Below are 288358 nucleotides of genomic sequence, written 5' to 3' on the forward strand. Positions count from 1 at the left end.
ATTACCATCACTATAGTTCTTTGTGGTCGAGGAAAAGGGACCCATGGCCATCCTTGCTATTTGAGAAAAGTATGTTTCAACTTATGGTCGTGCCGCTTGAGTCCGCTCGTAGAAGCATGAGCAAAAGGAATTATTTCACTTAGAGATGTTCAAACCCAAAAAGAAAAGCTCAACTTTTTGCTAAAATTCCCTCTTTAAGAAAGCCTAGACTAGAGAGAACTTGAGTATGGCCCAAACTCTTTGTGGAGGAAGCATGTGTCAGATCCTGGACATATTTTCCCACTAGGATGCGTTGACTGCTCCTTCATCCATTAAAATGCCCATATCTTCCATTTCAGCTAGCTTCTCGCTTTCCTCAATTGAAATCTTGAAATGGATTTCCTTCTACAGGATTCAATATGGTATGGGCATGTTCCCTTCAAATTTAGTCTTAAACATGGTGTAAAGGCTCATAATTGTTTCAAACAAGGAATCAGAGCTTTGAAGAACCTTTACATCAATCGAGGAATTATGTCCCATGAAGAGATTTCTAACTCCTTCAACATCTCTTTTAGGTGTTTGAGAGAAGACTTGTGGCATGTTAGAGCAGTTAAACCTCTTAAAACAAGGCCCAGCTGGAAAGTAAATGTCATTCTTCTGAATATTGCTCAGACAATCTACAAGAAATTTTATAATCTTCCTGGCTTTGATGTCTCACTCAAAGCACCTCTTTCCCTATCTTTGAGACTTGTGCTTGTACTCCTTTTTTTCATAATATATATCTGTCTCTCAAGAAAAAAACATCCCTTTTTGAAAGATATTTCGAAGGTAGGTTCCCTAAGGTATATTAGATGAGGCATTGAACAAATAAGGCTATGGTCACACGAAGCACAATTATCCCCTTTTCAGTGATGTGATGGAAGCTTTTTTGCCTTTTGCTCTTATGCATGACCACACACAAAATGCCAAAAGGCTTAGTTTTGTGCATAGTTTTACAAGTGTGTCAAAAAAGGCTTTGTTCCAAAAGGAAAGGTTGAGTTATTTGCCAAAAGTAAATAACTAAGGCTACCCCTCATGTGACCAGAGCTAGAGTGAGGTATCAGCTACGAGGCCAAAATTAAAAGACCTTCTCAATCGGTTTGCCTGAAGGTCATATGTCTTAATGACATAGCTCTTGAAGCCAAGTCTTGTAATCTCACAATGCTATACCTTTTTAACAAGTGCTTTTCTTCAACTCATATATAAGTAGAAGAGATTCATTGGTGTCCTACATAGTTTGAGACGCCCTTAAATACTTGATGTCTATGTGTGTGGGTGCATGCCGTGATGATAGTAGTTACAACATTAAACTACCCACCTACATACCAACTGCTTCTCGGTAGCTACCCATTGCATTGGGCTAGAAAGTAGCACATATGCTTGTGGGTGGGTAAATGTTATTCTGTGAAAAATCAAAAGTTGGCACAAAAGGCGTTGGAAGCTTATTGAAAATTGTGTCGAGTTTTGCATTGCCTTAGAGGATTGAGCCTTTCCGCCATCAATAGTGTCGAGTTTTGCATTGCCTTAGAGGATTGAGCCTTTCCGCCATCAATAGTGTCGAGTTTTGCATTGCCTTAGAGGATTGAGCCTTTCCACCATCAATAGAGTCCTATTAAGCATCATCATTCTCCATGTTAGAGGGGTGTGGTGAAGATTTTGATGTAGTTTATCAAGATTTTATTCATGCGGTGTGTTAGGAGCTAGTCTCACATTATATAGGACAGTGATTAGCTTGCATATAAAATGGATTTTCTAGCATACTTATGAAAATTAGGAAAAGTTGGATGTACATCATTCACGATGTTATTGGTCATTGGTGTGTATCATGATACAACACATGAGCATGGACATCATTTGCAGTGTTATTGGTCACTGGATGTATCATGATACAACAAATGAGCATGGACAAAATGAGTGTACATAATGAGATTGAATATGTTTGCTATCATCTAGGATTTCTTAAGCATCGAGTCTGTCATTAAATATCTAATATCTAACCAACCCAAATGATTTTCTCATATTAAACTGATCATTTAATGTGGGATAATAAACGGGAACAAGGGTTAGAATATAGACATGTGCTTACAGATCTATCTCAACGCGGGGCCAATGGTAAAGGGACCCAAATGAGAGACGGTCTATCACAGAGCAAGGTTGATTAATGGAGCTTAAAAGACCTTAGGGTTAGCTTCATTAAAGACCTCCAATGGTTAGTGTTAAAAGTCCTTTGACCTTAAGCAAGCTAGGGCTGAGCTTGAGGTGGGAACCCGACCTAAACTTGTTTTTGACCTTAAGCAAGCTAGGGTTGTGCTTGAGGTGGGAACCCGACCTAAACTTGCCTTTGACCTTAGGCAAGCTAGGGCTGAGCTTGAGGTGGGAACTCCACCTAAGGTGCTTGTCATGTTTGATGGCTAAGGTACTTGAGGTACTTGTCATACTTAATGACGAAGTTGCTTAAGAAGCTTCCTATGCATGGGGGGTAAGATGCTTGAGTCAAAAAGAGACCCTAGACACTTAATGAGGAAGTTGCTTGAGAAGCTTCCTATGCATGGGGGTAAGATGCTTGAGTCAAAAAGAGACCTACACACTTAATGAGGAAGTTTCTTGACAAGCTTCCTATGCATAAAAGTCCCAAAGTTAGGAAAATCTTTGACCTAACCTTCCACTCACCCAAGGGGCACCCCTTTTTTAAAAGGGCACATGGGACACATGTCAGACTCTCACTAATCTTAACCACATGGTGTGCTTGAATGCTATTGGTTGGGCTAAAGAGGGTTCCAATGAGCTTCTACTTCCATCCAACAAATATCTAGATATTTTCAATCTCTCTCTCTTTAAGGGGTAAGGAGGACACTTGTCAAAAGACTACCCATGTACTTGACTGCATGCTGCATGTGATTGGCTAGGGGGAGAGGGATCCAATGAGCTTGCAGCATGTAGAAAATTCACCACTTGCCCAAAGCAAGGAAGGGGGGTGCTAGGGGGATATACTCCACACACACACTCCTTTGCAAGGGCATTCTCACTTGGTGAAAGTTGAGGAACACCACCTCCTTCTCCAAGATTGTGATAAGTGAGAGCCTACATCAACACTCTTGGCTATGGAATGCAAATCCAACCAAGAGCCATGCTTGAATGCTTAAGCTTGCCATCTTCTCCATCTCCATTACTATGCTATTATGTATGCTAGCAAGAAGAGTAATGATAAGTGAGGAACTATTTCTTTCTCCTATGGAATGTTTCTTCTTCCTCTTCCCTACCCTCATTCCCCGCTAGCTCTCTCCACCTTTGAAGGTGTTTGAGGCCTTGGGACTGAGGCTTGGGATAGTTAATGCTTTCTACAAGTTTATGTTATGCTTGTGATGCATGAAGCTTTCCATCTTCATTGCATCATGTAGGTAACAAGGAACACAAAGATTGTATTGTACCAAGTCTCTCTTGATGGGAGAAACTATAATACAAATGCCTATTGGAGGGGGGACCGGCTCCATATGAATCCGGTCCTCAACTATTGCCATGTTCTCTAAACTGTCTCTCTTGCAAAAGTATTGTTCATGCCAAGTTAACTAAGTACCATGTTTATGTTGCTACCATCAATTAAGTTCACCCACTATGCTCACAAAGTAATATCTCAAAAGTGCTTCACCTAATTTCCTAATTCCGCTACTCTCAAAGTTCATAGGCCATTTTCATTACATTGGTATCAGAGCATTTGGTTTCTCTTTTCTTGCTTAAGAAGAGAGGTCCTTAATTAGCCTATTAATGGTTGTTTTTGTTAATATATTAGGGTAAGTGGATCTGGGATCTATTACCGTTTTGGTTGAGTCCACTATGTGGGATATGGTGCACACCTCGGGAGATTTTGTCTTAATAATGGAGTCTATTTAGACTTGCTTACGGCTTTACCATTATTGAGCCATAAGAAGTCCAAAAGGAGCTATCCCTCGGCAACTTCTCTATTTAAGACTCACTCCAGTACTCTCTATAATTAACCAATTCGAGCTGTGGGTGTAGATACTTAAGTGCCTATTTTGAAAGGCAAAGAGGAGTAGCAACTAAGGTTTTGAATTGCCAAAGCATACACTAAGTAAACATATAAGTTTAATTAACATGGCTGACAATATCCAAGAGAGTAGAATGAACATTGATAACTTTGATTTTGCACATGAAGGTGCCAATGATGATGCCCCCATGTTTGTTAATTATCTTGTCACTAGGTTGCAACAAGCTATGGGCAACCCCACTTTGCAAGCCGAAGTTACTCAACAACTTCGTGCTATGGGATATCCTTTCCTCTCCAAGAAGAGAGAGAGATTACGAGGCCTCTTGAAGAGAGAAGACTCTCTCCCATACGAGAGGAGGAATCCAAAGATCAACAAAGCAATGAATTCCTAAATTCATCCGAAGATGTGGCTCCACAAAGAAGGCGGACTAAAAGATCACCAACTCCTCCTAAGAGGAAACGGTTAACCCATAGTCCTTCTCCTCGTCACTCCAAAAGGGAAGAGAAGAAACCAAGGAAGAAAAGGGCAAGAAAGAGGTCACCCTCTTCTCCTTCTTCTTCACCTTCCTCCTCTACCGATGAAAGCTATGGCTATTCTCCTAGAGAATATAAGAGGGGAGGACATCGCAAATCTTACCCTGCATGGCGAAGGTCACAAAAGCTCAAGAAGTTCAAAGAGGAAGGAAAGAGTATCTCCTTTCTCACCTATATGATGGCACCTTTGGTGCTACCAACAAAGTATTGGCCTTCATCCAACAATTTGATGCGGCCTTTGGAGACGAGGGCTTCACGGAGTCCTCCAAGCTACGCCATGTAGCTATGCACTTCCAAAAATTGGCTCGTCAATGGTGGGCTAGCCTTCGTGGCAATGGCGAAGCCCCAAAGACATGGAAAACTCTACGAGCTTCATCATGAAGCAATTACTTGCAAGCGATGCAAAGGACAAAGTGCTCACCGAATGAGTCTATCAACAAATATGTGGACAAGTTTTGGGATTTACATCTCAAGGCTACTGTGTTTCAAAAAATAGACTTTGCTGAGCAAAAACAACAATTCTGTGCGGGATTACCTAAAGAGATGGCCGAGTATGTCAACTCTCAATGGACTGACTCTATCAGTGAAGTAATCCACCATACCATGGTTGCTTCACGCATCAATTTCCAACAAGGGGTTAGACGGAATGTCAAACCCATGGAAAATGTGATGCAAAGGGAAAAATTAATGCCCAAAATTTTTCCCACGCCCATTCCAACAACAACAACAACAATCTGTCCAAGGAGACAGGAATTTACAAAGGTAAAAATAAACTCTCTCTTGAAGAGCTTGAAACTTTTTGCAAGGATCACAAATGTTTTAAGTGTGGGGAGCAAGGACATGGCTATGGTTCTTGCCCCAAAAGAAATACTCGCAATGAGACTCCTAGAGCTTCCACTCCAAAAGAGGATACTCATTGCAAAGGATCACCTCTCTCCTATGCTTAGGGAAAGGTGAGGGAGCATGATGCCTTCATCTTGTTTGACACTGGTTCTACTCTCAACTTCATATCAATTGAGTTGGCCACCAAGTTGGGCATTCAAGATTTTGAGATGGGAGATGCTGTAACTGCCGATGCCACTTTCAAGGGACATCAAGCCTCCATTACTCCCTTGGTTGGGAAGTCGAGGCTTCATGTCCAAAGCTATGTCGACAAAGAAGACTTCTTTATCTCTCCTCTCCAACATGAGAATGCTATCCTAGGGGTACCATGGTTCAACCGCATGGCTACCAGCATGAAGTTCCCTCAAAGGAGAATCTACTTCACCTACATGGGAAAGAATGTGTATATAGATGCTAATGAGTCTGGTCGTACTATACCACTTGTAAATCCTCTCACCCTTGATAAATCAATGAAAAGCTCAGTTTCTACGTACATGATTTTTGTCAAAGAATCCCTAAAAGGTCCTAATATTTTATCAAAGGTGAATGGTAGGAATCAAGAAGAGTTAGACTTGTCTAACTTTCTAAAAGGATTCCAAGATGTATTCACCAATGATATCCCTATGGAATTACCTCCAAAACAGGGGATGATGACCATCGAATTGAGCTCCTATTAGGAAGCTCACCGCCTAACAAACCTCCCTATCGAGTTTCACAAGCTCAACAAGAGGAGATCATGAGGCAAATGCAAGAATTGGTGGACAGAGGAATGGTGAGGCCTAGCTCCTCTCCCTTCTGCTCTCCAATCCTTTTATTGCAAAAGAAAGATGGTACACACCGCATGTGTGTGGACTATCGCGCACTAAACCATATCACAATCAAAAACAGATTTCCCGTACCTCGGGTAGAATATCTATTTGATAAGCTACAAGGCTCTACGTACTTCAGTAGGATTGACCTTAAAAGTGGCTCCATCAAATAAGGATAGGGAATGAAGATATCCTAAAGACCGCGTTTTGTACAACGTTTGGCCTTTATGAATATCTAGTCATGCCTTTTGGCTTGACTAATGCACCAGCTACATTCAATCGATTAATTGAGAAAATTTTTAGACCCTACCGCAAATTCACTGGAGTGTTCTTTGATGATATCATCATCTACTCCAATTCCTTGGAGGAACAGAAGCAACATCTCCAAGTGATTTTTCAAGCATTAAGGGAGAATAAGCTTTTTCTCAATCAAAAGAAAAGCGAATTTTTCCTTCAAGAGATTCAATACTTAGGTCATATTATCTCTCGAGATGGTATCCGTATGGATCCATCAAAGTTGGAGGTAATAAAAGCTTGTCCTAATCCAAGGAATCTACATGAGCTAAGAAGCTTTATTGGTATGTGTGCATACTATAGACGCTTCATAGCAAAATTCTCTCAAATAGCAAGACCATTACATGACTTAACAAAGAAAAACGTTAAGTATTCATGGACTGCTAAGGAGAAAAGTGCTTTTGACAAGCTCAAAGAGAAACTTATCTCCCAACCAGTCCTTATGCTTTCGGATCTCTCAAAGACATTTGAGGTCCAATGTGATGCTTGTGGTGATTGCCTTGGAGCAGTCTTGCTTCAAGAAGGGCATGCCATAGCATATGAGAGCCGAAGGCTCAACACGGATGAATGTGTCTTAGATATTTATGAGAAAGAATTGTTCTACATGTCCTAGACACATGGAAGCACTATCTATTGGGGACTCCATTCATCTTACGAACAGACCATCAAATTCTCAAGTACTTCATGACGCAAACAAAGCTTTCTGACAAGCAAATGAGGTGGGAAAATTTTCTTTCACAATTTAATTTCCACATTGCTCACATTGCTGTAAGCACAATCGAGTGGCTGATGCACTTTCACGACGACCAAAAGTTAATGCTATGTCAATAGCAACTCACAATGATCTATCTTCTATGATAGATGAGTATGCTACTGACCCTGACTTTAAAGACATAATATCAGCCCTTGCTTTGGGCAAGAAAGAGGAACCATTCACCTTGCAGGATGGGTATCTTCTCCATGGCAATAGGCTACGTGTTACCCACTCCCTTCGTGAGAAAGTCATCTATGAATCCCATGCTCCTCCCTATGCGGGGCATAAAGGCATTCAATCTACTCTTCGAGGAGTAGAGACGTACTTTTATTGGACTACCATGAAAGTGGACATACAAGAGTATGTTTCAAAATGTGTGGTATGCCAAAAGAGCAAGTATGACAGAGGGAAGCAACCTGGATTACTCCAGCCATTGCCAATTCCTAATGCACCATGGGAGAGTGTATATCCATGGATTTTATCTCTGGACTACCAAAATCTATCCATGGGAATATGAGAATATGGACAATAGTTGACAGGTTTAACAAGCAAGCACACTTTATCCTTGTCAATTCGACTATTAAGGCACACCAAATGGCAACTCTCTACATATCACAGATTTTCAAACACCATGGATTGCCAACATCCATCGTGTCAGATAGAGATCCTAGAATGACCAATAATTTCTGGAAAGGTCTCTTCGAAAATCTAGGTACAAGATTGAATTTCTCTTTGGCCTATCACCCACAAACGGATGGCCAAGGTGAGATAGCCAATCTTCCGATTCTTGATCTACTAAAGATTTATGTTACAGAAGTAGATCAACGCTCACAATGGAAAAAGTACTTATCTCTTGTAGAGTATGCGTATAATAATACTATCCATACTTCTACGGGAAAAGCACCTTTTGAAATCATAGAGGGAAGACCTAAAAGTCCCTTGCTACTTAAAATACATGGGAAGATCTTCACTACTCGATGAGTATAGCCGTGACCTGCAAGCATCTTTTCAAAAGATTAAGGAGGCTATATCCATCTCCCAACTAAGGCAAAAAGCTGCTGCTAACAAGCACAAAAGTTCCTTAACGTTCAAAGAAAATGAGTGGGTCTTGCTTAAGTTTCCTAAGGCTCGATTGAGGCAAACGACGGGCAAAAATCCTATGGGCCATCAAAAGTATTATGCTAAACTAGCAAAAAGATACTATGGTTCTTTTCAAATTTTGAAGCCAATCAATGAGGTGGCTTATCAACTCAAGTTGCCTAACCATTGGCTCATACACAATGCTTTCATGTGAGCCCACTCAAGCCCTACAAAGGAGAGCCTCCAAATGAACCAATTATTGAAGACCCTCCCGAAATCGAAGATCAAGAAGAGGTACTACAACCCGAAGCTATCCTTCAGCATGAAGACAAGGTACTACGACATGGTAAGATTATCCGACGGTATCTTATTAAGTTTAAAAATTATCCTTTTGAAAATGCTAGATGGATGCAAGGAATCCAGCTAAGTATAGTATGAACCTTGTCAACACTTAAAATGCTACATTAGAGTAAGCAAATGTACACGTTTCTTTTAATGATCAATGTTTTGTCTTATAAGACTAATTCTCTCTTTATTGCACACAAATTTAAGTAATATACATACTAAGAATCATGTTTGGGATGACGACGTCTCTCAAACACCATGTAGAATTGTCACTCTACTTGGGAAGATGAAATGGACTAAAGAGCAGACATGCTTGCGGTAGCTATATCTCCCAAGCACCAAATGGATTAGTCATCCATCTTGGAATGATGCCGTAGGGTAAAAAGGGATCCTCTACCTGCTAAGACAAATTGACTAATTACTATGACTTTATCTCTTTTACCTCATAGTCGAGGACGACTATGATTTCAAGAGAGAGGTAATGTCATTAAATATCTAATATCTAACCAACCCAAATGATTTTTTCATATTAAACTGATCATTTAATGTGGGATAATAAATGGGAACAAGGGTTAGAATATAGACATGTGCTTACGGATCTATCTCAACACGGGGCCAATGGTAAAGGGGCCCAAATGAGAGATGGTCTATCAAAGAGCAAGGTTAACTAATGGAGCTCAAAAGACCTTAGGGTTAGCTTCATTAAAGACCTCCAATGGTTAGTGTTAAAAGTCCTTTGACCTTAAGCAAGCTAGGGATGAGCTTGAGGTGGGAACCCGACCTAAACTTGTTTTTGACCTTAAGCAAAAGCTAGGGTTGTGCTTGAGGTGGGAACCCAACCTAAACTTGCCTTTGACCTTAGGCAAGCTAGGGATGAGCTTGAGGTGGGAACTCCACCTAAGGTGCTTGATGGCTAAGGTACTTGAGGTACTTGTCATACTTAATGAGGAAGTTGCTTAAGAAGCTTCCTATGCATGGGGGGTAAGATGCTTGAGTCAAAAAGAGACCCTACACACTTAATGAGGAAGTTGCTTGAGAAGCTATTTATGCATAAGAGTCCCAAAGTTAGGGGAATCTTTGACCTAACCTTCCACTCACCCAAGGGGCACCCCTTTTCTAAAAGGGCACATGGGACACATGTTAGACTTTCACTAAGCTTAACCACATGGTGTGCTTGAATGCTATTGGTTGGGCTAAAGAGGGGTCAAATGAGCTTCTACTTCCATCTAGCAAATATCTAGATATTTTCAAGCTCTCTCTCTCTCTCTAAGGGATAAGGAGGACACTTATCAAAAGACTACCCATGTACTTGACTGCATGCTGCATGTGATTGGCTAGGGGGAGAGGGGTCCAATGAGCTTGCAGCATGTAGAAAAGTCATTACTCACCCAAAGCAAGGAAGGGGGGTGCTAGGGGATATACTCCACACACTCACTCATTTGCAAGGGCATTCTCCCTTGGTGAAAGTTGAGTAACACCACCTCCTTCTCCAAGCTTGTGAGAAGTGAGACCCTACATCAACACTCTTGGCTACAAAATGCAAATCCAACCAAGAGCCATGCTTCAATGCTTAAGCTTTCCATCTTCTCCATCTCCATTACTATGCTATTATGTATGCTAGCAAGAAGAGTAATGATAAGTGAGGAACTATTTCTTTCTCCTATGGAATGCTTCTTCTTCCTCTTCCCTACCCTCATTCCCTGCTAGCTCTCTCCACCTTTGAAGGTGTTTGAGGCCTTGGGACTGAGGCTTGGGATAGTTAATGCTTTCTACAAGTTTATGTTATGACTGTGATGCATGAATCTTTCCATCTACATTGCATCACGTAGGTCACAAGGAACACAAAGATTGTATTGTATTAAGTCTCTCTTGATGGGAGGAACTATAATACAAATGCCTATTGGAGGGGGGACCGGCTCCATATGAATCCGGTCCTCAACTATTGTCATGTTCTCTAAACTCTCTCTCTTGCAAAAGTATTGTTCATGCCAAGTTAGCTAAGTACCATGTTTATGTTGCTACCATCAATTAAGTTCACCCGCTATGATCACAAAGTAATCTCTGAAAAGTGCTTCACCTAATTTCCTAATTCTGCTACTCTCAAAGTTCATAGGCCATTTTCATTACAGAGTCCATCAAGAGTGCACCCCTAGTGTGGAAATCATAGTGCAAGTGTAAAATCCAAAAAGGACATTTTATTATCCAATTTTGTCCAAATTAGGATATCGCTACATCCAAGCTTTCACTCTACATCAACAAAATCCTTTATCACCCCCCCCCCCCCCCCTCAAAAAAAAAAAACCCCCCAGTTTTGCTTATGTTCAGTCATGTCCTTCCTAACCATTTTTAGATTTACTTTGAGAGGCTAGTTACATGCAACCTTCTAGCTACTTTTTAGAGTGAACATACCAAGATAATTTTGTTGCCCCTAATCTTAGAGTCAATGATTGAGATAGATTTTGGCATGTAAAATCAATTGTATCGTTTGTAAGAAGTTGTAGTCAAAAGCTGACAAGAACGAGTTCCATTCTTGAAATTTGGCTACTAGAAACATGAGAAAGATGGAGTCAAGTGTAGGTCCAATGTGATTACTAGATTGGGATATATTTGGCACATGAATTGACTATATTTTTAGTAAGAAGCTTGACAAGAACAAGTTCCATCCTTGAAAAGTTTAAATTGACCAATTTTTTCATTATCAAACTTGATTATTGGCCTACTTTGACAATGATAGTGAAGACCTAATCTAAGAGTAGTTCAAATCCTAGGACATGAAAGGGGGTGAAATGTTTTAAGGACTAGAGCTAATGAGGTTAAAGTTTTCTCTACCTTTGTATATGGACACCACAAATTGTCATATATCGGATTCCATTTTTAGGTAAAAAGATTATGATAGCTGATCAACTTGTATGAGACCAACACAAAGGTAAGGAACAATGTAGGAATCAAAAAAGATACACAAATAAGCAAAGGTCAAACACTTTCTAGGGATCATTTTGTCCCAAAAGTAACAAAAACGATGGAATCAATTGCAGTTATGGTGTGATATCCATTGGCTCTTGACAATTAGCCATATATGGAACCATGCTTTATGTGCCATCAAATAAAGAGCTCAAGTCCTACATTAAGACATAAGAATTAATACCTTATTTTATCTATATTGTGTCAATGCTAATGGTTGAGAGGAAGGAATAAAGGAGATGAGAATCGATAAGAAAAAAGGAAAAGAACAGCTCTACATTTCCAATATTTCCAGCCCCAACAATCAAAATATGTCTATAATGTGATTCCGAAATTGTTTCTTTCAAATACAGACCAAGTACACAACAATCTTCTTAGGTTAAGCGTACAAACCCCACTTTAACCTTTCAATAGCACTTTAGTAAGCCTTCATACATAGTTAAGAAGAGTCTAATCACCTTAGCCTTCTAGTTGGTCAATGTACACCTCTTCATATCTCATATTAGCTAAGGCAAACTAGATACTTATTAATACACCATAGTTTGGTAGACCTAATTGATAGCCATCTTAGCTATAGGATTGCAGTATGTACACCTCTTCATATCTCATATTAACTAACGCAAACTAGATACTTATTAATACACCATAGCTTGATAGACCTAATTGATAGCCATCTTAGCTATAGGACTGCAGTATGTTTCTCACAACCGATTTCATGAATTTGTGCATAGATTTTTGCAATGAACATAGTCTCATTCACAAAGGTATTGTCCTCAAAGGATGATGGCTCCACATCATTTGTAATTCCATTGTAAATTCATAATGAGAAGCAACAAATTTAAATATATGGTAAATTTGGATACAAGATAATTGAGTCTGTGGAGTCATGGGGATGTATCCTATTTATTTCTAGCTTTGTTCCTCCACCCATGGCTTTACAAAGTGCATCAAAATTCCCCATCATGGCCTTGTTTTGAGGATTCACTTTGCTAGATGTACTTGTGGATATAGAAAGGTTGCAACAACTTTTTATCCATAGCATAATCATAATCTTATGATTGATGACCAAAGTCTAGACCGGCATAATGTTTCAAAATAAAATTGAAATTCAACTACACAAAGAAGCCTATGATTGTGTAAAATTGGTTGTGCACTGGAAACGAGGGCTGGAATCTAAGACAATAGGGAGTATACCACAATTCAAATTTCAACCCCCTAGAACAAATCATGGAAAGAAGACTCAAGAAAACAAACCACATGTAGAAATTGAGGACCCAATCTTAAGGCAAGCGTCTTCAAAAAGACAAAAGAAACATAAAGCATCCAAAGTAGAGCATAGAGAATACATCAAGGACCACAAATGATGTCAAAAGATACATGGGAGGAATTAATAGCACAAATATCAAGGGAAAACGATGCTTATTTACAGGTTTTGACCCATTTCAAATGATATCCTATTCCTGGTCACAAAATAGTCCTAGAGATATCTAAGAGAGAGCCAACCAGCTAGACTAGAGAATCATATAATGGCCTAGAACGAGAGAATTAGGCCAATTTAGTAGAGCCAAGGAAATCACCCAAGATAGTCTAGGCTGCGAATGGCCAAGTGCAAAGAACGAGCAACTCCTTCTTACAACTTGGAAGGAGTATAAAGATGTGTTTGTGTTGTCTTACAAAGACCTTAACAAAGGGTAGATCTCATAGTTTGCAAACGATTCCTCTCAAGGAGGAAAGAATTCCCAAAAACCATGAATTATGCACATACAATGATATTTTTGGCCATAAAATCAAGGAAGAAATGGATAGACTACTTGAGGAGTTGAATTACGTACGAGCGAAAGCATAGAGAGTGGGTTTCTTCTATTGTTGTGGCACCAATAAATACAAAAAAATTTGTGTTTGGATCAATCTAAAATGTTAATGCTACAACAATCCAAGCTAACTAACCTCTACTTATGACAAATCATGTGCTCAAACACATGGCAATTAGAAATGAAGCCTATAGTTTTTTAGATGGCTTATTGAGTGTTTATAATGCCTCAAGGTCAACACAAAAATGCATTTTTCATGAAATGGAGAATGTTCATAGATCATGTTATGTCATTTGGACTCATTAACTCCCCAAATACTTTCTAGATGTTTGTGTCATGCATAAATACCTTTGAATTTTCTTGAAGTGTTTATGGATGATTTGTGCATGCATCAAAAGGAGAAAAAAGACCATATAGATCCTTTGATATTTACTTTATCTATTGCCACATCTAACCTTGGAAAGTAAAAATTTATGGTTTTTCATAGTAGAACTCGGGTGTAGTCTCCGAGCATGGCATGACTACTAATATGGACATAATTTTTTGTTATTATACATCTACTAAGTCACAAAGCCCTCAAGATGTTTAAGTGTTCATAGGGGATTGCAGCTATCATCACAAGTTTGTATATATGTATGCAAGAATAGCTTGTTGGATTTCCTCTTCGTATCCTTTGTGTACCTCAAAACTTGTTGTTGCTTTTGAAAAGATAAATTCATCACTATTAATGAACCTTTATGTAAATCACCCAAATGGGATAAAATCTTCCCTAAAATAAATGATTTTGTACTTGGCTACATTTTGGCTCAATGTGGAGAGGAAAATTTGGACTTTCTAGTAACCTATACTAGCTAACAATTAAATCAAGTCTAGAAAAATTATATTGCAACCATTAAAAAAAGAGATTGTGACGCATATTCAGTGAGGAAGTTCAATCACTATTTTCTTTCAAATAACTTTTCTCTTCATTGTAGACCATCAAGCCCTTCTATCCTTAGTCAGTAATAGGTTCGATCGTTTGACACCACTAGTTCATCATCCTCATATATGCAGTTTTGAGGTTGTATTCAAGAAGGGAGTGAAGTACCAAAGGGAAAATCATTTTTCAAGAATCTCTTTCAAAGAAGAACACACTAGAACCAATGATGATTTACTTGATGCCTATCTTTTCCAGGTAGAATGAGTTTTCCTGAAACAAAGTAACAACATGGTCACACTTTGTACATTGTCTAAAACACTAGTGCATATGCAAGATTACATAAAAGCCATTATGAGGGGTTGTTGGTCATTCATTATGATTTCTAGGCACTTTGTATTAGAAGGATCAAGATCTTGTACCTAAGAAATTACTCTGCCTTGACAACAATGTGAGGCTACTAGGAAATGCTCAATATACTTAGATAAAGCTAGCACTTGGCCATGGATCAAATCATTTGAGTAGCTTAATGGGACGGATACTACTAGCTAACTAAGGCAAGGTGCTTTCTTATGTGCAATTTTGTTAATTATCAATAATCAAAGGCACACTGTTGGGTAAGCCTTTAGCTTACACTTGGTACATGACCAACCCCTAAAGCCAAGCATACCAAGCATGCACCCTTACATGCATGCATACATCCTAGTGCATAGATTTCCTTAAGACATGCTTCTTTATAGTCACATAATATTTGGTATCACCACATGCTATTTGACCCAATTTCCACATTTGATGCATTTCACTTTCTAGCATTAAATGTTGCCTTCCCCTTTGAGCCTATATAAGGCCATAATACTTAGCTTGTAATTTGGTATGGTCATCTTTATGTTATATCTATCTATCCTTAGTCTTTGTTTCATACTTGCGCTTCCCATGTTATTTTTATATTAGAGTGTTAATCTAATTATGAATGCAACTAACCCTTTTTTGCCTTAATTAAAGCCTTACAAGTACTATCAAAGCATAATGTAAGATTTATTTAGCTATTATTAGATCTTCTAAATTGATAAGAACATATATTTAAATTATTGTTCTCTCTATCCAAGCTTGGAGACCAACCAGCACGTGCTATCCATAACACTTGCTTAAGCAACATTATCAAACGCCTAATTGGCTACCCTGTGAACATGGAATCAAATCAACACTCACGAGTAGCCAAGCTTGCCACAATTACTCTTGCTTTGTATCCCTACGCACACCTACTTGCAAAGTGCTACCTACACCTTCCCTTATAGGCATCATCTGCAAGCCTGCCGACTTGGCGATGATCATTTGCACCATCTTCTTGTAAATTCCTCAAGCGAGAATGCATCAAGCAATATCATCATCCCTTGCAAGTCGTTGGCTACTTGTTCTTGGTCTCTCTGACACATGCCACACACTAATGCAATACACGACAACGTTGCTATCCACTTGCTCAGGCATCCTTTGCGGCCCTATCAACCAATGCCAGAGCTAAGCCAAAACTGCCCCACACACAACCAAGCTACATCAACTCTACTACAACCCCATCTACTTCCACTTAGCCTCACTTCAATCGGGTGCCTTGTTGTATGCAATATCACCTATCACGTCAGGTCCAACACCAATCTCAGCCTACCCCGTTTCAGCCTTGCTCCAATTACGGTGCCCTTAACTTGCCGACCTATTGCAATCGGGCGCACACACTTGTTGTTGATATGTTGTTGCTTCACAGCTTGCCACCCGCACACCAAGGTTCACCTGCATTCCCCCATCACTGCTTTGCTTCATCTCAACCCCTTGCCTCGTAGGGCAATGTACCATCTTCTCGCCATCAAGCACTGGTCGTTAACTTTTTTTTTTTTAATAACATGGAAGCATTTGAAATTGCATTCATCACTAAGCCCTCCTTCTCGCGGTCCGCAAGCTATCCTAGGGCTCCTACTCACCACTTCGAGTCGGGCCTTAGAGCTGAGTCGCCCCAGGGCGAGTGGGTTTAGTGAGAGTAAACCTCAGCACCAGGTCACACTAATTTCATGATGGGAGTCATCACAAACATAGCAAAAAATCTTTCTTGGCTTTCTTTTCTTAATTGGCTACACTTTTTCTACAACTCAGGAGAGAACCGGCTTAACTGGAAAATAGCATAACCCCTCCATTTCTCCGAGTGCTAGCAACGTTAGAACTCTCTTTCGATTTTCAAGGCTGAGCTTCCGAAACTTCTCATTTTAGGCAAGGCACACCCACCACTCACCCTACGCTTCTCGGGTGCGACTCTGCTCTTACAGACCATTCTCACCCAACTGAAGTTTTTTTTTTTTTTTTAATGTCCAAGATGCAACAACTCAATCAAGCTTCAAGGGGAAGTGTCCCATTGCCCACAAGATTCTAGGCTTTGAAGCCAAGCGTTAGTTCTCGCCGTCAAGAGCTAAAGGTTTTTCAAAGGCTGCTCCACACGGCCAAGTCTCCAGGAGACCCAAAGACAAAAGAAATGTATGTATTACCCACTTCCAAGATTGTCAAAACCCAAGAAGCTCCAGCCTTCAAGCCATACATTTGCACAAGGAGTTTTTTCTTTTTTTGAAAAAATCTATTGCATTCATATTTGCATGTATACAAGCACTATGTCGACCAATAAGAAGAGATCTGCACCCAACCGGTGTTTCTTCAAAGATAATGCTAGGAACCAAAAGAATCCTAGAGATTCCAAAGGTAAAGTACACTTTGTGGAAGAAGAAGAAGAAAAAGGGAATGTCAACATTCTCCATATGAGGATGTATTCTAATGGGTTTTAGACATTGCACCAAACCCAAAGTTCGGAGGTAATACCTACCTTCTTTTGCATTAGATTCAACTTATGAGCCATATGCAGTTACCCTAAGTAACCCATAACAGCCTCCTTGATTAGAATCCATGCGCTTCATGTAAGCTTCAACTTACGAGGGCGTCTGTTTGGGTAAGCCTTTAGCTTACACTCGATACATGAACAACCCCTAAAGCCAAGATACCAAGCATGCACCTTACATGCATGCATGCATCCCACTACATAAATTTCCCTACACATACTTCTTTATAGTCACATGCTATTTGATCCAATTCTGCCATGTGATGCATTTTGCTCAAGCATTAAATGCCCCCTTCCACTTTGAGCCTATATAAGGCCATAATGCTTAGCTTGTAATTCGCTATGGTCATCCTTATGTATCTATCTATCATCAGTGTTTGTTTTGTACTTGTGTTTCCTAGGTTTCTTTTTAGATTAGAGTGGCCATACACACACTACAATTGATAATAACATGGAAGTTCCAAGGTATGAGCAACACATCTATATTATTTGAAGATATGAAAGGCCATCTGCCTCAACCAAAACCAATGTAGTGAGTTTTCATTGTGGAATTTGAAAGTAAACCGAATCATAGGTGATCAAATCCACCAAAAAGGATTACCAAGCTTCAGTCATGTGTACCTAAAATCAAATAATTGGAGATCATTAAGTGGGTTCATGCGAGAAGTGAGGTTGGCAAGCTTTTGGTTCATACCATTGCTAAACTCATCCTACACTTTACACTATGGTGGCTTGTGCTCCTAATGCATTCAAAGATTTCCTAAGAGACACTATTCATGCAACTGATGGGTGGATACCACCACCTCCCATTGTTAGCATGAAACCTTGTGCAAAATGGTATTCCAATTTTTGGCGCATTACCTCTATCCACAAACTTTTGGGCCTTCCACAAATTTTAGGTGTCAATACGTGTCATTGTGGCTATTGATTACCTGATAAAATGGATTGAGCCAATGCCAAGTACTAAGGTAGATGCCTAGACCACTATCAAGTTCCTCTTTCAGCAAATCTTTGTGAGATTTGAATTACCCATAAATTTAGTGAGTAAATAAGGAATGAAACATAAAGAACTTCTAGGAGAGTCCTTAGTATTACGCATAGATGTTCCACACTCTTCACCATCAATGCAATGATCAAGCAAAAAGAACCATAAATGCATTATGTAATGCACATACCAACATGGTAGAAAAGGATAGGGAAACTTGAAAGCAAAAGCCACTTAATGTACTTTGTGCCTACTACACAACATGCAAGGTTCCGTTGGAACAATCTTGTTCAAGATGGTTTAAAAATTAAATGTGTTGTTACCCATAGACTTGTTGATTCCTACCATCAGACTTGCTAACACCAATGTATGGATAGGACATGCATTCTTTAATAGATTAGATGAGCTTTAAAAACTTTTAAAACCAAACATAGGGCCTACAATGTGACCATGACAATGAACGGCATGGTAAAGTTGAAACCTTATGATCTCAAGAATTTGAAAAGGGGACCTTTTCCTCTCTAAACTTTGAAGAAGAATAAGTGCAATCTTGAGGTATGAGGCCCAGGAGCATTTTTACTAAGCTATATAACTAGGAAGGGTGCAACGCACCTTGATTCATGGATAAAAAATGGCTAGTTATATCAATGGATCTACAAGTGAATTTCATCATGAGCCTTTTATGGATGACATACTGGACAAAATCCATGCAAAAAAAAACCAAATAGGTACAAGAGGAACATCCAAGCAACAAGAAGAATCCAAAGAACATACTAAAAAAGCTAAGCTATTAAGTTGACATGATAATAAAATCAAAGGTTGGAAACTCAGATCCTCCATCTTGGTAGAATTTGAGGTAAACAAATCAACTCTCATAGGCTTGTGGGATTTAGGGGCTAGTCAATGTATTTTTTTACGAGGCTTACCAATGACTCAAGCTTCACCCTAATGTCACTTCCATTGAAGTGGAAGCACTTTTTAGTTTCTCTAAATAGATGATCGATAGATTGAGGCACTATCCCATTGTATCTAAAGCAAGGGAAGGTCCCTTATGCAAGGTTCAGATGACCAAACCAAACCAAACACATTAACTTTGTAGTGTTGAGACAAGCTTGGAAGGAGGAAACTGGGGTTGCATTGATTGAGAGCATAATCAACTACCTTATGTGATGCTCATGCCAAGGTGACACTCATGTCAGGTGGACTCTAATAACTCAGGTTTTGTAGTAGTTAGTCCAAGATCTACTTTAACGCCATCTAATGGAGATACTTGTTTGCCTGCCCATATAAGTTCGAAGGAGGCCACACATGTCTATGCTTCTTTCACCCAAATTTCAAGGGGAAGCACTTTGTAGTTTCTCTAAATAGACGATTGATAGATTGAGGCACTATCCCATTGGAGCTAAAGCAAGGGAAGGTCCCTTATGCAAGGTTTGGATGGCTAAACCAAACCAACACAATAACTTTGTAGTGTTGAGACAAGCTTGGAAGGGAGGAAATTGGGGTTGCATTGATTGAGACCACAATCAACTACCTTCTGTGATGCTCATGCCAAGGTGACGCTCCCACGTCAGGTGGACTCTAATAACTCAGGTGTTGTAGTAGTTAGTCCAAGCTCTACTTTAACACCATCTAATGGTGATACTTGTTTGCCTGCCCATCTCAGCTCAACAAGTGCCAAGGAGGCCACACATGTCTATGCTTCTTTCACCCAACTTTCAAGGGGAACAAATAACTTAAACCCTCTTCCTCCAAAATCATCAATCATGTTGGAAACTCACCTATACTCTCTTTTGGTGTAAGAACCTATCAGCCATTCCTTACCATGTTAGCTTTGTTTGCAATGAGATTTTGGGTGCTTGGGGGTGTGGCCATAAGATAGAACAACTATGCCCTTTGAAAAAAAATTAGAGTAAACATCTCTAACCAAACTCAATATTAAAAAATCTAGAATCTATAGTCTTGAAAATACGCTCTAGCTTTGTAAACTAACAGTCCAATATGTGAAACAAGTAAAGCACTCACTATCAGATGAAGTGAAGATGAACAATTGAGCAATGTGCAACAAAGTGAGCCAAAAGTGAAATCTTCATTGTTTTAAGGGGATGGAGCTTATCCCAAGGACAACCACATGAATTCTACAAGGAACAAAAATTTTCAAGTAATGAATAGATCCATATATCATGGATGAGATCAATGGTAACATCTTAAGGGGTAATCTCAAGACTCTCTACTGTGAGGACAACATCACTCATGTGCCTACCACCTCAACTTGGTAGTTGAAGCTTATCCCAAGGACAACCACATGAATTCTACAAGGAATTTTTTTTTTCAAGTAATGAATAGATCCATATATAATGGATGAGATCAATGGTAACATCTTAAGGGGTAATCTCAAGACTCTCTACGGTGAGGACAACATCACTCATGTGCCTACCACCTCAACTTGGTAGTTGAAAAAGCTTTCAAAGGAGTCAAACATACTAATGGGAACTATTTGGGATCCAAGACTACTTCAAGCTAGATCCATGGGCCTCGGGGGTGTCATTCATAAATCCATGAATGTATCACATGACTTCAACAAAAAGGGTTATTTACCAGGTTTTTAACCAATTTTTAACATACAAAAGGGTACAAATCAAAGGAGAGATACAGAGGTAGATTAGAAAAAGGGTATCTATATTTTAAAAATGCACCTATTTCAGATTTTCAAATTGTGTCATGAATGCCCATCAATGACTCTTGCCAGGGCTTATAAAAAAGCCTATGAGTTGTTGCAAATCTTGACAATTGAAGGACAACCAAATTTTTTTATTTAAGAGGGTTCACATGGAGGATTGTCCTTACTCTAAAATCAACCAAAAAGACACTTCACCTCAAGAAGGGTAACCAAGCTCTAACACACATAGCTGTGGAATGAATATACTCAAGGGGCACACAACAAAAACCCCCACCTCAGAGGATTTGAAATATCCAGACCTTGCACTTGCTTTGCAACCCTAGGAGCAACATTTTCACCTTTCCTATCCAAAAAGATGTACCAACCCCAAGGTTCAGCTGGTTAATGAGTATCAGACTCACATTTATGGAAGAAAGCACTTACATTTGATATGAGGCATACACTACTAATAGTAATCCGAAGGGTCTCCACTAGCAATTTGATCACTAGCAGAAGCAATGTAAAACAAAAAGAAGAAATATTATTTAGGTGGATCTTTGGCATAGACCAATATTTCCTAATGTAGACACTAGGGATGAAGATTGTACCCACTTATTGTACCACCTCAACAAGCTAGTGTTGGAATTCATCTTAAAAAAACCATCGAAGGGGAGGAGCCCAATCAACCCATTCTTTCTCTCTACAAGGAACCCTCTCTTATTCTTTTTGATCAACCACCTCTTTCTCTTGAAGAAGGTCTAAGATCTACAAAGAATTAAGTTGCAAAGGGGAAGAGAGCTGACACATTTCAACTCAATCATAGTGCTAGCTCTATTGATGTGCCTATTTTAAGCCCACTAGTGGAAGATCATATTAAAGTGGTTTAGTTCATAGCCTAGGTTTCTCCTACAAAAACAATGATACAAGAGTTAGCCACCAAATAGGTAATGGCGGGACTAGGGTTCCAACTAAGACCCAAGGAGGATACCGAGATGTTGAAGAGAATGCCCAAGAAGACATGGAAACTATGGGGAGGTAATTCTTGAAGAATACTAGTCAAAGTTGGACAAACCCAAGGGGATGACCAAGAAGAGCATAGTGATGAGTTTAGCATATCCATCCCAAAATACAAGGACAAGGGCAAAGAGTATTTGGAAAGAGTTTTAGGGATCTAAGCGAGGGAAATCAACATAAGAAGAACCTCCCAAAAGCACCGAGCAAGAAAAGAAGAGGTCTTGATGATTGAGACTTGATATGATTTAGTGTTTTGATTAAGATAATTTCTTCATTTTGCATGCTGATCTTGTTGCACATCCTCATGTGACCTCATAACTTCTTGTGATTAGAGTCGTGAAAAGCAAGAGCGCATCCGTGAGAAGCACCATTGAGCCATTCAAAGCTTGAGCTCCCTATTGGTGCTACATCCCGTGACTCTAGGAGTGATTGAGATTCATTAGCATTGCATGCATTAGGAGGCATTACTTTGTCTAGAAGAGAGTTGAGCATAGGACCTGCATAGGTAGTAATCTCACGAGCTCAATTGGTGTAGCGATTAGTTTAGTTAGCTTCCAATGTTCTAGGTTAGGGTCATGTTTGCAATATCCTTGGATTGACATTTTAGAGGACTGGTTCTTGGGTTATGCTAAAAGGGTGACACATCTCCTAATTCTTGAGGGCATCCACACCTCTTAATGCTTCCTCTGTCTCTCTCTCTCTCATACTTCCTATGACATCAAGGCACGGGCCTTGTCAGTAGTGTGAGTTTGGATCACTCAATCGTAAAGAAAGTTCCTTGTAGCTTTTTGTGTTCAAACATATAATTGCAACTTGGTTAATCAACAAAACATTGTGCATGCCTTCCACAACATATGGATCAAAAATTGCTTACCTCCATTTCCAATCCACCGAATTCCATAGATGAATTTCCATAAGAAATGCGTTTCATTGCATAGTAACTTTGTTGTCTGACTACAAAGAAGTGATGCATATCTCAAAGAGAAGCCATCAAGAAAAGGGAGGATAGGATGTAAAATAAAGAAGGGTCGTATACCCTTGAGTATGTGCCTACGTGCGCGCGTGCGCGTGCGTGCACACGTGTGTGTGTGACTCAGCGGATGGGTACTGTCATGGATGTGGTGGATGGAGATGTCCATATGGGCATCTCGACTTGATCCTTCCATTTCGTGCCATTGTAAATATGGGTTTTAATGCACAGTCGCATTAAATGCATTTCATATAATGTGCGTGGGTTATGTAACCTGGACAAAAGGTGACTGACCTGGCACTATGTACATACATGTAAGACAGATATAGTGTTTTTGCAAGAACACAACCAGCATGACTTTGTTGGTCAATGTTCTTATTTTGCAGGTTACTGGATTGCATATGTTGGTTTGCATGATTACTCATGTTTATTGATGTTGGTTCGGCATGAGCTTCAGCCAGTTCTCTTGTATAATGATCCGAACAGCCGTTGGATGGTGATTCAATGCTTGTTGAACGGTCAGGTGTATGAATTTAGAGATGTTTATACGCATACATCATCTGGACAAAGGGTTGCTCTATGGCGAGACATCTCTTCTCGCTCATGAACCTCGAGTGCATTCCTTTGCAATGATTTCAATAATACCCCTGACATGGATGATAGTACTACTGGCAATTCACATATGTTGTTTGCGGAAAGGGAAGCATGGGATAATCTCTTTGCTGTTACTCAGATGACTGATATATGGCGGCATTTGCATCCCAATGCATCAGGTTTTACTTTTCAGCATGTTACCCATTCTTCTTATCGAGCGCGGTTGGACAGATGGTATTTGCTTAATTTGCAACAATATGAGGAATTTGTATGTAAGGTTCACATCAATTACACCTTACAATTATCGGACCATCACCCTATTTTGCTGGATGTGAGTTTTGGGCAGACTTGTTGTGATCGGGCTCTTCCCAGGAAACGTTTTCTACTTGTCAATAATGCTTATCTCACACATGAGGTTTTTCGGGGAATGATCTCTGAGGTTATTCCTCCTCTGTTGGTTCATATGCATATGGATCTTGATGCCGCTTGGTATCGCTTTGTGATGAGGGTGCAAAGTGTTATTTGCAACTATGGCAAGCATTACATGCAGTGCACTCGAGGGGAAGTCAAAGATGCGAAGCATGCTTGTCAACGACTACAAGAGTTGGCTGATTTGCGGCCTCTGTCTGATTCTGAGTTGTCGGAGCTATGTGAAGCCTCTGTGTGTATTCAGCGTAATGACAAGCGAAAGCTAGCTAAATGGCAGGTGCGTGCTCGTCAAACAGGCTTTCATGGACAAAGGCTGTGCTTCAAAGCAAATTTTTAAGCATTTACATCATTCTAGAGTCTAATCAAGTGCATTATGCTTTCCTCGAGTGTTTGGACTTCTTCAAAGCAGGAACTTGCGGATGCCATGGTTTTGCATTATCGATAGGTGTTTGCTGCTCCTTCTCAGACATCTTTGGCTGCTTGCCATGCGCATCAATTGATGCTTTCCTTTGTTACTCCGATTATATCCCCGCAAGATGCATGTTATCTTGAGGACCCCTTCACTGCTTCAGAATTGCATAGTGTGTTGCTTGCTTTGGGCCGCTGGCGGTCTCCCGGCTGGGATGGGCTTATTGTGGAATTTTTCCTCTCCTTCTAGGAGGATCTTGAACATCCTCTGCTTTACATGATTAATGCGGCATGGGAGAAACAAGATTTGCCGATATCTTAAAAAGAAGGTTTACTTAAACTGCTGCCGAAGCAAGCACTTTGTGAGCGATTCTTTCATTGGCGTCCGATTACTCTAATGCCGTTGGTTTATAAGATATTGGCTAAGATGCTGGTGCACCGCATTAAGGACCATCTTTTTGCAGGACTCCAGTAGGCTCAATATGGTTTCATTCCACGTCGCCAGATTATGGATAATCTGGCTAATGTTTTGATTGGCATGGAGTACGCTAAGTACACTCAAGAAGATGTGTTGGTTATGCAAGTTGACATTGAAAGGGCCTTTGACACTGTACAGTGGGAATTCATTGCCGCCACCATGACGTGCTTAGGGTTTGGTCCTAAATTCGCCAATGTGGTTTATTTTTTGTATGCATGTAGCATGTCTTCAGGGATTTTGGAAGGTGAATTAACTGAATCTTGGCCTCTTGGTTGTTCGGTCCGGCAGGGCTACCCCCTTAGTGCTCTTTTGTATGCTGTTGCTACTCACCCATTGTTGACTTATCTTTATCACTTGACCTCTGTTCAGAGTCTGCATGGTCTGCGGTTACCTTCGGGTCGTACATTCGTTGGCCAAGCTTACGTTGATGATTCATTATTTATGCCTCGTAATCAGCAGGCGGATGTCAAGGTGATTATGGAAGCCTTGGAACTGTTTGGCATTGCGGGTGGGCTTAAAGTCAACTTTTGTAAATCGAATCTTTTGCCTCTCCATTCTTGTGATTGGCATAGTCTCTTATGGCCAGGTGAGATTGTGTCTTCAAATGTGATCACTAGGCATTTGGGTTATCCAATTGGCTGGAATGTTACTCACTCTCAAAAAGTCGATTGGGTCATGCAACGCTTGAATGTCAAATTGCATTACTGGAAGCTTTCCACTTGGCCTTTGCATGTTCGTTTGCGAATTGCTCAGAGTATCCTGTTGGCGTATGTTCAGTTATTTTTTCCATTGATGCATTGGCCTCGGCGATGTCTTGATTCTCTTATGTCGGACATTATGTCTCATTTGTGGCGGACTCATGCTACAAAAAAAGGCTTACGCTTGATGTCGATGGAGAAGCTTTGCACTCCTAAACGTTTTGGTGGACTTAATATCTTGGATTTGCGTAGGCATGTGTTTGCGCGGAAAGCTATGTTGTTGCCCACTCTTGCGCAACAAATTCAGCCTTGGACTTTGATGTTTGCATTCCTCAGTCAGCATGTTGTTACTTCTTCTTTTGGCCATTGGCAACCCTCTCTCTCGGAGGTGGTTTTTGGCAAGATGGAAGGACACAGACTTGGATGTCCACTTGCTTCCTCTTTAGTATCTGCTTGGAAAGAGGTTACGATGCATTTATCATGGAATCCTCGGCAAGAAGGTGATTCGATCCAATTGGAAAGTCTCCATTGGAGCCGGGCATTCTCTCTTACTTTGGTCGACCGCTCACCTCGTCAGGCTTACTTTCTCTGTGGTCGTGGCATTCATGTGGTTGAGGATGTGGTCGATGAGGCTGGGTATACTTTTGAGTTTTCCTTTGCTGCTCGTCGTTTTGGGTTGGGCATACATTACCATCAGTTTTGGAGAGAGCTTCAAAGCATGTTACTCGACTTTTTTCCTGTTTCGCCTTTGCCTGATGGTGATCGCAATTTTCATTCGGCCTTTTGGGAGACGCCTTTTTGAGATATTTTTGTAGCTCAAATTTATGGTATTCTTCTACCATGAGCATGGCTTGATGGTCATTGTAATGCCATTTGGCGCATGCACAAATCTGACGTATGGTGGAGGAGGCTCCTCTTTGCCTTGTGGAAAAGCCATTTGCCTTTGAAGGAGCGTCTGTTTCTTTGGCGCTGTTTGCTTGGAGTGCTTCCCGTTGGCACTTTTCTTCGGGCGCGTCATATTCGTCCTTCTTCTTGCATTCGTTGCTCGACTGCAGAAGAGGATTTGTCACTTGTTGTGGGATTGCTGCGTTACTAGAGACTTCCTTCGCCATGTATCGGCGTGTATGCGGCTCTGTTTTCCTGAAGTTGTCTTTCACAAAAGGTTCTGGGCACTTGGCATTTTCTCACCGATGTTACAACGTTTTGCGGTCTTCTTCATGTGGGTCAGATACTGGGCTTTCTGGACTGTGTGGAGTCAGCGTAATGCTGACATATTCCATCGTACTCATGCGGATGCATTTCCTCTCTTTAGTCTTTCTCTTCGGCAATCGTTACGATTTGCTTATCACCTCAGAGATGCATCAGCTTTCATATGAATGTTTTCAGTTACGTTCTACAGTTGAGGAGTTCTGTGCTCCTCCCCTTGTATACGATCTTTTCAGTGGGTTTTCCTCGCTTTGAGGTTTCCCACTAGTAAATTAATCAATCGATTTACAAAAAAAGTGTGTGTGTGCGTGTATTCGCCCATCCCTCCTCTGGATGAAGACTCTCGCTTCTCTGATTGGAATCTGGCTACTACTAGATTGGACTGCATCTCAGCTGCCAATGTCTATGCCATTCTTCAGTCTGATGTATGGATTGTGCATCGGGGTAATCAATTGTGGTCGCTTTTCGAGTCATCCTTGTGGTGGCAGCACGCATTGTCTCACATTTGGCAGTCATCTGCCTTTGAAATAACATGTTTTCTTGTGGCGGTGCTTGGTGGGAGCTCTACCTGTTGGCAGTGTGTTGCATGCTCGGCATATTGCGCCTTCCCGCTGCCCTAGATGCCTTGAAGCTGAGGAGACCGTGCCACACTTGTTGTGGTGTTGTCGTCACTCCAGAGCCTTCATTCGGCAAGTGTCGACTGCTCTTCGACTACCTTTTCCTTCCGGCTCTTTTCACAGACGATTTTGGCTTTTTGGGGTGCTTCGGTCACCACAATCTTAGTTTGCGGTCTTCTTTACCTGGGTGAGATTTTGGACTATGTGGGCCATCTGGCATCATAGGAACTCCTTAATGTTCCAGGGCACTTTTTTTGACCCCTTTCCCTATTTCAAATTATCTCTTGGTCAAGCGCTGCATTTTGCCTATGATGCTGGAGACATCACTCTTGATGCCTATAGGATTTACTTTGACTATTTCTAGCCTTCAAAGTCTCATAGTGCTCCGTCTTTTGTATCCCTTTCTTTTCGTGGGTTTTCCTCGCTTTGAGGTTTCCCACTTGTAAATTAATCAAAGCAGATTTACAACAAAAAAAAAGTGTGTGTGTGTGTGTGTGTGTGTGTGTGTGTGTGGGGTTATGAGAGTGGACACCGATGCATCCATCATCTGCAGGGTTTGACACATTGCTGTTGAGATGGCTATTTTGTATCTTAAATCCAGTATTGTCTCAGAGGACGTTTTGGCATTTTACAGACGCGCAACATTCTTCTGCACAACATCTACCCTATGCAGGCCCTTCACAGTGCATCGGTGGTTGAAGTTTGATTTCGCTTGCACTAAGTCCTCTTGTCATTTTGTGTGTGAGGGATAGGTGTGAGTGTTTCTGTACAGTCAGCCTCATGTGTGTTTGTGTGTGTCTATAGCAGTCATATATCTAAAACTCCAATATATATATATATATATATATATATATATATATATATATATATATATATATATATATATATATATGTATGTATGTATGTATGTATGTATGTATGTATAAATATATATATATAGATATAGAGTGTGTGTTGTGTATGTGACCTTCACATGGATTCGATTGATCAGTGTATATACAAGGGTTGGAAAGCCATGTATGGATGATTTAAGCTTTATCAAAAGAATGTTTGCATGAGGATGCACATCAAGCCTCGGAAGGATCCGCTCCCTTCATGGAAGTACGCATCCCTATACAGGAGCTTATGGATCCTATTGCTCAATATGCTCTTAATGCGGTGATTCTTTTTTTCCCGGGTAGAATGCCTATGGCTCAAGATGTAGGCCAATGGATTGATTCCCTACTCAAACGGCAAGCAGTCCCAGGGGTTTACTTTGGCGCGCTGGGGTTCTATGAAGTTTTGCTGGCTGACATGGATGCTCGGGATGCTTTGCTTAAAATGTCTCTTCTTTTTTTCAATACCCAGATGACTTATGTGCTGCCTTGGGCTCTCACCAAGGACTATCAGAGTCTCATTCGTCACAAGTGTCCCGTCTAGGTTGAGGTGGTCGATTTTCCTCGCACTTGAAGTCACTTTCTTCCTTTGTTGGCTGCTCAGTTTAGCAAAGTCATTTGCCCTCCTAAGCTCGCAAACACTAACCGTTTTTGTATTCTGTGGGACACATATATTCCCACACTAGCAGGTATTTTGATCGCTTCTGGGGATGCAGTGGTTGGAAAGCGTTCATTCAAGCTTAAATGGGGCAAGTTTGCAAATTCTTGCTTTCGCTGTGGCAAATTTGGCCATATGCAGTCCGAATGTCCGGAATCAAATGTGCCACCACCTCCTTTGGTTGTTCTTGCTCCTCAACCTTGCTCACCTCCGAAATCTTTTGAGGTTCAAACCAAAGGTGCTTCAACCTCCTCCCCGAGAGCTGGGGCGAATAAAGGCAAAGGGAAACAATTACAATTGTCTGCACTTTCCGCTTCTCCAAGTACTAAAGACAAGGGAAAAGAACAGGTTTTGACCTCTCAAACTTGGTTGGTGCTAAACCCACTAAAGCTGCTACGGCCCGTATTCCGGCATCTTCTCGTAATTACGTGCCCTCTTTGAAGAATGTTGTTCAGAAAAAACTCCCTTGTAATGACAACACTTCTTTGGCTGAAGCTTGGGACAAGGTGGTTCTCTCTTACAAGGAAGTTGTTACAGGAAAAGCCTCTACATCACAAGGTGCCTTTATTTTTCATCATCTGGATCTAGGTCTTGACCCACCTCCTCATAGAATGCATAGTTCTTTGAATTGCATCTCCTATAATGTGTGTTGGTTATGCAATCACGATAAGTGGTGGCTTACCTGGCACTATGTACATGTAAAGCGGACATTGTGGTTCTTCAAGAGCATAACCAGCATCAATTTGCACGACAGACTTCTTACTTTGCGGGCTACTGGATAGCTTTTGCAGGATCAACTGGCTATTTTGGAGTGCTTATACTTGTTCGACATGAACTCTCCCCGACCTTTGTTTTCAATGACCTGGTTGGGAGATGAATGGTCATTCAATGTATTGTTAATGGGGAAGTTTTCGAATGCATACACAGCTTCTGCAGATAGGGCACGGTTGTGGAGTGCTATCTCCTCTTATTGTTGGCGTTCCAATGCCTTTCTCTGCGGGGATTTTAATAATGCACCAAACCTTGCAGATAATACTACAGGCCATTCTCACATGCTTCATATGGAACGGCAATCATGGGACCAATTTATGTCGACATGTAATGGCCTTGATTTGTGGTCCTTTTTGCATGCGACTGATCCAGGATTCACTTTTCAGCATAATGCTCAATCTATGTATCACGCTCAGTTGGATTGCTAGTATCTTTTTCACATGCAACATTATGATGACTTTGTATGCGAGATGAAGATTGATTATGCTATGTGTCTCTCGAATCATTTTCCCGTATGCTTGAAACTTAGTTTTGGCTCTTTTGATGTCAATGACCGCCTACCCAAGAAGAGACTTTTGCATATCAATAATGCTTACCTCAAGCATGAACCTTTTCGCACTATGATTGTGGATGGCATTCCGCCTTTGATCTCCTAGATGTACGTTGATATGGACATAGCCTAGTTCTGCTTTGTTATGCATGTTCAATGTATTATCGAGGATTATGGCAGGGATTATTTGTCAGGATTAAGGGAACAAGTTAATCAGGCAAAGGATGCTTGTAGCAGATTAATGCACTAGGCTAATCATTCTTCTCTTACTGCCACTTAAATGACTGAGTTGCTTTTTGCTTGCGTTATGCTAGAAGGGTCTTGGGCTTCTATCTATGGACAAGCTGTGTTCTCCCAAGCGGCTTGGAGGGTTAAATATTTTGGACTTGCGACGTCATCTTCTGGCTCAGAAAGCTATGTTGTTTGCCAATTTTGGTAGAGAAGCAGCAACCCTGGGCTCTCATGGTTACACATTTGTGTATGCACATTGTCACCCCATCTTTTGGTCATTGGAAACCAACTTATTGGGACGTGGTTTTTGGGAAGCTTGAGGGACACATTCCTGGATGTCCCTTTACTTCTTGTCTAACAGTCGACTGGAAGGTTGTCACTTCGCATTGGATTGGAATGGGGTCGACAATCCTCTATGGGTAACTCTCTTCGCTTAGAGAGTCTGCATTGGAGCAAGGCTTTCGCTTTGACTTTGGCTCAACGGTCTCCTCACGAAGCGTATTTTCTTTCCCAAAAAGGAAATTTGTCGTGTGCATCAGGTGGTTGATGACTCGGGTTATGTTCTTTCGTATGCTTGCTACTCATTCACCCATTCCTCCTTTGGATGTGGACTCTCGCTTCTCTGGTTGGAATCTGGCTACTACTAGATTGGACTGCATCTCAGCTAGTAGTGTCTATGCCATCCTTCTGTCTGATGTATGGATTGTGCATCAAGGTAATCAACTGCTCTTCGGCTTCGTTTTCCTTCTGACTCTTTTCATAGACGCTTTTGACTTTTTGGAGTGCTCCAGTCACCGCATCTCAGATTGCGGTGTTCTTCAGTTGGGTCAAATTTTGGACTATGTGGGCCATCTGGCACCATAGAAACTCCTTAATGTTCCAAGGCACTTCTGTTGATCCTTTTCCCTATTTCAAAGTATCTCTTGGTCAAGCGCTGCATTTTGCCTATGACGCTGGAGACATCACTCTTGATACCTATAGGATTTACTTTGACTGTTTTTAGCCTTCAGAGCCTCATAGTGCTCCGCTTATTGTATCCCTTTCTTTTCGTGAGTTTTCCTCGCTTTGAGGTTTCCCACTTGTAATTAATCAAAGCATATTTACAAAAGAAAGTGTGTGGTTGGGTTGGTTGGGGGGGGGGGGGGGGGGGGGGGGATCTAATAGTGGAGACTGATTATATACTCCTTGAAATGATCACAAGCTATCCAACTCCCAACTTTGGTATTTTGAGATGGATTGCCTACATAAAAGTCCTTGAATCCATGACTTAAGCATGGTGCAAATATGCTTTCTAGAGCAAGGTATGAAAATGAAGAGGAAATGGTTGTGGAGGGTGATATAGGCACAAAGTTCTCTTGCCAAGGGTGATCATGTTTGCCTGTCAAAACGGAGGCTTGTTGTCCCTTGAAAACTCCATTAGAAGTTACAATATCTCCCATCTTGAAAGCTTGAATGCCCAACTTAGTGGCCAACTTCATTGATATGAATTTGTGAGTAGAGCTAAGGTCAAACAAGATGAAGGCATCATGCTCCCTCACCTTTCCCCAAGCATAGGAGAGAGTTGATCCTTTGCAATGAGCATCCTCTTTTGGATCCTTTAAAATGGAAGCTCTAGGAGTCTCACTGCGGGAATTTCTCTTGGGGCAAGAACGATAGCCATATCCTTGCTCCCCACACTTAAAACATTTGTGGTCCTTGCGAAAAGCTTCAAGATCTTCAGGAGAGAGTTTATTTTTACCTTTGTAAACTCCCTTCTCCTTGGACCAGTTGTTGTTGTTGGAATTGCTTTGGGAAGAATTTTGGGCATTGGTTTTCCCCTTTGCATCACTTTTGTCTTTGTTTTTCATGGGCTTGGCATTCCTTCTAGCCCCTTGGTGGGAATTGATGTGCAAAGCAACCACAGTGTGGTGGATTACTTTGGTGATAGAAACATGCCATTGGGAGTTGACGTACTCGGCCATCTCTTCAGGTAATCCCACACAAAATTGTTTCTTTTGCTCCGTGAAGTCTATCTTTTAAAAGACAATAGTTTTGAGATATAAATCCCAAAACTTGTCCACATATTTGTGGATAGACTCATTGGAGAGCAACTTCAAGCTCCACCATTCGGTAAGCACTTTGTTTTTGCATCGCTTGCAAGGAATTGCTTCATGATGGAAATTTGTAGAGTTTTCCATGTCTTTGGGGCCTCGCCGTTGCCATGAAGACTAGCCCACCATTGATGAGAAGACTTCTGGAAGTGCATAGCTACATGGTGTAGCTTAGAGGATTCTGTGAATCCCTCGTCTCCAAAGGCCACATCAAATTGATGGATGAAGGCCAATACTTTGTCGATAGCACCAAAGGTGCCATCATAGGTGAGAAAAGAGATACTCTTTCCTCCCTCTTTGAATTTCTTGAGATTTTGGGACCTTTGCCATGCAAGATAAGATTTGCGATATCCTCTCCTCTTGTATTCTCTAGGAGAATACCTATTGCTTTTGTCGGAAGAGGAGGAAGGTGATGAAGAAGGAGAAGAGGGTGACCTCTTTCTTGCCCTTTTCTTCCTTTGTTTCCTCTCTTCCCTTTCGGAGTGACGAGGAGAAGGACTATGGGTTGATCGTTTCCTCTTGGGAGGAGTTGGCGATCATCTAGACCGTCGTCTTTGTGGAGTCACATCTATAGAGGAACTTAGGGATTTGCTTCTTTCTTGTTCTTTGGATTCCTCTTCTCATATGGGAGAGAGCCTTCTTTTGGGAGTCTCATCAAGAGGCCTCCTAAGCTCTCTCTCCTCTTGGAGAGGAAGGGAAATCCCATAAGCACAAAGTTGTTGTGTAACCATGGCTTGCAAAGCAGGGTTTCCCATAGCTTGATGCAACCTAGTAGCAAGATAATTAACAAACATGGGGGCATCATCATTAGCACCTTCATGTGAAAAATCAAAGTTATGAATGTTCATTCTACTCTCTTAATTATTGTCAGCCATGCTAATTAAAATTATATATAGGTTACTTTGTGCTTTGGTACACTCAAAAACCTTAGGCGCTACTCTTCTTTACCTTTGAAAATAAGTTCTCAAGCAGCCACACTCGTGGTTTAGACATTGTTGATTGCAAAGACTAGTGGAGAGGGTTTAACATTGCTCGGTTGATTATGGTTCCTGTTGAGTTTGCTCGTAGCTCAATAATGGTTAAGCCAAAGGCAACAAGCCGCGAGAGTCTCCATTATTAAGACTTTAGTTCCCAATGGTATACCTCAAACTAAGTCCTTCTCAACCAAGATAATAGATCCTTGTCCCACTTACCCTATTGCAATGAACAGACCCAACCTTTCATGGACGACTTAAGGACCTCTCTTCTTAAGCAAGAAAAGAGAAACAATAGCTCTAATACCAATGTAACGAAAATGGCCTATGAACTTTGAGAATAGCGGAATTAAGAGAATTAGAGTGAGAATTTTCGTGAGACTACTTTGAGAACATAGAAGGTGAACTTAATTAATTAACTTGGCATGAACAATACTTTTGCGAGAGAGAGAGAGAGAGAGAGAGAGAGAGAGAGAGAGAGAGAGAGAGTTAGAGAACTTGACAACAATCGAGGACCGGACTTATGTGGAGACGGTCCCCCCTCCAATAGGCTTTTGTATTATAGATTCTCCCATCAAGAGAGACTTGGTACAATACAAGATTTGTGTTCCTTGTGACCTAGGTGATGCAATGATGAAAAACGTCATGCATCACGAGCATAAAATAATCTTTGCAAAAAGCATTAACCATCCCTGGCCTCATTCCCAAGGCCTCAAGCACCTGCGAAGGTGGAGAGAGCTAGCGGGGAATGAGGGTAAGGTAGAGGAAGAAGAAGCATTCATAGGAGAAAGAAATAGTTCCTCACTTATTATCACTCTTTTTGCTTAGCAGAGCATAATAGCATAGTAATGAAGATGACAAGCTTAAGCATTGAATCAGGGATCTTGGTTGGATTTGCATTCCATAACCAAGAGAGTTGGTGTAGGCTCTTAACTTCTTAACAAGAATGGAGAAGGAGATGGAGCTCTTGCACTTTGCACTTCACACAATGAGAGAGAGAGAGAGAGAGAGAGAGACTATACCCCCCAAGCTATCCCCCTCCTTGCTCTGGTCGACCCCCTCTTCTAGCTCAAGATGAAAGCTCATCGGACCCCTAGAAGCCTCACCAATCACATGCAAAGTGTATATAAAGCAAGCATGCTAGCCTTGGGACAAGTGTCCCCCTTTCCCCTTTGAGAGACAGGACTTGATAAATGCTTACACAATCAATTAGATTAGCTAAAATGTAATTGGACCCCTGGAGAGGCCAACCAGTAGGCTTTAGCACCTTATGAGGGTAACATGGAGAGGAACTTGACATGTGTCCTTGTTGCTTCATTAGGCAAGGCTTGGCTTGTGTGAGAGGGTGTGCGTATTCTCTCTCGCTCCTACAATGAGGGCTTGCTCCCCCCTTGTGTAGGGATGTACTTTGACTTTGTGGAACACCTCAAGCCCCTCAAGCACCTTAGTCATGGAACACCTTAGCACCTTAGTCATTAAGCACCTCAAACACCTTAGTCAACAAGCATGACAAGCACCTCAAGCACCTTAATCAACATGCACGACAAGCACCTCAAGCTTGGGCCGGGTTCCCACCTCAAACACAGCCCTAGCTTTTGCCTAAGGTCAAAGGACTTTTAACGCTAACCTTTGGAGGTCTTTAATGAAGCTAACCCTAAGGTCTTTAAGCTCCATTAGCTAGCCTTGCTCTTTGATAGACCATTTCTCATTTGGACCCCTTTAACCTTGATCCCGTGTTGAGATAGATCCATAAGCATATGTCTATATTCTGCACTTGTCGTTTAAGAGAGAGAGAGAGAGAGAGAGAGAGAGAGAGAGAGAGAGATCAAACCATCTCCCAACGAATACAATATACCCTCTAGCTTGAATCATTAATTGGAAAAAAACCCTTTTTGTTTAGCATGCCTTTTTTAACATTGGGAAGGAATGAAAAATAGTTAGTTTGTATCAAGTCTTTTGAAGTTGTGAGAGGAATTTGAAATCTAAAATGGGAACTGTGCTAGCATTGTCTAAGCCTGCTTTTGTAGTGTACGTTAATGTGGAAAACAGCATGAGTCATCAACAAGAAGTACACTATGCCATTGGAAGGTGTCCAAAAACTGAACATGAAGACATGAGATAGACCAGCACTCAGCCAGGTCTCCAATCCTGTAGGCCAATATTCCATACTCTGCTGCAAGGTGACCAATGCTAGGAGGTTACTCAAAATAAGATGCTATCTGATACTGGGTCAAGGCAAACACAAGTCCCCTGGGTCCTGTGCTAGCCATGAGAGAGGTCTAACCTCCTACATCCGTAACCACCATGAGTGGACTGCATCGTATCAAAATATTGGATTCACCGTGCGGCGTTCTCCTAACACAGTGAAAGTGCCTGGCCACCTGGAAATTCCAGCCCTGGATACTATATGATGAGCTCTGATTTTAGGATGATGAAGTGAAGGTGTCTTTTGATAGACACCTAGCAAAGAATCAGCCACTTGCACCCTCACCTCAAAATTGTAGTGCACAAATTTTATTGTGAGCTGTATAACCTCCATTAATGTGGAATTATGACTCTCATACTCCACTGTGTTCTACAAACTTCCAGAGCCAGCTTGTAATTTTGTAATGGAATCTAGCAAAATATTGCATAGTCTTCTTGACAGCCGCTTGAGAAAAAGAATTCTTTTGCAGAGTATGAAAAGTTCGATAATGAGAATATTTCGCAGTTTGTGGAAGGAAATTTGTTGATGCATCTTCAACACCATTATATCTAAATAGTGAGCATGTTTTTGGTGATTCCAAAGAGCTCCACTTTGATCGTACAATTGCAGGGTTGAATTCTGACATACCAAGGATCATATCAATACCATGCATTGGTGCGACTTGAAGCTGATCTGCTCTCATGCATTACTAGACTCACAATCACAACAATTTATACACTTTGCAAATTTCGGCGCTTAGTATCTCTCAGTTCAAGTGAACTCTTTGTCAATCCCTACGAGCTTTAGCCTTCTACAAGAAGACATCTGTACAAGACACATGCACACACTTCAAACCCATGTGATTCAGGGTTCCAGATTCTAAAATCCCTTTTTGACATACAGAAATAGCATTTGAAGACAAGATGCCCGATTGCATCTGCCATTCCGTACATTAATACATTGGCTATATATTAAATGGGGTATCAGAGTTAGCTGCTAATATAGCCTGTAATATGAGGTTAGTGATGCACAATAAAGTTAGCTCAAAATTGTGGAATTGAGTGATATATAGAGGCTAATCAATGTGATCCACCAATCAAATTACACGCTTCACCTTGAAACCCTGGTAGAGGCAAAAGAAGCTCAGCTCAAAATATACTGCTTCATGCGAATAAAAATGGTGAGAACTGACAAATGAGAGCTGAACATCATGATGTTTGCCAGACTCCAAGAAGCTGGGACATGGATGATACCTTGACCAGAGGAGGTTGCAATATGGGAGGATCATTTGGGATACCAAAGATCCAGTCAAGGACATTCAAGTACTTGGACCTAAACACTTCCCTTTCTTGAGCATAGCAATGCATTATTATTGATGTAGCAATACTGAAGAGCAAAACATCCAGACGCTTCGGGGCCTTTGACTTGCACTTTGAGAGTATAGTATCCCCATCACTAAAGCATATAGCAAAACTCTCAAGAGCACGTGCAAAGCAATATAGTGCTATCTCCATTCGTCTACTTTTTTTCTCAATCAAAACAGCAAGACCAGTTGGAAACTGCAAATCAAGCCAATCTCTCTCTCTCTCTCTCTCTCTCTCTCTCTCTCTCTCTCTCTCTCTCTCTCTCTCTCTCTCTATGTATATATGTATATATATGTAGATATATATAATTATAAGAGTAACCGGTCTAAAAGACCGAGATGATGTAGAAGGGGAAGTCGCAGAACTTCTCCGCATGATGGGTAGTGAGGCTACTCAAAGGCATGGAGGGTAGGGAAGAAGACACAAGGAAATGAAGAGACTTCAAAAGAGAGAGCTTTAATCATCCGTTTCCCATCCATGGAGGCAAAGAAGGACTTCTTGAAGAGGCGTGCTACACTAAAGAAAACGGGCATATTCCTTGGAGATGACCTCACTCTCACATAGCTTGCGCATATGAGAGAGGTAATGCTAGAGATTCAAGTGGCAAGGGAGAAGGGAAAGATGGCCTTCTACAGAGATGGTCGGGTGGTGATTGTAGAGCGGCGCTCCACATGACGGTGCGAGACCTATGGGATCACACTCAAAGTTGCCACCTAGAATTGTAATGGATCTATGCGCCTTGATGTGGGTGCTTTTGAGGATAGTTCTACGGGAAGAGACACCGTCTTCTACTCTGAGACACATCAGGCCCTTGGGCAGTCTATGCCTCACATTAGTGGATATAGATGGGAGACGGCCTGTAGACAGGAGACACGATCAGAGCACAGGGGACGAGGCTCAGGAGGAGTGGCAGTGTTATTCAGGGAGGAGTTGCAACCATCGATACCTATAGCCCGTAGGGATGAGCAAGCTAGGTACGTGTGGGTGAGACTGAGAGCAGAGACAGACAGATATCTTTACATTGCTATTAGCAACTTTCTCCCGAGTACGTCAGTTTATGCACCACCCAGAGGACAGTTCCCCTTTTCTATTTTGGATGATGACATATGGGAGTTCTCTAGAGATGGTAACATCATCATTCTAGGGGATTTCAATGCGAGGACTGCCCATCATCAGATAGTATTTTATGATACTTCACAGGAGATGCTGAGAGAGCTAGATGTTGCAGAAACGGGCCTATCCAGACTATCACAGGAGGGGGAACACTGAGTATGGACAACACTTGATAAACATGGGGACTGCACATGGATTGGCCATCTTGAATGGCCTATAGAGATTTCCCACTGCTAGGGGTTTTACATGCTTTCCACACAGACATGGAGCCAACACAATGGATTATGTCATGGCACAGCCGAGCCTCATCTCTAGTATCCAGGATCTCACGGTTGGACCCAGACCTATTGGTGGGGCAGTGGATCATGTTCTTGTGTCGTTGACCATCTCTTTTCAGTTCAATGTAGCACACAGGCCACGGACAGCAGCCCCTACTCGCTACACTTTCACGTGGGAGACGGACTCTGTATACATAGATGGGATCTACAGATGCATGTGCACAGAGGAGTGAGGGTGACCTCTAGAGGAGCTTACTACTATACTGACAATGATGCAGCAGTAGAGGCATACCCACATACCCAGCTTGAGCAGAGACGCCGTTCGGGGAGCATGCTCCAGAACAGTTGGTATGATGAGGAATGCCGGGACACTAGAGCTAGACTTCAGAGGGAGGTGCTTTTGGGGGACATCACTCACAGATAGTCACAGATTGACTTCCGACGCCTGGTGCAGCGGAAGAAGAGGGCATTTTTGGCTCGCCTAGAGCAAGATCTATACCAGCTATTCTTGAGTCAGGACTCACGTGAGGCATGGCGGCTCTTTCATGAGCACCCCCCCCCCCGCCATCACTTCTATAGAGGCCTGGGGCCAGTACGCATCATCTCTGTACACAGTTCCTGAGCAGCCCCCCCTTCCCGACCCCCCCGATCCATGCCCACACACATGTGCTTTTTTCACCGCTGAGATGGTGAGGAAGGCCATTGACAGGATGAGGACTGGGAGAGCATATGATCATGATGGCTTAGTGGCTGAGCATTTCACGCATGCCAGAGATCTACTAGCAGAGCTTCTAGCAGTTATGTTTAACCGTGCCATGTGTCAGGGCTTGCCTGATACTTGGACCCTATGGACCCTTGGAATTATCGCACTATCATGATTGGACACACTTTGGCACGGTTGTACGCATCTATTCTTGAGTAGCACCTGAGTAGATGGGCAGAGAGGGAAGGGATATGTGCGGCCGGGCAGGCACGGTTCAGGAGGGGTTTTTCTACTCTTGACCATATCTTGACACTCACAGCCATCATGGAGGAGGGCAGGTCACATGGGAGACGGATCTATTGTAGCTTTGTGGATTTCCGCAAAGCATTTGACACAGTACCCAGAGCTAGATTGATGCGCAAATTACAGCAGATGGGAATACCCACAGAGCTCATTTGGGGGGTCATGGCAGTATACAGATCAGTAGCGGGGCATGTACGCACCTCAGAGGGTTTATCCACACCGGTTCACTCAACTATTGGGGTGAATCAGGGTTGCCCGCTCTCTCCTACTCTATCTGGTATGTATGTAGATGAGGTTTCTGACTACATTGAGAGAGATGGTGATAGAGGTGCACAGCTGGCAGGGACATGGATTCCACTATTGTTATATGTAGATGATATTGTGTTGATCTCTGACTCTCCGGAGAGGATGCAACGTCCCTTGGATGCTTTGCATAGGTTTGCCCAGGAAAGTGGTTTGTCAGTCAACCTTGGTAAATGTAGCAGGCTACAGTGTCACTGCTACAGGACAAAGTTACAGTTAGTACAATTGGTCTGGTCTGTTCACATTGGACGGACACTCTGGGCAGTGACACGTGGCAAGAATACGGATGGTGGCCTAGTGGACATGTGGCCAGGTCACACTTAGCTGGCTGACATTTATGAGCCGTTGGTAGCTCTTTATGATTGTATATATGAGTAGTAGCCGTTGAGTCATTATTATTATCTTGTACGTAGTCGTCTAGAGAGAGTCTTACACAGAGCACTGCTTCACCATCCCTGCACATCTGAGCCTCGACACCCCATTTGTACCTGTGAGTCCTGGGCTGGAGCTGAGTGTGCTGCCACGCCAGAGTCTATACATGGTTCTTTGAGCTAGTCGAGTCCACATATTCTGGTCCACTGTTGTGTCTCTATTGTTATCCATTGTTCCTGTGTTTCATTCTGTTTGAGAGAGTTTCCATTTGTTTGAGTAAGATTGTCACGCACATTGCACTGAGGGGCACCCACACTGTAGAGACCACGACACATTATCCGCGCTACAGGTGCTCTCATTTTGGCGATCACAGTGGGACATCAACTGAAGTCTCACTCTGTTGAGTAGCTGGTTTCTTCGCTTCGCCTGTGCAGCCTGTTGGTCTGGTCCAGTTTCACCATTGACAGCTTAATCTAGCTGGTCTAGTCTCTCGCCTTGTTGGTCTCCCGCCTTGTTGGTCTGGTCCTCTCTCGCCCTGGTCCACCCAGTCCTCGTCCTGGTCTAGTTCTTCCTCGTCCTGGTCCAGGCCAGGTGGTCTAGTCACTCGCCCTGGTCTAGTAGAGTCTAGACCAATGTTCAGCCAAGTGAAGGTTGTCTTGCCCAAGTGAAGGTCTTCTTGCCCAAAGCTTGGTGGGGTTGGCAGTTACTGTATGGCACATACAAGGAGGTCATTGGAGCGTCAAAGTGCACTACTGAGTCCTCTGAAGTACTACCACAGACGGCGTCAACCCTTGGTGCCCAGTAGAAGCATCTTAACCCCATCACCCATACCTACTCATACGACTACCTCCATTCCTTCGACCGGTTCCACATCCTCCAGGTCACCTTCTCCGGTAAGGCTCTCCCCCATTTTGTTACAGCAAGCTAGTGAGCAACAGACTCAGGAGCAAGAGGCCATGGAGGAGCTCACAAGTGTTATGGCAAAGGTGAACATCAAGTTCCCTACCTTTAAAGGTCTCTCCACAGAAGATGCAGACGACCATGCTTGGAGGTTTGTCTCTCTTTGCAGAGGTCGTGGCCTCAACAGAGAAGATGCATACCTGGTGCTCTTTCCGTCCACCTTGGATGGTCTTGCAGATAAATGGTACAATCAGTTTGCTGAAAACCACTTTACTACTTGGACCATGTTAAGACAGCAGTTCTGTGAAGCTTTCCGACCAGGGGATTATCAAGAGAAGATTCTAGATGAGTTGGCCAACCTGTTGCTCCAGCCCAAGGAGACATTTGCAGAGCTCATGACCAGAACAAAGTCCCTGGTTGCCAAGCTGCCTCAGCAACCAGGGGAATTCATGGTGAAGAAGTGGGTAGAGAAGGCTCTGCCTAAGACTTCTCAACAAAAGCTCAGAGAAAGCCTCCGTCCTGAAGCCAGTCTGGAAGACTTTGTTGCTACTGCTACTAGAATAGAGGGAGCAAGAATGCAGTTCACTGACTCTCCTAGGTTAGATACTGCCCCTGTACTCGTGGACAGTCCATCAGACCCCTTGACTTCTTTACGAAGGGAACTGGAAGCCCTAAAGTTACAACGGGCCCTTCAAGAAGAGAGATCCTTCTCTCTCAGACAGGAGAAGCCTCCATATCAAGAGGCTTATGATCAACTTAAAAGAGAGTTAGAAGAGCTCAGGTCTCAGCAGGAGACTAAGGCTATGGTATGGTGTAGTTCATTCCGCTCTCCAGGACACCCTCCACAGGACTGTCCCCTTCGCTCTTATTGTCACTTCTGTGAAAAATAGGATCATGAAGATAAGGATTGCTACTATATAAAGGGATTGCACAAAATACAGCAAAGTCTTGGTCCTACTCTCCACCAGGGGTTAGCACCAGCATCCAACATGGTTTCCCACTACGGCCATCCCAACTACATGCCACCTTTGCTCAATACCCCTGCTGTCCAAGGTATGTCAAGTACTTTCCCGACTCAAAGTTTTTATAATGCTAATGCCACCTCAACCCCTCAGAGCTTCTACACTTCAGCCTCCAACTCCATGCAGCAACCACCTCGTCCCCCGTTTCGTCCTTCCAATCGGCCCATACTCTGCTACAGATGCGGAGAATATGGCCATTATCAGAGCAAGTGTCCTTTACCTGAGGGATCCCCTCCTTGTCGTCATTGCCCTGATTCGAAGGATCACCACAGTAAGGATTGTCCCACGCAAAGGGCATCCACGTCTTCAGGCTCGACTCAGAACCAGCAAGATTTCACCTTCCCGAAGATAAATTTGATGACTGTGAACACCGTGCCTCAACCATCACCTGCTACTCATGTGGTTAAGCCACTACAAGTGGAGGAGCCTGCTGTTGTCCTTACTCGGGCACAAAGAGCAGCTCTTGGTCTCAGTCTGCCCACAGGTCCACCTCGCCAGTTCCCACTTCCTCAATCTGGTCTACCTGACCCAAAGGATGAGTCCTTCAAAATTGCTCAGAGCAAACCAACTTCCCTGCTATCTGACATTGATGGAGCCTTCTTGGAAGCAGTGGCTAACTTGGAACAGATTAAGGTCCCAAAGGGAGCCCAGTTCCAAGGCGACAAGCCCACAACAGAGGCCATCTTGAAAAATACTTTTCAGCACGTGTCACTATACGACATGCTAAGGCTCGACGCAACACTTAGAAGTGACACCCTGTCAGTCATTCAGTCTCTGTACCCGGGGGCTGGGCCTAGTGGCGAGCACCTCCCTGTACAGCCCTCAGAGTCTTATTTGATTTCCTATCCAACTGCTCCCCTCACCGATTATAAAAGTCCTCGTCTAACTGTATCTATTCTTGGGCACCAGCTATCCGGCGTCATCGTTGATGGTGGATCTGGAATCAATTTGATGCCCGAATTCACTATGATGGCCTTAGGTCTAAAGCCTACCCGACCTGCTCCTTTCACTGTTACATTGGCCGATCAGAGAACAGTCTACCCAGTGGGCATAGTCGACAAGGTGCCTCTGAAGGTACAAGATTTCACTTTTAACTTGGATTTTGTGGTAGTTAATCTTCCCCAGGTAGAGGGAGGTTATCCCTTGCTGATTGGTAGGCCATGGTTGCGACATACGAGAGCACTTCACGACTGGGGAAACGACGCCATGTGGATACATACTCCTGGCTCTCCAATGCAACAAATTCGTCTCGAAAGAGGTATGGATCCGGTCGTTCAGCATAGCTCTTTGTCAATAGATCCAACTCTGACTTGCAGCAGCCGGTCCCTCCTGATGGGTCCGATGAAGACTTACTGCAGTGGTTAGCAGCTACCTCTTCGATGCCATGCTATGTGGTCTCTCTTCAACCTTTGCCAACAGATTCACCCTCTCCCCCTGATCCTAAACCTGAAGCCAGTAATCCCAGTCAGCCAAGTGAGCCAGAACCAAGTGGACCAGTCTCTGGTGCCCATCCTTCAGAGGGTCCCTTGATGGAAACCGTCGGCCTGGGTGAGCCTATAACCCACCATAGAAGGGGGAAAAAATCTCCCTTGCAAGAGTTGGCCAACACCCCAGCTCCTTCCTTAGCCTCTACTCGATCTGACTCTCCACCCATGCTGGAGCACTTTGAGGTATCTGAGGATTTACCATTTGCAGAGCTTCCATCAGGATGGTTGCAGGAAGAGTATGTTGATTTCAACATAGATAAGACGCCAGCTCATAATGTCCAGAAGCTAACAGAGGCGGCACGGTCTTCTCTCCCTGACGCAGCCTCGCCCACTGCACCGCCTGACCCAGTCAGAGAGGTCAACCTAGGAGGCCCTGACAACCATCAGCCCATCTTGTTAGCCACTTGGTTATGGGATCACCCGGCTCTACTCGACCTGGTAATCTCTTTCGTGCGCTCTTTCAAGGATGTGTTTGCCTGGTCTTACCACGATTTGGAAGGAATCCCAGCAGAGCTAGGAGTCCACACAATTCCTCTGGTTGAGGGGGCTAAGCCGGTCAGAGGACGGGCTTACAAATCGAATCCCAAGTATGCAGAAGCAGTCAAAATCGAGTTGGAAAAAATGCAAGAAGCACGTATTATTGTATCAATAGAGCACTCAGAATGGTTGTCCCCTATGGTTATTGCCCCAAAGAAGCAGTCCAACAAAATTCGAGTTTGCGTCGACTACCGGGCTCTGAATAAGGTCACAATCCCGGATGGATTTCCGACACCTTTCATTGAGAGAGTCCTCGAAGATGTAGCTGGCCATGTACTGTATAGTTTTATGGACAGGTTCAACGGCTACAATCAGTTAGAAATACATCCTGACGACCAAATCAAAACAGCTTTTGTGACTCCCTCGGGTATTTTCATCTACACTAGAATGTCTTTTGGGCTTAAAAATGCACCGCCTTCTTTCAGTCGCATAGTATATCTCATCTTTTGTCCTCTGCTTACTGATCACCTTCGCATATTCATGGACGACTTTTCAACCTTCTCGGGTGCTCAATGTTCGACCCCAGTAGAAAATCTAAAGGAGCATCTTGCTCAGCTCTTTGCAGTCTTCCTCAGGTGCAGAGAGGCACGTTTGAAGCTCAATCTGAACAAGTGTCATTTTTTGGTCACCGAGGGCACACTGTTGGGCCATGTGGTGTCTGCTCAAGGTTTAGCACCTGACCCAGAGAAGATAGTGGCCATCTTGAAGTTACCTCCTCCCATAAATCCCAAAGGTGTTTAGAGCTTTGTGGGCCACACCAGCTATCATCGCAGGTTTATACGTATGTATGCACAGGTGGCTCAACCATTGACCCGGCTCACCAGTGTTGCTATTCGCTTCCAGTGGTCAACACCTAAGGCCGAAGCATTTGCATACCTCAAAAAACGCCTCACTGAAGCGCCTATTCTAGTTGCCCCCGATTAGGCCCTACCTTTTCATGTGCATACAGACGCCAGTCTGCTGGCTGTGGGTGCTGTGCTGACTCAGCCTAGCAAAGAGTTCAACTTGGATCGCCCTATACATTATGCAAGTTGCCTGCTCACAAAAGCAGAGCGCAACTATAGCACCACAGAGAGGGAAGGTTTAGCTATAGTGTATGCTCTACAAAAATTTCGTCACTATTTGCTAGGGGTCCACTTCACAATTATTACTGATCACCATGCCTTGCGCTATCTGCTTAATAAGCCACAGGTCGCAGGTCGAGTATGGCGATGGCTCCTCCTATTCCAAGAGTTTGATTTTGAAGTGGTACTCCGTCTTGGTAAGCATCATGTAATGGCTGACCACCTCTCTCGCATTCACACAGGTGAAGAAGCTACCGGGATTGCGGATGACTTTCCAGATAGCAGTCTTTTTAAAATCGATACAACACCGGAATGGTACGGCGAGGTCTTACATTTTCTATCTACTGGGCTGTATCCAGAAAAGGCATCTCCACTGCAGAAGAGGAGATTGCTGTTGAAGTCCAGGCCTTTCACTCTGATTGGGGGCCAGCTCTACAAATCGGGACCAGATGGTGTTCTGAAGCGTTGTGTCTCGCCTCATGAGGTGGAGCATATGGAGGATGCCCACAATGGTCTCACTGGTGGCCATTACCCTAGTCACATCACTGCCCAGAAGATTCTACAGAGTGGTCTATGGTGGCCCTACGTTTTTAAGGATGCAATAGCATATTCTACGGTTTGTGATGTGTGCCAGCGCTGTGGGCCGAATCCAAGTAAGCAATCCAACCGTCCTCTGCAGGTCTCGATGGCGTGGCTACCTTTTGAGAGATGGGGCTTGGACTTTGTGGGTCGAATATATCCCCCGGCTCAACCAGGTAATTGCAAATATCTGCTAGTGGCTACAGACTATGCAACAAAGTGGACAGAGGTAGTGGCGACAGTAGATTGCACTGGCAATACAGTAGCCAAATTTTTATATGAAAATATTTTATGCAGATTTGGATGTCCCTTAGAGATCACCAATGATAGGGGCAGTCATTTTGTCAATGACATGATCTCAACTTTGCTGGCCAATTACAAGATTTTTCATCGCAAGTCGTGCTCTTATTACCCTAGATCCAATGGGTAGGCCGAGAGCACCAACAAGGTTCTAATCGCCCTCCTGCGGAAAGCATGTCATCTCCATCCAGCATCGTGGGCTCAAGTTGTGCACGGCACTCTTTGGGCATACCGCACATCTTTCAAAGCAACAACGAATCACACGCCTTTTCAACTCGCTTTCGGCTTGGAAGCCATGGCTCCATTCGAGTTCAACTCCGGATCCCATAGGGTGGGCAGTCTGCGCGCAAGTTGGGGCATGGAATCTGCTTCTATATCCCGTCTCACCTTATTGGATGAAAGTCGCCGTTTAGCTTCACATGCTCTGCAAGCGGAGCAACTTCGTCGCAAAGCGTGGCATGATCGCCACCTCAGAAAACCGAAAATAACACAAGGCACACTGGTGCTACTCTATCAGGCAAAATATTTGAAAAAAGCAAAGAAGCTGGTTCCAGCTTGGCAAGGGCCCTTCGTGGTTGAAGAGATTTTACCACAGGGGGCAGTCCAGTTAGTCACTCTTGAAGGTGTCTCCCTACCACTGGTAAATGGATCCAGACTCAAGATTTACCATCACTAGAGCTGACTTGCCATCATCACTGGCCTTGGTGATAGTATACTTCATTGAATATGGTGGTATTATCCCTTCATCAGTAGCCTTATTATTGTTCCTCTTCATGATTTTCGTTTTCCACTATTTTCCCTATCACCGAGTCTTCTCCATCCCATCTAAGTTGTAAGCAAAAATCAATCCTCTCTCTGATCTTCTAATTTCCTTATTCTCATCTCGACTGTACTCCCGGTAAGGATCTCGGATCTGCTCTCATTTCATTCAACAAGTCACTTGATTTTGCCTCAGGATTAGGCATGTCTTTTGATTTATTTTATCTCGGGAACATCTCCACTCTTTTCAATCCACGGTTATCCAGCTGTCTCATCTCCACTCTCAGAATCTTTGCTTCTCTGTATCAGTCTCTCTCTTCCCTGTGGAGTTCTTCAAAAGAGGCAATCCCATCTCCACTCTTTTCTTTGATAAGGCTGTTATTTTGGAATATTATCAGCTCTGTTCTGAGTAGGAACATTCACTTTCACTAAGTTCACTTTCTATTGGGCTGATATTTAAGTAAAACTCCTTAAATCTATGGAAGCATATGCTTTTTGAGTTCTCTTGGCTAACTCTCTAACTCTCTGAGAGAGTTCTATACCTAAGATGTGCGTCCCTTGCCTCCACCCACTTTTGCCTAGTAAAACTCGCTCAGCCCACCCTGCCTAGCATACCCATCTATCTCGCCCCTACCTAACTTACTTCCCTCGCCCCTACCCTCTACCCTCCCACTTTCACCCTACACAGTTTCCCTCGTCCCTACCCTCCCACTCTCGCCCCTACTCTCTACTCTCGCCCCTACCCTCTACCCTCCCACTCTCGCCCCTACCCTCTAACCCTCGCCCCTACCCTCTCAACACCCCCTCTTGCCCCTACCCTCTAACCCTCGCCCCTACCCTCTACCCACCCACTCTCGCCCCTACCCAGTTCCCCTCCTCTGCTATTGGATTCGCCCCTACCCTACCCAAGAAAATTCGCCATGCCTCAAATTCGCCCAACCTTATTAATTTCACCCTTGCCCTAACTTCTTCGCCTATTACCTCTTGATTCGCCCCTATACCCAATCCTCAGTCGTATCCTCTCGCCCAGCCCCACAAGAAATCGCACCAGTTCCCCTTCTGTCCAGAGGCTGCCTAGCCAAATCCCAAATCGTTTCTATACTCCGCCTTGGTCTGCATCTGTCTAATCGTGGTGCTTTTCCATCACTTGGTCTACTCAACTGCTCACTGTTTGTCATCCACCCGACCTCACCATGGCAGGAGGTAGCAAGCAACAAGAGAAACAACCAGAAGGAAGTAGCAAGAGAAAGGTCGAGTTGAAGAAGAGGAAAGCTCTGGTTGCAGAATCAGACAGCGAAGCAGAGGAGGTATCTGCAAGCAGCAGCCATGGCATAGACGACTTTACCTCCAGTGACCCAAGTGATGAGAGCTACAAAGCAGACTCAGTAGCATCTGATGATTCAGATGTAAATTCCAAGTCAGGTGCTTCCAGTGAGATTAGGAGGAACATTCAAAAGTGGCTCAGAAAAAAGAAAAGCAGCTAATCATCACTCATGAAATCAAGAGGCCTGCTTCTTCAAAAAATCGCACAGCATTCTCATTAAATTTTCATATGCAGCAACCTCGACCATCTCTCAGTGAGGTGCTTTCGACTGCTCAGCTACGGACTCTGTGCCTCACAGCATTGGCTAATGCAGATTTACCTGATACGGTTCCAGCAGAGCTGATACATCAATTGTTGAAAGACTTTCCAAAGGTCCGGGGCCACAAGCTAACAGCTACAAGGCTTGGATATGCCATGGGTATGACCAACTTTCCAACTGTGAAGTCTACTACTCGCACTCTCTTTGCTGTCCAAGGATGCGACAATTCAAGCATGTCAAGAGCTATTGAGTTCGGATCACCAAGATTATGAGCGAAACAGACGGCTTCTCGCAATCTTTAGGTATTACTTTTTGGCTCGAGATGCCAAAGAAGACAAGGAAAAAACTGATCTTCTCACTACATTCTCACACTGCGACGGGCTATACTGTTTAATCCACACTATCCCTTGTGGATTCCACCAGATTCTCTTCAGCTCTCTGCAGACTAGGGCTAAAAGATTTCGGGCCCAAGTGCAGTCTGTGCAGTTAAGTTTTAAATGTTTTGCGGCACCTCTCTTGGCATGGATCATAAACATACCTATCAACCCAAATGAAGTGGATGAGGAGCAGGGAACCTCAAAAGGGAAAAGGAAAACCGTGAGCATGCAGGTTGACCCCACAGTCACCAAGAAAAAGAAGATCAAGGCGAAAGTGGTGAAGGATACAGTGAAGTCTCTACTCTCCTTGACAGTTTCTGAGAGCCAGCAGACTAGGGTACATTTTCAGCGTCACACGTCTACTTCTACCCCTGGTTCTGCTGTGCCGGCGCCAGTGTCTACTGCCACTTCTCAGGACAGGATGGTCACTTCACCCATACAGGATCCTCTTCCTTCTTCTCCCATCTTCACTCATACACCGGTCAACATATCTCTCTCTCCACCTACAACAACAATCTTAGAGGCACCCACTACACTAGCTGTACCTACTTCTAGCTCGCCGGCTGTGCCACATGTGCGCCCTCCAGCATCACATGCATCTGAGGGATCTTCAGGTATGGCCGACTCCAATTCTCTGTTGCTGCTTTCAGAGAAGTTACTTCAGGACTCCAGAGCTGCTATTGCCACCATCGAGCTAGGCGCAGAGCAGCTAGCTGCAACGCACCAGCGTCACTCCGCCACATACGCAGCTATGGAGGGATCTCTGCGAGTTGCAAAGAGTGCCATCGCAGATCGAGATGCAACGATTTTTGCACTGCAGCAAGCATTGAAGATAAAGTCAAGCATTATTGATGACCTAAAAGCACAGGTGCAGGGATTTCAAGAAATTCTTATGTATGGTAACAGGCCTACCCAGGCTCCTGTGGGATATGGATGGACTGGGCCAGGGATACAGGTCCAGAATCCAGCAGGCTTTGCAGCACCAGCAGGTCCCTCTCAGCCCTCTCAACAGTTCATGGGACACTACCCAGCTGGTCCCTCTCAACCCTCTCAGCAGTTCATGGGACACTACCCACAGCCCCAGTTCCAGTACTTTACTCAACAGGGGTCTCACGTCCAGATGCCACCCATGCAGAGCCAGAGTGTTCCTTGCTGTGACGGTGTTGCTGGTGCACACCGCCATGGTTGTGTTACTAGGCGTCCGGAGTTCACTTCAGGGCAGGTGCTTCCATCCGCTGTGCAGCAGATGGCTGCTCAAACCACAGGAAGCCAGGTTATGCAGAGCACAGTCCAGCAACCGCATCGTTACACAATCGATCTGATGGCTCCTCCCGATCTGGATACTTCTGGGACAGCAGTGGCGACGACACTTTCCCTTGGGTGACAAGACTGTGCTCTTGCCCACCTTTCATTGTACATATAGTTACTTTTGCAGTTTCATTCAGTGTTTGGCTCACCGAGACGGTGACCAGTCTTGTGGCGGGCAACCTGTAGCAGCCTACAGTGTCACTGCTACTACAGGACACAGTTACAGTTAGTACAATTGGTCTGGTCTGTTCACACTGGACGGACACTCTGGGCAGTGACACGTGGCAGGGATACGGATGGTGGCCTAGTGGACATGTGGCCAGGTCACACTTAGCTGGCTGACATTTATGAGCCGTTGGTGGCTCTTTATGATTGTATATATGAGTAGTAGCCGTTGAGTCATTATTATTATCTTGTACGTAGTCGTCTAGAGAGAGTCTTACATAGAGCACTGCTTCACCATTGCTTCACCATCCCCGCACATCTGAGCCTCGACACCCCATTTGTACCTGTGAGTCCTGGGTTGGAGCTGAGTGTGCTGCCACGCTAGAGTCTGTACATGGTTCTTCGAGCTAGTCGAGTCCACATGTTCTGGTCCACTGTTGTGTCTCTGTTGTTATCCATTGTTCCTGTGTTTCATTCTGTTTGAGAGTTTCCATTTGTTTGAGTGAGATTGTCACGCACATTGCACTGAGGGGCACCCACACTGTAGAGAGCACGACACATTATCCGCGCTACAATAAAACCAAGGTCATGGTATTTAATACCACCCCACAATGGATCAGGAGGTCAGCGCCCGCATTCACATACGGCCAGGAGACAGTGGAGTATACAAATGCTTACACTTACCTTGGAGTGGTTTTTAGTGGGCCAGCATTTTCATTGAGGGGGGCAGCAGAGAATAGATTGACCAGAGCCCAAACAGCATTGGGTAGATTGGAAAGGATGTGTTCACAGGTTCAGTTTCAGGAGCCTCGGACGAAGCTCTGGCTCTTTGACATTTTGGTGGCTTTTGCATTGCTTTATGGAGCTGAGATTTGGGGACCTTCATTGGATCATCACGGGAGGACAGGCCGCACTGATGGATGGGGGGACATGGAGAAGCCTCTAATCTCTATGATCTCACGGCTCATTAGAGCTAAGGCTTCAGTACCATGTGCTATTGTCCAGGCAGAGCTAGCTGCCCCCTCACTTGTGGTTGAGGCGCTCACCAGATCTGTCTCCTTCATACACCGCATGTGGGAACTTCCTAGAGACAGATATGCCCGCCTTGCACTTGAGTCCTCTCGACAGTTAGCCATGCAGGGAGATACATGCTGGTATGGGGAGATGACATCTCATGGTTTCAGGCGCATGGGTTTAGCATAGACAGATTGCCTCCCTTCCAGTACTCACTGGATGCACCCTCTCTGACTCTTACACAATCCGAGATCACCAGGCTCATCCGCCAGGACCTGACTCAACTAGACACCAGGAGGACATGGATACAACCAACACAGGAGCTGGGCACGAAGATGGCTTTCTACATAGAGCATCTTCTCCAGCTTACGGAGGACGGTTTGGTGACGAGACCCAGATACATGGACACCAACTTTTCTCATGGGATACGATGTGCTATTGGCCAGATACGCACATCTTCACACCAGCTACGGATCGAGATTGGGAGATACAACGGAGTACTAGCAGAGGCAAGGATATGCCCCCTGTGTGACATCGAGCCTGAGACAGAGTTGCACGACACATGCCACTGCCCAGTCTACTACGAGATACGAGGCCGCTTCCATTGCTTGTTCAGAAAGGGCTTTGGACCACTCTCCAGAGTCATGCGGTACGAGAATCAGAGATGCCTGGGTCTGTTTTTGCTCAAGCTGCACAGACACAGAGAGAGCTTGATGAGAGGAGAGGCTAGCCAGTCTCAGAGACAGATCACAGACTTCTTTAGAGCTGCCACACTGGACACCCGGAGGAGCTACTACCACAGCAGAGCTCGTCGCCTCACACCAGAGGCACACTGATTGATCGAGCGACCGAGCTGGGGAGATCCAGACGCCCACGACTGCGGCGGACTACACAGCATCGACGGAGGCTGCATCAGAGCATTCGGATCACTTTGGCCCGACACGCATGACGCTCGGTCAAACTACTGACCATGGAGGAGATTGATGAGATCCGCCAGCGACCGATGCTGGATCTCTTGTGATCTAGTTATCTCACCTAGCTGCTTAGTTCACACCTAGAAGTTTAGGATTCCATAGTATTTTATTTTGTCATTTTGTCATCTTGTTACTCTCTTTTGTATCAGATCCACCACATTGTAACTTTCGGTCTCATAGGTCACTTTGGCCTTTTGAAGACGTTAATATAACATTTCATTTCATCTCTCTCTCTCTCTCTCTCTCTCTCTCTCTCTCTCTCTCTCTCTCTCTCTCTCTCTCTCTCTCTCTCTCTCTCTCTCTCTCTCTCTACGACTCTTCAAATGAGATGCTTAGAGAGCTGGATGTGGGTGAGTTGGGGCTTGACAGATGCTCACATGACAAAGAGCAGACGGAGTATGGGAGATACCTCACAAAGATGACGACCACACATGGGTTAGCCATACTTAATGGCTTACAGCAATTTCCTGGAGCAGCTGGTTTCACATGCTTTCCACACAGACACGGGGCCAATACAGTGGACTATGTTATGGCACAGCCGAGCTTTATTCCTTGTATTCAGGATTTCATAATGAGAGCCACACCGATGGGGCGTAGCAGTGGATCATGCTCTTTTGACATTGTCCATTTCATTTCAATACAGTACAGCCCAAACATCACAGCCCGAACATCAAAGGCAGGTCACATACCCGTTATACATTTACACCAGAGATTGACTCGGTTTATACAGAGGAGATCTATAGCCGTCGATGCACAGCTGGTCCTGGCCTCTTAGTGGAGGAGTGCACCACTTTACTGACCGAGACACTGCATGGTGCAGCATCATAGGCATACGAACACACTCAGCCGGGTCGGAGGCGACATTCTGGGAGAATGCCCCTGAATAGTTGGTATGATCAGGAGTGCAGAGAGATGAGAGCCCAACTTCAGAGGGATCTTTTAGGAGTCATCACTTAAGAGTATGGTGATGAGGTGTCTGATTACATTGACACACGGTGATAGAGGTGCCCAACTGGCCGGGACATGGATCCCATTGTTGTTATATGCTGATGGTGTGTTGATCTTTGACTCACCAGAGGGTATGCAGCGACAGTTGGATGCATTACACAGTTTTACAGAGGATTGTGGATTGTCTATAAACCTAGGTAGAACCAAGGTTATGATATTTAACACCATACCACAATGGATAAGGAGATCAGCACTGACTTTCACATAAGGTCAGGAGATTGTAGAGTATACAGATCCATGCACTTACCTTGGGGTTGTCTTCACTCGGCCGAGGTTTTCTTTGGGGAGAGCAGCAAAGACTAGATTGACTAGAGCTTATGCGGCCTTGGGAGGCTTGGAGAGGATGTGTTCGCAGGTTCAGTTCCAAGAACCTCGGACAAAGTTATGGCTCTTTGATACTTTAGTAGCCTCAGCTATGTTGTATGGAGTGCAGATATGAGGACCTTCTGTAGGCCAAGATGGTTGGAGACGTATGGAGAGGCCCTTGGTATCTATGATCTCTCGACTGATCAGAGCCAAGGCATCCGTACCCCACGCTATCATTCGAGCAGAACAAGCTGCCCCTCCTATGGAGATTGAGGCGCTTACCAGATCAATCTCCCTTGTGCACAGCTTGTGGGATACTACTAGAGACAAATATGCTAGATTGGACCTTGAGTCTTCCAAACAGATAGCTCTTCAAGGGGTATGCACAGATGACATCATGGTTTCAGACGCATGGCTTCACCATGGACAGTCTGTCCCCATTTCTAGTACTCTCTTCAGGCACCCTCGATGTCGCTTACACGGATGGAGATTACTAGACTCAATTCGTCAGGACCTGATTCAACTGGATACCAGGAGGACATGGATAGAGCCGCCACATGAGTTGGGCACGAAGATGGCTTTCTATAGAGAGCATCTTCTCCACCTCACACGAGATGGGTTTGTGATTCGACCCAGCTACATGGACACACACGTCTCATGGTTTGCGGTGTGCCATTGGTCAGATACACACATCCTCACATCATCTGGAGATTGAGACTGGTAGATTCAGAGGGATACCAACAGACACTAGGATATGCCGCTTATGCCAGCTAGAGTCAGAGACAAAGCTACATTACATATCATTGCACAGTGTACTATGAGGTACGGGGCCGTTTCCACTGCTTATTCAGAGAGGGTTTTGGTCCTTTCTCTAGGGTCATGAGTTATGCGGATCAAAGATATCTTGGGCTATATTTACTTGAGTTACACAAATATAGAGACACTCTACTGGGAAGAGCTAGAGAGAGTCCCAGAGACAGATTACAGATTTCTTTTCACTAGATATGGGACAGCCAGAGGAGCAACCATCACTGTAGAGCTTGGCCCACACTCATTCGACCACTACCGGCACTCTCATCGACCGAGCACTGGAGCTACGGAGATCTAGACGGCCACGATTGAGGAAGGTGCTAGACATCATCGACGGAGACTACAGCATAGGATTCGAGCCATACTCTCTCAACATCCAGAGTGCACATGAGGATGGATCCTAGAAGTAGTATCTTTGTTCTAGTTCTTTAGTTCTTTTGTACCCAGATGGTATCAGATTCATTATTTTGTAACAGATTGGTCTCATAGGTCATTTTGGCCTTTTGAAGACATTAATAACATTTCATTTCCTCCCTCACTCCCTCTCTCTCTCTCTCTCTCTCTCTCTCTCTCTCTCTCTCTCTCTCTCTCTCTCTCTCTGTGTGTGTGTGTGTGTGTGTGTGTGTGTGTGTGTGTGTGTGTCAAATCTTCTATTGAAATAAACAGCTCAAAGGCACAGCCCCAAGATAAATGTATGAAGCCAACCATCACAGAGGTGTGATCTCAAAAAGTATTCATTAGATATACAATGAATGCCCAAGACCATCTCTTGGTTATCAAAAGAAAGTTTGTCAGTTCTCCTAACATACACACTCTTTTGTGATTCAAGCAGGGGAAAGCTTTCCTCATACTATGTCATAAGCACCGCAACAGAAGCATCATATAAGTTTGAATTGCATGAAGGTATACTAGAATCCCCACGAACCCTAATGGATTTAAGAGAAGCACGTAGTATCTATACCAAAGAAGAGCAAGTATGTAGAGGTGGATTCTCGCATTGTATATCTCTCTAATTAGAGGCACCTCTGGCTGCCTCAGCTGCCTTCTCCTCTTCTTTGCTTCTCTCCTTCTCGCTTGATCTCAGACACGAACCGAAATCAATATGATTTATTTAGCCATCACATCCCGATCTCTAGCAAATGTCTAGATGCATTAAATCTCATCATATTCATCATTCATATCACCTCAGCCGTAAATCGAGACAAAATGCTGAAGAAATTTCACCTCACATACTCAAACTGAAAACACATTTGCAAGAGTAAATCAATCAATCAATCAGTTTTAAGAAATTCCATGTACATGTAGTCACTAGGTACGCACTATCAACACATCATTACCCCAAAATGTCAAAGACAAATTGGTTGACTCTATCTCAACCTGTGGAAATTTGTGATAAAGCACTGGAGGGGCTCCTCTCTTGTGCAACACACACTGCACTAGATTCAACCACCTGAATGATGTACACTTTTGAATAAGTTGCACCTAAACCAAAATCCTCAAGGTAAAGCACGAGTATCCAAGGAGTCCTCCATCCACTTCGCATCAAGAGAAGAGTAGTTCCTCAACTTGACCAAGTACTTTTGGACCAGCGTTTCCTTTTTCTTTCTTTGTACACTAGGGTCTGCTCAAGTATAAGAATCTCCTTGATTTCTTCTACCTCAAGTTGCTTCTCTGGCTCCCTCCCCTCTCACACCTCACCTTTGAAATGTCGTAGTAAATTCACAAGAAAAGCACTGTGAATCATCCAACTATCTCACAGCTTTAGTCTAAAGTACACATGATTGATTTTCTTTGAAATCTCGAAGGGCCCATAGTTATATATCTCTAACGTGTAGACTCCCCTCATCTCTCTACAGATTGTATCTCATGAACAGGCTATAAGTTGCTGCTATAGTGGAATTCCATTGAAAATAATGACTGCATAATCTGTTGCCACCCAAACAGGACGAGGCCCCACGGGCCACTATGAGATCCCGATACGTGGGATGGAGCCTATTTGGGCAGCACATAATCTACCGTGCTGGTTCCGTGTCTATGAGAAAAGCAAGTAAAACTGCTGGATGTCGGATATCTCCCCAAGCCATTTAGAATGGCTAGTCCATGTGCTGTCCCCATCCCCAGTAGAGATCTCCCATGCTCTGTATACTCCTAGTCTTGTGAGCTCCGACTAAGTCCGAGCTGGAGTATTTATCTCTATCAACCTCTCCTCAATCATGTCAAAATAGGAAGATTGCCGCTGGGCAAAGTCTCCCAGTAGGATGATATCCCCATCCCTAGAGAACTCCTCATCCATAATCATGTAGGGTGGTTTCCCTTGGGCGATGCGTAGTGAGATGTGCTAGGAGAAAAATAACATATTGCAATGTACGAAGGTCTATCCATCTCTACTCTTACCTTGACCCACATATATCTGGCATGGTCATCCCTTCATACAATATGAATGATGGACTGCAGCTCCTCCTTGTGCAATACTACTACACCTTCAGATCCTCGTCCTCTATGCTCTGATCTCACCTCCTCTCTACAAGTAGACTCCCAATGGTATCCTGTCACCTTCAGTAGGGTGCGACCCGGTGTTGGGTGTCTCTGAACAGAAGATAATGTCTCTTCCTTTGAATCTGTCTTCAAAGGCACCTGCATCAAGCTTCATTGACCCGTTACAGTTCCATGCTGCTAATTTTAGGCTGGTGCCATAGGTCTCGCACCGTCATGTGGTGCCTCTCTTCAAGATCACCACTCTCCCCCCTTTGAAGAAAGCAATTTTCCCTTTCTCTTTGGCTGCTCTGATCTCCGGCATCTTCTCTTGCATGTGCACTATCTATGCTAGGGTGAGATCATACCCCAAGAAAAAGAGTGACCCTGTGGGCACACTTATAAAGGTATGTAGGCTTGAAAGGCAAGTGCTATAGAAATCTGACGCCCCAAAATCTCTGGCGCCCTAGAAAGTCAACACTTTGAACTGTTTCGCAAAGCAAGCCCTGCGTTGTGCTGCCATGTAAGCACCGTACAATGTCACAATGAATATCATCGATCAGGAGAGGCAGAGTCATGTATTGCTTTCCAATCTCATTGTCACATTTCTTTTCCATGGTAGTGAGCCTTGGAAGAGATTTTCATATTGTTCACTATAAGTGGTGTGCCCTAGATTTGGTTCATTAAATGCACCTTTTTGTATAGCTAGAGCTTCTCCTTTTATGAGATCCTTGGTATGTGACTTCAAGAAGATGAAGGGTGGTATGATCTGGCTGTACTAAGATGTTTGGAGGAGATCACCAACAACCATTGGTTTGGGATTCTTATATCTGGGATCAGGATAACCGTTAGCTAGGATATAGGACTACTTATATTGATTGGGCCAAATGGGATTGCTGGATGCTTGACTGGTCCAGGCTATTTTGATAGATGCTAAGTTTATCGATCGGGTATTTGGGGTGCACAAAGAGGTATTGAAGCGTATGGCTGAGTTGAGGCACCTATTCCCAATGCTTTGTATGCTACGATTCGCGGGGAGAGAGACATGGCCATGATGGATAGTGTGGATTCTTTGCTGCTCCTACTTGCCCTATATATGCACGGTGTGGTTCCATGGTTTTGTGACACTTGAGGTTGATGGTCACTACAAGTTTATAGCTTTCAAGAACTCAGCACCCTTCCCACTTTCCTAATCTCACTACGCCGCCCATTCAGATACTTGGTTCTTGTGGCAAGAGGCCATTTGTGAATCCACTATTCCATCTTCAGGATGTCCCCTTCTTGGCGCCTTTAAAGATGGGGGGCTGATCTTTGTCAAGAGAGAGGGTTGTGGCCTTCTTGTGAGACACCACAAGCTTTCTTAAAAATTCTGGTGCACTAGGAGATCCATCCTCAATAGTATTGATAGGGCTCCCTATCATCCCTAGCGTATGCAATGTTGGCATATACTTCACTTTCGCAAATTTGGTAATGTATATGAGACACGGGCATCAACAGGCACATCTCCTATTTCATGTGGATGTTAGCTCATGGACGGTCACCTATTGGTACAAAGTTGCCAAGTCTGTAACTAGAAGGGCACCACATACTGACAAATAATAACAATTGGAACGGACTTTTAACACTTTAAACACTTGAATCGAAAAGAACTTCACACTTGAGGGAGCTAGCTGGGTGCCCATTGCAGTATTTCTTCACTATTGCTCTTCACATATACAATTGCCAAGAGAAGCACTTCAACTCTCCGTAAGAGGCTCCCCCAAGGAACATATTTGAAGACTCTTGGCTCTGCTTTTTCACGTGCTCAAAAGCACGTAAATTAATTGCTTTTCAAATGCTCAGCCAAGAAGCAGCAACGCCATAATCTGCCATGTCACCCTCGTCCTTACAGTGCCACATCAACATCGTGATTTACGCCGCAAATCACGATGAAAAATCCACCAGTTTGGGTTCCAACAGGTGGTGGTCCTCAGATTGGTACCTCCTCTCCTATTCTGGTCCGGTATCAGCATGCCGCGTTCCGGAGTTGTGACATAGTCTCGTTTTGACCTGACTTATTGACGATATACCTTACACACTAATTAGTGCTTGCAACATGGCTTCTATGTATCCCTGTGTTCGGCAAACAAATTGCATGCTTTTATGTCAAGCTGATTCGCAACATGGCTTTGTGACTTGGGGGGACTACCATTTGGTTGCTGCATTTTGCACAATCCAACTTTCCTGCTCACGAGCTTGGGATACAAACATGGCCCATTAAACATGTTGCCTTTTACGTGCATGATTTTGATTCCCACTTCCATGATATTGTCTTTGTCACGATATGAAATATCAGTCTGTGAAGGCTAGATAAGCAGACATGTTTTGAGTGCTACTCCTTCCCCGACATCTCACACATTGGTTAAGATAGGGTCATAGATACTGCACAACATGCAAAACAATGGGATACAACAGCTGGCTATTCTAGGCAGCTAGAGGGCATTGCAAAATCTTTCTCAAGCAAAGGGCTCGCTCTACAATTTTCTTCGTCTACATCAAGGGCACATCACATGGCACTATGTATCTCCCCGGTGGTCCATTTACATTCTTCATACATGCCACCGTGATGTATGGATGGTTTTTGCACATTGGCTTCTCTCACATCATTGTACTTCCTCTAGCTCTAGGTGACACCACTTCCAGACGGCATTGGCCCCAAATCCTAGCGTCCCTTTCAGTATTTAATTATATAACTCAACAAGGTACAAGCTAACTCTACTCTGCTTCTCCATTTAGTAGAATTCCAAACAGAGAACTCAACAACATATTGAAAGGCCCCTCACCTATCCAAGAGGAGTTACATGAAAAGCATTAACTCTAAAAGCTATTGGTCCAAAAGTTAACGTCCAAATCTGTCAGCATGATTTACAAAATCCGTACAGTCAGCCAACACAAAATCCGGGGTTGTCCGTACAATCAGCCATGTCATCATCTTTCATGCAATTTATGTGTTGGGGCTGTTTTTAGGGTTCTAGGCCCTTGGGCCCACTGATCTATAAGTTGGTTGGGTCAACATTTTTAATCCTAGCCTCTTCTGTCTTTAGGCCTCTCGATTGGCTTCAGTAAGTTGGTTAGGACTTTTGTTAGGATTTAGGCCCCTTTGCCAGGATCTACAAGTTGGGTTGGGTTAGGATCAGGGAGTCCTAGCCTCCTTTGCTTCAATGGTTGTCATGCCAACGGTTTGTGATAGACACAAGGTAACAGAGGGATTCGACAGTGTTGCTCTACTTTTAGAGAAGACTTGCACCATATAAAGTAGGTAGTACACAGACATTAGATACGCGGTTTACATGGGTTTGGATGCATGTGAGGGCCTCAAAATTGTATACATTGCCATGTAGGTAGCACCCTTTGCACATGTCTAAAAGGGCCATATGCAAGGGTTTGCCTAAGTGTAGCGCCGATAGTGTGTCGTGCTCTCTACAGTGGGTGCTCCTCAGTGCAATGTGCGTGACAATCTCCCTCGAAACAGACTGAAAACAAAGGAACAATAGATAACAATTGAGCTCACATAGACAGACCAGAATATATGACTCGACTATCTAAAAGAACCGATACAGACTCTGGCGTGGCAGCGCACTCAGCTCCAACCCAGGACTCACAAGTACAATGGGGGTGTCGAGCCTCAGATGTGCACGGATGGTGAAGAAGTGCTATGTATAGACTCGCTACTCTAGACGACGACACTGGACCATACATGAAGAAGATGATCCCCATAACCCAACACCGACTCCTCATATGTACAACCATAAAGAGCCACCAACGGCTCATAAATGTCGGCCATTCAAGTCTATCCCCAAACTGAGTGGTAGGTGACCAGGCCACGATGTCCACTAGACCACCGTCCGTATTCCTGCCACGTGCCACTGTCTAGCCTAGAGAGTCCGTCCAGTGTAAACCACACCACACTAACTGTACTAACTGTGTCCTGTGAAAGTGACACTGTAGTCCTGCTACACGTTGCCCGCCACAAAACTACTCACCGTCTCGATGAGAGAACCACTGAAACTGCAATAATAAATGACTACTGTACTGCCCGGGTGAAAAGACTGTCAATCATCATCCCAGAGAAAGAGTAGTCGCTACAACTGCACCCGAAGGATCAGTCTCCGGAGGTGGAGCCATCAAATCAATGGTGGAACTTTGCTGTAGAGGCTGTTGGGCTCTGTTGTCCATAACCTGGCTGCCTGTGAAAGGAGCCACCAGCTGTTGTTGCAAGGCAGTGGGTAACATCTGTCTGGTAGTGTACTGAGGACGACGAGTAACACAGCCATGGCGGTGTGCACCAGCAACACCATCGCAGCAAGGAACGCTATGCATGTGGGACAATGGCGATGACTGAAACCCCTGAGGATATTGTTGACTGTAGTACTGAACTGGAGGCTGTGTGTACAATCCCATAAAGTGCTGAGAAGGACCTGCAGTATGCAACGGTGGCCCAGATCCAATCCATCCAAACCCCACGCCAGCCTGAGCCTGAGCCTGAGCCTAAGCCTGAGCCTAAGCCTAAGCCTGAGCCTGAGTAGACATATCTCCATGTAGAAGCATTTCCCGAGATCCTTGTACTTGTGCTTTAAGGTCAAGTCTTCAATGATGTCTGACTTTATTTTCAAAGCTTGTTGTAGAGCGAAGTTCATAGCATCCCGATCCGAGATGGCACTTTCGGCCACCTTCAGAGATCTCTCCATAGCTGCGTATATGGCAGAGTGGCGCTAGTGCGTCACAGCTAACTGTTCCGCTCCAAGCTCTATGGTAGCAATAGCATTCTTGGAGTCTTGTAATACTTTCTCCGAAAGGTGTAACAGAGAAGTAGAGTCGGCCACCCTTGAAAATGATACTAGAGGACTCCCAAGTGGCACAGGTGGCTCGCTAGGAGTAGATACTACTGGTGGAGTAGGAGCTGAGACGGGAGCTGAGATGGTAGTTGCAAGTGGAGTCAGATCCGTATGGGTGAATATGGGGGAAGAAGGTAAAGGAATCTCCGAGGGAGAAGCCGCCGATTTGTCATGAAGTTTGAAAGAGAGTAATCGTCCACGATTAAAGTATATTTGCAAAAGAACTCAAGTTAGCTTAAAAATTCCCGATGGTCATTCCGAGGGACATTCCGAGGGACAATCAGTTTGCTCTTTTTATTAAGGAGTTAGCTTCTCCTTTAGGCTCTTTTGATCAAGGAGTTAGCTTCTCCTTTCGGCTGTTTTGATCAAGGAGTTAGCTTCTCCTTTCGTCCAGATCGAGACTCTTGATATTCCGGCATAGTAAAATTAGCCATCACACCCAGACCGTACTGATCTTCCACGGGTGTCTTGATGCACTAAAATTACATACCCGGGCAATCTCATCCAATTAGGAATATTCAGTAGTTGGCACATCACAATACAACACGAATGCTTACATATGCATGTTACAAGACACAACAAACAGTGCCGCTGAGCGCTCCCCCAAGACAAACAATCTGCGGCATGAAGCTACTCAACGACTACCTCGTCACTCCCCCCGCAAATAACCTAAAAAGGTCCGGGCCATGAGCTCAGAGGACTGTACAACCAAACGCTCTCCAGACCGCAGTCTGCGTCGCTTGGAGGTTCAAGCATACAACCAAACGCTACCCAGGCATCGGCCTGCGTCGTTCGGAGGTTTTCTAGCATACAACAGAACGCTCCCCAGGCATCGGCCTACGTCGTTCCGAGGTTTTCAAACATACAACGAAACTCTCCCCAGGCATCGGCCTGCGTCATTCCGAGGTTCAAACAATACCAAAACAATTTTTCTCACTTCTCCACCCGGGAGTAAAATCACCAAACAATGAAACCAGTATTAAAACCAGAGTCAAACATTTCAAATCGGCACCAAAACAGGTTCAAAACAGATACCATCCATTTCAAAAATTTCAAACAGGATCACCAAACAAGTTCTCAAACAGATTTCAAACTTAAAAAGCAATCTCGACATCAGTCAAGCTCGAAAAGTCGACTGACTTTCCATCCCGAAACCTGCACCAAAAAATTAGGGTTGGGTTCATTCTATAGGGTCGTAGCCGAGGACAGCATGGTCCATCAGCTCTTGGACAGAGAGTGTTTTCGTTGGCGGCGAGATGGTACTCCCAAGATAGCAATCGCACTGGATCTCCAAGGTCATCTGCTCGTAAACAGACATCTACTGAGAGATGTCGAGAAATTTCAAGTTATAATCTGCTAGGGTTTCCATGGCAAGCATTTCAGGATACCCCACTCTGCCAAAAGTTGCACTCCGAAAGAAGATGTCAAAAACCATATAACTTCAGGCAAATATTTTCTTGAAAGCTTGCCAAGTACTTGGAGTATGCTGCTTGGTAGCTATCAACATCTCCATAGCACTGCCTCTGAGAAAAGCAATGCCTCGAAACAAATCTTGGATCCTTCTCTTGTAAGTGATCTTTATGGCTTATGCCCAATAAGACATGAGCGGTGAAGACGGGAGCGCGCCCGATGCGCGATGACGTAAGGGTATAAGTCCGGGGTTGGAGGCCGAAGATACCTCAAATAAAATTCCAATAGCTCTGTTTGCTCTTATGTAGGACCGGTATGCTTTCAGAAAAGCATACGCCTGATGCTCTGATACCACTATCACAAGACGGGCACCACATGCCAATAGAAAAGAACATACTGAACATACTTTTAGCACTTCAATAACAACTGAATTGAGAGAGAGAGAGAGAGAGAGAGAGAGAGAGAGAGATGACACGTGACATGAAGTGGCGGAATTCCACCCCAGAGAGTATTGGCCCCAAACCTTGGCGCCCCTTTCGGTATTTCTTTATATTGCATCAACAAAGTACAAGCCGGTACTCTAGACTCTGCACCTTCTCCAAGAAGCATGCCAGAGAATGAGCCTTAACCTCATATTTAAAGGCCCTTGGCCTATAAAGAAATTACAGTGAAAAGCCTTCAAACTCAAAAGCTTCTGGTCCAAAAGCAATGCCAAAAAGCTGCCAACGTAAATCACGGAAATCCGTACAGCCTGCCACGTCATCAGCCAGTGCAAAACGCGGAAATCCGTACAACATGCCACGTCATCAACCAGCTTCGAAAAATCTGCCACGTCATCAGCTTGCTTCGCAAGTTCTTGTGTGTGTGTGTGTGAGCCTTGCTTTTTTTCCTTGCTACTCTGTCTCTTCACTTAGGGTTTAGGCCACTCGATCAACATCTATAAGTTGGCTCCATTCTTTAGGCTTTAACACATCAGCAATTTGTTACACCTTAGTTGTTGGTTTCTTTCCGTTGATTATTATTTGATTTTTGGGACCCTTTTTTTGAAGTCACAAATGATCGGACATTGTGTGGCCAGTGTGAAACCGCCGAACGGCCGAGAGTTCCACTCAGCCGTGAAGGGCAGGTCGCCACGAGATGTTCGGACCAATCGTCACTGAAATCCGAGCAATAAAAGGGTGTCTAGGCTCAGTTCAAAGTCATTTAAGCGTTGCGCTACACTTTATCAGTTGGTGGGTACTAGAAAATTAACGCAAACTGGACACTTGGCGGCTTGTGAGACATTCTGCAAGCCACATCAGCTGGGGGCGTCCAAATTTGAGAGAAGCTGATTTTTGTTGTCTTCTTGCTCATTAAATGAACTCCAGTGTGTGTGAGTAGTGGGTGTAGGTGATCACAGCTTTAATGGAAAGCTTGCCCTCTCCCTTGTCTTACGTAGCACGACGATTCCCCTTTGAATACAGAAATGTGATGCCCCGTTCGAGGGCTTTTCATATGCATGTATAGTTGTGTGGGTTCATGCCCGTTTGCCAAGGCAACAGCCTTTTGCACAGGTACTGGATTAACTAATTGCTAATCCCTCGCAGGTACACATGAACTCGGAGAGATTTCACGCGAGAAATCTCGTCCAAATTAAAGGGCAAGAAGCCTTACAGGTGCGGGAGCTTGAGGGCTTGCTACGGATGCGACCAGCACGCGAAATGGAGCCCAAAACAGTACATTACAGCCTGCTGTGTATTTTTGCAGGTTCAGGGTCTTGACCCTAATTGATCCCTAATACCCCAAGGAGCTTCGGGGAAGCTAGGGTATCATTGTGCAGGTGTTCTAGTGCATTTTCGGGGTAGAAAACAGAGAATTCAGCATGCTGCAGATTCTCGCCAGGTTTGGGAAAGTGCTCGAATGCGCCGGGAAAATCACCTTTTGCACGGGGATTTTTCTATTAAGTCTCCTGCTGCGGTTTATGCTGTCAAAATCAGGCTAGAGTAGGCCATTTTCAGCCCGGTAAAAGTGGGACAGCTCGTAGGAAGTTGGAACTTGTCCTCCCCCAAGTTTAATAACTATAAGCAAATACCAAAAGGGGCGCCAGTCTTTGTGGCCTACACGGTGTCGCTGTCTGCTTGGAAGCACTCTAGCTGCCACGCCGTGATTTGTTTGAAGTGTTAATTCCAGTCACAGGTTTCTTCGTCAAGTTTCTTTGTGTTGTGAAGTTCAAGTAAAGCATCGGGTGACAGCTAGAGTCTACCGCCCTACAGGCCAGTTTCACTCTCAAGGCATCCTCAACAAAAATTCTCAATTCTGTAGAGCTTTCAGCAGTTTCTAAACTACATGTTGCCTTAGACCGTTCCTCCTCCTCCTGCACCAGAAAGCACAAGGGTTCTAATCGACATCCTACTTTGTCCTCTATTTTGATCGAAGGAGTTTTCACAAATATGGTGCAACCATCTGATGTTTACCCCGAGCAACCCCCTCAGCCACCTCCATTGCTACCACCACCTCCTGATTCTGTAGAGCTTTCAGCAGTTTTTGAACTACATGATGCCTTAGGCTGTTCCTCCTCCTCCTGCACCAAAAATCACAAGGGCTTCTAGCCGACATTCTACTCAGTCCTCTATTCCGATCAGGAGAGTTTTCAAAAATATGGTGCAACCATTTGATGTTTACTTCGAGAAACCCCCTCAACCACCACTGCCACCTGGATATAACGGTTGGAGTCCATATGCCTATCCCTATTATCCACATATTTGCACCTAATCAACCAAAGGACTTCAAGGATGGTGGATCTATAGTAAAACTTTCACGTTTAAAAAATAGAAAGCCTGCCTTACAGTTCTAGCAACAGTTTGACAATATCTATGCCCTGGGGAACTACACCGAAGAGTCAAACATCTCTCGAGCCACTGGTTTCCTCAAAGATAATGCTATGCAATGGTAAATTTCTATAGCTACCGAGCCGCATGCTCCAAGGACTCGGCAAGTTTTCCCGGAGCTACATGACATCTCTCCAAGGCAGAAAAGTACGTCAAGTATGGTATGGTATCCAAACATAAGGGACGTAGTTTTGTACCGAATACTTTTTACGTAATCAATATGTACCATTTGTAAATAACCCAGTATTTATTCAATTTTTCATGGATCTCTAACCTAGTGATCTGCTAGACTTAGATGAATACATTGTACAATGCTTAAAACTTAAACTGACAACTCAAGCAGCAAGCCAGACACTTAAACAAGTTACAACATAGCATGAAAAGACTAACAAACTCATCTTCTGCATCAATGATAAAACAACCTACAAAGTTCAAACCATGTCCATGGCCTAGCTCCTATAGGTGTGTGCACGCCTCTGTGAAACTCTCTGCAACAAGAGTCTTTGGATTTGTTGAATTTCATACAGGGGATTTTGTTGGCCTTCACATTTTCGAAGCCTTTCAAACACCAAATAACCTTATTGCATGCCTGAGGCGCCCACATGACTCCAAAGAGGATGGACAAAAAAAAAAAAACGCGTACAAATTCGTACAATACGTACGGATCTGTACCGTGCGCATGTACCATACTGTATGGACCCGTACATATGTACGGATGCAACCTTGCATCCCTCTTTGAAGTACAGCTTCTGACAGAATAGAATAACTTGAAAATGGAGTACGTACGGATGCAACCTTGCATCCCTCTTTGAAGTACAGTTTCTCACAGAATAGGTTAACTTGAAAATGCTTGCCACGAAAACCATGGAAGACTACAACCTTTTGGTGTCTTTCTTCAAGCTAATAACCGTGCAGAGGACCAGTGCGAACGCTATACCATTGGATTGCCATCACCTCTACAAGAATATTGTTTGTCTAAAGATATTGCTACTATGCAAGAACTTATTGGCCATGTTGCGGTCAGTTACAAGCTTATGAAAGGACAATTGGAATTTGTTAGGAAGGATCAACTCTCAAACACTCAGAATCCTCGACAACAACGCACAAACTCTAGGGATTCTCATGATAATTCGACCCAATCGGCCAAACCTCGCTTGACACCTCGCCAATGAGAATATTGTTTGGAATTTGTTTGACATCGAATTTATTTGTTTTGAACTTGTCTTGGTGCCAGTTGAGATTCCCTCAAGAACCAAGGTTCCGGGCCATGAGATTCCGAGGCCTGATACAACCAAAAACTCCTTAAACCGCAGCCCGTGTCGCTTGGAGGTTCTATATACAACTAAACACTCCCCAAACTGCAGCTTGCATTGTATTAGAGGTTTCTAATTACACATTCACTTAATACTCCTCTCAGATCAAGATGCAAGCCATGAGTTAATCAGATCACGGGTTATTCCGTGGAATACTTCTCCCAGACCAATGTCCGTGCCATGAGTTATTCACCGGCCAAATACAATTGAAACCACAATCAAAACCAGATTATACTTTCTGTTCAGTTGTTGCTAAAAGTCTGTTCTTTTTCAGTTGGCAAGTGGTTTCGTGTGTAACAATGTCCTTCATGCAAGTAGCCCCCCATCTATAACCCAAGCTTTAGGCAACCTATTGTAAGGCGTTCCGTGTGCCTCTAAGTAGACAACAATCTTTCCACCCTTGAATGTATCCTCAAGAACCTAGCATCTAGTCTAAGACACCCCATCGCCATTCCACGCCATGAGCTTTATAGATCTCATAAATCTCATGGTGTCATTTGGGCTCTACTCAGGAATAATGACCTCCCCACAATAAAAGGTGGCCTGCCATAATCCTCAGCATACATCCCCTTAAACATGCCAGCAGATTTGGTGTGATGTCTTAAATCCCAAAAAATGCTTGTACATTCAAGCATTCTTCTCAATTTTACAAAAGCCTTCCTAGCTTGTACATCAAAATAAAAGGGCTTATACTTTGGATGTTTCTTCCACTTCATTCCGGTTTCCGCTTCTCTTCGCCACTCACCAAGCGGCCATACAGGCTGGCTTTTGTATCCCCATGAGAATGCCTATCTTGTTAGATTAAAACTATGCATTTTTTCTCATCATAAAACCAGTCACCCACCTATGAAATGCTCGTCTTCCTCTATTTCTCTTAAAAGATATTTGTTTGGGGAACAGATACTTCAGGAGCTCTCTGCTTTTTGCCTTCCAGTAAGTTTTCTCCCCTCTTGTAGCATCAGTTTCCAAGCTGTGCTGAGTTTGGATATTTTAAACTGTAAAGCCTGGTAGGGCCAATGATCAAGGCAAAAGACCTACAAGAAGGATCTTCAAGATTGCCAGAATCACAATGGTTGGTCACAGTCTAGGCACATGACCTGCATACAAGGGCATAGCACAAACAAATTTGAAGATTTGGTGTGATCAGGTGCTATCAGATAGCTATTTCAGGGATTTGCAGGCAATTTTTGAAGCAGAGCAATCAGTTAGTTACGTATTGCATGATGATATCTTGAAAACATGCATTCTCTATAGAGCACAACAGAAGCTTTCACCCAAACAAGAAAGAAAGGGGTGAACATACCGTGCCAAGTGCAATCATAGCTGGGTCGCACCTTCTGCTTGCTCGAAACAGCATACATGTCCAGAACCTGCAGATCATGTCACAGACTGCATCATATAAACACTCAATTTTTTTTGGGTGGGTGTAGGGGGGTAATGACTACAGGGCTGACTTGACACAGTGAGAGCTAGGAGTTTTCAAACCTTAACCTTAACCTGCATTTAAAGTGGTACCTCACTTGTGAATGACACAGGATTCGAATATTTTCTAGAATACATTTTTTCTACTTACGTACTGCTCATGTACACCGCTTCCCTACTTGCTCTTTAGTTTAGCACCATATTTTTCTGCTATAAAAGTTATTATTCTAAAAGAAGACTAATAATCAAGATCACAGCTTGACTTCAATAAGAAAATGGGTACTTTTGTGTGATTGAAATGACAGTCTTGCTAGATGGCTTATGTTATCTCGACATTCAACAGCATTTCTGATTGAAAACAGAATAATGACTAGAACTTACCATGCAGAAGCACAATATGTAGATAAAAATAAGCTTGACCTTGCCATTCCAAGCAGTGTCTTCGAGAAAATTGGAAGAGGGCTGCCACCACGTAAGTAATGCATTGAAATAGCTTGACAACAGATTCGCAAAGAAATTGCTTCAAATTAAAACTACTTCAAATTTTGACTTACACATGCATTCTAGAGCTTTTCAACAAAATATGTCAATCAATTAGTTTCAGCCACCCAAAAACGTTAATGAAGTGCCAATAGCTAACTACAAAAAATTACTATAATATTTTCCTTCAACATCTAAACTTCAAATACCACAACTTGCTGCTGCCACCTGCAGTTCCCTCTTGCACCCTCCTCTTGTTAAAGCCACTCGTTGCTCCTGCTTCCAGCAGTGCACCCTCTACTTTTCTGCTGACCCTGCCTCACATCCAAGTTCTTTTGTGCCAGCCATAATCTCTTCTCACTTCCTCCTCTTGTGTTGCCTGGCCCCCTATCCTCCCTCCTTGCTGCTAGACAAAAGAGCGAGGCCGTATCCTTCTCACACGATCTCAGTACCAAGAGCATTCCACCAAGGCCTCACTCAGATTTCTTTAGCACATGGATACATTGACTTTGCTTGCAAACACTCACGCAGTGTAAATTAACACAGTAGGAGCAATTGCGAGCTGATGGCAGCAAGACCTTCAACACCCTGCGTAGGGCCACAACATCTCCACTCAGGAGTTTAAAACCATTGAGATTGTGGCATGAGTTTCTTTGCCCCCTCCATTGCTCATTGGACCTCTCTTTGCTTCTTTCGCTGCACAATAATTCTCTTCAAGTGGCTGGCGAGCTTCCTGTCTCAATCTACTATTTGGATCTCTTAAAAGAGCATAATGACTTCTTTGAGGCTGCCTTGGCATTGTTCTAGAAGCTTATTAAACAGCCATTAGTAGTGATATAGTAGGTTCGCTAAACAGTTTTGACATCACATTCCTCCTCCTTCCTTAGCATCGATTGTTGAGAAAGACTGTTAACTTTACACCTTGCACTACACATAGGCACATTGTTCCACCTGTGGCTACATACTCACACGCGTGGCGTTTAAGGGGTTCTTCTGTACATATCCTTTTCGTATATAGCACAACTCCACTCATGGTTTTTGTCACAGTGCAAAGCAAAAGTGAATGTGTGTGTGTGTGTGTGTGTGTGTGTAGTCCTGCACTCTCATTATGGAAAGATTTTTGAGGCCCCTTCTTCTCCCACGAGCGAAGCTCGCCAAGCGTGTCACATGTTTCTATCGCATGTTACTCCCATTCTTTCGATGCAGCAAGCTCAAGACTTGGAAGCTGTTTTCACTGAGTCGGAATTGTATGCCAGCTTGCTTGATTTGGGTCGATGGAGAGCTCCTGGTTGGGATGGTCTCTCTGTGGAATTTTTCTTGTCTTTCTAGGATTATTTGAAGTTGCCTTTATTGTTCATGATGAATAGGCTTGGGAACAACAGGAATTGCCTTCCTCTTGGAGAGAGGGTTTGCTCAAGCTGATACCTGTGGCCTGCGGAGATTGTTCCTCCACATGTTCTAGTTCGCCATTTGGGTTATCTGTTGGGTTGGAATGTATCAGCTATGCAGAAACTGGATTGGGTGCTCCAACGTCTGCATTCCAAGTTAAATTATTGGAAATTGTCCACGTGGCCACTTCATGTGCGTCTCAAGATTGTCCAATGTATCCTTGTGGCTTATGTGCAGTTTTACTTGCCTTTGTTATCCTGGTCTCAGTTGCGCTTACAATCCCTCATGTCCAATGTTTTAGAGCATTTTTAGCGGACCTCGTCTAGCAAGAGGGGCCTTCGGCTTCTATCTATGGACAAGCTGTGTTCTCCCAAGCGGCTTGGAGGGTTAAATATTTTGGATTTGAGACGTCATCTTCTGGCTCAGAAAGCTATATTGTTGCCAGTTTTGGTGGAGCAGCAGCTACCATGGGCTCTCATGGTCACACATTTGTGTACGCACATTGTCACCGCTTCTTTTGGTCATTGGATACCGATTTATTGGGATGTTTTTTTTGGGAAGCTTGAAGGACACATTCCTGGATGTCCCTTTACTTCTTCTCTAATTGTTGATTGGCAGGTTGTCACTTCGCATTCGGCTTGGGATGGTCGACAATCCTCTGGGGGTAACTCTCTTCGCTTGGAGAGTCTGCATTGGAGCAGGGTTTTCGCTTGGACTTTGGTTCAACGGTCTCCTTGCCAAGCGTATTCTCTTTCCCAAAAAGGAATCTGTCAGGTGCATCAGGTGGTTGACGACTCGGGTTATGTTCTTTCTTTCGTTGATGCCGTCTCCCGCTTTCGGTTGGGCCTTCACTATTCTCCTCTCTGGCGGGTGATTCACAGGATGCTTGCTGCTCATTCACCCATTCCTCCTTTCGATGTGGACTCTCGCTTCTCTGATTGGAATCTGGCTACTACTAGATTGGACTGCATCTCAGCTGCCAGTGTCTATGCCATTCTTCAGTCTGATGTATGGATTGTGCATCAGGGTAATCAGTTGTGGTCGCTTTCTGAGTCATCCTTGTGGGGGCAACACACATTGTCTCGCATTTGGCAGAGTCATCTGCCTTTGAAGGAACGTGTTTTCTTGCGGCGGTGCTTGGTGGGAGCTCTACCTGTTGGCAGTGTGTTGCATGCTCGGTATATTGCGCCTCCCCACTACCCCAAATGCCTTGAAGCTGAGGAGACCGTGCCACACTTACTATGGTGTTGTCGTCACTCCAGAGCCTTCATTCGGCAAGTGTCGACTGCTCTTTGGCTGCGTTTTCCTTCCGGCTCTTTTTACAGACGATTTTGGCTTTTTGGGGTGCTTCGGTCACCGCAATCTCAGTTTGCGGTGTTCTTCACTTGGGTCAAATTTTGGACTATGCGGGCCATCTGGCACCGTAGGGAATCCTTAATGTTCCAAGGCACTTTTGTTGACCCCTTTCCCTATTTCAAATTATCTCTTGTTCAAGCGCTGCATTTTGCCTATGATGCTCGAGACATCACTCTTGATACCTAGAGGAGTTCCTTTGATTGTTTCTAGCCTTCGGAGCCTCAAAGTGCTCCGCATTTTGTATCCCTTTCTTTTCGTGGGTTTTCTTTGCTTTGAGGTTTCCCACTTGTAAATTAATGAAAGCAGATTTACAAAAAAAAGTGTGTGTGTGCGCGCACGCGCACGCGTGCAAAAAGCGATTGTTCAGCACGTGTACAACAAATCTGAATTTTTTTATAAAAAAGAAGGGGAATATTCACTAGGCGTACAACAGAGGCTTTTACAAGAATGTGTAGGAGCAGTGTAAATTTTTACAAAAGTGTGGAAAGCGTGGTGATCGTTTTGCATGGAATCTAGTTAACAATGTATAAGCATCAGAAAACCATGGAAAGCTCAGCTATGGCTGCTCTAACCCTAATCAAGGAATGTTTGCATAAGGACTTTAAAAATGCACGGTGAGCTTGGGAAGACCTTGCTCCTCTCACAGAGCTGCGCATTCCTGTACAGGAGCTTATGGATCATGTTGCTCGATACGCCCTTAACGCGGTGATTCTCTTCTTCCCCAGGAAAATGCCTACGGCTCAGGATGTAGGCCAATGGGTTGATTTCCTGCTTAAACGGCAAGCAATCGGGGGAGTTTACTTTGGCGCACAACGCTTTCATGAAGTATTGCTAGCCGACATGGATGCTCCGGATGCTTTGCTCGAAATGTCTCCTCTCTACTTCAATACGCAGATGACTCATGTATTGCCCTGGGCTCTCACCAAGAATTACCAGAGTCTTATTCGCCGTAAGTGTCCTATCTGGATCGAGGTGGTGGATTTTCCTCCATACTTGGCGTCATTTTCTTCCCTTGTTTGCTGCTCAATTGGGTAAAGTCATTTGCCCTCCTATGTTGAACGCCAACACGAATAGGTTTTGTATTTTGTGGGACACTGATATCCCTACACAAACAGGCATTTCGGTTGATTCGGGGATACAGTGGTTGGAAAGCGCCCGTTCAAACTCAAAGGTAAGTTTGCCTATTCTTGCTTCCGTTGTGGAAAATTTGGTCATATGCAATATGAATGATCGGAACCGAATCTGCAGTCATCTCCTTTAGCTGTCCCTTTCGCTCCGTCTCCACAACCTCCGAAATCTTTTGTTGAGCCACTACTCAAAGGCATATCGCCTTCCATCGCCATGGCTAGGATGACTACAGGCAAAGGAAAGCAAGCACAATTGCAGTCGATCCCTCCTCCTCCGAATGCTAATGATAAAGGCAAAGAACAGGTTGCAGCTTCGCAGGCTTGGATGGTGCCGAAGAAAACTGTTAAAGCCCGCACTTTGGCATCTTTTCATAACTATGTGCCCCCATTGAAAAATGTCCCTCATAAAAAATTCCCTTGTAATGATAACACTTCTTTGGTTGAGACCTAGGATAAATTTGTTCATTCCTACAAAGAAATGGTTATAGGGGAAGCCTCCGCATCGCATGGTGCCCTTGTTTTGAGCACCCCTAGTCATGACTATGCTATGCCACCTCATGTGCCCACTACAGATGAGGATGTGGCAATGGGCACCAGTGCTTGAGTCTTGAGTCTCCTTTTCTTGTTTCCTCGCCAACTCTATATACTGTATAAAATGCATAGTTCTTTGAATTGCATCTCATATAATGTGTGGGGGTTATGCAACCACGACAAGTGGCGACTTACATAGCACTATGTACATACATGTAAGGCGGACAAAGTTGTTCTTGAAGAGCAGCGGCTATGCACAAGAGGGGAGTCACTCCGCTCCTTTGTCGACAGATTGCCCCAATATTTTGATATAGAGTCACTTATGTCCCTTTGGGTTTTAGGGATACTGCTGAGCTGATAACACTTCTGTAGCGCGGATAACGTGTCGTGCTCTCTACAGTGGGTGGGTGGTCCTCAGTGAAATGTGCCTGACAATCTCACTCAAACAGACTGAATCTCCCTCAAACAGACTGAACAGAAAGGAAACAGTAGACGTCAACAGAGCTCGCAAAGACACAACAGCAGACTAGAACATATGACTCGACTATCTCAAAGACTGATACAGACTCTCGCGTGGAAACACACTCAGCTCCAGCCCAGGACTCTCAGGTACAATGGGGGTGTCGAGGCACCGGGATGGTGCAGACGTGCTCTATGTAAAGACTCACTCTAGATAACTGCGTCGCTGGACCAGAGGTGAAGATGATGATCCCGATGACCAACCCCTACTACTCATATGTACCACCATAAAGAGACACCAACGGCTCATAAATGTCATCCATGTGGTGACCTGGCCACGAGGTCCACTAGACCACCGTCGGTAACTGCCCTGCCACGTATCACTCCTAGGCCAGAGGGTCCAGAGGGTCTATCCAGTGTGAACCAGCCTAGACCAACTGTACTGACTATGTCCTGTGACAGTGACACTGTAGCCTGCTACAAAATGCTCGCCACAAGACCGCTCACCGTCTTGGTGAGAGGAATACTGAAAAAACTGTGAAAGAAAACTACTAGGTGTTGCATCCGCACATTTCTTGAAGCAGGTGCTAGGCCCAACCATGTCCTTACATGCCTCAAAAGTGGAGTAAAACACTATCTTGCTTGCAACGCCTTTTGCCTTTGAATAGGCAAGAACCCAATATGATTGCATAGTCCAAGAATCCAATCGGCAAAACAGACTGAGGCTCCTCTGCAAAGAGATATGCTCGGTTTGGATCCAACGCATCTTTATCCTCCATAACTATAGTGAGAAGAAAATGACCTGGTCCGCACTTGCAGATGAAATTGTCGAAAAGAGGGATGATCAGAAGCTCGAGTAATAACGCGATGCGGTTAAGCTCCATCTTAATGGCAAAACGAAAAGCATTAACGGCATTGTGATGGCAACCAGGTGAATGCTTGAAAGCCCCAAGGAAACAGCCAAAAAGGCTCTTAAGCTTGTTGCTGTGATAGGATTACACAAAATTGCTTTGCCCCTTTGTGTCTCTGGCCATCTCTCGTGAAGAAGGAAACAAGGCCAGAGAGACGATTGATTAATTATTACAGGAGGTCTCCATTTCCTTGCAGGAGAGAGAGAAGAGGATAGACAGTGGGTTTGGGGGGCCGAATTGGCACTAGATAGGGGCGAGGGGGTAGGTAGGGGCGAGGGTGGGTGGGTAGGGGCCTCTATACATGAGGCAGCCTGCCATGTATTTATCATGACGACGATCACATTTTGCCATCATTGACGATGGCTCAAATGCGTTGTTGGTTATCTCTGCAACGGACAACTGCTCACGATAGGCCTTAGCTGCCGAAATCACTGGGGCATATGATGAAAGCCTGAAGTGAATTCTAAGGTAAGTAACCAGGTTGGTTCATCAATCACAGTGGGCTCTAAATCAATAAACACAGCTCAAGGAACATGCTTTCCCGCTCCCGTCTCGTCTCACTGAAGAAGGTGTTAAAGGTATCATCACCGCCACCAACAATCTTGTTACTGGGCATCTGTCCATCTGGATGGATGCCATGCTCGAGGCAGCAGAGCTCCCAGCAAGCATTCCCGGCCTGGATGCCAACCTGACCAACGGCGAGGGGGGCTTGTTAGGGGCGAGGCAAGGGAGGGGGTGGGTAGGGGCGAGGGTGGTGAAGGGGGTGGGAAGGGGCGAGGGCAAGGGAGGGGAGGGGAGGGGAGGGGCGAGAGGGGGTGGGTAGGGGCGAGGGCAAGGGAGGGGAGGGGAGGGTAGGGGCGAGAGGGGGTATGTAGGGGCGAGGGTGGGGAGGGAGGGCTAGATAGGGGCGAGGGGGGAGGGGGAGTGGGTAGGGGCGAGGGGAGGTGAGGGGGAGGGTAGGGGCGAGGGGGGAGGGGCTAGGTAGGGGCGAGGGGGGGAGGGTAGGGGTGAGGGTAAGTGAGGGGGAGGGGGGAAGTGAGGGGAGGTTCGGGAGGGAGGGCTAGATAGGGGCGGGGGGGAGGGGAGGTGAGGGGAGGGTACGGGTGAGGGTAAGTGAGGGGGAGGGTAGGGGCGAGGGGGGGAGGGTAGGGGGTGGGGGGGGCGAGGGCGACTGGGTAGGTGAGGGGACTAGGGACTAGGGGCGAGGGCGAGGGCGAGTGGGTAGGTGAGGGGGCTAGGGACTAGGGACGAGGGCGAGGGACTAGGGGACTAGGGGCGAGAGCGAGGGCGAGTAGGTAGGTGAGGGGACTAGGGACTAGGGAACGAGGTCGAGTGGGCAGGGGGCGAGAGGGATAGACAAGGGGGTGGGGGGAGGGAAGGGACGAGGGCAGGGAGGGGGGGTGGGGTGAATAGGGTGGGCAATGTAGAGGGAGAGGGACTAGGGCGAGGGTGTGAGGTTGAGTGGGTAGGTGGTGAGGGGGGACTAGGGCGAAGGCCAAGGAAGGGGTAGAGTTGGGAGAGAGGTAGGTAGAGTTGGGAGTTGGGAAAGGGAGAAGAGGTAGCAGGCCATGATGAGCAAGGTAAGGGCCAAGGACAGAACGAACTATCATCAGCAAGATAATTATCAAGAGTAAGGAATTCGTCAAGCAGGCCGGGCTCTGTGAAGGGAGTTCGCCAGACCCAGAGCAGAGCTTCGTTTTGGTCGTAGCAGCAGACATCTCTGAGGCTGATGTTTGAAGGGTGGTGAACTCTTGTGGTCGATATTTCTTACTGCTTCTATGCTTCTTCATAGGCTCAGGTGGCTCATTGGGGTTAGTTACTGTGCAAACATTGGAAGAGGGTGTACCTTCATGGAAAGAGTGAATAGAGACTCCATAACAAGGCATAGATTTGGTAGCCTCTAACCACTCCAGCAGATCTTCATCTGACCCTTCAGGTGTAGTAGGCTGTTCTTGTTCAGGTTTGGTTTCCATTGACAAAGAAACTTACTGCACCACGGGATCCATACCACCTTCTAAGAGAATGGGTTGCATCGAGGAGCCAGAAGTATGTATCCACATTGCGTCGTTTCCCCAATCATGAAGTGCTTTAGTGTGTCGCAGCCATGGTCTTCCAATGAGCAAAGGAAATCTGCCCTCAACCTGGGGAAGACGAACCACCACAAAATCCAAGTTAAAAGTAAAGTCTTGTACCTGCAGAGGCACATTGTCCACTATGCCCACTGGGTAGACTGTCCGCTGGTCGACCAATGTAACTGTGAAGGGAGCAGGACGAGTAGGTTGTAGACCTAGAGCTAACATAGTGAACTCGCGCATCAGGTTGATGCCAGATCCACCATCCACTATCACTCATGAGAATTGTCGACCCAAAACGTACACTGTCAGGCGAGGGCTTCTATAATCACTGAGTGGAGCAGCAGGATTGGATATCATATAGGACTCTGACAGTCGCATTGGGAGGTGCCCGCCACTAGGACCTGCTCAGGGTAAAGTGACTGAATAACTGCAAGGGTGTCACTTCTGAAACTCGCATCTAGCCGCAACATGTCATAGAGGGACACTTGTTGGAAAGTGTTCTTCAAAACTGTCTCTGCTGTATGCTTCGCTTTCCTCTGGTACTTTGATCTTCTGTAGATCGGAAACTGCTTCCAAGAAAGCTTCATCAATATCTGAGAGCAAAGATTTGGATTCTTTCATGGCACTAGGGGATGGCTTGTTAACAGCCTGCAGGCAGCATATCCACTGGTGTGAGAATGTGTGGGGGAATTAAACTTGATGGAATGCTAAGACCGAGAGCGGCTCTCTGGGCCTGGGTGAGGATGCCTGATGGCTCCTCTGCCAACTGCGGAGGCTTATTTTAAGGGGTAACCACGTGGGTAGAAGGGGGCGGCTGAGAAACAGTGCTAACTGCTATCAAATTGAGCTTGGGAAAGGCAAACTCAGTCTGGCTTTGACTTGGGTTCGAAGCCGTAGATTCACGAATTTTAGGGCAATCCTTACTGTAGTGATCCTTCATAAAAGGCAATGATGGCAGGGAGGAGACCCTTCGGGTAGAGGGCATTTGCTTTGGTAATGACCTTATTCCCCGCATCTGTAGCACAAAATGGGCTGATTCACTGGACAAGTCAAAGGGCGAGGTGGTCCTTGCTCCATGGAGTTTGAGGTGGAGGCATAGAAGCTGTGAGGTGGTGAGGGGGCATGGGTATGATAAAAGCTCTGAGAGGGAAAAGTGCTCTGCATACCTTGCATAGGAGGGGCTGTCAGCAAAGGTGGCATATGGTGTGGATGGCCACAGGGAGACACCATGTTGGATGCAGGTGCTGGCCCTTGCTGAAGAGAAGGACCAAGACTTTGTTGTATTTGTCGCAATCCCTTGAGGTAGTAACAATCCTTGTCCTCATGTCCAGATTTTTCACATAAGTGGCAGTAAACCCGAAGGAGGCATTCTTGTGGAGGGTGCCCTGGAGAGCGGCATGAGCTACACCAAACCGTAGCCTTAGTCTCTTGCTGACACTTGGGCTCTTCTAGCTCGCGTTTAATTTGTTACAATGCCTCATAATGTGGAGGCTTCTCTTGTCTAAGAGAGAAGGACCTCTCCTCTTGAAGAGCTTGCTGTAACTTTAGGGCTTCCAGTTCCCTGCGTAAAGAAGTTAAAGGATCAGAAGGACTTTCCAAAAACACAGAGGGGGTCTCTATGTGAGGGGGATTGGTGAACAGCTTCCTAGCCCCCTCTATCCTAGTAGCAGCTGCGATGAACTCCCCCAAAGTGGCGTCGGGCCGGAGACTCTCTCTGAGTTTTTGTTGAGAAGATTTAGGAAGCGCCTTCTCCACCCACTTCTTCACCATGAATTCACCGGGTTGCTGAGGAAGCTTGGCAACCAGAGACTTGGTCTTAGTCATAAGCTCTGCAAAAGTCTCCTCTGGCTGGAGCACCATGTTGGCTAACTCATCCAACACCTTCCCCTGGTAGTCACTGGGCCTGAAAGCTGCACAGAATTGTTGCCTTAAGGCTGCCCAAGTTGCAAAATGGTTCTCTGCAAACTGGCTGTACCATTTGTCTGCTAAGCCATCCAAGGTGGATGGAAAGAGTACCAAGTAGGCATCTTCCCTATTAAGACCACGACCCCTACAGAGAGATACAAATCTCCTTGCATGGTCGTCAGCATCTGCTGAAGAGAGTCCTTTGAATGTAGGGAACTTGATGTTTACCTTAGCCAACATGCTAGCCAACGGCTCCATGGCCCCTTGCTGAGCATGTAGCTCAGTAGCCTGTAGCAGAATAGGAGAGAGCTTTACTAAAAAAGGAGATCTCGAAGATGTGGAAGCGGATGAAGGAATGGGTGATGTATGTGGAGGGATAGGTGATGAGGTTGATGGACTTCTACTCGGTACCAAAGGTCGTCTTCTGTTATAGTACTTCAGAGGGCTCGGTGGTGCGCTTTGACGCTCGACAGACCGCCTTATATGTGTCATACAGTGACAACCAATCCCACCAACCTTCGGGCAAGAAAACCTTGAATTGGCTGACGACTGGTCTAGACTCTACTAGACCAAGCAAGTGACTAGACCAGCTGGCCCAGGGACGAGGAGGACTGGACCAAGGTCGAGGAGGTCTAGACAGGGACGAGGAGAGGTTGGACCAGGGCGAGAGAGGACTAGACCAGTTGGACCAGGCGAGAGGGGAACAGCTGGACCAAGCTATAGGAGAACAGTGCAAGGCAAGGTCGGCGAAGCTAGATAATTTTAACTAGCTTCAAGATTTGCACCTCACAGAGTGAGATTTCTGTTGAGGTCCCACCGTGATCGCAAAAATGAGAGCACCTGTAGCGCGGATAACATGTCGTGCTCTCTACAGTGGGTGGGTGGTCCTCAGTGCAATGTGCGTGACAATCTCACTCAAACAGACTAAATCTCCCTCAAACAGACTGAGTAGAAAGGAAACAGTAGACGTCAACAGAGCTCGCAAAGACACAACAGCAGACCAGAACATATGACTCGACTATCTCTAAGACTGATACAGACTCTGGCGTGGCAGCACACTCAGCTCCAACCCAGGACTCTCAGGTACAATGGGGGTGTCGAGGCTCAGATGTGCCGGGATGGTGCAGACGTGCTCTGTGTAAAGACTCACTCTAGACAACTGCGTCGCTCGACCAGAGGTGAAGATGATGATCCCGATGACCAACCCCTACTGCTCATATGTACCACCATAAAGAGCCACCAACGGCTCATAAATGTCAGCCATGTGGTGACCTGGCCACGAGGTCCACTAGACCACCGTCAGTAACTGCGCTACCACGTGTCACTCCTAGGCCAGAGGGTCCAGTGGGTGTGAACCAGCCTAGACCAATTGTACTGACTGTGTCCTGTGAGACAGTGACACTGTAGCCTGCTACAACTTCTTTGGTTGAGACCTAGGATAAAGTTGTTCATTCCTACAAAGAAATGGTTACAGGGGAAGCCTCCGCATCGCATGGTGCCCTTGTTTTGAGCACCCCTAGTCATGACTATGCTATGCCACCTCATGTGCCCACTATAGATGAGGATGTGTCAATGGGCACCAGTGCTTGAGTCTCCTTTTTTTGTTTCCTCGCCAACTCTATATACTATATAAAATGCATAGTTCTTTGAATTGCATCTCATATAATGTGTGGGGGTTATGCAACCACGACAAGTGGCGACTTACATAGCACTATGTACATACATGTAAGGCGGACATAGTTGTTCTTCAAGAGCAGTGGCTATGCACAAGAGGGGAGTCACTCCGCTCCTTTGTCGACAGATTGCCCCGATATTTTAATATAGAGTCACTTATGTCCCTTTGGGTTTTAGGGATACTGCTGAGCTGACAGTATTCTGCTGTATGACTTTATGAACTGGAATTCTTGAAAATGAAAATGATACTCGTTGATTTGTACTTGACTTGTTTGAGTGCAAGAATTGATAGACGAAACGACTGCAGCATTTCGGCCTCATAGATCTCTATAGACATGATTGCAATATGGATTTGTTAATCGGGCATCTGTCCTTATTGAATCTAGATGCGACTGCTAAATACATTGCCGATTAATTATGGTCTGAGATTTGGAATGATATTTTGAATGTGATTTGTCATGTGATGTCCTGTGATGTGACTGTCGATTGGTACGATTGCTAGATGTGTTGTTTCAAGCGCGTCGGTACTAACCGTCAGTGTTTGGTACTAAGGTTTATGGCCTCTGCTTGTTTTTTTTTCCCGAGAAAAAGATCCTTCTATTAGTTAATGAAAACTGCCCATAGGGCTACAACTACCTCTGCAAGAGAGGGCTACAACAAACATGATGGGGAGACTCTCCCAATGAAAAAATAGCATATATACAATGAGGCTAAATCAAGAGATGGGAGGAGGGAAGAGCCACATAGGTGGACGGTAGTGCCATCTGAGCACACCCTGGACTATGGTGTAGAAAGGCCCAGGGCGCCAGAGTCGAAGGAAAGCCTCGCGGCGCTCCCGCATGCGGTCGGAGCTGCCCTGTAGTCCCTCAAGCTGTCCTTTGAGAGTATGGATCAACTCTAGCCAACAGTCACGAACAGTCTCTGCTAGTGGCGCAATGCGAGCCTCAAAGATGCGGAAACAGCGGGCCCGCCAGATGAACCAAAGTGTCAGGCCACTGATGAGCTCCCAACACTCCTCTCTCTCACTGCACACTCCTGTGGAGTAAGCTCTGTAGCAGGCTGGAGTGTAGGTCGCCCCCCCTGCATCACTATCATCCTGCTGGTGGAAGATAGCTCAAACTGAAGTGCCGGGCCCGTGAGGGTGGACCAAGCCGCTGCCCCCCAAGTGTACTGTCGAGCCGGAGAGAGCAAGCATCAGCCAAAGAACTCGTAGACACACCTGCTGGGCCGAGGGACAGTTCCAAAGACAGTGACGCAGACTCTCCACCAAATGGTCACAAGCTGCACATGCGGTCGAGAGACCACTATGCACTAGCTAGCTCCCTACTGCTATAGCTCTGTGTGCGACCAGCCACTGAAACAAGGTGACTCGCCTCGACTGTCTAGAGTCCCACAACCTCTCCCAAAACGCTGCCAAGAACTCGACTGTGAGACCCTCCTCCTGCGAATGACGTGCTGCAGCGGGGCGAGCCTCTCTCTGTGCTGCTAGTATATGACGTCCCAGTCGAACAGTGTACTCAAAGAACGGGACTCTTGGGTGGTCTGCAAAAGAGAAGGGATCCCTCCATAGCCACTCACCAGGATCCCATTGTACTCGTGCCAGTGGACCACTCCCACGCCCATAGCCTCCAGTGTCCAGTCTCAAGAGCTGCTAGGTCAAGGTCTATGACGCAAGTCCTCCCACAGATGCCCACTACTCGGATCCTCTGAAAACAACACTCTGCTACCTGTGGGGCCTCTACTGCAACTCGTTGTAGTCGTCCCCTGCCCTGAAGCTCAAAGAACAGCGCTGGGACAGTCTCTGAGCAGGCCCTGACTGAGATGAGAACCTCCAGTCGTGTGAAGGCTCCCATCAACCGAGGTGCTACTGGCTCGAGAGGCGTGAGCCACTCAGCTGGAACTGACTCTGAGATGTCCTGACACATGCTCTGCACCCCTCTCATGCCCTGTAGCTAGAGCCCCTGCACCTCCTCTGACAATCCTGTGAACTCTAGCCAGTCACCTAGAGAGCGCGCTGGACCTGCTGCCATGGGACCCCAGGAAACATGAGGCCGACTACCAACCAAGCGGCTTCTCTGAGTGCTAACCATGGGGTTCCAGACGAGGGGCTTCCGTAGGCGCTCCTTCGTGCACGTCGACTGTCTCTGCTCTAGGCCACGCCGTAAGAGCTCCCAAGATCAAAGCAAACTCACAGCGAAGCGGTCCTCCAGTCTCCTGCTCAAACCAACTCTGCGCATCTCTGTAAAGATCCATCTGGTCGAAGGTTGCCAAGGGCCTCCTGATTGAGGCACCCTGGCACGAAGCCGCTGTAGCAAGAACTCCTTCCAGGTCTCCTCACCTAGAAGAAGTCCTCTGACGATGAACTTCCCAAGAAGGGCTCTGCTCTGCTGTGCTGGATCAATGATCCCAAGCCCTCCCTGAGGACAAGGAAGCGTGATGACCTGCCAAGCCACCTTGGCTCGGGCTATCTGAGTGTCACGTCCTAACCAAAGGAAGTTCCTGATCAGCCTCTCTACCTGGCTGATACAAGAACTCGAGAAGATCCAGCAGGAAGTGATGTGCCACATAGTCGCCAACAACACCTGGTTGGCAACTACTACTCTGCCAAGCAGAGAAAGTCGTGCTGAGCTCCAATGTAACAACTTTCTCCTGAAAGACAGGAGAAGGGGAGCAATCTGCTGCTCGGGAGACAAGTCCAAACCAACCTGACAACCCAAGTACCGAACGGCAGTCCCTAGGGGAATCCACCTGAAACCCTATCCTGGCATCCAATCTGGCACAAGAGCACTACCAACCGAGAAAGCCACTGTCTTTCTCCAGTTGATCAGTGCGCCCGATGCACAACAGAAGGTCTCCAAAGCCTGCTGACATCTGTGAAGATTCGCCTCCTGGCCATCTAAGTACAAGGCTAAGTCATCGGCAAACTCAGCGTCCAGTAGCTCATCTCCCGAATAGGGAGTGCTAAGCCCTGTAGACCAAACTGCTCTGACACCAAAAATCTGCTCATCGCCTCCGCATAGAGCAGAAAGAGAAAGGGGGCAAGAGGACAGCCCTGTCTAACCGAGCGTGTAAGCATGAAGCGATCACCTCTACCTCCTGCCAAAAGTACCTGACTGTGAGCCTGTCTGTACAAGGCTGAGACCCCTCTGATCCAAGCATCTGAGAAGCCCATCCTGCGTAGAGTGCCCTCTAGAAAGTCCCAGTCAACTCTGTCGTATTCCTTCTCAAAATCGAGAAGAAGAATCACGAGGTCCTCACCACGGAGCCGTGCCAGGACAGAAGCCTCCCAAAAAGTAAAGATGTTGTCAAGGATACTGCGTTCCTTAACAAAACCTGATGTATAAGGCTCTTTAAAAGTGGCTGAATCCTCAAACTCAGAGCCTTGGCAAGAATTTTGTAGGTTGAGTTGAGGATGGTGATGGGGCGCCATTGTCGAATCTCATCCAAGGAGCCACCCTGCTTGGGAATGAGGTAGATCAGGCCCTCACTCATGCTGTCATGCATCACTCCTGTGTGCAAAATGTATTAAAAAAAGCACTAGAGAGATCTGGGCCAAGCAGGTCCCAGTACTCCAAGAAAAAGCTGGGAGTCAACCCATCCTCACCTGGACAACTACCACGGGGGAGGGCCCTAAGAGCCGTGGACAGCTCCTCAAGCTGAAGTGGCATCTCTAGCCTCTAACGCATCTCCTAAGTCACAAGACAAGGCATCTGTGCCCAAACCTGCTCCCTACATGCATCTTGCCGCTCTGACTGGGGCTCTGCAGACAGTAACTCACGGTAGAAGTCAGTAGCAACTGCACGCATATCCTCGGGCTCACAAGCAACTGGCCCGTCGGGCCTCCGCAACTGACTGACCTTGGCATGCGAGTGCAGAGGTCTGTCTCAAAGAAAGCACTAGTCACTCTGTCACTCACTTGAGTCCACTGAGATGCCTGTCGGTGGAAAGCAAACTAATGTCGCCTCTCCTCTATGCTAGCAAGCTCCTGTCGAGCCTGCTGTAACTGCTCCTCCAACCAAGGGCTATTTGGATGCTGCTCCTTCATCCTCTATAATGAAGCAATGCCCTGTCTGAGACGCTGCTCCGCCTCTCTCGCTGCAGCCCGACGAGCCAGAGACTCCTGCAGAAAAAAAATGGCTAATCTGAGCTAGGCCTGAGGCAACTCTGTCAGCAGGAGAATCCTGTCTGTCCATGCTCTCTGTCCAGAGAGCCTCTACCCTCTCTCTGAGTGCTGAGTCCAACAAGACCCTCTCTGGAATGCGAGGCATCGTGCTCCCACTCCTCTGCCTGTCTGCCACTGTGAGTATCACTGGTGCATGGTCCGAGAAGGAGGTCCCTGCCACGATGCCCACTTATCCTCCCAAGTCACTGAAGTGGTCACTAGTGTAGAAGCGATCTATCCAGGATAGATTCACTCCTCCCATTCTGCGGTCCGATCGAGAGAAGGCAAGACTGTCTGGGGGCTCACAAAACCAGAGTGCTGCAATGTATCCGAGACCCTCAGAGTCATACAAAACCTCTCCCAAGCTGCCAACTCGACTCCATGCACAGTAGCATGGCTGCCACCAATCCTATCAGAAGGGTCCTCCACCATGTTGAAGACCCCTCCTATGCACCAATGACCTGCCTGCGGCAGAGACTCAACAATCCGTGACCAAAACTTTGCACGAGCACTCGCCACATTGGGCGCATAGATGTTCAGGAAACCCACAAGGCCACCCTGAACCTGCATAGTAATCCACTGAGCCCTGCCTGACACAACAATCCCTTTGCCCACAATGGCCTACTGCAACGAGTCCGCAATAGTCATACATACCCCACCCTCGATGCCTCCAGGTCCAAAAGCAGCTGACCAAAAAGTATCATATCGTCCACGCAAAAGCTGACCACATCGCCGAATGCGGCTCTCACACAGATGGTGCTCCTGAAGCATAAGGAGATCAATCTCTCCTCCCACAAGGCAACGTTGAAGCTCCTCACGCAATCGGCCCTCCTGACGCTGAAACTGGGGCCCACCTAGTCCCTGCACGTTCCATGAGACAATCCTCATGGGGAGCGAGAGAGAACAGATGGTGCCGCAGCAACTGGACGGGCTATCTTCGAGGCTGGCTTGGATGGGGAGTAATCCGCATCCGAGCGTCCTCTAGATAAACGTGACTGCAGTGAGTGCCTAGCCCAAGCCCAAGCAGAGCGAGCCGTGCGTAAAGCAACCTCCTCTGTCCAGGAGTCCTCATGAATGTATACATAGCATGGCAAACACTGCGTATCAGCAAAGAAGTAAACCACAATGTGCCTACATCCTGTTGAGTCTGGGGGTGTCACCGCAAACTTGGCCAATGGCCACAAAGTCTGTAGCATGTCTGTAACTCCTAGTTCTCCCACGTGGTGAGAGAACTCTAGGACCTGTGTATGCGACCTGTGTATGCAACCATCCCAACACTGAGTCGAGAGTCCACTCTATCTCGGCCCTGCCGCAAAGGGGGAAGGAGAAACCAACTGCTGAGTCCAAGGCCTCTGTCCCCCTAGCGGCAAGGAACAGAGCATGGACCCTGAAGGAGGCTGCCTCATGGTCTGCTGAGGGATCGCCGAGAAAACGAGTGAAGCCGTAGTCGAAGAAGTCCCAACGGCACCGGATATCAATGCTCGTCAGACCACGAGGGAAAGCTGCAAGGGAAGATATTTGTACATGTAGAGGGGGCACAGAGGGGGCTGTAAGAAAGGCTGACTCTCTCTCACTAGGCGACTCGTGGCAAAGGCGCTGTCAAGAGATCTCCTAGCCGCCTGAGAAGGCCCTGCCTCCTGGGTCGACTGTGGAACTGGAGTAGGAGGGGGGGGGGGGGGGGAGAAGAAGAAGCTGGGGGGAAGCGGTGGAGAAGAGGGACGGGAGGGGACGACAGAGGTAGAGGGGCGAGGTGAAGAGGCGACGGGAGCAGAAGGTGGGGGGGAGGATGAGGAAGAGGGGGGGAACTCTTGGGGGGGGGGAGAGGCTGTCGAGGGTGAAGCTGGGGTGGGGGGCGGGAGCAGGGCCTCCTCCTGCTCAAGAGGACCAAAGTGGTTCCCACTGCTACTGAGTAGGCGCCTCAGGGCCACTCTAAGGGCCAGGTTGACGTTGTGGCCCCTATCGTCGTCTACCACGGGCTTGCTGCCATCCCTCCTCCGCTGGAGCCTTAGGCTCGGAGGGTGGCTCTGCATGTGTGCGTTGTGTCTCTGTCTGTGGCTCTGGCCACCCCTGGCAGGCTGGGGCTGAGGCTGTGGTGCAGGTCGAGGCCTCCTCCGTGGACAGGCCTTCGCTAGATGGCCCATCTGTCGACAAATGAAGCACTCGTTTGGGAGGCCCGAATACTCCACACTCTACCTAAACCAACCCCAACTCACCCGAGGCAAAAGAATAACCTTCGAGAGCGTGTGGGTGTCTCTGACCAAAACTCGAACTACGATCCTGGATAGAAGTGGTAAGTACTCCCTCCGTAAACCCGGAAAGCAGACCGAGATGGGGATGTCTGCCTCCTCTACTAGAACATCCGAAGCCGGGTCAAAACCATGTCTCCACTGTCAAAAGTGGGCACGTGCTGCTCGGATGGTCAGTGGACTCATGGCGATGACCTTGGACGCCATCTCGAAGGTCTCAAACTCGATCTGATAGTAACCCCGTCCGAGAATCTGTACATCCAAGATCTTGCCCACCTCTCCGAGAAGGCGGGCCTGGAGAAGGTCACGCAGCTCTCCTCTGCTAGGTCGGGTGCCGAGAATCTTGCAGATGACCGAAGTCGCCTGCAATCGCTCTACCTCTGCGGTAAGGCTCGCTTGCTCTGTCGACGAAAGAGCAAGTCGAATGGTGGGCTCAACGAGGTCAGGCGAGGAGGCTTCGGGCGAGTCCCTCTGTGGCGAAGCTGGAGCCTCCATCTGTGTCTACTGTTGTGGCATAAGAAGAGGGCGGCGGGAGGATTCTGCAACTTGGCGCGCAGAGCACTGTCCCAAAAAAGACTCAGTGCTGTAGGAGCCGACTTGCAAGAAGCTATCGGGAGGAAAGAAAGCAGGGGGGGGGGGGGGGGGGGGGGGGGGGGGGGGGGGGGGGGGGGGGGTTGCACTGTGCGGGGGCGGCTATGGCGGGAGCGCTGGCAGCAGAGGGCGGGGGTGAAGGGGGGGGGGGGAGGGGATGGAGGCGCGAACGGCTGCAACAAGGGGGGGCAGCGCGCGGACGAGCAGGGGAGGCGCGAGGGTAGGCAGGGCAACCGGGGAGGCAGCGAGGGCTGGCGGGAGGGGGGACGCGATGGCGCAGCGAGGGGGGGGAACAGCACCAGCGAGCTCAGACACCTGGGGCTATGCCTCAGCCTATCTCTGACTGTACAAACCTTTCTCTCCTTCTCCGGCCTCTGTCTGTTTTGCAAGCATAATCGAGGGCGATTACAATCTCATATAATGTGTGGGGGTTATGCAACCATGACAAGTGGCGACTTACCTAGCACTATGTACATATATGTAAGGTGGACATAGTTGTTCTTCAAGAGCATAACCAGCACCATTTCGTCGGTCAAACTTCCTATCTTGCAGGTAATTAGGTACCTTATGCTGTCCAATGTATTGTTAATGGGGAAGTATTTGAATTCGAGGAATTATATGCATACACAGCATCTGTTGATCGAGCACAGTTGTGTAGTGCCGTCTCCTCGTATTCTTGGTGTTCCAATGCTTTTCTCTGTGGGGATTTTAATAATGCTCCAAATATCGCAGACCATGCTAGTGAGCACTCTCACATGCTTCATGTGGAACGCCAATCATGAAATGATTTTATGTTGACTTGTCATATTTTGGATTTATGGCCTCTTCTCAATGCGGATGATCTCCAATTCACATTTCAACATAATGCTTTATCTATGTATCGTGCTCGACTAGATCACTGGTATCTTTTCAATATGCAACAGTACGATGACTCTGTATGTGACATAAGGATTGATTATCCCCTGTGCCTCTCAAATCATGCTCCCATTTCTTTGAAATTGCGCTTTGGATCTTTTTCAGCCGATGGCTCCCTTCCCAGGAAGCGCCATTTGCATGTCGCTAATGCGCCCTTTGGGGCTCACTTCTCAAAGCATCTGGACGCACAGTCTGAGAGTAAACACCCGCGGGCCCTCTTTGTACTATCAACACAGATTAATTTAAAAAGAAATACCGAAAGGGGCGCAAGTCTTTGGGGCCGATAGCTCTTGGCACGGAACTACACCGGGCTGTGTCGTCTTTGTGAACTGTTTTGAAGTGAATCTCTGTTGTGTCGCGGTAGAATCTTGACATGGGGTGTCCAAGTTTCTTACAGTAATGTCAGAGTGAGACGATTTCTCTTTTAGCGGGAAATCCGATCCTTTTCTCGCGACGCTTATGGATTTCAACAAGAATTAGTCGAGTTCTTTTGCATCTGAATATGCGGGAGGAGATCACGAAGAAGATTTTGATGAACAAACAGAGGAAGAGCACGGACCACCTTGGCCTACTCAGTGCAGTGCACACCCAGTGGCAGAAAGCCACTCATCAAACCGGCAATCAAGAAACCTCTATCTCCGAGGATGTTTACAGAGCAAGAATTACAAGAGGTGGTTCAAACACAGATCAGTCAGCTTTTGGACGCAAACAACAAATCCCAAAAGCAAGAGAAAAAGCACAAGAAGGGGACTAACTTCCCGGGTTATTGGGTCATCAATCTTCTTTTGCATCGGCAAGTAAGCAGAAGCGTGTACGATTTGAAGGACTACCCAGTTCTTCTGCTTCTGACAGTCCTTGCTCTTTTGACTTGAGCGGGGAAGATAGAAAAGGCAAACAGCGAAGCGAAAAGCAAAGCTTCGAAAAGGGCAAGAAAAAGGCAAAGAAACCCAGATTTCGCCCAGTTTTTGACAGTTCTATAGAGGAGTCATCCTGTGACAGTTCGGACTCCGACGACCATATATTTTATGCAAAAAAGAAGCATTTTTACAAGAGCCAACCAATACGACTTTCTCGAAGACAAAAGCAAGAAAGTAAAAGAATTCAAAGAAGGTGGACAATCGATTAAATTTGAATCCTTCTCTGGGTTCTGAGATGCTCCGAGGGCGTTGGCCTTAATTCAGCAGTTTGACATAGCCTTCTCTAGAGGGCATTACTCAGAGCACTAGAAGATTAGGAGGGCTACATCTTTCTTCAAAAGAAATGCTCAAACATGGTGGTCCACTCTTCTTCTGAGGAAGGAAGCTCCAGTTAAATGGTTGAAATTCAAAAGGCTCTTTATTTCTTCTTGGCTGACTCAAGAGTACGAACGAGATATACAAACCACTTGGAATCATCTTCGAATGACCAAGGGAAATTCTTTGGACGCTTATTGCGAGAAATTTTGGAACTCTTTTCTACCAATCTCTTCATTTAAGAAGATCTCTTTTAAGCAACAGATTGAGCGGTTTTGTTGCGGACTCCCTACAGAGATCTGAGACGACTACCTGGAACAAAGTCAAATTCTATTCAAGAATTGATGGGTCATGCGAAACAGGGTTTTGCGATACATTCGGGAAATTTGACCTACCCCACTGATGAGATCTTGACTCAAAGAACCCAACAAACCTCTAGCAATGAAAGTAGAAAGAGATAGACTTTCCAAGAAAAGAAAGACAAGAATACACGACCTCGGCTCACTCTTCGAGAGAGGGCCAATTATATCAAAGAAGGGAAGTGTTTTGGATGCGGGGAACTTAGGCACGTCTCCGCAAAGGGCCCTAAAAAGGCACAGCAAGAACAACATGAAGACATGCCAGAGAGTTCGAGAGCAGCAAAGGAACGTGGCAGAAAAGGTAAGATAAAAGCAGCACACTAGTTCCAGATTGCATGGGTACAGACAAGCATGATTGATGAAAGTACAGAACTTTGCCGAAGATCAAGAAGCCCTGATTTTCATTGATGGAGGAGCCAAGGTCAACTTCATTTTCCCCGAATTGGCGACGCGGCTCGAGATTACACCCAATAGGATGGAACCACAAGCAGAGGCAGTTCTAGCGGCACCCGGACGGGACATAGCCATAACACCTGTGATTGGCAAACTTCTGTTGCATTGTCAGGGTATTTGGGGCACGAGGACTTTTACATAATGCTCTTAGAAAGTTGTGACGTCCTCCTCGGAATCCCTTGGTACCACAAGAACAACGCCATGGTCGATTATCGGGCAAAGAAAGCGACATTGACAAATGAAAAGGGCCGAAAAATTGTACTTGATGTAAAGTTGAAGGGCGAGTCTGTCCCTATTGTATCGGCTTCGACCATTTCCAAATTAATGAAATCAATCTCTTTGTTTACTCGATCTACTTGAGAGACTTAACTGATGAACACAGATCGAACATGTTTGAACTTGATAAAGAACGCCAAGATTTTCTCCACACTCATGCTGATTGCTTCTTTGAGGGCCTGCCAAGCGAGTTGCCACCATCTCGTCCTGAGGATCACACTATTGATCTGATACCTGGAAGCACACCACCGAACCGGCCACCTTACCGTGTTAGCCGAGCCCAGAATGAAGAGATTATGAACCAAGTGAAAGACCTTCTGGAAAACGATCTTATCCAGCTGAGTACTTCACCCTATTGCTCTCCGCCGGTGTTCTTGGTTTTAAAGAAAGACGGATCTTGGAGAATGTGCATTGATTACAGAGCTCTCAAGAAAATCACCATCAAGGACAGATTTCCGATTTCAAGTTTCGATGATATTCATGACTGACTACAGGAATCCTCTTGTTTCAACAAAATTGATTTGAAAAGCGGAAATCATCATATCAGAATCGCGTCGGGAGATGTCTACAAGACAGCCTTTCGAACAAGCTTCTGTTAATATGAATTTTTGGTGATGCCTTTTGGCCTTACCAATGCTCTTGGATAGGATTTTAAGAAAGTACATATTGTTTGTCGGCACCTTCATTGATGACATTATAGTCTTCTCCAAGGATAAAGCAGAACATAGACAACATCTGCTACAAGTCCTCCAGGCATTGCGAGATCACAAGTTAGTAATCAATGCCAAGAAGAGTGAATTTTTCTTATCGGAGATACACTTTTTGGGACACGTCATCTCATGAAGTAAGAAGCTTTTTGAGCTTATGTTCTTAGTACCGGCGGTTCATTCGAAAGTTTGCAGAGGTCGCTTCCCCTTTGAATATTTTGACAAAGAAAGGAGTCTCTTTCTCGTGGGGACCCACAAAGGTGACTGCCTTTCACATTTTGAAAAAGAAATTGACTACGGGACCAGTTTTGACTTTTTCAGATTTGCAAAAGTCATTCGAAGTATATTGTGATGCTTGTGATCGTACTCTGGGTGTGGTCTTAATGCAAGAAGGCCATGTCGTTGCCTATGAGAGCCGATTGTTTTCAAGGCCGGAATGGACAACACAGATTTATGAGAAAGAGCTTTGGTGGTTATCCATGCCTTTACTCAGTGCCTACCCGGAGCCGATTTTACGGTCTTCACTGATCATCAAAGTTTACGCTACTTCTTGTCACAGAAGCAGCTTTCGAAAAAGCAGATGCGGTGGGCTAACATCATGTCACAGTTTCACTTCCAGATTGTCCATATACAGGGACAGAAGAACTTGGTGGCAGATGCTTTGTCCTGGAAGCGTTAGTCTTGGCTATTTCCGCAATTCATCATAGAAGCTTCGAGGACATGGTCGATCAGTACGCCACAGATCCAGATTTTTCTGATGTATTCACTCAAATACAAAATGTGGAGGTAGTAGCGGATATTCCATCGGGATGGCTATTTGATGAAGAAAACGATGTTATGCGTTACACAGCCATTGAGGGAAAAGGTTCTAACTGAATGCCATTATCCACCTTTTACGGGTTACCGCGGCATTGACACCACCTTGAAAGGGGTGGAGCCTTACTTCTTTTGGCTGAGACTCAAGAAGGATTTGGACGACTTTGTCCGCAGTTGCTTGGTATGCGAGAAGGTCAAGTTTGACAGGCATAAAGCACAGGGATTGTTACAACCCTTACCCAGTCCCACCCGCCCTGAGAAAGTATTGCTATGGATTTCATTTCTTTAGATTGAAGCTACCCAATACTTGGAAGATTCACAATGCTTTTTATGTGAGTCTATTGAAGGCTTTTAAAGGCGATGTGCCCGATGATGGGAAGCCAGATGAGCAACCCGAAGTGGATGAAAGCGAGGAGATACTCATTCCAGAATGATATTGGCACATAGAGATAGAAAGATTCAAGGTAAAGTGATTAGGCGGTTCTTGGTTAATTTCAAGTACTATCCTGCATTGGATGCGAAGTGGATGGAGGAGGAACTTTACCTTGAAGCGTTCGGTTTAGCATAGTCTACTCCCACAAAACCCCGATTTCAGCATGGGTGAATCTAGTGCAACGGGCTTGCACAAGAGGGGAGTCACTCCGCTTCTTTGTCAACGGATTACCCCGATTTTGGAATAGAGTCACTGATGTCCCTTTGGGTTTGAGGGATACCGATGGGCTGACAATATTCTGTTGTATGACTTTATGAACTAGAATTCCCGAAAATGAAAATGATTGATTTGTACTTGACTTGTTTGAGTGCAGAACTGAAACACGAAATGACTGCAGCATTTCGGTCTCATAAATCTCTAGACATGATTGCAATAAGGATTAGTTAATCGAGCATGTGTGAGGTCCCGATTGGATCTAGATGCGATTACTAAATACATTACCGACTAATCATGGTCTGAGATTTGGAATGAATTTGTATGTGATTTGTCATCTGATGTCAAGTGATGTTCTATGATGTCCGGTGATGTGACTGTCGATTTGTCCATGTGCTAGATGTCTTGTGTCTAGTGCGTCGGTACTAACAGTCAATGTCTACTAAGACAATTTATGGCCTCTGTCTATTTTGCAGGCGTAATCGAGGGCGATTACAATTCTTTCAAGAGGGGGGTATGTCACAAACTGCTGACGTGGTTGGCCTCCGGATATTGCGCCGACAAATTGAAGTGGCACTGTATGTACAACCGGAAATTACGCTGACATGCTGATGTGGGAGTGTACGGACTTCCTGATTTCCACTGACAGTTCTACCGATTTTTCATAAATTGCGCTGGCTATTTTTAGCATCTTTTGGAAGTTCAATTGCTTTTGGGAACTTTGCTTTTGAGTTTGAAGCTTTTGGGGGCTCTGCTTTTAGCAACCCCATGTAATCTTTATGAGTGGCCTTTGGGGCTCACTTCTCAGAGGCTAGAGCATCTAGACGCAGAGTCTGAGAGTGAACACCCACGGGCCCTCTTTGTACTCTGCACGGAACTACGCCGGCGGGCCGTGTCGTCTTTGTGAACTGTTTTGAAGTGAATCTCTGTTGTGTCGTGGTAGAATCTTGACTTGGGGTGTCCAAGTTTGTTACATCTTAAGCATGACCTTTTTTGTTCTATGATTGGGAATATCATCCCACCTTTGATTTCGCACATGCATCTTGACATGGACACGGCCTGGTTTCGCTTTGTTATGCATGCTCAATGTGTTGTCCAAGATCATGGCAAGTTTTATTTGTCACAAATGCGAGACCAAGTTCGGCAAGAAAAAGATACTTGTCAAAGGTTGATGCACTTGGCCAACACTTCCTCTATTGCTGAGACTCAGTTGACTAAGTTTGTCACGATTGTGACTATATTGCAGTATTACATCTACTCCCAGTTGAAGATACGCGAAGTGCCATGCCAAGGAGGACCCCTGTGCTTGGATGGTCACAGCCCTTCTCAAGAGACGTGCCTCTTCGCCAAAAGCCACACTTTTTCGACGACTGTCACACCCCTTCGCTCGACGGGTGCGACTCTTTGCCCAATGGTTGCAACTCTTCGCCGAAAGGATGTGTCTTTACGTCTAAAGTCGCGTCTCTTCACCATGAGACCTGTCTTTTCATTTATGTCTCTTCGCCCAATGGTTGCAGCTCTTTGCCGAAAGGATGTGTCTTACGTCTAAAGTCGCGTCTCTTCACCATGAGACGTGTCTTTTCATTTATGTCTCTTCGTCTCCTATATAAGGAGCCCTTGTATCAAGCATTCAATAAATCAAACACAGAGTCTTCTGAGTCTTGTTTCTGAGTTCAGTTCAAGTTTCTTAAGTCTTAATATGAGTTTAAGTACTTAATTAAGATTAGTACCTAGAATCCTTACAGTGTACCAGAGCACAAAAAAAAAATCGGGACCCGAAGATTGTGAGCCTCTCACCCTCGCCGCTACCCTCTCCTCCCCTTCCCGGAGTTGCATGGAAGCAGAAGAAAGATGGAATACACACAGACCAGTATGAGGTAATCTGAAACCCTCTTTTATAAATACATAAATAACTCAAGAGAAGGCGATGTGTGTATGCGGCATGCCTGTAGCAATTCTCGACGTATGCCTCTTCATCGACTGGTGTCTCTTCGCGTCGACGGGATGCACCTCTTGCGGATGAAGGGTCGCACCCCTTACGATTCCCGGCCCTGGCGTATGCCCCTTCGCCTCGCATATCCTTCCACCTGGCGGCTATTCACCTATCGCTGCTTCTGAACGCTGGTTGACCTTCGTAAAACAGCCTACGCTGGCAGCCTTTGTAAATTAAAGTCCACGCTTGTAATTTCTCTACGCACCGTCTGTTTTTTTTTAAGGCCAGCTACTAACCAGCCCAAGGTTTTCTTTATTACCCACTAAGGGCGCCCAACCTTGGCCGGCCAATTCATTTTATTAATCACTATCATTTGAGAGCACCCTTCGCTAAATACCAACCAGCGATATCAGCACAACCATGCGGCGCAGGATAATTTTTTACGCCTCCCCCCCCTAGGCAGCCCACGCTGGGAAATCCGGCCCCTTGCACATCATTGCCCGCGCCGTGTGCTCGCACTTGCTATGGCCAACGAACACCAGTGGATCGCTTTCCCATACATCCCGTACATAGACGAGATTCCCGAAGCAATCTTGCCGGCGTAGCCTCTCCTGGCAACCGAAATAATGGTCATTTCCGATACTCCAAAGCTGAAACCAATTCCAGACGCAGTTTCCACTCCCAAAGTATCAGTTTCCGCTAAACAATCAGCATGGTGAAATCACAAGATTGGCGACGAGAATATTTTACCCCAAGATCCAATAGCACTTTTCAAAAAGCAGATCGCAACAATTTCAATAAGCCTGGCATCAATTCACACTCGCTTGGATCATATGCAGATGCAAACCTCTTCTTGGAGTTGCCCAATTGCTTCTCGGACTACAAAAGCTACTTCTCTACCATTTTCTTCCGACGCTTCAGTGGTCGACCAAGAAGAACCACTCAAACAAAATCCTTCGGAACTCAAATTTTCTCACCCAAAGCATCATTTCTCAGAGACAACTAGACACAAAGTACCTTCGTGCAAGGAGCAAAAGTCTCAGCATGAATATTCTTGGAAATGCTACAGTTCTACGCAACCAACTTCTTATTGGAATCATCAGCAACAAAAGCAGCAATATAAAGCTTCCAACGGATCATCAGCGATATCAAGATGGGCTTACTTAGTGGCACATATATCCGACCCTAGTCGAGTACTTGGTCGTGAATGCCGCGACACTGGACAAGCTCCCCCTCGCGAGCCATGCCCTACATTTAAGTCTTTCTTATCTGATGGTGGTAAAGTCGAAGATTTATTGATCCTTTCCTTGTGCAAGAGGATTCTTCAGAGGTCTAAAAGGAAACAACTCCCTCAACCTCTCCCTTTTCAATTAAAAGCCTTAATACCCGCTGAGAAAGCTGAAGATTCACAAGATTCCAATTCTTGTGTGACAACGAACAAGCACAAAACCCCTTCTTTGGCCGTGATCCAGGCATAGGAAGTCGCCTCATCACCACCCTTGCAAAACAAAGTCTTTGTCTCTCTACAGATACTAAATGTAGTGGTGAATGATAATTCTTCAAACTTGAAGATACAATTCTTACCTTCAATGATACAAAGGATAAAACAGATGCAGACTCTTGCAGCATGACTTCAGTCGTTGCAATTGAATCTTTGGACACAACTTGTTCCAGTGATAAACCTTTACAGATGGATATACCTCCAAACACTACTTTGTCTCAATCTACGACGTCCCTTCAAGAGGATTTTACTATGCCGGACAAACCAACGGACTACCTTACAGATTTTCAACCAGTGGTCATCACTCAACAAAAAACTCAAGTCAGTTTACCAATAATTTCACTCGAAGCAGATACAGACTCAATCTTTTATTGGACAAAGCTCGATTTTATTGGAGAAAGCTCAAAGTTACAAAATGGTCATGGTCAATAACAGTGCCATGACATGGGACTTCACAGAAAGAGCTTTGGATGCAGAAGCACTAAGCTCAAAGTTACAAATAACTTTGACAAAGGCACTTATCAAGTTGCATATATGATCAATTTTCAGTTTGCAAAATAGTCATGGTCAATAACAGTGCCATGAGGTGGGACTTAACAGAAAGAGCTTTGGATGTAGAAGCACTACAACAATATATTTCCTTCTCCGGGAGTTTTCTTCAACTACCCTTGGTTTTATTTAAAGAGGGAGGGAATGTCACGATTGTGACTATGTTGCAGATACACGAAGTGCCATGCAAAGGAGGACCCCGACGCTTGGATGGTCACGACCCTTCGCTCAAGAGACGTGCCTCTTCGCCAAAAGCCACACTCCTTCGACGATTGGTCACACCCCTTCACTCTATGGGTGCGACCGCCCAATGGTTGCAGCTCTTCGTCGAAAGGATGTTTCTTTACGTCTAAAGTCGCGTCTCTTCACCATGAGACGTGTCTTTTCATTTATGTCTCTTCGTCTCCTATATAATGAGCCCTTGTATCAAGCATTCAATTAATCAAACACAGAGTCTTCTGAGTCTTGTTTCTGAGTTCAGTTCAAGTTTCTAAAGTCTTAAGCATGAGTTTAAACTTTAAGTACTTAATTAAGGATTAGTACCTAGAATCCTTACAGAGTTGCTTTCTGCCCGCACTACGTTACGTCATAATGATGAGAGGAAATTGACCAAGTGGCAGACTCGCACTCACCAACACGCTTTTACTGATAAAGGCTGCTCTTCGAAACAGTTCTTCCAGTACTTGCATCATTCTAAGGGAGCCTCAAAACGCTTGCCAAATCGCGAGTGCAGAGCCCGTACCGAGCTCCCACACGAAAAGCTTGCCAGGCGCGTCAATTGTTCCTATCACATGTGACTCCCATTCTTTCGCTATAGCAAGCTCAAGACTTGGAAACCATTTTCACTGAGTCGGAATTGTATACCAGCTTGCTTGACTTGGGTGGTTGGAAAGCTTCCGGTTGGGATGGTCTTACTTTCTTGCCGTTTTGGGATGACCTAAAGGTGCCCTTGTTGTTCATGATGAATACCACATGGGAACAACAGGAATTGCCCGCCTCTTGGAAAGAAGGCTTGCTCAAGTTGATACCCAAGCATGCGTTGTGTGAAGACTTCTCTCATTGGAGGCCAATTACGCTCATGCTTGTGGTGTATAAATTGATGGCTAAAATTCTTGTTAATCGCCTCAAGGGCTTTCTCTATGATGGCATGCATCAATATCAATATGGCTTCATTCCTCGCCGTCAAATTTTCGATAACCCGAACAATGTCATCATTGGCATGGAATATGTGAAATACACTCGGCAGGATGTATTGGTCATGCAGGTTGACATTGAAAAGGCCTTTGATATTGTTCTTTGGGACTACATTTCGGACACCATGCGTTGGTTGGGATTTGAGCCTAGGCTTTCCCGTGTTGTGTTTCTCTTAGATGCACATAGTACTGCGGCAAGTTTGTTGAAAGGCTTTCTCACAGACTCTTGGCCTCTGGGACGGTCTGGCAGGCAAGGATGTCTGCAATCGCCACTCACCCCCTGCTTATGTATTTGGATGTTCCGACTTCTGTTGGTAGATTGCATGGTCTCGTATTACCATCTGGGCAACACTTTGCTGGTCAAGCTTATGGAGATGACTCTTTGTTTATGCCTCACAACCGCTATGATGATGTTGAACAAATTATGCATGCTCTTCACTTGTTTGGTTTGGCGGCACGCCTAAAAGTTACTTTCCGTAAATCTAAGCTGCTTCCTTTGAATGAGTATGATTGGCATAAGTTGTTGTGGCCATGGGAGATTGTTCCTCCACACATCCTAGTTTGTCCTTTGGGTTATCCCTCGCTTGGAAAGCGTCAGCTTCACAGAAAACGGATTGGGTGCTCCAACGTTTGTACTCCAAGTTAAATTATTGGAAATTGTCCACTTGGCCTTTGCATGTGCGGCTTAGGATTGTCCAGTGCATTCTTATGGCTTATGTGCAATTTTACTTGCCTCTATTATCATGGTCTCGGTCATGATTGCATTCCCTTATGTCTACTATTTTGGAGCATTTCGGGTGCACCTCAGCTTGCAGAAAGGGTCTCCCGCTCTTATCTATGGACAAGTTGTGTTCTCCCAAGCACCTTGGCAAGCTGAATATTTTGGATTTGCGTCCTCATGCTCTAGCTCGGAAAGCTACCAAGTTGCCGGTCACAACGACAACCTTGGTCGCTTATGGTATCACATTTGTGTGCGCATATTGTCACTCCGTCCTTTGGTCATTGGAAGCCAACCTACTAGTAGGTCATTTTTGGCAAGCTTGAAGGGCACATTCCTGGATGTCCCTTTACTTCTTCTCTCATTGTTGATTGGAAGGGTGTCACGGTGCATTTGGAATGGAATGGCCGGCAATCTTCTCTTGGAAATTCCCACCGATTAGAGAGCCTACATTGGAGCAAGGCTTTCTCTGTTACTTTGGTCCAACGCTCTCCTCGTCAAGCATATTTTCTTTCTCAAAAAGGGATATGCAGTTGTATAAGTCGTAGATGACACCAGTCTTGCTCTTTCGTTCTCTGCTACGAGGTCTCTTTTTGGATTGGGACCTCATTATTCTCCTCTCTGGTGAGAAATTCACGGCATGCTTGTTGATCTCTCTCCTGTTCCTCCTTTAAATAAGAATCCTGCTGTTTGGATTGGAATCTTGCAGATGTCAGCTTGGAATGCATTTCAGCCAGTAGTGTCTACGCTCTCCTCCAATTTGATGCGTGCATTGTGCATCATGGTAATTAGTTGTGATCACTCTCCAAGTCATCCCTATGGTGGAGGTGCACGTTGTCTTCCATTTGGCAAGAGTCATCTCCCATTGAAGGAACATATGTTCTTGTGGCGCTGTTTGGTGGGAGCTTTCCCTGTGGGTAGCACATTGCATACTCGACATATTGCGCCTTCTTGTTGTTTCAGATGTCGTGTAGCGGAGGAGACTGTGCCACACTTATTGTGGGATTTCAAAAAAGGAGAGTGAGTTTGTCTCTCCTTGAGAGGAAGATTTGCGGTGGCCAACCAGGTGCTTTAGATGACAATGTGGTACAGTCGACCTTGTTGGATCCTCTCGAGCTCCTGTATGGGCCAAATTTAGTGACTTTGAAATGTTGCCCTGCGAGGTGGGAAGGTAATGATCTCCCATGTGGAGTCTACAAGGGCATAAAAAATTATTGATAAGCCAGCTTCTATCTAGCATTCATGCTCGAGTTCCCTACCAAGTGGCCCATGGTGGACAGAGACACGATCGATTTTCACAAAATGCCTAAATTTGGATTGAGCCAAGGAGAAAAAGGGAGATGTTTTGGACTCGTGCCCCGTCCCCCCTCCCCCCCCCCCACAAACCCCCCCGCTGCCTCCCCCCCCCCCCCCCCCTAACTCACCCACTAACCGCTCGCTCTCGCTGTGCATCCCCCCCCCCCCCCCCCCCTACGCACCCACTACCCGCTCGCTCTCGCTGCGCATCCCTACACACTACCCAGTGCCCCCCCCCCCCCCCCCCCCCCCCCTCGCCCGTGCTGACCCTCTTGACCTCGAGGCAGCTTGGTTCACAGTGCATGTTCTTTTTCTATTGCAAGGGGTGCAGATGCCCAAGACACAGGGGTTGGTTTCTCTTCTATGTTGTCTGGCAGGCATCACATTGTGTGGCACGGATCACACAGTGTGGACCATAGGTACAGTACTGGATTAGCTCCATGTCCAAGCTCTTAGAGTTCTCTCATCACTCAGGCCCACTGTCTTTTTTTTTTGTAAATCAATTTGATTTATCTATCTGTGGGAAACCTCAAAGAGAGGAAAACCCACCAAAAAGATGTACAAGAAAAGGAACACAAAAGTGTTCAGCTGTACAAAATGGCTAAAAGCATTCATAAGAAAGCTGATGTATCTCTGCCATGATATTACCAACTTCTGAGGCGAACCGCAAAGACTGCCTAAGGGAAAGCTTGAAGAAAGGCAAGGGATATGTATGAATGCGATGGAACATATTGCCACTACGTTGTCGCCACAGGCTCCAGTACGGCCAAAACCTGACCCACATGAAGAAGACTGCAAAGCACTGCAACGCCGATGAGAAGATACCAAAAACCCAAAACCGCTTATGGAAGACCGTCGTGGGAAAACTTAGCCACATACACACAGATACCCGACGAAGGAAATCTCGAGTAACACAGCAATCCCACAAGAGGTGACAAACATCCTCCTCGGCAGATAGGCAATGGACACATGATGAAGGGTGGATACGACGCATCCTAAGAAAGGTACCCACAGAGAGCACACCAAGTAAACACTGCCAAAGAAACAAACGCTCCTTCAACGGCAAATGGCTTTTCCATAATGCAGATATAAGCCTTTGCCACCAAATATCTGATTTATGCATGTGCCAAATAGCGTTGCAATGATCAGCAAGCCATGGATGAGGCAGAAGAAGAGCGTATGCCCGGCTGGAAGAAATATCTTGAAAAGGCATTTCCCCAAGCTTCCAGTCAGACATGCAATTACCATCAGCCAAAGGTGAAACGGGCGAAAAATCTATCAACATTTGCTGTAATTCTCTCCAAAACTGGCCATAATGCATGCCCAATCCAAATCGGCGAGCGGCAAATGGAAACTCGAAAGTGAAACCAGCTGCATCCACCACATCCTCAACCACTCGAATGCCACGGCAGGAGAGAGAATATGCCTGGCGAGGCGAGCGGTCGACCAAAGTAAGAGAAAAGGCCCGGCTCCAATGAAGGCTCTCGGCGCGAAGTGAACTTCCTTCCCTCCGAGCATTCCATGATAGATGAATCGTAACCTGTTTCCATGCAGAAAGCAAGGTGGAGGAAAGTGGGCATCCAGGAATATGACCATCCATCTTACCAAATACTGCTTCCCAAATGGATGATTGTCAGTGACCAAATGAGGATGTAACCACATGCTGACTCAAGTGTGCAAACATAAGAGTCCAAGGCTGAGATTGTTGTGTAAGTGTAGGCAAAAGCATAGCCTTCCTAGCAAGGACATGCCTACGCAGGTCCAAAATATTCAGGCCACCAAAGCGCTTTGGTGTACAAAGTTTTGCCATTGACATCAGACGCAGACCTTTTTTGTGAGCATGCGTTCTCCACAAATGAGACAAAATGGCCGACATGAGAGAATCAAGACAATGGCCAGGCCAATGCAACAATGGCAAAAAGAATTGAACGTATGCCATGAGGATAATCTGAACAATCCGTAGGCAAACATGCAGTGGCCAAGTAGAAAGCTTCCAGTAATGCAATTTAACATTCAAGCGATTCATAACCCAATCCACTTTCTGCGTGTGAGTAACATTCCATCCAATTGGATAACCCAAATGCCTGGTGATTACATTCGGAAGAACAATCGCTCCTGGCCACAATAGAGCATGCCAATCACAAGAACGAAGTGGCAAGAGCTTTGATTTACGAAAATTGACTTTAAGACCAGCCGCACTCGCAAACAATTCCAAAGCTTCCATAATCACTCGAACATCGCTCTGATGCTGATGATTGAGGGGCATAATCAACGAGTCATCCGCATAAGCCTGCCCAGTAAAGGTATGACCCGATGGTAGCTGCAAACCATGAAGACGCTGCGCAAAGGTTAAGTAATCAAGATACATCAACAAAGGATGAGAGGCAATTGCATACAACAAAGCACTAATGGGGCAACCTTGCCTAGCCGAACAACCAAGCGGCCATGATTCAGTCAATTCCCCTCCCAGATCCCCGAAGACGTACTACTATCATACAAGAAATAAACGACATTTGCCAACTTAGGACCAAATCCTAGACATCTCATTGTGGCAGCAATGAAGTCCCATTGCACAGTGTCAAAAGCCTTTTCAATATCAACTTGCATGACCAGCACATCTTGTTGCATATACTTAGCATACTCCATGCCAATCATAACATTGGCCAAATTGTCCATGATTTGACGACGAGGAATGAAACCATACTGAGCCTGATGAAGTCCTGTAAACAAATGGTCCTTGATGCGGTGGACCAACATTTTAGCCAAAATCTTGTAAACCACCGGCATCAAAGTTATGGGCCGCCAATGAGAGAACTGCTCGCAAAGCGCTTGCTTGGGCAACAATTTAAGTAAGCCCTCTTTCCATGAAATTGGTAGATCCTGTTTCTCCCATGCCACATTTAACATGAACAGTAGGGGCTGTTTAAGATCATCCCAAAAGGTGAGGAAAAATTCCATAGTAAGTCCGTCCCAACCGGGAGATCTCCACTGGCCCAATGCAAGCAATGCACCATGCAATTCGGAAATAGAGAAAGGATCCTCAAGGCAGTGTGCCTCCTGCGAAGACATGATCGGACAAACATAAGAAAACAACAATTCACGCGCTCGACAAGCTGCCGAAGAAGGCTAAGATGGAGCAGCAAACACCTTACGATAATGTGAAACTATAACCTCAGCAAGTTCTCGCTTCGAAGAAGTCCAAGCACCTAAGGGAAGCATAACCCCCTTAATTGACTATGAGACCCTTGAATGATGCAGATGCTTAAAAAATTTCTTCAAAGCACAACCTTTATCCATAAAAGCCTGTTGACGTGCATGCGTCTGCCATTTAGCAATTTTCCTCTTATCATTTTGATGCATACACACTTTAGCTTCACATAACTCCAGCATTTCAGAGTCAAACAGGGGTCGAAAATTGGCCAACTGCTGTAATTGTTGACTAACCCGTTTCACATCAACGACATTCCCCCGAATAAACTACCTATGTTGCATATCATAGTCAGAAATCACACTTTGTACTCTCACGACAAAGCGATACCAGGCAGCGTCCAAATCAATATGCATTTGAGCTAGCAGCGGGGGAATACTATCAGCAATCATGTGACGAAAAACTTCATGAGTAAGATAGGCATTATTAACATGCAACAAACGTTTCCTGTGAAGAGGCCGATCACAAAGAGACTGTCCAAAATACAAAGACAGCAAAACAGGATAATGATCCAATAGCTGCAGAGCATAATCTATCCTCATGTCACATACAAATTCTTCATACTCTTGCCCATTAAGTAAATACCAACGATCCAATCGTGCTCTATAAGAAGAATGAGCAGCATGCTGAAAGGTAAAACCAAAGGCATCAGGATGCAAACAACGCCATATATCAATCATTTTCGCAGAGGCAACAAGAAGATCCCATTTGTGTTTCTCCGCAAGCAACATATGCGAGTTTCCGGTGGTGCTATCAAGCAAATCAGGGGTATTATTGAAATCTCCACAAAGAAATGCATTCGAGGTCCAGGGGTGAGACGAGATTTCGCGCCATAAAGCAGCTCTTTGCCCGAGGCTGTGTATGCATAAGTACCTCCAAATTCATGTACTCGACCATTCAGCAAACACTGTACAACCATCCATCGGCCATGCGGATCATTGTATAGCAGAACAGGCTGAAGCTCATGGCGAACCAACATAAATAAACCCGAGAAATCTTGCAAGCCAGCGTACGCAATCCAATATCCAGCAAAATAGGAACATTGACCAGAAAAGTCGTGCTGATTATGATCTTCCAATACAACTATGTCTGCCATACATGTATGTACATAGTGCCAGGTCAGATGCCATTTGTCAAGGTTGCATAACCCACGCACATTGTATGAGATGCATTTAATATGACTTTGCATTGGAAACATATATACAAAAAGCAACAAACATCATAATCAAGTGGAGGTGCCCATAGACACGTCTCCATCCACTACATCCGTATGAGGACCCAACCTCTGAGTCAAAGCAGAAAACGTGTCCACAGTGTTCACAGGCGATGTGGAAGTCTCACCAAGGAGTACATCTTTGTAAGAGTGCATCGCTTTGTCCCATGCATCAATCAACGTGCGATTGTCATTACATGGAAGTTGCTTAAACGATGCATTCTTGTTGGCATTAACCAAAAAACCTAATTACGAGAAGAAATTGGTGTGCGAATCTTCAAAGCTTTTTTTGGCACCACCCATGTATTGACATCAACAGGTCCAGCATTTTTGCTTTTAGCAACAGTCCCATTCCCAGTATCATTGGATTGCCTTTCCCTTTTTCCACATTCGAGGCTACCTTAGCAGTAATGACTCCACTCTGTTTGACTTCACTTGTGGGTTTTCCAGTAGGGATAGAGGTAGACAAAGGAACAGCAGAGGGAGGGGGTTGCAAGACCGGCTTTGGACATTCAGATTGCATATGACCAAATTTACCACATTGAAAACATGAATTCGCAAATTTTCCCCATTTAAGTTTAAAGGGACGCTTGCCCACCCATGGATCTCCCGAGTCAACCATAATACCATCAGGGGTAATCTTGTCAGTGTCCCAGAGAATGCAAAACCTGTTGGTATTCGCATCCAATTTTGGAGGACAAATAACCTTTCCAAGCTGCGCAACCAACAACAGCAGGAAATGTCTCCACGTGCGGGGGAAATCAACAATTTCCACCCACACCGGGTATTTGTGACGAATAAGACTCTGGTAGTCTTTAGTGAGTGCCCACGTGAGAACATGTGTCATCTACGTATTAAAAAAGAGGGGAGACATCTCAAACAAAAGGTTTCTTGCCTCCATATCTGCGAGCAGAACTTCATAAAATCCACGCGTCCCAAAGTAGACCCCACGGACAGCTTGTCGCTTGAGGAGAAAATCTAACCATTGGCCGACATCTTGCGCAGTAGGCATTTTCCCCGGGAAAAACAAGATAATTGCATTCATAGCGTACTGCGCAACTGGGTCCATGAGGTCCTGTACCGGAATGCGCACCTCAAGAGCAGGCGCCTGACCATTCCATGCCTGTTGAGCCTCCTCAAAGTCCTCATACAAGCATGCTTTGATCTCCGAAGCGGCCTCCGACGTGGGTTCCATTGCTTTCCGACGCTTAAAGACACACAGAGAGTCGAACATAAATTAACAAAGCCTCGCCAAACAAAAGCAAATGTCTAGAAAACTCGCAAATAACCGAGGAACCAACGCTCTATACAGACTTCGCACAGTAATGCATCCAAAAACCACAACAGAGGTACATCAACTCAGCACTGCCCTATACACTTTTGAGCTTGACACCATACCAAACCTCGATCAACCTGAAAGCATCACCTGCCACCTGAAAGCGGCTGCGCAGGGCAGAACCACAGCGCTGAAGACTGACTGCTACCAGGAAGACGCGCAGATTTCGAGCCAGTCAAGGCGCTCAGTTAACACAGGCAGGAGAGTTCGCGCAGGCAGGTCAGGTCGCGAAAACTGTGCAGGTCCAACTCGGCGCGCACACACACACTTTTTATTTATTAGGCCCACTGTCACCAACCACAAGAGGTGCCAAGCCAAATACCACGACCCCTTTGTGCCTTTTCTAATGAAGGAGATACTAAGCTTTGGCACGATACTTGAAGTGAAATGTAATGACAGATGTATCTATTTTGTCCTATACATCAAGTTTGGCCTCTATACAGGACCTTAATAGAACTCTTTCTTTCTTTCCGATGCAATTTACATCTGACAAGATGCAGTTGTACATTGATTCAACTGCTACATTTGCACTCTTGCTTCATGGACAGCGTTTTTTATTCTTAGGTAGCCCTTTTTCTTTTCGGTTGTTCTCCATGATGAGACACGTAATAGCATATGTTTTGGGTCTTCTAGGCCATTTCGTTTCTGGCAGACAATGATTTGTCTCCTTGCTTTCGCGACACTTTCTGAGACTTTATGAAACCTTATTAATTGGTGTCGAAAGGATTTTCACAAATATGCAGATGACTCTAGAACTGATTCATTGAACCTGAGAGAAGAGACAAGCTAGATTTGAGAAGATGGAATCCTATTATCATTTTCTCAAAAAGCCCGTAAGGCGATGTCAAATATTCTAGTGCTAGATCGAGATGTTCGCTTTTAAAGATTGTTACACGTTACCCTTTGAGGTGCATCCCCAGTCTCACTAGCATTCTAGCTCCGATACAGCATTTATATTAGTCAAGAAAAAGTGGACATTAAGAGAGGGGCATCTAAGTGACCAGTCAGTTCCCACAGAATGCCATGCATGTTCCCCCCATCCAATTGTTATCATCTGCCAACAAAGGAGACGAAAAGAAAAACTCCTAGCACTCTGATTCACTAGATTGAGCAAGCAGCACAACCCTTACACCATTGAACCTCAAAATTAGCTGGAAGATTAGAGATGGATTAAATAAATCTTTTAACCACACAGTTTAAACGCTTTCTGTCAGGAAAGCAAAACTTGATTTTAAAATTCAAGATAGCCTTACTTTTTCAAGATTGCTTGTCGATGAACAATAATTGCAGGGATAAGGTAAACAGGTACGTATACTGGCAATGATCGCTGATAGGCCTGACCCAGAAACCAAAAAAAATGGGACAAGCAGCCCTGACTTCCATGCACCATCTGCCAGAACACGGAAAACAAAAATTCCTAAGTTACCCTAGAAAAGAGATGCTGGTTTTATCAGTAGAACTAACTTAAGATACTCACTGAGCAAGGGATGCTCATATTTGGATCAAGCTGGACATCCACATCCATCGTTTTGTAAAAATTTCTAACTTCATTCAAATGTGTTAGTTGATTACTAAAAGCGAGTTCCTTCAAACACTTTACGATTGACGTATCTTTCCCCCCATGTTTATTAAGAAAAGATATGTAGGATGATGGAAGGCTGTCAGGCTTCAGAATCCATGCTGACCTGAAAACACAGATAATAATTACAGGACTTCAAATATAGCTACATTATGAAAACAAAAGGCCATAAACACTCCTGTCTTCGAGCTGAAGTGTAACTTTTCACATACCACAAACAGGAAACAAAGGCTCAACAACAAACAATGGTAGGAAACATGCAGCAAAGTATTCATTATTCTGCCACGTTTCATATACAAATGGAATATGGTAATCTATGACTGTTGTCGTCCTCTCGGAGCCCTATGGGTCTTTAATGATCTCTCTCTGTGGCATTGTAAGTCTAGAATAAACCTCCCTAATATGTGCTGGTCTGCTGACTCGAATAGCTGACGGGGAGAATGTGCCTCTCTGAATAAGGTGGGATATCTCTCTCTGATGGCTGTATATGCTCTGCATCTTCATACATAACCTTCTCACTCTCCACCTCCTCTCAATACAATCTACATATCCTTTCCTCTTTGGGGATCTGTGCTGCTCCGCCAGTCTCCATCTCCAATCGACGTGATGAGACTCTAAGCTCACCAGTAGCTACTCGCAAGCCATGCATAGTCAGAAGGGACGCGTCAGGGGACGGGGGACGGAGCTCAAATGGATTTTTAGTAACAAAGAGGGCGGGACGGCAAGTGGGGACGGAAAAGTGGGGATGGAAAGCCCAAAAATGGGAGTCCCCTATGACTATGAAGCCATGTGATAAGAAGCCCTCCTTATATTGGGGTTTCTCTACTGTAAATCCATCATCGGTGACACTTATGAAATGATCCCTGTTGTACAGCACCTTTGTTGAAGACGATGCGTAGGCGATAGCCATGTATAGCGTGTTAAGAGTAAGCCCAACCTGTGGCACCATATGGGAATGCCCAGTAGCCACCTAGGAAGGATCGATGATGACATGGTCCAATAGAAAAAGGATGCAACCTCTCTATGTAGCAGGCTACAGTGTCACTTTCATAGGACACACAGTTAGTACAGCTGGTCTGGTCTAGTTCACACTGGATAGACTCTCTGGGCAGGGCAGTGACACGTGGCATGGATACGGACCCCTGCCACGTACGGTGGTCTAGTCGACATCCTGGCCAAGTCACCACCCGTTTGGGATAGACTTAGATGGCTGACATTTATGAGCCGTTGGTGGCTCTTTATGATTGTACATGTGAGTAGTAGCTGTTGGGTCAGGATTATCTTCTTCTTCATCTATTCATATATGGTTCGATGTGGTTGAGAGTAGCGAGTCTATACACACAACACATCTACACTATCCTTGCACATCTGAGCCTCAACACCCCATTGTACCCGTGAGTTCTGGGCTGGAGCGGAGTGTGCTGCCACACCAGAGTCTGTATCGGTTCTTGAGATAGTCGAGTCCATATGTTCTGTGTTCTGGTCTGTTGTTGTGTCTCTGTGTTGATCAGCGGTTATCTATTGTTTCCATTGTTTTCATTCTGTTTGAGTGAGATGTCACGCACATTGCACTGAGGAGCACCCACTGTAGAGAGCACAACACGCTATCCACGCTACAAGTGCTCTCATTTTTCGCACGCTTGGTGGGACACAACTGAAGTCTCACTCTCTGTTCAGTGCAAATCGAGGAGCTAGCTGGGTTTTACCTAGCCTCGCCTACTTCGCCTTGCCTAGTGCAGCCTGCTCGTCTGGTCCTCTCATGCCCTGATCCAACCAAGCTCTCGTCCTAGTCTAGTCCTTCCTTGTCCCTAGTCAAGTCCTTCCTCGTCCTGGTCCTCTCTCGCCCTGGTCCAACAAAGCTCTCGTCCTGGTCTAGTCCTTCCTCGTCCTGGTCCAGCCAGGCGGTCTAGTCACTTGCCTAGTCTAGTAGAGTCTAGACCTGTGTTCAGCCAGTTAAAGGTCTTCTTGCCGAAAGCTTGGTTCGGTTTGTGTTCACTGCATGACACATACAAGGGGTTCATTAGAGCGTCAAAGTGCACTACTGAGTCCTCTGAAGCACTACAACAGAAGACGTCAACCCTTGGTACCAAGTAGAAGTCCACCAACCTCATCACCCATACCTCCACATATGGCTCTATCCGGTTCTACATCTGCCAGGTCACCTTCCCCGGTAAAGCTCTCTCCCATTTTGTTATTGAGCAACGGGCTCCTGAGCAAGCGTCCATGGAGACATTGACCAGTGTTTTGGCCAAGGTAAACATCAAGTTTCCTACTTTCAAGTGACTTTCCTCAGAAGATGCAGACGACCATGCAAGGAGGTTTGTATCTCTTCGTAGAGGTCGTGGTCTTAATAGAGAAGATGCTTATTTGGTACTCTTTCCATCTACCTTGGATGGCTTAGCAGACAAGTGGTACAGTTAGTTTGCAGAGAACCATTTTGCAACTTGGGCAGCTTTAAGACAACAGTTCTGTGCAGCATTCAAGCAAGGTGACTACCAGGAAAAGGTTTTGGATGAGTTGGCCAACATGGAGCTCCAGCCAGAGGAGACTTTTGCGGAACTCATGACTAAAACCAAGTCTTTGGTTGTCAAGCTTCCTCAGCAACCAGGGGAATTTATCGTTAAGAAGTGGGTGGAGAAGGCTCTTCCCAAAACTTCCCAGCAAAAACTCCGAGAGTCTACGACCTGACGCCACTCTGGAGGAGTTTGTCGCGGCTGCTACTAGGATAGAGGGTGCTAGGAAGCTATTCACCAACTCCTCTCAAGTAGAGTGTTTTCGGAAAGTCCTTCTGATCCGTTAACTTCTTTACGCAGGGAACTGGAAGCCCTAAAGTTACAGCCAGCTCTTCAAGAGGAGAAATCAATCTCTCTCAGCTAGGAGAAACCCCCACATCACGACGCTTTGGATCAAATCAAGAGAGAGCTAGAAGAGCTTAGGTCTCAGCAGGAGACTAAGGCTATGGTATGGTGCATCTCATGTCGCTCTCCAAGACACCCTCCACAGGATTGTCCCCTTCGTGCTTATTGCCATTTTTGCGAAAAGTCTAGGCATGAAGACAAGGATTGCTACTATATCAAGGGATTGCGGCAAATACAACAAAGTCTAGGTCCTTCTCTCCAACAAGGGCTTGCTCCAACATCCAATATGGTTTCCCCCTATGGCCATCAAAATTACCTGCCACCTTTGCTCAATACCCCTATTGTCCAAGGTATGTCAAGTACGTTTCCATCCCCTCTACCTGCCCTGCTCCATTCATTGTTTCATTGGAAGACGAGAGGACAGCTTATCCAATGGGCATAGTAGATGAGGTGCCTCTGAAGGTACAAGACTTCACATTTAGCTTGGATTTTGTGGTGGTCAGTCTTCCCCAGGTGGAGGGAGGATTTCCGTTGCTTATTGGTAGATCATGGTCGCGGCATACTAAGGCACTTCATGATTGGGGAAACGACGCCATGTGGATACATACTCTTGGATCCCCCATGCAACCAATTCGACTCGAAGGAGGTATCGATCCAGTGGTTCATCATCAGTACAATCCAACCCCGACCCCGAGCAGCCTATCCCACCTCACGGGTCTGACGAAGACCTGCTGCAGTGGTTGGAAGCTACCACATCGATGCCGTGCTATGTGGTCTCTATTCAAGTCTCACTTGTGCCAGTAACACTCTTTCTCCCGGCTCCTCAGGCCAACACCAGTGACCCAAGCCCTACAGCAGAAAGTGTGCCAGTCAAAGAAGCAAGTGTTCCTCTGATGGAAGCCGCCGGCCTTGGTGAACCTATGACACATCACCGTAGGGGAAGAAATCTCCTCTGCATGAGCTCGCCAATGTTCCACCTCTTCCTCTAACATCTCCCGGGTCTGACGCCCCGCCCACTCAAAAGCACTTTGTTATTTCTGTGTCTGAAGACTTATCCTTCGAGGAGCTTCCACCAGGATGGTTACAAGAGGAGTATGCAGAGTTTCCAATCGATTAAATACCAGCCCATGATGTCTCGAAGCTCCAAGAGGGCAGCTCACTTTTCATCTTCCGAGACACCCTCCCCAGTTACACCTCCTAACCCGGTCAAAGAAGTCAACATGGGCGACCCTGACAACCCTCAGCACGTCCTCTTAGCAGCTTGGTTATGGAAGCATCCTCCATTACTCGATCGTGTAGTCTCTTTTATACACTCTTTTAAAGATGTTTTTGCTGGGTCCTACAAGGATTTGGAAGGGATCCCACCAAAATTGGGTGTCCACACTATCCCTCTGGTTGAAGGGGCTAAGCCTGTCAGAGCTTACAAGATCAACCCAAAGTATGCAGAGGCTGTCAAGTCAGAGCTAGAAAAAATGCAAGAGGCCCTAGGGATATTGTAACTGTGGAGCACTCTGAGTGGTTATCACCCATGGTGATAGCACCTAAGAAGCAGTCCAATAAAATCCGTGTGCATAGATTACCGCGCTCTGAATAAGGTAACTATCCTAAATGGTTTTCCCACTCCTTTCACTGAGCGTGTGCTAGAAGATGTAGCAAGGCATGTATTGTACAGTTTCATGGATGGGTTTAGTGGATACAATCAGTTGGACATCCATCCAGGTGATCAGATTAAAACAGCTTTCGTGACTCCCTGGGGTATTTTTATCTACACTAGAATGTCGTTTGGGTTGAAAAACACTCCACCTTCCTTCAATCAAGAAGGTACATCTCATCTTCTGTCCTCTACTTACGGATCATCTTCGCATCTTAATGGACGATTTTTCGACCTTCTCAAGTGCTCAATGTTCAACCCCAATGGAAAATCTAGAGGAGGCCTCGCTCAACTCTCTGCTGTCTTCCTCAAGTGCAGACAAGCACGCCTAAAGCTCAATCCTAACAAATGTCATTTTTTGCTCACTGAGGGACGTTTCTAGGCCATGTGGTGTCTGCCAAAGGTTTAGCGCCTGACCCAGAGAAGATCGTGCCATCTTGAAGTTACCATCTCCCATCAACCCGAAAGGTGTTCAGAGCTTTGTAGGCCACGTAGGCTATCATCGCAGGTTTATACGAATGTATGCACAGGTGGCTCAACCATTGACCTAACTCACTAGTGCTACTGTACCCTTCCCATGGTCAAAACCTGAGGCTGAAGCATTTGCATACCTCAAAAAATACCTCACTTAAGCACCTATTCTAGTGGCTTCAGATTGGTCTCTCCCTTTTCATGTGCATACTAATGCCAGTCAACTAGTTGTGGGTCTTGCGCTGACTCAGCCTAGTAAGGAGTACAACCTGGATCACCCTGTTCACTATGCAAGTCGCCTGCTCACCAAAGCAGAGCGCAACTATAGCACCACAGAAAGGGAAGGTTTGGCTATTGTGTATGCTCTACAAAAATTTCGCCATTATTTATTAGAAGTCCACTTCACAGTTATTATTGATCACCATGCCCTGCGCTATCTGCTTAATAAGCTGCAAGTTGCAAGTCAAGTATGGCGATGGCTACTCTTATTTCAAGAGTTTGATTTCGAAGTGGTACTCAGGCCGGGCAAACATCATGTCCTTGTTGACCACCTCTCTCGCATTCACACAGGTGAAGAAGCAACAGGGGTTGCAGATGACTTTCCAGATAGCAGTCTCTTTAAGGTGGATACCACTCCGGAATGGGACGGCGATATATTGCATTTGCTATCTATTGGTCTGTACCCTGAGAATGCGTCTCCACTGCAAAAGAGAAGATTGCTTTTAAAGTCGAGGCCATTCACTCTAATTGGAGGCCAACTAATTGGAGGCCAGCTCTACAAATTTGGACCAAATGGTGTTCTAAACGGTGTATCTCCCCTCGTGAAGTTGAGAATATTCTGGAGGATGCCCATAGTGGTCCCACTGGTGGCCATTACCCTGGTCACATCACCGCCCAGAAGATTCTACAGAGTGGTCTATGGTGGCCCTACGTTTTCAGGGATGTAATTGCCTATGTGAAAGTATGTGATGTCTGTCAACACTGTGGACGTAAACCAAGCAAGCAGTCCAACCGTCCTCTGCAGGTCTCTATGGCATGGCTGCCCTTTGAGAGATGGGGCATTGATTTTGTGGATCGAATTGCTTCCCCGGCCCAACCAGGTAACCGGAAGTATCTGCTGGTGGCTACAGATTATGCAACCAAGTGGGCTCAGGTACTGGCAACAACTGATTGTACTGGCAATACTGTAGCTAAGTTTCTGTATGAAAATATTTTGTGCAGGTTTGGCTGTCCCTTGGAGATCACCAGTGATAGGGGCAATCACTTTGTTAATGAACTGATTTCAACCTTGCTCGCCAGCTACAAGATTTTTCACCATAAGTGTTGTTCCTATCACCCTAGAGCAAATGGACACGCAAAGACTACTAATAAGGTTCTAATAGCCCTTCTGCAAAAGTATGTCATCTACATCCGGCGTCTTGGACTCAAGCTATCCACGGCACTCTTTGGGCTTCCCGCACTTCTCTCAAAGCCACAACCAACCACACCCCATTTCAGTTAGCCTTCGGGTTGGAAGCAATAGCACCCTTTGCATTCAATTCAGGATCTCCACGAGTAGGCAATCCCTGTGCCAAGGTTGGTTTGGGGTCTATCTCTGTTTCTCGTCTCGCCCTTTTGGAAGAAAGCCGTTATTTGGCTTCTCAGGCTCTTGAAGTCGAACAGCTTCGTCGCAAAGCATGGCATGATCGCCATCTCCGAAAGCCAAAAATTATGCAAGGTTCACTGGTACTACTGTATCAGGCTCGATATCACAAAAAAGCAAAGAAGTTCATCCCAGCTTGGCAAGGACCATTCATAGTGCACGAAATTCTACCACAGGGGGTGGTACAGTTAATGACTCTCGAAGGTCTTCTCTACCGCTAGTAAATGGCTCCAGAATTAAATGCTACTACCCTTCACCATAATCCATGGTTCAAGTTCCTAGTACTTTCCATCCTATCAGCCCACTTCTTTCATTTGCCGTATCCCATTCTTTCTTTAACTTCATCTTTGGGGCACTTCTCAACAGTTTCCTAGTTTAGACCTGTCTTCTTATGACTGTCCTCTTCTTGTCTTCTTCTATCCCCGAGAATTTCTATTAATCCTGCTCTTTGTCAAATCAATGACGTGTACTCTTTCATAGTTACATTTTGCGTGGTTAATTGCCTTGTCTATTTATGAAGTTACTGAGCGTCGATCTGTCCATATTTATTTGGGTATTTCTCTCTTCCCATGAAGCTTGCTCTAGGTTTTCTCATCTTAACCGCATTGCTGCTTTCCCTCTTTGGTGTCCCTTCTGAATAGAATATGCTAGTAGTAGTTGTTGTATCACTCTATCTTTTCACATTCATTACACATGTGGAATTCAAGAATTCAAGAACTGTTGTACATCAAAGTGGATGACCTGATAAGGGGCTGCGTTTGAGGCGCCATAGCCAGCCTTTGGGTATTATTATGGCCCTTGCCTGGTTATGCCTGGTCATCCCGAGAGGAGGGGGTTTGGCCTATGCTTCAATTTCCTCAAAGGAGTTCTAAGGCACAGAATGTCATAATTTTGTCTCAACTACAGCTTGCCAGAAGCTACCTATCTTCCCTCCTCTAGCCCTGTCGCCCCTACTCTCAACATCTTCCCCCTCTCGCCCCTAACTAATCCCTCTCGCCCCTACCCAAATAATCTCCCCCTCTCGCCCCTACCTCTCGCCCCTAACTAATCCCCCTCGCCCCTACCCACCCAATTTTCCCCTCGCGACCCACCACCCCTCCCTCGCCTTATCTCCCTCCCCTCGTCCCCTCTACTCTCGCCCCTACCCTAAGCCCCCTCGCCCCCTCATCACCCCTCGTCCCCTCTCTCATACCTCTCGCCCCTATCCTAAGCCCCCTCGCCCCTACCCTCAATCCCCTCGCCCCCTCATCACCCCTCTCCCCTCGTCCCCTCTCTCATACCTCTCGCCCCTATCCTAAGCCCCCTTGCCCCTACCTTAATCCCCCTCGCCACTACCCTCATCCCCTCTATGCTCTCGCCCATACCCTAACTCCACCCCCTCGCCCCTCCCTACAATCTATCACCCACCCTCTTTCTCCCTACAGTTGCACGTTGCACTGCCCCTCTACAGTCTATCCAATCTCTACAGGCTATCCAATCGAGTTGTAGTGTATCCCATCAAGTTGCAGCGCTACACATTCAGCTTCTTTCCTCACGCTTTTCACGCAGGACCTATTTCAGCAATCTTCGACTCACGCTTTTCAGGTTTGCAATTCTAAGGATACAGCACACAGTGAGTTCAAGAACAATCCACGATGGCTGGTACAAGCAAGCAAGCTAGGAAGAAAGCCTTGTCTCGACAGAGACCCACTGAAACATCTCCAAGTTCTGCAGAGAACGAAGAGGTGGAAACCTCCAGCCATGGCCTCACCGATCTGTCCTCCACTCATCGTAGTGATGAAAGTTACAAAGAGTCTAACTCCGGCTCTGCCTCTAACTCTGACTCAGAGTCTTCTAGCCAGCAGGAAGATGATGTGAAAGACAAAAAGAAGAAGGCCAACACTCAGGTGCTCAGTCATCAAATCTCTCGGCCTCCTTCCTCCAAAACTCAAACCAAATTCACTTTGAACTTCCATCAGCAACGGCCTCATCCGTCTCTTCAAGAAGTTTTATCAAAAGAACAGCTACATACGCTAGTTCTGTCAGCATTAGCAGAGGCCAATCTGCCAGATATTCCCATGGATATGGTGCATGAGGTTCTCAAGCTTTTTCCCAAAGTAAGAGGGCACCCACTGACAGCTACACGCATTGGTCACGCTTTGGGAATGACAAACTTTCTTGCAGTAAAACCGGCTACGAGAACCTACTCACAACTTTCGAAAGATGCGACCATTAATGCATGCAAAGAGCTACTTAGTACTAGTCATGCTGACTATGCAAGAAATAAAAAGCTCTGGGTCATTTTCAAGTATTTTTGGTCAGAGCTGCTAAAGTAAGCAAGGGCAGATGTGACGTGCCTACTATGTTCTCTCACTACGATGGCCTATACTGCCTCATCAACACCATCCCGTGTGGCTTTCATCAAATTCTATTTACCTCCTTACAGTCGCGGGCAAAAAGATTCAGAGCTCAGGTGCAATCTGTGCAATCTAGCTTTCAGTGCTTTGCACCTCTCATGTTGGCCTAGGTCGTTAACATACATGTTAGCCCCATGGATGTGGATACGGATATGCGGCGTAAAAGCTCTAAGGCAAAAGGAAAAGCTATTGAACAAACAATGAATCTACTTGGGAAGCCGAAGAAAAAGAGGGCAAAAGTGGTGAAGGACACGGTAGAATCTTTAGTATCACTGTCAGTTTCAGAAAGCCAACAGCTTCGAGTGAAGCAACCTGTTCGACGTTCCTCGCATACTCCCGCTACTTGTTCGATGGTAAGTTCAGGCGCTGCAGATCACACTATGCATGTCACAGCTGTGGCTTCTACAATGTGTGTTCCTCCTTCTACTGCTGCTATTTTTACTCCTACCACAGTGACTAGCTCCCAAGCCCCAGTTGGAGTTGCTTCTTCTCCTATGCCTAGTCCTATTGTTGCAGCCACTCCAACCGTCTCTACTCCACCAGAGAGGCATGCTCCCAGTCCACCACGAGCAGTGCCACTTGCCACCCCAGTGCCACCAACAGTACCACTTGCGATCCCTCTCCCGCCTGACACTATTACGGGATCTTCCACAGTGTCGGACTCTACATCATTTCTTCGCCTATTTGAGGATATATTGCAGGAGTCCAGGCAAGCCATTGCTACCATTGAGCTTGGAGCAGAGCAGTTGGCAGCTACACACCAATGTCACGCAGCTACTTACGCAGCTATGGAGGGATCTCTGCGAGTCGCTGAGAGCGCCATCGCCGATCGGGATGCTACTATTCTCGCACTCCAATAGGCCTTGAAGTTGAAGTCTCAAATGATTAATGACATTCAAGCTCAGGTAGAAGCATTTAGAGAACTGCTCTTACATGAAAATCGGGCAACCCAGCCTACGATGATGAGTATGGGGTATGGATGGACTGGAGCAGGTACACCAGTGCAGAATACAACAACAGGTCCTTCTCAACAATTTATGGGACTTTACCCACAGACTCCAGTTCAGTTCTACAATCAACAGTATCCTCAGGGGTTTCAATCGTCACCATTGCCTCAGACGCAAACGTAGAACGTTCCTTGCTGCGATGGTATTGCTGGAGCCAACCGCCATGGCTGTGTTACTCGATGTCCTCAGTACACTAAGGGACAGGTGCTACCCTCTGCCCAGCGCAGGTGGCTGGCCCCTTCCTAGGCCGCCCAGTTACGGACAGGAGAGCCCACAGACAGCAGGGTCCCACCATTCATTTGATGGCTCCACCTTCAAAGACTGATGCTTCGGTTGGTGTGGCCACTAATCTTTCTCTTGGGTGACTACAAGGCAGTTTTTTTCACCATGACAGTACAGTGCAGTAGTGGTTTCTTTTGCAGTCGATTAGCAGTTTCAATTGTTTCTCTCACCGAGACGGTGAGCGACCTTGTGGCGGGCAAGTGTCACTTTCATAGGACACACGGTTAGTACAGTTGTTCTGGTCTGGTTTACACTTGGTGGACTCTCTAGGCAAGGCAATGACACATGGCAGGGATATGGACCCCTACCACGTACGGTGGTCTAGTCGACATTGCGGCTAGGTCACTACCCATTTGGGATAGACTTAGATGGCTGACATTTATGAGCCGTTGGTGGCTCTTTATGATTGTACATGTGAGTAGTTGTTGTTGGGTCAGTATTATCTTCTTCTTCATATATTCATATATGGTTCAGCGTCGTGGTTGAGAGTAGCGAGTCTATACACACAACACATTTGCACTATCCCTCCACATTTGAGCCTTGACACCTCATTGTACCCGTGAGTTTTGGGCTAGAGCGGAGTGTGCTGCCACGCTAGAGTCTGTATCGGTTCTTGAGATAGTCGAGCACATATGTTCTATGTTCTGGTCTGTTGTTGTGTCTCTGTGTTGATCAGCGGTTATCTATTGTTTCCTTTGTTTTCATTCTGTTTGAGTGAGATGTCACTCACATTGCACTAAGGAGCACCCACTATAGAGAGCATGACATGCTATCCGCGCTACACTTTAGCCAATGACTGTAATGCACTAAGCCCACATTAGAGGCTCTTTTTTAATCAAACTTTGCACTTTGAGCTATTATCATTGTGTTTATACTCTCTATGCTCTTGCTCTTGGCCCTAATCTCCATATCTCTAACACCATAGCCCAATGCTAACTGTTGGTGATTAGGGAGTACACATCCGCATCAACTAACCCAACAAATCGTATCAAAGCCGACGGTTTCATACCTATGTCTATCTCTGAATTAATCCCTATTTGCATTAGCATTGCTAATAATCCAATCCCTAATCACTGTGGTCACTATTTAAGTTTGGGCAAGCTGTTGGCAATACCAATGAGCCACTACCCTTCTTAATTGATTGATTTGTCATTATTGGCGTCCTCATAAGTGTGTGTGTGTGTGTGTGTGTGTGGTCAGGCCTATGCGGATGACTCTTTGTTTATGCCTCCCAATCACTATGATGATGTACAACAAATTATGCATACTCTTCACTTGTTTGGACTGGCAGTGGGTCTCAAAGTTAACTTCTTGCCAGTGAGTCAGGCTGCCAACCACTTTCTGGCCGTGTGTGTGTGTGTGTGTGAGAGAGAGAGAGAGATTGTCGCGAACCAATCTGCACGCTGCTCCAGACCACTGCGCTTGCGACAGCAGGTCTCTGTGACTGTGTGTGTGTGCGTGGTGTGTGTGTGGGGAGAGAAGTGGTGAGATGCTACTATCGCGTGACGAAATTCAGCCCTCTCACCTCTGCGCACTGCTGCAATTCTCTACGCCTGTGCCAGCAGGAGCGCGAATCTGCTGTCCAGTGTGTCTGCCTTGCACGAATTTGCTGCGGGAGACATCTGCCCAGCGCGACTTTCTGCCTTCTGTTGCAGACGAAATCCTACAGCGGCCAACCCTTACAGACAGTGCCAGTTGAGTATAAAGGCTGCCCCACGCAGGGAACAGGTTCTGTGCATGCCTCTGTTTTACTGCGCAAAGCCCGTAGGCGGAGACAGCTGGCTACATACTTCAGGCCTGCAGATTTAGACAATCAGTACCTGCTCGTTGCTGTCAGAATTTGGATCGAACTGCTGCAGAAACAGAGTTAGACAGTTTGCATTTACGCACAAAGTATAGTATTACAGATAAAGTTTGAATGCAGGCAAACTTTTTAGCACATGTATGAGTTCTGTGGGAGATGTACATATCTCTGAGGTCTTTGTAAATAGATAAAGCGTCAAATTACCAAAAAAAAGGAAAATGAAAACAAAAAACAGTGTTTGCTTTAGTTCTCGGTTGTGGTTTGGCTGATGCAGTCAGAGTTCCCGTGCGTCTTCAAGCGTCGTAGAGCCATGGAAAGTGTTTCGGAGAGCGCTTCTGAAATCAAAACTTGTTTGTATGAAGACTTCGAAGAGGCCCTAAAAGCCTGGAATGGTCAGGCACCTGCCCTTGAGGTGCGAATTCCAGTACAGGACCTGATGGATCCGGTAGCGCAATATGCCATGAATGCGGTCATATTGTTTTTCCCTGGCAAAATGCCTGTTGCGCAGGATGTCGGATAGTGGGTTGATTTCCTACTCAAACGCCAGGCTGTCCGAGGCATTTATTTTGGTGCTCGGTGTTTCTATGAGGTATTGTTGGCAGATACTGAGGCCAACAACCTCTTGCTGGAGATGTCTCCTCTCTTTTCTGGCACGCACATGACTCATGTTCTGCCTTGGGCACTTACGAAGGACTATCAAAGTCTTATTCGTCATAAATGTCCTGTGTAGGTGGAAATTGTCGATTTTCCACGTACGTGGAGGCATTTCCTTCCTTTGTTGGCTGCTCAACTTGGCAAGGTCATTTGCCCGCCGAAATTGGACGCGAACACTAACAGGTTTTGCATTCTGTGGGATACGGATAAGCAAACTCCAGATGGAATTATAGTGGATTCAGGGGATCCTTGGGTGGGCAAGCGCCCTTTTAAACTTAAATGGGAAAAATTTGCTAACTCCTGTTTTAGATGTGGTAAATTCGGTCACATGCAATCTGAATGTCCTGAACCTGTTTTGCAGCCCCCTCTTTCGGATGTTCCTTCCTCTACCCTTGCCCCCGTAGGCAAATCTGTTGGTGAAGCTAAATCGAATGGAATCCCTGTAATGAAGGTGGCTTCTAATGCAGATAAAGGGAAAAACAAAAATTCTCCCTCTGCGGATGTTGGGAATGTAAATACAGGGAAAGGAAAAAATGTTGTGTCCACTTATGTTGGCTCGTGGGCGATACCTCAAAAGACAGTAAAAATTTGTACTCCACCTTCATCTCATAATTATGTTCCTCTGGTTAACGCCAATAAGAATGTATCATTTAAGCAGCTTCCCTGCAATGACAATCGCACGTTGATTGACGCCTGGAAAAAAGCGCTGCACTCTTATAAGGATGTACTTTTGGGCGCGGCTTCCACTTCTCAGGCAGTCTCTATGGACAAGTTTCCTACTTTGACTCAGCGGATGGAACTAGCATGGATGCGGTAGATGGAGATGTCCAGATGGGCATCTCGACTTGATCCTTCCGTTTCGTGCCGTTGTAAATATGGGTTTTAATGCACAGTCACATTAAATGCATTTCATATAATGTGCGTGGGTTATGTAACCTCGACAAATGGCGACTGACCTGGCACTATGTACATACATGTAAGGCACATATAGTGGTTTTGCAAGAACACAACCAGCATGACTTCGTTGGTCAGTGTTCTTATTTTGCAGGTTACTGGATTGCATATGCTGGTTTTCATGATTACTCAGGTTTATTGATGTTGGTTCGGCATGAGCTTCAGCCAGTTCTCTTGTATAATGATCCGAACGGCCGTTGGATGGTGATTCAATGCTTGTTGAACGGTCAAGTGTATGAATTTGGAGGTGTTTATGCGTATACATCATCTGGACAAAAGGGCCGCTCTATGGCAAGATATCTCTTCTCGCTCATGGACCTCGAGTGCATTCCTTTGCAGTGATTTTAATAATACCCCTGACATGGATGATAGTACTATTGGCAATTCACATATGTTGTTTGCGGAAAGGCAAGCATGGGATAATCTCTTTACTGTTACTCAGATGAATGATATATGGCAGCATTTGCATCCCAATGCATTTGGTTTTACTTTTCAGCATGTTCCCCATTCTTCTTATCGAGCGCGTTTGGACAGATGGTATTTGCTTAATTTGTATGTGAGGTTCACATCGATTACACCTTGCAGTTATCGGATCATCACCCTGTTTTGCTGAATGTGAGATTTGGGCAAACTCGTTGTGATCGGGCTCTTCCCAGGAAACGTTTGCTACTTGTCAATAATGCTTATCTCACCCATGAGGTTTTTTCGGGGAATGATCTCTGAGGTTATTCCTCCTCTGCTGGTTCATATGCATTTGGATCTTGATGCCGCTTGGTATCTATTTGTGATGAGGGTGCAAAGTGTTATTTGTGAATATGGAAAGCATCACATGCAGTGCACTCGAGGCGAAGTCAAAGATGCGAAGCATGCTTGTCAACGACTGCAAGAGTTGGCTGATTTGCGGCCTCTGTCTGATTCAGAGTTGTCAGAGCTATGTGAAGCCTCTGTGTGTATTCAGCGTAATGACAAGCGAAAGCTAGCTAAATGGCAGACGCGTGCTCATCAACAGGCTTTCATGGACAAAGGCTGTGCTTCAAAGCAATCTTTTAAGCATTTGCATCATTCTACAGTATCATGTGCAATCAAGCGCGTTATGCTTCCTCGAGTGTTGGGACCTCTTCAAAGCAAGAACTTGCAGATGCTATGGTTTTGCAATATCGACAGGTGTTTGCTGCTCCTTCTCAGACATCTTTGGCTGCTTGCCAGGCGCGTCAATTGATGCTTTCCTTTGTTACTCCGATTATATCCCCGCAAGCTGCATGTGATCTTGAGGACCCCTTCACTGCCTCAGAATTGCATAGTGCGTTTCTTGCTTTGGGCCGTTGGCGGTCTCCCGGATGGGATGGGCTTACTGTGGAATTTTTCCTCTCCTTCTGGGAGGATCTTGAACATCCTCTGCTTTACATGATTAATGCGGCATGGGAGAAACAAGATTTGCCGATATCTTGGAAAGAAGGGTTAATTAAATTGCTGCCTAAGCAAGCACTTTGTGAGCGATTCTCTCATTGGCGTCCGATTACTCTGATGCAGGTGGTTTATAAGATATTGGCTAAGATACTGCTGCACCGCATTAAGGACCATCTTCTTGAAGGACCCATCAGGCTCAATATGGTTTCATTCCACGTCGCCAGATTTTGGATAATCTGGAAAATGTTTTGATTGGCATGGAGTACGCTAAGTACACTCAACAAGATGTATTGGTTATGCAAGTTGACATTGAAAAGGCCTTTGACACTATACAGTGGGACTTCATTGCCACCACCATGACGTGTTTGGGGTTTGGTCCTAAATTCGCCAATGTGGTTTATTTTTTGTATGCATGTAGCACGTCTTCAGGGATTTTGGAAGGTGAATTAACTGAATCTTGGCCTCTTGGTTGTTCGGTCCGGCAGGGTTGCCCCCTTAGTGCTCCGTTGTATGCTGTTGCTACTCACCCATTGTTTGCTTATCTTGATCACTTAACCTCCGTTCAGAGTCTGCATGGTCTGCGGTTACCTTCGGGTCGTACATTCGTTGGCTAGGCTTACGCTGATGATTCGTTATTTATGCCTCGTAATCAGGAGGCGATGTCAAGGTGATTATGGAAGCCTTGGAACTGTTTGGCATTCCGGCTGGGCTTAAAGTCAACTTTTGTAAATCGAAGCTTTTGCCTCTCCGTTCTTGTGATTGGCATAGTCTCTTATGGCCAGGTGAGATTGTGTCTTCAAATGTGATCACTAGGCATTTGGGTTATCCAATTGGCTGGAATGTTACTCACTCTCAGAAAGTCGATTGGGTCATGCAACGCTTGAATGTCAAATTGCATTACTGGAAGCTTTCCACTTGGCCTTTGCATGTTCGTTTGCGAATTGCTCAGAGTATCCTGTTGGCGTATGTTCAGTTATTTTTTCCATTGATGCATTGGCCTCGGCGATGTCTTGATTCTCTTATGTCGGACATTATGTCTCATTTGTGGCGGACTCATGCTACAAAAAAAGGCTTACGCTTGATGTCGATGGAGAAGCTTTGCACTCCTAAACGTTTTGGTGGACTTAATATCTTGGATTTGCGTAGGCATGTGTTTGCGCAGAAAGCTATGTTGTTGCCTACTCTTGTGCAACAAACTCAGCCTTGGACTTTGATGTTTGCATTCCTCCGTCAGCATGTTGTTTCTTCTGCTTTTGGCCATTGGCAACCCTCTCTCTGGGAGGTGGTTTTTGGAGTGTTTGCATTTCCTGTTATGGATTTTGTCTTAACCAATACCCCTCCTACCTTTCAAAGATTAATAAACATTGCTTTTAGAGAATATTTGAGGGAGTTTTGCAAAGCTTTCTTAGATGGCCTTTGTGTTTATTCCTCTTGGAAAGAACATCTATCATGCTTACAAAAAGTGCTTCAGAAGTGCAAATTGTATGACATCTCCTTAAACCCTTTCAAATGCCAATTTTGGGTTAAACATGGAGTCATTTTAGGGCATATAGTGTCCAAAAATGGGATTTCCATAGATGAGAGCAAAATTAAAGTCATTGTTGAATTGCCAACACCTAAAGGAGTTCAAAAGTTCATGGGCCATGTTGGTCGACGGTTTATTTTAAACTTTGCCAATCATATGGAAGGACACATTCCTCGATGTCCACTTGCTTCCTCTCTAATATCTACTTGGAAAGAGGTTACGATGCATTTATCATGGAATCCTCGGCAGGAAGGTGATTCGATCCGATTGGGAAGTCTCCATTGGAGTCGGGCATTCTCTCTTACTTTGGTCGACCGCTCACCTCGTCAGGCTTACTTTCTCTCTAGACGTGGCATTCGTATGGTTGAGGATGTGGTCGATGAGGCTGGGTATACTTTTGAGTTTTCCTTTGCTGCTCGTCGTTTTGGGTTGGGCATGCATTACCGTCAGTTTTGGAGAGAGCTTCAAAGCATGTTGCTCGACTTTTTGCCTGTTTCGCCTTTGCCTGATGGTGATCGCATGTTCGATCGGGCCTTTCGGGAGACGCCTTTTCGAGATATGTCTGCAGCTCGAATTTATGCTATTCTTCTACCACGAGCATGGCTTGATGGTCATTGTAATGCCATTTGGCACATGCACAAATCTGACCTCTGGTGGAGGAGGCTCCTCTCTGCCTTGTGGAAAAGCCATTTGCCTTTGAAGGAGCGCCTGTTTCTTTGGCGCTGTTTGCTTGGAGTGCTTCCCGTTGGCACTTTCCTTCGGGCGCGTCATATTCGTCCTTCTTCTTGCGTACGTTGTTCGACTGCAGAAGAGGACATTTGTCACTTGCTGTGGGATTGCTGCGTTACTAGAGACTTCCTTCGCCATGTATCGACGTGCATGCGGCTCCGTTTTCCTGGGGTTGTCTTTCACAAAAGGTTCTGGGCATTTGGCATTTTCTCACCGACGTTACAGCATTTTGCGGTCTTCTTCATGTGGGTCAGATACTGGGCTTTCTGGACCGTGTGGAGTCAGCGTAATGCTTACACGTTCCATCGTACTCAGGCGGATCTGTTTCCTCTCTTCAGGCTCTCTCTTCGGCAATCGCTACGATTTGCTTTGGAAGCTGGTGATATCACCTCAGAGATGCATCAGCTTCCATATGAATGTTTTTAGTTACGTTCTACAGTTGAGCACTTATGTGCTCTTCCCCTTGTATATGATCTTTTCAGTGGGTTTTCCTCGCTTTGAGGTTTCCCACTAGAAAATTAATCAATCGATTTACCAAAAAAAAAAGTATGTGTGTGTGTGTGTGTGTGTGTGGGGGGGGGGGGGGGGGGGGGGGGGGGGGGAGAGAGAATTACAGCAAATGTTTGTCAGGTTTCTTGCCAGTTTCACCTTTGGCTGATGGTGATCGCATGTCTGACTGGAAGCTTGGGGAAATGCCATTTCGAGATATTTCTGCTGGCCGGGCATCTGCTCTTCTGCTGCCTCGTCCTTGGATTGCTGATCATTGCAATGCTATTTGGCACATGCATAAATCAGATATTTGGTGGCGCAGGATTATATCTGCACTATGGGAAAGTCTTTTGCCGTTGAAAGAGCGTTTGTTTCTTTGGCGGTGTTTACTTGGTGTGCTCCCAGTGGGTACCTTTCTTAGGATGCGTCGTATCCGTTCTTCATCATGTGTCCGTTGCTTATCTGCCGATGAGGATGTTTGTCACCTCTTGTGGGATTGCTGTGTCACTCGAGAATTCCTTCGTCGGGTTTCTGCGTGTATGCGGCTACGTTTTCCCACGACGGTCTTCATAAGCGGTTTTGGATTTTCGGTATCTTCTCGCCGGCGTTGCAGTGCTTTGAAGCCTTCTTCATGTGGGTCAGGTTTTGGGCATACTGGAGCCTGTGGCGGCAGTGTAATGGCTATATGTTCCATCGCATTCATACGGATCCACTACCTTTCTCTTCGGCAGTCTTCGAGGTTTGCCTTGGAAGTTGGTGATATCACAGCAGAGATACATCAGCTTTCTTATGAATGTTTTTAGCTGTTCTATACCGCCGAACACTGTTGTGTTCATTTCCTTGTACATCTTTTTGGTGGGTTTTCCTCTCTTTGAGGTTTCCCACAGATAGCTAAATCAAATTGATTTACCAAAAAAAAAAAAAAAAAAGTGTGTGTGTGTGTGTGTGTGAGAGAGAGAGAGAGACAGCGTGAAAAATTGGTGCGCGAGCAACCTTCTGGTCTGTCTGTCGCGCGTTCCTCCTGCGTGCTGCTGCGATATCTGAGCTTGTACCAGCGGGGGTGTGTGAGAGACTGTGTGCGTGTGTCTGGTGCGCGAGCGTGACAACAGGAGGACGAATGGCGGTGCCCTGGCGGTGCTCTCTGCCCACCTGCGCAACCTCCAGCTCGGTCCACTGCTCCTCTGTGTGTGCTCAGTCGCCAGCAGAAGTCCCTATACTCTGTTGTATGCCTGGTTCCTCCTCTGCGACTTGAGCAGATCGCTGCTACAGCCAGCCAGTAAGTGGGTGTGACAGTCCAGCAGCTTTTGCACATCAAGTTTAGGCCAGTGCTGGTCTGTCTGGTCTCGTTGTGCAGGACTGGCAAGGCAAATTGTACACAGGTTGGATTCTGCGTGAAGCTCCAATTCTTTGGCCAGAATTCAATTGATGTATATTGTTGTGGATTTTGGTTGCCCCTTTTTGTGAAGCATGTACAAAGCTTTGGTTCGTCTGTTACTTGCAAGGTTTTCTCCACAGTAGATTGCAGAATTTTCTCGACAGTCGGTTTTGTTTTAAGAAGGGGTTTCTTTTATTTATGTTTCACACACTGTGCGTTTTTAAGCGTTGGAAAGCAATGGAACCCACATCGGAGGCAGCTTCTGAGATCAAGGCATGCTTGTATGAGGACTTTGAGGAGGCTCGACAGGCATGGAATGGTCAGGCGCCTGCTCTTGAGGTGCACATTCCAGTACAAGACCTCATGGACAAAGTTGCGCAGTATGCTATGAATGCAGTTATTCTGTTTTTCCCGGGGAAAATGCCTACTGCGCAAGATGTCAGCCAATGGGTCGATTTTCTCCTTAAGCGCCAAGCGGTCCGTGGTGTCTACTTTGGGGCGGGTGGATTTTATGAAGTTTTTCTCGCAGATATGGAAGCTCGGAATCTTTTGCTTGAGATGTCTCCCCTCTTTTTTAATACGTAGATGACACATGTTCTCCCGTGGGCACTCACTAAAGACTACCAGAGTCTTATTCGTTACAAATGCCCGGTGTGGGTGGAGATTGTTGATTTCCACCGCAGGTGGAGACATTTCCTGCGGCTGTTGGTTACACAGCTTGGAAAGGTTATCTGTCCTCCAAAATTGGATGCGAATATCAACAGGTTTTGCATTCTATGGGACACGGACAAGATTACCCCTGATGGTATTATGGTTGACTCAGGTGATCCGTGGGTAGGCAAGCGCCCCTTTAAACTTAAATGGGGAAAATTTGCGAATTCATGTTTTCGATGCGGCAAATTTCGGCATATGCAATCTGAATGTCCAGAGCCGGTCTTGCAACCCCCTCCCTCTGTTGTTCCTTTGTCCACCTCTATCCCTACTGGAAAACCCACAAGTGAAGTCAAGCAAAGTGGAGTCTCTACTGCTAAAGTGGCTTCGAATGTGGACAAAGGGAAAGGCAAGGTACAGCAAGTTATTGATCTTGGGAATGGGACTGCTGCTAAAGGCAAAAATGTTGGACCTGCTAATGTCAATACATGGATGGTACCGAAAAAAGCACTAAAGATTTGCACGCCACTTTCTTCTCGCAATTACGTTCCGTCTGTTAATGCTAACAAGAATGCATCGTTTAAGCAACTTCCATGCAATGACAATCGTACGCTGATTGATGCATGGGACAAAGCGATGCACTCTTACAAAGATGTACTCCTTGGTGAGGCTTCCACATCGCATGTGAACAATGTAGACACGTTTCCTGCCCTGACTCAGAGGATGGATCCTCGCACGGATGCAGTGGATGGAGACGTGTCTATGGGCACCTCCACTTGATTATGATACATGTTGCTTTTTGTACATATGTTTCCAATGCAAAGTCACATTAAATGCATCTCATACAATGTGCGTGGGTTGTGAAACCTTGACAAATGGCGGCTGACCTGGCATTGTGTACATACATGTAGGGCAGACATAGTTGTATTGCACGAGCATAATCAGCACGAGTTTGCTGGTCAATGTTCCTATTTTGCCGGATATTGGATTGTGTATGCTGGCTCGCAAGATTTCTCTGGTGTATTGATGCTGGTTCGACATGAGCTTCAGCCTGTTCTGTTATACAATGATCCACATGGTCGGTGGCTGGTTGTACAGTGTTTGTTGAATGGTCGCGTTCATGAATTTGGAGGTATATATGCATATACGGCCTCTGGGCAAAGAGCTGCTTTATGGCGAGAAATCTCGTCTCGCTCATGGACCTCGAATGCATTTCTGTGTCGAGATTTCAATAATACTCCTGATTTGCTTGACAACACCACAAGAAATTCGCATATGCTACTTGCGGAGAAACACAAATGGGATCTTCTTGTTGCCTCTGCTCAAATGATTGATATATGGCGTTCTCTGCATCCTGATGCTTCTGGCTTTACCTTTCAACATGCTGCTCATTCCTCTTATAGAGCACGGTTGGTATTTGCTTAATGGGCAATGGTATGAAGAATTTGTATGTGACATGAAGATAGATTATGCTCTGCAGCTATCGGATCATTATCCTCTTTTGCTGTCGTATTTTGGACAGTCTCTTTGTGATCGGCCTCTTTACAGGAAACGTTTGTTGCATGTTAATAATGCCCATCTTACTCATGAAGCTTTTCGTCGCATGATCGCCGATATTATTCCTCCGCTCTTGGCTCAAATGCATATTGATTTGGATGCGGCTTGGTATCGGTTTGCCATGAGAGTACAAAGTGTTGTTTCTGACTATGGTAGGCAGCATATGCAGCGTATTCGAGAGAATGTCATTGATGTGAAACAGGTTAGTCAAAGATTACAACAATTGGCTAATTTCCGCCACTGTCTGATTTTGAAATGACTGAGTTATGTGAAGCTAAAGTGTGTATTCAGAAAAATGATAAGAGGAAGCTTGCTAAGTGGCAGACGCGTGCACGTCAACAGGCTTTTATGGATAAAGGTTGTGCTTCGAAGAAATTTTTTAAGCATTTGCATCATTCCAGAGTCTCACAGTCGATTAAAAGGGTTATGACTCCCTCGGGTGCTTGGACTTCTTCGAAGCGGGAACTTGCTGAGGTTATGGTTTCACATTATCGTAAGGTGTTTGCTGCTCCATCTCAGCCTTCTTCAGCAGCTTGTCGAGCGCATGAATCGTTCAACGGAGTCCTTGCTAAGAAAGCTTGAAAAAAAAAAGGAAAAAAAAGTATATAAATATATTAAGTGGGTGCTAGTCCAGTGTGTGCTCTAGAAAGTGCAGTGTGTTGATTAGATATGGCAGAAGAAGCTGTATATAAGCGTAGGAAACAGGTGGATCTTTCCACGATGGATGCTGCAAATATCCAAAGAGTGTTTGTCAGAGGATTTTGCTGATGCTTGGAATGCTTGGGAAGGTCAGCAGCCAGCTACCGAAGTGGTTATTCCGGTTCAGTAGCTTATGGATCCGGTAGCACAGTATGCGTTGAATGCGGTCATTTTGTTCTTCCCTGGCAAGATGCCCTCGGCACAAGATGTAGGTCAAAGGGTTGATTTCCTGTTGAAAAGACAAGTTGTCCGAGGAGTGTATTTTGGTGCACGTGGTTTTTATGAGGTGTTACTGGCAGACATGGAAGCTCGCTCGCAATTGTTGGAAATGTCGCCCTTGTTTTCAATATGCAAATGACACATGTATTGCCTTGGGCACTTACTAAAAACTATCAGAGCTTGATACGACATAGGTGCCCAGTTTGGGTGGAAATAGTTGGATTTCCACGAGATTGAAAGCATTTTCTGCCTCTCCTAGCTGCTTAGTTGGGCAAAGTGATATGCCCCCCAAAATTGGATACTAATTCCAATACTTTTGTGTGTTGTGGGATACAGATACGCCGACACCGTCAGGAATAACGGTTGACTTTGGTGATCCAATGGTAGGCAAAAGGCCGTTTAAACTCAAATGGGAAAAATTTGCAGGTGCATGTTTCTCTTGTGGAAAATTTGGCCATAAGCAGTCTGAATGCCGGGAATCTTTGTTGAAACTACCGCCCTCTGTTGTTCCGACATCTCGAACCCATGTTGCCTCCCCCTCCTCTTCATTTGTGAAACCAAAGATGGAGGATGCTAACGGAAGCATGCAGGCCAAACAAGGGAAAGATCAAAATAAAAGCATGCCTAATGTGCATCCTACTACAAAGACAGATACCAAAGGTAAAGCCAAAATGACAGATTCTATTGATGGTTGGCAAACTCCAAAGAAGCTAGTTAAGCCTCGTGTTTTGCCTGTTTCAAGTAATTATGTGTCTGCTTTGGATGCGAGAAGTGGTGGATCTTCTACATCTACAGCACATGATCATAAGTCACTCGTTGAAGCGTGGGACAGAGTGGTACACTCATATAAAGATGCTCTACTTGGATCGACATCTCGGTCGTGGCCTCTGCATCAGAATCCTCACCAAGGAACACATACGGAGTCCGCTTCATTGACTGTTGATATGAAGGCGGATGTGCCCATGGGCAATACCACTTGATGATAGTGCCTCATGCTTCTCTTGTAAATACTGTACAGATGCATTCTCCTTTTCGATGCTTTACGTATAATTGCGTGGTTTGTGCAACCACGACAAGTGGAAGTTAATTTGGCATTATGTACATACAAATAGAGCAGATATAGTGGTGTTACACGAGCATAACCAGCATGATTTTGTAGGTCAATCTTCGTATTATGCAGGATTTTGGATTGCTTACGCTGATACTGGTTCTTTCTCGGGTGTTTTGATGATGGTGCGACATGAACTACAACCGGTTTTAGCCCATAATGATCCAACGGGGCGTTGGAAGGTAGTTCAATGTCTTGTCCAAGGAAATATTCTGGAATTTGCTGGTATTTATGCTTATACTACCTCAGCACAAACAAGTCGTCTTTGGCAAGAGTTTGTCAAATACCCTTGGCGCTCGCATGCTTTTTGGGAGGGGATTTCAATAATGCACCTGCAAACACGAACAACACAACGGGTCATTCACATATGTTGAGCTCTGAATGCTCTTCTTGGGATGCCATAATCTTTAATATGGGTATCTTGGATCTATAGGCCAGCACACACTCTTCAGAGTGGGGTTATACGTTTACTCATAATGCTCACTCGCACGTTTGGATCGTTGGTATGTATTGGGCACTCCGCAATATGATATGTTTGCATGTGATATGAGGACTGATCGTTACTTCACCTTATCTGATCATTTTTCTCTTTGGCTCTGGGTCTATTTTGAGGCAGTAGATAGACTCCTCGCTCCTTCGTAAGCGGTTGTTGCATATTAACAATGCGTATCTGTCACATACAACATTTCGAACTTTGATTGAAGCAGTAATTCCTCCACTTGTCTCTCAGATGTTTATTGATGTGGATGTGGCCTGGTATCGCTTTGTCATGCGTATCGACAGTCATAAAGGATTATGGTATCTAATACATGTACCATATGAGAAATAAAGTGCAGGAAGATAAGGCGATCTGTCACGCCTTGGAAAGTCTTGCAGATACTAGAAGGCTTATTGCCTCAGAACAAGAAAAATTATGCACAACTAACACCTCGTTGATGCGTAATGATAAGAGAAAACTTGAAAAAGGGAAAATTAGATCTAGGCAATATGGTTAAAGGTTGTTCATGGAAACAATTCTTTAAGCATTTGCATCATTCGAGGACTTCTACCTCTATCAAAAGGTTAAAGACAAGGTTGGGCAACGGACGACCAAGAAAGGTCAATTGGCGGACTCGATGGTGGATCATTTTCAACGTGTTTTTGCCAAGCATTAAGCCCCCTCGACTGAGGTTTTGCAAGCCAGACAATTATTGTTGTCGTATGTACATCCTATATTGACAATGAATGATGTAGATACCCTTGAGGCCAGTTTTACTGAGGATGAGTTGCACGACAGTTTGTTGCATCTTGGTCGCTGAAAATCGCCTGGATGAAGGGCTTACGCTGGAATTTTCCCTTTGATTTTGGGAATCCCTTAAGCAACCTCTCTTTTCATGATAAACCATGCATGGACCACACAATTGTTGGAATTAGGGTTGCAGAGAAACGCACACAGCTTGGAGAAGACGAAGGAAGCTCAAGGCACACAATAGAGAGTGTGTTACTTAGTGTGTAATGGAAAGATAGATAGCCCTAGAGAGATGGGCGTATATACAATGCTCGGGGGGAAAAACCTCCTAAAGAGGGAAAAAATGCCCCGGCGGTCCTAGTGTGTTCACACACATCACTACCACATGTATATCATAACAAATCCCTCTTGGAGTGATGCAGTGAACGAGAGCTGGCACATGAGTAAAGGAAAGTGCCATGCCCTGAGGACATGATCGTTCCACAAAGGGGAGTAAGCCCAAAGCTTTGCGGAAAGCTTCAAGCTTCTCACGAGACATTGCCTTTGTGAAAAGATCTGCAAGGTTGTCCTGTGTTGGCGCATAAGCCAAGCTGATCTCTCCTGCTGAGAGCCTCTCCCTGACATAGTGGTAATGCACCTCAATGTACTTTGGGCGAGCATGAAAATCAGGGTTCCTCGCAACTGCCAATGCGTTCTGACTGTCAGTGTAGATAGTGTTGGCAGTGTCGTGTCCAATACCCAAATCAGCGATAAGACGTCTGAGCCATACACACTCAACCGTAGCTGTGAAGACTGCCCTATACTCAGCCTCACAACTCGGAGTGGCTACAGTAGGTTGCTTCTTGCTCAACCATGATATACATGAACTGTCAAGCATGAAACAAAAACCACTTGTGGACACTCGCGTGTCAAAACAACGCACGCAATCTGAGTCCGAAAAAGCATGTAAGTCTGGCGGCAATGATCCCCCCTTGGGATAAAACAAGCCAAGATGTAAAGTGCCACTAAGGTAGCGAAAAATCCTCTTGACAGCCTGTCAATGCTTAGACCCTTGGCTATGCAAAAATCTACTGACCTGTGAGACTGCAAACTGAATATCATGTAGTTTGGTATAGTGTGACATCGCACGATCGCTAGCATCATGTAGACTCAACTTCAAACCTATTTCCATGGGAGTGGCAATAGGTTTGCAATCCTCAAGTCCAAACTTACATAGAAATGTCTCTATGTAACTTTTCTGACACAAGGCAATACCACCATCACACTATTTAAACTGTATACCCAAGTAATGATGCAACAGCCCCAAATCTTTCATCTTGAAAGTAGCATTCAAATCAGTCTTAAATTCAACAATATGTCTCTCATTTGGTCCAGTGATCAGCAAATCATCAACATAAAGAACCACAATGAGAAGTACATCACCCTCACGCTTTACATACAATGTGCTTTCTGTTGGACTGTTACGAAAGCCTTGTTTGACTAAATGAGTGTCAGCTTTCTCACACCAAGCACAAGGAGATTGCTTCAACCCATACAAAGCCTTCTTACATTTGCACACTTTGTCCTCTTGTCCTTTTATGACAAAACCGCGAGGCTGCGTTACATATACTTCCTCAAATATGTCATCATTCAAGAAAGTAATAACAATGTCTGATTGACGTACATCCCAACCAAAATGAGCTGCCAATGCACATAGAAAACGCACAGTAGTCATACGACAAGTGGAAGCAAATGTCTCTTCATAATCAATGCATTTTTGTTGTGCATAACCCTTTGCAACAAGTCGAGCCTTATGGCGATCGATCTCACCATCCGGCTTGCGTTTCAATTTGTAAACCCACTTCGTACCAATGGCCTTTTTGCCAGGAGGCAAATCACATAAATTCCATGTGTCATTTTCTGTAAGTGCATCATATTCTGATTGCATGGCAGCCATCCAATTTTTTCAATTATGTGCTTCATCAAAAGACAGAGGCTCCTCAACATCATGTAAGCTAGACACAGCCAAAGCATAACAATCTGATGCATAAGATGCATGGCGAGAGCCTGAATGAGTACGACTAGACAAAGGTGCATCCAATTTACTGTCACGCAAAGTGTGCACCAGCCATTTTGGCATACCTCTAGCCTGCTCATTTTCAACCCTTTCCTCATCAAGTACATCATGTACATCTGCATCAGTAATAGGCTGATCTCTAACATTTTCAGAAACCCCCATAGGCTGTACATTTGCCTCATTGGAACTTACATTCGTATTTCCACCACTGAAAAGAGGCAACAAAGTGTCATAAATGTCCCGTGAGCTTACATTACTGTCTCTAGTACATGAGAGCAAGGGCTGAACAGAATCTTCCACAAACACTACATCCCGTGAAACCAGAATACTACGGATGATACAACCTGTAACCTTTGCTTTCAGCACTATAACCAACAAAAATACATTTGACAGCCTTATCATCCAATTTTCTGCGCTGCACTTGTGGCACCAAAGCATATGCCAAACAGCCAAAAACACGCATGTGCTCAACAGAAGGCTTTCTATCATGCCGTGCTTCATATGGAGTAATAGACTACAAAGCTTTCGTAGGACACCTGTTCAGTACATAAGTGGCACACATGATGGCCTCAAGCCAAAAAGAATGCGGCAAAGCTTGACTTTTGACCATACATCCTGCCATTTCCGTCAGTGACCTGTTTTTCCTCTCAGCAACACCATTTTGCTGAGGTGTATAAGGCACTGTACATTGGTGTTTCATCCCACGACTAGCCAGAAATGCATTAAATTCATGAGACATATACTCCCCCCCCCCCCATCGGAAAGGAGGGTGCCCATAGTACATTTCAATACATTTTCAGCCATAGCCAGAAATTGTTTGAAGCACATAAAAACTTCGGACTTCGCTTTAAGCGGAAATACCCATGCATGCCTGGAGTAATCATCAATGAAAGTCACGCAATAAAGATAATTGCCCAAGGACGGAGTTTGCATGGGCCCACAAACATCACTATGCACAAAGCTACAACCTGCATGTGGCCCGAACTGAACCATCCTTTGGAAACTTAGAACGCTGCATCTTACCCAAAATACAACCTTCACAAACATGTTTGACAGGTGCTTCAAGAGGCGGCAAAGAAGCAACCATATCAGATTTCTGCAAACGCAGCAAACTGGCAAAATTCAGATGACCAAAATGTGCATGCCAAAGTTTTGCATCTGAAATAGCCCTTGAATCTGCAACTCCATTTGCAAAATTTTGTCCACACTTGTCATACAAAGTGAGCTTATACAGCCCACGACACAAAAGGCCAGATGCAACAATTTCATCACCAAAACTAAGATCATGAACTGTACATCTGTCATCCACAAATTTGACTACAAGTCCAAGTCTAGCAAGTGCGGATACAGACAAGAGATTCTTCTTAATCCCAGGTACATAAAGTGCATCAACAAGTGTGAAAGAACTGCCATTAGCAGCAGTAAGCATAATCTTTCCAACTCCCTGAACCGGATAAGAGGCATTGTTGGCACAAGTGACTGAATTCCCATGAGGGACAGATTCGAGAGAGGTAAAGAATTCACGATGTGAGGTAATGTGCTTTGTAGCACCATAGTCGAAATACCACACATGTGAATCTGCAGCAACTGACAAGCATGCATCATGGACAGCAGGATTGTAAGTGCACTCTGCGCTAAAAGCCCATTCTGCATCAACATCAGCATTACAGTCTCCTTTCACAGAAGACTCAACAAAACAATGGCTGCATTTGTAGTGGAACCAGCATTTGTAGTGGAACCAGCATTTGTAGTGGAACCACCCTCTTTCTTCTTTTAGCCTCTTTGGCCTTCAACTTAGGACACGACCTGATCAAGTGATCATTAGCTTTACAATAATAGCAACGCATCTTCTTTTTGCCCTTATCACCAGAATTTCCAGACGAATTGCTGCCAGCAGAAACATTAAGAACAGAATTTTTGCCACTCGCAGCAGAACCATAAGAAGTGGTTGCATTGCTGTTACCACCCTTTCTTTGAGAAGCAATAAAAGCATGTTCAACTGCACGCTGCCTAGTCCTGTTTTTTCTGGAAAGTGACTCTTGCAACAGCAATGTGCATAATGCATCAAACTTGACAACTTCAGGATTTCCTTGGGTCATAAGTCCCCAAGTACTAGCAAAAGTCTGGTAAGAATCTGGTAAGGCATCAAGAACAGTCTGCACAAGGGAACTGTCAGAAATGACTTCACCTGCAAAAATAAGCTACTCATTGATATCCTTGGCACTAGCAAGGAAAGTGTCCATATCATCTTCCTCATGCATAATCTTCGACTCCAACTCTTTACGCAGCAAAGCAATTTTAGCTTCATTGCGGCTTGCATAAAAACCCTCTAGAATATCCCAAGCCTGTTTTGCAGATTTTGTTGAACAGATGTGAGGAACAATGGTGCGCTTCACAGACAACGCAATCAATGCATGAGTCTGTGCATCCTTAACATCCCAACGAGCTTGTTCTGTCGTAGGCAAAACAACTCTAACAGCAGCAATCCTTGCAGCAAGACCTGCAACATCCTCAACATCGCCTACATCCTCAGAACTAGGACGTACATCAATGCCCTGCACAATATTCCAAACGCCCTTTGACACAAGCACATGTTGCATCATATAAGTCCACATAGGGTAATTGTCCCCATCCAACCTGTCCTCAACAGAGCAAACATCTTGAACACATCTGTGTTGTTGTTGTCAGCCATGGTAAATGTTGCACCTGATGTGAAAACTGCCCGAAAATAGGAGAAACAGAGCGGGAACAACACGTGCTATATAGCACAAACCGTAGAAGACTGTAAGGCACCTGTTATGCAAAAAACGGCACTGACAAAAACTCTGCACAAAATGACGAAATAGCTGTGCAGTATTGCCTGTAGTGGAAACGGAGGCTAAAATGAGCCCGAATCGAAAATCTGAGCAGACTACGCTTTACGAGCTCTCCCGAAATATTTGTCGACCTGCGAACGCTCACCTAAGCTCATTGAAATCGGAGAAAGTGAGCAGGCGTGTGCTGGAGCAGCTGGCGACTAAGCCCGGGAGGACGCAACCTGCTCTGATACCAATTGTTTGAATTAGGGTTGCAGAGAAACGCACACAGCTTGGAGAAGACGAAGGAAGCTCAAGGCACACAATAGAGAGTGTGTTACTTAGTATGTAATGGAAAGATAGATAGACCTAGAGTGATGGACGTATATACAATGCTCGGGGGAAAAAACCTCCTAAAGAGGGAAAAAATGCCTCGGCGGTCCTAGTGTGTTCACACACATCACTACCACATGTATATGGTAACAGCAATCTTTGCCGCAATCATGGAAAGAACCGACTGGTAAAATTGTTGCCTAAGCAAGCATTGTGTGAATACTTTTCACATTGGTTTCCAAGAACGCTTATGCCGGTCGTTTACAAATTGTTGTCGAAAATGATAGCTACTCGTGTTGCTGACCATTTGTTTTCCGGCATACATCCGGCTTAGTATGGATTTATTCCTCGCAGGCAAATTATGGATAATATTGCCAATGCTTTTATTGAAATTGAGTATGCAATATATATTGGACAAGATTTGCTTATCATACAAATTGATATAGAGAAAGCATTTTACACTATTCACTGGGACTTCATTGCTCAAATAAAGAAGGCTTTGGGCTTTGGACCCAGGATGCGCCAGGTAGTCTATTTACTTTATGAAAGCAATCAATGTGCCGGAATTCTTGATGGTGAGCTGACTCGGTTATGGAATCATGGTCGATCGGTCAGGCAAGGATGCCCTTTGAGTGCCATGTTGTATGCTATTGTTACACATCCTCTGCTGTTGTATCTAGACTCCTTAACAGCATCTGGTCGGCTACATGGACTCCAACTGCCAGCTCATGATCATTTTGTGGCAAAAGCGTATGCGGATGACTCCATGTTCTGGCCTAGAAATCATCCTGAGGATGTTCGTTGTATTACGAAAGCAATGCATATTTATGGGTGAGATATTTGTGACTAAAAGCACCATGTACATGGGTTTTAGACACTGCCTATACATCATAAATATAATAAGACCGCCCATAATCATGAGCACACACACGAGCACTACATTTGGCATGTATGTGTGCATTACAACATTAGCCATGAAGCCTGCATCCTCAACACAATGGAGCAATGAAACCATTGAAAATCAAGCAATACAACATACAGATGAAATGAAGACGACAGCGTATTCAGTCAACAACATGAAGATGAAAATGATGACAACAAATGAAGAAAATTTCGAAGAAGACACACATGACGCCCTCTTCACAAATGAATGAATGAATGAAAATTCATACTACCTACATCACTAGTGAACCTACTAAGTCCCACTTGTGAACCATAGCGATGAATCTGGTAGAAAAGCGCTATGATGTATCATGGGACATTGAACCATGGTCGTTAAATCCGCTAAGAATCACCCCTATGTATCCAATTGAGAACCATGTTAATCCAATGAGAACAGCCATGATGTATCCAGTGTTCGGGAAAAGTGTGCCTCATCTTAGCCTTGAGCCGGCTGCAAAATCAAAGTAGCCGGTTGAGGGGAGGGCAAAAAGGAGAAAATTCAGCTTAAAATACATGGAAAATAGTGTAATTTCACAAAAATACTGGCTAGTATTGTAAAATTGTTGCTTCAGATTTGTCTTGGAGGGATTTTTGTATGTTTGTGAAAATGATTTTTCCCGAACACTGAATGTATCATGTAGATGAATCATGTTAGCCTAAAAGTGCAGCACACATGAACCAAAAATCTTCTACGGAGGATCCGATCCCTTTTGCAGCACACACAGGTTCTCGAGGAGAATCTGACAGACCACTCAAGATTTTGGATTTTGTTTGACAAAGAATCTTGGTGTCTATGCCCCGGACATAATAGCCACCCCCACCCTTTGTCCATCGCACATCGGGCACGCTCCCGTCTTCATCGCTCTTTCTTAAGGGCATAAACCATAAAGAGACCAAGACCACATATCGGTTCTCGCGGAGAATCTGATAGAGATAACACCTCTCAAGGGGGAGGCGAAGACAAGTTGAAATCCGGCACGGGAACTGAAGAAAAAAATGAAGATTTGGGTAAATTTTCGGCATAAAAGTTTGCCAAAGCGGAGTACAAATGCCAACTGCAAGTTAACACGTGTGTGAAAAGATTGATCAAGTACTCCAGAGACCCGAAATTTGCAGAACACCTGAAGAATTACCCGATTGATGACATTCATGCGAGATGGCGAGAGGCCATCGATTCTCCTCTCAGGTCGGGATGAAAGCTGAGAGGACAGACGAGTGCACAAGAGTGGAAACTGTACTCGCAAAAAGAGCTAGACAGAGCTCTTGAGTCTTGACAAGAAGATCAACCACATAATGAAAGGCTTGAATAATTCTCGGAAGAAGAGGACATCGGTCCCCGGTTATTTGGGCCGGAAGTCGAGTTTCGAGGTGGCAAGCAAATCCAAGAAGCATGCTCGTTTCGAGGACGACGCAGATTTTTTTTCGTCTTCAGAGAGTTCCCGCAGTTCGTCGTTCTCTAGCTCTAGTGAGGATGAGAAAAGGCAAAAAAAGTGGAAGGAAAAAAAAAACAAAAACACAAGAAAAGCAGATTTGCGAAAAAAACTAGAAGGCATGGGAGGCCATCTAATAGTTCATAGGAGGAGAGCTCGTCCTCTTCTGACAGTGAACAGATGAGCAAGAAGACCAAGGAGTTCAAGGACTCGGATCAAGCCGTCATGTTTGAGACATTTTCATGCTACCGAGATTCCCATCAAGCCCTTGAGTTTACACAATAGTTTGATGTCGCCTTCTCTCTAGGGTGGTTCATGAAACACTCCAAGGTGCAACGAAAGTACTACACAAACATGGTGGTCTACTCTATTGCTACGCAGAGAAGCACCTACAACGTGGGTAAAATTCAAGAAAATTTTCACGTCCACTTGGATATCATACGAATATGAAAGGGATGTCATCACGGCTTAGCCTCATTTGAGAATGATTGAGAGATACATTGGATGACTATTGCCAAAGGTTTTGGGATACTTATTTCCCGGTGTCTTCAATTCGAAAGATTACTTTGAGGGACTAGATTGAGCAGTTTTGTTGTGGATTGCCAGAAGAGATTTGAGAGTTTTGACGATTCGAGAGTATCGTCTGAAATAGAAGTCTGACTCTATTCAAATACTTATGTGACATGCTAAGTAAGGATTTGGAATGCATGCCAACTCATTGACTTATCCTACAGACAAGTAGTATCCACCTCACCAGGGCAAGTGTCTTTCATTGAAGAGAATGAATCAAGGGAACCAGATACAAGTTCATTACAGGATTCCGGAGAAGAAAGGGAATTAGATGATAGTGTGTCTCAGGGTTCCGACGATTGAGACTGACGTGCCAATGGACAGGGGAGGCTAGCGAAGCTACCCACAGGTCTCAGGACACAAGGACAGAAAGGAAAAGGGAATCAACTGGTAGATCTCATAATTCCCTATCCAAATTGAGGTGCCAAGGACAGGGAGGTTGTTAGTAGGGCTACCAATAGGTCCCAGGGCACGAGAAAAGAACCGGACGGTAAGCTAGGTCCACCGGATAATTTGGTCAAGGGTACTTTTTGGCCCTCGATGCAAAGTGGATGGAGGAAGAGAACCTCACAAATTCTTTTCAAAGAGAGATGCACCTTGAAGCTTTTGGGCTATTAGCAGTGTCTATGCCAAAAGTTACCAATGAATCAACATATTGAATCTGGTGCGGTGCGGACTGCAGAAGAGGAGAGCTACTCCACTCCCTTGTCACAAATTTCCTAGATCGAATAAGTCAATAATTCTCTTTGAGATTTTAGAATACCGAGGGCTACAGTATTTTGCAGAATGACTATATGAATGTGTGCACTGAATTGGAAATTTCCTTGATTAAGCTGAAAACATGTGCTCTGGTTAAAGACTTGTAGAGAAAGATAAAATGTCTACAGCAATTTGTCTGATGAATGATTAGAACTCAATGCATCAAGACATCTATCAAAGATCGATGAGATCTGGATGTGATGGCTAAGTGAATGTAGAATGAATGCGATTTTAACTTAGCGCATCTAGACATCTGTTAGAGATCGGTGAGATCTGGATGTGATGCCTAAGTGAATGTGAACTGAATGAGATTCTAGTGCATCAAGATGTCTATCTAGATGAGATAACTGGATATTGGTGTGAGTGCATTAAGAGTTCCGGAAGGATGAGATGGTTGCATAGTGATCTAGGTGCATCAAGAGTTCTGGACAGAATGAGATGGCTAGGCTGAATGATTGAAACATGATGTTCAATGTGAACTAACTGTGTGATTTTGTGAATTGCATGCTATGTGGAAGTATTGTCTTGCGTGGATGGTCATGGGCATGGTTTGCTTGATTGAAATATGAAAAGAAAGGATATGAATCTAATAGTAACAAGATTTAGTAGATCAAGACATTCATGAAAAGATCAATGTGGGTTGGATATGATGACTAAATGGTTATAATGATCAGGATTTGTATTTGAGACCCTCGACAGAAATGTAATTGATCATTGATTGATCTCTTTGCAGAAGTGCTCGATTGGTGGAGTCTGGTGATACCGTGATTGAGTATAGAGTCAATGTCTGCTGAAATAAGTTTTTGTCCTTTGGCTATTTTGGCAAGCATGATCGAGGGCGATTACAATTCTTTCAAGAGGGGGGAATGTCACAAAGTGATGATGTGGCATGACCAGCTAGGAGAGAAATAGTCAAGTAAACAAGAGAAATTAAACCGACCAACTCGATCAACTTACGAGCACTCGTCGTGGGCCCAAAACCATAAAAGACGAAAGCTTCCACTTTTTGAGAAATTTTCGTAAATCGTATTGACATGCTGACATGGCAAGTCGTATGGATTTCCACATTTCGTACTGCCGTTGCCACGTGGCAGGTTGTACGGATTTCCGCAATTGCGCTTGGGTTGGTGACGTGGCAGCTTTAGCGTTAGCTTTTGGGATCATATGTTTTTGGTTAAAATGCTTTTGATATGATGCTTTTGGGGCTCTCCTTTTGGGCATCCCTTGTAAGAATAAACGAGCCCTTGTGCCTCTCACTATGCAGAGCATCTAGACGCAGAGTCTGAGAGCAGAGGATCCTCGAAGTTGTACTTTGTAGTGATCAATAATAAAGAGATACCGAAAGGGACACAAGTCTTTGGGGCCAATGCTTCTGGGCGCAAAACTCCGTCGTGCCACGTCGACTCTCTCTCTAGTAAAGTTCAGTGATTTTGAAGTTTTTGTTTGTGTGTTGCTACTTATTTCCCGCTTGGAGTGTCCAAGCCTATAAACAGGAAGCACGCGCAATGGCAAGCAGGCCAAAAAGAGAGGGGGGGGGGGGGGGGGGGGGGGAATTCGGGTGATGGCAAGCGAAGCAGCGGCAATGAGCAGAGCTCAAAACAATTCTTTAAGCACTTATAATATTCATTCTTCCCCTGTGGCATCTCTTTGAATCTGTCTATGAGGCATGTAGTCTGAAAGATGGCCTCTACCATCATAGAAGGTGCAACAACATCTGCTCAGATAATGTCATGAGGTATTGACAATTTGCTACGTATCATGCGTGCCATCATGAGACCTTGTGCTCTCTCAATTGGGTTCAGACGACGGCAACGGCAGCCCTCGCTGCTTTTTGTGCCTCCGCTCCTTCGGTTCACAAGAGATGGCAACGGGAAAAAGAAGAAAAAAAATCAACAGCTTTGCAGCGAATCAAAAATGGCTTGGTGGAATAACCACTGGCTCTCACAGAGTGGGCCCTAGTTCAACTCGCCCTCGCCACGATCTGCGTTGAAAAGGAGGGTGGAAATCAATGGGCAGCAAGGCCTAGAGGCTGGCGTCCATACCCCTCCATAATTAGAGCCAATGTGACTAATGTGTCAAATAGCCACCCCTTCGTCTGAGGGGTATTTGAAAGTGTGCCTAGAGCCTAGTGGCCAAGGCTGAATATCAACGTGTCGTTCTAGCCTTGGCTACTAAGCCTATGGTGAAGCCTCTGACATCTGCAGAAAAAGTCACCCCTAGGTATACGTATGAGGTCACTATCTCCACCTGACCTCCTGCTACCTGGCTCCTTCCCTGTCTGCAGGTATGAAGATCATAACCTTGGTTTTCCCAAGGTTCACAGCGATCATGTCTAGAGATTTTCAAGACCGAAATCTTTCAGTCATCGTCAATCATTCCGTTCAAGCATTGTTGTGCGAGTAATCATTTCCGAGGATCCCATTTCGAAGTACTTCTTTCATAAAGCCATCCAACAGAATACTGTTAGCACATCAATATCCCTGAAGTCCAAAGAGACATCAGTGACTTTATTCCATCCAAGTAATCTATGATATAGGAGCAGAGTAACTCCCCTATTGTGCAATCCTGCCTGCACCAGATTCAACCTGCTGACTTCCAGGAACTATTGAAATAGCCAATGCTATACCAAAAGCATCGAGGTAAAGTTCCAAATCTAAGGAGTATCTGCTAGGTTCTCCTCCTCTTATCTATTTCGCATTCAATGCGAGATGGTTCTTAACTAAGAACCACCGTTCACTTTACCTTCCTCTTTCCTTTCCGATATCTGTTCCGGAACGAGTATCTCCTCGTTTTCTTCCACTTCAGGTTCATTTGAGTTGTCATTGCTCCAAAGTCATCATTATCATCTCATTCTTAATCTCGTGATATGTTCAGAATAGCAAGTTCTTTCATACAACATTAGTTTCATTCAATACCATCTTCAAAATCTATTTTATTCATAAAGCAAAGTAATGCTATCCATAATTTTCTAATATCTATCCCGGAACGAGTATCTTCTCGTCCCGTTCTATTTCTGATTTGTCAACCCTTTTCATTCTTGTGCCTTCTTAGGGCACCGTGCAACGATATGTCCTTGTTCTCCACATTCAAAATATTTTCCTGCTTTGAAATATCCCTCTCACTCTTCTTCTGTCAGTCTTTGTTCTTCTCTTAATCGAGATCACGTCTCTCTTTGTCGTCTGTTTCTCTTTTGACTTGTCGAAGGTTCATTTGGTGGGTAAGTCAAGTTACACGAATACATAGCGAATCCTCGCTTAGCATGTCCCATCAATTGTCGAATGGACTCTCACTTCTTCTCAAGACAATAGTCTCGAATTTCTTTTGGAAGTCCACAACAAAAGCTCTCAATATGCTCCTTAAAACTGATCTTCTTGAAAGAAGAGGTCAGAAGGAAAACATCCCAAAATCTTTCACAGTAAAGCATCCAAAGTGTCACCCCTGGTCATCCGAAGGTGCTTCCAATCGGTTCTTACATCTCGTTTATACTCCTGAGTCAACCAAGAAGAAATAAAGAGTTTCTTGAATTTCAACCACTTTATCGATGCTTGCTTCCTTAAGAAAAATGTTGTTGACATTGCATCTCCATTAGCTGATGCTGCGTAGGCCGAGGTGGCCAATATCGTGATCTGCTAATCCATTCAAATTTTTCGTACCCCCTCCTGTTTCAAAAGTATCAAAAGGGTTCGTATGATTCTTGCGGGATTCGTCATTTGAACCCATGTGTGTTGTGGTAAGAGGATCGGATTTCCCGGTAGAAGAGAAATCTTTTGTGCTCTGATATCACTGTCACAATCTTGGTCACCTCCAAGGCAAGAATCGAACACGACACACGAGAAAGATCACTTAAAATACTTCACAACTTTAACATACTTGAAAATTGAGTCGACACGGCCACGCACAGTTCCGTGCCCAGAGAAATTGCCCCGAAAGACTTGCGCCCCTTTCAGTATTTCTTTTATATTAATGCTTGATCAGAATACAACTCCTGAGGGTCCTCGGATCTCAAACTCTGCGTCCAGATGCTCTAAAGAGTGAGGCCCTTGAGTTCCTTTTATTCTTACAAAGGGATGCCAAAAGCAAGGGATCCCAAATGTAACAAACTTGGACACCCCAAGTCAAGATTCTACCACGACACAACAGAGATTCACTTCAAAACGGTTCACAATTCACGCTTGAGTAGACACGGCCTGGCGTAGTTCCGTGCCTGGAGATATTGGCCCCAAAGACTGGCCCCCCTTTCGGTATTTCTTTTTGTATTAATCTGTGTTCAAAGTACAAGAGAGTGGGTAGGTGCTCACTCTCAGACTGTGCATCCAGATGCTCTGAGAAGTGAGGCCTTATCCACTTATTTATTGGTACAAGGGATGCCCAAAAGCAGTAAGTGAAACGCTTTCAAAAATAAAGCAATTTATCCAACAGCAGCCAATGATTTTCAGCCAACGTAAATCCAGGAATTCCATACACATGTCAGCACTTTTTGTGGCGCAAAATCTAGAAGTTCGTACATCCTGCTACGTCAGCCTGTCGGCGCTTTTTACGGAGATTTCCGTACCAACCTGCCACGTGTCATTTCAGGCAGTGGGTGTGTGTCCGGGGTTAGCCACGTCATCCCATTTGTGACATACCCCCTCTTGAAAGCATTGTAATCGCCCTCGATTACGCCTGCAAAACAGACACAGGCCATAAACCGTCGTAGCAAACACTGACTATTAGTACCGACGCACTAGGAACAACACTTCTAGCAAATGTACCAATCGATAGTCACATCACAGGACATCACATGACAAATCACATTCAAAATATCATTCCTAATCTCAGACCATAAATAATCGGCAATGTATTTAGCAATCGCATCTAGATTCAATCGGGACCTCACAGATGTCCGATTAACAAATCCATATTGCAATCATGTCTATAGAGATTTATGAGACCGAAATGCTGTAGTCATCTCGTCTATCAGTTCCTGCACTCAAACAAGTCAAGTACAAATCAATCAGTATCATTTTCATTTTCGGGAATTCCAATTCATAAAGTCATACAGCAAAATACTGTCAGCTCAGCAGTATCCCTAAAACCCAAAGGGACATAAGTGACTCTATATCACAATATCGGGGCAATCTGCCGACAAAGGAGCGGAGTGAGTCCCCTCTTGTGCATAACCGCTGCACTAGATTGGCCCATGTTGAAATCGGGGTTCTATCGGAGTAGACTATGCTAAACCGAATGCTTCAAGGTAAAGTTTCACAATCTGAGGAGTATCTGCTAGGTCCTCCTCATCCACTTCGCATCCAATGCGGGACCAAGAACCGCCTCATCACTTTACCTTTTATCTTTCTATCTTTATGTGCCAGTATCTATTCTGGAACGAGTATCTCCTTTCTATTGGAGCTTAGTGCCATGGAGAGAATCTGAGAGTAGCTGACCCTGAGCTGCCAATAAAGAGAGCCCCTACAGACTTTTGCAGAGCACGTACAACAGTTCCAGCAGGTTCTGCTTCCTTATCTAGAGGAGTAATTTTGGGGAATGACACTGCCATTTGTAGAGCAAGCCATCCACAAGGACCTCACTTACAGCTTCCTCATCATCAGTAGATTCAGGCCATCATTGGCTTGCCATTGGAGGAGTAAAGCACAATGACTCAGCAGTCCTATCCTTCAAGAAGAGAGTTGCCAATTGTAGCCTGCACTTTCAAAAGCTTTCTCTCCTCTTTTTGGCTAGGGGTTCGATTAGCAGTATGCTTCATTTTTTGTGATACTTCATAATGAAAGAGATTATCATCTTCTGTACTTGTTCTGGTCTCATGGGCCAAGAGAAATTAATATGTCTTTCTTTCTTTCGTCTACATTCTAAGAAACCATCCAATAGAGATTTGATATCACAGTGTACACATGGGATAACTATTCTGATAGTCAATTTTTGCCGTGATCAATTCGCAAAACATCACTAATCCTATCAGACAAGCGGTTTTGGCTCAACATATTGAGACATTAACAATGTTTTTTTTTGCCATAATAAAGGAAATATATCATCATCGATCCTTGCTTGTTAAACAGCCAGCCACGCTTAACTTTATTTTGTCTCTAAAAACAGACAGTTGAAAAGACACACTGCAGCTTGAAGAAAATTACATAATGTTAGAAAAGCTGTGCACGTGGCATTTGCAAAAACTGGAAGCATTTGCATAAATTACTCATGCCATGTTTCAGAAAATAGACTCTTCAAACCAGTGAGCACGGAGGAATAAACCTACAGAATTTGTGAAGAAGATAAGCACATCAAAGCAGCATCTCCATGTTGCCATGCAAGTGGATGGAAAAGCCACCCAAAGTGCTCACTTTTGATCCCACATCGTGATGCAAGAACGGCTGCTCTTAAAAGAATATAAATAGCCATGCTTGTATGTTGTACGTCTGGCCCAGTCAGTAATAGTGATGGTCCAGCCATGGCTCCTGCAACTAATGCTCGCCAGCCTGCAGTCCTGTTAGAGTACATGATTATACATATAAGTGTGACATGACACTTGGCTCACAAAGAGAACTTAGACAACAAGCCCTTCAATCAAGTCCAGTAGAAAAAATTAGCCACAGCAGCCGCACAACACGAGAGAATCTTCCAATGTGACACTTTCCATATCCCAATATGACCATTACTGCAAGGGAGGGTGCTGAGTCCTGACTACTACTTTCTCCTGCTACTTTTGCAGGTAGGTCTTACTACATAAATTTAGACTATAGTCTATCAATAATTGACAAGCATGTCATACATTATGATGCTATGTCATCTTCAGTTTAAATCATAACAGCTTTCGATCAAATGAAAGCTGGGGTATCGTATCCCTAGCCATGGTGTATGGCCCTGTCACATGTGCCCTAGGGACCTTATGATTAGTCATTTGTCTCATATTTTGACCTCTACTTTCCATGTCGCGGGGCATACAGGGAGGTCGGGCAGCATTTGGAAGCCATATAAGAGGGACCTGGGTACCACTCATGAATATTGTATTATGCCATCTAGGCTAGCCCCTTGGGGGTGCCTCCACGGCAACACACGAGAGGAAAATGATGCCTATGTGGCAGCACTAGTGTTTTCCATGCAGCCCCAAGAGACCACATCTTGTGGGTCTTGGGGTGCAGCCCTGTCACAAATTGTTATGACTAAGAAAACTTTATTTGAGGTGCTTACAAGGTGCTTGTTGGAGAGGAGGTTACAAGCCAAAAATATTAAGTGGTTGAAGTGGCGATCCAAAAGTAGTTATAGGTGGCCACACTAGCACCTCATGCATGGCGAGTGGACAGACAGACAATGCATCATGGAGAGTGGATACACACACAATGCATGCATGAAAAGTGCACACATAGGCAGTGCATGCATGGAAAGTGGACACACACAGGCAATGCATGCAAGGAAAGAGGACACACATGCAATTCATGGATGGAAAGTGGACACACTGGTACTAAGTGAGAGATATTAATAACAAGCCAAGCTCTATAGGTGACTTGTGGACAGGTGTGAGTCAAAGATTTTGGGTTCATGCTTCGGTGGCATGGAAGTGCAGACCAGTGGCACAAATATTTCAACTTGGTACATATCTATTGAAAGGGCTGAAGAAGCCAGTTGTTGAGGTCTTTTTCATCTCCTTTTGGGTGGTGCCATCTCTCTAAGAACACTATGTACTGCTGCTAAATTTCAATATAATAAAGAAACAAGGTAAGGGGCACCTATTCAGGGTCAGGGTTGTGACGATTTTGGCTTTTTGGGGTGCTTCGGTCACCACAATCTCAGTTTGCGGTCTTCTTCACCTGGGTCAGATTTTGGACTATGTGGGCCATTTGGCATCATAGGAACTCCTTAATGTTCCAGGGCACTTTTGTTGAGCTTTTTCCCTATTTCAAATTATCTCTTGGTCAAGCGCTGCATTTTGCCTATGAAGCTGGAGACATCACTCTTGATGCCTACAGGATTTACTTTGACTGTTTCTAGCCTTCGGAGCCTTATAGTGCTCCGTCTTTTGTATCCCTTTCTTTTAGTGGGTTTTCCTCGCTTTGAGGTTTCCCACTTGTAAATTAATCAAAGCAGATTTACCACAAAAAAAAAAAGTAAGAGAGGAAGTCCACTCTCCATTCTCTCTCTCTCATTCTACCTATTCAAGGGCCAATGAGGGTGATACTTCATGTTGGTTTGCACAAATATCATTGTGGTTTGAGCTACATGGATTTAGTATGGACAGGCTGCCCCCTTTTCATTAGTCCTTGGATGCACCATTCCTCACCCTCACATTCAAAAATTAGCAGGATTATCAGACATGATCTCATTCAGTTGGATACTAGGAGGACTTGTTGTCTCCATCACATGAATTGGGGACGAAGATGGCTTTTTTATCGAGACCATCTTCTCCGCAGACAGATGATGGGTTCATCTCATGCCCCAAGTATATAGACACCCACCTATCTCATGGCATTAGATGTGTTATTGGTCAGCTACGCACCTCATCTCACCAGTTGGAGATAGAGACTAGCCGATACCGAGGTGTACCCACAGAGAGATTATGAGAGGTTTGCCAGAGAGAGTCAGAGATAGAGGAGCACTATATCTGCCAATGCACAGCATACTATGAGATTCGCAGGCGTTTTCATTGCTTTTTCAGAGAGGGCTTTGGCCCCTTATCCCACATCACCAATTACTATGATCAGAGGTGCCTAGGCCTCTTCTAGCTGGAGATCTGTAGACTCAGAGAGACTCATAAAGGATCCATACAGAGGCAAATCACTACTTTTTACAAAGGGACTGTAAGAGAAATGAAACGAATGCTAATACAATGTTAAGCTAATCACTAATGCGCACAGTTAGATAAAAACAGAGTACTCAGCTGAATGTATTGAAGCTTGATTGCATAATAATAAATTGAACTGATAGACCTGTTTATATACATGAATGGCAGTTGATTATGGGTGGTAGCTAAGAGCTAATCTAGGAGGTAGCTGGCCACTGATTTAGGAGTGGCAATAGTGGGCCTAATTTCGGGTGGAGTGCACTCCCACTTACAAACATTTTAACATCCCCCCTTAAGTGGGAGAACACGACAACAAAAAAGGAGACTTGATGAGTGTGATGAGAGATTCCCCCTGAAGAGTAGACCAAGCATCTAACATGATGCATACAACTTGGCTTGATCAGTAGGCTTGGTGAGACAATCAGCCCAATTATCTGCTATAGGAGTGTAGATGAGGGAAATGAAACCATGCTCCACCAATTCCTTCAAGGCATGATAAGCAATGGAGATATGCCGCGTCTTTGAGCTGAGTTGAGGAGCAGAAGCCAAGGCAATGGCTGATTGGTTGTCGCAGTGGAGGGAAATAGGGATTCGATCCATGGGGATGGGAAGCCGCATCTCATAGATGAGCTGAGATAGCCAAAGGACCTCGTGAGAAGCAAGTGAGGCCGCAACGTACTCCGTCTCCGTAGAAGAATGTGTGATAGTGTTTTGGCGCTTGGAAGTCCATGTAATAGCTCCGCCGGCGAGTGTGAAGACATATCCTGAGGTAGAGTGTCGAAGAGGATCTTGAGCAGCCCAGTCGGCATCCACATATCCTGTAAAAGCAAGAGGACTATCCTGGCGATGAGAGGTTAAGGAATAATGCATAGTGTGTTTGAGCTAGCGGAGGCAACGGAGGGCGGCTTGGCGATGGTGCGGCGAGGGAGCTGAAGTGCACGGGAGAGAATGTGACCGGCATAGCAAAGGTCAAGGCGAGTGCAAGTAATGAGATAGCGAAGCTGGCCAAGAAGCTTATTGTATTTGAAATCTTGAAGAGCAGAAGGATCAGCTTTAGTGTAGGGGTGAAGTTCTGGAGCGAGCTTGGCATTGAGGGCAAGTGGTGTAGGCTGGCCATTAGCAGAGTGCATACCGAATTGCTCAAGAAATTGCTTGATGTAGTGTAATTGAGAAAGCTTTATGAAGCGACCATTAGGATCACGAGAGACAATGATGCCAAGAAAGAAATCCATGGGACCCTTCTCACTAATAGGAAAGCTGGAGGCAAGCATATCATGCACTATGTCAATGATGGCAGAATGAGATGCAACCACAGGGATATCATCCACAAAGAGACCTAAGATAGCAAAGCCAAAAGGACGGTGAAGCACATAGACATTGGGATCAGCAAAGAGGCAAATCCAACCATTGTTGGAGAGATGATTGTGCATGCCCAAATACCATTGACGAGAGCTTTGTTTGAGACCATATATGGGGCGATGCAAGCAACAGACATAATTGGGGTGATGGGGATCAATGAAGGGGGGCTGATGCATATAAATTTCTTCTTCTAGTAGGCCATGTAGGAAAGCAGTGATAATGTCAAAATGATATAGTAGGAGATCAAAAGCAGCAGCAATGGCGACAAGGAGACGAGAAGATGACGTACCAAGAACGGGGGAATAAGTATCATTGTAGTCGACGCCGGGACGATGGGTGAAGCCTCGAGCAACGAGCCGCGCTTTGTAGCGCTCAACAGAACCATAAGGGCGGAGCTTGCGCTTCAAGAGCCACTTGCAGCCGATGATATTATGATGAGGTGGCCGCGGGACCAGTGTCCAAGTGTGACAGTGATGAAGGGCAGCGAGCTCAACATGGATTGCTTTGATCCAAGCGGGGGCTTCATCGGAGTTGAGGGCAGCTGAAATGGAGGGGCCAACATTGTCTTCGAGGATGGCGGGAATTTCTTGGGAGACAATTTCTTCGGAGAGGGTGGTGTGAAAACCAGCGAAACCGCGAAACGCGTTTCAGCAGGCCTGAAACGCGAAACGGGTGAAACGGCCGAAACGTTTCACCTGCAGGGTGAAACGCCTTTAAAAAAAAATCCCTTTTGAAAATTTGGGCATTAAATAATTATTTACTAATTATGTATATGCTATTTCAAGGTTAACATAGCATGTGTCTTTACTCACTGCACTGTGAACACCTATTTTGTCTATACATAACACTAAATACACACAAAATTGGCGTTTCGGTCTGACGTTTCAGTGAGGCCTTAGCCTAGGGTGAAACCTTTCGGGGTGAAACGTTTCGCGGTTACGCTGGTGAAAACAGGTTGCTTGATAGATGTCCTTCAGTAAGCAAACGCGAGGATGAACATGTGAAGCTTCACTAGTGAACTAGGAGGAGAGAACGCCGGGGATGTGGCAGATGATGATGAGGTTGGTTGGGGAGAAGTAGCGGAGTCAGAGGTTTGAGATTCGACTTTAGAGAGGGTGGGGCGAGTGAAGTTGGTGGGAGGGAGAGCAGCGGAAGGTGGAGGGGAGAGTGCAGCCTGAATGTGAGTGGACTGGCTGAGATGATGAAAACGCTGTGAGGAAGAGGGGGAGGAGGGAGTGGCGCTATTGTTGAGGGAGGAGTGGGCTGGTTTTCGAGCCATGGTGTGAGAGAGGTCACGGAGAGTTGCAGCAGGGGTACGGCAAGCACGACGATGATATGTGCGAAGAGGACAGGTAGAGCATGTAGATATAGGTGTTGTGTGTGTTGCAGAGAGGTGAGCGTGACTGCAGGGAAGTGTAGGTGAATTAGTGTTGAGTACCATTGAGGCAAAAATTGGACGTGGTTGGAAATTAGAGGGTGTGAAATGAGTTGATTGAGCCTTAATAGGCGTGAAATTAAAAGGGACTGAATTTAATGAAATTTCAGCCGAGTGATGAAGCAGAAAGAGGCTGCTCTTGCGTGGCTGGAACAGAGGAAGGAGCGAAAAAAGTAGAGCTGTATAGGGGAGATGCGCAGCCAGAAGGGGAAGGGAGAGAGGGCGCAAGCCATAGAGAGAGGAGCGTGGGCATGTAAGGGGGTAGCCAAGAGGGGCTGGAAAGAGAGCGGGGTAGGTGAGCGGGGAGTTGTCGATGAGGATGAAATAAGCGAACTTGAGGATGAGGAAACACCGGGTAGTGGAGATACTGGAGGGAGCAGGAGTGGGGGCGGGTCGACTGCTGAAGGAGGTGGTGCGGCCCGCGGGTGCTGGTGTTGAGGGAAGAGCCGAGTTGGTGCAGGAGTACATGTGGAGAAGGGAGTCCTTGAAGAAGACGACGGAACGCCTGTAGAGAAAAGTAACGAAGAACCATATAGCTTCTGCTGATTTCAGAAACCGTACCATTTGCACTTGTCGATCTCCGCAATGGAGGATGATCTCCATGTGAGCAGTGTTGTCTTTACTTGGCTTCCACTCAGCTGGCACGGGACTTGGAGCTGGAGTAAAGACAACATCCCACAGTTGAAGCTCCTTGAGGTAGAGCTCCATCTTCAACTTCCAGACTTGATAATTGTTGCCATTAAGCTTGTCTATGGTGTGATACCTAGCTTTAAGAGAAGGGGTGGAAGAGCTCTTTGCCATCTTGCAAGGTTCCAGGTCCCTTGGAAGAGAGGAGCGAACAGCAAGACGAATGTTGCTAAGAGGAATTAAGGATTTAATTGCTTGCAAGCTTGAGTAGGCTGTTAAGCTAAGAGAGGCTCTGATACCATGTAAGAGAAATGAAACGAATGCTAATACAAACGTTAAGCTAATCACTAATGCGAATAGTGAGATAAAAACAGAGTGCTCAGCTGAATGTAATGAAGCTTGATTGCATAAACTGAACTGATAGACCTGTTTATATACATGAATGGCAGTTGGCCACTGATTTAGGAGTGGCTGGTGAAAAAATAGTGGGCCTAATTTGGGGTGGAGTGCACTCCCACTTACGAACATTTTAACAGGGACTACTCGGGATGGCCCACCACAGGTTACCCAGTCACACCCTCATTCGGACATTCTTCTTGATCAAGCCATCCAACTTGGCTGCTCACAATGCCCGAGGATGCGAGTATCTTCACATCGTAACTGAGGTCTACAACGGAGGCTACGCAGCATCATTGAGCGACATCGAGCATGCCCCACCTGAGAGCTGACCATGGAGGACATTGAGGCCATACTGTAGAGACCCATGAGAGAGTTCATGGGATGATCACCATTGTCTAGTTTCCCAACTCTGAACCTCATTATCCCTCATGTTATTGTACCCCTCCCCATATGTTTTGAGATGATGTATTATGTGATGAGGATGTTGATGATGATGAGGATGTAGGTTAGGCTTACATACCTACCCACTCTAGGTACCCTCGTTTATTTTTATCTTTATGTTCCCCCTGACACTGTACTAGTGACGCACATGGATGTAACCTTTTGGTCTTTTAAGGACATTAATATAACATTTCATCTCTCTAAATTCAAAATTCAAGTTTGTTGTCTCCCACCGACTGGTGAGTACCACCAGCCAGTTACAAGCCCCATCGTAAAGAGGACCATTAGGGGAGTGCTTAGTGCCTCCATTATGCGATCACCTTGATCTAGGGATGCCCTGGGAAAAACACAAGGAGAGGTGCATTTGCAAATGGTGTTGTCAATGGGAAGCAAAGGACTATGAGGGTTGACCATTCAAAGCAATCTTGAGGCATCATCGCTCTCTCCCAAGTCACCCCTGCACCAAGGAGGAGGTCAAGGCAATTGAGATATCCATTCAAAGAAGGCTTGAGGAATGCTTCGCTCGCTCTCAAGTCAGCTCTGCACTTAGGAGGAATGGCTTGACCTCAGAACATGTCAGGAGGGGTGCCTATGTTTCAGCCATTACAGGTCTTGTCGACAGTGTGCAAGAGTTAGTTGTAGTCGCAATTTTCCATGATAGGGATCATCCATCAATGCCATCCTTCATCTATGTCATCCCACCCCTATAAAGCACTTGTCTATGCAGCTTTGTTTTCAGCATGATCAAGAACCTTTTGAGCTAAGCCTAAAACTAGCAGCATGGAATTGTAATGGGTCATTGAAGCTAGATGTGGGCGCCTTCTTTGAAGATACCTTCATAGGAAGAGACATTATTTTCTACTCACAGACGCACCAAACTCCCGGTGGCACATTACCTAGAGTGTCGGGGTATCTTTGGGAGACTACTTGTAAATGTGCCTAGAGTGTCGGGGTATCGTTGGGAGACTACTTGTAGACGGGAAGTGAGATCAAAGTATAGAGGACGTGGGTCAAGAGGTGTGGCAGTCTTATTCAGGGAGGAGTTGCAGTCCCTCATTCGTATTGTCCGTAGAGATGAGCATGCCCCATTGCCCGGTATATGTGGGTCAAGGTGAGAGCGGAGACTAGGAGGCCACTCTACATTGCAACATGCTATTTTCCACCAAGCACATCTCACTATGCATCCCCCAAGGGACAGTCACCTTAAATGATTTTCGATGAGAACATATGGGAGTTCTCTAGAGATGGGGATGTTATCCTTCTGAGGGACTTTAATGCCAGGACGCGCCATTCAGACAATCTTCTATGATACCTCAGTAGAGATGTTGAGAGATTGGATGTCAATGATATGGGTTTGGCCAGGTGTTCGCAGGATGAGGAGCACACTGGTTAGGGGGATATTTTATAGACATGGGGACTACACATGGACTGGCCATTTTGAATGGCCTACAAAGATTTCCAGCATCGAGTGGGGTTCACTTGTCCTCCTCACAGAGATGGGGCTAGCACAGTGGATTATGTTTTGGCTCGACCCAATTTTATACCCTCTATTCAGGATTTTACAGTCGGGCCCAAGCCTATCAGGGTAGCAATAGATCATGCCCTTCTCACGTTTACCGTCTCTTTTCAATTCAGCACAGCTCGATTGGCACAAACATCTACACATACTCGATACAATTTTACATGAGAGACTGATTCTGTCTACAGAGATGGCATATACAGACGCTTAGCTACTGAGGAGCCGGGACTTCCATTAGAGGAGCTTACCCATATACTGACAGAGACATTACATGATGCAGCAGCAGAGGCATGCATATCCACACAGCCAGCCTGAGCACAGACGCCGTTTTGGAAGCATGCCCTAGAACAGTTGGTATGATGCGGAGTGTAGAGAGATGAGAGCCACACTTCAAAGAGAGGTGCTTTTGGGAGTCATTACTCATAGAGAGTCATAGATTTCCTTTCGATGGCTGGTGCAATGGAAGAAGAGGGCTTATCTCGCTAAGCTAGTTGTATAAGCTATTTTTGAGCCAGGACTCAGCCGAGGCATGGAGATTCTTTCATGAGCACTCGCCTCCACCGGCTATCACATCCACTAAGACTTGGGGTGAGTTTGCAGCATCTCTTTACACAGTTCTAGGATAGCCGCCTCTACCAGACTCCCCGATACCATGTCGGAAGACATGCAATTTCTTTACCGCTAAGATGGTGAAGAAAGCTATTGACAGGATGAGGACTACGAGAGCATATGATCATGATGGATTGGTGGCAGAGCACTTTATACATGCCCGAGATATGCTTGCAGAACTTCTTGCATTGATGTTCAATCGAGCCATGTGTGAGGGTTTTCCTGATACTTGGCGTATGTCGACTGTTGTGCCTATTTTCAAGGCAAGAGATCCAATGATGCCTGGGAACTATCGCACCATTATTATTGATCACACACTACCAGGTTATATGCATCTATTCTTGAGCAGCAGTTGAGTAGATGGGTAGAGAGAGCAGGCATACGAGCATCCGGACAAGCAGGTTTCAGGAGAGGGTTTTCTACTCTTTATTACATATTGACACTCGGAGCTATTATTGAGGAGGCAGATCACATCGTAGGAGGATTTACTGTACTTTTGTGAATTTCTGTCACAAATTGGTGACGTGTTTGGACAATGTGGGGCAGCAAAGAACATATCCACACACACACACACCCCGGGAACGGGCCTTTCACATGCGTTGTTTTGCTGACGTGGCAAGCCAGTACGATAGCCCCGCAACTCACGTTGCTTTGCTGACGTGGCAGGCCAGTACGGCAGTCCCGCATTTCACGCCAAAAAAAGCGGAAGTTCAGGGCTGATCGTACGAAAATCTCTACGCAAGCTTTTGGCTGCGTGGGTTTCTACGCAAGGACTTAGAGAGAGAAGCTTTTGCTTTATTTTATTAAAGCATAAGAGAAAGAGGGAGAAAGAGCCTTTGCTTTATGAGGCTTTTAAAATGAAGCTTTTGATTTTTACCAGCTTTTGGGGCTCTGCTTTTGGCATCCCTTGTACTTTTAAATAACCATGTAGGGCCTCATAACTCAGAGCATCTGGACGCAAAGTCTGAGTGTGAGCGCCTGCCTGCACACTTGTACTTTGAACTCAGATTAATACAAAAAGAAATACCGAAAGGGGCGCCAATCTTTGGGGCCAATAACTCTAGGCACGGAACTCCACCGGGCCAGTGTCGAATCAATTGTGAACTGTTTTGAAGTGGTTATTTGTGCTGTGGTGGTAGATTCTCGACTTGGAGTGTCCAAGTCTGTTACAGTGGTATCACAGCGCAAACAGATTCTTCTTCCACGGACGATCCGATCCCTTTTTACAACGCACACAACTTTTGGGAAAGAATCTTCATGCCCCGACCCCGAACGCATTAGCTACTCCCACCCTTCATACATTGCGCATCAAGCACGCTCCCGTCTTCATCGCTCTGTCTTACAGGGCACAAAGCCATTAAAAATCCCAGATTACACATGGGTTCTGGTGAAGAATCTGACAAAGATGACACTTCTCAGTGGGGAACTGAAGAAAAGAATAAAGATTTTGGGCAAAAAAAATTTCGGACAAGTTTGCTAGAAAAGGAGTACAAACATCAACTGCAGATTGGCATACGCGTGAACAGATTGATTAAGTACTCCAGGAACCCGAGATTGGTAATACACCTGAAGAATTGCCCAATTGATATGATTTACTCGAGATGGCGTGTGGCCATTGCTTCTCCTCTCAGGTAGAGAGTAAAGCCGAAAAGACAGGCGAGTGCAGAAAAGCAGAACCTGTACTCGCAGAAAAGACATGGACAAGCGAAGCAAAAAGCAAGGCTTCGAAAAGGGCAAGAAAAAGGCAAAGAAGCCTAAGTTTCGCCCAGTTTCCGAAAGTTCTACAGAGGACTTGTCTTCGGATAGTTCGGACTCCGTCGATCACAGATTTTATGCAAAGAAGAAGAATTTCTATAAAGCCAACCAGTATGACTTCCTCGAGGATAAAAGCAAGAAAGTAAAAGAATTTAAAGAAGATGGACACTCGATTTGAATCCTTTGCTAGATGCTCGAAGATGGTGGTTCACTCTTCTACTGAGAAAGGAAGCTCCGGTTGAATGGTTGAAAGGCTTTTTATTCTTGGCTGACTCAGGAGTACGAACGAGATATACGAACTGCTTGGAATCATCCTTGGATGACCATGGAAGATTCTTTGGACGCTTATTGCGACAGATTTTGAAACTCTTTTCTACCAGCCTCTTCATTTACGAAGGTCTTGTTGAACAGATTGAGCGGTTTTGCTACGGATTTTCCTACAGAGATCCGAGACTACTGCTTGGAACAAAAGTTGAATTCTATTCAAGAATTGATGGGTCACGCGAGCCGGGGTTTTGCGATACACTAACAGACCCCACTGATGAGATCTTGACTCAGAGAACCCAACAAACCTCTCATAATGAAATTCGAACGAGAAAGAGTTCCCAGAACAAAGAAAAGAATGATACGCGTCCCTGACAGACTCTTAGAGAAAGGGTATGTATCTCAAAGAGGGGAAATTTTTTGGATGCGGAGAACATGGGCACATCTCCGCAAAGTGCTCCACAAAGGCACACCAAGAACAGACTGAAAACAGGCCAGCGAGTTCTAGAGCAGCAGAGGTATGTGGCAAAAAGGCAAACAAAAACAAAACTGGTACCACATTGCTTGGGGCCTGAACCGAATCAAATGAATGAAAGTACAAACTTTGCCGCATTTGGGGCAAACTGAAAGATCAGGAAACTCTTTCGAAGGAGCCAAGGCCAAATTTTTTCCACTTGGAATTGGCGGCTCGATTTGGAATTACGCTCGATAGACTGAGGCCACAGGCGGAGGTAGTTCGACTGGCACCCGGACGAGATGTTGCCATTACACCGAGCATTGGCAAACTTCGTTTGCAATGACAAGGGTGTTTAGGGCACGAGGAGTTTTATGTATTTGCCTTGGAAGGTTGTGACGTTCTACTCGAAATCCCTTGGTACCACAACAATACCGTGGTTGACTACAGGGCCGAGAAAAGCGACTTTGACAAATGAAGGCCTCACAGATTTTACTTGATGAACTTCAGTTTCTTTACTCACTTTTTTTTTTGGGAGAGAACTGAACGGTGGATGAAGGTCAAATATGTTTTGACCTGAACAAAAGAACGCCAAGATTTTCTCCATACTCATGCCAATTGCTTTTGAGAGGGCCTGCCAAGCGAGTTACCATCCGCTCGTCCTGAAGATCCGTCTTGAAGATCATACTATTGATTTAATACCTGGAAGCACACCACCGAACCGGCCACCTTAGCGTGTGAGCCGAGCCCAGAACAAAGAGATTATGAACCGAGTGAAAGACCTCTTGGAAAAGGGTCTTGTCAAACATAGTACTTCATCGTATTGCTCTCCAGTGTTGTTGGTTTTGAAGAAAGACGGATCTTGGAGAATGTGCATCGATTATAGAGCTCTCAACAAAACCACCATCAAGAACAGATTTTCGATTCCTAGGATCGATGATATACTCGACACATTACAGGGATCCTCGTGTTTTAGAAGGATTGATTTGAAGAGCGGATATCATCAGATCCGAATCGCGCCGGGAGACGTCTACAAGACAGCCTTTCGAACAACTTTTGGGTTATTTGAGTTTTTGGTGATGCCTTTTGGCTTAACCAATGCTCCGGCGACATTTAATCGGATGATGGACAGGAGTTTTCGAGAGTACAGGCTATTTGTTAGCACTTTCTTGGACGATATCATTGTTTTATCCAACAATGAGGCAGAACATCTACTTCGAGTCTTTCAGGCATTACGAGATCACAAGTTAGTGATTAATGCAAAGAAAAGTGAATTTTTCCTACTAGAGATACACTTTTTGGGACACATTGTCACCCGCAGGAGTGCAAATGGATCCGACCAAGATAGAGACTATCCGTGATTAGCCCGATTGGAAGAATGTCCATGAAGTTAGAAGCTTCTTGAGATTGTGCTCGTACTACAAGCGGTTCATTCAAAAGTTTGCAGAGGTTGCTTCCCCTTTGCATATCTTGACACAGAAAGGAGTCCCTTTCTCATGGGGACCCACAGAGGTGACTGCCTTTCGACTTTGAAAGAGAAATGACTACGGGACCAGTTTTGACTTTGCCGGACTTGCAGAAGTCAATGAAGTATCTTGTGATGCTTGTGGTCGTAGTCTGGGTGCGGTCTTAATGCAAGAAGGCCATGTCATTGCTTACGAGAGCCGATTGTTCTCAAGGCCGGAATTGACATTACAGATATGTGAGAAAGAGCTTTTGGCGGCTATCCATGCTCTTATTCAGTGGTGACATTACCTACTCGGACCCGATTTTACGGTTTTCACAGATGATGGAAGTTTATGCTACTTCTTGTCACGGAAGCAACTATCGGAAAATGCAGATGCGATGGGCAAACATCTTTTCACGGTTTACTTCCGGGATTGTCCATGTGTAGGGACAGAAGAAATTGGTGGCAAATACTTTGTCCCGAAAGCCATTGGTTTTGGCTATTTCCGCGATACATCAAAGGAACTTCGAGGATATGGTCGGTCAGTACGCCACTAAAACAAATGTTGCAGATTTATTCAGTTGAATACAGAAAGGGGAGATAGTAGCGAACTATTCCATTCGGGATGGCTACATGATGAAGAAAACCATGTTGTGCGGAGGAAAAGGTTCTAACCGAATGCCACTGTCCGCCTTTTTACGGGTCACCGCGGCATTGCTACCACCTTCAAAGGGGTAGAGAGATACTTCTTTCGGCCGAGACTCAAGAAGGATGTGGACGAGTTTGTGCGCAGTTGTTTGGTATGCCGGAAGGTCAAGTTTGTTAGACATAAAGCACAGGGATTGTTACAGCCTTTTTACCCATACCCACCCACCCTGGGAAAGTATTGCAATGGATTTCATCTCCCGAGAACACAGTGTGGGCACGATTGTTTATTGCCCAGGTCTTCAGATTACATGGCATGCCTGAGACAATTGTCTCCGACAAGGACCCCAGGTTCACGAGTTTGTTTTGGACAGCTATTTGGGAGAACATAGGCACGCGGTTGCAGTTCTCATCATTGTTCCACCCGCAGACTGACGGGCAATTAGAGATTGCTAATTCAGTGGTACTGGATCTGTTGAAGTCTTCTTTGTTAAATCAGAAGACTACTTGGGAAAGGTTTTTACCTTTGGTGGAATATGTCTACAGAAACACGATTAACGCTTTGATGGGGAAGGTGCCATTTGAGATTCTTGAATTTGCTATCAAGGTTCCACCCTTCCTTAGCACGAAAGATAAGATTTTTCTTTGAAGCCGATCAGTTCACGAGGGACTTGGTCCGAAAGGCTTTGCAGAAATTTCAAGAAAAACAAAAAAAGTCATAATATATCATTTCATCTCTCTCTCTCTCTCTCTCTCTCTCTCTCTCTCTCTCTCTCTCTCTCTCTCTCTCTCTCTCTCTCTCTAGCGTCTCATTCCATTTCTACACAGCTCAACTTGCACAGAAGTCTACACATACCTTATACACTTTTACTTCGGAGACTAATTCTATCTTCATAGATGGCATATACATACGCTTATGCACAGAGGATCCGGGAGGCCTCTAGAGGAACTCTCTTATATATTGAGAGACACTGTGAGATGTAACAGCAAAGGCATACCCACTGTCACAAACTAGTGACGTGGCAGGCTTACACACACACACACACACACAGTGACTGAAGCAGAAACGCCACGTAGCAACAGTACGGACCCCGCAAAATGCGTTGGCAAGCTGACGTGGCAAATTGTACGGAATTCCGCTTTTTGCGCTAGCTAATGACGTGACAGCCTGTACGGATTTCCATAAATTGCAGTGGGTGATTTCTATGGCAGCTTTTGGGCAAATTGCTTTTGAGATTAAAAGCTTTTAAGTTTAGAGATTTTTGGGGCTCTGCCTTTGGGCATCCCTTGTACCTTTAAAATAAGTGGGCAAGGCCTCACTTCTCGGAGCATCTGGACGCAGAGTCTGAGAGTGAGCACCTGCCCACTCTCTTATACTTTGAACACAGATTAATACAAAGAGAAATACCGAAAGGGGAGCCAATCTTTGGGGCCAATACCTCTGGGCACGGAACTACGCTGGGCCATGTCAATTTTGTGAACTGTTTTGAAGGGAATCTCTGTTGTGTCGCGGTAGAATCTTGACTAGGGGTGTCACGTGACACATCCAACCCTATGTGTCCGTGAACAAGCTACAGCCAATCAAGGTTCCGTCAATCCAGTCAGTCTAGATTAGAAGTGATCTGGCACTATCGTGAATCTATTCGTAGACCGTGCATGCCCAGTCACTTAGTGTTGATGCATATCCTCTGGTTGCACACAGCATGATCATAAGCATTCCCATCAGAATCCTTCAGGGGAATTTTCCAATGCATTTAGCCTATTTTACCTATTTTCAACATTTTTCACTTTTGTTGGAAAGTAGGTAGGGCAAATTGAGTAAGTTCGTATATAAGGAAACCTAGACTAACACTAATTGGCAAAAGAGGCAACAGGAGCCAAGCTCAACAGGCAACTTCTCAAGCAAGAACCTTGGTGGTTTCCCCTCCAAGCAAGATTCCATGCTTGGCATTTTTCATCAAGGTGATCCTCGCCATACATTCCCAGCACTCGGCGTTTCCATCTCCCTCATCGCCAGCAGACCACAGGCCTAGCGTTTTTGATCCCAGATCTTCACCGCAAGCAGATCTCCATGCCTAGCATTTTTCAGCCCATATCGCCCTCACTTCTGACCTAGTGTTTTCAGCAGATAAGACCGCCATTTTCAGCAGACAAAGACCGGTAGTTTCAGCCCTAAAGAAGTGCAGTTTTCAGCCCTAAGACCTGCAGATTTTCAGCGACAAAGATCAGCAGAAAGCAGCCCCAAAACCAGCGTTTTGGATTTGCAGCAGATTTCAGCCCATAGCATTTTTGGACAGCAGATAAAAGATTGCAGATTTCAGCCCTTAGATCGGTTTCGCATCACCGTCGTCATCGCCGACATAGCCTAGACTTGCATCAGTCACATGCATCATCATTGTACCAGTTTGTGCAATCAATAGTAGGCCACTCTCGCTGACGAGAGTGGGGCCTTCGGAGGAGGGTTTTACAACGTCTCTGGTGTCGTATTTCTCTTCTCTCTCTATCTCTCAGTCTCATACACTCTCATGCACAATGTCCATTCACTTTGTTTGTGATCATTGCACCCTCTCATTAAGAACGGAAGGCTCTTCCTTCCATAAGAACAAAAGGAACCTTGAGCACAGTTCGGAGCACTCATCTTGAGCAAAGTTCAAACATTCATTCCGTTGCACCTTACATTGGTATCAAAGCTTTGGCAGTATTCTGTATCACTCAAGGAAAGAACCACAAGAATCACAAGAATTTTTTTGCTTGTTGCGATCGCACGAACCCAAGTTCACTTGGGCGTATCGTGTTTTTGAAGAGTGACAAGAATCCCAAGAAAGAAGGGCTTGTCCAGCCTCCCCTTGTACCTCTTTTCACTCATTGAGAGCGGACCGTGCACTTAGCAGCCGGCCAATCGACGAGAGGTGGAAAAAAGCAACCTTGGTGTGAGCGCAAGGCCGCCAAGGGGTGCGGCCGCGGAAAAGAGCAGAACTCAGGTGAAGAGAAGATCCTTCTCGAACACAGATTGCAAGCTAAAGAAGAACCTCAAGACCTCAAGAACTCAAGAACCCTAAGAACCAAGACTCCCAAAAACCCAAGTTCCTCGTGAACTTAAGAACCCAAGACCACAAGAACCCACGACTTCAAAATGGTCATCACTTGAAGCGGAATGGATACTTCGCTTGGAGGTGATGAGCATGAGAGAGGCGAAGAAGAATTTTTCCCACTAGGGGGTTTTTCCGACCCTCCGCCTTCCCCATCTACGTCAAGGATTGCACTAACTCCTATGGAGGAGTTGGAGCAGATGTTTATAAAAAGGAAGTTAGAACGTAAAGAAAGAAATGCAGAAAGAATGGCAGAAATGGAACGCAGACACGCAGAAAGAAGAGCAGAAAGAAAAGCAGAAATGGAGCGCAAACACCAAGAAAGAATAGCAAAGACAAGAGCGACCAACACATGAAAGAGTTCTTGCGACTCTTTTCTCAAGTTCGGGCACAGATGCAAGAGATTCAAGAAAAGGAGACTCTTTCAGTCTCTTCTTCTCCAAAGCATGACACACAGGATTTGCATGATTATGAGATGCATGATGATTTGAATGACAATGATTTGCATGATGATTTGAATGATAATGATAAGCATGATGGTTTGGATGACACTGACAAGCATGATGATTTGCATGATCAAGATGTGATTTCTCACAAGCATGATGATGATCAAGATGTGATTTCTCACGAGCATGATGATTTGCATGAACATGATGTGATTGTTCACAAGGATGATGTGTTAGTTGATACTTTCTCTAGTGAAGCTAACCTCATTTCAGATTCGATCAATCACGAAGAACCGATCTTGGCTCTCGAGCCTAGGTCCAAAGCACCCCTTTAGGAAGAACCGATCTTGGCTCTCGAGCCTAGGTCCAAAGAACCCTTACAGGAAGTATTATGTGTTCGCATGATTGATACGCACATATTTTACGAGTGCTTTATTCGTGATCGTTTCCTATATTTTCATCGACATCTTTATGTGATCCCTTTTACTAGGCATGACATATTGTACGTTGAGCACGTTTCACCTATGAATGAGCACGAATGTATGCAGATTTTTCATGAAAAGCTGAAAAGTATGCATTCAAGGAAGTCACATTCCATATCTCTTCCTTGACATGACACATTCGTAGAAAGAGCACATGAAAGTATGAGCACCAAGCATGGGCATTTCCGTTGTGAATTGCCACAGTTGATTGCTCTAGATCATAAGAGAAAGATTCGATCTCATTGTTTGCGTGTGTGTGGTGAACGGTTTGGCACTCCGTCTCTTTGTTCATCCACATTGCATGCACAGTCTATTAGGACGACAGGATTTTTTCCACTCGCTTTACATGGAATAGGTATGTTCATGGTTTTGTGTTGGAAATGGTTTCAGGAATTTTCAGCCATGGAGATTCTTGAAGAAGAAAGAAGCATGACTCTCGACAAAGTTGAAGCATTGAAGGAGCCACAGAAGACTTTGTGTTGCTTTCGGCGCGGCCCAAAGAAGCAAGTGTTGCAGACCTTTCTGAAGTTCAAGTACCGCTCGACCCACACATCAGAGTGGGCCAACGAAGAGTCCCTTCCAGGATTCCGGATGCTAGTGGCAATCTCCCTCGACGCCATACAATTCGGTACCAGTACCTCACTTTGAAAAGGAGGGGATGTCACGTGACACATCCAACCCTATGTGTCCGTGGACAAGCTACGGCATAATAGGGTTCCGTAAGTCCAGTCAGTATAGATTAGAAGGTGATCTGGCACTTTTGTGAGTCTATTCATAGACCGTGCATGCCCAGTCACTTAGTGTAGATGCATATCCTCTGGTTGCACACAGCATGATCATAAGCATTCCCATCAAAATCCATCAGAATCCTTCAGGGGAATTTTCCATTGCATAGACTATTTTGCCTATTTTTGACATTTTTCACTTGTTATTTTTAAGTGACTTTTGTTGGAAAGCAGGTAATGCAAATTGAGTAAGTTTCTATATAAGCAAACCTAGACTAGCACTAATTGGCAAAAGAGGCAACAGGAGCAAAGCTCAACAGGCAACTTCTCAAGCAAGAACCTTGGTGGTTTCCCCTCCAAGAAAGATTCCATACTTGGCGTTTTTCATCAAGGTGATCCTCGCCATACATTCCCAGCACTTGGCGTTTCCATCTCCCTCATCGCCAGCAGACCACAGGCCTAGCGTTTTTGATCCCAAATCTTCACCCCAAGCAGATCTCCATGCCAAGCGTTTTTCAGCCCATATCGCCCTCACTTCTGACCTAGCGTTTTCAGCAGATAAGACCTCCATTTTCAGCAGACAAAGACCGGTAGTTTCAGCCCTAAGACCTGCAGATTTTCAGCGACAAAGATCAGCAGAAAGCAGCCCCAAAACCAGCGTTTTGGATTTGCAGCAGATTTCAGCCCATAATGTTTTTGGACAGCAGATAAAAGATTGCAGATTTCAGCTCTTAGGTCGGTCTCGCCATCACCGTCGTCATCACCGACATAGCCTAGACTTGCATCAATCGCATGCATCATCATTGTACCAGTTTGTGCAATTAATAGTAGACCACTCTCGCCGACGAGAGTGGGGCCTTCGGAGGAGGGTTTTACGATGTCTCTGGTGTCTCATACACTCTCATGCACAGTGTCCATTCACTTTGTTTGTGATCATTGCACTCTCTCATTAAGAACGGAAGGCTCTTCCTTCCATAAGAACAAAAGGAACCTTGAGCACAGTTTGCAGCACTCATCTTGAGCAAAGTTCAAACATTCATTCCGCTGCACCTTACACGGGGTGTCCAAGTTTGTTACAGTGGTATCAGAGCACAGCCGATTTCTCTTCTACCGGGAAATCTGATCCTTTTCTCGCGGCACTTATGGATTCCAACAAGAATCAGTCGACTTCTTTTGCATCTGCCTATGCGAGAGGAGATCGCGAAGAAGATTTTGATGAGCAAACTGAGGAAGAGCACGTGTCACCTTGGCCTACTCAATACGAACTTGAAGAGATAGAATGTCGACAGTAGGTTGACAAGTGCACAAAGCAGATGATTAAAATTGCTAAGGATCCACAGTTTGTGTCTCATTAATCAATCGCAGAAGTGCACACCCAGTGGCCGAAAGCTACAAAACCACCCATCAAACCGGCAATCAAGAAACCTCCTTCTCCGAAAATGTTTACAGAGCAAGAATTACAAGAGGTGGTTCAGACACAGATCAGGACGCAAACAACAAATCTAAAAAGCAAGAGAAAAAGTACAAGAAGGGGACTAACTTCCCGGGTTATTTGGGTCGTCAATCTTCCTTTGCATCGGCAAGAAAGCAAAAACATGTACGATTTGAAGGACTACCCGGTTCTTCTTCTTCTTCTTCTGCCAGTCCTTCTAGCTCTTCTGACTCGAGCCAGGATGACAAAAAAGGCAAAAAGCGAAGCAAAAAGCAAAGCTTCGGAAAGGGCAAGAAAAAGGCAAAGAAACCCAGATTTCGCCCAATTTCTGACAGTTCCACAAAGAAGTCATCCTCTGATAGTTCGGACTCCGACAATCACATGTTTTATGCAAAGAAGAAGCATTTTTACAAGGTAACCAATATGAATTCGTCGAAGATAAAATCAAGAAAATAAAAGAATTCAAAGAAGGTGGACAGTCAATTAAGGTTGACTCTTTTTCTGGATTCCGAGGGCTTTGGCCTTCATACAGCATCTTGGCATAGCTTTCTCTGGAGGGCATTACTCAGAGCACTCCAAGACTAGGAGGGCTACGTCTTTCTTCAAGAGAAAAGCTCAAACATGGTGGTCCATCCTTCTTCTGAGAAAGGAATCTCCAGTTAAATGGTTGAAATTCACAAGGCTTTTTCTTTCTTCTTGGCTGACTCGAGAGTACGAACGAGATATACGAACTGCTTGGAATTATCTTCGGATGACCAAGGGAGATTCTCTCGACGCTTATTGCAAGACTCTTTTCTACCAGCCTCTTCATTTAAGAAGGTCTCGTTTAAAGAACAGATTGAGCGGTTTCGTTGCGAACTTCCTACAGAGATCCAAGACTACTGCTTGGAACAAAAGTCAAATTCTATTCAAGAAATGATGGGTCATGCGAAACGGGGTTTTGCGATACATTCGGACAATTTGACTTACCCCACTGATGAGATCTTGACTCAGAGAACCCAACAGACTTCTAACAGTGAAAATAGAAAGAGAGAGAGTTCCCAAGAAAAGAAAGACAAGGATTCACGAGCCCGGCTCACTCTTCAGAGAGGGCCAACTACATCAAAGAGGGGAAGTGTTTGGATGCGGGGAACATGGGCACGTCTCCGCGAAGTGCCCTGAAAAAGGCACAGCAAGAAGAGAATGAAGACAGGCCAGAGAGTTCGAGAGCAGCAGAGGAACGTGGCAGAAAAGGCAAGATGAAAGCAGGATTGGTTCCAGATTGCATGGGTACTGACCCAAGCACGATTGATGAAAGTACACAACTTTGCCAAGCTTGGGGCAAAGTGAAAGATCAAGAAGCCCTGATTTTCTTTGATGGAGGAGCCAAGGCCAACTTCATTTCACCTAAATTGGCAGCGCGGCTCGAGAATACACCCGATCGGATGGGAACACAAGCAGAGAGAGTTCTAGCGGCACCCGGACGGGACATAGCCATTACACATGTCATTGGCAAACTTCGGTTGCATTGTCAGGGTATTTGGGGCACGAGGACTTTTACATAACAAAATTGCCGGTACTAATCCGCCTAGGATTCTAGACATCCCTATCTAGGAAGAAGGGGAAAATTGGCTCTGGAAGTCGATGAAGTATGTCCACGTGGCACACAGAGCCATGTGCACGTGACATCCCCTCCTACTTAAGGTGAGGTACAGGTACCGATGTGCATGGCCTCCTTGTATGAGGCTAGCAAATCCGGATAGTGGATGAAAAATTCCTCGTCCACCCACACCGTTTCATGTGTCGCTCGATCCTTGAATTTGAGGAAATATTGCTTTGCTTCTTTTTTATTGCCAAACTGAAATAGAAGCATTCGAAAACACTTCGACTTGGTGACTTTGACTGGAACAATGATCTCCGGTGGTTTTGGATTGCTCCTTGGAAGTCCACCCTTGTGGCAGCAACTCGATAGGTCCACTTTGGAAACTCGTTGTGCCTCCTGTGGATGTTCCAAAGGAACGGCCACGTGAGGTCTCGTCTTCTGGAATTTGACCATCCTTGACTTGAGTGCCCTAAAATCCACACAAAATTGAAATGAGTTTGATTTCTTATGAACAAAGAGAAATGGTAAACCAAAAGACCGTACCTTGGGAGGGCAAAGCCTCCTAAATGAGAAACCACTTGGTTTTGGCTTCTCTTTATCCAATGGAGAAAAAATTTTACCTACATGTTCCTCGTCATGCAATTTGTTGGAGACAATGTCCATAGGTCGATGGGGAGGGTGTGTAGGGGAATGATGATCCTGGGAAAACACCGAATTGACCTTAACAAAACCTTCACTATACCTGTCAGGAATACCCAAGTTCCTTGATGTGGGGTTGACATAGATGACCGTTGCTTGGGCTCCTCGACGTAGTTCTCTGTTTGCCTGGATATAGAGATGAGAGGGAGAGAGGGAATACCGCTCTCGCCTCGAATGAGGACGGGCTGCGACACATTATCTTTGATGAGAAACGTGAGCTTCTCCCAATCGATAATGGGTTTGAACATGCGAAACCACTTAATGCCCAAAATGATATCACATCCTGCAAGTTTAGAGACTACAAAATGACGAGTAAATTGGGTTTGTTGAACGATCAACTTCACATCATCACATTCTTGAAAAATCGAAGCATCCATGCCTTCAGAGAACCACTGCATCGGGAGGGTGAGGATGGGAGAAGTCTGAAGACGTGCACATTTCACAAGAGATTCACTTATGACATCTTGAGAACTTCCAGAATCAAACAACACAATGACCTTTTGACCACTAACATGTCCATAACATTTTATGAGTTCATCCTCTTCGAAAGTCCCTTCCTGCTTAGCTTCTTGCTTTACCACACTCATAGCATTCACTAGAGGGGTAGCATCAGAAGTTGACGCAGTAGAGGTTTCCTTGTTAGATTCATTCCCTTTTCATGTGACCGACTACATGACAATGAAAACACGTATGTTCCTTTGCATACAATGCTTGTTCTTCTTCACTTAATTGACCACCTAAAACTCCTTGGGTAATCTTTTCATCAGGTGTGAGTTGAGATTTATCAGATTTTCCTTTACCCTTATCGCCCTTAGATTGAGATTGAGATGGAGAATTAGATCGAGAAGAAGAACTGAGAGAGTTCTTTTTATGGCTACCATTCCCAATAGAATCCTTGTCCTTTTCCTTAGACGAGTCATGAGAGGAAGAAGTATTATTACCTGAGGCCGTCTTAAGCTTACCCTTGTTGTGCTTCATCTCTTGGAGTTGAGCCAAGAGGATTGCTTCTTGCAATGTCTTTGGATCACCGGCCTCCACGTCAAACTTGATCGAGTGGTCCAATCCAAAGAGAAAAGCCTCTAACCTCTCCTCATACGATTTTTGCAATTGTCCACCTAGCTGTGACACACAGTTAGCATACGACATCACCGGTTTACCTTGTTGAGACAAAGCCCGAAAATCCTCCTTCAAACGCTTCAAGTATTGTGGAGGGAGGAAGCGAGTCTTGAGATCCTCCACGAACTCCTCCCAACTAAGCTCGAGAGGGGGAACGAGATAGGACTCCGCATGGGCCACCTCTTGCTTCTCCATCCATTCATCCTTCCAAGTGATAGCATCACCCGTGAGATGCATGGAAGCCAAGAGAACCTTGTTATTTTCAGACTTTCTAACAACCGCAAAATAGGATGCAAATTGATGCAACCACGAGTGAATGACAATAGCATCCATCTTACCGTCATACTTACTGAATGTGATCTTCTCGGGAATTGGATCACTGGTCGTCCGTGTAGCAATGGTTGCCTCTGCGATGGTCTTGGCAAGCTTTTCATAATATGGCTCCGAAGATGGGGGATCGGATCGCACCGCCAAGGTGGTGATGAGATCACGCATGGAATCCCTTTCCAACCTACGAGCCTTGGCTTTGGCCGCCAATCGACGCTCCTCACGCTCCGCTGCTTCCACACGCTCTTGTCATCGAGCTTCGTCTTGCCGCATCATCATCTCCATCATCATGCGCGTCATAGCATCCATGGGATTTGATGGCGAAGGTGGAGAAGTTGGGGAAGGGCTTGGAGGATCCATAGGTGGCTCTTGCTCGCCTTCTTGATTTGGGGAGGTATTCATACCGCTACGAGTCTTGACCATGCAGGGATTTCTCCTCTTGGTTCAAGGAAGGTCGCAGACTAATCTTCGGGAGACTATCTACCCCCTAGTCAGCGCACCCCGCATGTAACACCCGGTATACAAATGGTTGCTATTTTCCAACGCTCAAGGCACACGGCTCTATGCGCAATGGCAGGCCTGCTGTTCCAAGAGTGGGAGGAGTATACACCGAAGGGCTGCCAACACAACCAAAAAACACAAGAGAGAAAAAAAACTTCTTGTGGATTAGTAGATTAGTGCAAAATCTTCAACGCTCTGATACCAATGTCAGGTGCAGTGGAATAAAAAAATGGTGAAGATCTAGTTTTACACTTCCACAAAATCCTTTCCTTCTTTCCTTGCGTTAGTGAATACTTTGTACTTCAATGCATGTTCCTTTTATCTTCCCCTGAAGAGAGGGGTGGAGAGAATGCAATAGAGATGTGTAGAGGGAGAGAGAAAGAGAGAGAAGAAGAGAGCGACACCCGATGGGGTCTCAACCAACCCTCTCAAGGGCCCCCCACACCGTTATCGATGTGGTATTTGCTTTAGATTGCGTATATGGAATGTATACACAATGCAGACTCTAATGACTTGACGGTGACAAATCACCGTGGTAACTCCTCGGGAAGAGGCACCTCCAGGGCTGATTTGATGCACCTTTGGATCCTTCTCGATGTGGGACTGCGGATGGCCACCAAGGGTAGATTTGGGGCTGATTTGCGCTCCCGATGTGAGAGGAATAAAGGGGCGAATGATGGCTGCAAAAACATAGATCTGCGACGAAAAACGAAGCAGATCTCTCGCGTAGAGCAGGGCTGAAAACGCAGACCTCGATGACGGCAATGATGGGCAGCAATGTGAGCACTCGATGCCGGCGAGGGAATGGCCGAGAGGAGGCTCGATGGGCTGCCGAAGCACCGGACTGCAACGGGAATAGGCAACGTTAGCAGATCTCGCACCATTCGCGACGGAATGGGCTGAAAACTGAAAACGCTGGCTGATCTGCAAGGCTAAGGCTGGCGCAAGGGCTGAAACCTGCAAACGCTGGGGCTTCTTGCCAAAAACGCCAGGGCTGATTTTATGTGAAAACGCTAGGCTGATCTGTAGCCTCCTGCTAGCGCTTGCACAAATCTTCTGCAACTTCCTTCTGCAACTTGTCTCCAAATGGGAGCTCTTCGGATCCCTTTATAGGTGAGGCATAGGCCTTATGAATTAATTTAGGTTGAGGTAGGGCAACTGTCCACCAGGTTTTCCAACACATAAATCATAAAAATAATTTATTAAAAATAAGTCCAGGGGGTCCAAATCTGGGTGCAACTGTCGGGCATCCGCCCACCCGGGAATCCGATTGACGCGCGGTCTGGCACGTCGGATTCCTCTAACCTAGAACTACATGCTCATCATGCCAGATGCCCACCATAGTGTAATAACATTTGTCAAAACGCGTATACAAACCATTTATGCAAGAGGGTTCCAAATTGGAGAACCTAATCTAATGGATTTGTCCGGACATGCAAGTCCTGCGAACAAGCTCACAAAATTGCCGGTACTAATCCGCCTAAGATTCTAGACATCGCTATCTAGGAAGAAGGGGAAAACTGGCTCTGGAAGTCGATGAAGTATGTCCACGTGGCACACAGAGCCATGTGCACGTGACACCAACACAAACAAGACTCTGAGCGTGGTCATTTTCACAACAAGAGAGAAATTTCCTGAAAATCAATGCCCTTTCTATGTGTAACCCTTGGCAAGAAGTTTGGCCTTATACTTACATTTAGCTTTGTACACCCACTTGTTCTAGATAGTTTTTCTACCTTTAGGCAAAGGAACCAAATCCCAAGTGTTATTCTCATGTAGAGACTTCAACTCTTCTTGCATGGCAAGGTTCCACTTGACTTCTTAGCACAACATGAAGCCTGTTTATATGTAAGTGGTTCATCCTTATTTGTGCATCCTTATTTGTGAGCAAAATTCAATCAAGAGAAAGCTCATACCTATGCAAAGGCCTTTTTATGCATGTAGATCTTCTCACTCAATGATCTCTATTCTCAGGCGCATGGATCTACATCTGCTGGAATGTCAACCAGCTCATCATCGATGTCATGGTTAGGTTGTATAGCCAAATGTCTAGAATTTTCAGCCAATTGTTGGCCCAACATTTTGACCTTCTCCACCATCTAGCGGTCAGCATGACCATCCAACTGGAGTTTGAGCATTTTATATAGACAACATCAGGAGAAATTCTATTGATTCTCCTCTTCTTCTTATTCTCAAAAATTGTACCGCATACTCCAAAGTAGTCTTCGTCGGTGCAGACGCGTTCTAGCTAGCGATGATGAGTGCTATTTTAGAGGGCTGCAAAGGTCGTCACTCTATTTTGGGCTACTGCTATTCATGACAGTTCCAATTGGTATTAGAGCCCCTCTGATTTAACTGCCTAGATGGTGAAGTTGCTTTTGTAGAGCTTAGCCAAGATGAGAGCTGCCTCACCTGTAGAGAGCACAAATATTTTATCGGCTATATATATGCATACGAGGCAAAATGTGATTGGCAATGGTGATAACTGTTGGTAAAAGGGACCAATCATGTAGTGGTAGATTTCCAACACATGTAGCAATTGATTTTGATACTAGAGTAGCTAATTGATGGGGAGAATTACATATGTTGATTGGTTTGCTCATATCAGACAAGCTATTTAGCCTTATACACATGAAATACCAATTTCATGAGGTCGTGGGCTGTAGGGGAATTGCTAAACCCAGCTTTCCTCAGCTATATAGGTAGACGTGGGGCGCCCAATTTTAGCAGAAGAAGTTTCAACAACTTGCAGTGGTCCTTCTCAGCAAGACGGGCAAAGATAAAGCAAGATCCACATACACACACACACACACACACACACACACAAGAATCACATGGAGCATGATGACGTGATAGCTGTATGGACAACCCGCAAAACGAGCTGACATGTTGATGTGGCATCTGTACGGATTTTGGCATTTTATGCTGATGATGTGGCAGTTGTACGGATTTCCGCAAAACGCGCTGGTAGCTTTTGGACCAGTTGCTTTTGAGTTTGAAGCTTTTGATGTAATTGCTTTTCATAGGCCAAGGGCCTTTAAATTTATGCCATGGGCTCATTCTTTGGCAGGCTTCCGGGTGAAGGTGCAAAGCGTGGAGTACTGGCTTGTATTGAGTTGAAGCAATATAAAGAAATACTGAAAGAGGCACCAAGGTTTGGGGCCAGTGCTCTCTCTTGGGATGGAACTCCGCCACTCCCCGTCCCGTGTGTTGTGAATCTCTCTCAGTTTAGTTGTTATTTGAAGTGCTTAAAGTTGTTTAGTATGTTCTTTTCCGGTGGCATGTGTGCCCATCCCCGTGACATGATGTAGCATTTTTGTCCAATTTTCCTTCATTCAACACTACATCCTGGCTACACATTATCTTCCCGTATTATGGAACTCATATTTTTAAAGCCCATCTCACCTTCATCTCCATAGCCCATGAAGATTCCTTTGATAGACTTCATGTCAAGCTTTGTTCTCTTTTCTGTAGGTTCATGAACAAAGCATTTGTAGCCGAACACATGTAAATGATCATATGAGGCAGTTTTGCTAGACCAAAACTCCTCAGGGATGCCATGGGTGAAATAGGGGATTTACTGTCTACTAAGTAAGAAACGAGCTCTGTGTGTGTGGAGAGAGAGAGAGAGAGAGAGAGAGAATGAAATGAAATGAATTGTTATATAAAATGTCTTCAAAAGGCCAAATTGACCTATGAGACCAAACTGATACAATCTTGGTGGATCTAATACAATGTCTAGGTACAAAAAAAAGAGAAAAAAAGTGAAAAACTAAAATCATCATCATCATCATCAATGCCTGAGGATGCCCAACATCGGGCGTTGTCCGAGGAAGTAATGCATCGGTCGCTGAAGAGCAGTGTCAATGTTCGCCTCTATAAAAAGTCGTACGGGATGTCTCGCATGTTGTGCTAGAATAGTTCTGATCCTCTCATGGAGCCTCCGTGGATGTCGTGGTCGCCCTCATAGATGTGGGCATCTAGCTCTCCCGAGCTCAATGGCTCTGTCAACTAATATACCTCTAGTATAGGTGGGCTCTGAAGTCTGCTGTGAAGCTTGCTCATCTGACTGCTGAGTCCGTGTTCTAAAGAAGTAAGTGATCTTCCTCTATGAATGTCTCCCACTGCCTGATCTCCTCAAGAGACTCTCCTTGTGTCTACGCAACTCTGGCAAAAACAACCCGAGACATATCTGATCCTGATTTCTCACGTCTCTAGCGAACTGTCCAAAGCCCTCTCTAAATAGACAATGAAAGCGGCCTCGTATCTCATAGTGAATGAAAAATATGGCGTGGTCACAGGGGACGCCCATTTTTGGGCTTCCTGTCCCCACTTGCCGTCCCACCCTTTTTTTTGCACTAAAAATCCATTTGAGGCCTGTCCCCCGTCCCCACTCCTCGGGACGCATCCCTTGTGACTATGGTACTAACTCTGTCTTTGGCTCTACATGACACAGCTGGCAAATCCTGGCCTTTGCTGGTACTCTCCTAAATTTTCCACTCTCAATCTCTAATTGATGCGATGATGTGCGCATCTGACCAATAGCACATCATATCCCATGGGATAAATGAGTGTCCATATAGGCTAGTCTGATCACATATCCATCCTTTGTTAGTTGGAGAAGATGCTCTCTATAGAAAGCCATCTTCGTGCCCGACTTTTGTGTCGGTTGTATCCTTGTGCTCTTGGTATCTAGCTGAATGAGATCTTGATGGATGAGTCTAGTGATCTCTGTCCGTATAGGCCAGTCTGATCACATATCCATCATCTGTTAGTTGGAGAAGATGCTCTCTATAGAAAGCCTTCTTCGTGCCCGACTCCTGGAACGAAGGTAGTCTATCCATGCTGAAACCATGTGGCTGAAACCATGATGTCATCTGCCCATACCAACATGCTGTTTCTCCTTGTAGCGCTAGTTGTTGGGATGACTCAAGGACTAACTGAGCATGAGCCGATCATATTTCTCTCTGGGGAGTTCCCATAAACTATGCATGAAGGATACTCATCTAGTAAGTGCCTCGACCACGAGAAGGGGGCAGATAGCTCGGCTCAAAATCTCGTGGCACTAGGGCCTTAGCCCAAATCATCCGAGAGATCATAGAGACTAAAGGCCTCTCTATCCATCTCCATCCATCAGTGCTACCAGATCTACCACGGTTGTCCTTTGAGGGTCCCCAAATTTGAACTTTGTAAAGCATAGCTGAAGCCACTAAGAGCTAGAGCTTCGTTTGAGGTTCTTGAAATTAGACTTGCGAACACGTCCTCTCAAATTCTCTCTAGGCTGCATAAGCTCTCGTCAGTCTAGTCTCTGCTGCTCTCCTCAATGAAGACTACCCCAAGATAGGTGTATGCATCTATATACACCACCGTCTCCTAGCCATATGTAAATGTGGGTGCTGACCTCGTGACACACTATGGTGTGGTGTTAAACACCATAACCTTGGTTTTCCCTTAGGTAACAGACAATCCACTATCATGAGCAAATGTGTACAAAGCATCTAAATGATGCTGCATCCCCTCCGGGGAGTCAGAAATCAACACAATATCATGAGCATATAACAATAGTGGGATCCATGTTCCTGCCAACTGTGCTCCTCTATCACCATCCCTCTCAATGTAGTTAGAAACCTCATGCACATACATGCCAAATAGTGTAGGATATAGCGGGTATCCCTGTTTCACCCCGATAGTGGAGCGAACCAAATTAGAAATCCCATCTGGAGTGTGTACATGCCCCACTACTGACCTGTATAGAGTCATGATCTCCCAAATCAACTATGTGGGTACCCTCATCTCCTGAAGTCTGCGCATCAATCTAGCTCTGGGCACTGTATCGACCACAAAGCAACAATAGAGCCGTCTCCCATGTGATCTCCCCTCCTCAATAATGGCTTTGAGTGTTAGAATATGATCAAGAGTAGAGAAACCTCTCCTGAAACCCGCCTATCCTGCTGCCAATACACCCTCTCTCTCTCTACCTATCTGCTAAACTGTTGCTCAAGGATGGATGCGTACAACCCTGCCAATGTGTGTCCAATCATGATAGTGCGGTAGTTCTCAGGCTCCATAGGGTCCCTTGATTTGAAGATAGGTACGATAGTAGACAAACTCCAAGTATCAGGTAGGCCCTCACACATGGGATGGTTGAACATCACTGCTAGAAGCTCTGTAAGCATATCTCTGGCATGTATAAAATGCCCTGCTACTAGGTCATCCTGATCATATGCTCTCCTGGTCCGCATCCTCTCAATGGACTTCTTTACCATCTTGGCGGTAAAGAAAGCACGTGTGTGGGCATGGCTCTGGCGGATCCGGAAGAGATGGCTGCCCCGAGACTGTGTATAGACTTGATGCATACTGATCCCATACGTCCGCAGAAGGGATGACTGGTGAGGGAGATTGCGTATGGAAGAGTCGCCATGCCTCGCCTGAATCTTGGCTCAAAAACAGCTAGTATAAATCCTCCTCTAATCGAGGTAGAAAAGCCCTTTTCTTCCGTCGCCCCAAACGTCGAGAAGCAATCCGTGACTGCCTGTGATTGATGACTCCTAGAAGTACCTCCCTTTGAAGTTGGGCTCTCGTCTCTCTGCACTCCTCATGATACCAGCTATTTTGGGTATGCTCCCAGAATGTCGTCGCTGCCTAGGCTTAGTGTGTGGGTGTAACAAACCCCAAGTCAAGATTTTACCGTGACACAACAAAGATTCACTTCAAAACAATTCACAAAATTGACACGGCCTGGCGTAGTTCCGTGCCCAGAGATATTGGCCCCAAAGACTAGCGCCCCTTTTGGTATTTCTTTTTGTATTAATGTGTGTTAAAAGTACAAGAGAGTAGGCAGATGCTCACTCTCAGACTCTGCGTCCAGATGCTCTGAGAAGTGAGGCCTTGCCCACTTATTTAAAGGTACAAGGGATGCCCAAAAGAAAAGCCCCAGAAATCTCTAAACTTAAAAGCTTTTAATCTCAAAATCAATTTGCCCAAAAGCTGCCATAAAAATCAGCCAACACAATTTATGGAAATCCGTACAGGCTGCCACGTCATCAGCTAGCGCAAAAAGCAAAAATTCCGTACAATTTGCCACGTCAGCCTGCCATCGCATTTTGCGGGGGTCTGTACTGCTACCACGTGGCATTTTTGCCGCAATCACTGCGCGTGTGTGTGTCTGGAAGCCTACCACTTCACCAGTTTATGACATACCCCCCTCTTGAAAGAATTGTAATCGCCCTCGACTACGCCTACAATACAGACATAGGCCATAAACTGTCTTAGTAGACACTGATTGTTATTACCGACACACTAGGCACAACACATCTAGCACATCTACCAATCAACAGTCACATCAACGGACATCACAAGACATCACATGACAAATCACATACAAATTCATTCCAAATCTCAGACCATGATCAATTGGCAATGTATTTAGCAATCGCATCTAGATCCAGTCGAGACCTCTTAGATGCCCGATTATTTAATCCTTATTGCAATCATGTCTATAGAGATTTATGAGACCGAAATGGTGCAATCATTTTGTCTTTCAGTTCCTGCACTCAAACAAGTCAAGTACAAATCAATCATTTTCATTTTCGGCAATTCCAGTTCATAAAGTCATACAACAGAATACTGTCAGCCCAGCAGTATCCCTAAAACCCAAAGGGACATCAAGGAGCGGAGCCTCTTGTGCAAGCCCGTTGCACTGGATTCACCCATGCTGAAATCGGGGTTCTATCAGAGTAGACTATGCTAAACTGAATGCTTCAAGGTAAAGCTCCACAATCTGAGGAGTATCTGCTAGGCAGAGTAACAGGGAACGGGCGGAACGGACCCCTCCCGTTCCCGGAACACGTTCCCGGCCAACTTGGGTCCCCGAAACGGAAACGGCAACGGAACGGCGTTCCGTTCCTGGGTGTAACCGGAACGGCTGGGCGGAACGGGCAAGGAACGGACGAACCGGAACGGGAACGCGTGAGCGGAACGGAACGGGAATGGCAGATTTCAAATTTTGAAAAAAATGACCGTTTTTTAAAAAAAACACGGGGCGTTTAGGGACTGTTTTTGAACGTTTGAGGGAGGGGTAGACTCTAACTCCTATATAATGCCTCAAGGGCAAGGTTGAGAGCTCATAGCCTCATCCTTCCCTCAAGGCTCAAGCTCTCTACGTCGGCTCTAGCCTCTTCCAAGTTCCTCAAGCCTCAAGGCTCAACCTTTGAACGTGTGCCCTTGGGTGCGAAGAAGAAGAAGGAGGAAGTATCATGGTGGGACGAAGTGCATTCCCGAGTGTTGGGAAAGTCCGGTGGTGCCCGTGCATGGAAGTGCAAACTATGCGGCTTCGAGAGGCAATCCGGCACAACCAAAGTCCGCGCTCACCTCCTTAAGCTAGAGGGACAACAAGTGGCAATATGCAAGGAGGTCAACGAGCATTTGTTGAAGGTCTTTCAAGCCAAGGATGCCGCCATCAAAGCCAACAAGGAAGAGAAGGATGCGGCCAAGCCGAAGCGCCCCGCAATCGACCCCAACGATTTGCTCTTTTCCTCTTCTACACCTTCTTCATCCATCGGTGGTAATAGTAATGCGGCGACGGCGGAGATGGGGGCGACATCATTTCGATCGCCATTCTCAACCCCTAATACTACGCCGGTCTCCACTCCCAAGCCGCACCAACGCACTCTACATGCCACTTGGGATCCGAAAAGGAAGGAGGATGTGGATGCAAGTGTTGCACGCTTCTTCTATCATGACCACATTCCCTTCATAAAGGCTCGGTAAGACATTCCTCCATTTTTGGATTTAGATATATTGACCAGTTTATTAATTTAACTTTGAATCCTAATACCTATGTGTTACCTCTTATGTGTAGGTCGGAGTACTTCAAGACTATGTGCACAAGGATAGGAGAGTATGGGGCACGATATGTGCCACCCTCTTCCGAGGCCCTCCGCACTACTCTACTCGATAGAGAGAAGGCCGTTGTGGAGACGGCAACCCTTAACATGAAGAGGCAATGGACCAAGTATGGAGTGACCCTCATTGCGGATGGATGGAGCGACACCAGGAGGAGATCCATTCATGGCATTGTTGCCTATTCCAAAGGGGAAATGTATTTTGCCCACTCCCATGATGCTACAGAAACAGGAAAATCAGCCGATGTCCTTGCAGGAGAGTGGGCCTCCGCCATAGAGACCATTGGGTCCGAACTTGTGATAGGGCTAGTCACTGATGGGGAGGCATCGAACAGGGCAGCCGGGGCTATTTTAGAAGGCACATACCCCCACATCACGGTGTCCTTTTGTATGGCACATTGCCTTAACAACCTCCTGAAGGATTTCGGCAAACTACCTTGGATAGAGCCTCTCTTTGCCTCTACAGCCAAAGTGGTTTCTTTTGTCAACAACCACAACGTCCTTCGAGTAGAGTTCTTGAAGCGGTCGGGGGGGAAAGTTCTTCTCAAGTATTGTGAGACCCGCTTTGCCTACAACTTTCTTATGGTAGGCCGATTTGTGGAGTGTCAGAGTGCAGTGCGGCAGCTCTTCATCAATACAGAGTTTGCTGAGACTTCCCATGCACGTACAGCAGCAGGGATCATTTGTACGGAGAAGGTAGAGGATCCAGAGTTCTGGGAGTCTCTCAAGACTCTTGACAAAATGGTAAAACCAGTGATTCACTTGCTTAGAGTGATAGATGGTATGCAACCTTGTGTTGGCAAGGTTTATGAAGCAATGGATCGCATGGTGGAGGCGCTTGGAGATCTTGAGAAGGACCCAGATAGGCTTGAAGAAATCAAAGACCTATGTAGCAGCAGGTGGAACTCCTATAGTTCACCTCTTCATGGTGCAGCTTTTGTGTTGGATCTAGAGTTCCAAGGTGCAGGACAGGAGCATGATTCAGAGGTAAATACACATTGGAACACTATTTTGAAGAGGCTTCACCCTGATAGAGACATGCAGCGCAAAATCAAGGATCAGCTTGCATTTTACAGGGATATGCGAGGATCATTTGGGACTGCCGATGCCCAAATTGATCGCACCAAGATTTCCTCGGTCTTGTGGTGGCAAGAAAATGGTTCAGATGGTCCCGATCTTCAGCGACTTGCTATCCGCATTCTCAGCCAAGCGGTTAGCTCCTCTTGCTTGGAGCAATTGTGGAGTGTTTACAGCCACATTGCATCTAGAAAGAGGAACCGACTTGGAGTGGAGAAAGCAAATGACCTTGTTTTTGTCAGTGCAAACTTACGAATGCTTTGCAAGTCAGCATCTAAAGTGACAGACCCTTTTCTACAATGGGAGATGGAGGCAGAGGCAGAGGTGCTTGGAGAGGCGGCAGCATCTACACATGAGGATGAGCCTATGCAGGAGGATTGGGATGATATTCATGAGATCCAGGACACCACTACAGATTGGGAGGCAGGAGGCTCTTCTCAAGCATGACTCATGAGTCATGACTGATTGCTCCTTATATCTTTTTGTAGCGCCTTGGCTGGCCTTGTAAGCCATCGTCATGATCTATCTAGTATCATTGTTTTGCTCCAAGCTTTTGTGTGGAGTCTGGACTCTTTTAATTTTAAGTTAAGTTAATGTCCTTTCTATGAAGAATCAAGATGCTTCTGTGTCATGTGAATGGTGGATTCGTGTCATGAGCCATGACCGCACCTTAAGACTTAAGCATCATTGCAAAGCATGCCTAAATAGGATTCTACTTGGAGTAATGAGTGTGTGTGGCTCTCTACTAACATATAGGTTGAATCCACCCTAATTTAAGCATAATTCGAGTTTACCGTTCCGGCCCCCGTTCCCGTTCCGCTTTTTCGGGGGGGCCCCGTTCCGGAAACGTTCCGGAGGCCCCCGTTCCCGTTCCGGGTAACTTTGCTGCTAGGTCCTCCTCCTCCATCCACTTCGCATTCAATGCAGGATAGTTCTTGAATTTAACCAAGAACCGCCTAATCACTTTACCTTTAATCTTTCTATCTTTATGAGCCAATATCTGTTCTGGAATGAGGATCTACTCTCTTTCCTCCACTTCGGGTTGTTCATCTGGCTCCTCATCATCAGGCACATCGCCTTTAAAAGGATTCAAGAGACTCACATGAAAAGCATTGTGAATTCTCCAAGTATTGGGCAGCTTCCGTCTAAAGGAGACATCATTTACCTTTTCTTTTATATGAAAAGGTCCATAGTCTCTCATGCCAAGCTTTGGAAAAAGCCGCTCCTTTTCCTTTTTCTTTCTCAGGAGTGCCTTCTCCAAACGTAAGAGCACCCAATCATCTTCCTTTAATTTCAAATCGCAACGGTGTCGATCTGCTGCCTTCTCGTGTCTTTCCTGAGATTTCGCTAAAGCTTCGCGGACCTTGGCAAAAGCAGTGTCTAAGTCACTCGTATATTGGTCGGCTTCAAAAATCTTATCTTCTGTGCTAAGGAAGGGTGGAACCTTCGTAGCATCTTCAATAATCTCAAATGGCGCCTAACCGTCGAAGAGTAGATCGTGTTATTGTAGGCAAATTCCAGGAAGGGCAAAAACTCTTCTCGTTGAGTCTTCTGTTAAAAAATGTAAGACTTTAATAAATCCAGTATGACTGAATTTGTAATCTCAGATTGCCCATTTGTGTGCGGGTGGTAAGATGACGAGAACTGCAATCGTGTGCAATTGTTCTCCCAAATAGCCTTCCAAAACAAACTCATGAATTGGGGATCTTTGTCAGAGGCTATTGTCTCAGGCATGCCATGTAATCTCAATATCTGGGCAATGAATAGTCTCGCTAAATGATCCGGCTTGGCTGTTTTCTTCACTGGAATGAAATGAGCTTGCTTGCTAAATCTATCAATAACAATCCAAATACTATCATGCCCACTCTGTGTCTTTGGGAGATCAAAAATGAAATCATAGCAATACTTTCCCAGAGGCGGGTGGGAATGGGTAAAGGCTGTAACAATCTCTGTGCTTTATGCCTGTTAAACTTGACCTTTTGGCATACCAAGCAACTGCGTACAAAATCGTCCACGTCCTTCTCGAGTCTCGGCCAAAAGAAGTAACGCTCCACACCTTTCCAGGTGGTGTCAATGCCGCGGTGACCGGTAAATGGTGGACAATGGCATTCAGTTAGAACCTTTTCCCTCAACGGCTATGTAACACACAGCATCATTTTCTTCATCAAGTAGCCATCCTGTATGGAATATCCCGCTACTATCTCTACATTCTGTATTCATGTGAATACATCCAAAAAATATGGATGTGTGGCGTACTGATCGACCATGTCGTCGAAGCTTCTATAATGAATTGTGGAAATAGCCAACACCAACGGCTTCCGGGACAACGCATCTTCCACCAAGTTCTTTTGTCCTTGTACATGGAGAATCTGGAAGTGAAATTGTGACAAGATGTTAGCTCACTGCATCTGCTTTTCCGAAAGCTGCTTCTGTGACAAGAAGTAGTGTAAACTGTGATGATCAATGAAGGCCGTAAAATTTGGCTCCGAGTAGGTAATGTCGCCGCTGAGTAAGAACATGGATAATCGCCGAAAGCTCTTTCTCATAAATCTGTGCTGTCAATTCCGGCTTTGAAAACAATCGGCTCTCATAGGCAATGACATGGCCTTCTTGCATTAAGACCGCACCCAGACTACGGCCACAAGCATCACAATATACTTCGAATGACTTTTGCAAATCCGGCAATATCAAAACTGGTCCCGTAGTCAATTTTTCTTTCAAAGTTTGAAAGGCAGTCACCTCTGTGGGTCCCCACGAGAAAGGGACTCCCTTCTGTGTCAAAATATGCAAAGGGGAAGCAACCTCTGCAAATTTTCTAATAAACCGCGGATAGTAAGAACATAATCCCAAAAAGCTTCTTACTTCATGAACATTCTTCAAATCGTGCCGATCACGTATAGTCTCAATCTTGGTCGGGTCCATCTTTACTCCTGCTACGGAGACGATGTGTCCCAAAAAGTGTATTGGCATTGATTACTAACTTGTGATCTCGCAATGCTTGAAAGACTCGTAGCAGATGTTGTCTATGTTCTGCCTCATCCTTGGAGAAGACTATAATGTCATCAAAGAAAGTGCCAACAAAAGACCTGTACCCTTTGAAAATCCTATCCATCATTCAGTTAAGAGTCATTGGAGCATTGGTAAGGCCAAAAGCCATCACTAAAAATTCACATAAATCGAAGCTCGTCCGAAAAGTTGTCTTGTAGACAACCCCCGGCGTGATTCGGATCTGATGATATCCGCTTTTCAAATCGATCCTGTTGAAACAAGAGGATCCCTGTAATCTGTCAAGAATATCATCAATCCTCGGAATCGGAAATCTGTTCTTTATGGTGATTTTATTGAGAGCTCTATAATCAATGCTTTCTCAAAGATCCGTGTTTCTTTAAAACCAACAACACCGGAGAGCAGTAGGGTGATGTCTCGGCTGGATAAGACCCTTCTCCAAAAGGTCTTTCACTTGGTTCATAATCTCTACATTCTGGGCTCGGCTCATACGGTAAGGTGGCCGGTTCGGTGGTGTGCTTCCAGGTATCAGATCAATAGTATGATCCTCAGGATGAGATGGTGGTAACTCGCCTGGTAGGCCTTGAGAAAAGCAATCGGCATGAGTGTGGAGAAAATCTTGGCGTTCTTTATCAAGTTCAGACATATTCATTCTGTGTTCATCATTTAACTCTTTCAAATAGATCGAGTAAACAAAGAGACTAGATTTTGTTAATTTGGAAACGACCGAAGCCAATACAATAGAGACAGACTCGCCCTTCAATTTCACATCAAGTACAATTTTTCGGCCGTTTTCATTTGTCAATGTCGCTTTCTTCACCCGATAATCAACCACGGCATTGTTCTTATGGTACCAAGGGACTCCAAGGAGGACATCACAACCTTCCAAGGATTAGATTAGGTTTTCCAGTTTGGAACCCTCTTGCATAAATGGTTTGTATACGCGTTTTGACAAATGTTATTACACTACGATGGGCATCTGGCATGATGAGCATGTAGTTCTAGGTTAGAGGAATCCGACGTGCCAGACTGCGCGTCAATCATTCTCGGGTGGGGGGATGTGCTACAGTTGCACCCAGATTTGGATCCCCTAGACTTATTTTTAATAAATCATTTTTATGATTTATTTGTTGGAAAACCTGGTGGGCAGTTGCCCTACCTCAACCTAAATTAATTCATAAGGCCTATGCCTCACCTATAAAGGGAGCCGGAGAGCTCCCATTTGGAGACAAGTTGCAGAAGGAAGTTGCAGAAGATTTGTGCAAGCGCTAGCAGGAGACTACAGATCAGCCTAGCGTTTTCACATAAAATCAGCCCTGGCGTTTTTGGCAAGAAGTCCCAGCGTTTGCATATTTCAGCCCTTGCGCCAGCCTTAGCCTTGCAAATCAGCCAGCGTTTTCAGTTTTCAGCCCATTCCGTCGCGAACGGTGCGAGATCTGCTAACGTTGCCTATTCCCGTTGCGGTCCGGTGCTTCAGCAGCCCATCGAGCCTCCTCTCTGCCATTCCCTCGCCGGCATCGAGTGCTCACATTGCTGCCCATCATCGACGTCATCGAGATCTGCGTTTTCAGCCCTGCTCTACGCGAGAGATCTGCCGCGTTTTTCGTCCCAGATCTGTGTTTTTGCAGCCATCATTTGCCCCTTTATTCCTCTGACATCGGGAGCGCAAATCAACCCCAAATCTACCCTTGGTGGCCATCCGCAGTCCCACATCGAGAAGGATCTAAAGGTGCATCAAATCAGCCCCGGAGGTGCCTCTTCTCGAGGAGTTACCGCGGTGATTTGTCATCGTCAAGTCATTAGAGTTTGCATTGTGTATGCAATCTAAAGCAAATACCACATCGGTAACGGTGTGGGGGGCCCTTAAGAGGGTTGGTTGGGACCCCATCGGGTGTCGCTCTCTTCTTCTCTCTCTTTCTCTCTCAAGACACATCTCTATCGCATTCTCTCAACCCCTCTCTTCAGAGGAACATAAAAGGAACATTCATTGAAGTACAAAGTATTCACTAACGCAAGGAAAGAAGGAAAGGATTTTGTGGAAGTGTAAAACTAGATCTTCACCATTTTAATTCCGCTGCACCTGACAGTTGTCAGTTGCACCTGACCTTGAATTAGATCAAACAAATGTAAAGACATCTTTCTGGGTATGCGAATCAAGAGAGATGAAACTTGAAAAGGATTTATCTGTCTCAGAAAAAGTATGCAAAATGCTAAGCCATTAGGAGTGCCGTTACCTGCACACAGGAAGCTTCGTAAAAATGATTGTTCAAAAGATGATCCTAGTAATGCTTGAGTGGTATTCCTTATGCTTCAACTTTTGGATCTCTCATGTATGCCATGGCTACTACTGGCCCAGACATTGCACATGCAGTGGGAATAGTGAGCAAATATATATAATTAACCCTAGCAAGGTAGTCCATGCCAATCTCTTGGTCAAAGCCAGAATCCTCTTTGCCATGATCACCTCTTTCTATGTGGAATTTGCATCTGAAGACATCTACATGGTGCTAGCAATATTTGTGTGACCTTCGCGTCTTGAACTAACTTGACTGAGTTTTGTAGGAACCGGCTATCACAAAATGATGATGTGGCATGACCACCCCCGGACAGGGCAACTGTACGAACAGATGATGACGTGGCACAACTGTACGGACTATCCGCAAAATGCGCTAACAGGCAGATGATGCGGCAGCTGTACGGACGTCCGCAATTAATGCTGGCACCATGCTAACGTGGCAACCTGCACAGAATTCCGAAAATTGCGCTGATGCTTTTTTTTTTGGGCAGTTTTTGGAGCCAATTGCTTTTGGACTTAACTGCCTTTGAGTTTAACTGCTTTTGGGGCTCTACTTTTGGCATTCCTTGTAAATTTATAAGAGCCTTTGGGGCCTCACTCTGCAGAGCATCCGGACGCAGAGTCTGAGAGCAGAGGTCCTTAAAGAGTTGTACTTTGCAATGATTAATGATAAAGAACTACCGAAAGGGACGCCAGACTCTGAGGCCAATACTATTGGGCACGGAACTAGGCCGGGCCGTGTCGACTCTCTCTCTTTATCACTACAAAAGTTCAATAATTATGAAGTTTCTGTTCGTAGGTTGCTATCGATTTTCTCGCTTGGAGTGTCCAAGCCTGTTACAGTGGTATCAGAGCATCAGGCGTGTGCTTTTCTCAAAGCATACGGGTTCTGTCAAAGAGGAGACAGGGCACACGGGCACAACTTTGGAAATTGATATTGAAGAATCTTCGTATCCCGACCTTAAACTTATTAGGCACTCCCACCCTTACTTCATCGCACATTGGGTGCACTCCCGTCTTCATCGCTGTCTTACAGGGCATAAAGCCATTAAGAATCCAAGATTACACATGGGTTCTCGTGAAGAATCTGAGGGAGATAACACCTCTCAACGAGAAGGCAAAGAAAAGTTGAAATCCGGCGCAGGAACAGAAGAAAAGAATGAAGATTTGGGCAAAAAATAAAATGGTGGAGAAGAACTCTAGAGGCCCAAGATTTGTGAAACACCTCAAGATTACCCAATTGATGAGATTCACTAGAGATGGCGTGAGGCCATTGATTCTCCTCTCAGGACAAGACAGAGCTGAAAGGACAGACGAGTGCACACTGAAAGAGATACTAATGTACTGACAATTTGGTTGTTTGTGACAGATAACCGGAGATAGGAGCAAGGAACTCGCTTCTGTATGGATTGGGAGGCATGGAGCTGGACATCCACTCTTTTGCAATAAGGTGAGCCATCTCCTTGCCTGCTTTGCAGGTGAAATCAAGGATGAGATGGTGAGATCGAGAGCAACGACAGCTCAGGAATGAATTGGATATCCTTTCAATTCGAGATATGAATGATGAATTTGAATGAGTGGATGATGACGCATGTTGAACGATTCTAGTGCATCGACATTCCCATAATGAATGAGATCATTGGATAACGTGGTGAGCGCATCAAGAGTTCCTGCAAGATGAGATGGCTACACAAGGATCTAGATGACTAGATGATTGAAACATTGTGTTCAGTATGACGTAAGTGTGTGAATGAAGAACTTTGAAACAAGAATTTCCTATGGTAAATCTCATTTATGTATGAGATTAATGTTGTCTAGAAGAACTTGCTAGATGTGTGCAGATAACACGTGAAATCGATGATGATGAATGCGATTGGGAGCAATGACCGCTCCGGAATGAATCCGATAAGTATCATGAATTTTGAATGAAACCAATGTAGTATGGAAGAACCTGCTATATGCAAACAGATAACAGGATTTAGAAAAAAAGAAAGAAAGACAAAACGAAAGAAAGGAAGAAAGAAAGAATGAGATGATGATGATTTTGAAGCAATGACAGCTCCTCAATAAACTTGAAGAGAAAGAGAGCGAGGAGATACTCGTTCCGAAACACATATTGACTTTCTAAGACAAGAAAGAGAAAGGTAAAGTGAACGGTGGTTCTTAGTTAAGACCATCGGGCATTAAATGCGAAATGGATAGAGGAGGAGGACCTAGCAGATACTCCTTGGATTTGGAACTTTACCTCAACGCTCTTGGTCTAGCAGTGGCTATTCCATGAGTTCCCATACATGAGCGGGTTGAATCTGGTGTAGGCGGGACTACATGTAAGGTGCAGCGGATTGAATGTTGAACTTTGCTCAAGATGAGTGCTCCGAATTGTGCTCTAGTGTTCCTTTTACTTACGAACGGGAGAGCCTTCCGTTCCTTGAGAAAGTGCAATGGACACAAACAAAGTGAATGGACACTGTGAATGAAGTGCATGAGATTGAGAGATAGAGAGAGAACAGAATACGACACCAGAATGTTGTCAAACCCTCCTCCGAAGGCCCCACTCTCTATGGCGAGAGCGGTCTACTTATGATTGCACAAAACTCTACAATGCTTGGACTTGCCGACGATATCGACGACGATTTGACAACGACGAGACGGGCTGAAATCTGAAAATGCTAATGGCTGAAATCTGCAAATCTTTATTTGCTGAATTCTGACTCTATGTCGGTGCCAATGTCGATGGCGAGGATGCGACAATGATGCGCTGAAAACGCAGATGGCAGATGCTGAAATCTGCGTTTTCCGGGCTGAAACTGCAAATTTTGCGGGATCTGACCATGCGGCGAGAATCTGCTGCAGAAAGTTAAGATCAGCAAGGTTCGGGGTCTTTCCTACGGATACAGACTGCTGAAAACTGAAAACGCTGATGTTCTTGATGTCCTTGTCGCGAAGGTCTACAAAAATACGGCGGTGGATCTGCAAACCAAAAACGCTAGGGGCTGAAATCTGTCCTTGCTGATGGAAGTGCTAACGTTGGGTCTGATCTGTTGTTTCGAGGAAATCTGCTAATGCTAGGGCTGATCTGCTGTCTATTGTCGCCGGGAATCTGCAAGTGCAAAAACGCTGGCTGATCTGGTGCAAAAACGCTAGGCCTTCTGGTGAGAGAAAACGCCAGAGTTGTCGGGGGTTTTTGTCTTGCTGAGAAGTTGCCTGTTGAGCAAGGTGCTCCTGCTGCCTTTTCTGCCAGAAAGTGCTAGCTCTGGTTTGCTTATATATTTCATTAGCAAAATTGCCCTACCTAGTTTCGAACAAAAGTCACTTAATAAATAAGTGAAAAATGTCAAAAATAGGGAAAATAGCGTTGGAAAATTCCCCTGATGGATTCTGATGGGAATGTTGATGATCATGCTGTGTGCAACCAGAGGATATGCATCTACTCTAAGTGTCTGGACATGCACGGTATGCGAACAGACTCACAAAAGTGCCAGATCACTTCCTATTCTAGACTGACTTGACTGACTGAACCCTGGTCATGCTGTAGCTTGTCCACGGACACATAGGTTTGGATGTGTCACGTGACATCCCCTCCTTTTCAAAGTGAGGTACTGGTACCAAACTGTATGGCGTCAAGGGAGATCGCCAACAACATCCAGAATCCTAGAAAGGACTCTTCGTCGGCCCACTCTGATGCGTGGGTCATGCGATACTTGAACTTTAGAAAGGTCTGCAACGCTTGCTTCTTTGGGCAGCACTGAAAGCGACAGTCTTCTGTGGCTCCTTCGGTGCTTCATCTTTGTCCATAGTCATGCGTCTGCCATCTTCAACAATCTCCGAGGCTGAAAATTCATGAAACCACTTCCAACACAAATACATGAACATACCCATTCCATGTAAAGTGACTGGAAAAGCTCTTGTCTTCTCTAAAGACTGTGCATGCAATGTAGATGAACATACCCATTCCATGTAAAGTGACTGGAAAAGCTCTTGTCTTCTCTAAAGACTGCTATGCAATGTAGATGAACATAGAGACGGAATGCCAAACCATTCATCAAACACATGCAAACAATGAGATCGAATCTTTTCTTTCTGATCTAAATCATCAACTGTGGCAAATCACAATGGACATGCCGAGGCTTGACGCTCAATTCTTCTTATGATCTTTCTACAACTGTGTCATGCCCAGGAAGACACATGGAATGTGGCTTCCTTGAATGCAAACATTTCATCTTGTCATGGGATCACATAAAGACGTTGACTAAAATACAGGAAACGATCACGAATAAAACACTCGTACAATGTGTGCTGACTAATCATTCGAACACAGAATACTTCCTGTGGGGGTTCTTGAGACCTAGGTTCGAGGGCCAAGATCGGTTCTTCCGGAGGGGGCTCTTTCTGAGGGGGTTCTTCGGACCTCGACTCGAGAGCCAAGATCGGTTCTTCATGATTGATCGTCTCTGCAGTGAGGTTAGCTTCACTAGAAAAAGTGTCCACCAACCCATCATTCTTGTGAACAATCACATCATCTTCATGCAAATCATTATGCTTGTCATTATCATTCAAATCATCATGCTCATAATCATGCAAATCATGTGTGTCATGCTTTGGAGAAGAAGAGACGAAGAGAGTCTCCTTCTCCTGATTCTGTTCAAATTGCGCCTGCACAATAGAAAAGAGTCGCAAGAACTCTTTCATGTGTTGGTCGCTCTTTTCTTTTCTTGCTTTGTTCTCGCGATCAAATTCTGCTTGACTTGCTTTGTACTCACGATCAAATTTGGCTTGTCTTTCCAAGCGTGCTTGTGCGTGGTCACGCTCTATGGCTACCATTCTTTCTTCGTATCCATGATCTATGGCTGCCCTTCTTTCTGCAGATTCGTGATCTATGGTGGCAATTCTTTGTGCTTTACTTGCTTCACGTGCTAACTTATTTTCCATAAACAACTGCTTCAACTCCTCCATGGGAGTTAGTGCAATCCTTGGCATGGATGGGGAAGGGGGAGGGTCAGAAAAACCTCTTGATGGGGAAAATTCTTCTTCGCCCTTCTCATGCTCATCACCTCCAAGCGAAGTATCCATTCCGCTTCGAGTGATGACCATCCACTCAAGTCGTTGGTTCTTAAGTTCACGAGGAACTTGGGTTCTTGCGGGTCTTGGGTTCTTTCGAGGTTCTCGAGGGCCTTGAGGTGCTTGAGGTTCTTGAGGTTCTTGGGGTTCTTCTTTCGCTTGCAATCTGTGTTAAAGAAGGATCTTCTCTTCACCCGAGTTCTGCTCTTTTCCGCAGGCGCACCCCTTGGTGGCCTTGCGCTCACACCAAAATTGCTTTTTCCCACCTCACGTCGATTGGCCGCCCGCTAAGTGCACGGTCCGCTCTCAATGAGTGAAAAGAGGCACAAGGGGAGGCTGGACAAGCCCTTCGTTCTTGGGATTCCTGTCACTCTTCAAAAACACGACTAGGAATCGACAAGCCCAAGAGATCTTGGGTTACATGTGACCGCAACAAGCAAAAAAAAAAATGTGGTTCTTGTGGTTCTTTCCTTGAGTGATACAGAACACTGCCAAAGCTCTGATACCAATGTAAGGTGCACCGGATTGAATGTTGAACTTTGCTCAAGATGAGTGCTCCGAACTGTGCTCAAGGGTTCCTTTTACTTACGGAAGGGAGAGCCTTCCAGTAATGAGAAAGTGCAATGGATACAAACAAAGTGAATGGACACTGTGAATGAAGTGCATGAGACTGAGAGATAGAGAGAGAACAGAATACGACACCAGAATGTTGTCAAACCCTCCTCCGAAGGCCCAACTCTCTATGGCGAGAGCGGTCTACTTATGATTGCACAAATCTCTACAATGTTTGGACTTGCCGACAATGTCGACGACGACGATGATGACGACGACGAGACGGGCTGAAATCTGAAAATGCTAATGGCTGAAATCTGCAAATCTTTATCTGCTGAATTCTGCAAATCTTTATCTGCTGAATTTTGACTCTATATCGGTGCCGATGTCGATGGCGACGGTGCAACGACGACGCGCTGAAAACGCAGATGCTGAAATCTGTGTTTTCCGGGCTCAAACTGCAAACTTCGCGGGATCTCACAGTGCGGCGAGGATCTGCTGCGGGAAGGTAAGATCTGCGAGGTTCAGGGTCTTTCCTGCAGGTATTGGCTACTGAAAACTGAAAACGCTGATGTTCTTGATGTCCTTTCGCGAAGGTCTGCAAAAATGCGGCGGTGGATCTGCAAACCAAAAACGCTAGGGGATGAAATCTGTCCTTGCTAATGGAAGTGCTAACACTGGGGCTGATCTGCTGTTTCGGGGAAATCTTCTAACGCTAGGGCTGATCTGTTGTCTATTGTCGCCGGGAATCTGCAAGCGCAAAAACACTGGGTGATCTGGTGCAAAAACGCTAGGCCTTCTGGTGAGAGAAAACGCCAGAGTTGTCGCGGGGGTTGGTCTGGCTGAGAAGTTGCCTGTTGAGCAAGGTGCTCCTGCTGTCTTTTCTACCAGAAAGTGCTAGCTCTGGTTTGCTTATATATTTCAGTAGCAAAATTGCCGGTACCTAATTTCCAACAAAAGTCACTTAATAAATAAGTGAAAAATGTCAAAAATAGGGAAAATAGATTTTAATGCACTAAAAATTCCCTTGATGGATTCTAATGGATTCTGATGGAAACGCTGATGATCATGCTATGTGCAACCAGAGGATATGCATCTACTCTAAGTGTCTGGACATGTACGGTCTCCGAACAGACTTACACAAGTGCCAGATCACTTCCTATTCTAGATTGACTGAACCCTGGTCATGCTCTAGCTTGTCCACGGACACATAGGGTTGGATGTGTCATGTGATACTGCACAAGAGGGGAGTTACTCCACTCCTTTGTCACAGATTACCTAGATGGAATAAAGTCACTGATTTTCCTTTGGGTTTCAGGGATGCTGATGGACTGATAGTATTCTGCTGAATGACTTTATGAGAGAAGTACTTCGAAATGGGATCCCCGGAAAATATTTCTCGCACACGACAGTGCTTGAGGGGAATGATTACTCGCACACGACAGTGCTTGAGTCGAAAATCTCTATAGACATGATCGTAATATGGGATGAGTTAATCCGACATCGGTGAGGTCCGGGATATATCTAGATGCGATTACTAAATACATTGCTGGCATTCATGGTCTAAGATTTGGAATGAATTTTTCAGTGATTAATATGATCTGTCATGAGATGTCTTATGATGTGATTTAAATGAGATCCGAATGTGATCTGAATGCGATGTGATATGACTGTCATCTTTGTACAAGTGCTGGATTTGTGTCGTCTAATGCGTCGTTACTTAAGAGTCTGTGTCTACTGAACTGGTTTATGGTTTATGTCTGTTTTGCATGCGTAACTGAGGGCAATAAAAATTCTTTCAAGAGGGCGGTATATCACAAAATGATGACATGGCATTGCTACCCGCAAATCAACTGTAGGGACAGATGACGTGGCATGCTGTATGGCAGGCACAAAAATTGAGTTGCTAGGCTGCTAACATGGTTGTACAAAATTTTGATTAACGCTGACAGCTGATGACGTGGCAGATTGTACAGAAATTTGCTTTTTGCGTTGGTTGCTTTACTGGTAGACTTTAAGCCTGTAGCAGGGCTACAGTGTCACTTCACAGGACAGACAGTTGGACAGTTGGTTACACTTGGTCTGGTTCACACTGGACAGACCCTCTGGTCTCGGGAGTGACACGTGGCAGGGTACCTACCGACAGTGGTCACCACATGGCTGACATTTATGAGCCGTTGGTGGCTCTTTATGGTGATACATATGAGTAGTTGTTTTGGGCCAATGGCATTATCTTGTACGTAGTCGTCTAGAGTGGGTCTTCACACAGATCACGTCTGCACCATCCCGGCACATCTGAGCCTCGATACCCCCATTGTACCTGTGAGTCCTGGGCTGGAGCTGAGTGTGCTGCCACGCAAGAGTCTGTATCAGTCTTTGAGATAGTCGAGTCATATGTTTTGGTCTGTTGTTGTGTATTTGCGAGCTCTGTTGACGTATATTGACGTCTATTGTTTCCTTTCTGTTCAGTATGTTTGAGGGAGATTTAGTCTGTTTGAGAGAGATTGTCACACACATTGCACCCACTGTAGAGAGCACGACACATTATCCGCGCTACAGGTGCTCTCATTTTGGCGATCACGGTGGGACCTCAAAGGAAGTCTCACTCTTGTGGAGATAAAATCGTGAAGCTAATCGGTTGTTACCTAGCTCCGCACACTTGCTTACACTGTGTAGATAGTCGGCAAGTCTAGTCCTCTCTCGCCCTGGTCCAAGTCCTAGTCCTCGTCCCTGGTCCTTGGTCTTTGATCCTGGACTAGTCCTCGCCCTGGTCCATCCCTCCTCATCCTGCCAGCTAGGTGGTCTAGTCATTGGTCCTATACCAGGTGGTCTAGTCACTATCCTCACTTGTTCTGTGTTAGACCTGTGTTGTTCACTGCATGACACATACAAGGCGGTCAATTGAGCATCAAAGCGCATTACTGAGCCCTCTGAAGCACTATAACAGAAGACGCCCTGTAGTATCTAGTAGAAGTCCATTAACCTCATCAACCATACCTCCACATACGACATTCCCCATTCCTTCATCTCCCATTCCTTCATTCCCCATTCCTTCATCCCGTTCCACATCTTCCAGATCACCTTCTCCAGTAAAGCTCTCTCCTATTCTGCTACAGCAGGCTATTGAGCAACAGGCTCAACAAGGGGCCATGAAGGCGTTGGCTAGTGTGTTGGCCAAGGTATACATCAAGTTCCCCACCTTCAAAGGACTCTCCTCGGAAGATGCGGACGACCATGCACGGAGGTTCGTATCTCTCTGTAGAGGACGTGGTCTTAACAGGGAAGATGCTTATCTGGTACTTTTTCCATCCACCTTGGACGGCTTAGCAAACAAATGGTACAGCCAGTTTGCAGAGAATCGTTTTGCAACTTGGGCAGACTTAAGACAACAGTTCTACAGCTTTTAGGCCGGGCGACTACCAAGAGAAAGTGTTGGATGAGTTGGCCAACATGGTGCTCCAGCCAGAGGAGACTTTTGCAGAGCTTATGACCAAAACCAAGTCTCTGGTTGCCAAGCTTCCCCAGCAACCCGGGGAATTCATGGTTAAGAAGTGGGTGGAGAAGGCGCTTCCAAAAACCTCTTAGCAAAAACTCCGGGAGAGCCTCCGACCTGACGCCACTCTGGAGGAATTCATCGCAGCTGCTACGAGGATAGAGGGGGCTAGGAAGCTGTTCTCCAACCCCCCTCACAAAGAGACCCCCTCTGTGTTTTTGGAAAGTCCTTCTGATCCTTTATCTTCTTTACGCAGGGAACTGGAAGCCCTAAAGTTACAGCGAGCTCTTCAAGAGGAGAGGTCCTTCTCTCTTAGACAAGAGAAGCCTCCACATCATGAGGCATTGGAACAGATTAAGCCCGAGCTAGAAGAGCTCAAGTGTCAGCAAGAGACTAAGGCTATTGTTTGGTGTAGCTCGTGCCGCTCTCCAGGGCACCCTCCACAGGAATGCCCCCTTCGGGTTTACTGCCACTTCTGTGAAAAATCTGGACATGAGGACAAGGACTGTTACTACCTCAAGGGATTGCGACAAATACAGCAAAGTCTTGGTCCTACTCTTCAACAAGGGCCAGCACCTGCATCTAACATGGTTTCTCCTTGTGGCCATCCACACCATATGCCACCTTTGCTGACAGCCCCTCCTATGCAAGGTATGCCAAGTTCTTTTCCGTCTTAGAGCTTTTATTATACCCTTGCTCCCTCATCACCTCAAAGCTTCTATGCCTCCACCTCAAACTCAATGCACCAGGAGCAAGGACCACCTCGCCCTTCGACTCGCCCTTTGAATAGGCCCATTTTGTGCTATAGATGCGGGGAATATGGGCATTACCAAAGCAAATGCCCCCTGCCAGAAGGGTCCCCTCCTTGCCGTCATTGCCCTGAAACGAAGGATCACTACAGTAAGGATTGCCCTAAACTTCGTGCATCCACGGCTTCGAACTCAAGTCAAAGCCAGAATGAGTTTGCCTTTCCCAAGATCAATTTGACAGCAGTGAGCAACGTTTCTCAGCCGCCCCCTTCTACCCACATGGTTACCCCTCAAAATAAGCCGCCGCAGTTGGCAGAGGAGCCATCGAGCGTCCTCACCCGGGCCCAGAGAGCCGCTCTCGGTCTTAGCATTCCATCAAGTTTAATTCCCCCACACATTCTCACACCAGTGGATACCCTGCCTGCAGGCTGTTAACAAGCCATCCCCTAGTGCCATGAAAGAATCCAAATCTTTGCTCTCAGATATTGATGAAGCCTTCTTGGAAGCAGTTTCCGATCTACAGAAGATCAAAGTACCCAAGGAACAACAACAGGTAGAAAAAGCGAAGCGTACAGCAGAGACAGTCTTGAAGAACACTTTCCAACAAGTGTCCCTCTATGACATGTTGCGGCTAGATGCGAGTTTCAGAAGTGACACCCTTGCAGTTATTCAGTCACTTTACCCTCGAGCACGTCCTAGTGGCGGGCACCTCCCAGTGCGACCGTCAGAGTCCTACATGATATCCAATCCTACTGCTCCACTCACGGATTATAGAAGCCCTCGCCTAACAGTGTCTGTTTTGGGTCAACATTTCTCAGGAGTGATAGTGGATGGTGGATCTGGCATCAACCTAATGCCCGAGTTCACTATGTTAGCTCTAGGTCTACAGCCTACTCGACCTGCTCCCTTCACAGTTACATTGGCCGATCAACGAACAGTATACCCAGTGGGCATCATGGACAATGTGCCTCTGCAGGTACAAAACTTTACTTTTAACTTGGATTTTGTGGTGGTTCGTCTTCCCCAGGTTGAGGGCGGATTTCCCTTGCTTATTGGAAGACCACGGCTGCGATACACTAAAGCACTCCACGATTGGGGAAACGATGCAATGTGGATACATACTTCTGGCTCCCCGATGCAATCGATTCTCTTAGAAGGAGGTATGGATCCCGTGGTGCAGCAAGTTTCTTTGTCAATGGAAACCAATCCTGAACATGAACAGCCTACTCCACCTGACGGGTCGGATGAGGATCTGTTGGAATGGTTGGATGCTACCAAGTCTATGCCTTGTTATGGAGTCTGTTTGCCTGAAGGTACACCCTTTTCAAATGTTTCCATAGTTACGAAACTTAATGAGCCACCTGAGCCTTTGAAGAAGCAGAGAAGCAGGAAGAAATCTCCTCTACAGGAGTTCACTCCCCCTCAAACATCAACCCCTTTGGTGTCTCTTTCTTCTTCGACCAGAAGAAAGCTCTCCTCTGTGTCTAGCAAACTCCATTCTCAGAGCCCGTCCTGCAAGATGAATTCCAAGATCTTGATAGTTGTCTTGCTCATGATAGCGGTCTGCTCCTTACTTGTACCTATCTACCCTTACCCCCTCGAACTTACCCACAATCAGAATGCCCACATCCTTCGGATTCACAGTTGTGGCAAAGAGATCATCAAGAGCGCCGAACATAATCTACATGAGAGTCACCAAAACAATAGAGAGCAGGCACTAATGTTCTCCCCTGCTACTGCTACTGTAGGCTCCTGGCGGCAGGCCCTCCATTGGTGCTGGCTCCTACAGAATCCTCCCTTGGTGCAGGTTCCTGCATTCTGTTGTTCAGCAGATGGAATTGTCGACCGCTTGTCTACCCCTAGCCCTCTCCCTACCAACCCCTCGTCCTAGCCCTCCTACCTACCCCCTCGCCCCTTCCCACTCGCCCTCGCCCTACCCTCACCCCCTCGCCCTCGCCCTCGCCCTCGCCCTAGCCCCTCTACCTACCCTGGCCTATATCTCACACGGGCATGGGAGGAGATGGGATCTACGGTGGGATGATTGAGGACCGTAGATCCCGAGCCTCTGTGGACAATGTAAACTCGGGAAAAATGTAAACTCGGGTACCCGAGTTTACTTCGCCCCTCCCCCCCCCCCCCCCCGCCCCACGGGATTGAACCCACAACCTAGGGTTTGAGGGCCATGTGGCCTATCCACCACGCCTGTGCACGTCACTGTGGAATGTACACGTTTCCATGGAGTTTTGACGTGCAAAAGTATCGGAGCTCGCAAAAGTAAACTCGGGTATTTTTGTAAACTCGGGTACCCGAGTTTACTAAAATACCCGAGTTTACTTTTGTGAAAAGATCTACGGCGCGCGCCTAATGTCGGGGCCCAAAAGTGATGGGAGCCTTTGACCCCATCTCCCATGCCCGTGTTAGATATAGCTGAGGTCTACCTACCCCTCACCCCTCGCCCCCAGCCCCTCGGCCCATGCCCCTAGTCCCTAGTCCCTAGTCCCTCGCCCCTAGCCCATAGTCCCTAGCCCCTAGCCCCTCGCCCCTCGCCCCTAGTCCCTAGTCCCTAGTCCCTCGCCCCTAGCCCTAACTCTACCCTTCCCCCTCACCCTCGCCCTTCCCTAACTCTACCCTTCCCCCTCGCCCTTGCCTCCCTTGTCCCCTATTCCATCGCCTCTCGCCCCTTCCCTCTCTTGCCCTCGCCCCTACCCACCCCCTCTCTTACCCTCTCGCCCCTACCCTCCCTTGCCCTCGCCCCTACGTAGCCCCCCCTCGCCCCTACCCACCACTCCCTTCAACTTACCCCTATCTAGCCCTCCCCACCCCTCTCAACCTTAGCTAGTTTTTACCCCCCCCCCCCCCCCCCCCCCCCCCCCCCAATGATCAATTGGCTCTCAAGATTTCACTTGGCTGCCATCCTGTTGCTATGAGGGCTTTTTCGTTCTGCCATCATGATGGAGCTTAACCCTATTTGCAGTGTTACTCGGACTTATGGTCATAGCTCTTTTCGAGAAGAGTGTTGTTGCAAAAAGTGTGGCAAGGTTAATCTGCAACCAGGTCATTTTCCTATCACTATGGTTAGGGAAGATAAAGATGCGTTGGAATCAAACTGAGCTTATCTCTTTGCTGTAGAGCCTCATCTTTTGCCAATTGGAATTCTTAGGCTATGCAATCATACATACTGGGTTCCTGCCTAGTTAGAGGCTTAAGGCGATTGCAAGCAGTGTAGTGTTTTTAACTCCACTTTTGAGGTATGTATGATCATGGGCCTAACACCTACTTCAAGAAAGATCTACGGATGCAGTAACTACTGGTTTTCCTTCACAGTTTTTTCAGTATTCCTCTCACCGAGACGGTGAGCGGTCTTGTGGCGGGCAACCTGTAGCAGGGCTACAGTGTCACTTCGCAGGACAGACAGTTGGACAGTTGGTTACACTTGGTCTGGTTCACACTAGACGGACCCTCTGGTCTCGGGAGTGACACGTGGCAGGGTACCTACCGACAGTGGTCTAGTGGACCTCGTGGCCAGGTCACCACATGGCTGACATTTATGAGCCGTTGGTGGCTCTTTATGGTGATACAGATGAGTAGTTGTTTTGGGCCAGTGGCATTATCTTGTACGTAGTCGTCTAGAGTGGGTCTTCACACAGAGCACGTCTGCACCATCCCGGCACATCTGAACCTCGACACCCCCATTGTACCTGTGAGTCCTGGGCTGGAGCTGAGTGTGCTGCCACGCTGTATCAGTCTTTGAGATAGTCGAGTCATATGTTCTGGTCTGCTGTTGTGTCTTTGCGAGCTCTGTTGACGTCTATTGACGTCTATTGTTTCCTTTCTGTTCAGTCTGTTTGAGGGAGATGCAGTCTGTTTGAGTGAGATTGTCACGCACATTGCACTGAGGACCACCCACTGTAGAGAGCACGACACATTATCCGCGCTACAAAGCCAGTTGCTTTTGGGGCAGTTTGCTTTTGAGTTTACTGATTCTGGGGCTCTGCTTTTAGCATCCCTTTGTAAAGAATAAAAAGGGCCCAAGGGCCTCACTCTTCAGGGCATTTGGACGCAGAGTCCGAGAGCAAAGGTCCCGCGGGCAGTTGTAGCTTTGCTCAATTGTTAATATAAAAAGAAATACCAAAAGAGACGCCAGCTTTAGGGGCCAATCTCTCTTGGCACGCAACTACGCCAGTGAAACTATGATAAAGTTTTGAAGTAGTTGAAGTGATTCTCTCGTGTGTCGTGTTGGATTACCGACTTGGGGTGCCCAAGCTTGTTACAGTGATAACTCCCGAACGAACCTAAACTGAAAGAGAGCGAGGAGATACTCATTACGGAACAAATACTGGCTTTCCACGACAGGAAAGAGAAAGGTAAAGTGAATGGTGGTTCTTAGTTAAGAACCATCGGGGATTGTATGCGAAATGAATGGAGGAGGAGGACCTAGGAGATACTACTCGGATTTGGAACTTTACCTCCACGCTTTTGGTCTAGCAGTGGCTATTCCAAGAGTTCTCACAAATCAGCGGGTTGAATCTGGTGTAGACGGGACTGCACAAGAGGGGAGTTCTCCACTCCTTTGCCACAGATTACCTAGATGGTCACTGATTTCCCTTTGGATTTCAGGGATACTGATGGACTGATAGTATTCTACTGAATGACTTTATGAGAGAAGTACTTCGAAATGGGATCCCCGGAAAATATTTCTCGCACACGACAGTGCTTGAGGGGAATGATTACTCGCATACGACAGTGCTCGAGTCAAAAATCTCTATAGACATGATCGCAATATGGGATTAGTTAATCAATCATCAGTGAGCTACGGGATAAATCTAGATGTGATTACTAAATACGTTGCTGGCATTCATGGTCTAAGATTTGGAATGAATTTCTATCTGAATGTGAGATCATGTGATGTGATGTCACTGTCGTCTTTGTACAAGTGCTGGATTTGTGTCATCTAGTGTGTTGGTACTTAGAGTCAGTGTCTACCGAAATGGTTTATGGCCTCTATCTGTCTTGCAGGCGTAATCGAGGGCGATCACAATTCTTTCGAGAGGGGGGTATGTCACAAAATGATGACATGGCGTGGCCACCCGTGGACAAGACAACTGTACGGACAGATGATGACATGGACTAAATGTACGGAGTGTCCGCAAAATGTGTTGACAGGCAGATGACGCGGCAGCTGTACGGACGCTCGAAAATTGCGCTCACAACCTGTTGACATGGCAGCCTGTACGGAATTCCGAAAATTGCGCTAATGCTTTTTATTGGTAGTTTTTGGAGCCAGTTGCTTTTGGGACTCAACTGCTTTTGAGTTTACTGCTTTTGGGGCTCCGCTTTTGGTATCCCTTGTAAATTTATAAGAGCCTTTGGGGCCTCACTTTGCAGAGCATCTGGACGCAAAGTCTGAGAGCAGAGGTCCCTTGGGAGTTGTACTTTGCAATGATTAATGAAAAAGAAATACCGAAAGGGGCGGCAGACTTTGGGGCCAATACCTCTGGGCACGGAACTACGTCGGGCTGTGTCGACTCTCTCTCTCTCTCTCTTTATCTCTACAAAAGTTCAGTGATTATGAAGTTGTTTGTGTATTGCTATCGATTTTCTCGCTTGGAGTGTCCAAGCCCGTTACACCGACCAATGGGCCTAAAGACTACTAGAGAAGAAGACACATAAGAAACACCAACTTGAAAAGTTCTACCACAGGGCCTAAAATAATAAAAGGCGCACACACACGTATGAGGTTGATGACCTGGCAAAATTCCGTGTTTTCTGTTGATTGATGATGTGGCACTACTGTACGAAATTCTGCGTTTTGCGCTAGCAGATGTGGGCAGGATTTTACGCCCACTTTTGGGTGCACATGCTTTGGATTCAAGTGCTTCTAAGACTAAAGCTTTTGGAGCTCTGCTTTTGGGCATCCCTTGTATATTTATGAGTACCCAAAGTGTTTTGGCATCTCAAGTGAGTTGCCCAAAGTGATCCCATTATTTATTTTGGCTTTTAGGTGTTTATTTTACTTATTTCTCAAAGTCTGGGTAGGACAATTTACTGAGGTGGGTATACATGTGACCCCTTGCCCCCATAGTACATTGTATTAGTTATTCATTGCCAAGGTTGGTTGGTACAGGAGACTCTCTCTCTCTCTCTCTCTCTCTCTCTCTCTCTCTCTCTCTCTCTCTCTCTCTCTCTCTCTCTCTCTCTCTCTCTCTCTCTCTCTCTCTCTCTCTCTCTCTCTCTCTCTATCTACGCTTCCGCATCGTCGACTTTAACATGGTATCAGAGCCTTGGTGGAGCAAGGTGGCCCGTGAAGAGAACTAGTGAAGAACTTCTCTCTTTATCCGAACCTTCCCCCCACCTTCTGCAATTGGCGTTGTAAAACGTTAATGTTGGAAGCCTATCCATTCCCTTGCCGGCGGCATCCATAGATCCTCTATATAGCAGCGTTCTAAAAAGCTGGCTAGTTGGAGCCCATCCCTTTTGCAACTTGCGTCTCAAAACGCTTCGGCGTTTGTGGGTTAAACTATGAGGATTCTAGGTGCTAATCCTTAATTAAGTACTTAAACTCATGATTAAGACTAAAGAAACTTGAACTGTACTCGAGACAAGACTTAGAAGGCTCTGTGTTTGATTGATTGAATGTGTGATACAAGGGCTCCTTATATAGGAGACGAATAGACACAAATGAAAAGACACGTCTCTTGGTGAAAAGACACGACTTTAAACGTAAAGACACATCCTTTCGACGAAGAGCTGCAACCATTGGGTGAAGAGTCGCACCCGTAGAGCGAAGGGTGTGACCAGTCGTCGAAGGAGTGTGGCTTTTGGCGAAGAGGCACGTCTCTTGGGCGAAGGGGTGTGACCATCGAAGCGTAGGGATCCTCCTTGGCATGGCACTTCGCGTATCTGTAACTAGGAGTAGACGTATTGCTGTTAACATAGTCACAATCGTGACATTCCCTCCCATTTAAAATGAGAGCCCGTGTCAAAGAAATGACTTCTGATGTTGATAGAACTCTGGAAAAGCATTGAATCTTCGAAAATCTTCAATCTTTGAGTTATCTGAAACCTTTGTCTTTAACCTTTGCTTCTTGCGAAACCTTTTTGCTTTGACTGCTAAATCCCATGTCATTGCATTATTCAAAGACTTTTTAGAGGAATCTGGCTTATTCAGGTTGACTGCAACAAGAGGTTGATCTTCAAAATCTTTCATGTGATGTAAGATTTCTGGTTCAAAATCTTCAAGTAACTGTGAAATATTTGGGGAAGAGGAAATCTTCTCAAGGTACTCTTCAGATAGAGTAACTTCAACTTTAGTAATCACTGGAGAGGACTTTGGCTTGAGACTGTAATCATCTTCCAATAATGAATCCCAAAATTCTTCAAAATCATCTTCTGGAACTGTAACTTCATGACTTGTAATTGGCATATCATCATCCAATAAAGAATCAAAGAAAGCATAGTCGTCTTCAGACTTGGAATCTGCAACTATATCTTTATCTTTGTCCTCATCAATTGATTCAGAAGAAGTTAATGAATTCAAAAATTCATCAATAATAATATCTGCATCTGCACCGGAAATCATATTCTCTTCATAATTCACTGTATCATGTCGCTTGACTAGTACACGTGAGGCTTGAATCACTCTTTCCGCATGAGAAAGCCCGTGTAAAGTCAATTCACGTCCATCTTTGAACAAATTGATAGTATGTCCTCGAAAGCTAATTACTGGATCATATTGGAATAACCAATGCTGACCAAGAATCATGTCATAATAAGATAAACGCATGACTTCAAAATCCAGTTGATCTGCATAAGTTTGAATCTCGAACTGCAACTGTCAACTGTCTGATCACAAGTCAAAATTGATCCATCTGCTGATTCCACATGATATAAGTGAGATGTCTTCTGAGTTGGTAAGCCAAGCTGTTGAACTATCTGAGTGCTGACGAAATTATTCGAGCATCCGCTGTCCACCAAAATATTGATGGAGCGACCATTGAGTAGTCCAAAAAGGCTCAAAACTTGCTTTGAGAGAGGCTCCAAAATTGAAGAATTGCACTGAGCATGCTTCATAAGAATACTCGTATCCTCTGAGACACGAATCGTATTGACCACAGATTTTCCTTTATCCTTAGCAGAATCTGGTTGTTCAGAATTCGATGATGTTTCCGCGTTGGAATTTCTTTTCGAATTAGACGGATTTGGTCTCTTTGGACATTGATACCATCTATGGTCACCACTGCAAATTGTACATAATCCTTCCTTCTTTGAAGTCGAAGATCCATTTGACGAAGAGCCTTGTTGAGTATTGAAATGCCGATCTTGAGAAAAATCACGTCCTTTACCACGATCAAGTGGAGGAACATGTGAAGAAGATCTGCTTTCAGATTGTCGATCTTGAGAATAGAACCTTGAAGTTGAATAAGGTTGCGTTGCTTGCTGTCTGAACTGAGACTGATGTTGTTGACTTTGGCTATAGTTGTCTCTGTGATCGCGCTGTGAAAAGCGAGCGCTATTTGAAGATCTGTTACCAAGGAGAAAATTCCGTGTAGGGCGCGGATTATCGCCAAGACGCTCCACATAGGCAATTGCAGCATCCAAAGTGGTAGGGTTGTATTTGTGCACATCATCCTTCAGGTTGGGTTCGAGTCCGTCGATAAAACTGTGAAGTTTATCAGAGGGACTAAGGGTCTCTATCTCCAGAGTTAGTCTTTGGAACTCTCTGATGTACGCAGCCAAGGAACCTGTCTGGCTCAGGCGGCGAAGAGAGGACCGGGCATGAAAATCCGCATTGGCAGGTTCGAACGCCTTGCAAATAGCACGTCGGAATTTATCCCAAGAAGGTGTGTGTTTACCATCAGCAACCCGTCGTTCCCACCAAAGAAATGCTGTCTTTGAGCAGAGAACTAGCAAGTGCAACTTTTTTACTCTCGACCAAGTCTGTGTTCGATAAGTAAATCTCCATTTTGAACAGCCATTGGTTCAGCACGCGCTTGTCGCGGCAACCAGTGTATGGTTCCGGCAATTTAACATCAAGCTTCTTCTTCTGTGCACTATTAAAAATTTTATAAAGTAATTGAAGTTCGCGATTGTCTACCTCTTCAGTTGGATCTGGTTCATTTGGTTCGTCCATTGAAGCTTCAGATGAAGGTGTCGAATCAGCATGTGTAGTCCGAGAAGCAACAGGTCGACTTCGAGAAGTGTTTTCCGTGTGCATCTCATCCAAGCGAGTGTGAAGTGATGCGAGGCTTATGGAAAGTGTGGCCATCTGCTCCTTGATAAGAGTAAGGGCATCGTCAGACTGACCACCTCCGTCTTGAGAATTCGGCATGGTTACACCTTAAAGGGAACTCAAACAAGTGCTAAAGCAGGTTTTTTTTTGAAACGGTTACAGCTTTTGGGACGGGAGCACCGCGTGCAAGAGAAGCACACCATGCCAGTGCTGGAGGATGAGGTAGGAGCAGCTTGCAAAAACTTAGATCGCTGGTCTTTTACTCACGCAATATGAAGTTGTTGTTTTTTTTTTTTAAAGTTAAGTGACTTCACACCGTTAATTAAATTGGTCTCGGTCAACTCGAAGGTGTCCGGCCAATTTATTAATGTGTAAGAGTATAGCCAGTAGCGTGAAAGTCCAGAATCGATGGCTGCGCAAGTAATTCCGTACGCTACGTGAAGGGTTGGGCCAGTGAATGAGTAGCGCAAACATAAAGAGTTGCTACGCAATGGGTGCGCCAGTAAAGGGGTAGCACCAAGGGGTGCCTACACCAGAACACTCAGTCTGCAAGGGGTGTGACCTTTCATAGGGGCGCACACAGAGCAGCACCTATTCACGAAGGGGTGTTGACGGCAAAATTTGATTGCTGAAGAGGTGCAGCCAGCGTGAAAGGTCACGAGTGGGAAGGGCTGCCCACGCACACGCAAGGGGTCACCATGTGAAGAGTTGGCTCCAAGGGGTACACTGCTGCATATGCCAAAGGGTGTAGCGTTCGGATACGCGACACACATACTCTAGGTACGCCACACACTCACACACACTGCTGTCCCGTTTCTATTTATGCTGCTATTATATGCGTAGAATTAAATCAGTTACCTCAGACCATCGGCGAAGAGGTTGAATTCCATCTTTCTTCTGCTTCCATACAACTCCGGGAAAGGGGGGGGAGAGGGTAGCGGAGAGGGTGAGAGACTCACAACCTTCGGGTCCCGGAAAAAAATTGCTCTGATACCACTGTGAGGATTCTAGGTGCTAATCCTTAATTAAGTACTTAAACTCATGATTAAGACTAAAGAAACTTGAACTGTACTCGAGACAAGACTTAGAAGGCTCTGTGTTTGATTGATTGAATGTGTGATACAAGGGCTGATTAAGACTAAAGAAACTTGAACTGTACTCGAGACAAGACTTAGAAGGCTCTGTGTTTGATTGATTGAATGTGTGATACAAGGGCTCCTTATATAGGAGACGAATAGACACAAATGAAAAGACACGTCTCTTGGTGAAAAGACACGACTTTAGACGTAAAGACACATCCTTTCGGCGAAGAGCTGCAACCATTGGGCGAAGAGTCGCACCCATAGAGCGAAGGGTGTGACCAGACGTCGAAGGAGTGTGGCTTTTGGCGAAGAGGCACGTCTCTTGGGCGAAGGGGTGTGACCATCGAAGCGCAGGGGTCCTCCTTGGCATGGCACTTCGCGTATCTGTAACTAGGAGTAGACGTATTGCTGTTAACATAGTCACAATCGTGACATAAACGGTAAACCCTTCCAATTGTTATCTCACTGTCCCCTACAGCCTGCATTTCAGAACGTTGTGCTCTACAGCATGACAACGTCAACTCCATTGGCAGGCAGCAAGCCGATGAAGACCGCCCCTCCATTCTAAAATACACTCAAGAGCGGCTCTCTTAGTGACAACAGCAAGGCACCCCTTCCCTTTGCATTTTAAAACGCTACATCCAGTAGCACCTTGACGGTGACCCCCTCAGCGTTTCAAAACGCCAATTCCGGCAAGCCCCTTGATGCCCCTCCCATCCCTTGGACGACCCAACGTTTTCAAATGTTGTGAACACCTAGGGGTCGGGCCGCCGAAAGGAAGGATTGTTAACCGCCTTGGTGACGTGGAAGCAAAGGCCTTCAGAGGCCAATTTTTGGGGGAAGTGCAGATTCTTGTGATCGCCTTTGGGAGGACCATTTGAGGTTTGTGAAGGGCATTGGAAGAGTTTTCCCCATGTGTGGCTTGGAGAAGTATGAGCAAGGGCAAGGAAAAATTTTCGAAGAGCATTATTTTGGTGGTGGACGGCTAGGTGGCACCCCCTTGCTCGAGCGCCAGCGACAATGATGACCAACACCAACCATCACCTATGGAAAGAGGATCAAACAACGCCCAATTAGCGGCCTATACACTCAAGAGCGGCTCTCTTAGTGACAACAGCAAGGCACCCCTTCCCTTTGCATTTTAAAACGCTACATCCAGTAGCACCTTGACGGTGACCCCCTCAGCGTTTCAAAACGCCAATTCCGGCAAGCCCCTTGATGCCCCTCCCATCCCTTGGACGACCCAACGTTTTCAAATGTTGTGAACACCTAGGGATCGGGCTGCCGAAAGGAAGGATTGTTAACCGCCTTGGTGACGTGGAAGCAAAGGCCTTCAGAGGCCAATTTTTGGGGGAAGTGCAGATTCTTGTGATCGCCTTTGGGAGGACCATTTGAGGTTTGTGAAGGGCATTGGAAGAGTTTTCCCCATGTGTGGCGTATGAGCGAGGGCAAGGAAAAATTTTCGAAGAGCATTGTTTTGGTGGTGGACGGCTAGGTGGCACCCCCTTGCTCGAGCGTCAGCGACAATGATGACCAACACCAACCATCACCTATGGAAAGAGGATCAAACAACGCCCAATTAGCGGCCTATACTCAACCGCAGTTCTCAAGGAAACCGTTGTTTTCTTTGGCTTGAGATTGTGAAGCCAAAAGCAAATGGACAAGTTCTCTAAAGGACATAGGCAAAGGCAAGCTTGATAAGGACAACAAAACCAGTACTCAGTTAGCTGCCTCGATACCCCAAGGTTCGACAACAGTTGTTATAAGTGTGACACGACGCTTTGTTTGGCTCCGGAGTTTGAAGCCAAAGACAAAAGCAGGAACTCACAAAGAGACAAAAGGAAAGGCAAGTTGGACAGAGATGATAGTGATAAAGATTTGATAGTGGAGATCGGTATGGCACACGTTGTGGCGACCATAGTGGCCACGACACCAGATTTCTAGTCAAAGGACAGTTTCCGCCGCTAGCTTCAGCCAAAGAGAGGCTTGTGAGTGGCAGAGGGGCAAACAGTGCTCCATATAATTAATTTGGACCCTTGTGTTCGAGTTCAAGTTATCAATGTTTGAACTAGTGGGTCAAAGTTCAAAGCACATGCATCTCGCAAGGAACAAACCAGACGTATCTAAAACACTATGGATGTGCGCACCAATCCATTGTTGTTGGTCTGGATTATGGACAGGGTGCGTCCCACAGTTCATTATCTTGGAGAATTTTAAAACGTGATGTGTTCACAGTTCACGAATGGGGATTCTTGGACGTAGGGTGGTCTACAATTCAAATTTTTTAAAAGGTAACCGATGCTCAAGGTGGCATTCTTCTAAGGTACAAAGTTGAGAGTAGCAAATCCAAGGTGTATCCAGTAGTCTGCAGCTACTACCGAGGTGTCCATGGTAGCTTCTTCATCGATTTGGTCTCACTATTTATGTCCACTATGAGCTGGAGAGTTGGACCCTCGGAAGTTGTACTTTGCAAAGTGTAGTAATAATGAAATACCAAAAGGGGCGCTAGACTTTGGGGCCAGTGACTTGGGTGGAACTCCGTCATGCCATGTTGACTACTCGCTCTCTCTCTCAATTATTCAAGTATTTTGAAGGGCTAAAGTGTTTCCAAGTGTGTAGATTACGATTTATATACCTTCATAAGTTCATAATAGTTTGAACTCACGAATTATAAGAGTGAATAAAGCACTCATAAAACTATAAAAGCAAGGGACACAAGAAAAGAAAAGAAAAACAAAAACAAACAAACAAACTAACTAAATCACTTAGTTTGCTACGAAACAAAACTAGATAAAACGAAACATTATTAACTTAAAAATGTTTTTAGAAAAGGCATGTGTAAAATAAATTGATGCAACTTACTTGGCTTAAAACAAGTACTCAACTTTAAGCAAAAAAGGATAAGACATCTTAAAAACTTAATCCTAGAAATCAAACTTCACACAACAACTTCTAAAGGAACACATTCTTAAGTCCTCAGGTAAGCTAAATACGAAATCGAAAAATGAATACTACTACAAACCTACGAAGAGCAAAGAACCAAACTTGACAATATGTGATCTCAACTTCGATGCTTGTCCAAACAGGAAGAATAAGATTATCACCTTTATCATGCATAGCTTGGACAACAGCTATGACATCCCTACTCACGTCGTCAGTGCCCAAGAGTAGGTGCAGGTTTATGTAGAGGTCATTCATGCTTTAAACGTACTCTACAAAACCAACGAGCTGAGTTTCTATCACCCTCTGGAGATGATGGGCATACTCAGCCATGATAAAGGCTAGCATTTGTCAAGCTATAGTAAAGTTACTAGAAGCGCTAAAGACCAAAACAACAACATAGGGTGTTGTTAAATCAAACAATAAGTAGGCTTTTTAGCTGCCCACTTCTATTGAATTTACTATTGATTATCTTGAACATTCCAAAGGAAGAAAATTAAAAATAAACTTACTACGATGCAAAAATGAACGAACCTTTTTCATGATTCTTTTGAATGAATATCCTTTTTCAACTAGTAAAGAAATAAGATGGCAAGATTGAACAACAAAAGCAGATTTACTAGAACAAAGACGAGAAAATCTAAATAGTTGAGAGCAAATGACACCGTACTTAGCTAAAGAGAAATGTTCGAAGAAATGTGAGGCATACGGATGATATTTAGATTGGCACATTCTGGTTCAATACGCTTATCATAGATATCTACTTCTAATCCTAAGGGAGTCTGAAAAATCTTAAGGTCTAAAAAGGCACAACAATCACTATTTGTGGTATAGTTAAGTTCACAAAAAATTGTCCAAAAGAAAATCTAACCAAGATATGATGTCAATGTCATCTACAATCCTGGTGAATCTCTTTCTTCCTTTGTCTACATCTACATTCTTACTTTTCAGCCATAAGTAGTGAAAGTTTAAAACTGACTCTTCTACTAGCAATGCCTTGTACTATCCTTCTCAAGCTTGTACGCAAAAACTTTTGAAATAAGAGACTTGACTCTAAATTTAAGGTCCTCCAAATTTAACTTCGTGTATAGCGTTGTAAAGTCAAAACTTTGGAGACATAAAGGAGAAGATTTCTCCTTAAGGCTTCTTGAAGAATTCAAAAACTTTAAAACAGGAATCACACCTACTGAATCATTTAAAATCCAACTTGAATCGGTAGGTACGTCTGCTTCCTTTAGTATATTTTTCCACAATTCATTTACGCTAGGTAAAATGGCTTTGAAACAATAACTAAGCCATTTGGAAACCTCGGTCAAAGAGGTGTTACAAGAAGCAGCTATAAATCTAGGCTTTATAGGGTTCTTGTGGAACTTCCAAACGGTATATAAAAAAGGTAATTTAGGCTGGCACTTGAAACCAAAAGACTTACAAAAGTCTTGATGTTTCAAGATAACCTCTTGCATTGAAAGATCACAATCATTGTAAGTCTAAGATTTTACTTCACCTAACAAGCATTCTAAATAGAACTTTTTGCACGTAACAACAAAGTTATTTGAGCACTTATCTACGTAAGAGATTACAAAATCACGATGAAATTTCCTAAGAGTATCACGATCAGAAGAAGGTAAGCTATTCCTTCCTAATGAAACGTTCCGAGAGCAAGATGCTAATTTCAAAGAAGCTTTCTTGAGGACTACACACTTCCAATGGGTAAAAATACCTTGAACTCCTAAAGAGTCCTCAAACTTTACTACGAAACTAGAAATTCCTTTTTCTATGGCTTTGAGAAGGCAAGAGTCGTTTGAGGAAGGGAGCCTATATTTAGTACCTCTTGAGAAAAGGTCTTTCAAGGAACACGAAGGAAGAATAGAACAATCGGCAGTAACTACATGACCCAAAGCTCCATTTACGTAAAAAGAAAAGACAGTTTTACTACAAGGGCAATCAATACTTGAGATTGCTAGCCTTTCTTGCTTTTTAAGATTACGTCACTATAGTTGAAAGCTTTTTGTTCTAAAGTTTTCACATATTTGAAAGCTACGACGGGATGGTTCCAGAATCCATACCTTTCTCACACAAGGAGGGAGAGCATCCAAAGCTTCTTGAGATCTCAAAATAGAGCTTAATCCAATCTTGTCTAAGTCAGGGGAGGGAAAGATAGTTATCAACAAATCTTTCTGTCCAACCAAGGGATTTTTCAGACTAGGACACTTGGTCTTCAGAAATTTGCCTAACAGTACTCGAAGTTGAGTACTATGAGACTCTCTTAGCTCCAAATCTTCATAAGAGTAGTTCTCAAGGGTATACAAGAGCTTAAAAAGGATCCTTATATTATACCTTTCCAATAATTTATAAGAAAAAGAACCCAATTCCATGGCTCTAGATAGGTAAATCAATCTCCGTTTGAAATCTCCATAAGCAAAAATTCTATGGTTGGAAGGGTCATCACTCTCAATCCTAGAGATTGAAGCCCTAGGGAGACCTTGTACTCTACTAAAAATAGTGTTGTGCAAGACAACTGGATTGATTTCAGGGATAGAAGATGGATCTGAACAAGAACCTTTAAGAATCCAAGTTCTTTTAAACTGACTTGGAGGGAAAACTAACTGGGTCTATGTCTACCATCGCCTTCTGCACCTCCACCCTATGTCTCATCACTACCTACTACACCCTCCTATTCATCAGATTGCACCATCACCATTAATATTATTACTAAGCACCTCCGGTAGTAGATTCTCGTCCAAAACCCTTTGGTGGTGCTACAATTAAATTCTTCACCATTCAAGATTCTCACATGCTCTCAAGTTTCTACAGTAAATCGATGTCTTGGTCAATAACAAGAACTTCATAAAAGAATCCAAGTTACGATGAGTCACCCCCTTCCTCAAAGATAGCGCCTTGACATGGTGAGTTGCCCTTAACAAGAAGCCTGATAGTCCCAAAATCTGGCATGACTTTAAGCTCTCTTTTTACCCAAGCTTCCCGGATGAAACCTTTAAAGTAGACATACTTGTAGCCTTGTCTGGCCTCAAGATGTATCCCTTGGACACCCTTCCAGCTTACAATCAAAGATTTTAGGATGCTTATCTACCAATTTCCGCTTTTCGAGACATCACATTTGCAAAACAGATTGAGAAGTACACTGTGGACCTACCTTTTCCATTGCGGGATTATTGTATAGAAGAAGTGGTCTCAAATATGCGACAATTTATGTCACATGCAAGAGTAGATTATCACATTATGAAGAAAGAACTAGTATTACTATTTACCGACATTATTGCTCCTTCCAAGAAGAGAAACCCAAGTTCACGACCCTCCACCCTATCTATCTATCTATCCATCTATCCATCTATCTATATGTGTGTGTGCGCACGCTCTGGACAGGTTGGAGAGCTCGTACTTTTCTCATGTTTCAGCAGGTATATGTGGATTATGTGTTCCTCTTCAAAACCTCTCTTCGTTAATCCCTTAAATTTGCCCATGACATGGATGAGCTCTCCTCTCTTCACTATGAGCTCTACTCTAACTGTTTCTGATTTCCCACATGTAATGTTTTCTATGGGTTTTCCTCGTTTTGATGTTTCCTGTCACGAAGTGATGACATGGCTGCCCGAGAGCAGAAACCCTAACCCTAATTTCTGCCAGAAACCCTAACTACTGAACCCTAATTTTTGGAAACCCTAACCCTAAAACTGCAAACCCTAAAATCTGCCAAAAACCCTCAAACAGCAGAAACCCTAACCCTAACCCTAGGGCAACAGGGAATCCCGGAAAAAGCGTTGGCATGCTGACGTGACACTCTACGGCCGGATTTTGCGACAGAATTCACGCCAACTGTACGGCAGCTTTTGGGCGATTCTATCAGCTTTTTGCTACGCAATTTGAGATAGAAAGAGAGAGAATCTCTTGCTGTATTTTAAAAAAACTCGAGAGTTTGAGAGAGAAGAGAGCCTTTGCTTTTATTTAGGCTTTTGATTTGAAGCTTTTTGGGGCTTTGCTTTTGGCATCCCTTGTAAACATTAAATAAGTGGTTTGGGCTCCCACTCTGCAGAGCATCTGGACGCAGAGTCTGAGAGTGAGACCTGAACCACTCTTGTACTTTGAACACGATTAATACATAAAGGAATACCGAAAGGGGCGCCAGTCTTTGGGGCCAATATCTCTAGGCACGGAACTCCGCCGAGCCAGTGCAAATCTATTGTGAACTGTGAACTATTTTGAAGTGGTTATTTGGTGCTGTCGTGATTGATTCTTGACTTGGAGTGTCCAAGTCTGTTACAATGGTATCAGAGCACGGCCGATATCTCTTCTACAGGAAATCCGTCCCAAATTTCTTTTTCTGCGACACCTCCAAGGATCAATCGACTCCCTCTGCATCCGGACATGCGGGCAGGGATCACAACGAAGATTCCGATAGAGAGTATGGCCCGCCTCGGCCTACTCAGGCGGAGCAACGAGAGATAAAGCGTCGTCAATTGATCGGCGATGCAACAAAGATGATGCTCAGTTTTGCGAAGGACCCGAAATTGGCAAAATATATGAGCGAGACTTCTTTTCAAGAAGTGCACGAGCAGTGGCAGAAAACCACAACACCATCCCCGAAACCCGCTCTCAAGAAACCTTCTGCTCACAAGAAATATTCCGAGAAGGAATTTGAAGAGGTGGTTGATGCACGGATTGCTCAGCTTTTTGACGCGCAGAACAGAGCTAAAAAGCACGGCAAAAAGCAGAAGAAAGGCACAGACTTCTCGGGTTATTTGGGTCGTCAATCGACATTTGATAAGGCAAAGAAACAGAAGAAGCGTGTTCGATTTGAAGGAGTACCCAATTCTTCTCTTCTTCTTCTTCTTCTTCTGACACTTCTTCTAGCTCTTCAGATTCGAGCGAAGAAGATAGAAAAGGCAAAAAGCGAAGCAAGAAACAACGCTTCGGAAAGGGCAAGAAAAAGGCAAAAAGCGAAGCAAGAAACAACGCTTCGGAAAGGGCAAGAAAAAGGCAAAGAAGTCTAAATCTCACCCAATGAGTGACAGTTCTACAGAGGACTCATCTACAGACAGTTCAGACTCCGATGATGGAAAAGTTTATGCGAACAAGAAGAATTTTTATAAAGCCAACCAATATGAAGATAAAGAAAGTCCGAGAGTTTAAGGAAGGTGGACAGTCGATCAAATTTGACACTTTTTCAGGATATAAAGATGCTTCGAAGGCTTTGTCTTCTATACACCAGTTTGACATCGCTTTCGCGGGAGGACGCTGCTCAGAGCACTCCAAGATTCGGAGAGCTGCCTCTTATTTTAAAGGGAATGCTCGAACTTGGTGGTCCACGCTTCTTATAAACAAGACTACGCCAGTTAAATGGCTGAAATTTAAGAAGCTTTTTATTTCTTCTTGGCTGAGGCAAGAGTATGAACGCGATATACGAGCTGCTTGGAACCATCTTCGGATGACCAAGAGAGATACAGTGGACGCTTATTGCGAGAGATTATGGAGCTCTTTTCTACCCGCCTCTTCATTTAAGAAGATCTCGTTCAGAGAACAGATTGAGCGGTTTACCTTGAGTCTACCTACAGAGATCTGAGATCACTGCTTGGAACAGAAATCAGCTTCTATTCAGGAGTTGATAAGTCATGCGAAGCGGGGTTTTGCCATTCACTTTGGCAGTTTGACCTACCCCACCAATGAGGTCATGAAACAACGAGCAGAACAGACTTCGGTGAATAAAAGTAGAAAGAGAAAGAGCAACCCAGAAAAGAAGGATGCACGACCCAGGCTTACTTCTCAAGAGAGAGCTCGCTTCATCAGGGAGGGGAAGTGCTTTGAATGCGGGGAACATGGACATATCTCCGCGAAGTGCCCTAAAAAGGCACAGAAAGAACAGAATGACAGGGACGACGACAGGCCTGAGAGTTCAAGAGCAGCTGAGGAACGTGGAAGAAAAGGCAAGATGAAAACAGGACTGGTTCCAGATTGTGTGGGTACCGATCCCAACACCATGGACGAGAGTACAAAACTTTGCCGAGCTTGGGGCAAAGTGAAAGATCAAGAAGGCCTAATCTTCTTTGATGGAGGATCCAAGGTCAACTTCATTTCACCGGAATTGTCGGCGCGGCTCGAGATTACTCCCGGACCACTTGCGGAGGCAGTTCTAGAGGCACCCGGCAGGGACGTAGCCATTACACCTGTCATTGGCAAACTTCGGTTGCATTGTCAGGGGTATTTGGGACATGAGGACTTTTACATAATGCCTTTGGAAGGTTGTGATGTTCTCTTGGGGATTCCCTTGTACCACAAGAACAACGTCGTGGTCAATTATCGGGCGAGGAAAGCGACATTGACTACAGAGAAGGGCAGAACCATTGTACTTGACATTAAACTGAAGGATGAGTCTGTCCCTATTGTATCGGTTCGGCCATTTCTAAATTAATGAAATCCAGTCTGTTTGTTTACTCGATATTTATGAAAGAATTGAGCGATAAGGATAGGACAAATATGTCTAAACTTGATAAAGAACACCAAGATTTTCTCCACTCTCAAGCCGATTGCTTCTCAGAGGGCCTACCAGGCGAGTTACCGTCTGCTCGTCCTGAAGATTATACCATTGATCTGATACCTGGAAGCACACCACCGAACCGGCCACCTTACCGTGTGAGCAGAGCACAGAATGAAGAGATTATGAACCAAGTGAAAGACCTCTTGGAAAAGGGTCTTGTCCAACCTAGTACTTCACCGTATTGCTCTCCAGTGTTGTTGGTTTTGAAGAAAAACGGATCTTGGAGAATGTGCATCGATTATAGAGCTCTCAACAAAATCACCATCAAGAACAGATTTTCGATTCCTATGATCGATGATATACTCGACACATTACAGGGATCCTCGTGTTTTAGCAGGTTGATTTGAAGAGTGGATATCATCATATCAGAATTGCGCCGGGAGATGTCTACAAGACAGCTTTTCGGACGACTTTTGGGTTATTTGAGTTTTTGGTGATGCTGCTTAACCAATGCTCCTACGACATTTAACCGGATGATGGACAGGATTTTTCAAGAGTACAGGCTATTTGTTGGCACTTTCTTTGACGATATCATTGTTTTCTCCAAGAATGAGGCAGAACACAGAGATCATTTGCTTAGGTCTTTCAGACATTACGAGATCGCAAGTTAGTGATTAATGCAAAGAAAAGTAAATTTTTCCTACCAGAGATAACACTTTTTGGGACACATTGTCTCAGTAGCGGGAGTGCAAATGGATCAGGCCAAGATAGAGACTATCCGTGATTGGCCCGATTTGAAGAATGTCCTTGAAGTTAGAAGCTTCTTGGGACTGTGTTCGTACTACAGGCAGTTCATTCGAAAGTTTGCAAAGGTTGCTTCCCCTTTGCATATCTTGACACAGAAAGGAATCCCTTTCTCGCAGGGACCCACAGAGGTGACTGCCTTTCAGACATTGAAAGAGAAATTGACTACGGGACCAGTTTTGACTTTGCTGGACTTGCAGAAGTCATTTGAAGTATATTGTGATGCTAGTGGTCGTAGTCTGGGTGCAGTCTTAATGCAAGAAGGCCATGTCATTGCTTACGAGAGCCGATTGTTCTCAAGGCCGGAAATGACAACACAGATTTATGAGAAAGAGCTTTTGGCAGTTATCGATGCTCTTACTCAGTGGTGGCATTACCTACTCAGAGCGGATCTTACTGTCTTTACAGACCATCAGAGTTTGCGTTGCTACTTGTCACAAAAGCAGCTTTTGGAAAGCAGATGCGGTGGGCGAACATCTTGTCACAGTTTCACTTCCAGATTCTCCATGTGCAAGGACAGAAGAATGTGGTGGCAGATGCTTTGTCTCGGAAGCCGTTGGTTCTGGCTATTTCCACGATACATCATAGGAGCTTCGAGGATATGGTCGATCAGTATGCCACAGTACAAATTTTGCTGACGTTTTCACACAGATACGGGATGGAGAGACTGTAGCGGGATATTCCATTCGGGATGGCTACTTGATGAGAAAAACCATATTGTGCGTTACGCAGCCGTTGAGGGAAAAGGTTATGACTGAATGCCATTGTCCACCTTTTACGGGTTACCGCGGCATTGCTACCACCATGAAAGGAGTAGAGATATACTTCTTTTGGCCGAGACTCAAGAAGGATGTGGAAGAGTGTGTGTGCAGTTGCTTAGTATGCCAGAAGGTCAAGTTTTACAGGCATAAAGCACAGGGATTGTTACAGCCTTTACCCATATCCACCCGCCCTTGGGAAAGTATTGTAATGAATTTCATTTTTTATCTCCCGAGAATACAAAGTGGTCACGATGATATCTGGACTGTTATTGACAGATTTAGCAAACATGCTCATTTCATTCCAGTGAAGAAAACAGTCAAGCCGGATCACTTAGCGAGACTGTTGTGGCCCAAATCTTCACATTACATGGCATGCCTGAGACGATCGTCTCCAACAGGGACCCCAGATTTACGAGTTTGTTTTGGAAGGCAATTTGAGAGAACATTGGCACGGCGGTTGCAGTTCTCGTCATCGTTCCACCCGCAGACTGACGGGCAATCTGAGATTGCCAATTTAGTGGTTCTAGATTTATTGAAGTCTTATATCTCAAATCAGAAGACTCAATGGGAAAAGTACCTACCTTTGGTGGAATTTGCCTACAATAACACGATACACTCTTCGAGGGGAAGGCGCCATTTGAGATTGTTGAACGTGCTACGAAGGTTCCACCCTTCCTAAGCACGAAAGATAAGATTTTTGAAGCGGATGAATGTTCGCGAGACTTAGATACGGCTTTTGCCAAGGTTCGCGAGACTTTGCAGAAATCTCAAGAACGACAAAAAAAAGGCAGCGGATCGCCATCGCCACGACTTGAAATTGAAGGAGGATGATTGGGTGCTCTTACGTTTTGAGAGGCACGCCTGAGAAAGAAAAAGGGAAAGGAGAGGCTTTTTCCAAAGCTTAGTATGCGATACTACAGACCTTTCCAGATCACTGAAAAGATAAATGATGTCTCCTTCCGACTAAAACTGCCTGATACTTGGAGGATTCACAATGCATTTCATGTGAGTCTCTTGAAACCTTTTAAAGGTGATGTGTCTGACGATGGGGAGCCTTATGAGCAACCCGAAGTGGAAGAAAACGAGGAGATCCTTGTTCCTAAACAGATTTTGGCACATAAGGATACGAAGAATAAAGGTAAAGTCTGAAGGCGGTTCTTGGTTAAGTTCAAGAACTATCCTGCATTGGATGCGAAGTGGATGGAGGAGGAGGACCTAGCAGATACTCCTCAGATTGTGAAACTTTACCTCGAGGCTTTTGGTTTAGCATAATGGAACCCAGAATTCAGCTTGGCCGAAGATCTGGTGCAGTGGGATGCACAAGAGGGGAGTTACTCCACTCCTTTGTCAACAAATGCCTTGATTTGGATAATAGAGTCACTGATGTCTCTTCGAGCTTCAGGGATACTGAGAGCTGACAGTATTCTGCTGTATGATTTTATGAAATGAAATTCCTGATTATGATACTGATTTGTACTTGACTTCTTTCAAGTGCAGGAACTGATAGACAAAATGACTGCAGCATTTTGGTCTAATTGATCCCGAATAGACATGGTTGCAATAGGGGTTAGTCAATCGGACATCGATGAGGTCCCGATTGGATCTAGATGCGATTACTAGCTACATTGCCGATAAATCATGGTCTAAGATCCGAATGAATGTTAAATATCATGTGATGTCGAGTGATGTCCTGTGATGTAGTGTGATGTGTCTGTCGATTGGTACATGTGCTTGATGTGTGTTCCTAGTACGTAGGTACTAACAGTCAGTGTCTGCTAAGACGGTTTATGGCCTCTGTTTGTTTTGCAGGCGTAATCGAGGGCGATTAAAATGCTTTCAAGAGGGGGGTATGTCACGAAGTGATGACGTGGCTGCCCGAGAGCAAAAACCCTAACCCTAATTTCTGCCAGAAACCCTAACTGCTGAAATCCTAATTTCTGAAAACCCTAATCCTAAAACCTGCAAACCCTAAAATCTGCCAGAAACCCTAAAACAGCAAAAACCCTAACCCTAACCCTAGGCAACAGGCAATCCCAGAAAAAGCGTTGGCATGTTGACGTGGCACCGTATGGCAAGGCCCGGATTTTGCGGCGGAATTCACGCTGACTGTGCGACAGCTTTTGGGCGATGCTATCAGCTTTTTGCTACGCAATTTGAGATAGAAAGAGAGAGAATCCCTTGCTTTATTTTAAAAAACTCAAGAGAGTTTGAGAGAGAAGAGAGCCTTTGCTTTTATTTAGGCTTTTGATTTGAAGCTTTTCGGGGCTCTGCTTTTGGCATCCCTTGTAAACATTAAATAAGTGGTTTGGGCTCCCACTCTGCAGAGGATCTGGACGCAGAGTCTGAGAGTGAGACCCAAACCACTCTTGTACTTTGAACACTGATTAATACATAAAGAAATACCGAAAGGGGCGCCAATCTTTGGGGCCAATATCTCTAGGCACGGAACTCCGCCGGGCCAGTGCAAATCTATTGTGAACTATGAACTGTTTTGAAGTGGTTATTTGGTGCTGTCGTGATTGATTCTTGACTTGGAGTGTCCAAGTCTGTTACATTTCCCATTAGTAATTCAATCTGGCATTGCTTTAAAAAGAGTGTGTGGGCGAGTGTGGTGGAGTGGCACAACTTTTTCGGCAAAGAGCTCTAAAAACGCCTCAAACTGGTGGCTTAGGACCAAGAGCTAGATACATATGGATTAGTATACAGCTCACACAAGGACAAGGTCATCTACGTTGCCTTATGTTACTTCTCCCCATCAAGCTCCTCTTATGCCATTACAGAGGAGGATACTCGCAAGGAGCAAGGGATGGGAGCATCACTATATCCATGGCTGCTAGATGTATTTTCCTCTAAAGAATTGATGAGTGGCATGCCTTCATCTCTATTCAGTTGTGTTTGAGTCTGTACCAGTAATTTCCAGCTAGACACGTAGTACCAACCAGTTACATTTGGACCCGTGAGGCTGCCTTTTGTGGAGTGACTTGAGACACAATTGTGGCTAAGTGGTTTAGACACTGCTCAACAGTTGACTGTCATCCTAGGACCCATTTAGATGGTTAGATGCCATCGCAGGACCCATTTTGACAGTTTCAGTGAATGGTTAGATGTCCTCCAAGCCATTCAACATTGGTGGACAAGACTATCTATCCTAGAACCCTGCTAGAATTACTTCCCATAATGACTTGTTCTGCAGCTTGTTGTTGAGGTGGTTACAAGTTGCGACGGGACTTATCACATACTTGCATTACCTTAGTATTGCCTCCAGAGTCCAAATCTCTAGACTTTGCTAGCACTTAGGATCTGAAAGGGGGTGTTAAAAGAGTATTGAGGGTAGTCTCTTTGGTTAATGTCTAGATATAGGGAATGGTGAGGATAGTCTCTCAAGCTTAGGTCTTGGGTATGTCCCGAGTTTGTTCCAAGTATCAGTAAGCCCCCTTTTTGGCCAGGTAACTCTCTATATTCCCAATTATTGGGGGACATGGGCGATGGGGAATCCAGCAGCCCACCTACAGTCCACATGGATACGTATGTATCATTTTCAATTGCTTGTGGTCTAGTCATGTAATCCAAAGTTCTAACTTGAATATTCATAGTGCCAGGTATGTTCGTAATTTGCCCCGCTACTTTTAGGAATAGACAGAATCTCTCTCCCTCTCTTCTGGAGAACAAGAAGCTGTTTTAAGTTGATGAGCAAGGTTTTAAAAGCTTTTCGTTTTAGTAGCACATTTAAAGGTTAAGCCTAGCATTGCAAGGACTCATCTTCTTTTCCATTTTTATATATTACTAGCAACCACAAAAACCTCCTTCAGATGAATTTTGCTGATACATAGCCTGAAGAAACTTGCAAGATTCACCTTTGAAAGCCACCTAGAGCTGATATGACTTCATCCACTGTCGAAAAGGTGCCCGCAAAGGCTCCTAGAAACAGGCCGTAGCGCATGGCTTCCTTGAGCACGGACTTGAGAAGCTGTGAAGTCTGTTGTGCCGAGCCTTTGGACCTGCTCAAAAGCCAGAGTTTGTAAACGCGTGCATGTGTGTGTGTGTGTGTGTGTGAGAGAGAGAGAGAGAGAGAGAGAGAGAGATTAAAAAAAGGTGTGTGTGTGTGTGTGAGAGAGAGAGAGAAAGAGAGAGAGAGAGAGAGATTTTAGTGGGTTTCTGAGGTTTCCCTCTTACAGCTTACCGCCTTTTTCTGAAGCTCGCAAGGGTGGAGAAGAGGCTGAGACCACCACGCAGGCTTGCGCCGACCGCAAAGGCCTTGAGAGAAGCGGTAAGACAGCGTTCTAAGGCCCTCCACTCCGAGCCATCTTCGTCAGCGCAAGGTGGCGACGGGGAAGATGAAGGAGCCAAAGCCATCTCCTCGTCATTGGAAGAGAGCCTGCATGCAACATGAGAGCTCCTCATCGAAAGGTCGAGTGTATTAGCTTTTGCATGCAGGTGGGAGGCCATGTCCTCCCCCGCAGTTGTGGTTGCGGACGACGATGAAGCACAGGAGAGCGATCCACTCATCTCGCGCATCGCTGGCAAGTAGAGGCAGGCCACGTGTCAACATAACTCTGACACATCTAGATTCCCGTAGGATGTCGGACCAGCTCCTTTTAGAGAGCCTGATTATTCATCCTCACGAGGGGATCTACGGACTTCATTCAGCGGACGATGTGGGCCGTTGATCATTCTATGGAATGTAAACTTCCATCAGTGATCCCTATAAAGAGCTGCGTAGGGGAATCTCGAGGTAAATGGACGTCAAGCAAAAGGAGTAGGTGTCCGCACAACCACATCAATTCGAACCCTAAAGGAATGCCATCACCTCCCCTTAGCACTAAAGGCCATAGGGTCTTTAATGAAGACCTCGTGATGGGATCTATGGCCAAGAACTGCGTGTAGGAATCTCAAGGTAAAGCAAAAGGTGTAGATGTCCACAGTCGCGTTGATTCGAACCCAATGCCTAGACTATGGCAACGCAATGACCTAACCATGGGGACGCGTACCTTTTGGTGTTCTCAATGCCCAAACTAAAACCTATAAAGTGAACCTATACACACAAAAGTAAACTCAGACACACCCCTTAAAATCAAACGGCCCAATTTACTTGGCACCTATTATTATTAGTCAATGCACTGAATATTCATTTCTATCATAAAGATATTATGGATTTCTTTGATTTAATAACATGCATCATTTTATTGTGTAATTTGTTTCATTGATATATTTATACCAGAATTAGATCAATTCCTAAACTCTCACTAATATTTTTTATGTTTTATGTTTTCATGAGGTCAATTAATATAACGCTCATACATAAGGACATAAGGAAAAGCAAAGATTTTTTGTGCAATTCCTTTACCATTGAATTGAATTGTTGGATGTTCTCCATGTGGCAATTCAACGGTTTTGGATTTTAATATGTGCATATGGGAGTGCCTCCCCACTCTCTCACTTCGTTGGAGTCGAGGTAGCTCTCTCTCTCTCTCTCTCTCTCTCTCTCTCTCTCTCTCTCTCTCTCTCTCTCTCTTTTCTGTATGCCATCGTAAATCTTTACCTTGTTTGTTTAAGCATCGATGCGTTCAAATTATTGCACATGACATGCGTTCAACCGTTGCAGACATGAGGTGTCGGTGAGTGGATGCAATCCCGTAAAATTAGTTCATGCCAGCGAGATAGCCCAAAAAAAAAAAAAAAATGCGTTCAAATTATTGCACATGACATTAGAGCCATCCAATTTTGTACCCATTTTTGACCTCTAAAGCGCTTAGTCTCCATATAGATGAAGGTCGTTCAAATTTTGTTGCTTGACAAGTGTCCCCAAAAAGCGCTTTGAAAAGTCTTGAAAATAATTGAAAAGAAAGAAACCATCTCCTTTCAAATCAACTTTTCCAAAAGATGCATTAAGTTTTCCAATTGTTTTTGGAGGGGATGCAACAAATGAGTTGAAGTTTGAATATAATAATTTTTAAAGAACTTTTGATTCTTTGTTATGTACCATTAATCATTTTAAAATTAACTAAATTCCACAAAAGCATGCCACATTGCATATAGGCAAGGCCACCCCTTTATATAGAATAAAAGTCTTTTGATTTCCTTTCGGGATCAAGAAGCTTTTCATTTTCTACACCCTTTACTTTTGCATTTTAGATGGACTTTTTATCGGCTTTCTAAAAGAAGCCTTAGGGAAGTGTTGAGTTAGGCATACTTTCAATGTTTTTTGTGATGATTAAGACTTATCTTAAATGCTATTTTGGTTTTAAAGTATTAAATTGATATTTTTATTTCACCTTTCATTTCACTTCCTCACATGGCTTGACTTCTCTTGCATTCTATTCTTTTAGAATGCTAAAATGAAGCTTCACATTGAATAATTATAGTAAGTTCTATGCACGCACACACACACACAACATAAATAAGTAAATCAATGATATATATTAATGAGTTCTTTTTTAATTAAAAATTTAAAATGTATTCCTAATTCAAAGATTCTCTTAGCAACAACAAAAACAATGTGTTAGTCTATAGCACATAGCAATGGGCAATGATGAAGCACATAGATTTGTAACAATAAGGAAGGACGTATACAACATTTTGAGAGAGAGAGAGAGAGAGAGAGAGAGAGAGAGAGGACACTTTGAAGAGAAGAAAACGCTAAAAGAAAAATAAAGAAGAAGAGAAACATCTCTTTATATGGACACAAAATGTCTTTTGACTTTCCATCTTCATATGTATTTTAATTTTTCACCTTCATATGTCTTTTGATTTTTCACTTTCATCTCTCTTTTGACTTCCTAAACTCACCCTTCACTTATGCACTTAATATATTTTGAAAGAATTTTTACTTTTTTAAGATTGGAGAGACCTAATTAATGAGTTCTTTTTATTATATATGTACTATTTATTTATACACACACACACACACATATATATATATATATATATTAATGAGTTCTTTATATATATATATATATATATATATATATATATAAGCAAACCATGGTAAAAAGAAGAAAAATTGGTGCAATGATCTCAAAACTTAGTTCAAAAATTTCTACAATGTCAAAAGTATTTTTTGTTTGCTTCTTTGCGAGGAGGACACTCAATCACTTGATAAAAGAAACATTCCCAAACACTGCTTCACCTTATATAATTCTAGTTAAATTCAACCTAATGATTTTATCACTTTCTTATTGTTTTAGAAAGCCATTGTGATCCTTTCACTTGTTTTTTCCAAATTGTGGAGACCTAATCACTTTAAAAAACTACAAATCTACATTTGTTCTAGCTACTCGGTCCAAAACCCCAAAACCCTATTTATTTCTCAGATTCGGACCGGATCTCTGAATCCTAAAGGAAAAGAACCCCCCCTTGCCTTGTTCGCACAGAGCTTTGCCACCTCTCTATCTCTATCTCCACCATCGCCTACACACATATGCTTTCTCTCTATATTTTTGCCATCATGATCGTACATATCAATTATCTCTCTAATTGTGCCCTTAGACTGGGCCATGGCTCTTAACCACAGCCTCAGACTCGCCAAGGCTCTCTGTATCTTCCACCACATATCCGAGTTTGTTCCTGATCAGGGTGCCTAGCATCGCATCCTTAGAGAGCCACTAAAAATTGTTGATGAAGCACCATCGCTCCCCCTATATCCAGATGACTGTGATAGCAAAATGAACACTCTGTCTCTACCCGCCTTGACTCTGACACACGGCATCTTCTATGGCTGAGAGTGGTGCCGCAGCAGCCGTTTCCACTTGTGCCGGTTTTGTGGATGTTGTCTTCTCGCTTTGGTTATCCTTAGGGACATCCTCTTCATTGATGATCTCACAATTGTCTACTAGGTCAATAGCATCAGACACACACGCTTCTAGGGTTGTATGTTTTTTACTATAGAGTATAGCATGAAGTTCTTTGTTTAACAGTCCCTCCAGAAACAAGGATACAAGTCGTACTTCTACAGGTTTCTCCATCTCTGGACATCTGGCAGTGTATTATTTCATTCGAGTTGCACAATCCCTAACATACTCACCATGTTTCTATTTAAAGCTGTAAATTTGAGCTACCATATTATGTTTAATTCCCGTTTTGGAACAAGCAGCTACAAATCCTTGAGCTAATGTGTTCAAGTCCATGATTGACCTTGGTGGAATGTTTTGGAACCATGTCAAAGCTTTTCCTTCTAATGTCATTCCAAACCCCTCGAATTGAGTATGGAAATCGAATATACACTTTGCTCTTATCACTTGCTTAAAGCTTGCTAAGTGGTCATATGGATCCCCAGATCCACTGTATTTTCTGACCCATTTTTGAAAATCAGCTGGTCTGACACGTCTATTTGGTTCAACTCCAGGTCTTCTGGGAGTTGGTCATGTTCCAAGTCCTTCAAACCAGTTTGTTGGAAATAGTGACTCATGTAGCTCTGGACTGACCTTAGTGTCACCCGGTTTTCTACGTGATGAGGTGGTTTTTGGTTTCTTCACATTACTCTCAGATGATCTCTCATGATGTTCGTCTCTTGGAGTGGTTTCTGGTCCTTGACCCAAGATCCAATCCCGTATGGAATACCCCTAGTATTTGGTTTGTTCTACCTCCTCAGGAGTCATCATAACAAAATTGTTGTTATAAAAATCCCTAAACAGGTAAGTTGGTAGGTCCACAGACCCCTTATCATTGATCTTGAAGATATAGATGATCTTTATGGCCGTTAATTGTCCTAGTCTAGCCTGAGAAGTCCATAAAAGATCTTTTATGTTTCTATCTTCCCAACAATAGACTCCGATCCTAGGATTATCCGTACTAAGCCGTTTCAAAGGCTTCAAGTCTACTTGATCGTATCCCTCAAATTCCAAAGTTGGTGGTCCTTCTTTTGTTGACATATCTGGAATAATAGTGTTTACTTCTAACCCCCATTTGTCTACCACATCGGATTTTCGACTTGTACATATTGAGTTCCATTTAGATCCATGTATATTTTCCTTATTTGTTTACCCTAACCTATTCTTCGAACTCAATACCACGGTCATCAATGCGAATAGCATACTCCTTATTAGGGTCCAAGTAAACATGGGCTACATGACGGTTAGTTTTGTAAAAAGAAAGTATATGCTTATAGCGCATTGTCGTTCCGGTTTCCGAGTGAGTCGAGTAAGAAGACATTTCGGTGTTAAATCTGAAAAAGTGTCTGAGACTTCTTCAGGAATTGGGTGCAAGGAACTCCCTTGATTCACGCCTGCTTCGGTGGATACTCTATTGGTGGTTTCTCCGAATAGGCCTTGATTTCTTAGTACACGACCAGATCTAAGGTTCATGCCCTGGATAGAGTACTCACCTTGGATTGACTTGTCGTCAATTTCCACTCTATTCAATTGCAACTTTTTGTCAAGCCACTGATTCCTCGTCTGCAACCTGATTCCTGTACAAAATTAATCAAATTAGCTATTTTTCTATAAGGACAGTAGAGCTCTTGAAAACTCTCATGATTGGTCTCTATGTATCACTTCAATTCGTGCTATGGAAGTCAAAATTTGACTTTCAGATTCAGCTTTAGCAAAATCAAAGGTCTAATCTGCAACCTGTAAACTGAGTGTATCTGTATCAATTTTGATCCGATTGAACCCAAAATTGTCATGTGGCCTTATTTTATGATGGTTTAACATTGTATAAGCCCAAAAGTCAAAATTGAAGTCTCTTGATAGCAGAAGTAAATAATCGTGATTATTTACTTTTGTCAAGTTCTGGCACTTTTTGGATTGGTTTGGCAAGTATACAACTTGTTAAAGCCCTTGGACAAGTGTCAACAAGTTTGAACAAAATTTGATCAAGTTTACCCACTGTTCCTTGTTCGCAGACTCTGATTTCGAAAATCTGGCTTAAGTCTCACTTTTGTGGTCCAAATTCACCAAAATTGATTTGTGGGGTCTACTTAATGTGCTTGACCTTGTGGTATGCTTAAATTTGCAAAAACACCAAGTTTTGAAGTAGATGTAAATAATCGCGATTATTTACTCCAACTATATTTTTACAAGTTTTGGCCCCAACTTTGACACAGATCTGTTAAGCACCTTAAGTTAAGGCCACTAGCCAATTTTCATGAAGTTTGGACAATTTTTGGTCAAATGGTAATTAATTATCTGTCCGCAAACTAACTTTGTAATTTTAGTCATAATTTTGAATCCAGTGATTCAAATCTTACCAAATTTGGTTTGTGGGCTTATTACAACATGGTAAAGCTAGTGATATGCCAACTTGGTAAAAAAAGTTCAAATACAGAGCAGATGTAAATAATCGCGATTATGTACATTTGACAAAATTTTGCAAGTTTTTGGTCAACTGAGCATGTACACATGTTTATCACATCAATATAAGCCTATAGCTCAATTTTCAACAAGTTTGGATAAATTTTTACCCAATTTACAAGCAAGATTCAAAAAGTCAGTACAAACTTTAGTTTTTACCCAGTTTTTTGCCAGTTTAGTGATCCAAATCTTTTGGGCCTTTACAAAAGTTGTTTGTACACATGCAATGAGTCAATGGTATGAACCTTGACCAATTTAGAGCAAAAAGTTAATAATCACGATTATTAACTTGAGGCTTGAAATGAACACTTTTTTGAAATTTTCTCAAAGACAGTCTTTTTATAACGTTCTTTAAACCTATAAATCAAGTCAAAACTTAATTTGGCCTAAAATGTCAAGAAAAAGTAAATAATCTGAGTTTTGGTCAACTTCTTGAAATTTTTACCTCAAAGTGTCTTTGAGCTTACCCGCTAGTTCGGACAACTCTTAGGCTTACTTTCCAGTCGGATTGAGTGAGTTCGAGTCTTTTCAAGCTATTTCTAGCTATAGACCTGAAATTTTGCAACTTTACATAACACTCACACTTGATTCTTTCAGAGAGAGCAATGTTCTGAAATCCACCCTCGGATCCTACTTACCTTACTCTTAGTTTCTCTTGCAATGGGGTTGTGGAAAGTGTCCACAAACACTTGTTTTCTTGTATTTTTTATGTTTTTCAGAGTCTTGATCTTAAGACTTGTTTCGTCTACCAATCATTCTCCAAATCCTAATCTAAATCTACAATCCTACAGTCCTAAAGGTACTCAGCAAGTACGATTATTTCCAAGCTACCTCTACACAGCCAAAGACGACAATCTTAAGCTATGCGATTTCTAAAAGAAAGTTTTGAACTCTAGGCGAACCTAGAGGAAGTTAAAGAACAATTACATAAGGCGCTCTTGTTTTTCGCTAGTTTAGGTCTCTTCGATCCCTGACAGCAGCGCCAAATGTGGGATGCATGTCTAACCTCACCATCTTATCTTATTGCAGTATTAGCGAGAACCACGATTAATTTGTCAAACCATGGGATGAAGCTGACTCGACTAGTGCATAGAGGCTACAAGAGGTTGTCAATCTCTCGGAAAACAACTAACAACTCGCATCTAACTCATGCTGCACTCAAGTGACTGCAATCACCAAAAGCCAATCGCTCATCGGCAAGCAAATCACATCCGTTACAGCATCAAATGACATCCAAACGTAACAAAACTTCTAGGACAAGTTTATAAGACCTAAGCACACATGCATACATCCTTAAACCCCACTTTAGGTCAAGTTCCAAAATCGCGATTATTAATAGCAGTGGATTTTTGACCTAGTCTTTTTCGACCCAAAATGCATCTAAATGCTTAGCAATGATGCCCCAATACCCCGCCTATGCTTAGTTTTCGATTTAAAAGTGTAAATGCCTAGTTATGATGAAATTAGGCTGCGGATCGACGACGCCAAAAGCTACGAAATACTGTGAATGGCTTACGTCAATGCGTAGAGCTCTTACCTGCGGGGTTGCAATGCAACAAATGCATTCGCAATGTGACAACCGGAGAGGGAGTAGGAAGTGCGAGAAGGAGAGAAGTGAGCGCCGTTAGCTCACGCTATGTATTTCTTATCCAAAAACTTAATAAAAACTTACAAAAATTGGCTTTTATATCTTAGCCAAGGTTTTTGAGTGGTCAAAATTAATAATCTAGAGTTCTACCAAAGCTAGCAGTTGACTGGCTGATACAATCTGGAAGCTTGTAGCCCCGGCTCATTAATTACAAAGTTTACCAAAAAAATAGGAGTTACAATATTCCCGATTTATCAAAATAATAATTGTTTTACAAGGAGAACTCCGAAAATGGTGTCCGCGTTAGCTTGCTGCTAACAGCTACGGCATCGACATCAACTCACAGGCTATAGGTTTCACTGCTTGCGATATTCTGGTTCCAGTGGGAGTAGTTTTTTATGCATACATGCATATGTTGGCACTTTTGATAGTGTTTGAGATCTTTTGAGAGCAGTTTGACTCCCCACAGGGATATTTCTTTGTATGCATATGCTTTTGGCACATGTTTGAGCATCATGATAGACTTGTACATCTTTGTGAATATTGCCATTGTACGCTTTTGTGGAGCCATCTTTTGGCTAGTACAACAATCCCGGCCATTTCTAAGACTTGGTCCGAATGATAGCCATTTTTGAGACTTGACTATATATGTTGTTGCATAACCTACGTTGTTAAGGGTCGATAGTGTGACGTTTTCATTGAGCTGGGGTATTCTCAAATGTGGAGATACCTTCAGTGATACAGGTAGCTGGAGTATCCCTTACGAGGCCTCGCCATATGACATGTATAAAGTAGTATAGTACTTTTGATGCCGAGTTGGCAGTCTATGGTTAGTTTGACAGTTTATGCACCTCAATTGGTCTCTATACAGTGTGCTTTTGAGAGGAATTTTCCTGTTTTAGGCTTTGTGAGTGACATACTTAGTCATTTTGTCTCGTATTTTAATTGACATAGTCCCAAATACAAAGGAGACTCTGTTGAAATTTCCGAGAATCTTTTGGTAGTTTTTCCACCATGTCTACTAGCAAAGACCGTGACATTTATGACATAAAGAAGTTTGATGCCACTAATTTTCAGCTTTGGAAGAACCAAATGCATGACATGTTTGTCCAAAAGAAGCAAAAGTTGCATTTGCCTATATGGCTAGAACTGAAGATATGCACATGACTCAGTTTCAATGGGATGAGCTTGATGAGTTATGCAGGCCTACGATTAGACTACACCTTGGTGAGTTGGTGTACTTTTCATTGTTAGAATGCGAGACTGCTCGTGCTTTATGGCAGAAATTATGTGACACTTACGAAAAGGATACGGCTAGCAATAAGGTTTACATGATACAAAAACTTTTCAACCTTCGTATGAATGAGTCAGCTTGTGTTTACAGCCATATCAATAATTTTGATTCTGTTTTGCCCAACTTCGTGCACAATGCATGACCATTGATAATGAGATGAAAGCAATCTTTTTGCTTTGTTCGTTGCCATCCTCTTGGGATATCTTTTACATAGCTGTTAGTAACTCTGCTCCTAATGGTACACTAAAATACAATGATGTTACTAGTGCACTTTTGTCAGAGGAGATGTGTCAGAAGACCATGACTAGCTCGCATTATGGTGTGGCTCATTATGTGCAAAGGGATGATAAGCAACGTAAGGGGCATTCTTCGCAACATGAGTCCAAGAAAGAGGGAAATAGAAATGCATCAAAGGGTATATCAAAGTCTCGTGGTCGTCACAATGTTCAATGCCATTATTGTGATAAGTTTGGTCACATAAAGAAGGATTGTTATGCTTGGAAGTGTGACAAAGAGAAGGAAAATGTAAAGGCAAAGATCATGATGATAAAGAGGAGAAACCAAAGAGTTCGGTTAAGATTGATGCATTGAACATAGTTTAGGATGACAGTGATGCGCAAGACATTAATATGTTGAATTAAAATAATGATGTCTTTTATGATGCACAAGAAACTCTATCTTTGCAGGATTCTATGCCAGTTGAACTCCTTGTTAGTGGTGAAGTATCCCATACATGGATTCTTGATTTGGGTGCATGTTACACCTCATAGGCATTGGTTTACTACATACGAGGAAACCATTGGTTCTGTTACACTTGGTGATAGGGGGGTGACAGTTACTCTTATGACATTGTTGGCGTAGGTGATATTGCCATGGTTATGGGAAACGGGGTGAAGTTTATCATCCATAATGTGCGTCATGTTCCATCCTCGACACGCAATCTGATTCCGGTTGGACGTCTTGATGACTTGAGTTACAAATTCACTTTTCATCAACAGTCTTGCGTGTTGCGAAGGGTCTTCTTATTATAGCCCATGGCTCTAAAGCTGGTTCACATTATCATCTTTATGTATCTCATAAAAATAGTGTTCTATCTGTAACCGAGCTACCAACCGTTCCTTTGTGGCATAGACGGTTAGGACATATGTCAAAGAAGGGAATGGAGACACTCTCTTGTTTGGGCTACTTACCGTCTTTGTCATTTTTTTATTTTCCCTTTTGTGAGCATTTTCAATATGGAAAGCAAACACAGACACATTGTACACATTCTTTTGACAAAGAAAGAAAATCCTTAGAGCTTTTGCTCAGTGATTTATGTGGGCCTTTGCCTTCTAAATCCCATGGTGATACGTCCTATTATGTTACATTCATTGACGATGCAACACAGTTGTTTGGGTCTACGCCATGAAGTCTAAAGATGAGACCTTTTCTTGCTTCAAGAAGTTCTTATCTAGTGTTGAAACTCAGTCTGAACATAAGTTGAAAGCTTTGCACTCAGACAATGGTGGAGAATATTTTTCCAAAGAGTTTATAGACTTTTGTTCAAGTAGGGGAATTAAGCGTGAGTTTTCAACTTCTTATAGCCCTGCACAAAATGGTGTTGTGGAACGAATGAATAGGACCATCCAAGAGCGGATTATCTCTATGCTATCACACAGGCTAATTTACCGCAAGTGTTTTGGGTTGAAGCATTATACACAATCATGTACTTGATTAATAGACCGCCACATGCTTCACTACAGTTTCTTGTACCTTTCGAGTTATGGTCAAGACATAAATTGTTTTATGAAAAACTTCGCACATTTGGCTATGAAGCTTATGCACATGTACCCAAGGGAGTTGCGTGCTAAACTAGATCCTAAGTCCAGGAAATGCATCTTCCTTGGCTATGGTGTTCATGGTCAGTTTGGCCTATCGTTTATGGGATCCGAAAAGTCGATCAGTGATCCGTAGTAGTGATGTTGTCTTTAATGAGACTAAGATGCAAAGACAGCCAGTGAAAGAGGTTGAATTCCAAAAAGTGACGTTTTTCAATGTATCACCTCCTTTTTAGACAGCTCCCAAGCCACTTACTACACAGGCTAGTACGAGTTCTGATCAAACGTGGAGATCTCAAAGAGTTTCACATTCGCTAGAACATTTTGTTCCAGGCGGGGATTTTCTTTTGCTAACAGATAGTGGTGAGCCTTCTTGTTACAAAGAGGCTATGCTAGCCAATGATAAGGTTCAATGGGAACATGCTATGAAGAGGGAGCTGTCCAGTATTGCAAAGAACAAAACATGGGAACTTGTTTCGTTGCCAAAAGGTAGGAAAGCATTGCCTTGTAAATGGGTTTACAAGAAGAATATTGATAATTACAAAGCTCGTTTAGTGGCCAAAGGTTTCAAGCAAGAATATGGTGTCCATTTTCAGGAAATATTTTCTCCAGTGGTCAAGATGACCACACTGAGAATGTTGCTTGCTTTGGTTGCCACTGAAGATATGGAGCTTGATCAAATGGATGTCATTACAGCTTTCTTACATGGTGATCTAGAGGAAGAGATTTATATACAGCAGCAACCTAAAGGGTTTGAGCTAAAGGGCAAGGAATATTTGGTCTGTAAGCTTCTGAAAAGTCTCTATGGCTTGAAGCAATCATCTGCACAATGGTATCAAAAGTTTAATGCATTTATGTGTTCCCTAAGCTATAAGCGTAGTAATGAGGATCCATGTCTTTACGTGAAAAGACAACCCAATGGACATCTTATTATGCTTGTCCTTTATGTAGATGAAATGCTTATTGCTGGTCATTCCAAGAAGGACATTGCTGACTTGAAAACCAAGTTCAAAAGTCAATTTAACATAAAAGATTTGGCGGAATCCAATCACATTTTGGGTATGCTCATTACTCGTGATTGTAAGAAGAGGTGGTTGTACCTTTCTCAGAGTATGTGCACAAGGTTCTTGATCGTTTCAACATGTAGAAGGGGAATGCTTTAAGTACTCCATTGCCTGCATATTTGAAACTTAGCAAGAACGATTGTCCCAAATCTGTTGAGGAAAAACCTGCGATGGCTAAGGTTCCTTATGCTTCAGCTTGTGGTGGTCTCATGTATGCCATGGTGGCTACAAGACCTGACATTGCACATGCAGTGGGAGTTGTCAACAGATTTATGTCTAACCCTGGTAAAAAGCATTGGGATGCTATCAAGTCAATTCTCAGATACTTGAGTGGCACTGCAGATAGACAGTTATGCTATGGTCATGGAGAGTCATCCATTCAGGGATTTGTAGACAGTGATTATGCAGGCTGTGTTGACAGTTGTGAATCAACAACATGCTGGATTTACACATTTGATGGTTTTGCTATTTATTGGAGATCCGTTCTTCAAGACTGTACATTCATTTCTACCATAGAGGCAGAGTATGTTGCATTGAGTGAGGCATGCAAAGATGCTATTTGGCTTGCTCGCCTAGTGAAAGATCTTGAATTGGTGCAGTGTACACCACTTCTTCATTGTGATAGTCAGAGTGCTATTGCCTTGGCTAACAATCCAGTGTTCATTCTAGAATGAAACACATTGATGTGTGTTATCACTTCAGTCGTGAATGCCTGGAAAACAAGAGCCTTGTTCTAGTGAAGATTCCTACATCAGAGAACACAGTTCATGCACTCACTAAAAGTCTCTCCAGTCATTAATTTCAGCACTATCGTGAGTTGATGGGCATTGCGTGAAGCATGGTTCTCTTCCATTCTTATGGTCTCCCACATTGGCCATCAAGTGGGAGAATCTTAGGTTTAATGGCCATGTGGTCGACCACCCATCACTAACTGCTACTAACCCTAAGAGTACAATTATACACTCGTGTGAGCCACTAATACAAAGTAGAGTGTGTATTGTGCCTAAGTGCATAAGATAGAGAAGAAAGAAAGGGGGCACAAAGTGTGTGTTGGATCTCCCCCTCCAACCTGTGTGTGTGTGTGAGTGTGTGTGTGTATTCATCTTCCTCTTCTGCTGTGCCGGCTCCTCTCCTCCAGGGTTTGCAGGGAAAAACACATAGCTTGGAGAAGAAAAAGGAAGCTCAAGGCACAAAACAAAGAGTATGTATTGCTTAGTGCACAATGAAAGATAAGATAGCCCTAGAGTGATGGGCGTATATACAATGCACGGGGGAAAAAACCTCCTAGTGAGGGAGAAAAAAATCCCCGACGGTCCTAAGTGTGTTCACACACATCACTACCACATATGTATTCTCATAAAATCTAATATCTAACGAGCCCAAATTATTTTCTCATATTAAATTGATCAGTTAATGCGGGAGAATAAACGAGAACAAGGGTTAGAATATAGACATGTGCTTATGGATCTATTTCAACACGGGGCCAAAGTCAAAAGGGTCCAAATGAGAGATGTCTGTCAAAGAGCAATGCTAGAATGGAGCTTAAAGACCTTAGGGCTAGCTTCATTAAAGACCTCCAAAGGTTATTGCTAAAAGTCTTCAGACCTTAGGCAAGCTAGGGTTGTGCTTGAGGTGGGAACCCGGCCCAATCTTGAGGTGATTGTCGTGCTTGCTCACTAAGGTGCTTGAGGTGCTTTATGACTAAGGTGCTTAAGGTGCTCTATGACTAAGGTGCTTAAGGGGCTTAAGGTGTTTCAAAAGTCAACCAAGATCCCTACTCATGGGGGGACGAGTTCTAATTGTAGGGGCACGAGAGAGAACACACACACCCTCACACAAGGCAAGCCTTGTCTAAAGAAGCAACAAGGACACATGTCAAGTTCCTCTCCATGTTTCCCTCATAAGGTGCCTACAGCCTATTGGTTGGCCTCTGAAGGGGTCCAATGATAATTTAGTTTATTAATTAATTGTTTATGCATTTATTCAATCCCCCTCTCTCAAAGGGGTAAGAAGGACACTTGTCCTAATACTAGCATGGTTACTTGATATGACTACAACATGTGATTGGCTAAGCTTGTAGGGGTCCAATCAAATTGAAGCTTGAGCTACAAGGAGGGGTTCACCAAGGAAGCTAGGGGTGTTCTTGGGGGTATACTCTCTCTCACACACACACACACTCTCATGCTCATTCTCACTTGGTGAAAGCGCAAGAACTCCATTTCCTTCTCCAAGCTTGTGGAGAAGTTGAGAGCCTACACCAACACTCTTGGCTATGGAATGCAAATCAAACCAAGAGCCATGATTCAATGCTTAATCTTGTCATCTTCTCCATCTTTATTACTATGCTATTATGCTATGCTAAGCAAGAAGAGTGATGATAAGTGAGGAACTATTTCTTTCTCATATGAATGTTTCTTCTTCCTCTTCCCTACCCTCATTCCCTGCTAGCTCTCTCCACCTTCGAAGGTGTTTGAGGCCTTGGGATTGAGACCGGGGATGGTTAATACATTTACAAAGGTTATGTTATGCTTGTGATGCATAAACTTTTTCATCTTCATTGCATCACCTAGGTCTCAAGGAAACCAAAGAATGTATTGTATCAAGTCTCTCCTTATGGGAGAATCTATTATAGTCTCTCCTTATGGGAGAATCTATAATACAAAAACCCATTGGAGGGGGCTTCACATTAATCCGGTCCTCAACTGTTGTCAAGTTCTCTAATCTCTCTCTTGCAAAAGTATTATTCATGCCAAGTTAACTAATTATAATGGTAATGTTGCTACCGCTAATTAAATTCACCCTCTATGTTCTCAAAGTAGTCTCATAAAAATGCTCACTATAGTTCTTTTAATTCCGCTATTCTCAATGTTCATAGGCTATTTCCATTACATGTATGGTAACAAATCCCCCCCTACTAGGAGTGATGCAGTGAACGGGAGCTGGTACATAGAGTATAGGGAAGTGCATGCCCTGAGGACATGATCAGTCCACAAAGGGGAGTAAGCCCAAAGCTTTGTGGAAAGCTTTGAACTTCTCACGAGACAATGCCTTTGTGAAACGATCTGCAAGGTTGTCCTGTGATGGCACATACGCCAAGCTGATCTCTCCTGCTGAGAGTATCGCCCTGACATAGTGATATTGCACCTCAATGTGATTTGTGCAAGCATGAGAAACTGGGTTCCTCACAACTACCAATGCTCTCTAACTTTCAGTGTTGATGATGCTGGCATTGTCCTATCCAACACCCAAATCAGCCATGAGGTATCTGAGTCATACACACTCAACCGTAGTTGTGAAGATTGCCCTGTACTCAGCCTCACAATTGGAAGTGGCCATAGCAGGTTGCTTCTTGCTCAACCATGATATGCATGAATTATCGACCAAAAAAAAAAAAAAACCACTTGTGGACACTCACATGTCAAAACAACCAGTCCAATCTAAGTATGAAAAAGCATGTAAATCTGGTGACAATGATCCCCCCTTGGAATAAAACAACCCAAGATGTACATCATCCTCACATTTTACATACAGAGTGCTTTATGTTGGACTCAAGGATTTCATATTCACATGATAACGTGTTTTTTTTTTGTGATCACACTGTTATTGGATCGGAAGTGTTGTTGTGAAATGCTAGATCAAGTAATACTATTTTACAACGTGCCGATTGTGTTCACGTTGGCATCAGTTCTATTTTGGATCGAAAGTGCCATTGTTGAACATGGTTTGTTACATTCAATTTATAGGTAATTCTATTAGTCTTGTCGTCGGCATCAGTTCTATTATTGGTCTGGGAGTATTGTTGTGCAAGCTAATAGGCTGCTTTCTATGTTTTTTTGTGTGATATACATGCTTTTAGGCTAGTTCGCTGTTGCTTTCGGGATCAGCTCTACTACTGGGATGGAGGTGTCGTTAGTTTCATCAAATGGTGCCCTGGTTTTTAGGCTAGTTTTGTAACGGAATAAAGCTATAACATCGATTGTACCGGAATTATAGTAACAATAGTGAGCATTTCCTTAAGAGAATTCTTAAAGGAGATCACTTGATTAAAGGTAGAAAACTGAACATTATACCTAATTAATTTGGCATGAAAAATACTTGTAAAAGAGGGGGAGAATTAAAGAAATTAGCAACAGTTGAGGATTGGATTTACTTGGAGTCGATTCCCCCTCCAAAAGGCTTTTGTATTATAGATTCTCCCATGAGAAGAGATTTGGTACAATACATGCTTTGCGTTCCTTGAGACCTTGTTGATGCAATGAAGAAGGTAAATTTCATGCACCAAAATTATGCCCGTAACTAGCCTTGTAAAAGAATTAACTTGTCCCCAGACTCAATCCCAAGACCTCAAACACCTTTAAAGTTGGAGAGATCTAGCAAGGAGTGAGGGAAGGGAAGAGAAAGAAGAAGTAGCATACAAGAAGGAAATAGTCTTATCACTTATCATTACTCTTAGAGCATAGCATAGTAATGGAGATTAAGAAGATGGAAAGCATTAGTTTGAAGCATGACTCGTGGTTGGATTTGCATTCCATAGCCAAGAGGTGTTCGTGTACACTCTCAACTTCTCAAACTTGGAGAAGGAGATCAAGTTCTTGATTTACACAATGAGAGAGTGTGTGATGGTGTATGGGTGAGAATGAGCGAAAAAGGAGCCTCCTCTTTCCTAGGTCAACTTCTCTAGCATATGGACAAGTGTTCTCCTTTCCTCTTTGAGAGAGAGGGCTTAGTTAATTAAACTTATTAGACCCCTTTAAAGGCCATCCAATAGGCTTTAGGCACACTATGAGGGCAACATGGGTAAGTTCTTCACATGTGTCCTTATTGCCTTTTGTGGAAAGGGCTTGCCTTGAGAGTGAGTAAGTGTGTGTGTGTGTGGTCTCTCTCTTGCCCTTACCTTTAGGGCTCGCCCCCTCCTTTGTAGGGATCATGGTTGACTTGCACACCAGAAGCACCTTGGCCTTTAAGCATGACAAGCACGTTAGTCATCAAGCATGACAAGCACCTCAAGCACCGTGGTTATCAAGCACGACAATTACCTCAAGCACTTAGTCATGAAGCACGACAAGCACCTCAAGCACCTTAGTCAGCTCAAGCACGAGAAGAACCTCAAGCACATGCCTAGCTTTCCCTAAGGTCTAAGGACTTTTAACACTAAACTTTGGAGATCTTTAATGAAGCTAACCCTAAGGTCTGTTAAGCTCCATTATCTGCTCATTGCTCTTTGATAGACCTCTCCATTTTGGACCATTGAAGAGGTGTAGCCTTTACTCCCTTTGGTATTGTGCTGGAATAGTTCTAAAAGCACAAATCTATATTCTTAATCGTGTTCCCATTTATTTTCCCACACTAAATGATCACTTCAATATGAGAAAATCATTTAGGATATTTAGATATTAGATTTTATAACATTACCTCTCTCTTGAAACCATAGTCATCCTCGACTATGAGGTAGAGAAGATAAAGCCTTAGTCATTAGTCTATGTTTCTTAGCGGGTAGAGGATCCCTACGAATCCATCTGGTGCTTGGGAGACTTAGCTGTCACAAGCATGTTTGCTCTTTAGTCCATATCATACTCCCAAAGTAGAGTGACAAATTCCACTTGGTGTTTGGGAGACGTAGTTATCACAAACAAGATTCTAAGCATGCATACTACTTGAATTTGTGCTTAATAAAAAGAGAACTAGTCCTATAAGACAAAAACATTTTTTATTCAAAAAGCATTTACATTTGCTTACTCTAATGTAGCATTGTAAAGCATTGACAAGGTTCATATTATTCTTAAGCTTTGCATCCATCTAGTATCATGGATTCGGGTTGGAGCACCTCTTCTTGATCCTCGATCTCAGGCGGGTCCTGAATTATTGGTTCTCTTGGTGACTCTCCTTTGTAAGGCTTAAGTAGGCTCACATGAAAAGCATTGTGTATGAGCCACTGATTGGGCAAATTTAGTTGATAGGCCATCTTGTTGATTGGTTTTAGGATTTGAAAAGGACCATAGTATCTTTTTGCTAGCTTAGCATAATGCTTTTGGTGGCCCGTAGGATTTTTGCCCGTCGTTTGCCTCAATCAAGCCTTGGGAAACTTGAGCAGGACCCAATCATTTTTTGTGAATGTTAAGGCCCTTCTGTGCTTGTTAGCAGTAGCTTTTTGCCTTTTTTGAGAGATGGATATAGCCTCCTTAATCTTTTGGAAAGATTCTTGTAGGTCTCGGCTTACTCATTGGTAGAAAAGATCTTCCCATGTACTTTAACTAGCAAGGGACTTTTAGGTCTTCCCTCAATGATTTCAAAAGGTGCCTTTCTTGCAGTAGTATGGATGGTGTTATTGTACGCATACTCTACAAGGGGTAGGTGCTTATCCCATTGTGAGCATTGATATACTTCTGCGACATAGGTCTTGAGTAGATCTAGAATGATAAGGCTAGCTATCTTACTTTGGCCCTCCGTTTGTGGTTGATAGGCTGAACAAAAATTCAACCTTGTACCTAGATTTTCAAAGAGACCTTTTTTTTAAAAATTATTGGTCATTCTAGGATCTCTATCTGACACTATGGATGTGGGTAATCCATGGTGTTTGAAAATTTGAGATATGAGGAGGGTTGCCATTTAGTGTGTCTTTTTGACAGGTGTAAAGTGTGCTTGCTTGGTAAACTTGTTGAATATTGTCCATATTCTCGTATCCCAATGGATAGACTTGGGTAATCCAAAGATAAAATCCATGGATATACTCTCCCATGGTGCATGGTGAAATAGGAATTAGTCGAGGTTGCTTACCTCTATCATACTTGGTCTTTTGGCATACCGCACATTTTGAAACATGCTCTTGTATGTTTACTTTCATGGTAGGCCAATAGAAATACGTCTCTACTCCTTGAAGAGTAGGTTGAATCCCTCTATGCCCCACATAGGGAGGAGCATGGGATTCATACATTACTTTCTCATGAAGGGAGTTAGTAACACACAACCTATTGCCATGGAGAATACAACCATCCTTAAGGTGAACGGTTCCTCTTTCTTTCCTAAGGCAAGGACTGACATTTTATCCTTGAAGTCAGGGTTAGTAGCATACTCATCTATCATAGAAGATAGATCATTGTGAGTTTCTATACACACTCCATTTACTTTTGGTGGTCGTGATAGTGCATTGGCCACTTGATGGTGCTTGTCAGCAATATGAGCAATATGAAAATTAAATTGCGAAAGAAAATTTTCCCACATCATTTGTTTGTCGAGACGCTTGGTTTGTGTCATGAAGTACTTTAGGCTTTGGTGATCCGTTTGTGGAATGAATGGAGTCCCCAAAAGATAATGCTTCCATGTGTCAAGGGCATGTAGAACAAGTAGTATCTCCTTTTTGTATATGCCCAATACTCTCTTATTGGAGTTGAGTCTTTGACTATCATATGCTATGGCATGCCCTTGTTGAAACAAAATTGTTCCAAGGCAATGTCCGCAAGTATCACATTGGACCTCAAATAGTTTTGAGAGATCCGACAGGGTAAGCACAGGGTGAGAGGTAAGCTTTTCTTTGAACTTGTCAAAAGCATCTTGCTCTTTTGAAGTCCATGTATACTTAACATTCTTCTTTGTTAAGTCATGTAATGGTCATGCTATTCACGAGAATTTTTCTATGAAGCGTCTATAGTATACACACATATCAATAAAGCTTCGTAGCTCATGTAAATTCCTTGGGTTAGGCCATCCTTTTATTACCTCTAATTTTGATGGATCCATACGAATACGATCTTGGGAGATAATGTGACCTAAGTATTGAATCTCTTGAAGGAAAATTTCATTCTTCTTTTAATTAATGCAAAGTTTATTCTCCCTCAAAATCTTGAAGGATTACCTAGAGATGTTGCTTATGTTCCTCAAGAGAATTGGAGTAGATGATGATATAATCAAAGAACACTCTAGTAAACTTGTGATGGGGTCTAAAATTTTCTCCACTAAGCGGTTGAATGTGTCCGGAGAATTTGTCAAGCCAAAAGGCATGACAAGATATTCATAAAGACCAAATGTTGTACAAAATGCGGTCTTTACAATATCTTCATTGACTATCCTTATTTGATGCTAGCCACTTTTAAGGTCAATCATACTGAAGTAGGTAGAGCCTTGTAGCTTATCAAACAGATCTTCTACCCATGGTACGTGAAATATGTTCTTGATAGTAATCTGGTGTGTAGGTGCTTGCCATGTGTTCCTATTACTTCTTGAGTCTTGGGCTTGCATTGAGTGAGTGTGTGTGTGTGTGTTCTCTCTCATGCCCCTAGCTTTAGGGCTCGCCCCCTCCTTTGTAGAGGTCATGTTGACTTTGCAACACCACAAGCCCCCTCAAGCACCTTAGTCATGAATCCCCTCAAGCACCTTAGTCACGAAGCACCTCAAGCACTTTAGTCAGCTCAAGCACGACAAGCACATGCTTAGCTTTTCTAAGGTCTAAAATACCCTAAGGTCCTAGGTCTAAGGACTTTTAACACTAACCTTTGGAGATCTTTAATGAAGCTAACCCTAAGTTCTTTTAAGCTCCATTATCTGTGGTCATTGCTCTTTGATACACCATCTCCCTTTTTGGACCCGTTGCCTTCTCTCCCTTTGGTCTCATGCTGAGATAGACCTAAAAGCACATGTCTCTATTCTAACTCTTATTCCTGTTTATTTCCACACATTAAATGATGAATTCAATATGAGAAAAGCATTTGGGTTAGTTAGATATTAGATTTTATGACAGTTTCCATGGCTTAAAATTCCTTTCAGCCCCTCGTTGGAAACTGATTAGTGAGTGACCATAGTATGGTGAATCACCTCAGTTATGGTCCCAGGCCTTTGAGAGTTGACATACTCGGCCATATCTTCAAATAGTCTTGCACAAAATTGTTGCTTTTGTTTAGTAAAGTCTATCTTTTGGTAGAGAGTAGCTTTGAGATGTAAATCCCAAAACTTGTCCACATACTTGTGGATAGACTCATTGGGAGATAGCTTCAAGCTTCACCATGTGGTAAGCACTTTGTCTTTGGCATCGCTTGAAAAAACTTGCTTCGTTATGGAAACTCTTAGAGTTTTCCATGTCTGGGGAGCTTTGCCATTACCTTGTAGACTAGCCCACCATTGTCGAAAAATGCATAGCCACATGATGTAGCTTGGAGGACTCTGTGAAGCCCTCGTCTCCAAAGGCCGCATCGAATTGCTGGATAAAAGCCAAGACTTTGTTTGTAGCACCAAAGGTGCCATCATAAGTGAAAAAATAATGCATCTTACTCCCTCTTTGAACTTCTTAAGCTTGTAGGACCTTTTCCAAGCAACATAGGATTTGCAATGTCCTCCCCTCTTATATGAGTCTCTAGGAGAAAAACCAATGCTTTCATTGGAAGAGGAGGAAGATGGAGAAGAGGGCAACCTCTTTCTTGCCTTCTTCTTCTTTTGATTTCTCTCTTTCCTCGTAGAATGACGAGGAGAAGGACTATAGGATGATCTTTTCCTCTTGGGAGGAGTTGGGGATCGTCGAAACCACCGTCTTCATGGAGCCACATCCTCCGAAGAATTTAGAGATTCACTTCTTTCTCTTTCATAGGGTTCCTCCTTTTCTCTCACCGAAGAGAGTCTTATTTTGGAAGTCTATACAAGAGGCTTCCTAAGCTCTCTCTCTGCTTGGGGAGTTTGGAGAATCCCATGAGTGCAAAGTTGTTGGTTAACTTTGGCTCGTAAGGCAGGGTTGCCCATAGCTTGTTGCAACCTAGTAACAAGATAGTTCACAAACATGGGGGCTTCATCAATAGCACTTTCATGTGCAAAATCAAAGTCATCAATATTCATTCTACTCTCTTTATTATTGTCATCCATGCTAACTAAACTTATGTATATGCTACTTTGTGCTTTGGCAACTCAAAACTTTAGTTGCTACTCTTCTTTACCTTTAAAATCAGCTCTCAAGCAGCCAAAACCATGGTTTAGAGATTGTTGATTGCAAAGAGTAGTGGAGAAGGTCTAACATTGCTCGGTTAATTATGGTTCTTGTTTAGCTTTTTAGTAGCTCAATAATGGTTAAGCCAAAGGCAAGCCCCTAAAGACTCCATTATTAAGTCTATAGTTTCGAATGGTGTACCTCAAACTAATCTCTTTTCAATCGGGATGATAAATCCCTGTCCCACTTACCCTCTTGCAATGAACATGTCCAACCTTTCATGGAAAACTTAAGGACCTCTCTTTTTAAGCAAGAAAAGAGAAACCAATAGCGGCTTTTATATTGTAGATTCTCCCATGAAGAGAGACTTGGTACAGTACATGCTTTGTCTTCCTTGAGACCTTGTTGCTGAATGAAAATGGTAAACTTCATGCACCAAAATTATGCCCGTAACTAATCTTGTAAAAGCATTAAATTGTCTCCAACCTCAATCCCAAGACCTCAATCACCTTCAAAGGTGGGGATAGCTAGCAGGGAGTGAGGGAAGGGACGAGGAAGAGGAATAAGAAGTAGCATACAAGAAAGAACTAGTCTTCTCACTTATCATTACTCTTAGAGCATCGCATAGCATAGTCATGGAGATGAAGAAGATGGCAAGCATTGCTTTGAAGCATGACTCTTTATTCGATTTGCATTCCATAGCCAAAAGGTGTTGGTGTAGGCTCTCAACTTCTCAAGCTTGGAAAAGGAGATTAAGTTCTTGCTTCACAATGAGAGAGTGTGTGTGGGCAAGAATGAGCAAAAAGGGAGCCTCTTCTTGCTTAGGTCGACCCCTCTTTCCTTTTGCACTACATTGGCTCATGCCAAGCATAGCAAATCACAAGATTTAGTCATAGCTAGCAATAGAGGTAGCATTTGGACAAGTGACCTTCTTTCCCCTTTGAGAGAGAGGGCTTGAAAAATGCTTGGATAATTAGTTTAGTAAGCTTAATTCTCATTGGACCCCTTTAAAGGCCATCCAATAGGCTTTAGGCACCCTATGAGGGCAACATGGGTAAGTGCTTGACATGTGTCCTTATTGCTTCTTGTGGAAAGGGCTTGCCTTGAGTGTATGTGTGTGTGTGTTCTCTCTCATGCCCTTACCTTTAGGGATCGCCCCCTCCTTTGTAGGGATCATGGTTGACTTGTGCACCACAAGTACCTTGGCCTTCAAGCATGACAAGCACCTTGGTCATCAAGCACGACAATCACCTCAAACACCTTAGTCATCAAGCAAGACAATCACCTCAAGCACCTTAGTCAGCTCAAGCACGACAAGCACCTCAAGCACATGCCTAGCTTACCCTAAGATAAGGACTTTTAACACTAACCTTTGGAGGTCTTTAATGAATCCAACCCTAATGTCTTTTAAGCTCCATTATCTGCTCATTGTTCTTTGATATACCATCTCCCTTTTGGACCCTTGAAGTGGTGTAGCCTTCTCTCCCTTTGGTCAAGTGTTGGAATTGGTTTAAAAGAACAAATCTATATTCTAGCTCTTGTTCCCATTTATTTTCCCACACTTGATGATCAATGATATAAAAAAATCATTTGGGATAGTTAGATATTAGATTTTATGACAAGTTCAATGTTGCTTTTGGCATCAGCTCTACTATTGGGCTCAAGATGTCATTAGTATCATTGAATGATGCTCTGCTTTTTAGGCTAGTTTGGTGTTGCTTTCGACATTAGCTTTACCATTGGGTTGGGGGTGTTGTCAATTTCATCAAATGATGTCCTACTTTTTAGGCTTAGTTTGGTGTTGCTATCGGCATCAACTCTACTATTGGACGGGAGGCGTCGTTAGTTGCATTGAATGATGCCCTACTTTTTTAGGCTAGTTCAGTGGTGGTCTCGACATCAACTCTACTACTGGACTAGAGCTGTTATTACTCCCATTGAATGATGCTCTACTCTTAAATCTAGTGTTGTCGTTAATTTCAATATATGAAGTTTATATATTTTTTATAACATTTCAAGTTATGTTGTCCTCAAAAATCACAAAATATGTTATCATTGTAGCATAGATGGATCCTGTGGAAAGGAAGGAGTTTAAAAAACAGATCAAAACTCTCATGGTCACGTATATATATGCCTTGGCCAACGGCAAAAATCACCTCTACATTGGAGAGTGAAGCACTCAAAGAGCATTTCTTTGATGTCATAATTGAAGCAGTTTGGATACACTTCTCATCTTACAATGTAAAGGCAATCTGTAGGCTAATGGATAGTATTGTGGGCAATATGACACAATGCTTAAGAGACTTGGGTGTTGATGCGCCAGAGGATGCGGATCTAGCAAAGCTACAACATTGGACTAGTATGGCGTGCAGAGAGGTCAAAATAAAAAAAAGCACCCAATATTGATGTGCAAGATGTCCATAGACACAACGATAGAACCATCTGTTTTTTGCAACCTCCTCCTAAGACACAGTAGTAGGAAGGTTTGATGCACAAGCTGGGGTAGACTACGAGCATTTATTGCGTACCCACTTTATGTCCCAGTGTGCCATCAATGTTTACTTCACACCCGAAGCTATCAAGCGTGGTAGAAATCTTGGCAAAGGATGCTATGGATTTGTGTCAGAGTGCACCATCAAAGGAGTCACTTGGTCGCCATCGAAATTGCAATATGTGGTCAAGGAATTCAAAGGAGATGCAGCAGAGAGCCGCCAATCTAGAGGCAAGGGTGCAATTGTCTACAGGGGCATCGTAAGGTGCATAGCACAAACACACCAAGAGCCATGGCCCCTCATCTTTTATTGCTTTAATGGAATGGATTTGGGTGACATGTTAGAGTGTGTTCCACCACCTAAAGGCATATTTTAAAACATACTGGTGGCTCAAAAGGAAGATCCTAGATGCCCGCCCATAGAGCAAGAGTTAGAGATGCGCTAACATACGCTCAATTGGTCGCCTTCTTTGATGGATGCTCTGGTGAAGACCATGGCACATGCACACAACAAAGGAATTCTACACGGTGACTTTCACCCATGGACTATCATGACTGAATTCACCAAGGAGGGTGTGCCATGTGCGGGTGTCATTGATTGGGGATTGGCATTGTGAGTGGACATTGAGAAGCGAGCAACCAATATCAAGGACTCCACGGAGCATGCCCTACATCCTTGGAGGGCCCTCAAGCTTTGCAACCCAAAATTGGCTTGCCCGTATTCTAAAGCCACTAACACCTATGCAGTTGTTTTTTGCATCGAGCAACTATGTGATTGGTGCAAAGATTTATTAGAGCATTGTAATGTGCCATGAAAAAAGAAAAACCAAACTGATTGCGGCATGACTGTCAATATAATGCACAAAAACTATTTAAAGCAACCACTCAGGGAGAGAAAGACTTGCAAAATATGATTGAGCATTTGGATATGTTAGAGCTCAACTCAGAGGTGTGTTTGCATCCTCTTAGTGAGATGATTCCTAGATTCTAGTTTATTTTGATTACTTTTGTAAACAACAATCTTATTCAAAATTATTTGATTGGGTGTAAATGGAATTTTTTTTATAGTCATAACTCATGGACCATGGAGCTAAAGTGTATCTCTCTCACTTCTATGCTCTCTCTCATTACTTATGGACCATGGTGCAAAGTATTTGAGTTCAATTTGTGGTGTGTTGCAAAATTTATGATGATTTCTAGATACACAATAGCAAATGAAATTTTTTGTATAGTGATGGACCATGGTGCAAAGTAATGAATACATTATGTGGTTTGTTTTGATAATTATATCACTAGATCTGCAAGTAAAGTTTTTTTTATTAATGATGGACTCATGATGCAAAGCGATTCAATACCATATGTGGTTTGTTGTGATACTTTTTGTTGAATTCTGGACACTGGATTCGCAAGTAAAGTTTTTTTAATATGGACCATGGTGCAAAGCGATCAATACAGAATGTGGTGTGTTGTGATTACTTAAATCAATTTGTACCACTAGATGTAAATGAGTTTTTGTGATGTAAACTTAGGGTTTTATCGTACATTGAAGACATTGTAAATGTGTTTTTGCCAGGTATGAATGAATGTGAGAAATCCAAAAAAGCATACGACCAGTTGCGTGCACTTGAAGATGCAACTGGTCCAAATGACCAAGAGAGAGTTGCCGCATGGACCTGTGAGTGGGCAATGGCAAATGGCAATCAATGGAAAGACATCAACAAAGATGTCACCACAGAGATGGTTCAGGAAGCATAGCCAACTGTGTCTGAATTCCCCATCCACAAGGGAAGATTGAAGCTGGACAAATGTTTTGTGCCAGACATTCGCATGCACGCTGAGGCCATATACCTTGCATGCACAGGGAGTACATTAAACCACATGGATTGTCCCTTGTGGTTTGCAAAGATTCTATACATCCAATATTTTCAAAATGAGCCAATGGACTTCAACAACAAGGCCCCTAATAAGAGCATAGTGGATATCCGAAGTGAGTCACAATATCATGAGAGGAGCTAAGATATGCATTGGTGGATAGTGCCGCTATGGAAACACATGACGTTGTGGAGGAGTTGAAAACACAAATTTGTACCTTCACACATACGACGGGTGAAGTTGACACAAGCAACACCAAAGAGTTACAAAGAGACATCAAGATCCTTAGGCGTGACTTTTGTGAAATGAAGGAATGGTGTGAACAACAATTGTTCATGACTATGATCGAGCATCCCAACACATTGCACCCACCTCCAGCTTACATAGAAGATGCAGTGGGTCTTGGCCCGGTTGCGGACACTTTTTTCACAACTGGAGTGGCCACTACAGAATAGCTTGCAGCCACATGTACCATTTTCCATGTCACATGGAAAACATGGTAAATAAAAAAAAGTGCCACATTTACAAGGCTCTGATTGACGAGCTTGTGTATTCCATGTTCAAAATGGAGAAAGACTATCAATGCTTAGTGGTGGACACTGCAAGGGAGAGAGACTCTATTTTGGATAACCTGAAATGTATGTTTGTAACATCTTAACCTGGAGTGGATTGTATTGACTTTTTGATCATTGTATATGCCTCCCTTGCAATGAACATTGAAGCCTTGTAAAACTTGTAGTGAATTTTTGAATCACGGTATATGATATCCTTGCAATGAACGTTGAAGCAAACTGCCTTGTAGCCAAATGTTTTGATAGTCTTACTTGGCGTATGAAGTAACCTTTTAAATGCAAAGTGTATAAAACCGGACATTGATTCAAGCAAACAAAATTTATGATGATTTCTAGACACCAGAGTAGTCATAAATAACAAAGTGTACAAAGCCACCAATTGATTCAAGCAAACAAACTTGTTTAAAGTCATAAATGAAGATATTCAGACTACCATGTTGAAAGACAATAAAATAGTAATTATGGTATTTTCCTTGGCCCACAGACCACAGGTCACAAAAAAAGAGTTTACATGAATTTCAATTGTTCTGCATCCCAATAAAGTGTTAACCTACAATGCTATCTATGTTTACATTGCTACTCCGCAATACCCTTCTTTGTCAAGTAGGAGGACAATCATCCACCTTAAGGCTCGCGTTCAATTTAAGCAAAGTACATCCACAAAGCTCACAAAAATTCAAGTTCTTTGATTGTCACCTATTCCCCTTGCTCCTGGTCATCTTCATTAATATCCATTGTCCATCGTGGTATGTCTTCTTCATACCTTTCTGGTTGAATATTGCTTAGAAGCATGTGATTGCAATATAGCTATACCAATTTCTTGGCACGATTGCTAAGAAGCCAATCACAAATAGTTGTACATAGTTGTAGGTAGTCCAATTTTGCTCAGAACTTGAGTTGGCAGCACATTGTGCAAGAACCCTAACTACCAATTGACGTAATATAGGCGCCAAAGCACCGTTCATGAGCCACCATCTCCATGTTGGATGTTTTGATGAAAGGTTTTGCACAAACTCTAAACTGAAAAGGCCATTCTTTAACTTGTAATTTGCCATGTTAGTGACTGCCTCGACTTGATCATCTGGATTGTTGTAGAAATTATTGACCATGTCATAGAAGTCTTCAATCACCACTTCATCTAATTCATCACAATCCATGTGCCAGTACACTGAATCAAGCAGAAAAGAAACACTATGCACAGGATTATGCGCACTGACCCATTGAGCATCTACATACTTATTCAAGATATTCCTTTTAGCTTTATTAAAAGGTGCTCTCCAAGGCTTAATCAAATAATTTTCAAGCTCTGAAGGAGAGTTGAGACTCTCCTGAACATTATACCAACCCATGTACACCTTCCCTATATTGGGTAACTTAAGATCAAATTGATGCAAGGATATCATCATAGGTCTCATCACCAAGTATGTGTCACCAACATCATACCAAAAGTGTCTAACATCAAGAAGCACTTTCAAGGACCGCACCTTTGTTTTTACTCTTTTTGGTTGATGTGCTTCCCACTCATAGAAGCTAGCACAAACAAACGTCTCCAAAACAACATTTTTGTTTTGCAAAAGACTTTCCAGAGTGTAGGAGTTAGTGCAAAATCTTGTTTCACACAAAAGCTTCAATATTGTGGACATACGTTGTCGATACATGTCTAACACATGTTGTCTCTTCAAAATAAACTTCATCACCTTCCTTGCTTTATCTATAATGATTTTGAACCAATCAGTGTCATCTTTTTTATACCAATTGTGCAACACAAGAGTCAAGCTATGTGCATTGCAGCAAAGCATGTGCAAGCTAGGAAAGTGCTCCTCCAAGAGAGGACCAACTGCTTTGCAATTTTTGGCATTGTCCATGATCACACATACTACATTGATGAATTGTATCTGTTATTATATCAGCTATATAGCCCCTTGACTTTATCTCACCCAAATTGTCTACCGATTTTATAAAGCACTCCCCTCAAGGACTAAAAAGCATCACATTTAATTAGCAGCCTCGTTGGACATTTGACCATCCATCATTGACTATAGTGCATCATGTTTGATCAATTAATTTCAAGATCAATCTATCAACTTCCTTTTGGGTGTCTATAAAGCATTTATCCAAGAATATTGTGCGCTTCTGGTGATATGAAGGAGGGGAAAAACCAGCACCATACTCATCGATCTTCTTCCATGCATGCTTCCATGGATCTCGTGTGACCATCAGCATAGAACCGCATGTAAAATAGATAGCTTGTGCAAGAGCAGATTGTGCCTCTTCAAGAGCAGTTGATCAAAAACTTTGCTCTAAACTTACTTGCCTCATTCCATGCATTCCAAAATGGTACTCGGCCGATCCATCTTGAGTGCTACCTCTTTGTGTGTGTGTGTGTGTGTGGCATGGAGGGTGCACAACTATTTTATCCGCCTTATGTTGAGGCAACACTGCCTTGGTGCTTTGAAGCCAACCGGATTGGAGTTTGTTAGGTTTAATGGCCGTATGGCCAACCGCCCATCACTAACTGCTACTAACCCTGAGCGCACAACTATACACTTGTGTGAGCCACTAACACTAAGTACAATGTGTATCATGCCTTAGTGCATAAGATAGAGAAGAAAGAAAGGGGGCACATAGTACGTGTTGGCTCTCCCCCTCCAACCTGTGTGTGGCTATGGTAGTGCATGTGTGAGTGTGTGTGCGATTCCTCTTTCTCTTCCACTGTGCTCCCAGATCCTCCCCTTCATCTGGTATCAGAGCCATCTCATTTTCGAAATCATTTTAGTGCATGCGTGCACTTTCAGGAGTGCAAATAGGGTTCCAATTTTGGCATCAGCAAATGCAGCTTTCCAAGAGCATTTCTAGTAGGTGTCCTGATGTTTTACCCCCCTTTTAGAGCCATTCGAGCCATCAGAAACCCCATTCGAGCTACAGTTCAGGAGTTGCATTTTGCATCTCTCTTTTGGTAGTTTGTGTTGTAGAGCTTCCATAGCCATTACAGGTACCATTGTTGCAGTCTCTTCCATCTATAAGAGCCCACTTCTCATTTGAGAGTGTGTAGCCTCTTTCGGGTGGCCTCATACACACACATAGAGTGGGAGTTTGACGACATTGTCTTCTTCGACTACAGATACATGTACGGGTACAGGTACAAGTACATGTACATAAAGCGGCTTGATTAGATTTCTTTGTGCTTCTCGGCCTCGATCTCGGCTTCGGCTACGGCATCGGCATCAACTCACAGCCTACAGGTTTCAATGCTTGCAATACTCTACTTCTAGTGGGAGGAGTTGTTTATGCATACATGCATATGTTGACACTTTTGACAGTGTCCGAGCTCTTTTGAGAGCAATTTGACTCCCAGCAGGGATGTTTATTTACATGCACATGCTTTTGATGCCTGTTTGAGCGTCCTGACAGACTTGTACATCTTTGTGGGGGATACTGCCATTGTACGCTTTTGTGGAGCCATCTTTTGGTTAGTACGCCAGTCCCGGCCATTTTTGAGACTTGGTAACAAGATAGCCATTTCTGAGACTTGGCTATACGTTTTGTTGCATAACCTACGTTGTTGAGGGTCGATAACGTGAGGTTTTCATTGAGTTGGGGTAATCTCAAATGTGGAGATATCTTCGGTGATACAGGTAGCTGGAGGATCCCTTACGAGGCCTCGCCATAGAATGTGTATAGAGTGGTATAAGTGCTTTTGATGCTGAGTTGGCGGTCTATGGTCATTTTGACAGTTTATGCGCCTCAAATGGTCTCTATACAGTGTGCTTTTGAGAGGGATTGCCCTCTTTTACGCTTTGTGAGTGACATACTTGGTCATTTTGTCTCGTATTTTGGTTGATAGAGTCCCAAATACAAAGGAGATTCTGTCAAAATTTTCCCAAAATCTTTTGGTAGTATTGTCACCATGTCTACTAGCAAAGACCATGACATTTATGAAATAAAGAAGTTTGATGGCACTAATTTTTAGCTTTGGAAGAACCAAATGCATGATGTGCTTGTCCAAAAGAAGCAAAAGTTTCCTGTTGCCTATTCGGCTAGAACTGTAGATATGCACATGACTCAGTTTCAGTGGTGAGAGGAGCTTGATGAGCTATGTAGGTCTACAATTAGACTGCACCTTGGTGAGTCGGTGTACTTTTCAATGTTAGAATGCAAGACTACTCATGCTTTATGGAAAAAATTATGAGACACTTACGAAAAGGATACGACTAGCAATAAAGTTTTCCTGATGCGAAAACATTTCAACCTTCGTATGAAGGAGTCAACTAGCGTTGCTAGCCAAATCAATGATTTTGATTCCCTTTTTGCCCAAATTCATGCACAATGCATGGCCATTGATGATGAGATGAAATCAGTGTTTTTGCTTTGTTTGTTGCCACCCTCTTGGGATATCTTTTGCACAACTGTTAGTAACTCTGCTCCTAATGGTATGCTAAAGTACGATGATGTTACTAGCACTCTTTTGTCAGAGGAGATGCGCTGGAAGACCATGACTAGCTCGCATTATGGAGAAGCTCATTATGTACAAAGGGATGATAAGCAACGTAAGGACCGTTCTTCGCAACATGAGTCCAAGAAAGAGGGCAATAGAGATGCATCAAAGGGTAGATCAAAGTCTCGTGGTCACCGCAATGTTCAATGCCATTATTGTGATAAGTTTGGTCACATAAAGAAGGATTGTTATGCTTGGAACCGTGACAAAGAGAAGGGCAAAGGTAAAAGCAAAGATCATGATGATAAAGAGGAGAAACCAAAGAGTTCGGTTAAGACTGAAGAACTTAGCATAGTTTAGGATGATAGTGATGCGCAAGAGATTAATATGTTGATTGAAAATAATGATGTCTTTTATGACGCACAAGAAACTCTATCTTTGTAGAGTTCTATGCCAATTGAACTCCTTAGTAGTGGTGAAGTATCCCATACATGGATTCTTGATTTGGGTGCTTCGTTGCATGTCACACCTCATAGGCATTGGTTTACTACATATGAGGAAACTATTGGCTCTGCTACACTTGGTGACAGTTACACTTGTGACATTGTTGGCATAGGTGATATTGCCATGGTTATGGCAAATGGGGTGAAATTTATCATCCATAATGTGCGTGATGTTCTAGCCTTGACACGCAATTTGAGTTCGGTTGGACATCTTGATGACTTGGGTTACAAAGTCACTTTTCATCAGCAATCCTGGTGTGTTGCAAAGGGTCATCTTATCATAGCCCATGGTTCTAAAGTTGGTTCACTTTATCGTCTTTATGTATCTGATAAAAACAGTGTTCTTCCTGTAACCAAGCTGCCAACCGTTGCTTTGTGGCATATCCGGTTAGGACATGTATCAAAGAAGGGAATGGAGACACTCTCTCATTTGGGAAACTTACCGTCTTTGTCATTTTTTGATTTTTTTTGTGAGCACTATCAATATGGAAAGCAAACGGATTATGTCTATGCTATCACAGGCTAATTTACCGCAAGCATTTTGGGATGAAGCATTATACACAGCCGTGTATTTGATCAATAGATCACCACATGCTTCATTAAAGTTTTGTGTACCTTTGGAGTTATGGTAAGGACATAAATTGTCTTATGAAAAACTCCACACATTTGGCTGTGAAGCTTATGCACGTGTACCCAAGGAGTTGCATGCTAAGCTAGATCCTAAGTCCAGGAAATGCATCTTCATTGGCTATGGTGTAGATGGTCAAATTGGCTATCGTTTATGGGATTTAGAAAGTCGATCAGTGATCCATAGCAGTGATGCTGTCTTTAATGAGACTAAGATGCATAGACAGCCAATGAAAGAGGTTGAATTTCGGAAAGTGACATTTTTCGATGTATCACCTCCTGTCCAGATAGCTCTCGAGCCTATCACTACACAGGCTAGTATGATGTCTGATCAGCCAAGGAGATCTCAAAGAGTCTCACATCCACGAGAACGTTTTGTTCCAGGCATGGATTTTGTTTTGCTAACATATAGTGGTGAGCCTTCTTGTTACAAAGAGGCTATGCTAGCCAATGATAAGGTTCAATGGGAACATGCTATGAAGAGGGAGCCGTCCAGTATTGCAAAGAACAAAACATGGGAACTTCTTCCATTTCCAAAAGGTAGGAAAGCATTGCCTTGTAAATGGGTTACAAGAAGAAGATTGAAAATTACAAAGTTTGTTTAGTGGCCAAAGGTTTCAAGCAACAATATGGTGTTCATTTCCAGGAAATCTTTTCTCCAGTGGTCAAGATGACCGCACTGAGAATTTTGCTTGCTTTGGTTGCCACTGAAGATATGGAGCTTGATCAAATGGATGTCATTACAACTTTCTTACATGGTGATCTCAAGGAAGAGATTTATATGCACAACCTAAAGGGTTTGTGCTAAAGGGCAAGGAACATTTGTTCTGTAAGCTTATGAAAAGTCTCTATGGCTTGAAGCAATCATCCAGACAATGGTATCAAAAGTTTGATGCATTTATGCGTTCCCTAGGCTATAAGCGCAGTAATGAGGATCCATGTCTTTACGTGAAAAGACAACTAGATGGACAGCTTATTATGCTTATCCTTTATGTAGATGACATGCTTATTGCTGGTCATTCCAAGAAGGACATTGCTAACTTGAAAATGAAGTTGAAAAGTCAATTTGACATGAAATATTTGGGTGAAGCCAATCACATTTTGGGTATGCGCATTACTCGTGACCGTAAGAAGAGGTTGTTGACAGTTGTACCTTTTTAAAAAAGAGTATGTACACAAGGTTCTTGATCGTTTCAACATGCAGAAGGGGAAGACTTTGAGTACTCCATTGCCTGCATATTTGAAACTTAGCAAGAACGACTGTCCCAAATCTGTTGAGGAAAAAGCTGCGATGGCGAAGGTTCCTTATGCTTCAACTTGTGGTAGTCTCACATATGCCATGGTGGCTACAAGACCTGACATTGCACATGTAGTGGGAGTTGTCAGTAGATTTATGTTGAACCCTGGTAAAAAGCATTGGGATGTTGTCAAGTCGGTTCTCAAATACTTGAGTGACACTGCAGATAGGCAGTTATGCTATGGTCGTGGAGAGTCATCTGTCATGCATTCAAGGATTTGTAGACAGTGCTTATGCAAGATGTGTTGACAGTCGTAAATTAACAACATGTTGGATTTACACATTTGCTGGTTCTGCTATTTCTTGGAGATCCGTTCTTCAAGACTGTACATCCATTTCTACCACAGAGACAAAGTATGTTGCATTGAGTGAGGCATGGAATGAAGCTATTTGGCTTGCTCGCCTAGTGAAAGATCTTGGATTGGAGCAGCATACACCAATTCTTCATTGTGACGGTCAGAGTGCTATTGCCTTGGCTAACAATCCAGTGTTTCATTCCAGAATGAAACACGTTGATGTGTGTTATCACTTCAGTCGTTCGTGAATGCCTTGCAAACAAGAGCCTTGATTTAGTGAAGATTCCTACGTCAGAGAGCACAGCGGATGCACTCACTAAAAGTCTCTCGAGCCATTGATTTCAGCACTATCGTGAGTTGATGGGCATTGGTTGAAGAGTGGTTCTCTTCCATTCTTATGGTCTCCCACATTGGCCATCAAGTGGAAGAATGTTAGGTTTAATGACCATGTGGCTGACCGCCCATGACTAACTACTACTAACCCTAAGTGTACAGCTATACACTTGTGTGAGCCACTAACACAAAGTAGAGCGTGTATTGTGCCTAAGTGCATAAGATAGAGAAGAAAGAAAGGGGGCACAGAGTACGTGTTGGCTCTCCCCCTCCAACCTGTGTGTTGCGATGGTGGTGCGTGTGTGAGTGTGTGTACGAGTCCTCTTCCTCTTCCACTATGCTCCATGCTCCTCCCTTCAGAGTCGGTATTCTAAGTCAATTTGCATTGGCTACACCTGCTAATAACTCTCTCAAGCGTCTCATGACCTACGCCATTACATCTCCCTCCATTTGCCCTATTAGTTGTTCCATTCTCTGATCTAAGGAAGTGTTCCCTAATACAAGGTGCACCTCATGATTTCTCTTTGCCACATAATTTGCAGCACCAATATATAAATGATCTTACATTCTTAGCAAATTGCCACTCAGGCCCTGGCACCTTACCACCACCAGCCTTGCGCTTCCCTTACTGGAAGCTCCATTGTTTGATCCTGCACCACCAATCGATGGGCGATTAGAAGTAGTTGCATTGATGTCTTGGGAGTAAGCATTAACATCCATGACAAGTTCAAGCCACCTATGCATTCATAAAAACAAAAATATTAGGTTTTTGAAAAATTGTATTCAATTAAACAATTGATAAAGTAAAATAATATACATATAAAATAAAACAAAAAGACATGAAATCGGTGGCAATGAGGAGCACTCCATTCCAACAAAAGAAATGGGCAGACAAGAACGTCCGTGTAGTGATGAGGAGCCCTTCATGAGGATATTCCCTATCCAAAGCTGTTTCGAGACGGATATACACGGAGGGAAGATAACTAAACATTACAGACAAGTATGCCAATGCAGTGATAAAGAGTACTTCATTCCAACAATATAAATGAGCCCCAGACACTTGCACCATTTAAATTTACTTCACCATGGAGGCAACCAAACATAGGAGACACTTGCACCATCTAAACTTATTGCACCTAATGAGGATGCTCCTTATCCAAACTTATTTCTAGGCAGATAGGCTCCAGGGGAGGTAACCAAATGTAACAGACAAGTACACCAATGTATTAATAAGGAGCACTCCATTCCAGCTATAGAAAGCCCCGGGCACTAGCACCACCTAAACCCTCTGTGAGGATGCTACCTACCCAAACCTGTTTCTAGGCAGATAGACACCTAGGGGAGGTAACTAAACGTAACAGAATAGTACGTAGGTGTAGTGATAAGGAGCACTCCATTCTAGCCATAGAAATGGGTCCCAAGCACTTGCACCACCTAAACCCTCCACGAGGATGCTTCCTACCCAAACCTGTTTCCAGGTGGATAGACACCCAAGGGAGTGAATTGTTTGTGGATTTTAAAAAATATAGGGATGAAAGCTACCTGAACGAAAGCCAGCAAGTGAACCTCAACTAAGGTGAACATCAACTAAAAATTTTGGTGGAAGCTTTGCAGAGTGTGCCAAAATGGACGACTAGAAGTAAGGGACAATGTTTATATAGCCACCTCCATAAATGGGGGAGGGGAAGAGGATATAGTTGAGCCCACTGAGCATCCCTGCTCGTGCGCCAAGCTAGGAAGGATGCCCAATGGGCCAACAAGAAGGCCTATTTTTAGCCAGTCATTGTGAATTTGCTGTTATTAACACTCCCATGGAGTGTTAATAACATGAGTTATTACAACTTCACACTTCACATGAAGACGTGCATGAAATACCTAGTTGGACTATTAAGAAAGCCTCGTTTGACCAAATGTGTGTCAGCTTTCTCATACCAAGCACGAGGAGACTGCTTCAACCCATACAAAGATTTCTTACATTTTCACACTTTATCCTATTGTCCTTTCTTGACAAAACCACGAGGCTGCATTACATAAACTTCCTCAAATATGTCACCATTCAAGAAAACAGCAACAATGTCTGATTGATGTACAACCAAACTAGGAAGAAGTTTGCATAGGTCCACAAACATCACTATGCATAAGGTGCAACTTACATGTAGACCTAATTGAACCATCCTTTGGAAACTTTGAACATTGCATCTTACCCAAAATATAACCTTCACAAAGATGGTTCACAGGTGCTTCAAGAGGTGGTAAAAGTTAGATGGCCAAAATTTTGCATCTGAAATAGCCTTTGAATCCACACCTACATTTACAAAATTCTACCCACACTTTTCATACAAAGTGAGCTTATACAGCCCACGACACAGAATGACAGATGCAACAATTTCATCACCAAAATTGAGATCATGAACTAAACATCTTTCATCCACAAATTTCACAGCAACACCAAGTCTAGCAAGTGCAGATACTATCAGAAGGTTCTTTTTTATCTCACATACATAATGTGCATTAACAAGTGTGAAAGAACTGCCATTCGCAGTAGTTAACACAATCTTTCCAAGTCCCTTGACCGGATAAGAGGCATTGTTGGCACAAGTGATTGAATTCCCATGAGAGACATCCTCGAGAGAGGTAAACAAGTCATAATGAGAGATAATGTAAGTTTGTAGCACCACTTTCAAAGTACCACACACGAGCATCTGTAATAATTGAGATACATCCATCATGGACAAAAGGATCATAAGTGTACTCTACACACTAAATGCCCATTCTGCATCTACATCAGCATCACAATCTGCTTCCACAGAAGACTCTACAATAGCTGGACTTGTTGTGGAACCAGCCTCTTTCTTCTTAGCGTCTTTTGCCTTCAACTTAGGACACTACTTGATCAAGTGATCTTTAGCTTTAAAATAATGGCAACACATCTTCTTTTTGTCCTTTTCACTAGAATTCCCAAACAAAGTTCTGCCAGTAGAAGCATTAGGAACGGGTGATTTACCACTTGCAGAAGAACCATGAGAAGTGGCTATGTTATAATCACCACAAGTTACCTCTGAGCATCAATAAAGTCCTATTCAATTGCATGTTGTCTAGGCTTGTTTTTCCCTGAAAGCGACTCTTGCAAAGCAATGTGCATAATGCATCAAACTTGATAACTTTTGGATTTCCTTGGGCCATAAGTCTCCAAGTACTAGCAAAAGTTCGGTAAGAATATGGCAAAGCATCAAGAACAGTCTACACAAGGGAATTGTCAAAAATGACTTCACTTACAGAAATAAGTTTCTCATTAATATCCCTGATACCAGCAATGAAAGTTTCCATTTCATCTTCCTCATGCATAGTCTTTGACTCCACCTCTTTACGCGACAATGCAATTTTAGCCTCATTGCTACTTGCATAAAGACCAGCCAGAATAGCCCAAGCCTATTTTGCAGGTTTAGCTGAACAAATGTGAGGAGTAATTGTGTGCTTCACAGACAATGCAGTCAATGCACGAGCCTGCACATCTCTAACATCCCAACAAGCTTACGCAGTCGTAGAGGCAAAACAACTCTGGCATTAGCAACCCTGCCAACCAAAACCTGCAACATCCTTAACCTTGCTTGTATCCTCAGACCAAGGTGTACATCAAGGCCTTTCACAACATTCCAAATTCCCTTTGACATAAGAACATGTTGCATAAAGACCACATTGGATAATTGTCCCCATCTAATTTATGCTCAGCAACAAACATCTTGAAAACATCTGTGTTGTTGTGAGCATTCAAAAATGATGTTATGGAAAATTCCCACATAAAATATACCTCACTCTTCCCTTGATATTTTCCAGACCAATGGGTAAAAGAGAGAGGATGCACCACTTCTAGCCATTATGATCTCCTCTCCCCGACTTACTTTCAACTTAGGAATAACGCTCACTACCCTCTTACCAAAATCATGGAGGCTGCATTCGTGGTGCTTAAATAATACTTTTTTAAAGACTTAGCTAAGGAGGAGCTCTACTACATAAAGCCAATGGCAAAAGATAAGCTCTCTCAAAAGTTGATACAGAAAGTCCTAGGCCTATTCTCCTATTTTCCTCCCGACCCTCAAATGGAACCCAAAATGCTCTCTCTCTCTCTCTCTCTCTCTCTCTCTCTCTCTCTCTCTCTCTCTCTCTCTCTCTCTCTCTCTCTCTCTCTCTCTCTCTCTCTCTCTCTCTCTCTCTCTCTCTCTCTCTCTCTCTCTCCCCCCCCACCCCCCCACCCCTCGAGCTCTCATGCAAGAATAGGGTGACCTAGATAACAAGTGGTAGACCTAATGGCACTCGCTTTCCACCATAGATAATCTAACGATGTTTTATTTGCTCGATGATGGTGGCAGGTAACAAGGCTCTACCCTTCTTGTTTTTGCTTGAAAGATTGTGTTACAAGAAAAGTTATTTATGGTGGTCCCTTAGTGCTCCCATCTGCCTTATAGTACGACATTTCTCTGTAATATGATATTGAACATCCTAATGGAATGTGGTTTTTTTTCCATCCTTTCTCTCTCTTCCCTCTAAAACACTGTATCGCATGTCTCCTTTGCATAATAGAGGTAACAAAGAATTTTCTACCTATGGCTTGCAACCCACACAAACACTAGTGGATGAAGGTGAGGAGCCGAGAGCACATCGGAAGAGAAAGATGAATACGTACACATACTCACACACACACCATAGCCACACACACAGGTTGGAGGGGGAGAGCCGACACACACCGTGTGCCCCCCCCTTTCTTTCTTCTCTATCTTATGCACTTGGCACAATACACACTCTACTTTGTGTTAGTGGCTCACATAAGTGTATAGATGTACACTTAGGGTTCGTAGCAATTAGTGATGGGCGGTCGGCCACATGGCCATTGAACCTAACATTCTCCCACTTGATGGCTAATGTGGGAGAGCATAAGAATGGAAGAGAACCAAACTTCATTCAAAGCCCATCAACTCACGACAATGCTAAACTGATGGCTGGAGAGACTTTATGTGAGTGCACCCGCTCTGTTCTTTGACATAGGAATCTTCACTAAATCAAGGATCTTGTTTGCTAGGCATTCATGACTGAAGTGATAACGCACATCAATGTGTTCCATTCTGGAATGAAACACTGGATTTTTAGCCAAGGCAATAGCACTTTGACCGTCACAATGAAGAACTGGTGTACATTGCTTCAATCCAAGATCTTTCAATAGGCGAGCAAGCCAAATAGCTTCTTTGCATGCCTCACTCAATGCAACATACTCTGCCTCTGTGGTAGAAATGGATGTACAGTCTTGAAGAACGGATCTCCAAGAAATAGCAGAACCAACAAATGTGTAAATCCAACCTGTTGTTGATTTATGCTGTCAACATAGCTTGCATAATCATTGTCTACAAATCCCTGAATGGATGACTCTCCACGACCATAGCATAACTGTCTAGGGTAAAGGAGCCAGTTGTAACACATGTGCCTTTTAAAAATCATGCACGCCCCAATTTAGAGACAAAAATTTGGAATATGCTAGGAATCTTGCTTATGTGTCGACTTGTGATTTGCTGAAAACTGTACCATTATTGGGCCTTGGGTGTTTCTAACCCCTAAAAGACCTCAAAATTTAAACTTTCTCAAATTGACTGCCCAAATTAAATCAAAAAAATATCAATCTTGGTATTACCTAATCCGCCTTTGCATGAGGAATCCCATGCAAATTTCAAAATTCAAATCGGACCAAATTTGCAAAATCCCACCCAAAATTACACTTTTTTTCTTGAGTGTCTCTAAACTGGCTCCTCTACCCTATCTGAATTGCCACTCAAGTATCTGAGAATCGACTTGACAACATCCCAATTCTTTTTACTAGGGCTAGACATAAATCTACTTACAACTCCCACTGCATGTGCAATGTCAGGTCTTGTAGCCACCATGGTATACATGAGAGTACCACAAGCTGAAGCATAAGGAACCTTATCTTTTCTTGGAATAGCTTCTTTGCTTTCTCCTCGATTTCAATCCGTTATTTTTGTTTTCTCATCTCATACCTTCAAGCTAGTAGAGAAGTTGAGAGCCTACACCAACATTTTTCCTCAACAGATTTGGGACAGTCGTTCTTGCTAAGTTTCAAATATGCAGGCAATGGAGTACTCAAAGCCTTCCCCTTCTGCATGTTGAAACGATCAAGAACCTTGGGCACATACTCTTTTTGAGAAAGGTACAACAGCCTCTTCTTTCCTCACAAGTAATGCACATACCCAAAATGTGATTAGCTTCACCTAAATCTTTCATGTCAAATTGATTTTTCAACTTGGTTTTCAAGTCAACAATGTCCTTCTTGGAATGACCAGCAATGAGAATGTCATCTACATAAAGGATAAGCATAATAAGCTCTCTTAGGGTGGAATGAACAAAGAAAAAAGATTGCTTTCGTCTCATCATCAATGGTCGTGCGTTGTGCACGAATCCGCTTAAAAAGAGAATCAAAATCATTGATATGGTTGGCAACACTAGCTGACTTCTTCATACAAAGGTTGAAAAGTTTTCGCATCATGAAAACCTTATTGCTACCCGTATTCTTTTCGTAAGTGTCACATAATTTTGGGCATAAAGCATCAGCAGTCTCGCATTCTAACACTGAAAAGTACATCGACTCACCAAAATACAGTCTAATCGTAGACCTACATAGCTCATCAAGCTCCTATCACACTGAAACTGAGTCATGTGCATATCTTCAGTTCTAGCCGCATAGGCAATAAGCAACTTTTGCTTCTTTTGGACAAGCACATCATGCATTTGGTTCTTCCAAAGCTGAAAATTAGTGCCATCAAACTTCTTTATGTCATAAATGTCACGGTCTTTGCTAGTAGACATGGTGACAAAACTACCAAAAGATTCTGGGAAAATTTCGATAGAGTCTCCAAGGTATTTGGGACTATGTCAACCAAAATACGAGACAAAATGACCAAGTATGTCACTCACAAGGCATAAAAGAGGGCAATGCCTCTCAAAGCACACTGTATAGAGACCAATTGAGGTGCATAAACTTTCAAACTAACCATAGACTGCCAACTTGGCGTCAAAAGCACCTATACCATTCTATACATGTCCTATGGCTACGAGGATGCTCTAGCTATCTGTATCACCGAAGGTATCTCCATATTTCAGAATACCCCAGCTCAATGAAAACCTCACTCTATTAACCCTCAACAATGTAGGTTATGCAGCAAACGTATAGCCAAGTCTCAGAAATGGCTATTATCCGGACCAAGTCTCAAAAATGGCCGGGACTGGCGTACTAGCCAAAAGATGGCTCCACAAAGGCGTACAATAACAGTATCCACAAAGATGTACAAGTCTTTTGCGACGCTCAAACAGGCACCAAAAGCATGTGCATGTAAAGAAATATCCTTGCAGGAAGTCAAACTGCTCTCAAAAGAGCTCAAACACCGTCAAAAGTGCTAACATATGCATGTACACATAAAAAATTGCTCAGACTAGAACCAAAATATCGCAAGCAGTGAAACATGTAGCCTGTGAGTCAATGTCGATGCCGTAGATGAAGCCAAAATGGATGTTGAGAAGCACAGAGGAAGCTAACCAAGCCGCTCTATGTACCTGTACCTGTATTTGTACATGTAGTCGAAGAAGACAATGCCGTCAAAGTCCCACTCTATGTGTGTGTATGAGGCCACTCCAAAAGAGGCTACACACTTCTGAATGAGCCGTGGGCTCTCGTATATGGAAGAGACTGCAACAATGGTACCTATAATGGCTTTGGAAGCTTTACAGCACAAACTACAAAAAGAGAGCTGAAAAATGCAGCTCCTAAACCGTAGCTCAAATGAGGTTTATGATGGCATGAATGGCTCCGAAAGGGGGTAAAACCTCAAGACACCTCATGGAAACGCTCTTGAAATGCTGAATATGCCGATGCCGAAGTCAAAACCCTGTTTGCACTCTTGAAAATGTGCACACGTGAAAGAAATTTTGAGAATGAAACAGCTCTGATATTAGATGAAGGAGAGGAGCTGGGAGCACAACGAAAGAGGAAGATGCATACACACACACATACACTCAAGGACACACCATAGCCACACACACATGTTGGAGGGGGAGAGCTGACACACAGTGTGTGCTCCCTTTCTTTCTTCTCTATCTTATGCACTTAGGCACAATACACACTCTACTTTGTGTTAGTGGCTCACATAAGTATATAGTTGTACACTTAGGGTTATTAGCAGTTAGTGATGGGCGGTCAGCCAGATGGCCATTAAACCTAACAGTGGTGCGCATACTTTTAAAATGTACCTCACGTCATTTACCTACATATTTTGAAGTATCTCGAGAAGGGGGGGGGGGGAGATGCCGTCGCCTAAGGCAGTGCCTACCAACTAGTCTTGGAAAATTATACTAGGGAACCAAGGGATTGGATTGAAAATTTCCCACAAGTCATAAGGCACTTCATGGAGGTGCATGAAAAAAAAACTAGAAATTATCCTCTACTAAAGCACAAGGAAGAATAAGTTGTAGGGTGCCCCTATACTCTCTTTAGACACCCTACCACCACTACTTAAACTCTCATACAAGAGAAATCAAATGAGGAGGAACAAGAAATAGCCAAACAAGTACAATTGTGCAATATCAAGCACAGTTTAACCATATTCTTCCCCACGTCATCCCTAGAAGAATTCATGAGCACTTTTCTAAGATGGATTGCTATTGGGGCACATGAGACAGTTAAGGTCCTACTCATTCATATCTACTACCCATGAGAAGATTATGGAAACCATCAAACACATTGTGTTGTTTAATTGACCACCCCCATCCACTCTGTTTAACAGTGCATGTGTACCGAGTGCCAAATTGTTGCTCTACGACTAATTGCGAGTTATGAGGGACACCATAGGACGGGTTTTTTGGTGCCAAAAAATACCAAGCTTGGGGTAAGATCATATGCTTATTATAATCCTTTTTTGGATATCAAGAAGCCTAAGAGGTTTTTTGGATTGTTTATGCATGGTATAGGCCTACAACCTACCCCCAAGTGGGATGACCACCACTAACATGAAGATTTTTTGTTGTCAAGGTTTCTCCACTCTCCTCACAATCCGTAACATATGTGAGTATGTTATGGACTCATCTACCTTTTTTGCATTGCTTGTTTAAACTAATTAGACTTTGTCTCTTACAATCATCTCTTTTAGCATGAGCTATAGGACTTAATTATGCTCAGCACTTTAGAGGTTGAGCTATAGCCTAATTAGCTACTCATGGACCACATGGTATAATTTCTGGTGCTTTTTGACTGGTTTTTTATGGTCTTTGTTACTCCTCGATGATTTTACAAGTTCACCATGGGACTTGGGTTTCCTTGTGCTCCAAGTAGCTTTATTGGTACTATGCATTTCTTGTAGTGGGCCTTTGTTGTCACTTGGATTTTATTTTTAGTGGCTTTTAGATTTGCATGAGTGTTGGATTCTTTCTTTGGTGCCAATTTGCTTCAATGTTGGTTGCTCTGAGAGAGTTCTTGCATGTTGGTTGCTAGCTCTTCTTGGTAAGCAGAACTTTAGCTAAATCCTTGTAAATTCGTCAAACTTATGATACCACTTTGAGAGATTTCTTGCATGTTGGTTGTTGGCTCTTCTTGGTAATCAAAACTTCAACTGAATTTCCTTGTAAAACCATCAAACTTATGATACCACTCATGCGATGCCTGCTTTAATCATAAAAGCTTCTCTCAATCTTACACATCAAATTTTCTTTGTCATTCTCAACAAAACCCTTTGGCTATTCCATGTAAGTGTCCTCATGAAATCATATTTAAGAATATTGTTGAATAACATTCATTTGGACTAGATCCGTGTCCTGACCAAACACTCCTCATGTTCTAGCCTTGTTTAAGCATTGTGAAAAATATCTGCATGCTTTGGATGTGATCCACACACAACAATTCTTGTTGATGACTCTCCATACAAAGGTTGTATCTCACCTAAAAATAATTGCATATATCCTTCAAAGTTTGATGTAGAAAATATGGTTGACAATGTGCTCGTAGAGGAGTTGCTCCCATACTTGTTTGCAACTTGATGAGAGCAAAGATAGATCATCGGCTCTAATCATTATGGACAACCCCAGATATCCAATGACAATGAATACAAAGGTTTCATTGGAAAGATTGAAACTCAAGATGGGCTCAAAAGGAGATAACCACAAATAAGCTACCAATTGTTGAGAAGCTAGGATACCTTTTTTGATAAGCAGAAGGAGTCAACTAATGCAATCAGGGAAAAGGATATTAGAAAAAATCATATAGTAGAAATAATGACAAAAGAAAAAACCAGTAATGATATGATGAAGGGAGCACAACTAATCTCTTTAGCAAGGAAGTTGGGTTGTGCCCCATCATCATTGAAGCCTATAGCAGCCAAGGCTTTTGTAAAGAAGCTAGTAAATGAGCACAATTTTCTCAAGTGGTAAGGTACTACTCACTAGAAATCATTTTGACTTTTCAATACATAATTTTGTAAATGATATTTGTATTTTGATTCAAAACACTTAGCTCATCATGGTTGCTTGCATATTTCATGCAGATTATTCTTTGAACGAGCATTTCATAGAGGATTTGGACCATCTCTTTTAGATGAAAGAAGAAACCTCTAAGAATGACCATTTCTTTTAGATGAAAGAAGAAACCTCTAAGAATGACCATGAGTTACTTTGTAAAAGTTTGTGTACTTGCGACCACAAACATGTCATACAAAGATTATTCTCTGTATTTGAGTTTTTCTTGATATCTCACCATTGGTTTTTAGACCAATTGTACAATTTGACTTGGAGATCTTAACAATTTACTTTTGTATTGACAAAATTCCCTCCTTGTCTCAAAACCATAAGTTTTTTTTTTGTATTGTGATGCCAATTTTTAAGATTCTTTTGGAGTTCTATAGTGATCAAGTATTGAATGCTAAAAGCATCAGTTTTGTTTTAAGATTTAAAAACAAAGATCAACTAAACTTCTCATGTTCTTTTTAGAGCTAAAAGAAAAACTTATGTTGTCTCTAGAGTGGAATAATTTATTTGAAAGAGAAAATTCTTCTATTCGATATTTTATGGGGCCTCATCAAAGCCATCAACCACCCCCTACTCAATTACTACTTACCTTGAAACACAAAGGGGGTTTCTTAACTTAGATATAAAGGGTTTACTCTCAAGTTTACTACTTCTTTTAGTCAAAATGTGACGCGATGATATATTTCAGCATGGCCCAAACACATGTGAATTGTCAATGACAAAGATAAAGTTTATCTTGTGGTGCACCATGATGTGGAATCTTTCTTGGACTTTTGTTTTGATTATTTTGAACCTTGGATATGGAACTGTTATAGCTTCAATCAAACTATTCCCTAGCTTGCAAGAAAGAAACTCATTCATCTTAGTGGTCGCGTAGTCTAGGGGAAGATATTGCTCCTTAAGATGATGCTTTAACTCATCCCAGATTTGGGTCACCTCTGCTACTTGGTGAGATTGGAAATTGAGCTTTCACCATGTTTTTGTTGGTCCTTCTAGTTTAGCTATTCCCATTATCCCTTGAGCTATTGAATTGTAGCCAGCAAGAGCAAAGTAGTCATTCATCTAAATTATCTACTCTTCTAGTTGAGTAGGCACATCATCCCATGTGCCTAGAAACGGATGTGGTTGCACATATTCAAGCAGGGTCTTGAGATCCTTGTCATGCCCAAAATCCTCTACGAGTAGTTGAGACGTGTTTTCCTAGGCATTATTCAAAGTTCAAGATATTTATGAACATTAAGAACTTTTAAAATCTAATTATTACGATTGGCTATAAAAGAGTTTATCGTCAGAATCTGACTTTGGTTTGGAAGATTTTTGAGGATCTACATGCTATCAACACATCAATTTTTTTATGACACTCCAAATAGAGTGATGGAGAATATGCGAGGAACTTATCTTATATTTCTAAAGATTTGGAGATAGACACCTGAGTAACTTCAAAGCTTCTTAGAGGGCACAATAATTCCATTGCTAGTGGGATGATGTGTGCAAGAAACAAGAGGACTTATACTTTCAATACAATTATGAACAAAGTAGAGGATCCTGAGACAACTGATGTTATGAATTTCAACTTGTTAAGAAGACGGTGTTGATACATGTTGAAGATGCTTGGCAAGGATGGTTGTCAAAGATATCACTTGTTCACAAAACAACATATCAATTAAATTTTATCCTTTGTAAATTGTTATACAAGAGGGAATAACCATACATTTAACTTTCATTCAATCATTTATCATTTTATTTTTTTCTACATGAATTGTACTCTATTGTAAGGGGGCTTTTGTATAATGTAATGTGTTTCACATGTAGTGCACCTTATTATAAGGGAAATTCTATACATCACTAAACTAAAATATCCCAATCAATTAAAGCAACCAATTAAATACTATGCGAATCTCAATACAACATCCGTGGCTCTTTGTTTAGCAAATTTAATGGGTCTCTGATTGGTGTGGTGCACCGATCTTGAGACCTGATCATGATTGTTGTATTTTAATGAAGTGAATGTTATGGGGGGTAAAAGGAAGAAAGAGAAATGTGAGGTTTGCATGAATAAGAAGCATGAGGTGGATGATTGTTCATTTGTAGTTGATGAGTGCTCAAAGAGAGATGCTCGTAAGAAGTGGTGCATGGTGGATTTGTGCACAAAACTTCATAACATTAGCCAGAAATTGCTAAGCAACTTCCTATAACAAAATGGAAAGAGTATTAGAGAAGTTATATGAATATCTTGTGTAAATAGATTCACTATAAATATTTAGGCCTCATTGTAACTTGGATCTTTTCACATATTGCCTTAGTGTAAGGGGACTTCTCTATTAATGGAGTGCATTCTAATTTAAGAAGACTATTTTTTCTTAGTATTTTTAGTTTGGAATGTGATCAATATTGTTGTTTACTTTGTAAAAATGAATTTAGCCAAGAGAACCCTTTTTGCTTCAAGACACAAGTATAAATGGATTTAACCAAGAGAACCCGTTTTGCTTCAAGACACAAGTATGTATTGAACAACATTGTTGTCACATTGGCATGAGATCTATGTGCACGTGTGCAAACATAAATTTGTCACTTAAAAATGTTGAACTTCTTCTCTTCAATGTAGGAATCATTCTAATGTATTTTGATATGGATTGCACCCTATTGTAAGGGGACTTCTTTATTAATGAAGTGCATCCTACTCTATGGATACTTCTTATAATGGGTATTTCTAATTATTGGTGGGTGGTATAGATTATTTTTTACTTTATATAAGTTGTGTCAAACTGAAGATCTTTTTTTAATGTTCATTCAAAAAAAATTCCATTGAACAATATTGTTTCCATATTGGCATGGACACTCATACAAGCATATGCCATGTTGTTATCATATTGGCATGGGAACTCATATGCATGTATACATGCACAAACAAACAATTGCTTATTTGAATCGTTATATTTTCTAATAATGTGAAACTATAGGCCATTCATTTAAACATAATGTCAAAATCACAAGAGTCCTTTATTAAGAACTCTTTATCCTTTCTGTGGTGAAACTTACAATTGTGAGTAGATTATATTAAGACAGAAAAAAAAATTACAAGTTCTTGCCATGCTCAAGCGGACCCATGACAACTTCCCATGGTCACCTTTACATCGTTGACAGGGGAGCCACCCCCAAGCAAGTGATTAGACCACCCTTTCACTTAAAAGAGCCCGACATATCGGCTACATCCTTGCTCCACTCATCAGAGTTGAACTGTTTCCCAAAGGCCATGACCGCCTCCCTAATTTCTTGGACTATCTTTGTGAATTTAGCTATTTTCAATGTGTTTTTGAATATCTGATTATTCCTTGCCTTCCAAACATGATGGAAATACTAGTATCTCACCATTTGCGTGACTATCAGAAGCTCTTGACTCTTGAACACCTTCCCCCCCAAGAATAGGTCATTCTTGAAGAAACCTATTTTCTAGAAGTTCTGGACCCATTTGCAGATTTTCCCTATAGCAACTCTTTATCAAAAATCCATTATTGACATTGGTTTTATTCCTCTCACTTAAGATTTGTCTTTTCAAACATGTTTAATGATAAGCACAATGTAAAAACACAAGAGAACTGCATTTTTTATAGTTGCAAATAGATTGAAATTTTCTTTAGAACAATTTCATTTTCTCATTAATAAACGTAGAATAGTAAAGAATGTAGCTAGTTGGAAGTTTACATTGACACAAGTAACATGAAATTGGTTGAAGAGTTTAGAATGGCCAATTAATGGATTTGATATCCCTTTGTTATTTTATCAGATGTATAAAATGAGGATGACCTAGCATAGGTGTAATTGAATACCTACATGTGGTATCCTAATGAACATGTTATAAGAATACATCTGTGTGCACAAGATGGTGTCTTACATGTTTTCTAGAATGTAAAATATGTTATCTTAATACTTCTTGATTTAGCTCAAAAAAGTCTAAAATAACAAAGTAAAAGATATTTGACAGCAATATCGTAAATAAAATTCAAACTTTCTTTGTTGTTAATGGTTAGAACTGATATATTTATAAAAATTAAAAGTGACCATAAAGCTTGGGGATGGGATTTTCTCCCATTTTCCCTAATACAATATTTTTTAGAAAACTTTAGGGGACCACTTGCAGATGTAGAATTAATGACAGCAATATCATGTGTCCCACAAAGAATGTAATGAGGTGCAAAAGACATATTGCTTTGAATCTTGCAAAAATTAATATCCCAATCAGATATGATAGATTTAGGCATTCTATGCAAAACAAAAACATGCTTTAGAAACAATTGAGCCGCTTGCTTAGTTGAGAGTGTCTTCTTACAAGGGATAAATAATCCTTCTTGCTAAATTTATCTACAATGGTCCAAATCATATCTTTTTGTGCATGATTGATTGGCAATCTAGTAATAAAATCCATAGAAATTTGTTGCCAAGGAGAGTCAAGGATAGGCAAAGACATCAACAAACCATATTGCTTACCATGAGGACTCTTGGTTTGTTGATAAACAAAACATTGTGCCACATATGTAGCAATATATTTTCAAAGGGAGGGCCAATAAAATTGAGATTCTATAATGTGAATAGTTGTGGAAATTCCACGGTGACATATATAAGGTGGTTCAAGGCACTCTTTAACGACAAGTTGACTAAATGCAATGGTTACACACAATTGTTTTTTCAAAGAATAAATACCCATCATGAAAGGAGTATTGTGCATGAACAAAAGATGTATGATTACAAAAGTAAGCATAAATATCAGCAAAGTGAAAGTCATGAGCATAAGTATCAGCCATTTTGAAAAGGTTTCAACACACACAACAAAAATGTCATTAATCAATGGCATGCAACTTAGTGCATCTACAACCTTATTTTCATGTCTTGGTTGATATTGAATGAGTGGATAAAAAAATTGAATGAATGATACTTACTTAGTGTGATGTTCAAAGATAGTTGTTTTATGAAAGCAAATGACAAATACTTTGTTGATCAGTTTTAATCAAGAATTCAGATCCCATCAAGAAATGTTTTCCAATTTCAAAGCATGCATAATAGCTAGAGATTCTTTATTACAAGTGCTATAATTGAGCTCATTGGGTTTCAACTTTCTACTTTCATATGCAATGAGATGATCATTTTGCATTAATACATCACCAATACCATGTCCACTAGCATCAATCGTAACAGAAAAGAAGGGTCTTTTGAAATCGCAAACTGTTATGACAAGGGCATGTGTGAGTGCATATTTGTGTGTCTCAAAAAAAATTGAGTTGTTCATCCAAGTGAAAGTAGTGTTCTTTTTCAAAAGGTTTGTGAGTGGTAAAGCCAAGTATAAAAAATTTCAAAAAAGAGTTCTATAATAACTATACAAACCAAGAAAAAAAGAAATCTCATGAATAGATTGAGGTCTCATGCATTAAATCTTCTTAGGATCCACATGCATTCTTAGGTTTGACCTAAATATTCAATCTCACATTTGAAGAATAAACTTTTCTTAGGATTCGAGTAAAGTTGGTTTTCATGCAACAATTTAAAAACCAAATCCAAATGTGCATAATGTCTTTTTCATTCTTACTAAAAACCAAAACGTCGTCAAAGAAAACCACAACACAATCTTGATGCTTTAAAAATATGTGATTCCTCATGCGTAAAAATGTAGCAGGTGCATTTGTTAAACCAAAAGGCATTACAAGGAATTCATAATGACCAAATTGTGTTCGAAATGTAGTTTTATGAACATCACTTTCCATTCAGACACAATCCCCACTAGTGTCAGGAGAAAGACATCGAATCTCCTCCATGAACAAAGCACTAGTAACGAAAATAAGCTTTCCCTGAGGGGCAGAGTTACTAATGGTAGTATTAAATATATCCTATGATGCACACAAAGAGCATACAAGAAAATGGATTTCATTTCATCGTCAAAATTCAACCCTTTAGAAGTCAATTGTGTGAAAACACTATTGAACTTGCTCAAATGCAAACTGCCACTTCTACCCTCTTTCATATTCAAGCACATAAGCTTCTTTATCAATAAGACTTTGTTCAATGAACTCTTACCATCCCAAGCTAAGCATAATGACTCCCATAATTCCTTTGTAGTAGTCTTGTCGATCATTGTAGAGAAAATGGGCTCACAAGGTGTAGTCTTGTCCATAATCGTAAAGAAAATGGACTCACCACGGTGTAGTCGAATGGTCGGCATAGCACAAGCATCAAGCTATGTCCACTCGCCATCGGTGTAAACACCCTCTTTATACTCTTTCAATGTCATTGCAAGGCCCTTATTGACCAAGACATCAAGCATACGTTGCTTCCATGTCGTGAAGTTTGTGCCTTTGAAATGCTTGATATAATACTCTTCTTTCTCCGAAGTTCTAGCTACCATGACTGTCAAAAGAAACTGCAAGAGAATGAGACTAGGAATTTATGGCAAAATTCCAGTAAAAAATTTCAGCATAGACTCCTTTGCACAAAGATCAAAATCTCAACAAGAAATTGAAAAAAATCAATGTAAGGTCAATGGAAAAGAGTACTACAGGCAGAGGACTCGTGGGAAAAAGCCGGCAGAGTCTCCACTGTACAGAAATGAAAATCTCAAGAAAAACTCAAGAGAAAATCAATGCTTAAAATATCAAGTGTGCTCTCTGGGCATAAACTGACATATATTGCTCAAAAGAGCTAACCAACGACTGCCAACTTGGCATCAAAGCACCTATACTTGTGTATATATATATATCCTAAGGCAAAGCCACAAATGGGGATCTCTAACAACCCAATCCAACTCACACTGGGTAACCCGGGGCCCAGTGCTTGGCTTCAAAAAACCTCACGGAATGACCCTCACAAAAGACTATGCAGACACAACTAGCCATAGTTTTAGAAAGGACTCTTCCGGATTGAGTCTCAAAAACGGTCGAGAATGCCAAAACAAGCCAACATTGACTCCACAACGATGTACAATGACAGTATCCGCAACACAAAGTACATCCAAAACGTGAAACTGTCACTGCAAAACCGCAAGACACTCGCTCAAATAGGTGTCAATGAGTATGCAAGAAAAAGCACAAAACTAGATCCCTGCGGGGAGTAAAATGCTCTCAACTGAACAGAAACACTCTCAAGTGCTAGTCACACATAAACTATATGCACCCGAAACTCCCACTAGAATTGTAATGGATGTCAGTGTCAAAGATGCTTGCAGGTCAACTATGTCTATAGAGCAAACCATAAATGCACAAAAGAAGAGAACAATCAAGCTCAATCCGTGCTCTCTGGATGTAGCAAATCAGTGTCAAAAACACTCTAAATCACCACAATATGCATACAGGTTGTGCATACCTATTTGCAACTTCCAAAATACCTTGCAGCCGGTCAACCGATATCTCTCAAACTGTTCAAAATTTACAGAATTTTCTTCTGTAAATTTGTAGATCTCAAAAAATCAATCAGGAATAGCAGGAATGGGCATGGAATGGTGGGCTATTTTTATAGGTCAAAATAGATTTGCAAAATTCTGCAGTTGTCTACCCTCGACCTACAGGCAAACTACCAAACGTACAACAAAATTAATGTAGAATTTGGAAAAACTTTCAATTGGAAAGTTGTAGACCACAGCATTTCCGGCTCGGGTTGAGGGAACCAAGATGGAAATCGACCTTTAACTCATTCAAATTTTTGTTGCAAACAGTGCTCAAAATTTCGTAGCTTCACCGCAATCTTTGTCACGTCGTTGCAATGATGCAAGACCTTCACTCCAGCTCTGATACCACTTGAAGAGTGTGCAATGCGTGCGGAGTGCGAGAGGGAAGAAGAGCAGACACAAGCATGATGCGGGTGGAATCTCAGTATAAGGATTCAATGTTACTTCTTTTATTGTTCTATCTATATGATCAAAACAATAGGTAAGGTTAGTACGACTAGTGTGATGGATGTCTGGCCAATTGGCTTGAACCCTAATACTCTTTCTCTTTTCATGCATGCACCCAAAAATAGAAGTGGTTACTTTTCACTTAAACTCTAAGAATAGGAGGTAAACGAGAGTTCTATTTGCATTGCTTCTTTTGAATGGTTTTTTAGAAGAAAGCATGAGAAAATTTGATAAAATGTCCAAAAGTTGTAATACTGCTAACACTTTTTTCCCCAATAACTTGCCCACTTGAGCTCCCACCGATTTGATCCAAGGGAAGTCTCGATAGGGAAGTTAGGTACCTCCATCCAAACTAGAATGTGTGAGGGCTTGTTGTTGGGGTATAAAGCCCAATGTGGTCGCCCAGGTAAGTGGGCGGGCCGCCAGGTATGTACACATATTCTTTTGTAAAAACCTAATAAGAACTCACTATGCTCTACACATTACAGTAGAGCGAGTTCACCATATAGTCGTGCTCTTCTTCTCGCACTCTCTCTCGCGTCGCACTTCCGCTCGGACTCCTTCAAATGGTATCAGAGCTCAGATAGAGGCTCGGGGCAGCACTGCAGGAGGCTAGAGTCACCAACTCAGATTGGAGTGAAATTCGACAGGCCACCGTTCAGCTTCGACAAAGGTCTACGCAGGCCATTTTCGACTACGTGGTCTCGACGGGTGCAGATCCGACTCTACAAATTTGGGGTTTTCGGCCTACGACTGCAGGTGCTAAGGATATTGACACTCCCAGAGTGTTGATTTGTGGTTGTCTACACACCGAAGGACGGCTCACAGTTCTTGGAGGCGTGTCACATACGACACGGGCGTATCTACACACAGACTGTAGGCGACATCCACTAGTTCATCAGGTAGCTTGTGTTTGCTGCTTGATATTCCAGATTTCATCCTGACATTGCAGGTACTTCCACATGGGATGTATTGTCAGAGATGATGTATGTTTGTTGAGGGTTTGCTGGCTGTGAGTCACGCAGCAAACAACCGCCGCAGCGGTTACAGCATACAGTGGGAAATTTGTGGCTGTATGACTTTGTGGGAAGTCTATGTACTGTCAGATTTACTACAGCCTTTGTTGAGGGTCGAGTGAGGTTTTATTGAGCTGGGGGATTCTCGAATGTTGAGATCCTGTCGGTGATACAGTTCTTGGAGTGATCCCTCGAGCACCCTTAGATAGGCAGCTAGGATGTATTGACTGTGAGTTAGACAGTTGGGATTGCATCTTTGCTTTACTGCCGTTGAGGCATTGTCGCAATCTATGCTTACAAGACAGTGACAGGACAGTCAGAGACAGTACACGTCCAAGACAGGTTTACCCATAGCTTACAGTGTCAGAGAGACAGTGTTTTTGAGCTATTTTTTGGTCTGTTTTTTTTAGTACACCAGAGCCATTTTACAAAGGAGACTCTGCCAAAATTTCTGTAGAATCTGAAGCTTTCTTGGTTCATTTGACAGGTTGATATTGGTTCAGAGGTCAGTTTACAGGGGAAACTCTGCCAAATTTTTCCCAGAAAAGTAAACTACTGTGAAGCGTAGCTATGGCTGGATCACAAGACACCGCTCTTTACAATATCAAGAAGCTGGATGGAACCAATTTCCCATTGTGGAAGAAGCAGATTTGGCACGTGTTGGTACAAAAGAAGCAGATAAAACCTATAAAGCTCAAGGGGATAAAACCAGAAGATATGGACGAAGATGAATGGAGCGAAATGGATGAATTGGCACTTTCTACCATTATGCTGACTTTGGCAGAAAGCGTTTACTTCAATGTAGCAGACGAGATGTCGGCTTATCAAGCATGGTTAAAGTTGAGTGATCTTTATGAGAAGCAGAGTGCAGCTTCACAGGTATACTGGCTTAAGAAGCTTGTTGACTTGAAGATGAAAGAAGGGACACCTATGTCCAATCATCTGAATGAATTCAACACAATCTATAGTCAGTTGTCAGATCAAGGTTTCAAGTTTGATGAACCTGTTAGAGCTATGTTCCTGTTGATCACATTGTCGGAAAGTTGGGACACTTTCGCACAGCTTTGAGTAATTCTGCACCTCCAGATGGTTTGAACATAGCAGGTGTAGAAGGAAGTCCGCTTACTGAAGAAACCAATAGAAAGACAATGGACAAAGGCAAAGGAACAGCCTTAGTTGTCAGGGGAAGGACCAAAGAAAAGTACAAAGGTGGAAAGAGGAATCAGTCTCGTAGCAAGTCCCGCAGTGCTAAAGGCAAGAGTGACATAGAATGCTACCATTGTGTCAAGAAGGGTCACATGAAAAGAGACCGCAGAGAATGGAAAGCAGAAAAAGGCAAAGAGAAAGCTGAAGACCATGGTGAGAAGAACAAGTCCTCAGTGAAGATTCAAGAAATAAATGTGACAAACACTGTTGCAGAGGATGAGAGTCTAGTGTCAGGAGACATCTACTTCTTGAAGAATACAATGGACTCAGCTCTTCTTACAGCATCTGATGGAAATGCACTGAGTGACTGGATTATAGACTCAGGGGCATCACTTCATGTGTCTCCAAACAAGGAGTGGTTTACCTCTTATGTGACCACTAAAGATCATGTTCGGCTAGGCAATGGGCAGACATGTGAGATCTTAGGTGTTGGAGATGTTCAATTGAAGTTTTAGAATGGCTCTTCTTTCACGCTGAAGAATGTGAGACATGTTCCCGCAATTACAAAGAGCTTGATCAGCACAGGCTTACTTGATGATGCTGGCTATGTCACCATTTTTGGACAGAACATGTGGAAGATATCCAAGGGTTCTATGACAGTAGCACATGGAGTAACGTCTGGAGGACTTTACATAATTTATGTATCAAATGTCTCTTAAAATGTAATCAATGTAACCGAGCACCCGAACGTTTCTTTGTGGCATAGCCGGTTAGGACATATGTCCAAGAAGGGAGAGGAAATCTTGTCTCGTTCTGGTTATTTGCCTGGCTTTTCATTTAATGATTTTGAATTCTGTGAACATTGTCTGTATGGTAAGAAAACACAGCAACCACATAAGCATAGAAGCAGTAGAAGAGATACACAGTTGGCACTTGTTCATAGTGATTTGTGTGGACCTATGCCTAACCTATCTCTAGGGGGAGCTTCTTACTTTATGACATTTATAGATGATTACTCGAGGAAAGTATGGGTTTACTTTCTCAAGCACAAGGATGAAGCGTTTAGTGTTTTCAAAACGTTTGTGACACTTGTGGAGAATCAGAGTGGCAAGAAGCTTAAATGCTTACGCACTGACAATGGTGGAGAGTATGTTTCAAAGGCCTTTCAGGACTTTTGTGAGTCAAAAGGTATAAAACGTGAACTTACTGCTCCTTACAATACTCCTCAAAATGGTGTTGCTGAGAGGATGAATAGGACCATACAAGAGAAGGTCAGAAGTATGTTGTCTAATGCACAACTGCCAAATGGGTTTTGGGCTGAAGCTGTATCAACAGCTGTTCATCTTGTAAATAGATCTCCTAGCAAGGTTTTGCAGAAGGATTCAGTGCCAGAGATGGTATGGTCAGGCAAAATGCCCTCATACAAGCATCTCAGAGTCTTTGTCTGTGAGGCATATACTCACGTTCCAAAGGAATTTAGGAACAAACTTGAGCCAAAGAGTAGAAAGTGCATCTTTCTAGGCTATGGTAATTCTGGTGAGATGGGGTACAGACTTTGGGAACCCGAATCCAGAAAGGTTGTTCGCAGCAATGATGTTCACTTTAATGAATCCAAATATCATTCTAAACCAGAGAGGGTTGAAGAGATTAGAAGAGTTGTCTTCCAAGAAGATGGACCTGCACGTGCAAGACAAAATGTCAGCGCTCAAGAGGAGCAAGGACAGGATAGAGTGGAACCACAGGTTGTGGCTGACCCTGAGCCACCTATTGTGCGTAGATCTGGACGTGTCACGCATCCTCCTGATACGTTTGTTCCATCTATGAACTATGTCATGTTGACTGATTGCAATGAGCCTTCATGTTACAAGGAAGCAGTGCAAATGAAGGACTCCAGGAATTGGCAATTGGCCATGCAGTCAGAGATGACAGCTCTGCATAAAAACAAGACATGGAAGCTAGTTAAATTACCACGGGGCAAAAAGGCTCTACCCTGTAAATGGGTTTACAGGTATAAGATCACCGCTCATGATAGTTAGCCAAAGTACAAAGCAAGACTTGTTGCCAAGGGCTTTAAGCAAGAACAAGGCATTGACTTTGAGGAAGTCTTCTCTCCGGTGGTCAAGATGACTACATTGAGATGCTTTCTTGCATTGGTTGCCATATTAGATTTGGTGTTGCACCAAATGGATGTCAAGACAGTGTTCTTGCATGGTGATTTAGATGTGGAAATTTACATGCAGCAGCCAGAAGGGTTTGTTGAGAAAGGCAAGGAAGATTGGGTATGCCAGTTGTTAAAGAGTCTTTATGGCTTAAAACAATCACCGAGGGCATGGTACCATAAATTCCACAAGTTTATGCTTTCTCAAGGCTAAAAACGTAGTGAGTTCGATCACTATCTATATACAAAGAAGGCTAAGGATGGTAGTTGGCTGATCCTTATTTTGTATGTGGATGACATGTTGATTGTTGGCAAGCACTTGGAAGAAATTTCAGCTTTGAAGTCAAAGATGGCAAAATCGTTTGACATGAAAGACATGGGTGAGGCAAGTCATATACTTGGTATGCGCATTGAGAGAGACAGATCAAAGAAGTTGATTTGGTTATCTCAAACAGAGTATATTGACAAGGTTTTGCAACGTTTCAATATGGAGAAGGGAAAGGCACTGAGTGTTCCATTGCCACCATATGTGAAACGTAGCAAACAAGATTGTCCTGTGTCTGAGGAAGAACAGGCTGAAATGGATAAGATTCCATATGCGTCTGCAGTGGGTAGTTTGATGTATGCAATGATTGCTACTCGCCCAGACATTGCATTTGCAGTGGGAGTAGTAAGTCGATACATGTCAAACCCAGGCAAGAAACACTGGGAGGCAGTGAAAGGAATATTGAGATACCTGAAAGCTACAAAGAGTATGCGCATATGCTATGGGAGTCAGGAGCTAAGTGTAAAGGGATTTACAGACTCAAATTATGCAGGTGACTTAGACAACCGAAGGTTTACGTCAGGGTATGTCTTTACATTGGCTGGTGGAGCAGTATCATGGCGTTCTAGATTACAAGATTGTGTTACTCAGTCTACTACAGAGGCTGAATATGTTGCAGCATTAGAGGCATGCAAAGAATCAATTTGGCTTAATCGACTAGTAACAGATATGGGAATCAAAGAAGAGATGCCTGTGTTATATTGTGATAGTCAAAGTGCTATACAATTGGTTCGCAATCCAGTTTATCACTCAAAGACAAAGCATGTGGATGTGAAGTATCATTTCATCAGGGAAATGCTCGAGGATAAGCAACTTCATCTTGTCAAAGTTCACACCACAGAAAATCCTGTTGATCTACTTACAAAAGGACTTCCCTCAGAGAGCTTTGCGCATTTTCGCAAGCAGTTAGGTGTAGGGTAGTACATCACTTCTCTACATCTCTTGTATATTAGCTTGTATAGTAGCTTCTCTCACACTTAAAGTACCACATTGGACTTTAAGTGGGAGGTTGTTGGGGTATAAAGCCCAATGTGATCGCCCAGGTAAGTGGGCGGGCCGCCAGGTATGTACACATATTCTTTTGTAAAAACCTAATAAGAACTCACTATGCTCTACACATTACAGTAGAGCGAGTTCACCATATCATCGTGCTCTTCTTCTCGCACTCTCTATTGCGTCGCACTTCCGCTCGTACTCCTTCATTTAGCACCCTTAGGATCAAGATCTTGATGCCACTTAAAACAGGTTTTCGGGAAGTCTCTTGTATGTGTAGTCAATGTTGGAAAACTCACGGGAGAGAAGAATCTCTCCAAGATGCTTGGATCTCTCTCTCTCTCTCTCTCTCCCTCCCTCTCTCTCTCTCTCTCTCTCTCTCTCTCTCTCTCTCTCTCTCTCTCTCTCTCTCTCTCTCTCTCTCTCTCTCTCTCTCTCTCGTCGCACGTCCTCCTCTCTATAGTGTTCTGGAAGAGGTGGAGTTGCCAATTGCATGCCTTCTTGGTGCCCCCCAATTGTGATGTTTCTCTCAATTATGCACTCTCAAGTCCCGCTTCTCTCCCACTCTCTTTGTCCCTTGAACATACATTCAATGGAGGGCTCTCTCTCTCTCTCTCTCTGTCTCTCTCTCTCTCTCTCTCTCACACACACACACACACACACAGAAGGGGATTGTAGATGGGCAGAGCTCCTGCAAGGACACGAGATAGTGGGTATAGACGGTGGAGTGGTCTCTCTATATCTCTCTCTCTCTCTCTCTCTCTCTCTCTCTCTCTCTCTCTCTCTCTCTCTCTCTCTCTCTCTCTCTCTCTCTCTCTCTCTCTCTCTCTCTCTCTCTCTCTCTCTCTCTCTCTCTCTCTCTGTGTGTGTGTGTGCGTCGTAGGGCTCATGGGATGAGTAGCCATGGTTGGGAGATAGCGCAACGTAGGTGGATTGGGGATGCGAGTGAAGGGGAGGGCACGTAGATCACTCTCTCTCTCTCTCTCTCTCTCTCTCTCTCTCTCTCTCTCTCTCTCTCTCTCTCTCTCTCTCTCTCTCTCTCTCTCTCTCTCTCTCTCTCTCTCTCTCTCTCTCTCTCTCTCTCTCTCTCTCTCTCTCGCACGCGCGCGAGCACGCGCCAGGTTGGACGTCACGCGATTGACGTGGAAGGGGAAGGGGGGGGATGTTTGGGGCATCAAGATGAGAAATTGAATTGTTTTTTTAGAGCTAATATGCAGTGTTAGTAATATAGCTCTCCTAGTGGATTCGAAAAAATTATATTCACTATTTACATAGCGCAAGGACACTCTAAAGAGAAGAAAACTTTATAGGGAAAGCAAGCAAAGAAAAATACAAATGTATCAAGGTGCACTCCACCATCTCTATTCATATGGACACAAAAAGTATTTTTACTTCCCACTTCCATGGGTCTTTTCATTTCCTAAGCTTACTCTTTGAAGGAGTACGAGCGGAAGTGCGACGCGAGTGAGAGTGTGCAAGAAGAAGAGCACGACGATATGGTGAACTCGCTCTACTAAAATGTGTAGAGCATAGTGAGTTCTTATTAGGTTTTTACAAAAGAATATGTGTACATACCTGGCAGCCCGCCCACTTACCTGGGCGACCACGTTGGGCTTTATACCCCAACAACCTCCCACTTCAAGTCCAATGTGGTACTGTAAGTGTGAGAGAAGCTACTATACAAGCTAATATACAAGAGATGTAGAGAAGTGATGTACTACCCTACACCTAACTGCTTGAGAAAATGCGCAAAGCTCTCTGAGGGAAGTCCTTTTGTAAGTAGATCAACAGGATTTTCTGTGGTGTGAACTTTGACAAGCTGAAGTTGCTTATCCTCGAGCATTTCCCTGATGAAATGATACTTCACATCCACATGCTTTGTCTTTGAGTGATAAACTGGATTGCGAGCCAATTGTATAGCACTTTGACTATCACAATATAACACAGGCATCTCTTCTTTGATTCCCAAATCTGTTACTAGTCGATTAAGCCAAATTGATTCTTTGCATGCCTCTGATGCTGCAACATATTCAGCCTCTGTAGTAGAATGAGTAACACAATCTTGTAATCTAGAACGCCATGATACTGCTCCACCAACCAATGTAAAGACATACCCTGACGTAGACCTTCGGTTGTCTAAGTCACCTGCATAATCTGAGTCTGTAAAACCCTTTACACTTAGCTCCTGACTCCCATAGCATATGCGCATACTCTTTGTAGCTTTCAGGTATCTCAATATTCCTTTCACTGCCTCCCAATGTTTCTTGCCTGGGTTTGACATGTATCGACTTACTACTCCCACTGCAAATGCAATGTCTGGGCGAGTAGCAATCATTGCATACATCAAACTACCCACTGCAGACGCATATGGAATCTTATCCATTTCAGCCTGTTCTTCCTCAGACACAGGACAATCTTGTTTGCTATGTTTCACATATGGTGGCAATGGAACACTCAGTGCCTTTCCCTTCTCCATATTGAAACGTTGCAAAACCTTGTCAATATACTCTGTTTGAGATAACCAAATCAACTTCTTTGATCTGTCTCTCTCAATGCGCATACCAAGTATATGACTTGCCTCACCCATGTCTTTCATGTCAAACGATTTTGCCATCTTTGACTTCAAAGCTGAAATTTCTTCCAAGTGCTTGCGAGCAATCAACATGTCATCCACATACAAAATAAGGATCAGCCAACTACCATCCTTAGCCTTCTTTGTATATAGACAGTGATCGAACTCGCTACGTTTGTAGCCTTGAGAAAGCATAAACTTGTGGAATTTATGGTACCATGCCCTCGGTGATTGTTTTAAGCCATAAAGACTCTTTAACAACTGGCATACCCAATCTTCCTTGCCTTTCTCAACAAACCCTTCTGGCTGCTGCATGTAAATTTCCACATCTAAATCACCATGCAAGAACGCTGTCTTGACATCCATTTGGTGCAACACCAAATCTAATATGGCAACCAATGCAAGAAAGCATCTCAATGTAGTCATCTTGACCACCGGAGAGAAGACTTCATCAAAGTCAATGCCTTGTTCTTGCTTAAAGCCCTTGGCAACAAGCCTTGCTTTGTACTTTGGCTGACTATCATGAGCGGTGATCTTATACCTGTAAACCCATTTACAAGGTAGAGCCTTTTTGCCCTGTGGTAATTTAACTAGCTTCCATGTCTTGTTTTTATGCAGAGCTGTCATCTCTGACTGCATGGCCAATTGCCAATTCCCGGAGTCCTTCATTTGCACTGCTTCCTTGTAACATGAAGGCTCATTGCAATCAGTCAACATGACATAGTTCATAGATGGAACAAACCAATTAGGAGGTCGCGTGACACGTCCAGATCTACGCACAATAGGTGGCTCAGGCTCAGGCACAACCTGTGGTTCCACTCTATCCTGTCCTTGCTCCTCTTGAGCCCTGACATTTTGTCTTGCAAGTGCAGGTCCATCTTCTTGGAAGACAACTCTTCTAATCTCCTCAACACTCTCTGGTTTAGAATGATATTTGGATTCATTAAAGTGAACATCATTGCTGCGGACAACCTTTCTGGATTCGGGATCCCAAAGTCTGTACCCCATCTCACCAGAATTACCATAGCCTAGAAAGATGCACTTTCTACTATTTGGCTCAAGTTTGTTCCTAAATTCCTTTGGAACGTGAGTATATGCCTCACAGCCAAAGACTCTGAGATGCTTGTATGAGGGCATTTTGCCTGACCATACCATCTCTGGCACTGAATCCTTCTGCAAAACCTTGCTAGGAGATCTATTTACAAGATGAACAGCTGTTGATACAACTTCAGCCCAAAACCCATTTGGCAGTTGTGCATTAGACAACATACTTCTGACCTTCTCTTGTATGGTCCTATTCATCCTCTCAGCAACACCATTTTGAGGAGGATTGTAAGGAGCAGTAAGTTCACGTTTTATACCTTTTGACTCACAAAAGTCCTGAAAGGCCTTTGAAACATACTCTCCACCATTGTCAGTGCGTAAGCATTTAAGCTTCTTGCCACTCTGATTCTCCACAAGTGTCACAAACGTTTTGAAAACACTAAACGCTTCATCCTTGTGCTTGAGAAAGTAAACCCATACTTTCCTCGAGTAATCATCTATAAATGTCATAAAGTAAGAAGCTCCCCCTAGAGATAGGTTAGGCATAGGTCCACACAAATCACTATGAACAAGTGCCAACTGTGTATCTCTTCTACTGCTTCTATGCTTATGTGGTTGCTGTGTTTGCTTACCATACAGACAATGTTCACAGAATTCAAAATCATTAAATGAAAAGCCAGGCAAATAACCAGAACGAGACAAGATTTCCTCTCCCTTCTTGGACATATGTCCTAACCGGCTATGCCACAAAGAAACGTTCGGGTGCTCGGTTACATTGATTACATTTTTAGAGACATTTGATACATAAATTATGTAAAGTCCTCCAGACTTTACTCCATGTGCTACTGTCATAGAACCCTTGGATATCTTCCACATGTTCTGTCCAAAAATGGTGACGTAGCCAGCATCATCAAGTAAGCCTGTGCTGATCAAGCTCTTTGTAATTGCGGGAACATGTCTCACATTCTTCAGCGTGAAAGAAGAGCCATTCTAAAACTTCAATTGAACATCTCCAACACCTAAGATCTCACATGTCTGCCCATTGCCTAGCCGAACATGATCTTTAGTGGTCACATAAGAGGTAAACCACTCCTTGTTTGGAGACACATGAAGTGATGCCCCTGAGTCTATAATCCAGTCACTCAGTGCATTTCCATCAGATGCTGTAAGAAGACCTGAGTCCATTGTATTCTTCAAGAAGTAGATGTCTCTTGACACTCGACTCTCATCCTCTGCAACAGTGTTTGTCACATTTATTTCTTTAATCTTCACTGAGGACTTGTTCTTCTCACCATGGTCTTCAGCTTTCTCTTTGCCTTTTTCTGGTTTCCATTCTCTGCGGTCTCTTTTCATGTGACCCTTCTTGCCACAATGGTAGCATTCTATGTCACTCTTGCCTTTAGCACTGCGGGACTTGCTACGAGACTGATTCCTCTTTCCACCTTTGTACTTTTCTTTGGTCCTTCCCCTGACAACTAAGGCTGTTCCTTTGCCTTTGTCCATTGTCTTTCTATTGGTTTCTTCAGTAAGCAGACTTCCTTCTACACCTGCTATGTTCAAACCATCTGGAGGTGCAGAATTACTCAAAGCTGTGCGAAAAGTGTCCCAACTTTCCGACAATGTGATCAACAGGAACATAGCTCTAACAGGTTCATCAAACTTGACACCTTGAGCTGACAACTGAGTGTAGATGGTGTTGAATTCATTCAGATGATTGGACATAGGTGTCCCTTCTTTCATCTTCAAGTCAACAAGCTTCTTAAGCCAGTATTCATGTGAAGCTGCACTCTGCTTCTCATAAAGATCACTCAACTTTAACCATGCTTGATAAGCCGACATCTCGTCTGCTACATTGAAGTAAACGCTTTCTGCCAAAGTCAGCATAATGGTAGAAAGTGCCAATTCATCCATTTCGCTCCATTCATCTTCATCCATATCTTCTGGTTTTATCCCCTTGAGCTTTATAGGTTTTATCTGCTTCTTTTGTACCAACACATGCCAAATCTGCTTCTTCCACAGTGGGAAATTGGTTCCATCCAGCTTCTTGATATTGTAAAGAGCAGTGTCCTGTGATCCAGCCATAGCTACGCTTCACAATGGTTTACTTTTCTGGGAAAAATTCGGCAGAGTTTCCCCTGTAAATTGACCTCTGAACCAATATCAACCTGTCAAATGAACCAAGAAAGCTTCAGATTCTGCATAAATTTTGGCAGAGTCTCCTTTGTAAAATGGCTATGGTGTACTCAAAAACAGACCAAAAAACAGCTCAAAAAACACTGTCTCTCTGACACTGTAAGCTGCGGGTAAACCTGTCTTGCACCTGTACTGTCTCTGACTGTCCTGTCACTGTCCTGTAAGCATAGACTGCGACAATGCCTCAACGGCAGTAAAGCAAAGATGCAATCCCAACTGTCTAACTCACAGTCAATACATCCTAGCTGCCTATCTAAGGGTGCTCGAGGGATCGCTCCAAGACCTGTATCACCGAAAGGATCTCAACATTCGAGAATCCCCCAGCTCAATAAAACCTCACTCGACCCTCAACAAAGGCTGCAGTAAATCTGACAGTACATAGACTTCCCACAAAGTCATACATCCACAAATTTTCCACTGTATGCTGTAACCGCTGCGGCGGTTGTTTGCTGCGTGACTCACAGCCAGCAAACCCTCAACAGACATACATCATCTCTGACAATACATCCCATGTGGAAGTACCTGCAATGTCAGGATGAAATCTGGAATATCAAGCAACAAACACAAGCTACCTGATGAACTAGTGGATGTCGCCTACAATCTGTGTGTAGATGTGCCCGTGTCGTATGTGACACGCCTCCAAGAACTGTGAGCCGTCCTTCGATGTGTAGACAGCCACAAATCAACACTCTGGGAGTGTCGATATCCTCAGCACCTGCTGTCGTAGGCCGAAAACCCCAAATTTGCAGAGTCGGATCTGCACCCGTCGAGACCACGTAGTCGAAAATGGCCTGCGCAGACCTTTGTCGAAGCTGAACGGTGGCCGAGATGACCTCAGAATGAAATTCTGACAACACCCAGCCCTTTGGGTTGTCCTACGAGATTTGGGGCCGTGTTTTCGCCTGTCGAATTTCACTCCAATCTGAGTTGGTGACTCTAGCCTCCTGCAGTGCTGCCCCGAGCCTCGATCTGAGCTCTGATACTAGTTAAAGGAGTACGAGCGGAAGTGCGACGCGAGAGAGAGTGTGTGAGAAGAAGAGCACGACGATATGGTGAACTCGCTCTACTTTAATGTGTAGAGCATAGTGAGTTCTTATTAGGTTTTTACAAAAGAATATGTGTACATACCTGGCGGCCCGCCCACTTACCTGGGCGACCACATTGGGCTTTATACCCCAACACTCTTCACCTATGCACTTAAGATGTTTTGAGAGGATTTTTAATTTTCTGAGATTGGGGAGACCTAATCTCGAAAAATTACCACGAGGCCTTCTATTGAAAGCTACACAACATAGCAGGATCAAACGCAGACATTGAAGACTTTGAACCCAAGGAGCACCAATCTACACCACAGAGACAAGCACTCACGATGCTAGTCGCAGCAGGTTCATATTTTAAAAAAAATATGGGCTTTTGAAGCCCCCGCCACATCAACAACCTGCACACGCCTGTTGCAAATCTGGCGACGTTTGTGACATGAGCGAGTGCTGCCCTTGCCCACATGACACATCGCCTGGTTCGCTTTGCACACCTTCACCGAGCTCTTGCTTTTCAGGAGGGTATCTTCATGACATTCTCATTGTTTTTTGAATTTATTTATTTATTTATTTTTAAATTTAAAAACCATCAACACAGGGAAGGAAGTAGGGAGAAATTATACACATACCATGTATTTACAACTGTACATTACACCCTCAAAGGGCGACCGTGGGAACCTCCCCCCAATAGGAGAGGAAAATACACCCAAGAGAACTTGTGAGCCTGGAACCCTCAACCTTGGGGTTACTTGTCAAAGGTCTCACCAACTGAGCTAAGCTTCTTGGGTTAATTTGTTTTTTTGAATTTATTCCAGCTGGTATAAAGGGAATGGTAAATTAAGTGATCATTGAGCACGAGAACTACGTGTGAGTCCAAACACGAGCGGCGGTTTTTGACTAGCCCCAACCGAGACAATGTTTTGTAATTTGTATGCGATGCGATGTTGCAGAAGGGTCATCCGCCGCAATGGGCACATAAGACTTGGCAAACATTGCCATCACAACCGGAGTCGACTATCCCTGCATATGAGCTCGTGCAGACTCCGACAGAGGTAATCTAGCCCTCCTCCTGCCCTTGAATCAGCTCGATTTAGCTGCAGACAGACGCTTCCCATCCCGAAATGCGGCGGCCTGATTCCAAAGACACGGGCGACTTGATTCCTGGGCTGCCCAACTGTCTGACTTTGGATTGCATCCTACCCAGACTCCCATGGCATGCCCGGGCGGTTTTGGTGGCAACATCCAAGGGATGGAACCATGCTTTGCGGGAGCCTCACATCTACAGCGAGCTCACAAGGCGGGCACATCGCACAATTTCCCGTAAAGGATTGGTTTTGCTTCATCAGCTCTCTGACGCAGAAACCTTTGATTGCTTTCGAGCAATTAACACGAAGAGGCGCTTGCCGACACCTCTTGC

At 44.1% G+C, this 288358-nt stretch overlaps 3 protein-coding genes across 5 annotated transcripts in view; 1 reads left to right on the forward strand and 2 right to left on the reverse strand.

Moving 5' to 3' along the window:
* Nucleotides 1-36510: 36510 nt before the first annotated feature.
* Nucleotides 36511-222253, reverse strand: LOC147440316 (uncharacterized). Of its 3 annotated transcripts, XM_086530100.1 has the most exons (9): nucleotides 221823-222253; nucleotides 221497-221640; nucleotides 147330-147557; nucleotides 107387-107594; nucleotides 107163-107299; nucleotides 69034-69114; nucleotides 68534-68600; nucleotides 36919-37224; nucleotides 36511-36788 (listed from the first exon to the last, which is right to left on the reverse strand). In XM_086530100.1, exons 1-9 carry the CDS (start codon nucleotides 222155-222157, stop codon nucleotides 36762-36764), a joined length of 1533 nt encoding a protein of 510 aa, XP_086386226.1. In that variant the 5' UTR covers nucleotides 222158-222253; the 3' UTR covers nucleotides 36511-36761. The 3 variants fall into 3 exon arrangements, with proteins under 3 accessions (XP_086386226.1, XP_086386225.1, XP_086386227.1); XM_086530099.1 differs by having other exon boundaries at nucleotides 36511-37224; nucleotides 221823-222251; XM_086530101.1 differs by lacking the exons at nucleotides 36511-36788; nucleotides 36919-37224 and adding an exon at nucleotides 55084-55437.
* Nucleotides 222254-249309: 27056 nt separating this feature from the next.
* LOC147440317 (uncharacterized) lies at nucleotides 249310-250392 on the reverse strand. Its single transcript, XM_086483285.1, has one exon. The coding sequence runs from the start codon at nucleotides 250390-250392 to the stop codon at nucleotides 249310-249312; it is 1083 nt and encodes a 360-aa protein (XP_086339411.1).
* A 37472-nt stretch (nucleotides 250393-287864) lies between these two features.
* The window catches only part of LOC147440318 (F-box/kelch-repeat protein SKIP20-like), a 2521-nt gene continuing 2027 nt past the window's right edge, over nucleotides 287865-288358 (forward strand). Inside the window, exon 1 of the mRNA XM_086530102.1 lies at nucleotides 287865-288358. This exon is cut by the window's right edge and continues 59 nt beyond it. Coding sequence (XP_086386228.1) covers nucleotides 288063-288358 — 296 coding nt within the window. The 5' untranslated portion in view covers nucleotides 287865-288062.

The sequence above is a fragment of the Adiantum capillus-veneris genome, chromosome 15 (assembly GCF_014529385.1).
Source record: "Adiantum capillus-veneris isolate H3 chromosome 15, ASM1452938v2, whole genome shotgun sequence".
NCBI classification, from domain to species: Eukaryota; Viridiplantae; Streptophyta; class Polypodiopsida; order Polypodiales; family Pteridaceae; genus Adiantum; species Adiantum capillus-veneris.

What these genes read in the sequence shown, in the direction of transcription:
- LOC147440316 (XM_086530099.1), bottom strand. Translation starts at nt 222,157, where the DNA reads ATGCGCGAGATGAGTGGATCGCTCTCCTGTGCTTCATCGTCGTCCGCA. An exon ending in GCGAGCTTCAGAAAAAGGCG is followed by an intron (nt 221,641 to 221,822) that starts GTAAGCTGTAAG and finishes GCTTTTGAGCAG; the next exon opens with GTCCAAAGGCTCGGCACAAC. An exon ending in CGACAAGCAATCTTGAAAAA is followed by an intron (nt 69,115 to 107,162) that starts GTAAGGCTATCT and finishes ACGTGGTGGCAG; the next exon opens with CCCTCTTCCAATTTTCTCGA.
- LOC147440317 (XM_086483285.1), bottom strand. Translation starts at nt 250,392, where the DNA reads ATGGACAATGCCAAAAATTGCAAAGCAGTTGGTCCTCTCTTGGAGGAG.